We start from the raw sequence: 288,358 nt of genomic DNA on the forward strand, positions 1-288,358 counted from the left end.
TGGAAAAAAGAAAACACTCATACTGTTGGTGGGAATGTAAATTAGTATACCCATTATGGAAAACCGTGTGGTGGTTCCTCAAAAAACTAAAAATAGAAATATCCTACAATCCAGCAATCCCACTGCCAGGTATATATTTAAAAGAAAGGAGATCAGTATGTCACAGAGATATCTGCACTCCCATATTTATTGCAGCAGTATTCACAATAGCCAAGATACAAAATCAACGTTAGTGTCCATCAATGGATAGATGGATAAACAAAATATGGTACATATACTACAATGCTATTCAGCCTTACAAAAGAATGAAATCCTGTCATTGCAGCAACATGGATGAGCCTGGAGGTCATTATGTTAAGTGAAATAATCCAGGCACAGAAAGATAAACATCGCATGTTCTCATTCATATGTGGGAGCTAAAAAAAAGATGGTTGCATGGAGGTAGAGAGTAGAATGGTGGTTACCAGAGGCTGGGAAGGGAAGAGGGGAGTGGGGGATGAAGAGACTTTGGTTAATGGGTACAAAACATACAGTTACATAGAAGGAATAAGTTCTAGTGTTTGATGGCACAGTAGGGTGACTATAGTTAACAATAATATGTTGTATATTTCAAAATAGCTGGAAGAGAAGAATTGCAATATTCCTAACAAAGAAATGATAACTGTTTGAGGTGATGGATATCCTAAATACTCTGATTTGATCATTACACATTGTATACAGGTGTCAAAATATTATGTGTCCCATAAATGTGTACAACTATTATGTATCAATTTTAAAAAGTGATTGGGGACAGGAAAGCCTTGACAATAGGAGGAAGAACCATTGGCATCAACATTATGATTTGCCAGAATATCAGCAGCCCACAAGTTGGGTGGGAAGTATGTTTTTGAAAAGATTTTATTAAGTAAGAATTGGTATGTTTCGAGACATTTATTTTTTAATTAAAAATTTTTAAATTGTGGTAAAATATACGTAACATAAAATTTACTATCTTAACTATTTTTAAGTGTAGTTCAGTAGTGTTAAGTATATTCACATTGTTGTGCAACCAATCTCCAGAACTTTTTCATTTTGCAAAATTAAAGCTGTACCCATTAAACAGTAACTCCCCATTTCCTCCCAGCCCCTGGCAACCATCATTCTACTCTCTGTGTCTATGAATTTGACTACTCTAGGTACTTCATAAGTGGAATCATACAGTATTTGCCTTTTTGTGATGGGCTTCTTTCACTTAGCAGAATGTTCTCAAGGCTCATCCATGTTGCAGCATGTGTTGGAATTTTCTTTTTTTTCTAGGCTGAATATTCTTCCACTGTATGTGTATATCACATTTGTTTATCCATCTCTGTTGATGGTATTTCTGCAACACATTTATTATTTTTTTAAATTGTTATTATTTACATGTATATATACCCTACTTAATTCTTACATAAGCTGATACAAGACACAAGTTTCATTCAGTTAAAAAATATAAATAAATAAATAAATAAATAAATAAATAAATAAATAAAACTTACCTACCTAGAGTTAGCCGTACTAAGTTTCGGATGTGTGGCTTCGAAACTTGTTAAAAAGAAAGCTTTACATTAACTTCACTATTTAAGATCTAAACCTAACTATTTTCTGGGCTCAGGAAGCTTTTCTCTAATGAATTATATATATATAATTATACATATATACACACATATATATAATATATAAATATATTATACATATTAACTAATATATATTATATAGTTATATATAACTATATAATATATATTTATATATGGACACACACTCATTTATGTATCTGTAATATAGAATGTTTATATGTCTCCTGTTCTTTAAGTAAACCAGATAAATGACCCAACAAAGAAATAGAGGTGATTAGTCATTTACTAAAATGATTCATAATAAGATTTATTTTAAATCTTGTCCTGAATTTGTTTAAATTTCACTTATTTTTATAAAAATCAGGTTTATACAGAAAGTTTCATAGATGTATCTGAAACATATCCCATCATAGGGGTTATCAAGTGAAACACAACTCCCAACACAGGGTGGGAAAGAGAAATGGCTGTCAGGAAGCCTGGGAAAAGGTTGGAGAACTGCCCTCCCCAACTGGATATTCAGATGAAGATGCCTCATGTGGTTCTACTCTCTGGAGACAAGGAATTCTTTTGGGGGCCCTGATCCAGGCTAAGAGAGAGGCAGGGAAAGACAAGATTTAGAAAGGGCACCATTTGAAAAGGTTTACTCCTACTGCTCTCACTGCAGAGTCTTTATGTTTGCTTTTCATTGACGTAGTCCAGTATGATCACGGCATTTTCACAATGCAATGAAGTGGTGAAAGGATGGCAACACCTCGTGTGAAGTGTTACCTCTTTGGATCAGTGTAGACTCATATGTCTGGAGAGTTAAATTCCAAGCATGACTTAGGCAAAAGAGAGGAACTAGATTGTTCTCTTACCCACTACACAGTGCTCTTCATTTGCTTCTACAAGGAAATAAATAGGGATGTGGTAGTGGCATGCTACGTATTTAAAAACACTTTTTTTTTAATTGAGACGTAATTCACATCCCATAAAATTCACCATTGTAAAGTGTAAAATTCAGTAGTTTTTAGTATATTTACAAAATTGTGCAGCCATCACTAATAATTCTAGAACACTTTCATCACCTCAAAAAGAAGCCCCCATTTTTCCTCAACCTACCCCCACCCAGCCCCAGGCAATCACTCTGTCTCTCTAGATTGGCCAGTTCTGGACATTTCATAAACAAGTCTATTTATATTAATATAGATTCATGCAATATGTGTCCTTTGTGTCTGGCTTCTTTTGCTTGGTATGTTTTCAACATTTATCTGTGTTGTAGCATGTGTCAGAACTTCACTGAATAACATTCCATTATGTGCCTATATCACATTTTGTTTATCCATTCATCAGTTGTTGAACATTTGGGTTTTTCTACTTTATGGTTATTATGAGTCATGCTGCTATGAACATCTGTGGACAAGTTTTATGTGGATGCATGTTTTCATTTCTCTTGGGTATATACCTAGGAGTGGAACTGCTGGGTGATACAGTAACTCTATGTTTAAGTTTTTGAGGAACTGCCAGACTGTTTTTCAAAGTGGTTTCGCCATTTTATATTCCCACCAGGAGTGTATGAGAGCTCCAGTTTCCCTGCATCATCACCAACACTTGTTATTGTCCCTCTTTTTGATTATAACTGTCCCAGTGAATCATGTTATATATTTGATGAACTCTCATATACTTGGCTAAATATGCAGTTTAAGCCAATTCTTTAAAACAATCCCTGGAGACATAACATGCTTGTAAAAAGTTTCTAATAGTGATTTTCTAAAGGATCAGAAGTCTGTTGAGGCATTGCTATGTGGGATCTGGCTCCAGAAACCATAGTTTTTTGTTTTTTTTTTAATCTCTGTTGGCTTAAATGAAACAGCTGGTTTCAGTCAAAATTGAGGATGAGTTTTATGAACTACAAAATGTTTCCAAGTTTTCTGTTGCACAGGCCTTGGATTAAAGCCTCATTGTGCATTAAAGCCCTTTTCTGTCAATGCAAGTACAGTACTCTAGTTCTAAAATGGAAATAATTACAGAGGTGATCAACTTTTTAGTGTTTTAATCCAGTGTTATTATTTTCATAGTTACCTGATTGGCATGTATAATAATACGGAAACTGTTTACAAACACATATTCTTCCAAGAGGTTCTGAAGCTTAAAAAAAATCCAGTTTATTTGCAGTGCTCCTGTTCTTAACTCCCATTTTAGTTAAAGGGTGGAGTCTCACAAAGATAATACATCACATGTGAAATAAACATCCTCTTCAAAATGAACATACACTTCTATTTCTTCCTGTGTGAAAGGAAAGCAGTCATTGTCATCCAGATGTGCTGAACTTTCTCATGAAGTCTCATTCTAAAACAGCAAAAAAATTGGACTAGTTGCCAGGTATTTCACTATTTTTAAAGAGAAAGGCATGCCTTAATATTGTTATTTTGTTTCAAATTTCTGTTTAATGTTAACATTCAAAAGCACTTAGATACCAGAGTTGCACTGAGGGCTTACACATAGGAATGAACAAATGGGGCTGCAAATGGATTTAAGTTCTGGGATACATGTGCAGAACGTGCAGGTTTGTTACATAGTTATACATGTGCCATGGTGGTTTGCTGCACCTAACAACCCATCATCTACATTAGGTATTTCTGCTAATGCTATCCCTCCCCTAGCCCCTCACCCCCTGACAGGCCCTGGTGTGTGATGTTCCCCTCCCTGTGTCCATGTGTTCTCATTGTTCAACTCCCACTTATGAGTGAGAACATGCAGTGTTTGGTCTTCTGTCCTTGTGTTAGTTTGCTGAGAATGATGGTTTCCAGCGTCATCCATGTCCCTGCAAAGGACATGAACTCATCCTTTTTTTATGGCTGCATAGTATTCCATGGTGTATATGTGCCACATTTTCTTTATCCAGTCTATCATTGATGGGCATTTGGGTTGGTTCCACATCTTTGCTATTGTGAAGAAGTGGTTGATATATTTTTAAAATATTTTGTTACAAAAAATTTCAAACATAAAAAAATTGAGAGATTGATATAATACTCCTCCTTGTACCTACCACTCAGCTAAAACAGTGGTCAGCACTTTCAAAATCGTCTTTCAAACTATCCCCTTTCTGCTTTTTTGTTTTGTGCTTGAGTATTTTAATGCAAATTCAAGATATCATGTCATTTCACCCATAAATAATACAGAATGCATTGGTAAATGGTAAGGGTTTCTTTTTCTTTTTTTGAGACAGAGCCTTGCTCTGTCACCTAGGCTGGAGTGCAGTGGCGCGATCTCGGCTCACTGCAGCCTCTGTCTCCCAGGTTCAAGCAATTCTCCTGCCTCAGCTTCCCGAGTAGCTGGGACTACAGGTGCGCCACCACCATGCCCGGCTAATTTTTTTACAAAAATACATTTTTAGTAGAGACGGGGTGTCACCATGTTGGCCAGGATGGTCTTGATCTCCTGACCTCATGATCAGCCCGCCTCAGCTTCCCACAGTGCTGGGATTACAGGCGTGAGCCACCAGGCCCGGCCAAGGGTTTCTTTTTCATAAACACTATGACATTGTATGACATTATTACACTTTAAAAATAAACAGTGTTCTTTAACACAATTGAATACTCAGTCCATATTCAAGTTTCCCTCATGGTTAACAGATTTTATTTTAAACTTTTTTACTATTGGAAATTTTAGATATATACAGAAATGAAGAGAATAGTAGAATGAACCCCCATGTACCTATTACCCACCTTCAACAATTATCAGTTCAAACTCAATGTTTCGTCCATAACCCACATGTTCTTCTCCACTGCCCCTTATAGTTTTTATCTTTCAATCATAACATTTAAACAATTTTCTACTGTGGTGGCATTCACCTAACGTAAAATTAACCATTTTCAACATTTCACCCGTGTACAATTAAGTGACATTTAGTAATTCACAATCTTGTGCAACCATCATCACTATCTAATTCTAGAACATTTTCATTACTCTGAAAGGAAACTGCATACCTACTGAGTATGCACTCCCCATTACCCACTCCTCCCAGCCCTGGTAACAATCTGCTTTCAGGCCCAGCATGCTGGCTCGCATCTGTAATCCCAGTACTTTGGGAGGCCAAGGCAGGAGGAGCACTTGAGTCCAGGAGTTTGAGACCAGCCTGGGCAATATAGGAAGACCCTGCCTCTACAAAAAAATTTTTTTTTTTTACAAAAATTAGCCAGGCATGCTGGTGCGTGCTTATAGTCCCAGCTACTTGGAAAGCTGAGGTGGGAGCATCACTTGAACCCAGGAGTTCGAGGCTGCAGTGAGCCATGATCTTACCAGTGCACTCCAGCCCAGGCATTAGAGCGAGATCCTGTCTTCAAACAAACAAACACGAAAAACCAATCTGCTTTCTTTCCCTATGGATATGCCTCTTCTGGATATTTAATAGAAATGGAAAGCCCCTAATAATTTTGAAATGAATCTGAAACACTGTATAATTTCATCCGTAATACTTCAGTACATATCTTTAAAAGAACTCATTTTTAAAAAACATAACCACGAGACTATGATCACACCTGAATAATTAAATAATAATTACTTACTACCACAAAATATCCAGTCAGTGTTCAAATTTCCATTTGTGTCATAAATGCCATATATTTGTTTTAGTTAGTTTGTTTGAATCTGGGTCCAAACAAGATCCTCAGATCGTGATTGGATTATATGCATCTTAAACCTCTTCTCATGTAGAATTTCCCCAGCCATTTCCTTTTCCCCACTTGTAATTTATTTGTTAAAGAAATAAAATTGTCTTGTAGAGAATCCCACAGTTTGCGTTGACTGTTTGCTTCTCTGTGGCAGTATCTAACATGTTTCTCTGCCTTCTGTATTTCCTGCACTTTGATGGTTTTGTCTAGAGCTGCACTGTCCTATGCGGTGGCCACTGGCCCCATGTGTTTATTGAACACTTGAAATGTGACCAGTCCAAATTGAGATGGCTGTAAGTGTAAAATACACATCAGGTTTCAACGGAATGTAAACTATCTAATTACTAATTAATTCATGTTGATTTCATGTTGATATGATATTTTGAGTTAGATAATTATTAAAGTTAATTTCAAATATTTCTTTTTAGTTGCCTTGAATGTTGCCACTAGAAGATTTAAAATTACATATGTGGCTTGCATCATATTTCTGTTGGACAGTGCTGATTTAGAGAGACTTGTTAAAATTCAGGTTTGCTTTTTTGGCAGTTGTACTTCGTAAGTAGTTTTGGGTGTGTCTGGCCAGAAGCACATAATGTCTGACTCCTTTTGTGATGTTAGCAGCCATTGATGATCAATGTTTGGATCTATTTATTCATTAGGAATTGCAAAATAGTGATATTTTAATTCTGTCACTCTTTGGTATTTAGTTGCTGAAACATATAAAAACAAACCCGCCTGTAATCGCAGTGCTTTGGGAGACCAATGTGGAAGAATTGCTTGAGGCCAGGAATTTGAGACCAGCCTGGGTAACTATGGAGCTTCTGTATCTATAAAAAAAATTAAAATTAAATTTAAATTTAAAATTAAATGTAGGGGCCAGGTGGCATCCACCTGGAGTCCCAGCTACATGGGCTGAGGCTGGAGGATTGCTTGAGTCCAGGAGTTTGGTTACAGGGAGCTATGATCATGACACTGCACTCCAGCCTGGGCAACAGAGCAAAACCCTGTCACTAAAAAAAAAAAAATTAAAAAAAAAAAAACCCCTCACCTACCTCATCTATATTTGGTTCCCCAGTGGTAAAGATTGATATGGAAGGCAAGGTCAGTGTGTGATTATTTCCCTTTATTTACCAATTCTTAAAATTATCAGCTCACAAGCCATTGACAGACTAAAAATATTTAGGCTGGGCACAGTGGGTCATGCCTGTAATCCCAGGACTTTGGGGGGCTGAGGTGGGAGGATCGCTTGAGCTCAGCAGCCTGGACAACATGGCAAAACCCCGTCTCTACCAAAAATAAAAAAATTAGCCAAGTGTGGTGGCACATGCCTGTAGTCCCAGCTACTAGGGAGGCTGAGGTGGGAGGATCACCTGAACCCGGGAGGTGGAGGTTGCAGTGAGCCAACATCATGCTACTGCACTCCAGCCTTGGGTGATACCGTGAGACCCTGTCTCAAAAAATAATTCTTTTTTTTTTTTTTTTTTTTTGAGATGGAGTCTCACTCTGTGGCACAGGCTGGAGTGCAGTGGCGCCATCTCTGCTCTCTGCAAGCTCCGCCTCCCGGGTTCATGCCATTCTCCTGTCTCAGCCTCCCAAGTAGCTGGGACTACAGGCGTCTGCCCCCACGCCCAGCTAATTTTTTGTATTTTTAAATTTTTTTTTAGTGGGGACGGGGTTTCACTATGTTAGCCAGGATGGTGTCGATCTCCTGACCTCGTGATCCGCTCGCCTTGGCCTCCCCAAGTGCTAGGATTACAGGCGTGAGCCACTGCGCCCAGCCAAAAAAAAATTCTTTAAAAACATTTAGGACTGCTTATTTTTATGTGCGTCTCAGGAAGATTTACAAAGCTTACAGAGGAATGAAGATGCAGGTTATAAGCAAATTGAATACCATCTGCTCCCAAACTGTGATAAACGTTACATAATAAATGGCTTGTAGACATCAAGAATGTCAAGGTCATGAAAGACAAAGAAAGACTGATGAACTGCTTCAGATTAAAGGAAGCATGACCATTAAGTGCAATGTATCCTGGAGTGGATCCTGATTGAGGGAAAAAAAAGGTTTGGTTTTTTTTTTTCCCTTTTACTTGAAAGTACATTAGTGGGACAATCGGTAAAAATTGAATAAAATTTGTGGATTAGATGATAGTGACTTCTTTTATTTTGATAATCGTATTGTCGTTATACAAGAGAATATTCTTGTGTTTAGGAAATGTACACTGAAGTACTCAGGGGTAGAAAGGGTATTATGTCTGCAACTTATTCTCAAATGACTCAGGAAAAGAAAATAGATGGAACGTGGAAAGGCAAATTTAAAAAATCTCAGGATCCTCTAGATTTCTTGTGCAACAGGAAAGGTCATTGCAACACTCTCTTCCAAATGAATAGCTGTTACTAACATTAACGCAGCAGTCAGATCCCCGTGGAGAGGTAAAAGGCCTCACATATCTGTGAAGGACGGCCTCCACAGATTATTCATGAGTAAATTCTTTGCTGACCTTCCAGAAACAAGGACATGCCAATGGTAACTTTAGGTCTACCTCATAAAACTAGTCTGTTCCATTCTGCACTGATAATGTCATCACAAGCTTATCTTCCCAGGTGCAGAACAAAGACAAGGCTCATTCCTCCTCCTACCCAGAGACGTCTGCATAATTGACTCTTCCTTTACTCCCTTTCTCTTTTCAGACATTCACTTCATTTTATATGAAATATAGTATTTGCCTAACTGCCTACCTGCCCCGTTCCTACACACCTGTCCTCCCTTTAAGGAAATGTAAAAACACAAAACCTGAAAACTGCAGAAAAACAGCAGCCGATGTGTCTGTGGCTTGTGTTTTTCCCAGAAGCACTCTAAAGTGGCTTAATAAACTTAGATGATTGAGACTTATGCCTCAGTCACTCACTTCAACTGTAGAGAGAGAGTGAGAGAGAGAGAGAGAGAAAAAAAAATAATAAATGTTTGTTGATAAAGCAAATGTAGTAACATTTGGAAATTCTGGGTTAAACGTATACAGGAGTTCTTTGGATTATTTTTGCAAACTTCTGTGAATCTCAAATTACTGCAAAAAGTTAATAAAATAAAATAATGCTCATGAATTTTTTAAAATCCTGTGTGTTCTAAGTTTATGAATAGATTGACATTAATTTGACCCCAAAATAATATTAAAAAGCACTTTGCAAATTTGAGAGAGACTCTGAAGACCAAGAGAGAAGTTAGGAACCAGTGTTATGGTTTAAAATGTACCCATAAAATTTCTTCATGTGTCACCTCTGAGACTAGGTCGTAAAGGCAATATGGTTGCAGAAGCATTTTCTCTTAGATCACTAGCTCTGGGTTTGGAAGCCAGCTGTCATGTCATGAGGCCACTCAGGCATCCTGTGGAGAGGCCCACATAAGAAGGAACTGAGGCCTCCTGCCAATAGCCGTGTGAGTTAACTGTCTTGAAAATAGCTCCTTCAGACTCAATCAGGACTTTAGATAACTACATCCCTGGTCAACAGCTTGATTGCAGACTCCTGAGAGACCCTGAGCCCAAGCTGTCAGAGGCATGTGAGCCAGATCGACTCCATCTTGAATAGGGGCTGGGTAAAATAAGGCTGAGACCTGTTGGGCTGCATTCACAGGAGGTTAGGCATTCTAAGTCACAGGATGAGACAGGAGGTAGGCACAAGATACAGGTCACAAAGACCCTGCTGATAAAACAGGATGCGGTAAAGAAGCCGGCCAAAACCTGCCAAAACTAAGATGGTGATGAAAGTGACCTCTGGTCATCCTCACTGCTCACTATATGTTAATTATAATACATTAACATGCTAAAAGACACTCCCACCAGTGCCATAACAGTTTATAAATGCCCTGGCAACATCTGGAAACTACCCTATACGGTCTAAAAGGGGGAGGAACCCTTAGTTGCAGTGGTGGGGGAGGACAGCAGGAGTGGGAACTCCCCACTCCTTTCTTGGAAAACTTATGAATAATCTACCCCTTGTTTAGCATATATCAAGAAATAACCATAAGTATACTCAGTCAAGCAGCGCATGCCACTGCTCTGCCTATGAAGTAGTCATTCTTTTGTCTCTTTACTTCTCTAATAAACTTGCTTTCACTTTACAGATTTGCCCCAAATGCTTTTTTGCACAAGATCCAAGAACCCTTGCTTGGGGTCTGGTAGGGACCCCTTTCCAGTAACAGAGCCACCCAGCTAAGTCACTCCTGAATTCCTGAACCTCAGAAACAGATAATAAATGTTTGTCATTCAAGCTGCTGTTATGCAGCAAGAAATGACTAATACAATTCCATATCTTAGGCACCTTGAACTCATACTGCTTGGACAGCTGCCTGAATATGAAATTAATCTTTTCCACCAGATTCTGCTATAATATGTAAATTAGAGTAGATGAAGAGGGGGACATTTCCAAGACACAACCAAATCTACATTGTCACTTTGGAAACTGTTATTCATGAGATTATAGTACTTGTTCAGAAGTCATCAGGAAGCAGCTAAACTAAAATTTAAGTTTTCAGTGACTGTCTGGAACTCCTAGAGAAGGTAATTAAATAAATGAGAGTAAAAATGTGAAATAAGACATGAAGTTGGGAATGAAGTCATGTCATGAAAGTAGGTTTAAACTAGGAGGGAATTTAGTTGCAAAGGAAAACATAAACCTCTTAAGAAAGGAAATCTCGGAAGGGTAGTTTACCACTGTGTTTCTAGTACTTTCCAGGTAATTCTGATTCCTCCCTTGATTTAAATTGACATCATTAAAAATATTTAAGTTTCTATTTTAATTTCAGGGGGTACATGTGCAGGTTTGTTGCAAGGGTATGTTGCATGAAGCTGAGGTTTGGGCTTCTGTTAATCCCGTCGCCCAGATAGTGAACATAGTACCTAATAGATAGTTTTTCAACCCTTGATTCCCCCTCCTTTTGGAGTTCCTAGTGTCTGTTGTTCCCATCTTTATGTTCATGTGTACCAAGATTTAGCTCCCACTTATAAGTGAGAACATGTGATATTTGGTTTTCTGTTTCTGTGTTAATTCACTCAGGATGATGGCCTCCAGCTTCATCCATGTTGCTGCAGGGGACATGATTTCATTCTTTATAATGGCTGCATAGTATTTCATGGTATATATGTACCACTTTTTCTTTACCCAATCCACCATTGATGGGCACTGAGGTTGATTCCATGTCTTTGCTATTGTGAGTAGTGCTGCGATGAACATGTGAGTGCATATGTCGTTTTGGAAGAATGTAAATCAACAATTATTTATCAAGTATCAGATGAGTAAGATATGCTCTTTGTCTTCAAAACGCTACTTGGAAATATCCTTAACTGTGAAAAAGGTTGTACTGGCCTCATCGTCCTCGTCCTCATTTAGTTCGTTTGTTTGTTTCTATGGTTCTGTATTAAGAAGCAGTTTTCTTTTTCTTTTTTCTTTACACCAATGTCACTTGCCAAAGCAGTTTTCTTATTTAAAATTTATCTCCAGAGAGAACTTGTGTAGCAAGAAGAGGAAAGCTATGTGTACACGAGTTATAGTTCACAGAGCAGGAATCACTGTTGATGTAAATCAGTTAACTGAAATTGTGATTTATGTACCTGCACTCTCCTGTGAGTTGTGACACCCCCAAGGAAGTGATAAATGCATTTGTGGCCTTAAAAGGCAGAGAATTGAATCCCAGGTGACTCAGTAGCCACATCAACTTGGTCAAAGTAGAAGAGGGTAGGAAACAAAAATGAAGAATGAGACCACCATCTATATTTACAGTAAAAGGATCCTGTTCGCAGTGCTGGGATAGCAGTCTTTGTTTATTAAGCATAATGCTATATAGACTGTACTGAAAGCACTTAAATATTTACAGGTTGGCTTGTGCTGCACATGTTTTTTTGTGAGATATGGATCGCATTACTCTCTGATATAAAATCCTGGCTCAGGTTGGATTATTTGGGAGCAGAAACTGAGATGGGGATTTTTTGTGTTGGTGCCTTGATGGGGAAGCGCTCTCAGAAGAAGGGGTGTGAGGGAAGCAGGATGGGGCTGGAGAGGGAGCTAGGCAAGGAAGTGGTCTCTGCTGGAGACTTCCCTTAGCCTGAGCCCACGGGCCACTCCGGAGCATGATCAGAACCAGAGTCGGTCCCACTTTGAGTCAAGGAGCTGGCCTTTTAAGGGAGTCAGTCAGTCCTTGCCTGTGGGCTGTTTCATGGGAGGTGATGGAGGTGTAACCTCCCTGAAGTGACTAGTTTGGCTGAGGGTAGTGTCCAAAGAAGGGAGCAGCTGTGAACCATGAGCAGACAGCACTCACTGGTATGTCCATCATCTGGTGAAGGGAATCTTGGCAGTAAACCAACAGGCCTACCCTAGGTCTGAAATTTTCTCACAGTCATTATGGCAGAGTCTGGCCAGATATTCCCCAAACTCCTCACTTCTTGGGTACACAGCTTGATGATATTTCCTAGCCTTATTTGCCATATGACTGATTTCCAACCAATGGAAAGCAGAGAGGTGATTTGTGCCACCTCTGAGCCTGACCCCCACATAAACCCCCATCTTTCCAGCTCTTCTGAGTTCCCACTTGCTTTCTTTTTCTAACCACTAGATGCAGAAGATCTAGTGGAGGACTTTGAGGACCTAGGGGATGGAGGAGCCAGTAGATGGTGTCCCTGGATGAATATGACTAAAACCACCCTTTCTACAGGGGTGACATGAGCAGGAAATAAACCGGCATTATGTTAACCCACTGACATTTGGGGATTGTTACAGCAGTTAGCCTACCCTGACTCATTTGAACATTCCATTTTTCAGAAACATAACCAGCTTTGGAAAATTTGATTTTCAGAATTCTGTCAATTTCATCAATTATAATCCTTGCTCTCAACTCTATGACGACTAAAATGCTGAATAACTGAAAAATTCTTTCTTAGTCTTTTAAAAAATAAAAAAAGCTCTAAAAATAAAGCTCTAATGATAAATTTGAGTATTATGGGCAATTTTTTAAAGCACAATGAAAAGATGTGGTCGCGATAATAATTATCCAAAACTCTGTTCTGGGAAACAAAGCAGGAAGCTGCTTTCCCAAGGTTAACAAGTAGTGAGAACTCTTGGCTCCAGTTTGTCTGACTTAACCATTGGGCTTTACCAGTGCACGGAAAGCTTTTAACATTTCTGCTCAGCCATTCCCAGGGATACCAAAGGCTTAATTCCACAGAGAGGGGTGAACTGTCTGATACTTTACATAAGAGGGCAGCAGGGCTGCTGGGAACAATTCTTTGTTACTTGAGGGCAGCCACCTTCTCAGTTTGTTGGGCTTCAGAGGACACAGTTGGTATAGGAAGAAAGAGGGCACATGATCACACATCTGCATGGGTACACGTACACACACACATGCGCACACACACACACACACAAGGGTGGGTGTAAGATATAACTTCACCAAAATTCCAAGCTGGTTTTATGGTAGACAGTCATTTGTTTGTTTGTTTGTTTTAGACAGGGTCTTGCTCTGTCACCCAGGCTGGAGTGCAGTGGTGCCATCTTAGCTCACTGTAGCCTTGACCTCCCAGGCTCAAGTGATCTTCCCACCTCAGCCTCCCAAGTAGTTGGGACTACAGGAGCACACCACCATGCCTCGCTAATTTTTGTAGTTTTTGTAAAGATGAGAATGCGCTATGTTGCCCAGGCTGGTCTCGAACTCCTGGGCTCAAGCAATCCATCGGCCTTGGCCTCCCAAAGTGCTGGGATTACAGGTCACCATGCCTGGCCGAGACAGTAACTTGTAAGATTTAATTGTTGGTCGGGTGCAGTGGCTCATGCATGTAATCCCAGCACTTTGGGAGGCTGAGGCAGGTGGATCATGAGGTCAGGAGTTCAAGACCAGTCTGACCAACATGGTGAAACTCTGTCTCTATCAAAAATACAAAAATTAGCTGGGCGCTGTGGCGGGTGCCTGTAATCTCAGCTACTCGGGAGGCTGAGGCAGGAGAATCGCTTGAACCTGGGTGGCAGAGGTTGCAGTGAGCCGAGATCATGCCACGGCACTCCAGCCTGGGTGACAGAGTGAGACTCTGTCTCAAAAAACAAACAAAAAAAGATTTAATTGTCATTAGTGGTTTGTGGGGCACATAAGGGTTCAAGAACTTTAACCCCTGTCTTTCTTGATGAGTTTAGAACTACCTGGGTAAGGTCCATGTGCACATCAACCTTGTTGTTGCTAGACTTGGGTTGGAGATGATGATTAGGATTGCAGCCACACTCAGGCTACTTCTTACATATTCTATCCCCTTACTTCCCCCACCTCAGAGTCTATAAAACAGACCTGTACCTGGGAAGCTGCAAGGAAATTGCTGTCTTCTAATCATCAAGTCCTGCAGGTGGTAACAGAGAGGACCCAAATTACGTGTGCTTTCTAGATGGAATCGGGGTTAGAGTGGGGGTAGAGTGGAGTCCCCTCTGAGGGCAACAGAATTCAGAGGTGGTAGTAGGAGAGGGAGGTAGGAGAGAGAGAAAGAAAGAGACAGAGAGAGAGAGAGAAAGAATATTAGCCTGTTCTCACACTGCTAATAAAGACATACCTGAGACTGGATAATTCATAAAGGAAAGAGGTTTAATTGACTCACAGTTTCACATGGCTGGGGAGGCCTCACAATCATGGCAGAAGTTGAAGGAGGAGCATAGGCACGTCTTACATGGCAGCAGGCAAGAGAGCTTGTGTAGGGGAACTGCTCTTTATAAAACCATCAGATCTCATGAGACTTACTCACTATCATGAGAAGAGCACGGGAAAGACTCACCCCCATAATTCAATTACCCCCCACAGGTCCCTCCCATGACACGTGGGAATTATGGGGGCTAGAATTCAAGATGAGATTTGGGTGGGGACACAGACAAACCATATCATGGAGGAAAAGAGAGGGAGAGAGAGAGAGAGAGAGAGAGAATGAACCAAGAATGATCAATTTCTTCTCCCTTTCATCACTTCTCTTTCCTTAGAGAAGAGTGAGGGGGACTAGGAGAAGTGCCAATGTTACTTCATCAATATTCCTTCCTGAGGAGTAGAGAGGAAGCTTTCTCATGAAAATAATGAGGCCAGGGGAATAGGATTCTCTCTCACACTGTTAAAGATCTGCCTTTTTTCACTAATAGCAGAAAAAAATATTAAAATCATTCAAACAGGTGATTATTTAGTGTTTATATTGGTCCATCCCTTAATAAATACCTTTCAAAATTCGCCAATCTTTGAGATACACTCAATAGTACAGTCATGTGTTACCCAATGACGGGTATGTTCTGAGAAACACGTTGTTGGGTGTCTTCGTTGTTGTGTGAACATCACAGGGTGTACTTACACAAATCTAGATGGTACAGCCTACTACACACCTAGGCTATGTGAAAATTGTCAGAATCAAAATGGAGTCGCTTGTGTTAAAAAAAAAAACAAACACAAAAACCTGACAAATAGAGCTGAGGAAGGCTATGAAGAGAGGGTTCTCACACTTGTATGCCTGATAACAAAATTACAACAAAAGACTGCAAAAACTGCAAACTTACACAAATGTCATCACAACCTTCTGTAAAGACATCTGACCAGCAACTGCCTGTCTAAACTTGAACTGGTGCCATCCTTGCTATTGATCCTTGTCACCAAAAATAACCATTTCAAAACAATTATGTAACCTTCATTTTTCCTTGAAAAATTTTTGTCTTCCTTTACCTCCATGAATATGCACAAGTTTACTGTGGCATACATATTCCCATTGCAATGCCCTATTCCCACATGAACAACATTTTCTTTTCTTTTTTCTTCTTTTGTTTTTTTTCTTTAGACAGAGTCTCCCTCTGTTGCTCAGGCTGAGTGCAGTGGTACAATCACGACTTACTGCAGCCTCAGCATCCTGGGCTCAAGTGATCCTCCCACCTCAGGTTCCCAGGTAGCTAGGACTACAGGTGCACGACACAATGCCCCACACCCAGCTAATTTTTGTATTTTTTTGTAGAGACAGGGCTTTGCCATGCTGCCCAGGCTGGTCGTCAACTCCTGGGCTCAAATGATCCACCCACCTTGGCCTCCCAAAGCACTAGCATTGCAGGCATGAGCCACCGTGCCTGGCCATAAACATCATTTTCTTTTAGAGAGCCTCTCTCTGACATTTAAGTTGACAGCTATATGGTACAGCCTATTGATCCTAGACTACAAACCTGCAAGCACAGCATGATTGTATTAGTCCATTCTCACACTGCTGTAAAGAAATGCCTGAGACTGGGTAATTTATAAAGAAAAGAGGTTTAATAGGCTCATGGTTTTGCAGGCTGTACAGGCAGCATCTCTTCTGGGAAGGCCTGATGGAGCTTTTACTCATTGTGGAAGACAAAGTGGGAGCAGGCATCTTACATGGCAGAAGCAGGACTGAGAGGGGTTGTGGGGAGGTGCCACACACTTTTAAACCACCAGATCTCATGAGAACTCACTCACCATCGTGAGAACAGCAACGAGTGGAAGGGGCTAAACCATTCATGAAGGATCCACCCCCATGATCCAATCATCTCCCACCAGGCCCCACTTCCAACACTGAGGATTATAATTGAGCATGAAATTTGGATGGGGACACAGAGCCAAACCATATCATTTTGCCCCTAGCACGTCCTAAATCTGATGTCCTTCTCACCTTGCAAAATCCCATCATGTCTTCTGAATAGTCCCTGAAAATCTTAATTCATTCCAGCATTAACTCAAAAGTCCAATGTTCAAAGTCTCATTTGAGGCAAGGGTAGTCCCTTCTACCTATGAGCCTGTAAAATAAAAAACAAGTTAGTTACTTCTGAGATACAATGGAGAGATAGGTATTGGGAAAATATACCCATTCAAAAAAAAAAGAAATTGGACAAAAGAAAGGGGCTACAGGCCTCATGCAAGTTTGAAACCCAGCAGGGCAGTCATTAAATCTTAAAGCTCCAAACTAATCTCCTTTGACACCACGTCTTGTATCCAGGACACACTGGTGCAAGAGGTGGGCTCCTAAGGCTTTGGGTAGCTCCACCCCTGTGGCTTTGCAGGGTTCAGCCCCCATGACAGCTCTCATGGGCTGGCATTGAGTGCTTGTGCCTCTTCCAGGTGCAGGGTGCAAGCTGTTGGTGGATCTACCATTCTGGGGTCTGGAGGATGGTGACCCTCTTCTTACAGCTCCACTAAGCAGTGCCCCAGTGGGGATTCTGTGTGGGGGCTTCAACCCCACATTTCCCACTCTGCACTGCCCTAGTAGAGGTTCTCCATGAGGGCTCTGCCTCTGCAGCAGTCTTCTGCCTGGAATCCAGGCTTTTCCATACATCCTCTGAAATCTAGGTGGAGGCTCCCAAGCCTCAACTCTTGCACTCTGCACACCTGTAGGCTTAACACGAGGTGGAAGCAGCCAAGGCTTGTGGCTTGTACCCTCTGAAGCAGTGGTCTGAGCTGTACCTGGGCCCCTTTGAGCCAGGGCTGGAGCAAGAGCAGCTTGGATGCAGGAAGCAATGGCCCAAGGGTGCACAGGGTGGCAGGGCCCTAGGCCTGGCTCAGGAAACCTTTCTTCCTTCCTAGGCCTCTGGGTCTGTGATGGGAGAGGCTGCAATGAGGGTCTCTGAAATTCCTTTGAGGCCTTCTCCCCATTGTCTTAGGTGTTAGCACTTGGCTCCTTTTTACGTATGCAAATTTCTGCAGCCTGCTTTAATTCCTCCCCTGAAAATGGGCTTTTCTTTTCTACCACATGGCCAGGCTGCAAATTTTTCAAACTTTTACACTCCGCTTCCCTTTTAAATGTAAGTTCCAGTTTCAGGTCATTTCTTTGCTCACATATATGAACATAGGCTGTTAGAAGCAGCCAGGCCATATCTTGAACCTTAGAAATGTCTTCTGCCAGATACCCTAAATCATCTCTCTCAAGTTCAAAGTTCCACAGATCCCTAGGGCAGGGGCACAATACAACAAAGCTCTTTGCCAAAATGTAACAAGAGTAGCCTTTGCTCCAGTTCCCAGTAAGTTCCTTATTTCCATCTGAGACCTCATCAGCCTGGCCTTCACTGTCCATATCACTATTAGCATTTTAGTCATAACCATTCAGTCAGTCTCTAGGAAGTTCCAAACTTTCCCACATCTTCCTGTCTTCTTCTGAGCCCTCCACACTTTTCCAATCTCTGCACGTTACCCAGTTCCAAGGTCACTTTCACATTTTCAGGTATCATTATAGCAATGCTCCACTCCTAAGTACCAATTTTCTGGAAAAAAAAAAACCAAACAAAAAAAACATAATGTAAAGAATATCTCTGCAATGGGAATAATTGGATTCCATGAGAAACAATAAAAAAGAATATCTCTTGATGTCTCTTGGCTATGTCTGAAAATATGATCCTTCTGGCTTTTCTGGCCATCATGGAGCCAAAACAAGTGTGTAAGCTTTGAACCACAAAAAAGTTCTTGTTTACTGTCAGCCTTAAGGGATATGAGTGCTTCTAGTTTCTAAATTCTTATCTGTGTTTATTTTGAAGTTTGATAACTATTTCTTCTATTGAAAAAACTTTTAGAAATAAAGAACAGTACTTGGCATTCCTTAGATATTAACATATTTTTACAAATGCCATTTTTTTTTCCTCCTGTGCCCTGGTTATTACTGCTGTTGGGTCCCCTTTGGCTGTGCCCCACATCTTTTGTTGAGCAGCTTCTTTCTTACATCCTGGAGACCTTCAGAGCTTCCCTTTCTTCTGACCCAGCCTGCTGTCCCTCACTCATTATTTCCAGGTTGCCAAGTCTCTGGGGCTCCTCCCTTTCTGTCATGTCCTTTTACCTCCCCAGTTCCACCCACTCTCAGTCAACAGCCATCTCAGCCCCACTGATCAAGCCTTCCTGGCTGAGCTCTGGCTCAGGAATTTTCTCTCTTGTTTCAACTCCCATGGCAGTTAACCCAGAGTACACAGTTTAGCACTTAATTATATATTTTCTTTCATTTATTTTTATTTGTTGTGTTAGTTTTGTCTCTTCCAGTGAGGCTTCAAACTCCTTGAAAGCAACACATCTTCTATTAAAGAAAAATTCCTCTTAGTACTCTGGTAGGGATACAGTAAATACTCTCTTTTCTATCAATAAATGTCAATTGTCTCACTGATAGATTGATAGGCACAGATGTGAGACTTTCTACCTGTCTCTGTCATATCTGGTGCTTAATAAATATCTGTCAAATTTATTATACTTAGTTGAGTCATAAAGATCAGTTCTGAATCTGGTATTCAGTGGGACAAATCACACTGTCTCTGCATCCATTTTCTCATCTGCAAAATGGAGATTAAAAATGTCTTCCCAATCTACCTCAGAGAGTTACTATGAGGCTTAAATGAGATAATAGTTACAAAAGTGCTTTGAAAAGCTTTGCAGCTTTTTTCCTCCACTGCATGAATATTAGGGATTATTATAGCTCACATTTCCTTTGACAGTAGTCACAGGGTAAAGTAGGGTTTGGTGTTTATCACACAGAGTGTGTCCCTTTCTAGCCTTTATTAGAATGGTTGGCTGTTCTCAGGGAAACCTGAGTACAACCAGAAAGGTAGGAAGAGAATGAACATCTGGCTTCCAGTTTTCCTGAGAAGGTATCACAGCTATGGAAACTACAAAGGTGGTGAAATTTCTTTTCTTTTCTTCTTCTTCTTCTTTTTTTTTAAGACAGTTTCGCTCTGTTATCCAGGCGGGAGTGCAGTGGCACGAACTCAGCTCACTGCAACTTCCGCCTCCCAGGTCCAAGAGATTCTTGTGCCTCAGCCTCCCGAGTAGCTGGGATTACAGGTGTGAGCCATCACGCCCAGCTAATTTTTGTATTTTTAGTAGAGACAGGGTTTTGCCATGTTGGCCAGGCTGGTCTCAAACTCTTGGCCTCAAGTGATCTTCCCATCTTGGCCTCCCAAAGTTCTGGGATTACAGGCATGAGCCACCATGCCTGGCCTTCTTTCCTTTTTAAAATTCTTTTTTTCTTTTTAAATTTTAAATAGAAGCAGGGTCTCATTATGTTGCTCAGGCTGGTCTGGAACTCCTGGGCTCAAGTGACCCTCCTGCCTCAGCCTCCCAAAGTGATAGGATTGCATGCATGAGCTACCACGCCTGGCCAGGTGGTGAGATTTTGAAATGGAAATTCCCAAGTGAAGTTAGTCTTTATTGCTCCTAATTTACATATCCTTTCTGCACTCTTGTTCCATTCCGAAGCTTTCTGTTGTTTTAGTTCCCTCCTGGCAGGTTGGATGCAAGACGTGGTGTAAAGAAAGCTTAGTGAAGAGATGAGAACTTCTTCCTTCTGGAGAAGATCCTCTTCTCTGTTCCATTTTTCCAGATTCCAAAAGGAAAATATTACTCTGGTTATCACTGAGGTTGACATCATTTTTTATTTTTCTTCTTCTTATGTATCTCTCTTCACTCTCTCCCCCTTTCCTTTCCTTTCCTTCTTTTTGTATTTACAATTTCATGATTTTTTCCCCTTCTCCTCTCTTCCTGACCTTGGTCCTTTAGTTGACCATAATACCAAAGTATATTTGTTATCGTCAGTGGTATTTCTTGAGATGTTTTTTGTCTCTGTTTTTAATAAAAATAAAACTATTTGGGGTGTAAGTTTTATATATCCCTTTATTAAAGCAAATTCTAAAATGTATTAATTTTTTTATTGATACATAATAATTGTACATATTTATGGGGTATATGTGATATTTTGGTACATGTATACAATGTGTAATGATAAAACCAGAATAACTGGCATATCCATAATCTCAAACATTTATCATTTCTTTGTGCTCGGAACATTTCAAATCTTCTAGGTATTTTGAAATGTACAATAGGCTGGGCATGGTGGCTCATGCCTGTAATCCTAGCACTTTAGGACGCTGAGGCAGGTGGATCACTTGAGCCCTAGGAGTGGGCTAGCCTGGGCAACATAGCGAGACCTTGTCTCTATAAAAAATACATAAATTAGCTGGGCATGGTGGTGCACGCCTATAGTCCTAGCTACTCAGGAGGCTGAGGTAGGAGAATTGCTGGAGCCCAGGAAGTCGAGGCCGCAGTGAGCCGTGATTGCACCACTGCACTCCAGCCTGGGTGACAGATTGAGACCATGTCTCAAGAAAAAAGAAATACACAATAAACTGTTAATTATACTCACCTTACTTTGCTATCAAACACTAGATTTTACTCCTTCTAACTGTATTTTTGTATCCATTAGCTAACCTCCCTTCGTCCCCCAGCCCACCCTTCCCAGGCTCTGATAACTATTGCTCTACCTCCATGAGATCAACTTTTTCAGCTCTCCCATATGAGTGAGAACATGTGATATTTGTCTTTCTGTGTCTGGCTTATTTCACTTAACACAATGACCTTCAGGTCCATCCATGTTGCTGCAAATGACAGGATTTCATTCTTTTTTATGGCTGCATAGTATTCCATTGTGTATATATAACACATTTTCTTTATCCATGCACTATTGATGGACACTTAGGTTGATCCATATCTTGGCTATTGTGAATAGTGCTGCAATAAACATGGAGGTGCAGGTATCTCTTTGATTACTGATTTACTTTCCTTTGAATAAATGCCCAGTAGTGGGATTGCTGGATCACATAGTAGTTTTGTTTTTAGTTTTTTGAGAAACGTCCATACTGTTTTCTATAAGGGCAGTACTAATCGTATTCTCAACAGTGTAAAAGACTTTCCTTTTCTCTTATATATGGAGTGAGATGATATCTCACTGTAGTTTTGATTTGCATTTTCCTGATGATAAATGATGTTGAGCATGTTTTCATATACCTGTTGGCCATCTGTATGTATTCTTTTGAGAAATGTTTATGCAGATCCTTTGCCCACTTTTTAATGGGATTATTATTATTTTTTTGCTGTTGAGTTGAGTTCCTTCTATATGCTGGATATCAGTCTCTTGTTGGATGAATAGTTTGCAAATATTTTCTCCCATTCTTCAGGTTATCTCTTCATACTGTTAATGTTTCCTTTGGTGTGCAGAAGCCTTTTAGTTTAATATATTTCCATTTGCTTATTTTTGTTTTTTTGGCCTGTGCTTTCAAGGTCTTAGCCATAAAATCCTTGTCCAGACCAATGTCCTGAAGCATTTCCCCAATGTTTTCTTCCAGTAGTTTTACAGTTTTAGGTCTTATGATTAAGTCTTTAATACATCTTCAGTTGATTTTTGTATAGGTGAGAGAGACATAAAGGTCTAGTTTTATTCTTCTGCATATGGATATCTGGTTTTCCCAGCACCATTTATTGGAAAGACTGTCCTTTCCCAATGTATTTCCTTGGTGGTTTGTTGGAAGTCAGTTGGCTGTAAATGTGTGGGTTTATTTCTGGGTTCTCCAGTCTGTTCTATTGGTTTATGTGTCTCTTTTCATGTCAGTACCATGCTGTTTTGGTTACTATAGCTTTGTAGTATATTTTGAAGTCAGGTAGTGTGATGCCTCCAGTTTTGTTCTTTTTGCTCAGGATTGCTTTGGCTATTCAGGGTCTTTTGTGGTTTTATACAATTTTTAGGATTGTTTTTTCTATTTTTGTGAAGAATGTCATTGGTATTTTGATAGGGATCACAGTGAATCTGTAGATTTCTTTGGGTAGTATGGTCATTTTAATAATATTAATTCTTCCAATCCATGAGCATGGGATGCCTTTCCATGTTTTTGTGTCCTCTTCAATTTTTTAAATCAATGTTTTGTAGTTTTCTTTGTAGTAAAATATATTTTTTATTAGTGCTTAACCCTAGACTGATGTTTTCTTTTGGGTTATTGTTTCCCAGTGAGGCTTCATGCATATATTTCTGCAGGTCTTCCCAGGAAAAATGACATTTAAAAAGAGAATTTTTGGAAAAGAGATGCAGATATGTGGGCCTGATGCTGGAACTTCCAGTGCAATGGTGGGACAGACGTTTTTTTCCAGTGGCTTCTTTTCTGGTCTCTCTTTCTCTCTCTCTCTTTGAGACAGAGTCTTGCTCTGTTGCCCAGGCTGGAGTGCAGTGGTGTGATCTTGGCTCACTGCAACCTCTGTCTCTGGGGTTCAAGTGATTCTCCTGCCTCAGCCTCCCAAGTAGCTGGGACTGCAGGCACTCACCACCATGGCCCAGCCAGTTTTTGTATTTTTAGTAGAGATGGGATTTCACCACGTTGGCCAGGCTGGTCTCGAACTCCAGGACTCAAGTGATCTGCCTGCCTTGGCCTCCCAAAGTGCTGGGATTACAGGCATGACCCACCGCGCCCGGCCTGGACTTTCTTTTAAAAGCGGCTAGAGGGCCAGGCGTGGTGGCTCAAGCCTGTAATCCCAGCACTTTGGGAGGCCGAGGTGGGGGGGTGGGGGGGTGGATCACCTGAGGTCAGGAGTACGAGACCAGCCTGACAAACATGGTGAAACCCTGTCTCTACTAAAAATACAAAAATTAGCCAGGAGTGGTGGCAGGCGCCTGTAATTCCAGCTACTCGGGAGGCTGAGGCAGGATAATCGCTTGAACCCGGGAGGTGGAGGTTGCAGTGAGCCAAGACTGTGCCATTGAACTACAGCCTGGGCAACAAGAGTGAAACTCCTTCTCAAAAAAAAAAAAAAAAAAAAAAGTGGTTAGAGTACTAGCCAGGGGGAAGCAAGCACATTTGAAAAATATAGTGTGTATGCTTTAGGATAGGGAGGAATGGAGAGAGAGAGGAGGACATGGACCGGGGTGGAAAAATGTGGGTTTTCGCATTGATTTTTGGCGTGAGCTTGAACAAGTTTTGTACTAAAAAAAATGCCTGTTTTACTACTAAAATAAGTGCTTCCTTTGGAGAGTGAGGATCCTCTGTTACTGAGGTTTGTATTTTCAGGCCCTAGCATATAAATCTGCTACATACGAGATATTCAACTGGTTTTGGAGGAATGAAGGTGAACATGGCAGTTTCCTCATCTGTAAAAGCAGGGTTTGGACGAAATGATCTGCAAAATGGGTCTTTTTGTACTCTTACTACTCTAGTATTTACGAGTAACCGATGTTATTCCTTATAAAGTCTCAACTCCTGGTTTGAGCCATGTCTGACGAGGGGGCCTAACTCCAATACCACCCTGAACACTCTGGGGTCAGTGGGACCCTGTTTGTACAGACGTCTGCGTCTTCCGGCTCTTCAGGACATAAGCAGTACTGCTATGGAAGAAAGGAAACCTAATTTCCCATGCCTTGTCCCTTTCTGGAAAGGGCATGGCGTGGTGTGGGCACCACACCTGCCCCAGCCTTCTAGCGAGAAAACAACACAACCTTCCCCGCTCCCCGAAAAGAGCTTCTCTCCAGTTGGGTCTAGATGCCCCCTTCCCAACCAGGGCGGATGGCCAAAGGCTCCACTCCCTTGCAGGGTAGGCTTGGAAAGGCGCGGGGCCCGCCTTCCTAGGCACCGGAGCCTGTGACGGGCGGAGGGCGGGCGGCGCGCTGGGTTAGTTACCTGGCGCTGGGCGGGGCATGCGGGAGGCGGGGGCGGGGCCGGGGTGACATCTCAGGCTGTGATTGGGCCGCGCCGCGCCTGTCTCCATGTGCCGCGCAGCTGAGGCACAACATTCAAGCCCGGGGGCGGGGCCGGCGCGCGCCGGGAGGAAGCGGCCGCGCGGCAGCTGCGGGGCGTGGGGGTGGCGGCGGTGGCGGCGGTGGCGGCGGTGGCGGTGGCGGCGGCGGCGGCAGCTGAGGCCGAGGAGGCGGTGGCTGTGGCGGACGCAGCAGCACCCCAGCTAGGGACAGGGCTCCGCCGCGTCCCCTTGCTGGCCCCATGGAGGCGGCAGCGGCGGCGGCGGCGGCGGCAGCGGCAGCGGCAGCGGCGGGCGGGGGCTGTGGCTCCGGGCAGCCGCCGCTGCTGCTGAGCGAGGGCGAGCAGCAGTGTTACTCCGAGCTCTTCGCGCGCTGTGCCGGCGCCGCGGGCGGGGGCCCCGGGTCTGGGCCCCCCGAGGCCGCCAGAGTCGCCCCCGGCACGGCCACTGCGGCCGCCGGCCCCGTGGCTGACCTGTTTCGGGCATCGCAGCTGCCCGCCGAGACGCTGCACCAGGTGGGTCCCTCCGCCTCCTGTCCCTGCGGGGACAGTGTGTGCGGGGCAGTGTGTGCGGGGGCGGAGGTTGCGAGTGGGGCGACAGGGTTGCCCCCAGGGACCCGGAGGCCTCGGCCAGTTCTGAGAGAGAGGACTCTGCAGCCGGGGATGGCGGCGACGCCCTTGTCCCCGGGGGACACCAACCTCCTCCGCAGCTCAGCTCCTCGCCCAGTGCTGGGTGCGCTCTCCCCATCTTCCTTCCCTGAGACAGTCTGACACTCTCTCCCCTCCCCCGGCCATTTCTGGGGTTCTGCAGCCGCCCAGACCCAAAGTTTGTCCTGTTCTGGAAGTGGTGTTTGTTTTGGCTGCTTCCAGGTTTAACCTCTGCTCGCTGCTCCTGCCCCTCCCTCTCCTGAGTGGGTTCTCAGGGTGCCTTGCTGGGATTTCAACTTGAAGGGTGTGTGTGTCCGTAGGGTTCGAGGCCCAGGGCTGAATGTTGTCCTCTCTATGTAGTTGTAATATATACGTATCTACTATATGTAATTGCCCATAACATATTTCTAAATATTAATATTAAATCGAAAACCTTAATGACAAGTTGCAGAACAGGGACACGGGACTGCAAGAGGACGTTTGTCAAGTCAAAACCAAATTTCCCATTTGAGATTAGAGGTGGACTTCAGAAGTCCACCATGGGAAACAGCTGTAGTTTCCCATCTATCATTACTTGGACTTGAAATAGAATTGAAAGGTAAGGGATGTAATAGCTACCACCTTTTGGCTGTTCTATACTTGGAAAAGTACTAGGGGATGATACATACCAGACGCTGTGTTTGTTTTGTGCTTTCCTTGGAGCTTGGAGAAAGACTACTTGATAAGCCTTTGTCTGTCATTTCATGTCACCAGCACTTCATGGTGATAAGACCGTTAATATCAGGTTCAAAACGTGAAATGAAGCTTTTCCTAAAAGCAATAGTATGAATGTTATTAACACCAATGGAATATTTAGAGTGGCGAGTGGTATTTTAAAATCTAGTTTCAAAGGAGAACTGAGGGTTTTATGGTTCACTTGCAATGTCATTGTGTTCATATGTATTTTTAAAAAAATTGCTTAAGACTGCGTTTTATACTGCTGGAGTGTTTTTACTGCTATATGTTTGTGAGCATAACTTTAGACACTTTGTAATCTTTCACCCTTTTGAATTTGGGATTTCTGAAACTATAACTAGTATTCACAGAACTTAGCATGGCTGTTTGTCCCTAAAGAAGTCCTTGATATGTAGACAGTTCTGCCATTGCTGATGAGTAGTTGAGCTGGATCAGGTAAAGAGAAAGTCAGTGTCTTAAAACACAAACCGTGGCTATTACATGAGGCCCTCAGAATAGTCCCGAGCATAATACATTTATTCAGTGCTGTAGCTGCTTCCCAGCTGAAAGAAGAATAATTGACTGAGGCTATGCAGCAAGTAAGTGATAGCTGGGTACCTATTAAGGCTTATTTTGTTGTCAGTAATGCATCGGATAAGAGGAGGTGGGCATAGTAAATCTGAATATGTTGGTTGATGCCTCCTTAGGAATTGGGAAGAAGGATTTCCTGATGTTAGAACCCATGCTTTCTTGAGGTACATATAGTTTTAAAAGGACCCAAGGCACAGTGGCTGTGCGTGAATGAGATTATATTTTTGATGTCCAGTTGAAATCTGCTTGCAAAAGACTGCTTCAGATACTGGCAAAAGGGGACATCCCTGCGAGATTGCTTGGAGTAAATCTCTCAGAGCTCGAAGCTCCCTTATTCAGCCTAGCAAAGCAAAACACATCATCCACCTTTAATCCAACAAAATTACCATAACTCAATATTCTTGGTACAGGTGAAAATGAACATTGAAGGCATCCTGGACATGTAATCCTAAGAGAGTCAAACAAAGTCAGCAACCAGCAGACACCTAATTTTCACCCATCACTTTGGTGGTGGTGGTGATGGTGTGTGTATGCTCCATCCACTTTAATTTGCATTACCCCATCAGTGTATTAGCCATTCTTTAAAACAAACGTAGATGTTTTTACCCTTTCTCTGTTAAACAGGAACCTGTAAGTTGAGATTTAAGTGCCCCAACAGGTATAACTGCTCAAATCTTGGAGGCACTAACCAGTCCTGATATTTTCTATGGTAACAACCAGGTTTTCCTCTTAATAAGCATACAATTAAGATTACCATAATAATGTTCCAGGAAGAGTGAGAATCTTGCATTCTTACCACAAGTAAATGGTCTATACAAATACTTATTTTTTATTTATTTATTTTTTGAGATGGAGTCTCGTTCTGTTGCCCAGGCTGGAGTGCGGTGGCGTGATCTTGGCTCACTGCAACCTCTGCCTCCCGGGTTCAAGCGATTCTTCCGCCTCAGCCTCCTGAGTAGCTGGGACTACAGGCGCACGCCACCTCTCCCGGCTAATTTTTGCATTTTTAGTAGAGATGGCGTTTTGCCATGTTGGCCAGGCTGGTCTCGAACTCCTGACTTCAGGTGATCCACCCGCCTCAGCCTCCCAAAGTGCTGGGATTACAGGCGTGAGCCACCATGCCTGGCCTTAACATATTTTTTAATAGACTATTTTTTTTTCAGAGCAGTTTTAGGTTCACAGCAAAATTTAGCAGAGTACCCATATATCCCCTGCCCCGACACACCCGTAGCTTTCCTTACTCTCAGCGTCCCACATCAGAATAATAGAGTTTTTACAATTGATGAACCTACATTGACACCTCATTATTCCCCAAAGTGTATATATTAGGGCTCACTCTTGGTGTTGTACATTCTGTGGGTTTGGACAAATGTATAATGACGGTTCCACCATTGTAGTATCATACAGAATAGTTTCACTGCTCTAAAAATCTGTGCTCTATTGATTCATCCCTCCCTCTCCACTAACATGTGGCAATCACCGATTTTTTTTTTTTTTTTTACTGTCCCCATAGTTTTGCCTTTTTTAGAATGTCATATAGTTGGAGTCATACAGTATATAGGCTTTTCACTTTGGCTTCTTTCATGTAGTACTATGCACTTAAAATTCCTTCATGTCTTTTTATGGTTTGGTGGCTCATTTATTTATAGTGCTGAATAATATTCCATTGTCTGCATGTACTACAATTTATTTATTCACCTACTGAAGGATATCTTGGTTGCTTCCAAGTTTGGGCAATTATGGATAAAGCTGTTATAAACATCTGTATGCAGCCTTTTTTGTTACATGCAGGAGATAAGCTTTTGACTCATTTGGGTAAATAGCAAGGGGCATGATTGCTAGATTGTATGGTGAGAGTATATTTAGTTTTATAAGAAACTGCCAAACTGCTTTCCAAAGTGATTGTACCATTTTGCGTTCCCATCAGCAATGAATTGGTTTCTTTACAGAGTATTTATTTTCCTTTGCTGACTTATTTTAACAGCAGGATTCTAGCACTAGGTGGAAAACGTATATGAGTTTCTGATGTGTGTCAGGTACTGTCCTAGGTGCTGAGGTTATAATAATGAATCCAACATAATCTCTGTCTTCATGGAGCTTATGTTCTCATGTGAATGTTTTTACACTTCAGAGTTTTTATTTGGTTGAGAGAAGACTTGAAATATAACATCCAAAAATAAAATGTCAGCCTGGTGCTGTGGCGCACGCCTGTAGTCCCAGTGCTTTGGGAGACCAAGGATGGGAGGATTGCTTGAGGCCAGGACTTTGAGATCAGCCTGGGTAACATAGTGAGACCCTGTCTCTACACAAAATAAAATAGCCGGGCATGGTGGCATGCGCTTGTAGTCCTAGCTACTCTGGAGGCTGAGGCAGGAGAATTGCTTGAGCCCAGGAGTTCAAGGTTATAGTGAACTATGATCGCACCATTGCTCTCCAGCGTAGGCAACAGAGCAAAACCCTGTATCAAAATAAAGTAAAATAAGCCTGTCAAACCCAAACCAAATACATGTCAAACCCAGACCTGATTCTTACCACACACTATGCCTTCTAGTAAAATTCTGGCCTTTGAATACCAACAAAATACTTCATAACCTGGGAAACCAACTACTCTAACGTTTGTCGCTCTGTCTTGAAATACTAAACAAAACCATTTACCTGTTCGTAGACATATTTTCTTTTTCTAGTTTAAAAGTATCCCATTCTGCCATTTTCCACCTAGTGCTAGAATCCTGCTCTTAAAATAAGTCAGCACAGGGAAATAAATACTCTATAAAGAGACCAAAAGACCTTTCAAAATAGGCTATGGCCAGGCCCAGTGGCTCACGCCTATAAATCCCAGCACTTTGGGAGTCTGAGGTCGGAGGATTACTTGAGCCCAGGAGTTCTAGACTAGCCTGGGCAAGATGGCAAAACCCCATCTACACACACATACACATACACACACACACACACACACACACACACACACACACACACACACTACCTACCTCTCTCTGGGGCATGCCTGTAGTCCCAGCTATTCTGGAGGCTGAGGTGGGAGGATCCCTTGAGCCCAGGAGTTTGAGGCTGCAGTGAGCCATTATGACACCACTGCACTCCAGCCTGGGTGAAAGAGTCAGACCCTGTCTCATAAAATAAATAAGTAAATAAATAAAATATCTACCTTAAAGCAGCAAGTTTTGTATTTGATGTAATGAATTAACAGACCGCTTTATAATATCTATCTTTTAGGATAGTGTCAGTCTCTTGGAATGCTGTGCATGAGTCATCATTAAAATTGGTTTTCATTAAAAAAATTTTTTTAACATATACACATCTTATTGGAGTTTTCTTTTAAAATTCAAAAATGGGAACATTTATTTTTTCAAAGCCAAGTAACAGAAGAGTATATAAAAAAGTCAATTTTGTGCATATCTTTTTACATTTTCTATGCTCATGTAAAACATACATGACTTATGTAATTATACACATATGCTCCAGATCTCATCTGTATTAATTTTTTAAATTATACTTTAGTTCTGGGATACACTTGGAGAACGTGCAGTTTTGTTACATAGGTATATATATGTGCCATGGTGATTTGCTGCACCCATCAACCCATCATCTACATTAGGTATTTCTCCTAATGCTATCTCTCCCCTAGCCCTGCACCCCTGAATAGGCCCCGGTGTGTGATGTTCCCCTCCCTGTGTCCATGTTTTCTCATTGTTCAGCTCCCACTTATGAGTGAGAACATGTGGTGTTTGGTTTTCTGTTCCTGTGTTAGTTTGCTGAGAATGATGGTTTCCAGCTTCATCCATGTTGGTTTTCATTTTTGTGATAGTTAATTCTTGGACATTAAGGGGAATAATTATAAAACACTGTTGCTTCCATATCAAGGGAAATCACTGAATGATTAAAAAAAACCCAATAAGTGTTGTCTGATTGTTTAAACAGCTTTCATTGAGGTAAATAAGTAAAACAAAGCTGTGAGAAGTAGGGAATATTTAAACAATTTGTGCGCATGCCCTCACCTTTGGGGAGAAGTCTTTTCTGAAGGCTCTCCTGATTTTTTGAAGCAACTGTTTAATCATTAAAGAAAATTATAGGTAAAAGACAAATTCTTGTGAACTTTCGCTCATTGCTAGATTATTAGCCAGAACTATTTTTTAAAAATTTAAATGAAACAACTTTATATTTTTACATCTTTAGATCGTATCATTTTGTAACTATACTTTAGGGAAATAGAGGCCAGCATATTAAAACAGTAACTAGGGGCTGGGCAGGGTGGCTCATGCCTGTAATCCTAGCACTTTGGGAGGCCGAGGCGGGCGGATCAGCTGAGGTCAGGAGTTTGAAACCAGCCTAGCCAACAAGCGAAACCCCATCTCTACTAAAAATACAAAAATTAGCAGGAGAATTGCTTGAACCGGAGAGGCGAAGGTTGCAGTGAGCTGAGATCACGCCATTGCACTCCAGCCTGGGAGACAAGAGTGAAACTCCGTCTCAAAAACAAACCAAAAAACAAACACACACACACACACACACACACACACACACACACACACACACACACACACACCAGTAACTAGGACTAACTATATGCTGTTTTAGATTGACAGTATTCTTTTTTTCTAAAAGAGAATGAATGCCAGCAGATGTAGGAAGTACCAGAGCTAAACCATTGCCTGGTTAAAAGGAGTACCTCTGCATAATAGTTACTTGTTGACTCTTTTGTAATAAAATATTTCAGGCATGTAAAACTAGAGAGTTACCCAAGAAATAACTGTGTATCCACCACTCCGTATAAGTAAAACAGCCCAGCTAGAGTGAAAGCCTGCTATGTCCCCTTCTCTGGTCGCATTCCCCTCCCTCCCTACCCTGGAGTTACCAGAGTCCTGAATTTGGTGTGCATGATTTGAAGATTTCTTTCTACTTTTATTGTATGTATATGTGGATATATATATTTGTGTATATATAAATCACTAAAAAAGATATTATTTTGGATGTCTTTTCAACTTAAGGAATATCGTATTCTGTGTAACCTTCTGCAACTTGCTTTTCCTCTCATTGTTTTGTTTTTGGAATTCATCTTGTTGACACATGTAACTTCAGTTCATTTATGTTTCCTTTTAAAAAATCTTTACTACTTACGTTTACAATGACTCATTGTTACAGTGCAGTAGAGACCCTTATGCCAAAAGGAAGTAGGTGGCATTTTTCCTTATTTATATAGAATGTCACATGACTGGGGGACTGTTCGAAACGTGTATGAAAATTAAGAACACCTTCATAGATAGCAGAATGCACACTTATATTCTTGAGCGTGCTAGGGGATGTTTGAGCTAATTAATTGACTTTCATGGGCTTTCTTTTTTTCTCATCTTTTATTTTTTTGAGACAGGGTCTTGCTCTGTCACCCAGACTGGAATGCAGCAATCTGATCATGACTCACTGTAGCCTCAACCTCCTGGGGTCAAGCAATGTTCCTGCCTCAGGCTCCCAAGTAGCTGGGAATACAGGTGTGCAGCACCAAGCCTGGCTAATTTTCTTTTTAAAAATTTGTTGTGGAGATGGTGTCTCATTATGTTGCCCAGCCTGGTCTCAAACTCTTGGGCTCAAGTGATCTCCTGCCTCAGCCTCCCAAAGTGTTGGGATTACAGGTGTGAGCCACCACACCCTGCCATTTTTCATCTTTTTAAAAATGGAACATCTCAAATAAGCTAGTAGATAGAATAATGCATTAAACCCTGCTGCACTTGCCACTCAGGCTCAACAACTGTCAATGCAAGGTTAATTCAATTCCATCTACATTTCTATCTTTGTTCCCTCTCACCTTTGTTGTCCTGAAGCAAGTCGCAAACATCATATGGTTCATAGGGCTTATCTTTAAGGAAGGAACCAGGGTGGGCAGAAGGAAATGGAAACATGCAGGGGTTTAGGTTGGCCAGAAAAGGTACCTGTGGCCTATGGTCAAATGGCAAGACTGATGATGGTTCAATACTGTCAAGCCTTTGGCTGTCATGGAGATAGACGTGCTTGAGAACTGATTTAGAATAGTTGGGAAACCTGTAGGGAGATTGAAAAAGTAACCAACTGAAGACCAGGAATACAAGATGGATTTGAACACTGTTCTAGTTTCACACTCCTAAGTAGGGGCTGTCCTATTTTAAGGGTGTAGACAATTGGTTTTGAGGAAAATCTTGGGTTGTTTTTGCTAATTATTTATAACTTTTTTTTTTTTTTGAGACAGAGTCTTGCTCTGTCGCCAGGGCTGAAGTGCAGTGGCGCAAGGTCGGCTCACTGCAACCTCCGCCTCCCAGGTTCAAGCAGTTCTCCCTGCCTCATCCTTCTGAGTAGCTGGGACTACAGGCGCCCACCACCATGCCTGGCTAATTTTTATATTTTTTAGTAGAGATGGGGTTTCGCCATGTTGACTAGGCTGGTCTTGAACTCCTGACCTCAGGTGATCTGCCCACCCTGGCCTCCCAAAGTGCTGGGATTACAGGTGTGAGCCACCGCGCCTGGCCTATTTATAACTTTAAAAAGAAGGTTTGGTTCCTTTCCAGGGTTTTTCAAACTTTCTATTTGTTTCGTATAGGCAAGTTTCTCATGTTTTGTATTGATGGCATTCTATTATTCATACTTATCTGTTGGTGGGCAACTAATCAACCTGGGTTGCTCAGGACTGAAGGATTTCCTGGGGGCATGGAACTTCAGTCTTCAGACAGTCCTAGGCAAACTGGGATGGTCACCCCCTCTCTTGGTTGCTGCATTAGTTATCTATTGCTCTATAATGAATTACCACAAACTTAGCAGCTTAAAGCAGCACACAGTTATTATCTCCCAGTTTCTGTGGGTTCGGGAGTCTGGACATGGCTCAGTTGGGTCCTCAGCTCAGAGTTTCATAAAGCCACAATCAAGGTGTCTGGAGCTTGGAGACCTCTGTGGAGGTCCAGCACTTGGTTGCAGAATTCAGTTCCTTGTGATTTTAGAACTGAGGCTGTCAACTTCGAGGCTTCCTGCAGTTCCCTCCACATGGCCTTCTCCATAGGCAATTCACAACATGGCTGTTGGCTTCTTCAAGGCCAGCAGGAGAGTGTCTCTCTCCAGTTAGCTCAGACACCTTTGCCATAGTCCATTAGTTAGAAGCAAGTCACAGGTTTTGTCTGCTCTCAAGGGGAGGGGATTATACAAAAGAACAGAGACCAGGAGGTGAGAATTTTGCGGGGGACACCTTAGGATCTTTCCACAACACTTGCTTTCCAGGATTTGTCTGAAGTAGAAAATTATTCTGTTGAGCCTTTTTGCGGCCAGAATATACATATGTTTTGCTCAGCCACTAATTTAGAATTCCTTTATCTTTTTAAGAAACATTTTCATGCGTAATTCATCCTAAGTAGAACTGGCAAATATGTAACTTCTTAGGTATTTTCAATTTTAGTCTTTAGGCAATTGTTTTTCCTCTTAACTAGTAGGAGGCAGGAAAAAAAAGTGGAAAAGCAGATGCGAATGCCCTGCCTGGCTACTCCTGCACGCAGTGCTCTAAAGCAGGCCTTCTCAGCCTGGGTCAGTTCAGGGGTCTGTGAATTTAGATGTGGAAAAGAACTACATTTTTTTTTTTTTTTACTAACTGCCCTTCCCCCAACTGAAATTGAGCACTTCCTTCTATTATGCATGTAAGCAAAAAACCACAGCAGTTTTTTTTTTTTTTTTTTTTTTTTTTTTGAGACAGGGTCTTGCTCTGTCACCCAGGCTGGAGTGCAGTCTCACAATTTTGGTTCACTGCAACCTGTGCCTCCTGGGCCCAAATGATCCTTCCATCTCAGCCTCCCAAGTAGCTGGGACTACAGGTGCATGCCACCACACCCAGCTAATTTTTGTATTTTTTGTAGAAACGGGATTTTGCCATGTTGCCTAGGCAACAGGGTTCACTGCTTTCGGTCAAATGACAGCAATGCTGCTGGCAAGTCCATGGTCAGGAGTGAGATTCCCTCAGGCTGCTGTGGTCCCTCCTCCTCCAGTCTGTCCTGCAGGAAGCTCAGAGTGAATGGATGCTCAGCTGTTTCCTCTGAGACCTCACCAGGGACAGTTCCTGCAGTCCCGGCTCTGAGCTCTGCTCCTGACCGTTTTATCTGGCCCTCTCAGCTGTGCTTCACTGCAAAGGAGGAAGGACAAGGCCCTCTGGAGCCAGTGCCAGCTGCTTGTGGGGCCTGTTTTATTTACTACTGCTATCTCTACTTCAGAGACTTGGGCTAGGACATAGACTTGAAGAAAAAAGCCATTTTAACAGACTTGAGAAACTCAGCCATCCTCATAATACCATTCAGAACCAGGAGAGGCCATTATTAACACTAGGCTAGTAGGAAATGTTCACTTTGACTGAATTCATTTGTAACACTTTGCCACTGGTTTACAAGAAAAATACTTTGGTTCAGTCTCCTGGAGGTAGGTAATTAAATGTTTCACCTGTGTTAATTTTCCAAATAATTAAAGTGAATCCCATAAATGCCAGCAATTAAGAATTGTTGTTTTTGGCCAAGTGTGGTGGCTCATGCCTGTAATTACAGCACTTTGGGAGGCTGAGGCGGGCGGATCACTTGAGGCCATGAGTTTGAGGCCAACCTGGGTAAAATAGGGAGACCCTAGCTCTACAAAAAATACAAAAATTAGCTGGGCTTGGTGGAATGTGCCTGTAGTCCCAGCTACTTGGTAGGCTGAGGCAGGAGAATTGCTTGAATCCGGGAGGTAGAGGTTTCAGTGAGCCGAGATTGTGCCACTGTACTCCAGCCTAGGCGATAGAGGCGAGATTCTGTCTCAAAAAAAAAAAAAAAAAAAGTTGTTTCTTAAGTGCAGACCTTCTGAGATGTGTAGTGCTTGCCCCATCCATGCCTTCAAAAGAACATATTTAATACAATAATCTCTTTGTCTTTCCTTTACTTCAGAGTCAGCCTTGTGAAAAACAGATGATGATATACCAACAGTTTTTTGCTCTTGGAGGTGTTTGGTGTGCTCTGCTTTTTGAGTTTTGTTTTTTGGATTTCTTTAAAAGTATTTTAAAATGTTTTAACTCCTCTCCTTTGCATACTCTCTGGTACCCTTATAGTCCCAATACTGAGTAAAGCATGTAAAATTTAGCATGCAGATGTTTCAGCCTCTTTTATTTTTTGTTCGAGATCCAGATTTTTTAGTCTCAGCATGACTGACACTTTGGGGCTGTATCATTCTTTGTTGTGGAGGACTGTCCTGTGCATTGTAGGTTGTCAAGTAACATCCCTGGTCTCTACCCACAAGATACCAGTAGCTATTCTTCTCCTGATTGTGACAACAAAAAATGTTTCCAGACATTGTCAGATGTCTCCTCGGGGCAAAATTTAGTTCTACATATATGATGATAACAACCATGGTAGCAGCCAACATTTGTTTACTATCATCCCCATTTTGAAGAAAGCAAAAACGGAGGCACTGAGGGTGAGGTTCACATACTTGCCCAAGGTCACATAGATAAAAGTGACTTCTTGAAATACTTTTCATAATATATATGGATTGAATCTCAGTCTTAATTGAGGAGGCAGACTAAAAAAGAATGTAAAAACGGGGAGTTTCCTGATGATGTCTCAATTGAGAGGCTATTGCTTTCATAGTGATTCTGTGTAAATGCTGGAATTCTTGCTTAAACGGGGTGATTCCATGGGCATGTGTCTGAGTAAAGGACTTGGATCATTTCTAAGAAGCTTCTGTGGCATGGTGAAGCAGAACATAAGACAGTCTAGGGTCAAGGATAACTGATCAAACTTTGAAACCAAGGAAGCCATAGGAAATTGGGGTAAGGCTATGTATCACTTTGGGTCCCACAGGAAATGGCATGCTCAAAGGGTTTTAGTGAAAACAGGAATGTTGAGGCATGAAGGGACTAGCAGCAGGAAGCTATTGCCATTCCTAGACCTGGTGGGGCAAAGGGAGGGGAGGGAATGTCGTTGCTGGAGCTGTGAAAGGTACTCCCTCTACAGGAACAATAGTCATGAAAGGATACAGCCTTTGCTAGAACTATGGCCAGAGAGGGGCCAGTGGGATGAGGGGATGGGGGAGAAGTAACCAATTTCTGTTTCCTGCCCTCTCATTTGCTGCAGTGCCTTTTGTTGTTCTAACCCAACTAGAAGCCACAGGTAACAGAGCCTGGGTGTTGAAGCTTATTGAAGTTAGCTTCTTGGGCTGAGTGGATGGAAAGGGCTGAGAGTGGTTCAAGGGGGCAAATAGAGCAACAGCCAGCACAGGCTATGAGCAGGAGTGGGAAACACTACCCTGGATCCTAGGGAGGATGGGGCATGGCCAGTGATAGGAGCAATGAAAGTCTTTTTGTGCGAAAAAGAGCCTGGGGATACAGACCTCCATGAAGGAGAAGAGAGGGTTGGATAGGAGTGACTGGTTCATCTGAGGTTCTTCCTGTTTCTCCAAGGAAGCCTTGAGGAATGTGGGGTTGTCTGTTTGCATTTGGATATGGAAGTATGTGTGTGTGTATACTTTTATTTATTTTGAGACAGGGTCTTGTTCTGTCACCCAGGCTGGAGCACAGTGGCACCATCACAGCTCACTGCAGCCTCTACTTCCTGGGCTTAAGTGGTCCTCCCACCCAGGCCCCCCCAGGTAGCTGGGACCACAGGCATGTACCACCATGCTCGGCTGATTTTTAATATTTTGTAGGGACAGGGTCTCACTATATTCGCCTGGTTGGCCTCACTCCTGGGCTCAAGTGATCCTCCCACCTTGGCCTCCAGAAGTGCTAGGAATACAGGTGTAATCCACTACACCCAGTCTGTTTGTATACTTTCTGGTCAGAGTGAGGCTTTCCGTGAGTTGGAGTGTTTGTCCTTATTCATGACACTGGGAAACATACAACAATGGAGTGACCCTCTTGCAGATTCTGCTAGGAGTAGCTACATATGGTGGGAAAGGTTGCTATGGGAATGGAGATAAATTCAAGGCAGTAGAGAGTGCTTTATAATGTTTGGGGGTATGGCCAAGCATTAGTTTTGCTTTTTCCTTCCCAATAGGATACGATTTCTGTAGCAATTCTTCCTTACCCAAAAATAGCTATATGTGCTCCCGAAAAGAAAAAGCCCAGGACCAGATGACTTCATGGCTGAATTCTACCAAACATTCAAAGAAGAGTTAATACTAATCCTTCTTAAACTCTTCCAAAAACACAGAAGTAGAGAGAGTACTTCCAAACTCATTTTTTGAGGCCAGCATCACCCTGATTTCAAAGCCAGACAAAAGATACCAAGATACCACAAGAGGAGAAAACCACAGGTTAGTATCTCTGTTGAACATATATGCAAAAATCCTAAATAAAATACTAGCAGACCAAATTTAACAACACCTCAAAAAGATTATACACCATGACCAAAGTGGCACTTATCCCTGAGATGCAAGATTGGTTTAATGTATATAAAACAATCAGTGTAATATGCCACATTACCAAAATAAGAGATAAAAAACAAGCCAGGTGCGGTGGCTCACACCTATAATCCCAACACTTTGGGAAGCTGAGGTGGGAGGATTGCTTGAGGCCAGGAGTTCAAGACCAGCCTGGGCAACATAGTGAGACACTGTCTCTACAAAAAATTAAAAAAAAATGAGCTGGGCATAGTGGCATGTACCTCTAGTCCCTGCTACTTGGGAGGCTGAGGCAGGAGAATCACTGGAGCTGAGGATTTTGAGGCTGCAGTGAGCACTGATTGTGCCACCGCACTCCAGTTGGGCAGTACAGCGAGACCTTGTCTTCAAAGAAAAAAAAAGAGAGAAAAACCCATGATCATTTCAATACATGTAGAAATAGCATTTGACAAAGTTCAACAGCCTTTCGTGATAAACATTTTCAACAAAATAAGTTTAAAAGGGAATTTCCTCAACACATTAAAGACCATTTATGTAGAGTCCACAGCTAATATCATAATCAGTGGGAGAAAACTGAAAGCTTTTTTTCTAAGATCTGGTACAAAGCAAGGATGCCCACTCTTGCCACTTTTATTCAACACAGCACTGGAAGTACTAACATGAGCTATCAGACAATAAAAAGAGATAAAAGGCATCTAAATTGGAAAAGAAGAAGTAAAATTATCCCTGTTTGTAAATGTCATGATCCTATATGTAGAAAACCCTGGACTCCACAAAAGCCCTCTTAAGACTAATAAATGAGTTCAGTAAAGTTGCATGATACAAAATCAGCGTACAAAAATCAGTTGGAAATCAAGAAAACTGTCCCATTTATGATAACATAAAAATAATAAAATATTCAGGAATACATTTAATGAAGGAAGTGAAAGATCTGTACATTCAACATTATAAAATATTGATGAAAGAAATTGAAGACACAAATAAATGGAAAGATATCCCATGTTTATGCATTGGAAAAATTAATAGTGTTAAATTGTCCACACTACCCAAAACAATATACAGGTTCAATGCAACCCCTATCAAAATACCAATGGCATTTTTCACAGAAATAGAAAAAACAATTCTAAAATTCATATGGTGTGACAAAAGACCTAGAATAGCCAAAACAGTCTTGAGAAACAAAAACAAGGTTGGAGGCATCACACTTCCTTAGATTATAATACAGTATAAAGCAGTAGAAATCATGATAGTATATCCTGGCATAAAAACAGACATATAGATCAATAGAATAGAACAGAGATCCGAGAAATATACAGTATATATACAGAAATCCAAGTATATACAGTCAACTAATTTTTGACAAGGCCACCGAGGAGACACAGTGGGGAAAGGATAGTCTCTTCAATAAATGATATCGGGAAAACTGGATATTCACAGGCAAAAGAATGAAGCTGGATGCTTATATACAAAAATCAACTCAAAATGTGTCTTTAAAATATACAACAAAACCTCAAAATGGAAAAGAAGACCTAAATGTTAATAACTCAAACCATTGAACTCCTAGAAGAAAACATAGGGGAAAAGCTCCTTGATATCGGCCTTGGCAATGATTTTTTAGACATCACACCAAAAGCACAGGCAACAAAAGCAAAAAGAAACAGGTGGTACTACATCAGACTAAAAAGCTTCTGCATGACAAAGGGAACAATCCGCAAATAAAAGGGCAGCCTATGAATTGGAAGAAAATATTTGCGACCCATATATATGATAAGGAGTTAATATCAAAAATATATAAGGAACTCCCAGAACTCAATGGTAAGAAAATGAATAACCCGATTAAAAAATAGGCAAAGGACTTGATTATTCATTTTCCCAAAGAAGCCGTACAAATGGCCAGCAGGTTGTGAAAAGGTACTCAGTATCACTAATCATAAGGGAAATGGAAATCAAAACCACTATGAGATATCAGCTCACACCTTTTAGAATGGCTATTAGAAAGACAACAGATAACAAACGTTAGGGTGTGGAGAAAAGAGAACCCTTTTATACTTTTGATGGGAATGTAGATTGGTACAGCCATTATGGAAAATGGTATAGAAGTGCCTCAAAAAATTAAAAGTAGAACTACCATATGATCCAGCAATTCCTCTGCTGGATATGTACCTAAAGGAAATGAAGTCAGTGTGTCAAAGAGGTATCTACACTCCTGTGTTCATTGCAGCATTATTCGCAATAGCCAAGATATGGAAACAATTTAAGTGACTGTTGATGGATGAGTGGCTAAAAATATCGGATACACACACACACACACACACACACACACACACACAGATGACAGAATATTATTCAGCCTTAAAAAAGGAGATCATGCTATTTGTGACAACATGGATGAACTTATGCTAAGTAAAATAAGTGAGACACAGAAGGAAAAATACTTCATGATCTTATTTATCTGGAACCTGAAAAAAAGAGTCAAATATATAGAAACAGAATAGAACCATGGTTACCAAGGGTGGGAATGGGGAGGAAATAAGGCAATGTAGGCCAAAGTGTACAAACTTGCAGTGATGTAGGCTCAATAAGTCTAGAGATGTACAGCAGGAGGACTATAGTTAACAATATTGTATTGTATATGGAAAATGTGCTAAGAGTAGATTTTAGGTGCTCTTACCTCTTCTCCCCACAAAGGTAACTATGGAAGGTGATGAGTATGTCAGATTGCTTACTGGTAGTAATCATTTCACTATGGATATGTATATCAAAACATCATGTCATACATGTTAAAGTTATGCCATAAAAATAGCTATATGTGGGCCAGGCCAGACATGGTGGCTTATGCCTGTAATACCAGCATTTTGGGAGGCTGAGGCAGGAGGATTGCTTGAGGCCAGGAGTTTAAGACCAGCCTGGGCAACGTGGTGAGAAACCTGTCTCTCCAAAAATGTTTTTAAAAGTTATCTGTGTGTGGTAGTGCATGCCTGTGATCCCAGCTACTCGGGAGGCTGAGGCAAGAGGATTGCTTGAGCCCGAAAGGTCGAGGCTGCAGTGAGCTGCGATTGCACCACTGCACTCCAGCCTGCGTGACAGAGTGAGACCCTGTCTCTTAAAAAAAAAAAAGATTAAAAAATAGTTGTATGTGTATATGTATACATTCAGGATTTGTTCTATTTGTTTTCTTTTTCTTTTTTTTCATAGGCAGTGGTCAATGGCCTAAGGATTTCTTTATACATTGCTCAAATCCACTAAGGCTCTATTGAGCAAACCACGCCTTAAAAATCTTACAATCCTCTTCATATATTTTAAAGGCAAATGCAAAGAAATAGCTTTGTTCTGTTTTGCATTCTTCATGGCTTAACATATCTTCTGGAAAACTCGTTGCTATGGCAATAGGATATTATCTATCTTGGTAATGTACTACATAAAAATAGCCCTTTGTGTTTGAGAATGATGTTAGTGACAGGTGGTTGGGTGAATGTATAGCAGGCTGCTTTGTCAAGAATAGTTTCCCAACATTCCATTGTTTAAAGTTGTGAAATCAAAATGAGTATAATTTTTTTCTCTCTCAAAATGTAATTTTATCTGGAAAAGGCAGGCAGTGGTGCTCTGTTTAATTATGAATTACAAGCCTTCCTTTGCAGGTCAGGTCAACATGATGATTGAAGCCACCTCTCACTGTAATAAGTAAACGACTTCTCTGTTCTTTCTGTCAGGGTGTGCAGCACAGGGTTGCGCTGTGGGGCCAGTAGGGATAATTTTCCCATTCTTGAACACATCGTTCTTCCTAAGCACCTCGTACTTATAAACCAAGAAGTAGGAAGTGGTCAGGTGGAAGAGATGAGCTCTGAGCTGTTAATCAAATCCGAATTTCTTGTAGGTTCTTAGGTGGAACAGTTCCTTGGGAAAGGTCAGATTTCCATGTTGCTTTTAGTATTGAACTCACACATATAGCCAAGGATAGAATCTGACCCAAATCTTAATTTTTCCTTTGAAAAATCCTTTGGGCAATTTCTTAGAGCAGTAACTCTCAAACATTTTGTCGTCATCATCTCACTTTTCTTCTACTTATCAAAATGAGTATTGATTTAATTGTAATGAGTAAATAACAGCTTCCTGCTACTGAAATGAAATTTACTCTAGCTTTGAGAATTTGAGAGACCCTCTTAAGAAAATACCACAGCTGGAAATTTGAGACCTAAAAGTAATACAATTTGAGTATCTCATATCTGAAATGCTTGGGACCAGAAGTGCTTTGGATTTTGGATTTTTTCAGACTTTGGAATATTTGCATTTACATAATGAGATCTCTTGGGGATGGGACCCAAGTCTAAACACAAAATTCATTAATGTTTTATATACGCCTTATACACATAGCCTAAAGGTAATTTTATACAATATTTTAAATAAGCTTGTGCATGAAACAAAATTTTGACTGTGTTTCGACTGTGACCTGTCACATAAGGTCAGGTGTGGATTTTTTCATTTGTGACCTCATGTCAACACTCAGAAACTTTCACATTTTGGAGCATTTTGGATTTCAGATTAGGAATGCTTAATCTGCAGCTCTAATTCTGATATGCACGGTACTACTGCAGAGATGGAACCATTGCCTTTGTCTTTTCTGTTGGAGTCAGTATAGATATCTTGCTACTAATAATATCAGAAGAGAGTGTTGAGTGGTTTGCTGGGTGCCCAATACTACTTTTAGAACATTTCATGTATTAACTAATTTATTCCTGTAAACATTCTTGACAGTTTTTGTGACTATTTCCCAAATGAGGCGTACTTGTTAGCATGTCTTTCTGTTTGTGGTGAGTAAGCATTCTTGTGTATTGGAAGACTTGCTTACTAGCATGTCACAGTGTTCTTCATATTGCAAGCATTCTTCTATCAGGAGTTGACGTAATTCAGCCTGTGGGCCAAATCCATCCTGCCACCCATTTTTTGTGTATTTTATAAGCTAAGAATGGTTTCTGCATTTTTAAATGGTTGGGAAAACATAAAAAGAATAATTTGTGACATGTGAAAATTACATGAAATTTAAATTTCAGTTTCCATAAACAGTTTTATTGGAACACAGCTTTACTCATTTGTTTACATATTGCTATGGCTGCTTTTGAACTAGAGTGGCAGAGTTGAGTAGTTGTAATAGAGACCATATAGCTCCCAGACCCTAAGAAAAAGTTTGCCAATCCCTTCTCTATATTCTTCTGTATCTAGAATGGCAGATGGTCCTCAATAATAACAGCAGATTGGTCAGGTGTCGTAGTTTATGCCTGTAATCCCAGCATTTTGAGAGGCCAAGGTGGGAGGATCACTTGAGCTGGAGTTCAAGACCAGCCTGGGCAACACAGTGAGACCTAGCTCTGCAAAAATTAGCCAGGTGTCATTGTGCACGCTGATGGTCCCAGCTACTTGGGAGGCTGAAGTGGGAGGATTGCTTGAGCCTGGGAGGTCAAGGCTGGAGGGAGACGTGATCACACCATTGTGCTCCAGCCTGGGTGACAGAGTGAGACCCTGTCTCAAAAAATATATAAACAGATTGGATTTATGTACAGGTTCATATATATATTAATTTTCTTTTGGTATGCAATATATTTTTCTTCCACTAAATGTTTCTCTTGTCATAAGCTTGGTGTCATGTACTATGGCATATCTCAAATATACTTGATTTCAACTCTTTGCATACCCATATTGGTTTTCATAATAATCATAACCCTTTCCAAATGAGGGAGAGTAATGAATTTTATCATTTTATTAGTTAGTGTGCTTCCTTTGCTAGATCAGGAATTATATCTCCTAGTAATTATAACCCTCTATTTATTATTTTTAACTATATTGCTTTCTACTTTTGGGCTTTCAGCCAACATATAAATATTGACAGTTTAATAATCTGAACCAAGCCACCTGGACTGATTGTAATATTTTAATTTAATAAATCTTGCATATGGTTAAGATTACATCTTCTACATTCATCAGATTGGATTTAATGCCTCACCATAATCAACTCTGGAACATTCTTGCAATTATTATTATTATTTTTAAAGGTTTTCTCCTTTGTCTGTTGTTTTCCCACTTTTTTTTTTTTTTTTTTTAAGACGGAATCTCCCTCTGTCGCCCAGGCTGGAGTGCAATGGCGTGATCTCGGCTCACTGCAACCTCCACCCCCTGGGTTCAAGCGATTCTCCTGTCTCAGCCTCCTGAGTAGCTGGGACTACAGGCGTGTGCCACCACGCCCAGCTAATTTTTTGTATTTTTAGTAGAGACGGGGTTTCACCGTGTTGGCCAGGCTGGTCTCAAACTCCTGACCTCAAGCAGTCTGCCTGCCTCGGCCTCCCGAAGTGCTGGGATTATAGGCGTGAGCCACCGTGCCTGGCCTGTTTTCCCACTTTTTAAAGTAACAGCCTTGTTGAGATGTAATTCACATACCATATAGTCACCTATTTAAAGTGTACAATTCAGTGGTTTTAGTATATTCACAGAATTGTGCAACCATCACAACTATTTCCAGAATATTTTTGTCACCCAAAAAAGAAACCCCATACTCACTAGCAATCACCCCCAGTTCCACCATTCCTAGGCAGCCATGGATCTACTTTTTGTCTATGGATTCGTCTATTCCAGACATTTCATAGAAATGAAACCACATAGTGTGTGGTCATTTGTGATTGTCTTCTTTCTCTTAGCATGTTTTAAATGTGGCACGTATCAGCACTTCTTATTGCCAGTTCTGTTGTATGGCTATACCACATTTTATTTATCAGTTCATCAGTTGACAGACATTTGGGTCATTTTCACTTTTTGCCTGTTATGTATAATGCTACTCTGAACACTTGTGTATAGGTTTTTGTGTGGACATATGTTTTTATTTCTGTCGAATATATACCTAGAGGTGGAATTGTTGTGTCGTATGGTAACTCTATGTTTAACCTTTTGAGGAACTGCCAGGCTCTTTTGCAAAGCTGCTGTACTATTTGACATTCTCGTGAGCAATATATGAGGGTTCCAGTTTCTCCACATCCTTACCAACATTTGTTATTGTCTATCTTTTTGATTATGGCTATCCTAGTGGGTGTATAATGGTATCTCATTGCGGTTTTAGTTGGAATTTCCCTGATGACAAATAATGTTGCATGTCTTTTCACGTGCTTATTGGCCACTTGTATATCTTCTTTAGAGAAATGTGTATTTAGATCGTTTGTCCATTTTAAATTGGGTTGTCTTTATAAAATATTGAATTGTAAGAGTTCTTTATATATTCTGGATTCAATACATATGATACAATACATATAATACATATTTTAGTCATCTATCAGATAAATGATTTGCAAAAATTTTCTTCCATTTTGTGGGTTGTCTTTTTACTTTCTTGATGGTGTCCTTTGAAGCATGAAAGCTTTTAATTTTGATGGAGTTTATTTATTGTTTTCTATTGTCACTTGTGTTTTTGGTGTCATATTTAAGAAACCATTGCCTAATCCAAGATCACAAAGATTTCACTTATGTTTTCTTCTAAGAGTTTTATAGTTTTAGCTCCTGTATGTCGGTCTTTGATTCATTTTGAGTTAATTTTTGTACGTGGTGTGAAGTAGGGGTTCAACTTCATACTTTTGTATATGGATATCCACTTGTCTTAGCATCATTTTTTGAACAAACTGTTCTTTTCCTAATGAATTGTTTTGGAACCCTTGTGCAAAACCAATTGACCTTATGTAAATGTAAGGGCTTATGTCTAGACTGTGTCAGTATCACACTGTCTTGATTTGTTTAATCTATTTTTGAGGCAGACTTTCGCTCCCTGATCTAAAATTAAAATGTTTCACAATTGATGATGTCTTATATGCATCAAAACTTGCAGACTGGGTGTAAGTGGCTTGAGAAAATATATTGGAGACTAAAGTGGGGCTGTTGGAGACTCATAGGAATCAAATAGTTAGAAGGTGGGGGAGTGAGAGAGGCAGTAAGTTGGATGCTTCCCAGGTGTTTAGCAGCCATCCCAAAGTGGCAGTCAAAAATAGGCTAGCTTTACATAATTTCAAAGTTAGGTACTGATGGTTCCAGTTTCTTTTTATGGATTCTTTTAAGAAGTGCTGTATCACCAAATGCTGTTGATGGCATAGAAGACAACACTGTGGAAAAATATGGACATTGACCAGTCTGAGTCAAAAAGATGGACAGATATTCAGTTCTAAATGTGAGGAATTTTTAGGAAACCCTTGAGCAGTTAATTTTGCTTATTTCCCTTTCTATGTGTATATGAATGATAAATGAAAAGTCTAAAAGAGCTCCTTTAATAAGCCTGAGATAAATGCTAAGTTGTAGACTACTGCATCATATCTTATTTGGCTTTTTTTTTAGTGCCACCTAAAATACTGGTGTTTTAGCTTTGAGATGCTCTTATCCTCCTGCTTCCAGCTCTATCTACACCTCAGAAGGAGCTGGGTCCTTTCCCAGAGTCTATTGTATAAATTAACCTTCTTCCTGTAGTCACTCTATGTCCATCTGTTTCCCAGCCACTTTAATTTTGTTCTCTTTTTCCTTTCTCTTGTGCTTGTAGATTTAAGTCTTAAAAACAAGCCAGGTATTATTGTTTATAGTGGAGTTTTGAGTAGGAGTGGAAGTTAACCTGTACATCAATCTAGTAGGAATATTCATTCAATCACTCAAGGGATGAGCTTATGGAAAAGTTACAAAAATAGTAGCATTCCTTTATATTCCTCACCCTGCTCCCTTAATGTTAACATTTTATATAAGGGATCAAGAGTAGGAAATTAGTCTTGGTACGGTATTATTAACTAAACTACAGAGCTTATTTGAATTCCATCAGTTTTTCCACTGGTGGTCTATTTCTGTTCTAGGATCCTGTCCAGGATCCCATGTTGCATTTAGTTATTATTTCTCCTTAGTCTCATCCAGTTTGTAATAATTTCTTAATCTTTAATGACACCTTTGAAGAGTACAGATCAATATTTTGTAGAATGTTCCTCAATTTGTATTTGTTTGATGCTTTCTTATGAATAAGATTGTTCACTTTTGGCAAGAATATAATGATGCATATTTTTCAGTGTATCATATCAAGGAGTTCATGATGTTGATGTGTCTTGTTACTGGTGACATTTACCTTGATTCCTTGTTTAAATTGCTGTCTGCAGGGTTTCTCTACAGTAAAATTATTACTTTTTCTCTTTATGGTTAAAATATCTTGGGGGAGATGCTTTGAGACTAGGCAGATATCTTATTTATCCTCAAATTTTTGTCCATTGATTTTTTTCATTCTTTGGTGGATCACTCTGTATCATACAGTATTTGTGACAAATATTTGATTAGCAGAAATAAAGCTATGCCCTACAAGAAGCAAAGATCAATTACATTGAAATCCTATTGTATTGGTTAATATAACGCTAGCAGCTGTGTTCCTCAACTTTCAGGAGCTTAACACAACAGACGCTTTTCTTCTCAATATGGGCATTTCTGGTTGTGTAGGCAGTTTTCTGCCATGTTAATTCAAGTATCCAGACTAAACTTTTTATACTGAAGTAACTTCAAACTGACAGAAAATAGGGATGCAAGAATAGTACCAGGAAATCCTGTATACCCTTTACTAGATTTACTTAACATTTGCTACATGTGCCTTATGATTTTCTTTCTGTCTATTCATATATGTATATGTATTTTATATATATTTTATATATCTGTATTTATATATTGATTGCCATATACTAAATCACTTGAGATTAAATCACATACATCATGTTCTTCTATGCCTTAATAGTTTAAACTTAATATATTTATTTGTTTAAATCTAGTATACAGTTTCAGAATTGCTAACCCATATCTGTTTGAGAAACACTTTCACTAACTGGATTACAGCATTTATACAATTCTTTTATTCTTTAGTTTTGCAAATCTAGTCAAGATATGATTTTCCAGTTTCCCACTGAAGTATTAAGTTTGAAAACTGTACATAAGCACACTGTTATTCAAATTTAGGAAATTTAATATCAGTACTTTAGTATGCAGTCTGTATTCCAGTTTCATTAATTATCCCCAAAATGTTCTTCAGTGGAATATTTTTTTTTCTCCTGATACAGTATCAAGTCCAGGATCACGTATTGAATTTATTTGTCATGACTTTTTAGTTTCCTTTGATCTGGAACAGATCTTATAAGCCTTTCTTTGTCTTTCATGACATCGACATTTTGAACAATGACAAATTTATGACATTGTTTTGTAGAATGTAGCAAATTTGGGCTGGGTGCTGTGGCTCATGCCTACAATCCCAGCACTTTGGGAGGCCGAGGCAGGTGGATTGTCTGAGGTCAGGAACTCGAGACCAGCTTGGCCAACATGGTGAAACCCCATCTCTACTAAAAATACAAAAAACAAAAAAAATTAGCCATGGCATCTATAATCCCAGCTACTCAGGAGGCTGAGGCAAGGAATCGCTTGAACCCGGGAGGCAGAGGTTGCAGTGAGCCGAGATTGCACCACTGCACTCCAGCCTGGGCGACAGAGCTAGATGCTCCATTTCAAAAAAAAAAAAAAAAAAAAAAAAAAAAAGGAATGTACCAAATTTGGGTTTGGTTGATGGCTCCTCTTGTTTAGATTGAGATTATACATTTTTAAAAAAACTTTTAGGTTCAGGGGTACATGTGCTGATTTGTTGTATAGGTAAATTCTTGTCACGGGGGTTTGTTGTACAGATTATTTCATTACCCAGGTACTAAACCTAGTATGCAGTAGTTTTTTTTTTCTCTTCTCCCTCCTGCCACCCTCCATCCTCCAATAGGCCTCAGTGTCTGTTCTTCTCTGTGTGTCCATGTGTTCTCATCACTTACCTCCCACTTACAAGTGAGAACATGCAGTATTTGGTTTTCCGTTCCTGCGTTAGTTTGCTTAGGATAATGGCCTCCAGCTCCATCCATGTTCCTGCAAAGGACATGAGCTCATTCTTTTTTATGGTTGTGTAGTATTCCATGGTGTATATGTACCACATTTTCTTTATCCAGTCTATCATTGATGGGCATGTAGGTTGATTTTATGTTTTTGCTATTGTGAACAGTGCTGCAGTGAACATACGCTTGCATGTGTCTTTACGGTAGAATGATTTATATTCCTTTGGGTCCATACCCAGTAATGGGGTTGCTGGGTCGAATGGTATTTCTGTTTTTAGGTCTTTGAGGAATCGCCACTCTGTTTTCCACAATAGTTGAATTAATTTACACTCCTACCAGCAGTATGTAAGCATTCCTTTTTCTCTGCAACCTCCCTGGCACCTGTTTCTTTTTGACTTTTTAATAATAGCCATTCTTACTGATGTGAGATGGTATCTCATTGTGGTTTTGATTTGCATTTCTCTAATGATCAGTGATGTTGGGGTTTTTTTTTCATCTGCTTGTTAGCCACGTGTATGTCTTCTTTTGAGAAGTGTCTGAGATTATGCATTTTTGTCATTTCTTTCAAGTCATTTTCTACCATGGAAATAATAATGCATGATTTAGCCATGCCTGAGTTTTATTTCCTCATGCAGGCATTTATTTCTTTAAAAAATTTAATTTAAAGTTCACTATAAAACTTACCATTTTAACCATTTGAAGTGTACACTTCAGTGGCATTAAGTACATTCACAATGTTGTGCAACCATCACTACCATCCATCTCCAGGACTTCTTTATCATCCCAAACATAAACCATATCTACTAAACAGTAACTCCCCAGTTCCTTCTCCAGCCCCTGGTAACCTCATTTTATATGCCATCACAATATTTTAGAATAAACACCAACTTCCTGGGGTAAGATCATTTGACTTTTGCTCCCAGATCAGAACTATGATAAAAATATTATTTGCTATATACTAACAGGGAAATTTCTGGATTTTGGCATGAGTTGCTATATTATAACTCTAAATCCTGGTAAGGGAAGCATTTTTATTCTGAAAGTAAACAAAAATAACCATTAGTATGATAATCTTTACCTCTGGGGGTGGGGTATTTTGGAGGGGGTGAGTACAAAGAGAGGTGAAATTATTCCTCTAGGGTGGCAGACCAGAGTTTAAATTGTTTCTTATGTTTTTCATCTTGGTTGTCTACCAGTTGGATATAGTCACTCAGATCATCCATGTTTTTATACCTGGTTTGATAGGTATAAATACCTATAAATTGGAATAAATTCTAGCAATTAGAGGTCCATGTTCCTTGGTCTGTAAAGTGAATATAACAAAACTGACTTCTCTCCAAAGGGTGCTTTGAGACAAAACTATAAAACACTTTGGAGAGTAGAAGGGGGGTCCTTATTTTTAGTAACATTCCTCAGTGTTCTTCAAGAACTCACCTACTGCCAATCATTCCTCTGAGTTAAGAATATATATTAGAACTAGTTTTAATAGCACTATAAACTATAGATAGCGTGGCCATATGTCCCTGTTTGCCTGGAGCTGAATAAATAACTACAGGTTCAAAAATACTCAAATAATAAAATTGCCTAGGTGGTGACCCACCTAGTTTGTTGCTGTATGGTGTTGGGTATCTCTTTTTTTTCCTTGAGAAATTTGAAAAGGCCTTGAAACCATGGGCAGATTCCTTGGTTCAGATGGTCTGTAATAGGAGACACCAGGACAAGCCTGAGTCTCTTGCTCTTGAAAGATTAGCATACTGATAGATTGCATACCCATTATCAGTTAGGTATCTGCCAAACCATTTGCAGCATTTCTCTGGAGTTCATACAGTTGGGAAGACTTCCTAGAGGCAAGAGGTCTTTTACCTGAAGATTCAGCAGTTACTATAGGGGCCTTCTTTTGGCTTCTTGCTCTTGGGACACCTTTACTTGAATGAGGTAGTCTCTTGCCATTAGTGCCTGTGGGGCCTTAATGATTCCTACTGGGTTGAGTTGGCCAGAAGTGAGGCTCTCCACTTCATGTTGAAACTAACTTCTGCCTGAGTATTAAGGATGGGTGATTCTGAGGTCCTGAGCCAGCTGGAAGGACTTTCATTCACTTTCTACTCTTGTCTGAAGAATGCTTAGGCTACCTTACTGTTACTTCTCTGGTGGTACCAAAGGCCATGTAATGACATGGCTGGATGCGATCACTCACGTCTGTAATCCCAGCACTTTGGGAGGCCAAGGCAGGAGGATCACTTGAGCCCAGGAGTTCAACCAGCCTGGGCGACATAGGAAGACCCCCATCTCTAAAAAAATTTTTAAAAATCTAGCTGGGCATGTTGGTGTACTCCTGTAGTCCCAGCTACTCGGCAGGCTGAGATGGGAGGATTGCTTGAGCTTAGGAGATTGAGGCTGCAGTGAACCATGATCACACCACTGCACTCCAGCTTGGGCAACAGAGCAAGACCCTGTCTCTAAAAAAAAAAAAAAAAAGAAAAGAAAAGATGTGATGATTGCCTCTTTCGGTTATATCCTGCTGCCTAAGAGCCCACCCCAGAATTTAGTGGCTTAGGATAACCATTTTCATAGTTTTGTCAGTGAGGGATTAGGGAAGATGTCAGCTGAGCTCTTCATTTCTGCTCCAGATGGCATTGGTTGGGCAATGGGACTGGAGGTTCTAATTCTAAGATAGCTTCTTCACTCTTATGAATAGCTCCTCAGTGTCTGTGGCCAGTCTCTCTCCATGTGGTATCTCATCCACCCTGGCCTTTCCACATGCCTTAGGCTTCCCACATCATGGTGGTTCCTGGGTAGTTACTCTTCTTACAGAGTAGGGATGAAATGAAAGCCTCTATTCTAAATTCAGTTAAATACTGGTACAAATATTTAGTACTGGGATTGTGGGATCATTTTCTTATATCATAATTATAACCCAATCAGGGTAGAAAAGTGAAAGAAAGAAGGACACTTCATTTTCTTTGCTCTTTGTGTGGATGATGGGTTGTACAAATAGCAGGAGGTTCAACTTTTGGCTTGTTTTGGATTACTGAGCACCATCCTTCAGAAATGATTTCCTAATACTTTCCCGGCCATCTGGCATGAGCACAGAAGACCTTTTACTCAATAAAAGTAAGCTAATAATAATAAGTTGAAACATCTTGATAATAAATATATTTGTACAGCTTTTCAAATCCCAGGTTATTGAAATTCTGTCAGCCTTGGCTGGTTTCCATGCTCCTTCTGTGCCCTTGTGTTTCCTTTTTTTCTTTTTTTTTTTGTTGAGCCACTCCTGCTGACTTCAAAAGGATGCTCTGAGCTCTAAAAGGAGGAGCAGTTTTGCTGGGATGCAGAAGTGGTGAAGGTAAGGCTTGGATTCAATTACAGTAATCTCAGAAGTTCTTGGTAGAAGAGGGGCACAGAATCCCAGCCTCCATTTTGCAGGTAAGGAAGAAGAAGTATAAAAAGATAAAATGGCTTTTCTTAATGTCAGCATCTGATTCTTTACCTTCTTTCACCCTAGCAAAGATTGTTAACATAAAACAGATGTTCCTTGGACAAGAGAAAAATAATAGAGCTGGATCTTTTCATGATCCTGCATTTATTATTTGTAGCACTGGATCTCTAAACTAGGAAAAGCAATGTCGATTCTAACTAGAAATTATGGGGCATTTAATAACACGTGAGGCAAAATTATGAGGAAAGGCGAGAAACCAAGTGGCTCCTAGCTTCTAACACCTTATTTTCTATGGTGTAAGTTAATGAATGATCCATTTTTAATGCAATAAAAAAGGAAATTTCCGATAGGCTTTACCTTAACTTCACATTGCTGTTTATATTACAGACAAAATGCTAAAGTTAACAAGTGTAAAATGCCCTAGGTCAGGGTTTTGAGTGCCCATAAGCAATTCTCTAGAATTATTTTGAGTGCTCAGATTATAGATTTGCCCCCATACCATATACTGTATTAGCTATCACTGCAAGATTCTTTATAGGGTGTCAAGTATGTGGGAGGATTTAAACTAATTGTCTTAAATGCTTCATGGGATAGGAGATGATCCAATGGGAACTGAATGTTTTCAATTAGGATGTTTCCATGGATACTATTAAGCATGCCAAGATTCATAGCCACAGGAGATTTTTACTTACTTCAATATTGATTAAGAAATCTGAGAACAATCTCAAGAAGTGTAGGATGTAGGCGGAGGATAAATTTTGAGGATAGTCTAAAATTTGCTTTCTCTTCCATAGTTAAGTCCTAGTCCAGAAAAAGTCTAGGCAGTCAGCCAAGGCTAACAGCAGGATTTATGTCAAGAGAATGTCCAGAATAAAAGTGAACATGGGTTGTTTCATTTACCCCAGGTGTATTTATTAACATTTATTTAATGTTACTTATTATTTGTTTATTACCATTAGCTTTCTTATGTACTCGGTACAAAGCATTAGAATTACAACCCTTTGTATCTTTGTTGTTTATGAGGAAAACATCCTAAATAGTATCTACAGACATCTTAAAATTCACATTCCTCTGAGAAAGGTTTATCCCTTAGGTTATTACTTTTTTTTTTTTTTCCACATATGGGTTTTTTACCTGGGTTCTCAGATCTCCAAGAAATCGGTGGATAGAATTCAAGGTGACTTCTTGGATGGAGAAAAAGTACGTCTTTATTTTGACCAACCATGGATATTTAGCATTTTCATCAATTAATGAATGCAGGTGACAAATCACAGTACTATTGGCCCCATCTTTGAGTTTGTCCTCAATAGCTCACAGATATTTTCATATTGTATCACAGTTGTTGCAGATATCTTGAAATATTGTTTATTCTAATCACTCCTTCAAAATTTGGGTGGTTATTGGCATTATCACCAGTTTTTTTTTTTTTTTTTTGAGGCAGTCTTTCTCTGTTACCCCCAGGCTGGAGTGCAGTGGTGTGATCTTGGCTCACTGTGACCTCTGCCTCCCAGGTTCAAGTGATTCTCCCGCCTCAGCTTCCTGAGTAGCTGGGATCACAGGCACATGCCACCATGGCCCAGCTAATTTATTTATTTATTTATTCTTTATTTTTTATTTTTTAATTTTTTTAGATGGAGTCTCACTCTGTCGCCAGGCTGGAGTGCAGTGGTGTGATCTTGGCTCACTGCAACCTCCGCCTCCCAGGTTCAAGCGATTCTCCTGCCTCAGCCTCCCGAGTAGCTGGGACTACGGGAGCGTGCCACCACGCCCAGCTAATTTTTCTATTTTTAGTAGAGATGGAGTTTTACCATGTTGGCCAGGATGGTCGCGATCTCTTGACCTCGTGATCCACCTGCCTCGGCCAAAATGCTGGGATTACAGGCGTGAGCCACCGTGCCTGGCCACATTACCACCAGTTCTTGATACTTAATGCCATAACAAAAGGCACATGTATCACTATATCACAAATTAGCATTTTATAATATTTTAATAACGTTTTCAATATAAGTGGCTTCCCTTGTAATCATATATTTTATTTTTGCACTTAAAAATATAATTCCTAAAAGGGATCCATAAGGCTTCACCAGACTGCCAAAGCGTCCATGGCACAGGACATTAAGAACCCTGTTCCAAATGGAATGAAGATTAGAAGCACTATCATATGTTCATTTTCTGATCGCAGTTTAAGAAAGAGTTTCCTACTTAAGTGCTTTTCACAGAAAATCTAAACTTAAAGGTTAAAAGGGAATTCTTTTGTGCTGGCTCATGTGTGGGCCCTACAAAGTACTTTGCAGTCATATCTGACTTTCGTTTGAGAGTTTGTCTTCAGAAATGGAAGAAGAAAAGGCATTCAGGTATATGACAGGTTGCATTCTGTAGAACATTGTTAAATCTATGGGAGGGGAGAAAAGTTCCATTCAGTGTCTTGTGGATTGTGGTAGGAGTCAGTCGTGTTCCTGCAGAAATTTCCCTAGACAGTGCCTCTTGCCTCCTCCTTTCTTGTCCCACAGTACTCCATGAAGCAGATGTGGGAACTTGGATGCCCAATGGGAATTGTAACCCCATGCTTTGCCTTATCCTGGTGGGGACTGATCTGAGGTTTATCCATGAAACTGTGTCAGTTCATGGCTGGGAGTAGGAATGCAGAAAACACAAGCAAAATGACTGCAGGAAGGTTTAAATAAAATCTCATATGTGGCTTTTCCTTAACACATTATTTTGCAAAAAGCGGCAGAGTGAATTTGCTGTGATATGATAGCATCATTCTGGACTTTTACTTGATTTACGTGTTCTCTAGCAGAATGCTGAAGGAGCACACATAAGGAGTGGGGAGTTGGTATTTGGTTCTGTGACAAGTGCTATCTTATAACAGAAAAATACATATTTTTGCGAAACTTCAAATGCATTTTTATTCCCCAGCACATCTATGATTCTGGATCCACTACCTTCTTCCAAGTGTGATCAAGCACTGTACCTGACAGTATCGATTATCCTTACCCGTAGGCAAAAATTGTATTACATTTATTTTACAGTGATCTGGAAAAAAAAGGATGACAACAAAAACCAGACACACTTCATTTCTATTCCGGTAACATTTTTTGGTAATAATTTATTACTGTACAAGTCACACACCATATAAGTCACACATTTAAAGTGTCAAATTAAATGGTTTTTAGTATATTCACAGGATCGTGCCATCATCACAGTCAAATTTAGAACACTTATTACCCCCAACAAGAAACCTCATACGCTTTAGCAGTCACCCCCCCATTGCCCCCCAGTTTTCTAACCCCAGGCCCTAACAACCACTAACCTACTTTCTGTCTCTATGAATTTGCCTCTTCTGGCCATTTCATATAAATGGAATTACACATTTTGTAACCTTTTGTGACTGGCTTTTTTCACTTAGCATAATGTTTTTTAAGGTCTACCTATATTAGAGTATGTATCAGTACTTTATTCCTTTTTATGGCCAAATAATATTCCATTTTCTGGATATACCAGATTTTGTTTATCCATTCATCTGTTGATGGACATTTGAGTTGTTTCCACTTTGTGCTATTATTATGAATAATGCTGCTATGAACATTCATGTTTACATCATGTATACATTTTAATGTGGACATATGTTTTTAGTTATCTTGAGTATATACCTAGGAGTGGAATCATATATATATGTTTTTAAACCAAGATCAAATTTTAATGTTGCAGAATCCCTGAAGCACTTTTAGGAACTGTTCACTTCCATAGAACAGTTTGCAAATCAGTGTTAAAGTGGAGAGAGTGTTGATTTTTTTGTGCATGTATTTGGTAGACATCGTTTGAATCTTGATTTTATAGGCTGTGTGAATTTTGTCAAGTGACCTGTGAACATCTTTCTTCTAGTATAGAATGTTAGTACCTCTGGATGTTTTACGAGTTGATAGACTGTATTATTGCTTAAAAAATTCACTGTCCATTTCTTACCATCAACTTTGGCCATGGATTTGCTTTGGCTAGTGGCCTGTGAGGGGAAGTGATGTGTGCCTTCTTCCAGGCAGAAGCTGGTGGTTTGCCTCATCTCTTTTCATTTCTGCCATGATGACCATTGATGTTCCAGTTGGACACAGGCTCCATCAGCTTGTGTATCAGAATGAAAATGATGTGGGGCAGAGCCCTCATAGATTTTGTTGCATGAGTATGGAAAAAGTGTCATTTTAAGCCGTCAAGATTTGGTGACTATTTGATACTTTAGCACAGTGGTCCTCAAGCAATGGCAGTTTTGCATTTCTCACACTGAGATATCTGGCAATGTCTGGAGACATTTTTTGGTTATCACACATGGGGAAGTGCTCTTGGCATTTAGTGGGCAGATGCTGCTAAGCATCCAACACTGCACAGGACAGCTCCCACAACAAAGAATTATCTGATCCAAAATGTCAATAGTGCTGAAGTTTAGAAACCCTGCTTTAGTATAACCTAGTTTATCCTGGTTAAAGTAGGGTGTTGAGAAGATTAAATGGAAAAAAAATATATAAAATACAGCACACAGGGTGGTCTTTTTTTGGTAATTATGTGACAGAGCTTGGCAATGGCTCTGAGGTCTTCCCTTGCATTTGTGGGTCTTTTCCAACTTCCCTGGGGTTCAGTATTCAGTTTAATTGTAGTTGTGTTTATAAATCAAGGCTCGTTTTTAGCAGAATCATATACCCTTTAAAAAAGGGGGAGAACTAACATTAAATGCCTGTTTGGCACCAGGCTCTTTGTATGTGTTTTGAATTTTTACAGATACTCTCTGAAACTGATATTCCTTACCTCCATTTTGTTTTGTTTTGTTTTGTTTTGAGACAGGATCTCACTGTGTTGCCCAGACTGGAGTGCAGTGGTGCGATCTTGTCTCACTGCAACCTCCACCTCCTGAATTCAAGCAATTCTCCTGCCTCAGCCTCCTGAGTAGCTGGGATTACAGGCATGCGCCACCATGCCCAGCTAATGTTTTGTATTTTCAGTAGAGATGGGATTTCGCTATGTTGGCCAGGCTGGTCTCTTAACTTTTGGCCTCCTGTGATCCCCCAGCCTTGGCCTCCCAAAGTGCTGGGATTACAGGCATGAGCCACCATGCCCCGCCCTCCATTTTGTTTTTGATGAAGACATTGAGGCACTGAAGTTAAGTAATTTGACCAAGATCACATGGCTTATAAGTGGTGGGCCTAGAATTCGAAGCACATCTGTTTGCCTCTAGAACCCTCTTCTTTCCACACTACTATACTACCTCTTTAGCAGTGACTTTAACATAGAGAAATGAAGGTAATACCTGATTTCTAACAATTATGTGTTGTATTAGTTATCTATTGCTGTATAACAGGTTACCTCAAAACTTAGCACTTTAACACAACAAACAGTTATTGTCTGACATAGTTTTGAGAATCAGTAATTTAGGGGAAGCTAAGCTGGGTGGTTCTGGCTCAGGATCTCTATGGAGATGGCAAACAAGTTGTCTTCCAGGGCTGCAGCCATCTGAAGACCTGATTGGAGCAGGAAGATCCACTTCCATTGTGGTGCACTCACAGGGCTGTTGGTGGGAGGCCTCAGTTCCTCACCATGTGGGTCTCTCTTTAGGGTTGCTTGATTGTCATCATGACATGGCAGCTGGCCTCCTTCAGAGTGAGGGATCTGAGAGAGACAGCAAGGCAGAAGCCACAATATATTTTGTGACCTAGCCTTAGAAGTCACAGATGATCACTTCTGCTCTTTTCTATTGGTCACATACACAACCCTGATATAATGTGGGAGAGGATGATACAAGGGCATCAAGAATACTATGAGATGGAAATCACTGGGGGCCATCATGGAGGCTGGTTACTACATGTTAATGATCCTCATTTGCCATAGTTACAAAATTATGAATTATATTTCCTTTTCATATTCTAATATTCCAAACACCTGTTTTGTACTTTAAGATACTTAAATCATTTAGAATGTGAGTGAAAATACAAATTGGCTTTTGTAAACACTTGCTGAATGGGTAAAATAAAGGCTGTGGTACAGATACTTCATTGGGGAATTTTTTTTTTTTAAAATAGGTTTGACTAGCTGAGGCTTCTTGAATCCTGAAAAGTTTGGTCTGATGCACTTTTTTTTTTCCCCTGGAAAATCTCCTTGTACCAAACACTGAATTCTTCATTTGCCAAAGTCCACCCAACTTTCTGATGTTTTTATTGCTGGTTTGATGTGCTTGAATGCCAGCCAGAGTATAAGGTGAATGGTAGATGCAAGGACTGTGCAGTTTCCATGGAGACTTCTTTCAGGAGCCCTTCATTTTTTCATTCAGCTATTGCTGGGAGGCATCCCCTTCCAGTTAATGTGTGGTACACATCAATTTGAGTGGCTCTTAGAAAGGGGCTCAGTTTATACAAATTTAGAATTGAGGTTTTTTTTTTTTCTCTGTATATCTTCAACGTTAAATTAGATTTCTATGAAACTTGAAGATGCTAACAGGAAATCTTCCTGAAACAGTTTAACTATACTTTTGTTTATTACACTTGATTTTGAGCTTTTGGGAATAAAAGTAGGGTCCTGGCTAGGTACAGAGTTATATGGATTTACTGTGTCTAATCGTGCAACCATGAAATAAACGTTTGCACTTCAGGAATCAACCCATCACTTTTTAACCACTGTTGTTTGCATTGGCTTAGAGCTTTGTGCTTCCTTCAACTATTTTCCTTTTTTCTTTCAAAACTGTGTTCAGTTGGTTGTGACCAATTTTACACAGAGACTGGCTCACTCACTTATGTTCTTGACTCCTGCTGTCCCAATGTCATGCTTCATTTACACAGGGATAGCTTTTCCTGGCTTTATCTGTTGACTTGACATCCTGTGCATCATATTTCTTTTCTTAGATATAGAGAAGACTGAAAAAAATCCACGATTTGAAGAAAATTTGCAAAAGTGCAGAGCAATGTGAAAGAGATAGCTTTAATTTTAATTTTCACTGTAGTCAGAATAGGTGGCCTCCTGATGGGCAGACTTGCTTTCTCATTTTACTCTGTCCAGTGTAGATACCCAGATCAATCAAGGTCAAGCTGGTCTGGTCATTAATACAACTTTTGGTTTTAAACACAGCTGTGTACGGGGGTTCTTAGCATTATTAATAGAGGTTGTAATGAAAACAAGGTATAGTCATACAGTTGTCTGTGTGGGTAGTGGCATGGAGGTGGAGTTGTTGCTTAAGATCTGAAAGTCAGGAAGCTGGAGGTTTTTGTAATTTTATTCATTATCAATCTTAAGAATTTATTTTGATCATTATAAATGCATGACTGGTGCTATTTTCCAATCCTGAGGTTTTTTGGGAAATTTTTTTGAAAAGAGGCCAGGATGAGGATAAAAATTAATTTTGAAAATCCATTTCAAAGACTCATTATGCTATGCTCCATCACTGCAATTTTAATGCAACTTATATATTGTGCTTTTACCTTTGGGACTAGCATTCTTAAAAGCTGACTTTTAATTTGGACTTTCTAATATGTGTCGGCTCTATCAGCTCACGAGTGTGTTTTTATCTGTGCATCATGTTATATTGGGACCTGGGTGGAATGTAAATCTTTTACTGGCCTAAATCTGAGTCTAATCCTCTGCATGGCTTTGGTAGAAAATCAATTTCCTCTGCTCTGTCAAGATTTTTCAGGTCAGTGCTCTTTGGAAGTTTCCCAGTTCTCTTAGATTAAAATAGATTTTGTTTCTGTGCTACATACTGGTATTAGTTAGTAGGACACTGGGATCTAAAAGCAAGAGAACAGAGGCAGACAAGATATCCATGAGTTCTTCTATTTCAGTTAACTTGTTGACACACTGCACCTTTGAGGAACCAAGGAGTTTGTGTGCTTTCAGGCATCATTTGGGGGAGCAATTGTAAATGACTCCTGTAGGTGAGGCTGTGCACTTAATTTTAATGAGTTCAGGTTCATTAAGTGACCTGCTCACTGGGTCATTAGAAGTGACCTCACTAGAAGTGAATGGTAAACAGAAGAACTACCTAAGTTCCACTCAGCTTGTTTCACTACTATGGGGTATTGGAAGTAGAGTGACAACTTGGACTTTCTCAGTTTTAGCACTGAAAAGTCCCACATCCCAGGAACTTACTCAGTCCCCAGCAAACTAGGGGGAGGGGGGGATGGTTAGTCCCCCTAGCAGTGAAAAGTAAGGGGATGGATGATTTGGAACTGGTTAGTACCCTTATAGATTTTTTTTTTTTTTTTCTGAGACAGGGTCTTGCTGTGTCACCCAGGCTAGAATATAGTCGCATGATCATGGCTCACTGCAGCCGCGACCTCCTGGGTCCAAATGATACTCCCACTTCAGCCTCCCCAGTAGCTGGAACTACGGGGACAAGCCACCACACCCAGCTAATTTTTATTTATTTATATTAATTAATTAATTTATTTTTTTGTAGGGACAGGGTGTCGCTTTGTTGCCCAGGCTGGTCTTGAACTCCTGGGCTCAAGTGATCCTCCTGCCTTAGCCTCTCAAAGCACTGGGATTACAGGTGTAAACCACCATGCCTGGCTGTCTTATAAATATTTTAAGGAGGGATTTATTAGAGACATGTAGCACCTTGCTGCCCAGTGATGCTAGTAAATGAGTGACTCTACTTTGATTTGACAGAAGAAACAATGGAAAGAGGAGAGATGGAAGTTTTTCTACCTAAACTTTCTAAGAGGATGTGTTTAGGGGATGTGTTGGTAAAAAGTTATTAGCATTAATGTTTACCTGTATCTTTCTCATAGATAATGCAAAGACCTTTAACTCCACTTATCTCTCCTTTTAACTTATGTTGTTATTGCCTTGTATTTTAATACTATATATTAAACTCTACAAGACATCATTATTTTATGCAGGCATTGTTTATTTAATCAGAGTTCAGTAAGCTTTTTCTGTAAATGCCAGATGGTAAATATTTTAACCCCTGCAGGCCTTATAGTCTCTGTCACAACTACTCAACTCCACTCTTAATAGTGCCAAAATGGCTATAGACAATATGGAAATGATTGTGTGTACCCATGTTCCAATAAAATTTATTTACAGAAACAGACAGTGGGCCAGATTTGGCCTGCAGGCCTTACTTTGACAACTCCTAATTTAGATTTATCTACATATTTATTTATTTTCCCTTTATTTCTTGCTATATCTTTGAGGTTCTACCTGGGATCATTTTCAAGGCAAGGATGTCTATTCTCATCACTGTTTTTCAACGTTGTGCTAGAAATTCCAACCAGTGCAATAAGGCAAGAAAAGGAAATAAAAGGCATGCAGAGCAGAAAGGAAAAAAAAATGAAAGTGGCCAGGTACAGCTGCTCATACTTTGAGAAGCGAGCTAGGAGGATTGCTTGAGCCCAGGAGTTCCAGACCAGCTTGGGCAATGTAGGGCGACCCCCATCTCTACAAAAGTAAAAATAAAAAAAAATTAGCAGGGTGTTATGGTGCATGTCTGTGGTCTCAGCTACTTGGGAGGCTGAGGTGGGAGGATCACTTGGGCCTTGGAGGTGAAGTGAGCCATGGTGATTGTATCACTGCATTCTAGCCTGGGCAACAGAGTGACACCGCCTGTCTCAGAAAACAAAACAAAAACCTGTCTCTATTTGCAGATGACATGATTGTCTACATAGAAGACCCTGAGAAATCTACAGTCTACAGAATAACTCCTAGACCTAATTAAGTGAGTTCAGCAAGGTTTCAGGATATAAGATAAACATACAAAAATGAGTTGTATTTCTACATACTAGCCGTAAACAAATGGACACTGAAATTAAAAATACAATACCATTTACATTCACTCAAAAAATACTTGGGTATAAATCTAACAAAGCATGCACAGGACTTGTATGCTGAAAACTATACAATGCTGATGAAAGAAATCAAAGTCTAAATAGATGGGGAAACATACCATGTTCCGGGTTTCAGGATATAAGATAAACATACAAAAATGAGTTGTATTTCACATACTAGCCAGAAACAAATGGACACTGAAATTAAAAATACAATACCATTTACATTCACTCAAAAAATACTTGGGTATAAATCTAACAAAGCATGCACAGGACTTGTATGCTGAAAACTACAAAATGCTGATGAAAGAAATCAAAGTCTAAATAGATGGGGAACATACCATGTTCCAGGATTGGAAGACTCAACATAGTAAAGATATCATTTCTCCCCCAAATTGATATACAGGTTTAATGTAATTCCTGTCAAAATCTTAGTAAGATTTTTTTGTAGATATAATTATAAAATTTATATGGAAAGGGAAAAGAACTAGACTAGCTGAAACAATTTTGAAAAAGAATAATAAAGTAGGAGGAATCAGTCTGTAAGATTTCAAGACATATAACTACAGTAATCAAGACTGTGTGATATTGGTGGAGGGATACAGGTATAGATCAACGGAACAGAACAAAGAACCTAGAAATAGACCAACAGAAATATGCCCAATTGATCTTTGACAAAATTGCAACAGCAATTGAACGGAGAAGGAAAGATAGCCTTTTTGACAAATGGTGCTAGGTCAATTAAACATCAATATGTCAAAAAAAAAAACTCTTGCTGTAAATAGTACACGTTATATGAAAAATAACTCCAAATGTATCACAAACTTCAATGTAAAACATAAAACTATAAAAATAATTAGAGAAAATCTTCAGGATCTAAGGCTAGGCAGAGTTCTTAGACCTGACACCAAAGGTATGATCCATAAAAGAATTGATAAATTGGATTTCATCAAAATAAAAAATACTTACTCTGAGAAAGACCTCATAAGAGGATGAAAAGACAGACTACAGAGTGGGGGGAAATATTTGCAAACTACGTATCTGACAAAGGACTGGCATCTAGAATATATAAATAACTTTCAAAACTTAACAGTAGAAAACAACCCAGTTAGAAAGTGGAAAAAATACAAGAAGGGACATTTCACTGAAGAGCATATACAGATGACAGATAAGCACGTGAAAAGATGTTCAACATAATTAGCCACTAGGGAAATGTAAATTCAGACCAAAGTGAGCTATCACTACATACCTATAAGAATGGCTAAAATTAAAAATAGTGACAGCATCAAATGATGGCAAGGCTGTAGAGAAATGGAATCATTCGTACTTTGCTGATGGGATGTAAAATGATACAGCCCCTCTGAAAAACAGTTTGGCAGTTTCTTAAAGACACTAAACATGCAACTACCATATGACCCAGCAATTGCACTCCTGGGCATTTATCCCAGAGAAGTGAAGATTTATGTTCATATAAATGCCAGTATGTGAATGTTTTATAGGAGTTTTATTCATAATAGCCCATAACTGGAAACAATACAGATGTTCTTTAGTGGATGAATGGTTAGACAAACTGGTATATCCATAGCATGGAATACTACCCAGCAGTAAAAAGGAGTGAAGTACTGATACATGCAATGATCTGGATGGATCTCCAGAGAATTATGCCGAGTGAGAAAAGCCAATCCTGAGTGGTTTAAATGCCATATGATTCCATTTATGTAACATTCTTGAAGTGACAAAATTATGGAGATGGAGAACAGATTAGTCCATGCCAGGGGTTGAGGGGGCAAAGGTTGGGAGTAAAATGGATAGCTATAAAAGGCATGATGAGGCCAGGCGTGGTGGTTCACGCCTGTAATTCCAGCACTTTAGGAGGCCGAGGCGGGTGAATTGCTTGAGGTCAGGAGTTTGAGATCAGCCTGACCAACATGGTGAAACCCTGTTTTTACTAAAAATACAAAAAGTAGCTGGGTGTAGTGGCAGGTGCCTGTAATCCCAGCTACTCCGGAGGCTGAGGCAGGAGAATCGCTTGAACCTGGGAGGCAGAGGTTGTAGTGAGCTGAGATTGTGCCACTGAACTCCAGCCTGGGCAACAGAGCAAGACTCTGTCTTAGGAAAAAAAAAAAAAAGGCATCATGGGGGGTCCTTGTGGGCATGAAAATGTTCTCTATTGACTGTGTCAATAGAGACACACAATTATGTTGTGTGTCACAACCATAATCACAACATTATGGTTGTGATATTGTACTGTAGTTTTACAACATGTTACCATTGGGAGGAAGTGGGCAAAGGGTACATAGGATCTCTGGGTATCATTTCTTACCTCTGCATATAAAACTACAGTTGTCTCAAAAGGTTTAATTAAGAAAGTATTTAAGAAAAAGAACCCCAGGATCTAAAAAGATCAGAGTCAGAGAATCACAAATGCTAAATAAGAAGCACTTTTGTATTTGGTGATGTTCTGAAATTCTGGCTCAGTTTTGTTATGAAATGGAGCCACGTGGGTCCGTGTGAGTGAGTCCCTGTGCATAGGTGTATGATTGACTTTTTCCCTTAAGTGCTTCTAATTTGGGATGTTCTTCACTGTGTGCCCTTTGAGTGTCTCTTGCCTCTGGTTTTTTGTTAGACAAAAAAACCAGTTTTTAAATGTCAGTTCCAAGGTCTTTTCTGGGTACGGTTAACTTTTATGATTTCATTTATGCAGTGGGTTTTCACCTAAGGGCCATGGTTTCTAGACACTAGACTCGTTTTTCCCAAGCGATTCTTCTCTTTGCCTGTGGGATGGAGAGATTCATTCTCTTCTTCTCTTTTGCAGTAGAAACTCCAGTTTTGAGCTGGGCACCTGGATGCCCAGAGTAAAGGTTGTACTGCCCGCATTTCATTGTAGCTAGGTGTGCCTGCGTGACCAAGTATGAACCTTCTATTTAGATTAAGCCACAAGATAAGTGGAGCTATCAATTGGCTTTAACAAATATTTAGTGAATAGGTAAAATAAAATACTTTATATAAGAGCTATGTGTTCTGGGTTGAATTGTGTCCCCCACAAAAAGATATATTAAAGTCGTAACCCCTAGTACCTCAGAATGTGACCTTATTTGGAAAGAGGGTCTTTGCAGATATAATTAATTTAAGGTGAGGTTATACCGGAGTAGGGTGGGCTCCTAATCCAATATGATGAGTGTCCTCAGAAGAAGGCAGTCAGGCACATGTACCCTAAAACTTAAAGTAGAATAATAAATAAATAAATAAATAAATAAATAAATAAAAAAGAAGGCAGTCAGGTGAAGACACAGACACACAGTGGGAACCCCCTATGAAGATGAAGATAGAAGCAATGTATCTACAAGCCAGGGACCGCCTGTGGCTGCAAGAAGCCAGGTGAAACACATGGAGCTGATTCTCCCTCACAGCCCTTAGAAGGAACGTGCCCTGCTGACACCTTGGTTTTGGACTTCCAGTCTCCAGAACCATGGGATAATAAATACATTTCTGTTGTTTGAAGCCACCCAATTTGTGGTACTTTATTATAGCAGCCCTAGGAAACCAATATACTATGCTTTTGATATTATTTTTAGGATGTTGTGGTTTGAATATTTGTGTCTCCCCCAAATTCCTATGTTGAAACCTAGTCTCTGATGCGATAGTATTAAGAGGTGGGGCCTTTAGGAGGTGCATGAGGGCAGAGCCCTCATGATGGGATTAGTGTTCCTAGAAAAGAGACTTGAGGGAGCTTGTTTGCCCCTTCCAGTATGTGAGGATACAGCAAGAAAGTGCCATCTATGAGGCAGAGGGTGAGCCCTCACTATACACTGAATCTGCTGGCACCTTGATCTTAGACTTCCCAGCCTCCAGAATGGAAAGAAATTTCTGTTGTTTATAAATTACTGAGTCTAAGGTATTTTGTTGTAGCAGCCCCAATAAACTAAGACATGGGGTATTTTAAAAAATGGGTTGAACATTCAGAGGCTTCTTAATCTGAGTCCTTAGATATTTGGACTGACTCTGCCTTCTTTTTCCAGGGAAAAGATCTCGCTGTGTGAAACATAGACATTCTTCATTGCCCCAAAGCCCTTCCAACTTCCTTATGTTTTTATTGCTGGTTTGATGTGCTTGAATGCTAGCCAAAGTGTAAGGTGAATGGTAGATGCAAGGACTGGGCGGTTCCCATGGAGACTTCTTGCAGGAGCCTTTCCTTTCTCAGTTCAACAGTTGTCAAGGAAACATCTAGTTTCAATTAAATAAATGTTTGTGGGGTCTGCCAATTTGAGTGTCTCTTGGAAGGGGGATTTGGTTAAACTTCTTAAACATCATAATAAACAAATTCAGAGCAGAGCCTTTTTAGGTTCCCTTCCAGTTATATTAGGTTTTTCTGTAACTTAGGGATGTTAACTAGTCCTCTGTCTGAAGTGATCAGACTATTTATTCATATCCAGAAAATATTATTTTTGAGTCTTGTGGGGAGGAAAACTGAGGCTCAAAGAAAGAGAGGCCAAAGCCAGGGAGCTGGTGTTACATGGCACCAGCTATATATACATGACTATAGTCCATGCTCTTTAGTACGTCCTGCAGGATAAGCGATCCAAGGGGCCTGACCTTTACAAACTGTTTACAGGCTATGGAGTTTGCTGGCTCAGCACTGTGTGTTTATTGCTTCTAGTTAGCTATTGTTGTATCAGTGGCTGGAGTTGGTGATGGTTCACGGAAATAGTGGTGAGAGTACAGATTCTAGGTATATGCAATTCTAATAAATGAGACTTCCCTAGTGTTATCTCTATTGTGACAGCCTCCCCATTGTGCTCTTTATCAAACAGTAAGGTATGGTATATTGCAAAATGCTCACAATACTTTGCAACTCTTCCCATCAAGAGGTAGAGTCAGTTTCTCTATTCTTAGGATCTTGGCTGTCCTGTTGATTTGGTCTGACCCTGGAATACAGTAGAAAAGACCCTGTGTGGGTTTTGATCCTAGGCGTGAGGTAAAGCTCCAGTTTCTTGCTGCTTTGGGAACTCTGCTACCTTGTAAAAAAGCCCTGGCTGGCCTCCTGGAGGAAGAGAGACTATGTGGAGGAAAATGAAGGTACCCAGACAACCCAATAGTCAACTGCAGAAGCATAAGTGACCCTCATCTAAGATCAGTGGTGCCTGGCTCGGATCAGTATAATTGTCCAGCTGAACTCAGCCCAAATTACTGACCCCCAGAGTTATGAATTAAATAAATGCTGTTGCTTTAAGGCACTTAAGTTTTGGGGTGGTGTGTTATACAGTAGTAGATAATTGATACAGCCAAGTTTGGAAGCTCTGGAATGATCAGGGCTCACCTTTGACCTGTCCTCTATAAAACCCAGGATTCTTAGTAACACAGTCCTGTTAATAACAGAACTTGCCTGTGGCAAATCTAAGCGGAAAAGCAGTTTATTGGCAGGATATTGTTGTGTAGCTACATCTTTCTTTAGGAAGACCGGGGACAAGGCTTGAAAACTGCACAACTAGGGGGCAGTACTGTCAGAACTACAGCCAGATAACCTCACAGAATTGGTAGCTACTGAATATTGGATGCCTCCACCTACACCACCAACATTGCCTGCATTGGACATTGGGTATGGGGCTGCTCCTGGAACTGGATGTTGTTCCTGTCACTAGAAAACAATCATCTACTGTTCTTGCTGTTTCACAGCACTCATTACTGATTCACATGCCCGTGTGCCACGTGTTTATAGCAGTGCAATTTGTAATTGCAAAAATAGGGAACCAGCCCAAATGCCCATCAATCGAGTGGATAAAGAAAATATATCAAAAATATATTTTATATGTGTGTGTGTATGTATATGTATATGTGTGTATATATGTGTGTATGTATATGTGTGTATATATACACATATACATACGCACACACATATATATACACACACGTACATATATACACACACGTACATATATATATATGCACACACACATATATATACACACACGTAACATTTATAATACACCATGGAATACTACTCAGCCATAAAAAGGAATGAAATAATAGCATTTGCAACAACGTGGATGGAGTTGGAGACCATTATTCTAAGTGAAGTGACTCAGGAATGGAAAACCGAACGTTGTATTTTCTCACTTATAAGTGGGAGCTAAGCTATGAGGATGCAAAGGCATAAGAATGAAACAGTGGACTTTGGGGCCTCAGAGGGAAGGGTTGGAGGTGAGGGATAAAAGACTACATATTGGGTACAGTGTACACTGCTCGGCTGATGAGTACCTCAAAATCTCAGAAATCAGCGCTGAAGAACTTACTCATGTAACCAAATACCATCTGTTCCCCCAAAGCTATTTAAATAATAATAAAAACAAAAACAAATGCCTGTGTGGGTGGTTCTGGCAGAGCATAGGTCTTGTGCCCATACCCTGATTGAAAAGAAATCAGGAAAGTGAGAATCTGACACTTTTAGCTTATTTAGCTGAAAGCAGGTGGAAAATTTCATAAACACTGGCAAGGGGTTCAGATAACAGGCAGCCAAAAGAAAAATGGCAAATGTTCATTAGTTTCTATTGTATACTCTGGTTAGCTCAGTTGGTTACAGCACAGTTATGATGAAGCCAGCATTGTGGTTTGTTCTTAAGTTTTATTGAAAGAAAATAGTTCTGAGGTTGTCCCCCTTACACCTGCTCCCTCTCTCACAGATGTGTGCTGATAGCCATTTGTAAGGCCAGGCAATAGTGGGGCCTAACTTGCATCTGTCTCTGGCTGCTAAGGTACAAAGAGTATGTGTCTTTCAGTTGGTGGGCCCAGAGACTCCATTCACTGGCATAGGGTGCCACATAAGAGAACTGAATGAATGGTATCTGTGTGAATCTAAGGGGTTGGCTAATTGCGCAGTGAATTTGGTTCATGTAACATTTATAATACAAATTGTTGGGCAGCAAGATCTTTCAATCCAGACGGTTTCTAGTTTTTCAGAATTTCTCTGATAACTTCTCTGAACTCTGAAATTCTTATTTGCAAAACCATCTATATAGGGTTCATTTAAATATTAGAAATAGTACTCATAAAGAGAAAAGCATAATGCCTAGAGGATGTGTAATAGATGTTCAATAAATGTTGATCATTTCCCTCAAACTTCTTAGATGCGCACACCCCAACCAGATTAGAAACTCTGAGGACACGGCTTGCCCTTTTTGTGTTCAATTCTCTCTCAGTTGTTAAGTGAAGACCCAATCCAGTTGTTAAAATAATAAATGCACCTCTTGCCTCCCTGACATTCTGGCAACCTTACTCTGAGGAGGCTGGCCCAGTTCAAAGCTGGCTGCTCCAGGGCACTAAAGCTGGAGAAGGGCCCTTCCACCCTGTTCATAACTGTGGACAGTAAACTGTATTTGGGATAGAGGATCTTGGGAACAATAAGGACCTAGATCCAAGCTCATGCATTGTGGTGGGACTGTCAATTTAGGGGGATGGGTAGATTTTATCAGATCTGTCAGTGGAAAGTTTGGGGAGATGGAATAGTATCTACAGGTAGTTCCAGGTAGGAGGAAGAGATCTACCTGGCTCCTAGGGATGTCCATCCTGGCAAGCATTGCTCAGTGGCAGGAGTTGTAAGAGTAGAGAAGGTTTAGGAATTTGGATATCAGGGAAGTGTCAGCAGGTAGCTGGGGATGAGGTGCAGGACAAAGACAGACGAGAGGAAGACCAAGCCTTAAAGTGATGAGTATCTAGATAGGGAAGAGGATGGATGGGTATAGCTTGGACACAGAAAGGGGATTCAGTCATGGAAAGAGGTCAGTCTGCAATGTAATGTGGCTATCAGGTCACAGGAGGGCCAAGAGCAGGACAGGTTTGGGGCTTGGTTCTGGTTAGTCGAGGCAGAGCCCCTTAGAGGTGTTTGGATTTGCCATGGTGATGCAGGGGACCTGAGTGTGCTGGTTGTCATGAGATCTTGTTGCTGGGAGAACAGTCAAGAACAGGGTAGAAAGGCCCTTCCCCAGCTTTAGTGTGCCTTGGAGCAGGCAGCTTTGAATAGGGCCAGCTTCTTCAGAGAGAGCTGCCAGAATGTCAGAGAGGCGAGAGGTGCATTTGTTATTTTAACAATTGGATTGGGTCTTCACTGGGAGCTCTACAAAGAAACCAAATTAGTGAAGTTAGATTGCCTATCCCACCAACAATGGATGTTTATGGTATGAGTTTAGCTCTATGCTAGAGAATCTCAATATATTTAGATTTGGGCTTGAGAGAGAGAACTTCAGTGTGATCTGAGACTGAACTTCCATTCACATTCATTCCCCGAGGAAGCATGTTGAGGATCTATGTGTAATATACTGGTGTTCCATTTACTTGAAATATCCTGGCTTGCTCTATTCCTCTCACTTAGGCACTCACTCCTCTAAAAAATAAATGTGTATATGTGTATGTGCATGTGTGTGCACATGTAGGTGTAAGTGTGCATAAAATATAGAATAGACTGAAATCAACAAGCTTATAAAAATACCAAATAACCTCAATCTGTAATTTTATTTTTGAGAAGCACTAAAAATGTCAATAAATGAATTGTCTGAAAAACTAATCCTTTGGCTGGTGAGATAAGTCTGAGTTGCCAGAACCAGTTAAAGCTTTATATAATTTGGCAGTACATTTGCGTTCACCTGAGATTTCTCTGCCTCCAGCTGTACAAAAATTCTGTGATATGCAGAGCCTCGAAACCTGGGCCAGAATGCTAAAACTAATTTTCTTTTGTAATCTGAGCCGTAATTGCATTTTAACTCAGTTCTAGTGTGAAGACTGCTTTTGTATGTGTGTGTGTTTACTTCATGTCATTAATTTCTGGCATTTAAGTTAGTGCCTGGCACATAGTCTACCCTCAGTAAATGTTAGTTCTTACTGCTGAGTCTACTGTTCTTTCCTTCTAAACCAGTGGGGTAGATGCTTCCTTTGTGCCTCAGTGGTTCATTCCCTTGCCCTCTTCCCCTCTCCTCACCCTTGAGTTGTTAGATCCTGGTTTTGCCCCAGGCAGGTGCCAACCCTGAGGAACTCCTGACCCTGTGGTGATGCATGCCTGCATGTGTGCAGCCAGCTGGGCAGCTTGGAAAGCCATAGTATTGACTTGCCAAATAAGGACTAGTTTACAAAAGTCGTAAGAGATCACTGTCATCAACTGCTATCACTATCTATTATCCTTTCTCTTTCCAAAACACAATTTAGGTGCATAATAAAAACATCTGTAGAATTACTCTGTCAAGCCTATGTATGCCCATCAGTTGTGCAAGAACCTCAGTTCCTACTTCTAATGAATTTTATACTGATTATCCCAGACCTTTCTGCCAGCTCCCTAATAGCAGAGGAGAGAATACACTGTTGGAGTCAGGGGCAACCAAAGCAGCTAGTCTGAGTATAGAATTTCTTTGAATTCTCATCTTTAAGAACCATGCTCAGCTGGGCACAGTGGTTCATGACTGTAATCCTAGCACTTCGGGAGGCCAAGGTGGGAGGAACACTCAAGCCCAGAAGCTTGAGGCTAGCCTGGGTAACATAGTGAGACTCCATCTCTATTTTTTTAAAAAAAGAACCATGCTAATTCTTATTTGATTTCTTAACATGTCTCTGAATTTTAATATAACCCCCCCCAACCAAAGGCTGAGTAAATTTCTGGGAGGATGTGTTGTGTTTCTCTTTGGCTTTCCTTCATGGAATCAGGTAATTACAAAATGACTTACCTGAGGTTCTATTTCTTGATATCCTATGATCGGGTGGAGTCTCTGATCCTTTAAAACCTTAAACAATTGATTTGTTTGAATAGATTGATAGAGTCACATAATTCAATATTCAAAGATACAGAACACCATATGTGGGGTTCTCATCATGCCATGGAGAGTTAAAACACAGGATGCATACGTATTTTATTTCATGAGCCTTCCTAGTTGGAAATCAATGGGATGGGTGCTGTGGGGAATGCAAAAATGATTTTTAAAATGCAGGACTTGCCCTCAAGAAACTTATAGTCTTGTATGGGAATGTGGCAGGTGTACTGAGAGTCATAGTAAAAAGTAGAAGTGGTATGTACCAAAAGGAGAGGTTGAAACCATAATTTTAGATTTCACCCATAGAATTCCTTTTTATAGAATCTGTGCATCTCAAAAAAGCCTTGTACTCTATCTAGTCTTGTTACTGAAACACCAGGGGTTTGGTCTAGGTCCTGCTGCTTGCCACACAGAAAGCCAATCACTGAGACAAGTATTGCCAAGAAAGAAGCCTTCAATCTGGTGCTGCAGCTGAGGAGATGGGAACTCGGTCTCAAATCCATCTCTCTGACTGATTAAAACTAGGGATTTATATAGCAGGGAAGAAATGTAACAATGTGTAAGAAAACATGAACTAAGGAGGGGCAAAGAGGCATATGGTACAGTGACTGATGAGTTTCAGATCTTTTGATACTTTTTTTTGAGAGGCCCGAAGGTCCTTTCCTGAGGAAGGAACTCAGATAAAACAAACAGGTTTCAAGCTTTAAGACCAGAAGGGTCAGTTTCTATGTTTATCCAAAACAACTGTCTATGGGACTGTTGGGTTAGTTTCAGTCTGACTGCTAATTCCGGTACATGAGACCGAGGGAGATCAGGTGTCTTCTCCACAGTCATCCAGTCGCACTAGACAGTGCCACCTTCGACAAAGATAGCTGGTTTTAATAAAGCAAACTACTGCTTTGTTCTGTTGCTTAGAAGAAAGAGTACTGCATTTGTGAGTTAAATCTGGGTTTGGTGAGTGGAGACTTTTGAAGCTTTGTTCAGCTGTAACCCGGGGTTCCCCAGTTTTTTTTGGGTATGTACTGTGAAAAAAGACCTACCTTGTCTCTACAAAATATTTTTTTAAATTAGCTGGGTGCAGTGGCACATGCCTCTTGTCCCAGCTACTCAGGAGGCTGAGGCAGGAGGGTGGTTTAAGCCCAGGAGTTCAAGGCTGCAGTGTGCTTAACTGTTGCACCTTGAGTTCTTGTTTCAAAAGTTCCATGTAGAAGCACAGTCTTGGAAAAGCAAAAGCCCAGTTGGATCCAGAGATGCCTGAGTTGGAGATGAATTTGGCGAACTCTCCTCATTACCATACTAAAAATCCCACCCAGGGAGGAGCTTATTTGCCATTTTCTATACATGTATGTAGAAGCATGATTGGTGCCTGCACTCCCTTTACTCCACCTCTGTGTACAATGACTCAGCTAACTAGCCCAATAAAAGCCTTGTTTTCATCTTTGTTTGGGGAGGCACCTTCCTCGTTGCAAGTAATAAAACCCCGTCATTATATCCTCCTTAGTTGGGGTCATTGGACTGTAACCTGCCAGTTGATTGAACCCACCTATTGTGTGGGTAACAAAATCCTGGTGACCCAAATGGAACTCAAACCCACTTGGATACTTTGTTTCAAAATTACAGCAGATGGAAGGGGAATGGTTCTGGGGTATGTTTATAATATTTCTTGCTGACTTGCGGTTAGGTTGTATTCTTTACAACTTTTCTAATTTTATTTTTAATAGATAGTAATGGCCTGGTGTGGTGGCTCATTTCCATAATCCCAGCACTTTGGGAGGCCAAGGTAGGCAGATTGCTGGAGTCCAGGAGTTCAAGACCAGCCTGGGCAACACAGGGAGACCCCCATCTCTACAAAAAACAAAAAAGTAGCCAGGTGTGATGGCACTTGCCTGTAGTCCCAGCTATTTGCAGAGGGCTGAGGCGGGAGGATCACTTGAGCCTGGGAGGTTGAGGCTGCAATGAGCTGTGATTGTGCCACTGCTCTGTAGCCTCGAGGACAGCGTGACCCTGTCTAAAAAAAAAATGGATGATATATCCACATGATTCAGAATTGAAGAGGTACAAAATAATAACCAATAAACTCTTTCTCCCCACTGTGTCCTAGCCACCTTGTTTTCTTCCCTGGAGGCATCCAGAAGCCAATTTTGTTAGTTTCAACTTCTGGAGATGGCTTATGAAAATATAAGTAAATGCATCTATATTCAACCCCATTTTAGAAGAAATGATACCTACTATATCAGCTGCTTTCTGTGCACCTTGCTTTTTTTCTTTTTCACACTTTAGCATGATGATTTTTCTGTATTGGCACATAAAGAGCTTCTTCTTTGTTAGTTGGTGGTTCTTATGGCAGACAACTGAATCCACCCTAGATGGTTAAGCCAAAAAGGGATTCGGATTTTAGGTAACTCATGGAATCCTTTGGAGGGCTGGAGGAACAGGCTAGCATCCGGGTGCCCAGAAACAAAGCCCCAAGACACACGTAGTACTAGCATTAAGTGGAAGCCACCTGTGCTGCTGCCTCCACTGAACAGCAGATGCTAGGTATTTGACTTGACTGCAACTGCCTCTACCTCCACTCCTGCACCGGGAAGGCAACCTAGCAGTGACACCTGCAAAAGTAGAAGCTCTGAGCAGAGCCTCTTTCCTTACATTTCTCACTTCTAAAGCAAAATCTGGTGTGGATGTATCTGATTAGTGGTGACTAGGTGACACATTTGCATCTTAGCTTCAATAGAGTCTAGGAATTTTATTCTCAACTTTTAAACTTGGAGGTGGGACTTGTAATAGGTGAAATTTTTGCAAATAGAGAAATAATTTTCAAAATATGATGGACAGTCACAGATATGGCAAATGTCCACTAGAGCTGCTTAGAATTCCATTGTATGGATCAACCACAATTGATTAAACTAATATCTTAGATGGTAGACCTCTAAGTGTTTTCTAGTTTTCTAGTCTGTGACTTAGGCAATACTGTATTAATGACCATATACATGTGTCATTTTGCTAATGTAAAATGGAATATAAATTTCTAGCAGTGGAATTGCTAGATCAAAAGGTAAATTGTAATTCCTGTGGATATTGCCAAATGGTTTCTGGATGCTATACTGATTTTTGCTTCCACTAGTGATGTTCCTGATTTTTTTTTTTTTTTTTTTTTTTTGCACAGAGTCTTTTCCTTTTTTAGATTCCTTCTGAGCCAGAGTGGCAGGCTGAGTGTTCCCTGCTACTGGGGTGAGTTTTGGGCCTTGGGCCAAGAATGCTGACAAATCAGATCTGGGCCATAACCTATGCCAATATAGACTGTATTTAGCATCTGGACTGGATTTGGCTTATAGTTTATTGTAGTCCTTCTAGCCCTAAATTAAATGGCATCTTGGGGTATCTAAAAGATAATGTTGCTTCCAAAATTGATTTGCAATGTGGGAGTAGCTTACATCTTGGATTGTTATGTTCGCAAATGCATAAAGATGTTTTCAAAGAATGGTTCTAAAGAATTATAATACCTTTTCTTTTTAAAAAAGCAAAATCTTATTTCTAGTGTGTGAACTATTGCATAGATTTTGCCAATATCTGAACTATGGCATCCAATTGCTCTGGTTGGTTGCCATGAAAGTTTATAGTAACATAGGAAGCTCCTGTTTGAAAGCTCCTGAAAAATTTAAACAAATGTATATAAATGGGTGAAAAATGGGGGCTGAGGAAGAAGGTGAATACATGTGTTTTCTTCTCATGGAAGTGTTCACTATTTTTTATTAAATTTTTTTTTAGAGACAGGGTCTCACTATGTTTCTCAGGCTGGTCTCGGACTCCTGGGCCCAAGTGATCCTCTTGTCTCAGCCTTCCAAGTAGCTGGGACTACAGGCACGGGCCTCCACGTCTGGCTGTGTTTGCAGTCTTTAAGTTGGCATTTACCTAGTGCAGTTGATTATTTCAAGAAAATACACTTTCTACATGGCTACTGAGGGTATCTGAAAGGATATAAAGTATAGCCCAGGGAAGTAGCATGTTGTTAGGCAGGGGTTAGTAACTCTTTCTGGAAAGGGTCAGTTGGTATTTTAGGCTTTGCAGGCCAAGAAGCAGAATCAAAGATATTACATAGGTAATTCTATAACAAGAGAAAAAATAAACTTCTACAAGCTTTTTATTGACAAAATTCAAAATATAATAACTGAGGACTTTTTTTTTTGGTAATACAGGTCTACTCATAAGAAGAACAGCATTCTTACTTTGGGGATAACATTTTGCTTAATGGGATTCAAAGAATAGTGTTCCCTTTCATCAAATCAGTTGCAAATGTTCATCTGTAAATACCATTTATTTTCTCCTTGTGGGCCATAGAAAACCAAGCAGTGGGCTGGATTTGACCCATGAGCGGTAGTTTTCCAACCACTGATGTAAGGGAAAGACCATGAGCTTTGGACCTGGATGCATGTAGGTTTGAGTACTGGCTCTGAATTTGTGACCTTGAACATATCACTTAACTTTCTGAATTGGGAAGGTTTATTTGTGTATAAACTGAGTGTAATGACACCTATCTCATGGAATAAATATTACCCCATCTTTGTGATTTTGCATTAGTATTCTAGTTCTGTAGATGTTGATATGATTTAGCTAGACTTACCTAGAAAATTAGTATTTAACAGATTTTAAAGCTGACTTTTCAAGGGATAGAACACTCACATGGTCTTAAAGTATAATGTAAAAACATAGCTTTGCAATGAAGAGATCTGGCAGTCACCACATTAATCAAATGGCCAAGCTTTGCAATCAGTACCAATGGTGGGATGTTCTGACATTGTGTGCCCCTCACTGCTGTGTACCTCTCACTATATCTCAGTATCACCTGTGTGGTGTTCTTGCCAGAAACTTTTGACTTTAATGTAATCACAATAAAACAGACAAATCCAAAACATGGGATGTTCTGAGGACAACTGGCCTGGAATCTTAAATGATTCAGTGTCATTAAGAACCAAGTGGGATTGTTCTAGATTAGGGGGAGACTAAGGGAAAATGAGATAAAAATGCAGTGCATGAACATTGACTAAATCCTGGATGAGGAAAAGAAAATTCAGCTCTGTAGGCATTTTCTGGATAATCAAGGGAATGTGAATGTGGACCATATGTTGTATATTAGTCCATTTTCACGCTGCTGATAAAGGCATATCCGAGACTGGGAAGAAAAAGAGGTTTAATTGGACTTACAGTTCCACATGCCTGGGGAAGCCTCAGAATCATGGCAGGAGGCAAAAGGCACTTCTTACATGGTGGTGGCAAGAGAAAAATGAGGAAGAAGCAAAGGCAGAAACGCCTGATAAACCCACCAGATCTCATGAGACTTGTTCGCCATCACAAGAATAGCATGGGAAAGACGGATCCCCATGATTCAATTACCTCCCCCTAATTGTTCAAGTCCCTCCCACACATGTGGGAATTCTGGGAGATACAATTCAAGTTGAGATTTGGGTGGGGACACAGCCAAACCATATCATGTTGTATGATAATATTGTGTTAAAGTTGATTTCCTTGGGTGTGGTGATGATGGTGCGGTGGTGTACGAAAATATCCCTGTTCTTAGAAGGTGAATAGTAAAGTACTTAGGGGTGGTGTGTCATGAGGTGTGTCTGTAACCCACTTTTCAGATGGTTTGGCAAAATGGGAGGGAAGGAGGGAGGGAGAGAGAGAATGTGTGTGAGTTTGTGTGTATGTAGAATAGGTGATTCTGTGCATTGCTGCTCAGTTCTTAGCATAGCACTCAGCACATTGCTTTTGATAGGGAGGTGCCCAATCAAAACTTGTTAAACTAACAAGTACTTTAAGGTTTTAGTAGGATTCTCTGAAATCACACCTCAGCACTGCCTGTCTGCCCTCTCTTTAGCAGTGTCATTTGGCTTAGGCATATACTATAATGCCTAATGTTGGGTAATCAGATATGGGGGTTCATGTTTTCTTGAGTAGTTCACCCATGTCCCTCTGGACTGAAAGTCTCTCTTGAATGTTACAGTATAAATGAATGGGAAAGGAAAACCCAGCATAGAGGTTGACCTGCGTGTTCAGCTGTTCCCTGAGAGGCTGAGGTACAATTTGTAAGCATGTACTTCAGATTCTCCTCTGTATTTCTGTTGCTGAGTTTGCCCACTTGGGGAGGGTTGACACCTCCTGGGGCTGTGCTGAGTAGGAGGTGCATCTCTGGAGTTCTGACTGGCTGGAGCATCACTGAGGTATTCTCCTGGGCTATGAGGGCTAGGGCCAGGATAAAGAATGGCGGATGCCTTTCCTTATGCCTTGATCCTAACCGGTACCCTCTTAGCTGAGCAGGAAGGGAACAGAGAAATTAATATTCTCTTATATTCCTGCAGGAACTCTTATGGCTATATGGTGTGAGATGACTAAAGCCAATTTAGCAGCTACTTGTAAAAGTAATAAAAATGGAGGGGAAGAAGAAAGATTCTGATGCAACAGGCTGTGAAGACTAATTCAACATTTATTTATTGAGCTACTGAGCATATAGCAGGCATAGTAAAGTATGAGTCCCGGGGGATACAAATAATAAGAATATACCCTCGCTTTCTGCTGGGCACTTAGGGCATAGGGAAAGGAGATGGGCTACAGTGGAGATAATTATCAAAATACCAATTGTGCTGTGTTGCAAGGCTAGGGATGTGATAGAAAGCTAGTAAAAAGTGTTATGGGAATGCAGAGAATATGCCATGTGGAATTGACTACAGTTTCAAAGATAAGGTTGGTCTTGAGGTGACTTGAAGAATGAGCCTGGCAGGCAAAGAAATGGGCATCTGGTGTGACTAAAGTCTTAATTAGCTGTAGGGTGGGGAGGAGAGAGACATGACGATGTTGGAAAGGTAGTTTGGGCCAGACAGGAGGGCCTCAGAAGCCATGCTTGGTTTCACAGGAAGGGCATGAAGAGTCCCGGAAGCCCTTTGAAGTTGGAGGGTGATGTGGTTTTGATAAGAGGTCACGGAGGGAATGTAGAAGCTGGTGTGTGAAGGTGTGTGAGTCTGGAGACAGGACTTGAAACAGTCGAGGCGAAAGCAAAGAATCTGGATTTTGCTAGCTGCAGCAGAGGGAGAGTAGAAAATGGGGTGCTCTTGGAGAATTCTTCCAGCCCCTCCTACTAGGAGTTTTTACATTTTCAAATCTTTCTAAGGAAACCTTTAATAATACTTGAGAGAAGCTTATTTAAACCTTTGAACAGTTCTGAAAATGTATTACATTTCAGCCAGGAAAGAAAGTATTATTTCAGGCAAACTGGAACATGGTTACTCAGCACAGTCGCCTAATCTTATAGAATTAGTTAGGAGGGAAGCTATGTTAGTGGCCTTCAACCTTCTTCCAGAACTTTGTTCAGATTTCTCCCAAATGGTCGGTGAATTTTTCTGATTTGTATCCAGCATCCCAGCCATTTAGTGTACATCCGTAAGCTGTAAGGAAGTTGATTTAATCTATTTCTTTTTTTCATCTCTTGCCTTCCACCTGAGAAAACACTACTCCATAGGTTCTTATTCTGTATTAGGAATTTGCACAATGTGTAACCTAAGATGGATCCAGCTGGGAGTTGGATCCAGCTGGGAGTGTTACAGGTTTGGAGTTTAGACTAAAGAAGAGGAGTGGAATCTTTTCATTTTTTTCCCCTTTATTTTGAGGAAAGCCCAGTGATTTGGATTGTTTGAAGGATCAATTATATGAAATATCTCCACTAATTGAGTATCTGGGATAAACTTTTTTTTTTCACCTTATTTTCTTTAGATACCATTAAGCATTTCGACCCACAACTTACAGCTTTTCCATGGAGATTTTAAACTTAGAAAACTTTGAACCTTGATGAATGAAAAAAACCTTTCAGAACTAACCTTTTTTTTTTTTTGATTCAGAAGTCCATGTGTAAGTTCCAAAGGCTTATAATTCTTTTCTCTTCCTTGAGGCTTGACTATTTCAGAACGTTCTTGGTATGTCTCTTGGAGGTTTGGTGTACAAAGAGCAAGGAAAGTAACCTATGGGCTTAACTCACTTATGTCTATATATTCTACTTTGGCTCCAAAGCAATGATTCTAGTGGTGATATGGGACCAAGGGACAGATTTCAAGGTAAATAAGGCTGTTTACTAATGTCAGACTAAGGTATTAGTCTTCAAGTACCATAAATGTTTTACTAGCAATTTCAGTTACCTGTAGTAAAGAGCTTTCCAGTTCGATGTGGTAGTTATGGTAAAGGAGCAACTGAAAGTTAACTTGATAGTAGATTAACACTTACTGAAAATATAGTTGTTATTTTTTCACATACCAAGGATTACAATGTCTTTTTTTTCCTATTTTTAAAATAGAGACAGGGTCTTGCTATGTTGCCCAGGATAGTCTTGAACTCTTGGCCTCAAGCGATCTTCCTTGAGGCCTCCCAAAGTGCTGAGGTTATAGGCATGAGCCATTGTGCCCGGCCTACAATTTCTTAATATTAGGAGTTATTTTGCAAGACAACTATCTCAATGTTGGAACTACACTAATGTTGGTGTGTTTTTTTCCTTGTGTGGGATAGTCTGTATCTTAAGATGTGTAATGTATATATTCACAATAAGGGCTACATTATAAAATTCAGAGACATTTTATTTTTGAGGGTAGGTTTCATTCACTTAATTGAGAATTTGTTGACTGTATCTTGGGTGCCTATCCTTATGCTAGGAGATGAATGGAAGTTGCCCCCTGCCATTGAAGAGAAGACATTTTAATGGGAGGCAGAGATAAACAGATAATTAATTATAATGTGATACATTTGGAAATAGTCACAAAAAACTTGAATATGGAGATTTTCAAAAGTACAAAGAATAGGATATTGAACCCTCATGAACCCACTACCAAACTTCAACAATTACTAACTCTTGGTTATGCTTGTTTCACCCATGTGCCCCACCTCCTCCCTTCCCCCTTTTATTTTGAAGCAAGTCTAAGACACTGTATCATGTGATGGACATTAATAGATACTTGGATAGAGTACTCTGAGAATACACTGGGAAAACATACTGTATCGGGACAGGGAAAGGAGCTACAGAAAAGTAACATTTGAGTTCAATCTAGGTGGGGAGGAGGATGTTGTTGTTCCAGGTGATGGGATGGAAACTGACAATTATTGCAATGTCTTGAAAAATGTGTATATACAACTTTTTTGTTCCTCTGAACTGAGCACCCAAGATGTAATTTCCAAGATTAGGAAATTGTTTTGCCTGAGGACTTTATAAAAATAATTAATTCACTTTTAATTTAGATAAACTAGAATAATCCATGAGTAGTGGTAATGACTAATCTGTTCTCTTTTCACCCCAGTGACTTTCTAGACTTTGAACATTAGAATCCACTCCCTGAAAAAGTCACTCTCCTTTGTAACTAGAGCAACAGCTATCCTTTGTCACATTTAGTTTTCTCTTTGGAAGAGGAGGAATAATCAGTGGCTCACTTCTGAAACATCATGAATAGGTAGAATTTAGTAATCTGAATTAAAAACTTCCCTGTAAACTGAAGGAAGAGGAAATTGACCAGTGGGCACACAGAGGTTCTCAAGGGACTTTTTTGGTTAGCCACTAGGTGAAATCCTTGAGATTTCATCATGTACCTTGTCTCATTTTCCTGTTGTGAAATTGGGTGTTCAGCATTGTTTTTCTTGTCTGTTCTCAGATCACAGAACTGTGTGGTGCAAAGCGGGTTGGTTATTTTGGTCCAACACAGTTTTACATTGCCCTGAAATTAATTGCTGCAGCACAGTCTGGCCTCCCGGTGCGGATAGAGAGTATTAAATGTGGTGAGTATCTCACATTTGTATGTTTTATTGTCCATGGCGAGTCGCTCATTTATGAGAACCATTTTTAATGAGTTTAAACTTTTGTGGAATTTCTCCTTGCTTCCTCCAACTCTTCTGCAAAATAAAATAAGAAAACTTGGCAGGTAGGTAGCTTAGTTTCTTTCTTTTTTAAATGGGGAAAATTCTGAGAGTAACCTGAGATTAGTTCATTTTAACTGATTTGCAGTTAAAATAGATTTTATTCTTTAGCAGGAAGAGATTGGGCCAGGAATTCTAGAGCCTGTGGCAAATAATCACATTGAGTTTAATTTTCCACTTGAGGTATCTATAATGTTATTGAAGGCTCTGTTAGAGGAATAACAAGGGAGTTTGAGTGGAACTATGCCTTTTCTCTTTCCCATACCTGCCAGTGCTCAGCCTTTAATTCTTAATTTCCAAAGCACTGTTCTGATGCTAGTAAGTACTTGGGTGCTACCAAAATTTTGGCAGAATGAATTTATCTTCTTAAGGTTCTGATTTAATATTTTCTCATCTTGCCATCCCTGCCCTCAACCCACTGTATGCTTGAGCACTTTCTACAATTTAAACAAAAAGCAAAACCCCCAACTATTAGCAGTATTTCTGCTGCCTCAGGATTGGTTTTAAAAATCTGTATGAAAAAGGTGATTATTCAAGGGGTGTGCCAAGGTCCTCTGATAATTCAGTTTGATACAGATTACTTTCATATGTCCATACAGGTATGTAGGAACTTTTTTTCTTTTTCTCATTCTGAGACTAAAAACCTCTTAACTGCTCATGCCTGTCCTGTGAAGTCTCTGATAGACATACAAGTGGATTCAGGATTTATGGTGAGCCCATGGAAACCTCGTAGGACAATCCAAATGGCCGAGAAGATTGCCATAGATGGCTGGCTGTGGAAGACCAAGCCCTTCACACTAACCGTCAGGAGGTGGCAGTCATCATGCTAATCTTTATCAGGGGGCTAGCTTGTGCCAGACACTTTCATTTAATCCTCATGACACCCTACTAAATTAGGTACTTGTGTCAGTTTGCATTGCTTAGGATAAGCTGCGATAACAAATGTCACAATCTCAGTGCCTCAACCAGACAGAGGTTCGTTTTCCACTTTGCAGTGGGTCAGGGTGACCCTCCAGGGCAGCTGCCCTCTATGTGGTGACCATGTGATCCTGGCTGCTTTATCTTGTGGCACCTCTAGCACAACACCTGTTCCCATAATCGCCACACCAGGGAAAGAGTATCTCACCCTAGCGGTTAAATGCTTTGGCCCAGACATGACTGAAGTTATTGCTGCCCACACTGCATTGGCCAGAACTTGTCACATTAATCTGCTTCAGTGCAGAGCAGGTGGGAGAACACAATTCTCTCCTGTGCCTGCAAGGAGAGGACAACTGCGAGTCTCTACTATGGCTGCACACTGCAAGTCTCTACTATGGTTATGGCTGCACACTGCAGGTCTCTACTATGGTGCTGCCGTTGTTCGTATCTTACAAGTATGGAAATTTGAACTTTAGGGAGGTTGAGTAACTTACCTAAGAACATAAGGTTAGTAGAATTTGGAGCCAGGATCTACTTCCAGTCCCCATGCTCTTAATTTCTATGCAAAATAGCCTTGTCTCAATTTTTTCTATTTAGTAAGATGCTGACAGTAATCTGTTATAGAATATTTTCTGAATGGGAAAAATATTGGACTTGAAAGGCATCTCTTGGTATGACAGAATTTTGTTCTTTGAAATAGGTTTCTTGATGGAGTGTCATTTGACAGGCAGGCTTAGTATTCATTGCTGCAAGACACAGCGGCCATTTGCTTTGATTAGTTGAAAGTTGCATCACACTGAATTTGGATTTGTGGTAGGCACTGATAGTTTTTATTCCATTGTAAATGATCATTAAGCTTTATTATAGTATCTTCCAATTTTATCTTCTGGAAAAGTTAGAGCTGCTTTATTGTATACAGAATAAACTTTTGACACTTTTGTTACTTATTTTAAGTTAGACCTAAGTCTTTTACCTGATTTGTGCCCAGATTGACAGTTTAATTTCCTGAGGGCAGGGAGCAGGATTGTTGAAGTTATCACTTGTGTAAAGGATTAACAGTTTATCACAAATATAAGGCTTTCTCAGTTTTATTTTATAAACCCAGTTGCTGCCTTTTACCTCTGAGAGTTTATATATGTCCAGAGTTAATTCTGAATTATCTTCCTTCACCACTCCCTACTAATCCATTTAAAGATTGATTAAATAAAATTATTTGCAGTTAGCATATGTTGAATAAGAATTAGGGCAAGATTGGGCCAAACTTTGAGCTGCCACTTAGAATTTTCCAGTTTGTTGCTTGAAATCTATTAGCTTAATGCTTGATGACACAAATCTTGAAGGCCAAAGGGATCACTCTGTGAGAACCTAATCTGAAAGGCTGTGCTAGCCCTGTCAACCCAGGGCATCATACCCAGGGAGTTGTGGATGGATACCCTTATGTCATGAATAACATGCACCTGTGTGTATGTGCGTGACCCTCTAATCCCTAGTCCTTCCCATTTCGGTAAATGCCACCACCATCCTCAGCTGCACAAGCCAGAAACTCAGCAGCCATCCTGGATTCCTCCTTTTCCCTCACTCCTTAATAGAATCCATCAAAAGTCCTAGCAATGTGGCTCCAATCTCACTCCCTGTTGCCTCTATCTCTTTGTCCCTACTAGACCATACAACCTTCATCTACTTACCTGGACACCAGAATGGATTGGCATCCTAGCCCCTCCTCTCTTCTCTACTGTGATCTCTCTTTTCCCACTGGTTTTTTGTTTGTTTGTTTTTTGACAGAGACTCGCTCTGTCACCCAGGCTGGAGTGCAGTGGCACGATCACAGCTCACTGCAGCCTTGACCTCCTGGGTGCAAGGGATCCTCCAACCTCAGCGCCCCGAGTAGCTGGGACTACAGGCATGCGCCACCACTCCCTACTAATCCTACTAATTTTTGTATTTTTTGTAGAGATGGGGTTTTGCCATGTTGCCCAGGCTGGTCTTGAACTACTGAGCTCAAGTGATTGGCCTGCCTCAGCAGCCTCCCAACTTTTTTTTTTTTTGAGACAGGGCCTCACTCTGTCACCCAGGCTGGAGTGCAGTGGTGTGATCACGGCTTGTTACAGCCTCTGCTTCCCAGGCTCAAATGATCCTCCTGCGTAGCTGAGACTACAGGCGTACATCACCATGCCTGGCTAGTATATATGTCTTTTTGTAGAGATGGGGGTCTTGTTATGTTTCCCAGGCTGGTCTCAAACTGCTGAGCTCAAGTGACTCTCCTGTGTCAGCCTCCCAAAGTGCTGGGATTATAGGAATGAGCCACCATACCCAGCCTCTTTTCCTACTTTTGAAAGTGTGATCTTTTCAAAATACACAGCAGATTATTCCATCCTCATCCTTTAAACCCTCCAGTAGTTTGCTTGTTGTACTTTGTAAAACATTCAAAGTCCCTACACTGATCTGTAACACCCTACACAATCTAGTTCTTGCCTACTTTTCCATCCTCATCTCAAATCTTAAACCCTTGCTCACTACCTGTTCCCCAGTCTCAGTGGCCTTCTAGCCATTTCTGGGTGACTTCTTTCCTGCTGCAGGCCATATGTCCATTTTATCTTGCAGTCTTGGGTTCCTAGGGATCTGTTTTTCCTTTCTGCTTCCCCTGGTTGGCTCCTTCCCAACCTTCAGGATTCAGAGTCTGTCCCTACTATCCTACCTAAAGTAGTTCTGTCAGATTCATTAATTCATGAAGGAACCCGCATATGGTAAAACTGGCTCAAGAAAGTATAGAGAGTCAGATTTATTTATAGTCATAGGAAGAAAGGATGCTGGAATAGAATTGCTAAATTAGGTATAAAGCTAATTAACGCCCTACGGGGTAATACAAGTGCAGCCTGGCTATTGTACTTTTTTCTAAGATGAAGGTATTTGCATTGCCGTCAGACAAGAATTACTTGTTAGCTAACAGTTTTTTCCAAGTTAATATCTACCCTTTCAGGATTATCAAATGCCCAACCAAGAGTAAACAGTAACTCAGAGCAGAAGTCCATATCCCTAGGAAGTGAGGTGATCCTTGGGTGGGCCTGCTGGGTAATGCTTCTGCAGGGCAATCTCCTCCCCACTTTGTTCTTTCCCAGCGTCTGTTTCCTGATAGCACTTAGCAGAGTTTGCAAATATTCCTTACAGGTTTCACTATTTTTTTTGTCTGTCTTCCTCACTTGTCCAGTTTGTGTAAGGGGGAGGGAAGAGGATCTGACACCCCTTGCATTGTGGGGCATTATAGGCACTCTGTGTGTATTGGTTGAATGAATGAATGAAGAGATGCATGTCTACGCATGAGGAGGGTGTCTTAATCATCTGCCACTCTTTAATCTAAAACGATTGGAATTCAGATTCTCCTGGAACTCCAGAGGAGTTTTTACAGAAGTCATCTCAGTCTGCATATCATCTTTCTTAGGCACTGATTCTCAACCTTGTCGGCACTTGAGAACCACCTGGAGAGCTTTAAATATAAAATAAAAAAATACAGATGCCTGGGTCCATCTCCAGAAATTCTAATTTCATATATCTGCAGTCCGGTCTGAGCATCAGAATTTTTAACAGCTCTCCAGGTGATTTTTGTATGGAGACATGTTTAAGAATAAAAGCTGCATTAAGCATTTTTAAGAGCTTTGCTTAAACTGTGTGTGTGTGTGTGTGTGTGTGTGTGTGTGTGTAGTTACAGTAGCTGCATCTGAACTAGGGTGCTGTACGACACAGGGCACATGATTTAAGGGGGCACTTACTCTCAGGGCAAGTGCCGACTCTACATTTACACCACCCTGAGAGTGCGTGCCTCCTTAAATGTTGGCACTAGGTATCTCTCTAGCCCCACCCTAGTCTGAGTTGGGGTTAAACAGATGGCAAAACAGCTAGGGCAGAAGGAAAGAAGGTGAAAATTAAGGACTGGTAGAGAATTTCTGATGAGGAAATCATGTGGTGAACATTTGCCCTGGGACCTGCTGTTACCTTTCTTTCCAGGGTCTGAAGTTGAGCATGTGTGAGGACTGAGGGAAGGTTAGGCAGAACCTAGAGTAGGGTTTCTCATCATTTTTGTGCCAGGAGCCCCTTTGGCAGTCTGAAGCCTGTGGGCCCTTTCTCAGAATTATGTTTTAAATGCAACAAAGACATAAGATTATAATGGAAACCAATTATACTGAAATAATCACTAAAATAGTTAAATTGTTATATAACAACATACATGCTTCTAGGCCTGGCACAGTTTCTCATGCCTGTAATCCCAGCACTTTGGGAGGCCGAGGTGGGCGGATCACTTGAGGCCAGGAGTTCGGGACCAGCCCGGCAAATGTGGTGAAACCTTGTCTCTACTAAGTTTGAGACCAGCCTGGCCAGCGTGGTGAAACCTTGTCTCTACTAAAAATACAAAAATTAGCCGGGCGTAGTGGCACATGCCTGTAATCCCTGCTACTCAGGAGGCTGAGGCAGGAGACTAGCTTAAACCCAGGAGGTGGAGGTTGCAGTGAGTCAAGATTGTGCCACTGCACTCCAGCCTGGGCAACAGAGTGAGACTATATCTCAAAAAAAAAAAAAAAAAACCAACCCCCAAAACATATATGCTTCTTTATTAATGCATTAAATAAAGCATCTAACAGTGTTTGAAATAACCACTACTTTTTCAAATTAGTAATATGCATAAACAGTACTTCAAGATGTTGGCCCGGCATGGTGGCTCATGCCTGTAATCCCAGCACTTTGGGAGGCCGAGGAGGGTGGATCACGAGGTCAAGAGATTGAGACCATCCTGGCCAACATGGTGAAACCCCGTCTCTACTAAAATAGAAAAAAATTAGCTGGGCGTGGTGACACACACCTGTAGTCCCAGCTACTCAGGAGGCTGAGGCAGGAGAATCACTTGAACCCGGGAGGCGGAGGTTGCAGTGAGCCAAGATCACGCCATTGCACTCTAGCCTGGGTGACAGAGCGAGATGCCATCTCAAAACAACAACAACAACAACAACAACAACAACAAAAAAAAACAAAACCCTAATCTGATAGGTGACAAAGTTACCGGTATTGCTAGTGATAATACAGTGGCTTGTTGCCTACATTCATAATGGAAAGAAATGCTAAATTTCAGTTATAGTAGGTAAAATGAAGTTGTAATTTTTTTTTTTCCTAGTCAAGGTGACAGACCCCGTGATTTCTTTTCACTAGTCCCTTTGGGAGCCTGTGAACTCTGATGGTGCAATGACATGATTCATGTAGTCTTTGGGGCTGTGTTCCCCAAACTGGTTTATGGTCTGGTTGCAGTCTGGCACAGTTTAGAATTAGGACAAAAGAATGAGTTATTTATAAAGCTAAATGTATTCAAATCTAAGATTGGGTTTTTTTTGGTTCCTCTTGTTAAGTGTCCTTTGTGAAACTGCTAATGGGTAATAGTTTGGGGTAAAATCCTTGACGAGATAAAACATTGGCAACTTTATGTTGGCTTTCTTCATTTCTTTTTTTGTTGTTGTTGGGGGAGAGATTTTTCCTATTTTGTGAAATCCCCAAATTTGTGAGCCACTGTTGTGGTCACGATTCTACTGCCAAGAAGATACTGAGGCAAATCATTGAATTCCCTTTGACTCCTCCCTTATCTGCAAAACAGTTGTTCTCCACCTAGGTGATTTCGTCCCTTTAGGGACTTTCGGCAAGGTGAGGAGACATTTTTGGTTGTCCCAGCTGCGGAAGGGGACTGCCTGGCATCTAGCCGGTAGAGGCCAGGGATGCTGCTCAACACCCTACACTGCAGAGGACAGGACCCCCTCTTCCAACAACAACAAACTTATCTAATCTAAAATGCCAGTAATGTTGAGACTGAGAAAGCCTTCTGTAAAATAAGGATCAAGACTTAGGAACTCTAATCCTGCTGCCTTGCTTCCTGTGCTCTAGTTAGTTTTTTTTTGTTTTTTTTTTTTGTTTTTTTAATCATACAAGAAAGGTAGAAGGATTTTGCAGCGTTGAGTCCTATTTCTGTGGCTTTTGTTTTCAAAGAAGAATTATTTTATTCAAGGAAAAATAAAAGCAGTTATTCTCTGGTTGAATTGAGGGTGGGGTTCCCTGTGCTTTGCCTGTTTGACAAACCCTCCCTATCTCTTAGGGCTAGGAGAGAAATCTTTTGAGTGTGACAACCAGTTTGGTAATTCATAGAAAAGACAGGATAGGAAGCCCAAGGGTAAAGAAAGAAGCCCAGGAGGTAAGGTTGTAGCTGGCTCTGTGTGTGTGTGTGTGTGTGTGTGTGTGTGTGTGTGTGTGTGTGATGTGTGTGTGGTGTGTGTGTGTGTCCACACAGTGTCTCTGTATTTTGAACACTAAATACTATGTTGGGATGTCTCATTAAGCTAAGGTCAACTCATCCTTTCTGACTGACGTCCAACCCAATCCCCCTTTCCTTTTTTTTCCTCAGTGTTCCTTTGTCAATTTCCTTTACCCCCTCTCCTAGCCCTGCTACAGGGACACAGAGCTGCTTTGGACAAAGTTCGCCTATGCAGGTTCACTGACTGTACGGCTGGACATTTGTGTTTTCTAGGGGTGTGTCCCTCTACCCCATACCGCTGTCATTAGCTCTATTGTTGCTCCTCCCCAAAGGTTCTCCCCAACCTTTTGAGCTGTGGATTTTCACCTTATTTGTAAAAATCTTTGTTGTGGGATTCTTTGACAATCTAGTAAAAGCTCTGGATCTTAGCAGGAAAATACACATTGACATTATGTAAAAAATGTTGCCTTCAATGTCAGGGGTTTCTGGACCCCTAGAGCTGGTTTATGGAGCCCAGTGAAGAGCCCTTCTTCCAGAGAAATGCAGTGTATGGGATGGATATAGAGGAGGTAAGTTGGAAGATGCATAGTGGGGAAATTGAAGGCCAAAGAGGTAAAATAAAAGGGATGCTGCTTGCTAGCAGCAGAGCCCAGTGGATTGTGGACCTCCTAACTCACTCCTGGGGTTCTACCCGTGGTATGGCCAGGAAATTTAACTTATCCACCATCCTCCTCTGCCAAACATTTACAAGATCACCCTTCCCATTGTAACCTCCACCCCGCCATCTAGCGATTACCTACCCATTTCCTAATTGACAAGAGGTATTTCAGATCAATGGGCAGATAGGAGGATAATAGGAGACTAGATAGCTTTGATTACTCAGGCCTGAGTTGATAAGACTGGCCTGATTTTTTTTTTTGTTTTGTTTTCTGTTTTCCCCCAAAGTAACTTCAGGAAAATGTGTAGGGATGGTTTCACTTTGGAATTATACAACATTATTGTCATAATTCTTTGTTAACGTATAAGTAGCTGGTATAAGTGAATAGGTAACAAAAAGTAGTGGGAGAGAAGGGAGCCAGGAGCCAGGAGTCAGGAGTCAAGAATTTTTGTTACGGTCTTAGCTCTGCCACTGTATTGCTGCATGACTAAGGCAAGTCTTGCTCTCTCTTTCCTGGGCTTATTTCCTCACCTGCAAAATGCAGACATTTGAGCAGGTTTTCTCTAGATTATTTTCTGAAATGCCACAGTTTCATGCTAAATGTTCAAATCTGTACTAGAAAGAATTTTAATGTTCAGGATGGTAGTATAGCCTTGTGGCTGGGAATGTAGGTCCTAGCAATAGGCTACCTCATTATGAATCTTTCCTTCATTACCTTTTATTTGTGTGGCCTCCGGCAAGTTTCTTAATTTCTCTGTTTCAAATGACTCCCTGGAGGAAAAGGTATACCAATAACACCTGCCTTATAGACTTGTTGTAAGCACAAAATCAGGGAATCCCTTATCAAACATTGTAGAAAAGCATCTACAACTATGTTATTTAATATGGTAGCCACTTGCCATGTGTGGCTATTGAGCACTTGAAGTGTGGCAGTGTGGCTAGTGTGACTGAGAAACTGAATTTTTAATTAAATGATTTAAATAAAAGGCTTCAAACAGTGTAAAATATTTTCTGTTAAATGCAACCTTATTGATTTAGTAGGACCACTTTTCACTTCAGCCATCAAATTCTGTAAGACAAGGGTCAACAACCTTTTTCTTTTTTTTTTCTTCTTTTTTAAATTTTATTTTATTATTATTATACTTTAAGTTTTAGGGTACATGTGCACAACGTGCAGGTTTGTTACATATGTATACATGTGCCATGTTGGTGTGCTGCACCCATTAACTCGTCATTTAACATTAGGTATTTCTCCTAACACTATCCCTCCCCCCTTCCCCCACCCCACAACAGTCCCCAGTGTGTGATGTTCCCCTTCCTGTGTCCATGTGTTCTCATTGTTCATTTCCCACCTATGAGTGAGAACATGCGGTGTTTGGTTTTTTGTCCTTGCAATAGTTTGCGGAGAATGATGGTTTCCAGCTTCATCCATGTCCCTACAAAGGACATGAACTCATCATTTTTTATGGCTGCATAGTATTCCATGGTGTATATGTGCCACATTTTCTTAATCCAGTCTATCATTGTTGGACATTTGGGTTGGTTCCAAGTCTTTGCTATTGTGAATAATGCCGCAATAAACATACGTGTGCATGTGTCTTTATAGCAGCATGATTTATAGTCCTTTGGGTATATACCCAGTAATGGGATGGCTGGGTATATACCCAGTAATGGGATGGCTGGGTCAAATGGTATTTCTAGTTCTAGATCCCTGAGGAATCGCCACACTGACTTCCACAATGATTGAACTAGTTTACACTCCCACCAACAGTGTAAAAGTGTTCCTGTTTCTCCACATCCTCTCCAGCACCTGTTGTTTCCTGACTTTTTAATGATCGCCATTCTAACTGGTGTGAGATGGTATCTCACTGTGGTTTTGATTTGCATTTCTCTGATGGCCAGTGATGATGAGCATTTTTTCATGTGTTTTTTGACTGCGTAAATGTCTTCTTTTGAGAAGTGTCTGTTCATGTCCTTCGCCCACTTTAAAGGGTCAGATAGACTTTGTGGGCAGTATGATTTTGGTCACAACTACTCAACTCTGTTGTAGTATGAAAGTAGCCATGGACAGCATGTAATCAGAGGATCATGGCTGTGTGCTAATAAAACTTTATTTATGAACACTGAAATTTGAATTTTTAATTTTTTTAATTTTTTATTTTTGAGACAGAGTCTCACTCTTGTCACCCAGGCTGGAGTGCTGCAGAGGCACGATCTCAGCTCACTGCCACCTCCACCTTCTGTGTTCAAGCTATTCTCCTGCTTCAGCCTCCTGAGTAGCTGGGACTACAGGCCTGTGCCACCACGCCTGGCTAATTTTTGTATTTTAGTAGAGATGGGGTTTCACCATGTTGGTCAGGCTAGTCTCAAACTCTTGACCTCAAATGATCCACCCATCTTGGTCTCCCAAAGTGCTGGGATTACAGGTGTGAGCCACTATGCCTGGCCTGACATTTGAATTTAATATAATTTTCACATCATGAAATATTTTTCTTTTTTCTTTTTTTTTTTTTTTTTTTTGCAAATATTCAAACATTGTGCTTGCGGGATGTACAGAAATAGGCAGCAGACTGGATTTGGTTCTTAGGTATACACCCAAGATAAATAAATTCATGTCCATCAAAAAACATTTAAAAGAATTTCACAGCAGCTTTATTTACAATGGGCCCACACTGGAAACAACCCAAATGTTTATCACACGATAATGGATTAAAATTTTCAATATATGCTTTTAGGGTCTTGCTCTGTCACCTAGACTGGAGTGTAATGGTGCTGTTTCAGTTCACTGTAACCTCCACCTTCCAAGCTCAAGCCATCCTCCCACCTCAGCCTCCTGAGTAGCTGGGACTATAGGTGTACACCACCACGCCTGGCTAATTTTTGTATTTTTTGTAGAGATGGGGTTTTGCCATGTTGCCCACACTGGTCTCGAACTTCTGAGCTCAAGAAATCTACCTACCTCGGCCTCCCAAAGTGCTGGGATCACAGGTGTGAGCTACTGCTCCTGGCTCAATATATTCTTAAAAGTGGATTGCTCCATAGCAATGAAAAAGAATGAACTATGTGTACAATACATTGGGTGATTATCACAGACAAAAAGGTCGTAAAAAAAGCTTGTCACAAGAACAAATACTGTATGATTCAATTTATGAAGTTCCATAATGGCAAAGATAATCTGCAAGTATAGAAATTAGTACAGAGGTTGCTCGGTGGAACAAAGGGAGGGGATTACTGGAAAGGAACATGAAGGAAAATTCTGTATCTTAATTTGGGAATTTGGGTGTTGGTTACAGGGATATATATATCTATCTATATATATATAGATATATATATAGATATACATACACATGTATTTGTCAAAATTCTTCAAGTGGAACACTTACAATTCCCTATAAATCATCCCACCATACAGAATACTCTTTACATAATTTAAAAAGAAATCAATTAGTTGCTTACATTTAACATTGTAATAATAATAAAATACAGTAAAATACAGATTTCTGGCCACAATGGCTCACATTCCCATGTAGCAACTATCAACTAGAGCTGTGCTGTTTCAGTATGGTAGCCAGTAGCTGCATGTGGCTGTTGAGCACATAAAATGTGACAAGCACAAATTGAGGTATGCAAGGAGGGTAAAATATACATGGGAGTTTGAAGGCTTAATATGAAAAAAAATGTAAAATATTTCATTAATAGTTTTTAATGTTGATTACATGTTGAAATGATAATATTGGGTTAAAATAGATTATTAAAATTTTGCCATTAAAAATGTTTTGAAATGGAAAATTTTTAATTGTGATAAAATACAAATAACATTTCCCATCTTAACCATTTTAAATGTATAATTCAGTAATGTGTAAATATAGTCACATTGTTGGGTAACTAGTTTCTAGAACCTTTTCACCTCACCTTACAAAGTGGAAACTCTGTATTCATTAAACACCTTCCCATTTTCTTTTTCCTACCCAGATCCTGGCAACTGCCTTTTTTTTTTTTTTTTTTTTTTGAGTGCAGTGATGTGATCATGGCTTACTGCTACCTCTGCCTCCCAGGCTCAAGAGATTCTTGTGCCTCAGCCTCCAGAGTAGCTGGGATTACAGGCGCATGCACCACTACACCCAGCTAATTTTTGTATTTTTAGTAGAGATGGGGTTTTGTCATGTTGGCCAGGCTAGTCTTGAACTCCTGGCCTCAAGTGATCTGCCCACCTCAGCCTCCCAAAGTGCTGGGATTACAAGTGTGAGCCACTGCACCTGGCCTGCCCATCTACTTTCTGTTTCTATGAGTTTGGCTACTCTTGATGCCTCATATAAGTGAAACCACACAGTACCTGTCTTTTCGTGACCAGCTTGTTTCACTTCTTTCTTTCTTTCTTTCTTTCTTTCTTTCTTTCTTTTTTTTTAATGTGGCTCACATTCTTTTTTGGCAGATAATATTGAAAGACTGTGAACAGCTGCTGCCATTTTGATGGAACATGAGTTCTCTGCCCAGCACCCTCCACTCCATATTGTCTAGCTAATGAGGCTCAATGTCACTTGCCATTTATTATTGCATTTATGCTGTTTACATTTTTTCTAATGGATTGAGGAAATTGAGGTACTTTTTTTTCTTTTTTGAGTGACAGGGTTTCACTGTCACCCAGGCTGGAGTGCAGTGGCATGATGCAGCCTTGAACTCTCAGACTCAAGCGATCTTCCTGCCTCAGCCTCCTGAGTAGCTGGGACTACAGGCATATGCCACCATGCCCAGCTGATTTTTTATTTTTATTTTTTTAACAGAAGGGGTCTTACTGTGTTGTCCAGGCTGGTCTCAAACTGCTGGGCTCAAGTGATCCTCCCACCTCGGCCTCCCAAAGTGCTGGGATTACAGGCATGAGCCACCACTCCCAGCCTAAAGTATTCCTAATATATCTGTATCTCTATCAAATATGGAAAAACAAAGGATTTTTCTCTTTTGTAGAGGGTCAAGTGTTTAAAAAGGAGCAGGCATAATTTTCTTTGTGGAAGGGAAAAATAGTCATTTATGTTTAATATGCAAAGCATTTCTGTGTTCAAAGAATGTAACCTAAGATGAAACAACAATGAAACAAATTGTCATCTTGGATGGCCACTCTCATTGTCTCCTCAGACCCTCTAAACATTTAGTGTGAACTCTTACTTTGTTTGCTGTGTGTAATTCAATTCAGTTTGGGAGACAAGATTCTAACCGATGACTACAAATAGACCTTCTTCTTGACAGACATCATTGTATAGCAGGTACTTTATTGATTAATTTTTTCAAAGTTTCACTATTAAATTTTGTGTATGTGTGACTAGGAAAAACATTCAGCTGAGTATGGTGACTCATGCCTGTAATCCCAGCACTTTAGGAGGCCAAGACGGGAGGATCGCTTGAGCTCAGGAATTTGAGACCTGTCTGGGCAATATAGCAAGACCCCATCTTTACGAAAAATAAAAAAAGAAATTAGCCGGCATGGTGGCAAGCACCTGGAGTCCCAGCTACTTGGGAGGCTGAGGCAGGAGGATCAGTTGAGTCTGGGAGTTCAAGGCTGCAATGAGCTATGTTAGTGCCACCGCACTTCAGTCTGAGAGACAGACCTTGTCTCAAAAAAACAAAAACCAAAAACCAAAAAAAACATTCAGACTGAAAATTTACAAACTACTTTTACCTTTCACTTTTTAAAAGCTTGCATCAGTTTAAGGGAAATGGCACCTTCATGAAAGCTTTCCATGATAAGAATATTATTATGTATGGTTATAATTCTGTTAAGTGAGAGTTGCTTGGAACCACCTGACCAAAGAAAGTATGAGAGAACTTCAGCTGTATTTTGTCTTTTGCTGTTTGGTGGCTGTCTGGGGGAGAGAGGTGGTTTTCTAGGCACATAGTTCTAAAGAAATGCCATAGACAGGGTGGAAGAATGTGTGAAGTGACAATGTCCTAGACAATATCTGGGAGCCCTACTTAAGTCCTAATATAATAATTAATATTCATAATTCAGTTAGTGTATTCCATTGTTCCTTGGAGGTATCTGTTGAATGCCAGTAAGGCACTGGTCAGCTTATAAATACTGAGCATTTATTTCTTTTCTCCCTCAAGAAGTACTTGGAAGTAGAGTCATCCTCTTATGGGTAGATCAGGGTGCAAATTATTTTATGTGATCTTGTTTCATCTTTTTAGATCCTTTTTCCTGACTGAGCTGGAGCACATACCTGAGACCAAAACCATAGAGTTAGCTTATATTTGATTTACTAAGAATCTAGAGTTTCTTTTCTCTTGCTTTTTTGCTTTTGAAGCCCATTCCTGCTTTGAGTGCTGGAGAGCTGCCCGAGATTGGGAAACATTAAGATTGGTTACTCTATTTATGTCTCTTGGGCCCTTGGCTGATTGATCACACAGGGATTTGTCATATTGCCTGCTTCTTTTTTTTTTTTTTTCTGGTACAGAATTTTGCTCTTGTTGCCCAGGCTGGAGTGCAATGGCATGATCTTGGCTCACTGCAACCTCCGCCTCCTGGGTTTAAGCAATTCTCCTGCCTTAGCCTCCTGAGTAGCTGGGATTACAGGCGCCTGCCGCCACGCCTGGCTAATTTTTGGTATTTTTAGTAGAGACGGGGTTTTACCATGTTGGCCAGGTTAGTTTCGAACTCCTGACCTCAGGAGATCCACCCGCCTCCGCCTCCCAAAGTGCTGGAATTATAGGCGTAAGTGAGCCACTGCGCCCGGCCGCCTGCTGCTTTGAATCAAATGTGAACATAGCAACTAAAAGTAAACATCATGTGGATGTTAGAGAACCAGGGGCCTTCTTTGCCTGGGGAACTCTAGGATACTTGCTTGCTGTTGCTAAGATGTTTTCTGGCCTTAGCACAGCATCAGTCATTGAAAGTGCAGCTGTGTTTTTGGAATAGAGAGCTGATGGAAGTGCAAAGGCACACTGATGAGTATTATCCTGAACAATGGATACAGATGCAAATCATTATGCATAATCCATAATGTCCCCATTTTTGTAGGGTTTTGTGCTACGTGATTGTGTGTGATTTGATGTGCTGAGAACTAGAAGTGTGCCAAAGTATCATTTCCGCTTTCAGAATAGTTTTGTTAGAATTTTGAAAGATAAGTAAATATACCAGACCATTGCTTTTCAACTCTTTGTAGCATTTTGAGTGGCTAATGGTTTTGACAGAAGAATGTGGCTGAATGATAGATTGATTGCTCTGACTTGATATTGTTTTCCTTATTCCATTATGAAAAGACAACCAGAGATTGGATGTGAAAATTCCTTAAAGAATTACATAGGATGAGAAACTGTTCTACCCACTAAGTTTGCCATAGGAACAAGGGACCTTTCTGTAGAGCACTGGTAAAGTACCAGCTTGCCTGCATTCAAACCGTGGCTCTGCCACAGATGAGTTGTGTGATCCTGGGGACATTACTTAGCTCCTTTATGACTGTTTCTACTTTTGCAGTGAGGGGGTGGTAATGATAGTTTTATCATACAGAGTTGTTGTGAGGATTAAATGAGTTAATATTTGCAAATCTTTAATACTGTGCCTGGCATATTTAAGCATTATATGAATTTTACCTGCCACCATTTGTCACTTATTATTGTATTATACAATGTCATATCCTTTTTCTTGGTTGTTGAAGGATGAAATGGGAGATCAGTCCCAAATCTGAATTTATTCTGCGATTTGGCAACATTGAAAAATGTTAAGCCAGAATACTTTGGTTAAACCATAGCATTTTAAAAATCAGGACGTTATTAGAGGAGTACTCATTGTATCTAAATCTAAATTTATATTTAGTGCTCTGGAATTTTTCCTCAAAAATGATTCATCTTTTGGCCATTGAGTTCCCCTTTTTTGCAGTTTTTAAATAAAGTCTGACTAGAGCTTCTCTGATTTCTGGTCCCAAAGAATTGCCTCTGCCTCGCTTTATGATGTCAAAGAATGATGGTGAGATACGATTTGGGAACCCAGCTGAGCTGCATGGAACTAAGGTTCAGATTCCATATTTAACTACAGAAAAAAATTCCTTCAAAAGAATGGACGATGAGGATAAACAGGTAAACAGTTTGATCAGATGTGTTCATTTGATTCTGACCACGAAACCGCATGTAGCAGGGCCTCGTATCTACTGTTCAGCTTCCAGCAAATCTCACCATCTGGAACCCAATTACAGACTTGGAAGTGAGCCAGTAAAGTTTTCTCCTAGCAAGAAAGAGAGACTGACACATATGAATCACCACCACCCACTTAAGGGCCCTTTAGAGCCTACTTTAAAGTAGAATTGTGTCTAAAATAAGGCTACCGATTTAATACATTTATTGATTTCACTAGCTCAGTGGTTTTCTAAATGGATTCTTGGAAATGTAACTTCCAGGAGTTTTTAATAGGTTCTCTTCTCCAAAAAGAAGTCTGTAGAAAAGGTTTCTCCTATTATAATAAATGTGTTTGGAGAATGCTGCTTCATATTCCCTTGTTGAGGGAAGGACTAAATCCTCAGTCTTGGAAATTCGTAGTGCACATTAGCACGGTAAAAGCCCTGAGAAGTTCTGCAGTGAAGAGACCTGGAAATCTGTTTACTAAACTTCTTTCACCAGGAAATTCTTTCTCGGGGAACATGTTTGGAATACTGTCTTGGGAAATGCTGCCATTACCCATTTAGCAGGTTTGGAACCAGAATAGGGAGGATAGGCTTTTAAAATTAGACCACTAATTGCAATGGTCAGATGATGATTGGTGGAGACAACAGTATAAAATCTCAGAAGAGTGGGCCTATCCAGAAGAAGTAAATAGTCTACACATTAATGTACCCTGCAGGCATCAAGGTATAGCTCATACTTCCAGCAAAGATACTGAATCATGCAGAGAAGTCAAATTATGTTCAACATAGTGTCTTCTATAAGGTAAAGAAATTTATTATAGGAACACTTGAGGCTGGGCACGGTGGCTCACGCCTGTAATCCCAGCACTTTGGGAGGCCAAGGCGGGTGGATCACAAGAGGTCAGGAGTTCAAGAGCAGCCTGGCCAACATGGCAAAACCCTGTCTCTACTAGAAATACAAAAATTAGCCGGGCGTGGTGGCATGTGCCTGTAGTCCCAGCTGCTTGGAAGGCTGAGGCAGGAGAATGGCTTGAATCTGGGAGGCGGAGATTGCAGTGAGCCGAGATCACATCACTGCACTCCAGCCTGGGCCACAGAGCAAGACTGTGTCTCAAAAAAAAAAAGGAACACTCGAATGAAAATGTTTTTAAAATGCAATGAATATTAAATGATTATGTTGGAAAACTAACTTCTGTGACTTACCCTGTGATGTTGTGTAGATGAAGTGTTGCTACAGAAGTTTTATATGGATAGTTAGGGGAGGTGTAGCACATCCTGTTAAACAATTCCATGTACTGTCACTTTCATAATTCTGACACATTTTAAATCAGTTCTTCAGGGATATATTTAAAAAGGAGGAGGTATAGGAATTTTCAGTCAATATTCTTTGGCATATTTTCCCACCAGCATTTGGAGAGGAATGAGGGTCCACTGTCCCACGGTGGTTGATGCCCTGGGAAATTTCCAGGCCCAGTCCCTGATTGTGTGAATGAGAATACATCCTTTCACTTCAGGCTGAGTTTATGCATGCCCCACCCAATCTATGGGTGTGAGCTCATGCTTTAGAGCAAACATATTTTGCTTTTTCTTGAAGAAGAGTATTTGATCAGTATTTCAGATTACATATTTCTCTTTAGACTAAGGGAGCCTATATATATAGTCTGTGTGTTGATAAAAAGCATTGTTTTGGCTGGGTGTAGTGGCTCATGCCTGTAATCCCAGCAGTTGGGGAGGCCGAAGCAGGATTGCTTGAGCCCAAGAATTCAAGACCAGCCTGGGCAACATAGCAAGACCTCATTTCAAAAAAAAAAAAAAATTAGCTGTGTGTGGTGGCGCATGCCTGTAGTAGCTACTGGGGGTGCTGAGGTGGGAGGATTGCTTGAGCCCAGGAAGTCAAGGCTGCAGTGAGCTATGATCACACCACTGTGCCCCAGCCTGGGTGACAGAGCGAGACCCTGTCTCAAAAAAGCAAACAAACAAAAAAAAGCACTGTTTTCTTGGTACTTGAATACTCCAAAGTTACCAGTCTACTAGTAAAGTTTTTTTTTTTTTTTTTTTAAAGAGGAAACTCAGCAGCAGATAAGGTTGCTTACTTTGCCTAGGGTTCTACATCAGGTTCATATTTGAATTGAGATTCAAATTGTAGCTTGTTAAGATTTCATCTTAGTGTTTGGGAGTAAGCTGGTTGGAATGGTTTACCTATAATGAATTGTTTTGCAGTCTCTCATTGTTAAAAAAAAAAAGCTAGCATTTTACTTTGACATAGTAAGCTCCAAGAATATTAGGTATTAAGCATTTAGAAATATATATTTTAATATTCACATTTGCTGGAAGACTTGATAAGTATAAATCCAGGAAATAAATTTATTAATGAATGAAAATGAAATCTATCCACAGAGAGATCACAATTGGGAGCGGGTATGAATGTTATTTCATGTGATCAGTGTCTTTCATTTTCCAAAGGAAAATATTATTGGAATAACCAAAAGTGTTTCAGGCTGGTTTTAGTAATTTAGGTAACTCAGCACTGATGAGATTTTATTCTCTGGGAGACTTTTTGAATCCTCAGACACTGCTGTTTAACCATGCTGCATTTTTGAGAAAACATTTCCCCCCATTTGTTAAACCAGCTGGGTCACCAGCAGTAGAGTTGCGTTATGCTTCCTGACTGCAGCTCAGAACGCCAGGCTTGAGTGATCGCCTCTGAACTCTGATCTGGTTCTTTGAAGCAGGAAACACAGTCTCCCACGATGTCACCCCTCGCCTCCCCTCCTTCTTCCCCGCCTCATTACCAGAGGGTGCCCTTGAGCCATGGCTACAGCAAACTGCGGAGCAGCGCAGAACAGATGCATCCAGGTAAGAGGCGACCTGGGGGCCAGCTGTCCCAGGCAGTGTCTTAGAGACTCCTTAATTTACCAGGCAGTGACGCTTCAAGCTGCTTAATTTCCTGATTTAATTACCCCTGTCTTTGGAAACATGGCTCAATTTAATTTTATATTCTCAAGCAAGGTTTTTTTTAAAAATTGATTTAAACATATTTGAGTAATGTTTCATCTCCTGTCCTAGAAACTAGTTCGTCTTTAGACTTGTAAACAGCTAGATGATTTAATCTTTCATATACAGATTTTATTGAATAGAACATACCATGTTAAGGGCTTGTATTTTTTTTGGAATTGTTATTCCTTTCTGTAAGCACACCAAAGATATTTATATAGTAACTGCTTTAATGAAATTTCTTAAGAAATATAACTGCAAAAGCAAAAGAGTTGATCCAACCTTTGAAGACTGAGCACGTAAATGAAAATATATAGGTCCTGTGCTTTGGAATAAGGATAAAGGAAATGCTAGGGGTAGCATTTTGCTGAGGGGTATGTAGCATGCACAGTTGTGGGGTTGCCTTCTTGCTCACATTTATGCTCTGCTGGCCTCATTAGGTGGTAAAATACGTTAGTTCTGAGGATGACTTGCAGAGTTGGCTGCTTAGGCTGCAGTGCCTAAAGCACTGGAAATTCACTGCAGCATCTTGTGCCTCCTGGGGTTCAGACTCCTAGTTTAAGATATGACCAATTAAAGGTATTCTAGAACTGGATATCTGTAAACCCCCACCCCCCCAGTTATGTTTTGTGGGCTGTGGCCCCAAATGACCCAGTTTCTGCAGTTTTTTACTGCATTAAAAATAGTGGTGACTTTTAGAGGGACACAGAAATAAAACTGCGCGCTAGGCTGAATAAAGAGAGGCTGTAATCTTGCAGAGAGAAGCAGGCGTGGCATAATGGCAATAGCTTTTGATTGGAAGCAGAAGGTGTGTGGGTTTCTGTGACTAGCTGTAGGACTTTGGGCAGGCCATTGAACATCTCTGAACCACGATTACCTCTTCTCTCTTAAAATGGAGTAACAGTATCCTAGAGGGGTATTAGAGGATTAAGTGAGAATGTGAGTATAAAATCTGTTTGGAAATTAAGTCCTATGCACATGCAAGATGATGTTGCTAATGGATAGTAACAAAAAAAATCACTGTCCTGTAACTTGAATATCTCAGTGGGGTTAGAAACTAAATGGAGTTGAGAATTCTTCATTTTCCTCTTACAGTTTCCCTGATCTGATTTCCCTATTTTCAGGTGTGGGGTTTTTTTTTTTTCCTATTTCTAATCTTACTTGGGTTTGGAAGTTGGTTTTTAATTCACAGGTGAAACTGTTTTTGTTCTACTGAGTCAGCCTGTCAGCAAGTTCTACCTTTGGTATTCCTTAGAAAACTTTTCTGTTCCTCCTCCTTAATGTCCCATTCCCTCCTCATTCCATACAAATTGGGCTTCCATTCCCCCAGTGGTAAGGAAGCAGCTTGCTTCTCTCCATCTTTCTTGACTCTCAGCAGCCTGTGCCAAAGCTGTCCATGCCTTCATTTCTTTTCATACTTTTTTAAAAGTGAGGTAAAATATACATATGATAAAATGTACCCGTTTTATTTGTTCATTTTTGAGACAGGTTCTCACTTTGTCACTCAGGCTGGAGTGCACTGGCACGATCATGGCTCACTGTAGCCTTGATCTCCTAGGTTTAGGTGATCCTCCCACCTCAGTCTCCTGAGTTGGTGGGATTACAGACATGTGCCACCACACCGGGCTAATTTTCTTTTTGTATTTTTTTGTAGAGATGGGATTTCGCCATGTTGCCCAGGCTGGTCTCGAACCCCTGGACTCAAGCGATCCGCTCTCCTTGTCCTCCCAAAGTACTGGGATTACAGGTGTGAGCCACAATGCCTGGCCATGCACATGTTTTAAATCTTCAATTTGAGTTTTAGCAAATGGATAGGCCCTTGTAGCTACCACTTTGATCAGTAATTGAACATATCCATTATGCCAGAGATGACCCTCTCCGGTCACTCCCTGCCCCCTAACGCAATCACTGTTCTGATTTTCATCACCATCATTAGTTTTGCTTCTTCTAGAACTTCATATGAATGAAAACACACAGAATGACTGACTGTACTCATATGTGTTTGCCATCTTTCCTTCAGCATAATGGTTGAAATTTATCTGTATTGTTATATCAGTAGTTCATTCCTTTTTATTATTTAGTAGTGGGATATATTGTGTGAATGCATCACAGTTCGACGATCTGTTCTCCTGGTGCTGGACATTTGAGTTGTTTCCAGTGTTTGGCTATTATGAATAAGGATACTATGAACATTCATGTATGAGTCCTTCTGTGACATATGCTGTCATTTCCCTGGCTCCTAGGAATAGAGTCACTCAGTTTTAGGGTAGTTGTATATGAAACTGCCAAAGAGTTCTGGTTTGACACTGAACTTCAGAGTGATGAAATCTTTAGGTTTTTTTTTTTTTTTTTTTGGTACACCTCCCCTTGGAGAAAGATGGTACTTCCAGTTCTTATTAAACCTCTTGTAAGGGGATCAAAGAATTATTTGTTTTGCATTGTATTGCATGTTTGGGGTTTCATTTGGGAAGAAAGAGAGTTGAGTAATAGCTACTTTTTAACCTTCTGAATTCAGATCCAATTGAGGAAGGAGCCAGAAGTCAGACAATTGATGGCCTGGAATATCAGCTTTATTACTGATATAGCTGATCAGAGCACGTGTCTTAGATTTGTGACCAGATGGGCTTTAGACACTCACCTTTCCAGTCACAGGCAGGCTTGGCCATCCCAGGTTTCCCACACAAGTAGGAAGAGAAAATCTGCCTCTCCAAAAAAGGCCCCCCATGCAGCTGAGTCTTCATCCAAGCCCTACTGATGAGATAGGTCTGTCTCTTCCAAGGGAAGGCCCTTGTAGGTGAGGGATAGAAGCCAAGGGACAGATGGTGGCCTGTTCCCCCATGTATCTCCCCTGGAAGTAGAAGTAGAAGCTCTTATGGGAAGCAGAGGCATGTGGGATTCACTTCCTAAGGAAAGCTCATGACCGCTAGCACCCCAACCATGCCACAGTTCACTGTGTTTCAAACCTTTTGGCAGAGCGCAATTGGTATTAGTGATTTAATTCAGTGCTCCATCAACACAGAATGATTTTAAAAATCCTACTTCTCAGAAGACAATGGTGGCCTACCAGCTGAGACTTACTTTTTAAAATTTGGATTATGTGCTCTCTATGTATGTATGTTTTGCAGTTTTTATATCTGTATTCATTCTTAGCAGGTTCTGAAAATCTACTTGATGGGTTGCCAGGCAATTGTTTTGCTATTTTAATGTGTGTTAATGTATTGTAACATTGTGTTTCAGTTACTAGGAAGAAATACAAAAAGCAGATGTGAGCCCAAGAGTGATTTATCATTCTTGATGTGCTATTGTTGTACCTTCTTTATTTTAAAAAGAGCAAACTATGTTAAACATGAGGTCATAACAGGCTGCTCTGCTCTCTACCTAATTTTATTTGTAAGTAAGCTACAGAAATAAAACATTTTACTTATTTACATATTTTCAAAAACTTGAACTATTAACCTATAGAGATGAGAAAGAATTTCAACTTGGGTGATAATTTCTGCTTTCTGTTGGAGCTGCATACTACCTGGTTATGTTTAACTGTCTCCCTGCCATATTGGTAAGGTCATTATTAAGTCTTCTGGAAATAAAAGGAGTGAAAACATACATTCATTTTTGTGGCTTAAAAAGTTATTTTAAAGGCAGCAAAATTGTTTTTTAAAAGTTTGGTTATTGAATAGTAGAATAATAAATATAAAATATATTTATTCATTTTCGTAGTCTTCTCTACATGATTTTACATTCTGTTTGATTTATTTTTCAAAAATAATGTTGGTTCTTAGTGTTCAAAATGCACATTAGTTTTCTTCTTGGGGAAGTGGATGATCAATGGAAGACATTTACTTAGGGGGGATATATAAAATTTACCTCATATTTAGAATTTGAACACTTATGACACTTTTCTAGCTATTGTTGCTTTCTATCCCAATTGAAGTTCTCACTGTTCCACCTTCACAATTTATTCCTAATCATAACCCAGTGTAAATATTTTTCTGCTTATCATGAATTGGTTGAATGTCTTTAGATTGTTCAGTGAAATTGTGCCAAAGAGAATCAGGGGTTGTCAGTCCTAGATGGCCCTATGAGTATTCTGTTGCCAGTTCTTTCCTGAAAAGCAGATGCTGTATCAGTTTGAATGTGAAGTCATAATTTTTGAATGGAATCTTTGCATACCATACTGACTTTCCTTTCTGCTGTTTCAGCACCTTATGAAGCTAGGCAGCCCCTCGTCCAGCCTGAGGGATCCTCATCAGGGGGCCCAGGAACCAAGCCCCTTCGGCATCAGGCTTCCCTTATCCGGGTAAGTGATGATGCAGGGTTATGCCAATGGGACAGTAGAGTCAAGCTTTGGGCTTCGGGGACATGGCTTTTTGATGGACCCTTTTTCATTGCAAGGAAGATATAAAACTGCTCCTTCATGCAAATATTGCATGTCTTGTTTGGTTGCTTGTATAAATTACTAAATCTTTTCTACTGTGTATGTTTCTACGCCTTCTCAGTGTCTCTAGAATAAACTAGGCTGCTTCTTGATCTTTAGTATATCTAAAATGTCCCTCTACCTTCACCTATCTAATCATTAGCCACCACTTTCAGGAGAGCTTCACTTTTTCTAAAGCAGCCCATCTTGTCTCTGCCTTATTCTTTATTATTACTCATTTAATGCATAGTTAACTGTTTTCCATTTGTTTTGTGCCTCTAATTACATGGTAAACTTTTGGAAGGCAGAGGTAGTTCTGTATTCTCTCTCAGTGCCTAGACCAAGAGAACAGTTATTGTACAATGGCAGCAGCTGCTGTTTCCTTATGTAATAAATACAAAAGAAATATTATGGCAAAAGCCTCTGGCTATACCACAGCTTAGACAATTTCAGCTTCCCTTTCTGCAGTGTTTTCCTTTGGATAAAGAGCTCTTATTTTGTCCTCTGTCTGCAGCTGTTGCCTTGTGTAGTGTCTCTGGGTCCTGTGCTGGGGAAGTTATATTCTCAAAGAAGGGTGTGTGTGTGTGTGTGTGTGCACGCGCGGGTGTGCAGGTTTACTATTTGACACTAAAGAGGAAGTGGGGCAGTTTGTATAACATTTCAGTCATCTAACTCGGGAATAAGCAACATTTTTGCACAGGCACTTCTACTCAGAATAGAAGGTGGTGTCAGACACTCCCATAAAGACGTGGGCTGCTAGGTTGGAATAGGATAAACAAAGTCTAAAGAAGGTCCTGGGGTTCATGGAATACCTTCTGGGGATGGGGCACTGTGTTAGACGTGGTGCAGAACTTGATTTTCTAAGGTGGGACTCTGTGTACAAATAATTTCTTAAAGATAATAATTTAGCCATAGGCTATTTTTTATATTTAATGCTTCCTACAACCATAAGATCTAGTTACTGCTGCTTCTAATAGTATAAGTGAGTTGACTGTGGTTGAGAGAGGTCAAATAGCTGGTCTAAGGTTTCATTCATAACTAGTCAGTGACAGAGCCAGAATTTGAATCCAGGCCTGTCCAATGTCAAAACCTGCTCCTTTCATTACTTTGTCCTACATTAGAGTCCCATATTACAAGAAGGCTAGGTTCTAGAGTTGCTACATAAAGAAACATTGGGTGTAGTAAAAAATACTCTTGAAAAATCCCTTATTGATACCACATTGGAGAACCAATATGCCATTTGCTCCCAGGGCCAGTACAGCTCAGTTTTATCCCCAAGTTGGAAAAGACATTTGTTTCTTCAGCTGAGCTCCAGATGTAGTAGTTGGCTGTGTTTAGAGATCCTGTGGTACAAAAATATGTGCCTTTAAACACGAGAATCACACCCACTGTGGAGTGAGGTTTACGTTAGAAAAGGTATCAGCAGGACTGGGATTTATCCCTAAGCTCTCCAAAATGTGGCTGTGTAGGTTCCTACAGAGTGTGTCCTGGGAATACAGAGGCCAGATCCTGAATGGTTAGGATGATGGTCAAACTACCAGTGCATACTGAGCTTTACAGCAGTGTGACTGGGCTCACTAGACCCTTTCTACCTAGCCCCTGGATGGCATGGGCATGGATGCTCATTTGGATTGGCACCCTGTGGCTTCTCTTCTAATCTCCATGTTCCCTTTTCTGCTGACAAACATGCTTCATGAGCCCTTCACTCAACTAATATTTAGTGAACACCTATTAAGTGCCAGGCACTGTGTTGAGAATACAAAAATGAGGTATAACACTAACAGTTTCTGCCCTCATGGAGCTACTGGAGAGATGGTCATTAACCAAACCACCACAAAGTAAATGTATAATTATGATATGGGATATCAGTAGGAATTACACTGTACTTTAAGGATGAAAATGGGCATGGGGTATGACCTAGCCTTGAGGGGCAGGGGCTGATCAAAGAAGGCTTCTGGTGGGGGAGCAACATTCGAGTTGGAATAAGGGTACATAGGTGTTATCCAGGTGACAGGGTGGGAGTGGGGGAGCAAGGTGACAAGATGGAGGGAACCGCATATACAAAGACATTTCCTATGGGTTTGCCATTTTATGAACATTATCTCTTTCAGTGCCCACAGCTATCTTATGAAATAATTAGTGTTGTTATCCCATTTTCAGATGTCAGAACCTGAGGTTTAGAGACCTTATTTAATTTGCCCAAGTTCACAGCTAGGAAGTGGCAGGGCTGGAGTTCAAACACTGGTCAAGGTTCCTCAGTCTCTGGCTCAGGAACCAGATAGATGGTGGTGTCACCTGTTGAGCTAGGAAGCCCTAGATGAAACACTGGCACTGGGGAAAGATCACAGGTTCAGTGTTTGATGTCAGGAACTGAGGTTTTGAGATAGTCCAGAGAAGCTGTTGAAGAACTGGTAGATTACAGGGGTCTGGAGCTTGGGAGAGAGCTTAGGCTGGACATAGGTATTTGGCAGCAATTGGCTATCAGAAGGTCTCATGGTATAGTGCAGAAAAAACCAGACAGGTGCTCGCCCAAGTCCAGCAAAACTCTGTGTGACCTTGGGCAAGTTCCTTCTCTTTTCTGTAATACAAATGACTTCGAATGGATTTAACAGCCCATTGTAACAATCAGCAACAGTCCGATTCTCTTAATGTGTCTGTGGTTTTCGTGGCTGGTGTGTTTTTCTTTCCTCTGTTCTTAGGTTTCCTTCTTATGCCTGTTAACTTGGTTTGGCTGGACTCCGTGTTCCAGAAAGCAAAATGCCAACCTGGATTAGTCATGTAGATGAGGGGATTTGAAGTGAAGGTTCTTGGTGATAAGGGATTAATGTTTACTGGGCATGGTGCTAGGCCTAGGCTGGGGTGACTAATCCCCCTCATGTTGTCACGTTGATGTGCCGATGGCAACCTTCTTTCTCTTCTAACTAGTTCTCTGGCCTTGTATTCAAGTTCTTCCTGCCTGATTACAAGGGGGCATGTCCTCTGGGTCGTGGGGGAAGCCTTTAGGGACTCCCAGCCAGTGCTGTTGCAACCCATGGTGTTCGCATTTTAGAGGTGCTTATGCCAATCCAGTGCCTAAACATTGGAATGATTTGTCTTTTTGCTTACTATTTTAGGAATTTCACTTTTGTTCGGGTGTTGGATTTTTTTCCCTTTGAAATTTCAGACACTAAGCATATCCTATGTTGGTAGATGATTGATAGTGCTTTGTAAAGAAATTGTAAGACTTATTTTCTGCTTCATCTGTTATCATATGTTTAGATGTTGTTTTGTGGTTTGTTTTTCACAAATTACCCTCAACATCTAGATGATGTAGTCATTTGTAATTTTGCTGGCAAAAGATTTAGAATTGCATGCTTTATTCCTACTGTTCTCAGCTGCCTCTGTTTTTGCCAGGGTCATGAGAAACTTTATGTTAAGCCCTTGTCTTTATTGTCTCCTTGGCAGCTGTGGACACTGACCATCTTCTCGAAATGCTCTCATCATTTGGTGTCCATTATGCCTGCTCTCCTGGTTTTCCTCATGCTTCTATGGCTGCCCCTGCCTCATTTTTTTCAATCCTCCTTCCTCTGCCCTCCCCTTGTTATGCTGGAGACTGCTGGGCCTACTTCTCACTCTACTTACTCTTTAGCTGTGTGGATGCTCATGACCACATAGCACCATCTGCCAGACATCTTCACTCTAATGTTCCACTGTCACTTTCAGCTGACATGTCTTTCTCATAAAATCAGCTTTCACTCTTCCACTCCTAGCTCCACCCACCCATCAGCACAGGCCAGAATGCTGGTCATTGTCTTTGACTTCTCTTTCTCTCCTTATGCCTGTTCAGTCCCCAAGTCCTGACCATACCACTTTTCAAATAGCTTGTGTCTGTCCATGCCTCTGTACTTCTTCGTTCAGGCCATTATCCTTTTCACTGATTGTATTGTATTAGCCTCTCTCTTGTTTCTTCTTGCTTCCACCCTTGCCTTCTTCCAATTCATTATTCTCATTGCACACAAAAACAATCTTAAAAACACAAATCTAATCATCCTACTGACTTGATTGAAGCCTGTCCCTCTGCCCATGGCTCTTAACATGTCATCCATGTTGCTGTCTGGTCCTCGCCTACCTCTTCGGCCACAGCAGCTCACAGCCGCTCTCCCTCCACTCTCTGGCCATTTCCCGGATGGTCAGTGTTCTCTGCGTGGGAGCCTTACTCTTCACCCTCACTTTTGCCTTCTTTGTTTTCTCCTTTGTCTCAATTCATCTATGCTTTTTTCCCCATTGAGAACGTGAAACGTAAGTGTTTTCTGATATTTTCTTGTATATGCGATGTTTCCTTTTTTTTCATTCTTAAAAAGAAAAAGATCTATTGCTTGTCAGCTCATTTATGTGTGCAACTCAGCCAGAGGGATGGGTGTCTGATCATTATTGGTTTCCCATCTCAGAGGCAACCAGGGTTGCCTGTTTCTTTTGTATCATTCTAGGAACATTTTACGCATGTACATGCAAATATAGGTATTCATATATATTAATATGTGTGTATGCACTATATGTATATGTATTTATATATTTATTTATTTTTTTAGACGGAGTTTTGCTCTTGTTGCCCAGGCTGGAGTACAATGGCACCATCTTGGCTCACTGCAACCTCCACCTCCTGGGTTCAAGCGATTCTCCTGCCTCAGCCTCCCGAGTAGCTGGGATTACAGGCATTCTCCACCATGCCCAGCTAATTTTGTATTTTTATTAGAGACGGGGTTTCTCCATGTTGGTCAGGCTGGTCTTGAACTCCTGACCTCAGGTGATCTGCCCGCCTCGGACTCCCAAAGTGGTGCAATATATTTTTACCTGAATTTAGGGAGACATGTTTGGCAAATGAAATATTCTTCCAGCTAGATTGCACTAGAAAAAATTATCTTTTATTTAAAACCAAAACACATTCACTTTTCAAACCCTCAGGATACTGTTGTGATGTTTTCTTTGCTTTTTGGAGGGATGAAAGTAACAGTTTTCTAGAACATATTCTCAACACTCACTACTCTTCTTCAGAGATGAAAAAATGACAAACAGAATTTAGATACCTCTATTACTCTACCATTCCTCAGGGGGCTTAGCTATATTTTTGGTGTAAGTTTTCTAATGATCAGGTAGGGGAGGGGATGTTAGGCATTGTTAGCCAGCACCATATTCATCTCGAAGTGCATAACTTGAAAAATGTTTATTTAACTTAGTTATCTCCTTTCCTCCTCATCTCAGTTTCTTGCCGTACCTCCTCCCCTAGATATAACTGCAGGTACTTACGGCCAGAAGCAGGTGATCTCCACTCCTTGGGTCCTCTTGGAACCCAAGAGAAAAGGCAAGTATATGAAAGATGATTAAAGAAATGAATATTCCTGAGGCCCTGTCAGAGTGGTGTTGGCCTGAGTCAAAAGATAATTGATAGTCACCACAAATAAATTGTTCATTCTAAGAGCTTTGATGAAAACAGCAGGAAATAGCCTTTGGGGGAGGCTGATATTGCACCGAGAGATCTTCTTGTGGCATGAAAGATATTTTATGGGTAGACTGGACCAGGATGCAAGCAGGATAAGGAGAGCGGAGGAGTGAGAATGACTGATGGTTTGGGATGGGATTGAGTGAGATGGGTTAGAGTTGAGTCATGAGAGAGTTGGTCATCTGAGTTCGGAAGAAGAGTGAAGCAGGTAAACAAGCGGGGCATACTGGCTACTGTCTTGGCTACTCTGGTTGTCTAACCTAATACTCAGCCCAGGGAATTGACCCACAAAGCAGGTCAGGCCCGCCCGGGTTCTTTTGGGGTTCAAGAATTATTTACCAAGGCATTACTTGGTAAGTAAGTGTTCATACGAACGTGTGTGAGCTCTTAAACACACTTGTTCTTCAGAGCAAATACAGATTTTAAAAATATGTCAAACATTCAACAGATACAAAAGGGCACAGTGAAAACTGTCCCTACCATTTCCCCGCACAGCCACTCATCCCAGGGGCAACTGATATGACCCATTTATTTTGTATAGTACTATACAAAACATTTATATAATATTGTATATGAATATCTTTTTTATATACGAGTGAAAATAGGTATTATATATAATTACATGTAATATATGCAAAACACAGTTATGCTTTTTTACACATATGGTGGCATACTATACATCTAACATGCATTTAGCACTAACAATAAGCTTTATTAACGTTCTAAAGCAGCACATAAAGTACTTCCTCATCTTTTTGTTTTTTACAGATGCATAGTATTTCCTTGTCTGCGTCTTGTGTAAATCATTTAGCCAGCCCCTTTTGATTGACATCTTGTACTTGCAATCACTGCGTTGTTTGCAGATATATGGGGGACCAATTCCTAGAAATTGAATTATTGGGTGAAAATGCCTATATATTTGTAATTTTTGATAACGACTTTCAAATTGGAGGTATAGCAGCCTATGTACTTGCCAACAATATATGAAAATGTCTGTTTTCTCGTACCTTTGTGAAAACAATGTGCTAACAAATTTATGGGTCTTTGCCAATCTGATAGGTGAAAAATGATAGCTCACTAGTTTAATTAGCATATCTCTTTATTAGTGAAGTGAAATATCTTAAGTTTATGAGTCACTTGTATTTCCTTTTCTGTGAACTGTTGATTCATATCAAGTGCCCCTTTTTCTTTTGAGTATTGGTTTGTCATTCTTAATGGCATGAAACCAGAAGCTGGTCTGTCTTTTCCTTTGGACCAGAGATATACTGGAGTGTGTGTGGAAGATTTCTCTGTGAGTGGTGAGAGGAGATGCTGGCACCTGAGGCTCTCGAAGGAGGTTATGGACCCCAGCTGCTTCCCAGTTCTGGAGAACCCCAGGCCTGCGGATTTCTTGTTTATAAGGTCATGACAATAAAGTTGAATTACTTAGTTTATGGGTAGAGATTAGGGCTAAAAAAAAAATCCTCTGTTGTTAGAGATGGTAAATGTCAACACTGTGTGTGTGCGTTGATCTCTCAGCATTGCTTAGACAGCTAAATTATGTTCCTTTCACTGAAATGGGTGGGAGGAGGAGATAGAGGTAGAGATAAAGATAGATAGAGGGAGAGAGTATAAGTGTGTGTGTGTGTGTGTGTGTTAGGAAGAGTGAGTTTGATGCCTTTTCTAGGTATGTATGTGCCTTATTCTTGAGATCTTCTTTCACCAAATTCATTCCCCATTTCATTTGAGACCCCAGCTGGACGTTTATACCATCTCCTAAGGGGTCAAAGGTTAACATGTCCTCCAGGTGTCCTACTTCACTGAGTCTACTATAGAACCCACATATACCTGAACGGACACTATTGCCACAAGGAGGTCCTATTTTTTCATAGCCTCCAGTCTCCTGCTTACTTATTTTCTTCACCTGCTTGTAGTTCTCTTTCTGATTTTCTAGCCCTTAACTTTTGAGGAAGGATTTCTAGCCCTTAACTTTTGGGGAAGGAAACATTTAATCTCAACTGATACTGAAGTTTATTTTCTCAGTGCCAATCTTTTCTACTTGTTTCTTTTTTCTTTTTTCCTTTTCTTTTCATTGATTGATTGATTGATTGATTGATTGAGATGGAGTCTCGCTCTGTTGCCCAGGCTGGAGTGCAGTGGCGCGATCTTGGCTGACTACAACCTCTGCCTCCCAGGTTCAAGCAATTCTCCTGCCTCAGCTTCCCGAGTAGCTGGGACTACAGGCGTGCGCCACTGCGCCCGGCTATTTTTTGTATATATTTCTTTTAGTAGAGACGGGGTTTCACCATGTTGGCCAGGGTGGTCTTGAACTCCTGACCTCAGGTGATTCACCCGCCTTGGCCTCCCAAAGTACTAGGATTACAGGCGTGAGCCACCATGCCCGGCCTCTACCTGTTTCTTAGTGTATTCCTCAGGTGCTCACTGTGTACCACACTTCTTGACAATAAAAGAGATGTTTAGTTAATTTAGCCTCCCAGAGGTAGCTGAAAACACTGGTTTGAACCGCTGGTTCCAGGCAGTACTTTGTAAATCTGGAAAGGATAGTAGCTTATTCCCCAGGACCTTTTGGTCTCAGTTATATGCCAGGCTATGGATATGGAAGACTTCTTTACAACTGGCACCATTTTAGCCCCTGGGCCCATCAGTCTTTCCCTTGATCTCAGGCGAGCAGGGAGTGTCATGCCCCCCCAGTTGCCTATCCCAACAATAGTCACTACTGACTGAGGTGCTTCTTTGGTCCCAGTGCTGTGCTGGCCCTTTTCAGTCCTCCCAACAATCTCACAAGGTAGGTATTATTACATCTTCCATTTGTCCATTTGGAAATACTTAAGTGGCTTCCATGAGTCAGCCACCATGCCAGGGGTACACTGAGGAGTACACCTATAGCCTCTTGCTCTCTAGGTGCTTGCAGTCAAAAGGGGGAGATAGATTTGAATCAAATGATCCCACCTATGCATGTGGAATTAAAAACTGACAATTGCCCTAAAGTCCTTAAAACATGGTACCATGTAGCAAAGGAATCCAGCCTATAGCTAGAAAGTGAGAGAAGGCTCCTTTAACAAAGTATCTGTTGAGCTGAGCTGTGAAGGATGAATAGAAGTTAACCAGGCTAAGGCAGGATGGTCCTGGGAGGTGAGGAGAGGAGTGGAGTGTTTCCTGTAGAGGTAAGAGCCTCTCCAAAACCGCACAGCAGAGCTGGGCTGCTGAGAGAGCTTTGCTTCTGTCACAATCAGAAAGCTACAGCATTGGGAAACTGCTGCCCTAGTGTCAGCTCCAACCAGATCCACACTACAAACTACCTTGGCAGCCAAATGAAAGCTTTGTTCCCTGCCTGTAACTTGGGTCTGCATCCGTCTTCCGTGGGTGTATTTGTTGAGTGGAACCTAAGTCCTATTTGGAATTCTAGCAGCAAAGGTGTTTTGACAGTGGAGTTTTTAGCTAGCCAGCTTGTGCAGTGCTGGGACTTATGCTGACGGGTGGAATGGACTCGTGACCCAGTCTCTACCATATTTCACAGGGAGAGCAGATACATTTGAAGAACTGAAAGAAGGCAGCTGTGGCTAGAGCCTGGAGTGGGAGGGAGATGAGGTCGGAGAGGGAGGCAGGGCCCTGTGGGCTATGTGACTGCCTTGCAGGTGGGAGCTGATGGCTCAGAAGTTAATTTACTGGTTAGTAAGTGACCATGCCAGATTGGAACCCAAGTCTGTCTGCCTCTGGAACCTGTACTCTTTTTGCACCTCCAGTCAGTAGCCTCATTCTCCAAAGCATTCTTGAATTCTGTCCAAGTTGTGGATGCATCTGTTTCCCATCTGAACTCAGACTGCCTTGAGTGTGAAGGGGAGAACGTAGTGAAGAGACAGGCAGCCTTGGCCTGACCAGCAAGGACAGGGGTGGGAACGTCATCGCTTCATTAATGGAAGTCTGCAGCCTTGTCAGAGTCTCCTCTTACTGCTGATTTCTCATTTTTCTTGGCTTTCTCCTCTAAGCAGAGCACAAAATCCTGATAATAGTGAAGGAAAAATGCCCTTCTGGAACAGCAAATCTTGGCCCCTGAGGGGAGAATTGGAGGCAGTGGTTACTAATGAGCATTTCTTATGTTAATCAAAATACTGTTAGCGCCACATACTGCAATCACAGTAAAATGATTACATACCTGTATTGTATGGCTAGCTCTAGGATTCTTTTGTGATGACGTGCCAGATGCTTACATGCAAAAATTATGTGAGAAATAAAATGGTGCTCTGTCAGTATGATTTAATAGTTCGCCAGCCAAAATCTAAAACTAAACTAGATGATGGGGAGGAAGGTGTAATACAGCATAGTCATAGCTCAAGCACAGATCCTCAATCTGCAAAATTGCAGCAATGATTTAGGCATTGCAGTGAGGTTCTTTTTGTAATAAATGCTCTATTTTTACAGGATGGATGAACAGATAGAGATAACTATAGAGCTTGATGATCAAGTGTACGTACTTTGGACCCAGTTTGTATTCTGGCTCTACCATGTGCCATAGGTGTGTGGTCTTGGTAAATTACTTCCCTTACCTAATCCTCAGTTTCCTGTTCTGCAAAATGGGAATTACTGGATTTACCTCGCAGGGTTGTGAAGATGAAAATTGATTGTGTGCATTAGGTACTTACAGTGCCTGGCACTTAGCAAAGCAATGAATGCTTGTTACCTGACATTCTTCTGTGTCTAAGTGATCGTTTCAAAAAGTATAGCTTATTGTAATAAGCAGCAACTGTGTGTTGCACATTAGGCTCAGAGAGATTCCTACAGTTTGGCAGTCAGCCTTCTGAACTATTGAAATTAGATCCCTAAGTAAGTTTGGTAATATGTGGTTAAAGGCATCTTTGTGGGTTTATTTCCCTGAAGAAACAGATAAGGTTAAATTTCTCTGTTGGGACTTAATTTTAACTAACTTCTCTACCGAAAAACCAAATTATTTATTGCAACTTCCTGTGAATCTATAATTATTTTGAAATAAAGACTAGAAAGAAGGAGTTTTTTAAAAAGTTCTCTGACTTCAGAGGTAAGGGAGAGGGCTCAGCCTTTATAGTGTTGGATGACATTATGTGATAAATGCGTATAAAGTTCAGCTTCAGTCAGTTTAAGAGAACTCAGGTTAACCTTTCTCTGTCTCTAGACTGGGATTGAGAATTTTTTCGAATGTTTGTTTGTTTACTCATTCAGCAAATAACTTATTGAGTGTTTTGTATGTGTTAGTCACTTTTCCAGGCATTTGGGATATAGCAGTGATCAGGATAGACAAAATTTTCTGTCCTCCTGGGTTTTATGGGATAGTATGGGGTAGGGTGAGAGGCAGAGCATAAACAAGATTGATCAAGCATAATTTGGAATCGTTTCATGTTAAAACAAAATTGCTAAGCTCTGTCTCCTTTTCTAGGTCCTTTTCTTCATTTCTCATTGAACACTTTCCCCACAATTTTACTTGAGCTGTCTTTTCTTTTTAACTGGGAATCTCCTTCAAATCCATGGAAGATGAACCTATATTACTCAAACACAGAAAGACTACTATAAAAATGAATCAGCATCCTGGTCCTATAGATAGTCTGCATAGATAATCAAATTAGAATGAGAAAGTTGTTTGGGCTCATAATGGTCTAATGTCATTGGTCAGATTGCAAAACCACAATAGCTTCAGGCTTCCATCTCCAGGATGGGCTCTGTGGTTGTGAAGGGCAGATCTTCCTTTCCTTTGGGTCTTGCTTGAAGGATACATTCATTGAGGGAACAGCTGCTATAACAAATAGGCCCCACATTTTAATGACTTTGCACAGTAGGTATATTTCTCACTAATATAATAGTTTGGCAGGCCGCTGTCCTCAGCATGGTGATTCATGCACCAGAGCTCCTTCTGTCCTGTCACTGTGCCATCGTCTGTTCAGTGGGCACATAGGAAAGAGAGTAGAGGAGTGCTACAGGGTACTAGTCCTGCTTGGAAGTAGGGTAGGCCACTGGTGCTCACATTGCAATGGCTACAACTCAGTCACATGGCTGCATGTAACTTCAAGGGAGGCTGGAAAATGTCATTTCTGGTTGGGCAGCCGCTTAGTGACACCTCTACACCAGGCATAGTAGAGCATGAATTATTGGAGGAGTCTGCTGTAATCCCACCTATCAGCACTGCCACCACTTGCCTCTGTGACTTTTTTTTCTCAGCCCCATGACTGACCAATTTCCTTGATCTTTCTTTAGACAAATTGATATTCACTTGGGCTATAGTGTAGTCTCACCAGCCCGTTAGCTATCCTTTTCTTTACAGTAGTCAAGTCTTCTCACATCTTTGCTAATGAGATCGTTTTGATCAGCAATTGCCTTGTGGTAGTCTTATTTCCAAAATATTTTTGGCGGAGGAGGCATCCTCAGATATTCACTGTGGGCTTAGTATGAGCTTTTGCTACTCTAGATAGTTTGTTTACTAAGGCACTAACAGGACACTGTTAAAAGATCATTACCCGTCATAGGTGAAATGGCTGGACTCTAAAACAGCATTTATAGGATGCCTTCGGGGTAGGTTTATATTTTAAACAGAAATGTTCTATGATTGAAACAATACACACACCCTTCTTAAGTTCTCTCCAACAATGCTTCCTTGCAATTCATATTATTTAGCTTTGTTTGATTTTTAAGATAGTTTGATAGTAGGGGTAAATATTACCTTTTGGGATTTTATTAATAGTATTACTTTTTAATGAGTCTTTTGAAGTCTTTCATTATAAACAGCCTGCTTTCCCCAGAGATAATAACTTGCCATGCCAAATATTTGCATTTCACTTGAAACAAAACCAAGGGGTTGAATGTTTTAAATATAAGCAAATCTAATTCTCCTGTGTCTAGAGAAACTGTATAATGAACCATATGTATGTGGCTTAAGCAGACAGATGTGAAAGATTTCTCCCTCTCTCCTTTTATTTAAAAAACAAAACACTGGCAGAGCTCAAAATTGGCACCAAGTAGCAAATATCTCTGCTCAGCCAATAAAACCACTGGAGCTGGAGTTGACCGGGGGAGGCCTCTTTAGGGTGCATGCAAAAGTGGAGCTTTTCCTGGTCCTGGCTTCTACTTGGAAAGCTAAGGCTCCACAGCTTATTCGCCCTCATTTCTCAGTGCCTTCAGGCTTCAAAATGAGCCATTCTCAGGTGACTGACTTTTCAGATCTTTGAGAAGATTGTTGTGGTTGATTGTTGGACTGGTTCAGAAGAGATGGGTCCACGCATCTGGGTCCTGCGGTGACATGGCCTCTAGCTGCTGACAGAGCGGTGCTGAGCTACCAAACAGACTCATAGGCTTCCTTTCACAAAGAACATCATAGGGCAGTGTTTCCACATCTCTTGCAATACAAGACATACCTCTGAACTTCCTCAAGCTTGCCAATAAGTAGAGCTCACACTACCTTTTAGTATCTGTGATGTACCTGCCAGGGACTATAGGTGGGATAAAGTATCTGATATGGCTCCTGTCCTTCACATTGAAACCTGGGTGAAGATGTTTAGGAACACTTTAAATGTTCAAACTGTGGTACTTACCATGACTATCATAAAGATTCATATATATTTTTTTGAGACAGGGTCTTGCTCTGTCACCCAGGCTGGGGTTCAGTGGTACGATCATGGCTCACTGCAGCCTTGACCTCCTGCACTCAGGTGACTCTCCCACCTCAGCCTCCTGAGTAGCTGGAACTATAAGTGCATGCCACCATGCTTGGCAGTTTTTAAATATTTTTTGTAGAGATGGGGATTTGCCATGTTGCCCAGGCTGGTCTCAAACTCCTAGAGTCAAGTGGTCTGCCTGCCTTGGCCTCCCAAAGTGCTGAGATTATGGGTGTGAGCCAACATGCCCAGCCAAGGTTCATATTTTTTAAGACGCTCAAATCACTTGGTTTAGTAAATCAATTTCAAGCATACAGCGAGAAGCAAGGGGAAAGAGATGGGGGGGTAGGTTAGCACACTCAGTGCAAACCAGTAGAAGGGCCACTCTATGGGTTACACAGAGCTCATGTGCCGTCTCCCTTTGTCCTAAGGCCTTTCTAGGTTTAGGAGTAGGAACTCTCCTTGCCCACTTAAGTTTTCTTGAAAAGGAAGAGGGGTTGGGGTTCTCATGGGAATCTAAGAAATGAGAGCCAAGGAATGGCCCACTGGTCTGTAGGGGTGGGAGTTCTTGGCTGTTCATGCTTGTTCTGCTGTTAACAGGCCTTGCCCTGGTTGTGTTAAGTTTGCTCCACTGTCCACTTATCTTTAGGCTTCTGCAGCCTTTCTTGCCCCCCCGGCTTTGTGTCCTTTCTGTACCTACCTCCCAGCTTGTGCTGATGCTTGGTTCTGGCGCCCTCATAACTTTAAGTCCCACCTACCCTTTCTCTATACTACAGCCCCACTGAGCATCTGTTTAGGGTCTACTTTCTCTGCTCATTGGCCTTGATATTTCTCATCCACATTCCCAAGAATGAGCATCTGACCTAAGCCCTTGTCAGAGCATCCCAAAGGCCAGTATACTGTGTGCCCATGAACCCTTACTCCCACTCAGGTGACGCCAGGCGTGAGGTGGGTCATGGTGCCCACACAAGGCTGCCAGGCCCACCTTTGCAGCAGAGCATGGGAACGAGCGGTGCCGTCTGTCATGGCCGTGGGTACGGCAGGTACATTGGAGGATTTGAGCAGGGGAAGAGTGTTCTGGGAAGAAGACAAACATCTTACCCCTGAGGAGTGAGCATGTGCAGTCGGAAAGCCTGCTGAGAGGAGGCTGGGGTGCGAGGCTTCTGAAGGCCAGGTGGAGGAGGTGGACTTTTCTGTTAGGCAGCAGGTCATCTCTGCAGGCTTTAAGCAGAGGAGTTAATCACTCCCTTCTGTTCATTCCTGATTTCTGTTGTTAGAGTAGACCTGAGACCTGCTGCCTGCTAAGAGGCCACTAATGCCACGCTGGAGTGAGGTGATGTCAAGAGGAGCTAGAAAGCAGATGGTTATGGCATTGAGGAAAGAGCACACATGGGCTGACAGGGACAGCTACGCAGCAGCTTCATGAGCAGGAGGGAAAGGGCGTGTTCTAGGGGAGCAGCAGCTTCCATGTCAGACTCAGGAATGCAGCAGACCCAACATCCAGCTTGGAGATTTCTTCTCTTTTTCTTTTTTTTTCAATGGAACTGTATTTTCGCAAAATGTTACAGATCACTTATAGCAAACAGAATGGTGATGGTCAAGGAAACTGACTCTGGGCTCCTTTTTGACCGCAGCAGCTATGTGGAAGCAGCTGCAGCTGTGATAAGGGCCGCCCAGCATGGAGATTTCTGTGTCTTCGTTCACTGGGAAGTGGAGGGACAGAGCTTCCAACCCACATCCCACCTTCTTCACGAATCATCTTTGCCACCAAATCGTTGGCTCATAGGTGTCTGTTCTTGTCTCTCCTGCCCATGCCTAGCTTTTAGGTTCCTTTGCTCTGGCTCTTTCTGTCAGGGCTGAGCTGGAGGGCAGTGCTCCTGTGAGTTCTCCACATTATATCATGGCCGGTAATCTAATCCAATTCAAGCTGACATTCTCCACCCTATGTTCTACCAATGGAACCTGGTCAGACATCTGGGCTCTTTCAGGAAGTGCTGCTAGGGCATGGCTCTGGAATTTGGTGGGAGTATTTTGGAAGGTTGTGTGGTCTCTTTGGTTGTTTAGTGCTCGGACTGGATTTTGATCTTTTTTGCTTTACTTATTTTTATTGAGACGGAGTTTCGCTCTTGTTGCCCAGGCTGGAGTGCAATGGCGCGATCTCGGCTCACTGCAACCTCCACCTCCCAGGTTCAAGTGATTCTCCTGCCTCAGCCTCCCGAGTAGCTGGGATTACAGGCGCCTGCCACCACATCTGGCTAATTTTTTGTATTTTTTTAGTAGAGACGGGGTTTCACCATGTTGGCTAGGTTGGTCTTGAACTCCTGACCTCAGGTAATCCACCCACCTCAGCCTCCCAAAGTTCTGGGATTACACGTGTGAACCACTGCTCTGGGCCTGTTTATTTTTATAATAATAAGAGGTTTTTGAAAAAAATTCAGATAGATGCAACCCAGTTAAAAAAAATCCCGGTATACAAAATCCTGCCTTTGAATAAGAGATTAAAAAAAGATGGTCATTATTTGCTGCCTGCAGGGGTTCACTAAGGGATATGGGTAAGTTCCCTTAGCTCGGAAAAAGGATAATAATTAATACCCGCTTACATCTCCAAAGTCTTGAGGTGCTCAAACAAGTAGGAGTGTGTGAAATGCTTTGTACATATCAAAGCACTCTGTGAAATTTAAGGTATTAACTAATGGATAATGACTTCTTGAACATTTAAGAATGGTTTGATTTACGTTTAGTAGAAACTCATCTAGTATGAAAATGATACATTTATTACAAATGATTAACAACCCTACAGCTCTCAACCTCTTTATGTAACCTTCCTTCTGACTAAAGGACCCAGATGACTTTGAGGAATAGCCTGTTTGCTGGGTGCATTCTCACTCAGCACTTCTGGAAGTATCCATTCTACAGGTAGTATTTCATCTCATTGTCCTGGCCTTCCCAAAGCACCCTTAACCCAAGGTGTGAGATATCAAAGTAATACATATTTTACTTCAGAGATGACATCTCAAGGTTTTACAGTAGCTCAACATTTTCTAGTCTCCTTTCTCTGAACATTGTCAGAGGGGAGACAGGCGTTCCTGGGAAGAATTAATTCCTGGAATGGTGTGTGTGTGGGTGTGGGGAATGGGAGGAGATGGCCGGCCTTCTTTTCTAGGGTTAGTGGGTGGAATTGCCCGCCCAATGATTAATTCCCTCCTTGACAGTGTGTTCAGAAGCAGGCACCTTGATGGCTCTTTAGCAGCAATACCCTCCCCTTCTTTCCTAGCCTCCTTTTGTCATAAAGCCTCATCTTTTTTTTTTACTTTTTTTTTTTTTTGAGACAGAGTCTCACTCTGTTGCCCAGGCTGGAGTGCAGTGGTGCGACCTCTGCTCCCAGGTTCAACCTCTGCCTCCCAGGTTCAACCTCTGCCTCCCAGGTTCAAGTGATTCTCTTGCCTTAGCCTCCTGAGTAGCTGGGATTACAGGCACGCACCACCATGCCTAGCTAATTTTTGTATTTTTAGTAGAGATGGGGTTTCATCATGTCGGCCAGGCTGGTCTTGAACTCCTGACCTCGTGATCCACCTGCCTCGGCCTCCCAAAGTGCTGGGATTACTTGCGTGAGCCACTGCACCCGGCCAAGCCTCATCCTTCTGGTGTTCACCTCTTGGTCCTGTTAAGGTGGCCCTTGGCAAGTACCTCTTTAGTCTTAGGGTTCATGGGAGGGATAGAACAAAGGCCCACGCCTCCCCCTAGCATCGACATTTCCCTTCGTCTGCCAATGCCTACCATAGCTTTGTTTTCTCCCGCACTGCTTCCCTGGTTTTCTAGGCTCTTAAATCCTCAAATTTGACTTGCATGCCCTCTAGTGGCAGGTCTGATGCACCCCTTGTTACCCTGTTTATTGTGGTACCATAACAGCTGTTCTCACCACCCAGCTCTGTTACTAAATATTATCTGTAATTCACAAATGCCGAATGAGAGGTTCAGTGGTCCTGACTTGCCATTCAAGTAGGAGCTGGAAATGTGGGATTTGAATTGGAGCTTTTGATTCCTGGATTTATACAGCGTTTCAGTGTAACGGCAACAGTAAAAAAGATGTGGTTATAGTTGTTCTAGTTTCTTTTTTGTCATTTAAAAAGAATCCAGATTATTTTACTATCCACTCAGCTAATCTGAAAGAATGAAAATGTGAGGAATAGTGGAAAATAAGAATGATCATCTTTTTTTAAACCCTTTATTACAATTAGAAATTTTTTTGTCACTTACTGAGTATTCAGTATTTCATGCCTCAGTCCTGTTAACTTTGAAGAATACAAAAAATACATAAAGCATGATGTCTGCCCCTAAGTTTCTGTTCTAGTTAGATTCTGGTTATGAGGCAGTTAAATTTCTTCACCTGAGGAAAAAAATTAAGCATAACACATGATAACTTTTATTGGTGTTTAATTTTTCTACTTCTCACTAAAGACAGGTTCTCTGAGCATTTACTTTTTAATTTATTCTTAAAGTCCTTTTCAGTGGAGAGAGAACTACAGGATAACAGCAGTTACCCCGACGAACCCTGGAGGATAACAGAAGAACAGCGCGAGTACTATGTCAATCAGTTCCGATCCCTTCAGCCAGACCCAAGCTCTTTCATTTCAGGTAAGAATGTGGGCTCCCCAGGCATCACTCTCACCAGAATCATAGCCACCATCTTGATAAATCATTCACGCAAAATGAGTATGGCAGCCTTCTGTGATTTCAGTTTGTTTTTCATCTAAAGTCGAATTTCTTATCAGATGTAAACCATGCAGAAAAAAAGTTGCCAATGACGTTTGGAAAATTATATTTCCATTTCAAAGGGCTTAAGTGGGAATTTGGGGGCAACTTGGCCCAGACCCTGCACCTTATCAGCTGAGGCAGTTCTTGAAATGCTAGCGTGTCGCCCCAAGGGGCCACCTCTCATTGCTTCCTCGTTATATTAGAGCTCGGGCAAGGACAGAATGTGGCCTCCTAAGGAGTTGGTGTCACAAGTCTTTTTATGTTATATGTGCCTTCAAACTTCAAACTCAGGCTCGTTTTCTTTGGCTCAAATGTTTGTCCTCCAGTTTTTCTGAGAGAAATTAAAATGGGGGAGGAAAATTGGCCAGTGCTTTCCCACTTGTCAGTTCTTCTGGGTTGTCTTCAGATATATAGATTCCTGTTGAGTTCTCATGTAAAATTCAAGCTGAGAGGAACTGGTTTAATGCCAGTGTGGCTACATTTTACCAGGCTGAAAGACTAACAGTGAAATAGTAGAGTCTAGAAGAAAAACTCATAAAGCTTTCTTTTTAGACTTTAAAATTTGAAGAATAACAATATGTCCTTAATAATTGTAACCTGCCATATTGAAGTGTGGGCAAAGATTAGTTTTATCTTGTGAAATGAGGCACATAATTGAAATATACTTGTATAAGTAATTGCAAACATCATTTACTGATTGGTGGTAATGGCTTTATTGACGGCAGAATAGTACAGATACAACAAATTAGTGTTGACGTCATGATTAAGGAAAATAAGCAGAAACCCATATTGCACGATTTGACCACTTGCTAACCTTACCCCGTGCTCAGGTGAGTTTCTTCACGACATGTGCAGATATTTAGCCAAATACAAACAGGTACTTGTTAGAAATGTTTTTGTTTTCTTTTAACTTTTGTATCTTGCAGAATTTCAGATATAGACACAACTAGACTGGCTGGTACAACAAACCTCTGTGTACCTATCACATAGCCCCAATGATTTTCTCTTACCTACAGTTAACACATAAGGTTGTTTCAGTCAGTCAATGATCGCGGTCCCATAACAGTATCACGGAGCTGAAAAATTCCAGCTCCATTCATCACCTAGTGATGCTGTAGCCATCATGATGTTGTAGCACAAGGCAGTGCTCACATAAATGTGATGATGCTGGTAAAAACAAATCTGTGCTACCAGTCGTATAAAAGCCTAGCACATATGATTATGTACAGTATATAATACTTAATAATAAATGGCTATTATTAGCTTATTATGTATTTATTATGCTATACTTTTTTTCTTTCTTTTCTTTTTTGAGATGGAGTCTTGCTCTGTCGCCGAGGCTGGAGTGCAATGGCACGATCTTGGCTCACTGCAGCCTCCGCCTCCCAGGTTCAAATGATTCTTCTGCTTCAGCCTCCCGAGTAGCTGGGACTACAGGCGCATGCCCCACACCCGGCTAATTTTTGTATTTTTGGTAGAGACGGGGTTTCACCATGTTGGCCAGGCTGCTCTCAAACCCCTGACCTCGTGATCCACCCACCTCAGCCTCCCAAAGTGCTGGGATTGCAGGCATGAGCCACCGCACCTGGCCTTTTATTATGCTATACTTTTATTGTTATTTTAGAGTATACTCTTACTTATATATAAAAAAAAGTTAACTGTAAAACAGCCTCAGGCAGGAACTTCAGGAGGTATTCCAGAAGAAGGCATTGTTATCCTAGGAGGCGGCAGCTACCTGCAGGTTATTGTCCTCTTCTAGTCACCTCCACAGTATAGAGGTGGAAGACAGTGTTATTGATGGTCCTGACCTTGTGAAGGTCTAGGCTGATAAGTGTTTGTGTTTCAGTTTTTAACCAAAAAGTTTATAAGTGTTTGTGTTTCAGTATTTAACCAAAAAGTTTAAACGGTAAAAAATTAAAAATTTTAAAAATAGAATAATAGAATAAAGATATAAAGAAAGAAAATATTTTTGTACAGCTGTGCAATTTTTTTAAATTTTTAAATTTTTGTGGGTACATAGGTGTATATATTTATGGGGTACATGAGATGTTTTGATACAGGCACACAATATGAAATAAGCACATCATGAAGAATGGGGTATCCATTTCCTCAAGCATTTATCTATTAAGTTGAAAACAATTTGACTACACTCTTAAGTTATTTTAAAATTGTACAGTGTGTTTTTGTTTTAAGCCAAGTGTTATTACAATGGAGTCAAGAAGGTTAAAATAAATTTTAAAGTTTATGAAGTAAAAACTTACACTCTAAGGTTAATTTATTATTGATGAAAGGAATTTTTTTTTTTGGTAAATTTAGTGTAGCCTGAGTGTGCAGTATTTATAATGTCTACAGTAGTGTACAGTAATGTCCTAGGCCTTCACAGTCACTCACCACTCACTCTCTGACTTACCTAGAGCAACTTCCAGTCCTGCAAGCTCCATTCATGGTAAGGGCCCTACAAAGGTGAACCATTTTTCATCTTTTATACCATATTTTTACTCTGCCTTTTCTGTGTTTTTTTTTCTTTCTTTCTTTCTTTCTTTCTTTTTTTTTTTTTTTTTTTTAGACAGGGTCTTACTCTGTGCCTAGGCTGGAGTGCAGTGATGTGATCTCGGCTCACTGCAGCCTTGACCTCCTGGGCTCAAGTGATCCTCCCACCTCAGCCTCCCTAGTAGCTGGGACTGCAGGTGCACATCACTATGCCTTGCCTGGCTAATTTTTTTGTAGAGAGGAGGTCTCACTATGTTGCCCAGGCTGTTTTCTATATTTAGTTGTGTTTAGATACACAAATAGTTACTATTGTGTCCCAACTGCCTATAGTATTCAGTACAGGAACATGCCGTACAGGTTTGTAGCCTAGGAGCAATAGGTTCTACCATCTAGCCTAGGTGTATAGTAGGCTATACCATCTAGGTTTGTGTAAGTACACCCTGTGCTGTTCGCACAATGAGGAAATCACCTCATGATGCATTTCTCAGAACGTATCCCTTTTTCTAGAAATGGAATCTCATAATATGTAGTCTTTTGTGTCTCTTTCATTTAGCATAATGTTTTAGTTTTTTTTAAATTAAAACATTTGTGTGGGTACATAGGTGTATATATTTATGGGGTATGTGACATGTTTTCATGCAGACATGCAATACATAATAATCACATCATGGTAAATGGGGTATCCATCCCCTCAAGCATTTATCCTTTGAGTTACAAACAATCCAATTACATTCTTTAAGTTATTTAAAATATACAATTAAGTTATTGACTATAGTCACCCTATTGTGCTATCAAGTAGTAGGTCTTAGTCATTCTTTCCAACTAGTTTTTTGTACCCATTAGCAATCCCCACCTCGCCCCTACTCTCTCCCTGCCACTACCCCTCACAGCCTCTGGTAACCTTCCTTCTACTCTCTGTGTCCATGAGTTCAATCATTTTGATTTTTAGATCCCACAAATGAGAACATGCGATGTTTGTCTTTCTGTGACTGGCTTATTTCACTTAACATAATGATCTCCAGTTCCATCCATGTTGTTGCAAATGATTGGATCTCATTATTTTTTTTTAATGGCTGAATAGTACCCCACTGTGTATACATACCACATTTTCTTTATTCATCTGTCAATGGACACATAGGTTGCCTCCAAATCTCAGCTATTGTAAACAGTGCTGCAGCAAACATAGGAGTGCACATATTTCTTTGATACACTGATTTCCTTTCTTTTAGGTATATACCCAGTAGTGGGATTGCTGGGTCATATGGTAGCTCTAATTGTAGTTTTCTGAGGAACTTCCAAACTGTTCTCCATAGTGGTTGTACTAATTCCCACCAACAGTTAGCATAATGTTTTAAAGGCTCATTCATGTTGTATGTACCAGAATTTCATTCCTTTTTATGGCTGAATAATTCCATTATATCAGTACATCCCATTTTATTTATCCATTCATCAGTTGATAGGCATATGGTGTTCTTCCACTTTTGGAGTATTAAGAATAATGCTGATTTGAATATTTGTGTACCAGTTTTTATGTGAACATATATTTTTATTTCTTTTGAATACATACCTAGGAGTGGAATTGCTAGATCAAACTGTACTGGGAGCTGAAAGCATTCAAATTCAATCTCAGTAAGGTCTAACATTTCAAGAACAGCTGGGTCTTGCAGTTATGTAACATGTAAAGTGGAATGATTGCCTGATTTCAGTTGATACAGGTAAATCAACAATGAAGGAAGAAAGATTCCTGGATAAGTTTCTCAAAATGCCACTAGGAATTCTTAAATCTCACCAAAAGCTTTCCCAAGATGTCTGTCTTATCTCTGTGTGGTGTGATCAATGGTATTAATTTTCTTCTTTTTGGTCGGTTTTCTATTACTTTTCTATTTGAAATTTCTATTTGAAATCTGCCAAATTTGTTCAAAGTTTTGAAATTCGTCTTCTAAATTTTTGGAAAAATTTTGCAGATTTTGGTAAAAATGAAGCAGAAATTAATTTATGTGATTTGCATCTTTCATGAGCATTATGTTATTGCTTCTTTTGCCCTATTGTTATTTACATATTTTTAAAAAAGCTATTCATGTGTTGCTTTTGGTCCCATGATTCATAATTGCTTTGAGGAATAAATATGTTTGTGGTTATACAGAAGAGATTGCTGAATGAAAAAATTGTGATTCATTTGTATATAAATGTAAAAGCTACTCTAGCTGAGTAATTAATGGTTTATTTAAACAATGGCACTTGACAGGTTCTGTGGCCAAGAACTTCTTCACCAAATCAAAGCTTTCCATTCCAGAACTCTCCTATATATGGTAAGTACAATTAATGCCATATGACATTCATACCATCATCCATAACTCATCCTTTAGTTCCTACCTTTGCATTTTTTAAAGGCTTATGTTTTGAATGATGTTTTTAACAGACTACAGGAGTGAATACAACTCAGATTTTTGTTGCTGTGAAAATTAAATGTTATATGAAAAGTACAGTGAACAATGTCTGGCACATATTAAGCACTATGAGTGTTAACTATTATTTTAAAGTAATTTCCTAATTATTATCCCCATCTCAATCCCTTTTCAGTCTAGGCAATTGTGGGCACATGAGACTTACCATCCTGTAGATTTCATTTTCAGACTTTTCTACTAGGTGTGATACAAGTAACCAGAGGAGCTTGACAAACTATTTTTTATATTTTATAAGGCTGAGTGAACAGAAGGTTGAGGAATATTTTGGAGTTAGGTTAGATTTGACTATTCTAGCTGCCTCTGAGCTTTGCAAATTTGGCTTGTGTTTATCAGTTGGGCCCTAATTCAGACTTGCAGCTGTGGTATCCACTGCACCTTTATGCACTCTGGTTCCAGAAGGGCTATGCTGGGATGGTCCAGATGGCTCTATTTGCATTCATGAAAATGCTCGGTGCTGCTGTAAACTCTCGGCTGTGTGTGGGCTAGTTCTTCCCCAAAACTGGGCAGGAGATCGCACTGCTATAAATATATAATTAAAAACATTATAATGTTTATATAAAGCTTTTTGCATGAGGATTTACAGAATTATGATAGGATTTAAAATTGCTTGTCATGTTTTGTGCATCTTATTGGAAAACTACTCCAATAATATTCATGCATGTCAATGTATCTGGGATTCTGAGCTGGATTTAGGTTCTTCAACAATATATACTCTGGCATAATTTTTTTGTTTTTACAAGCCTTATATTAGTTTTGTTTTTGGTTTGTTTTTTGTTTGTTTGTTTGTTTGTTTTTTTGGAGATGAGGGCTCACTCTGTCACCCAGGCTGGAGTGCAGTGACATGATTATAGCTCATTGCAGCCTCTGACTCCTAAGCTCAAGCGATCCTCCTACCTCAGCCTCCCAGCTAGCTTTTCATTTTTTTCTAGAGACAGGGTCTTGCTATGTTGACCAGGCTGGTCTTGAACTCCTTGCCTCAGGCAATCCTCCCGCCTTGGTTTCTGAAAACTCTGGGATTACAGGCATGAGCCACCATGCCCGGCCCTTATATTAGATTTTCTGGCTAGGGAAGAATAAAGAAATTATCATTTTGAAAAGAATACCATTTGTTTTGGCAGAATTCCCAGTCTAAACATTGTTGGCATGAGACCTCCTATCTTTTTGTTGAGACACGCCTATGAAAGCTGAATGGTATTCTTTCGATCTGGCATATGAAGCAGTTTCCTGACCCCTCACTCTGGGGAACAGCTATTTCAGGGCCCCAGTGCATTCGAAATTGGAGGAGGAGGATGTAAATGGTCTAAAGGAAAGTTATGGAGCTTACCTTAGAAATATATTTTCTTTCAAATAGTAATACCTTTCTAGAATAATTTTGTATTTGTCTTATCTCTATGCTTGTCCTAACACAAGTACACTTGTCCCTGTCTACCTAAGAGATGGTTAAGCTTATGGGGTCTTAGATATAATACTTTGGGAAATAAGTTTCTTTTGTGCTGAGTAAATAGGTCTGTACCTTTTAGTGGGAAATAATGACTGAAGTTAAGCCTGTTTGAGACTCCCCCTTTCTTCCTTTTTGTCTTATCTGGTTCCAGTCAGCTTTAGTTACTAGTTTTATCCTAAAACATAATTCATTCCATTTTTTATTGAGCTTACTTGTATTTTCCCAGGAGGGAGTTCTCAAGCAAAGAACAGTTTGGTACAAAAATTTACGTGACTTGAAAAGTTCACGGTTTTCCCTTAAAGCTGAAAAACAAAGAGCTTATTTCTGTGCTCCAGGTAAACTGCATAATGGCTAGGACAACTATAAAATGGCTGGGGCCACCCTTCCTCTGCCTGTTTTGAACACCATGTCCAGGGCTTTTCACCCCATGCAGCCTGCATTTACTGAATGACTGTGGACTTCTGGGTATCATTTTTATTTCTGTGCCATAGTTTCTTGTCCTATGTCCTCAGTGTTGTAAGACACACCAACTAGGGAACCTGAATAAGTTAAATTTTTATTTATAAAATGCTACTGATGCTGATCCCATCAGTCGGCATTTTTCTTTCTCGGAGTGGCCCCCAGAGATTTCAAATGGATTTGGCTAGGAGGGTTTGGGTATCTGGTAGGGCCATCACCACAGAGTCTGGGAGTTTTATTGGCACGTTTGGGCCAAGTAACTTGTTCTGTAAGCCCCATGGTAGGTACTCATGACATTTGTTTCATTTAGGGAGCTTAGTGATGCTGACTGTGATGGAGCCCTGACCCTGCCTGAGTTCTGTGCTGCGTTTCATCTCATTGTGGCTCGGAAGAACGGCTACCCATTGCCTGAGGGCCTCCCTCCAACTCTGCAGCCAGAATACCTGCAGGCAGGTAAGGCCTCACCATCAACTGTAAACCTTAAGTACTTTTCCTCCAGGCTGTGTAAAAAACTTTTGTTTCTTAAAATGATGTCCAGATACTTTGGGGAGTCCTTGGTATTTACAGTTATTGTTCTTTAACTGCTATTAGACTTTCACATCTCATAATGTGAGGAATAGGGCTGATCTGGGTAAGTGTGTATTACCTGTTTTTCTCATTCTATACCCTCTGGATGGATTTGAACCAAAGTCACTTACCCTTTCATGACAGTTGTGAAATAGGCAAGTACTGAACCTCCCAGCTGGTATAAAATGAAGAGGAAGATCCTGTAGAGCCAAGTGTTAACTTGGCATTTTTAGGCATACCCGAGTGTCTCCGGGTGGCCCTGGGCAATGGAGTGGAATGGAACTCTTATACCTAATTTAAAAGTCAAAAAATTAGCCGGGCGCAGTGGCTCATGCCTGTAATCCCAGCACTTTGGGAGGCCGAGGCGGGCGGATCATGAGGTCAGGAGATCGAGACCATCCTGGCTAACACGGTGAAACCCCGTCTCTACTAAAAAATACAAAGAAAAAAATTAGCTGGGCGTGGTGGTGGGTGCCTGTAGTCCCAGCTACTTTGGAGGCTGAGGCAGGAGAATGGCATGAACCCGGGAGGCGGAGCTTGCAGTGAGCCGAGATCGCGCCACTGCACTCCAGGCTGGGTGACAGAGTGAGACTGTGTATAAAAAAAAAAAAAAGTCAAAAAATTACATGCAGTGAAATGTGCAAAGTGTTGTCACCTTAAATGTATGCTTGATGACTTTTTGTATATACCCATGTAACTACAATCAGATGAAGATATAGAATATTCTAGCATATCAGAAGGTTAGAATAGAACTGTTATATTTCTCCTTAATAAAACAGTCTCGCTCAAATTATTGTTTTGGACCCTTTAGATGGGAAAGAGTCATGGTGAGTATAACATATGTATTAATTCCTTTGGGAGAGTAGAAAAATTAATAGTGTGTCTTGCCCTTTTCAAAGGCAAATGGGCACTGGTCTGATTTCCATTATTCATGGAAGTATAGTGCTCATTGAGAGGCCCCAGAAACAGCTGGTGCTTTCAACAACCTTTCTCACTTTTTAGGGAAGGGCTGTTAAAGAAATGAGAGCTTAGTCATGGGTGATTATTAGCAAGAGGGAGCAGTGTCTAAAGAAACTTTAATTACTTATTAGTAGAGTATGAATTTTGTGATTAGATCTGCAAAAGGCCTTAGATTATCTTGTCTAGCCCCTTCCTCATGATGACACCAGATTCAAAGTGGCAAATGTCTTATCTAAGTCTGTCTCGGGGCCTCTGACTCTCTTAAATAAAAAGTCTGTCATTTTCTGTGTTAAATAGTGAGAGGATAGGAACTCAACCAAAGGGCAGAGGCCAAGTTTGTGGCTGCTGCTAAGTGACAGGTAAACATGTTGGGGGAAGAGTGACCCATTCTGGGATCTTCTTCAAATGTCCTCATAAAATATGTGAAGGGGAGAGTTCAGAGAGCAAAACCTACTAATTTCTGGACTTGGATTTTGCTAACAATTCCTGCTTTCTGCCTATTGCAGGCTGCAACTCTAGCCTGCTGCCCTTCCTTAGATGCTTGGAAGACTCTCATGGGTCCCAGGAATTAGCTTGCAATTGAGGAGCATGGGAAACTCCTCTTTTCTCTTTGGTGTCTTTCTGTCTCCATTTCATTCTCTCCCTCGTCTTGTCTTGTCTTGTCTTTTTCTTTTCTTTTCTTTTCTTTCTGTTTCTTCTGAATCAGGGCAAAGAAGCACTGGCATTCTGGGGGCTATCTTGACGCCTACATGGCTCTCATTGCCAAGGCAGTGCGGGGTCATAGAGGAGCCCCTTTTCTTGGGATTGGAGACACATGGGGCTTTTGTCTCTCTCTAAAGGGAATTAATAGCTGGCAAAGGGCCAAGTTCTGTTCTAGGGTTATATTTAATACCTTCGCCGTGTCCTCTTTCAAGCCCTGGAGAGAGTCCTGGGTAACCTCATCTTCCATACCCACACTGAGTTTTCTGTTTGGGGGTCATGACTAGTACTGTTTTATTGTTTTGATGCCATATGGCCATGGAACCTGTGGGACATGCCATGACTCCTTATTTGATGTCACTTTTGTAGGTGTCCAAGTGTTTCACAGACTATTTCAAAAGTCACTGACATAACGGCTGGGTGTGGTGGCTCACACCTGTAATCTCAGCACTTTGGGAGTCCAAGGCAGGTGGATCACTGGAGGTCAGGAGTTTGAGACCAGCCTGGCCAACATGGTGAAACCCCATGCACTAAAAATACAAAAATTAAACAGATGTGGTGGCACACACCTGTAGTCCTAGCTACTAGGGAGGCCAAGGCAGGAGAATCACTTGAACCTGGGAGGCAGAGGTTGCAGTGAGCCAAGATTGCGCCACTGCACTCCAGCCTGGGTGACAGAGCTAGACTCCTTCTCAAAAAAAAAAAAAAAAAGTCACTGACATAATTTTTAGACATCTGAAAGCCCTGAGCTAAAAGTATGTTAACAGGAAAGAAGTAATCTCTTGATTCCTTTCCTACTGCCAATGGCTTCTTTTGACCTGCTTATTCAGTAGAGGGGAATCTATAAAAAAGAGTGCCAATGAGCCCCATGTTTCTTCCTGGACTTTTATGGAGACTGTCAGCATGCATTTATACAGGAACAAGGGAAGAATCCATCATATTCCCTTCAATTAAACAAAAATTGCACATCATTTCTAGGGCTTGTGGGATTAATCTTAAATAATAATTATATAGTTCTAACAGAAAACATGAAAGAACCCATAAAACTCTATCAAACTCAGTGACGGTATATTTTAAAATGCTTTATCACCTATGTTTATCATTGTACGAAGCTTAAGAAAATGGCCAGAACCACCTAGGTCTCCTCTGTGCTTTTTTTGCTTTTCTTTGCAAAATATGAGTGATCCTATTCATTTTTTTGTTCATTTTAATGGCATCTCATTTAGTGTTTTTCTTTTTTCTTTTTTCTTTCTTTCTTTCTTTTTTTTTTTTTTTTTTTGAGACGGAGTCTCGCTCTGTTGCCCAGGCTGGAGTGCAGTGGCGCAATCTCGGCTCACTGCAAGCTCCACCTCCTGGGTTCATGCCATTCTCCTGCCTCAGCTTCCAAAGTAGCTGGGACTACAGGCGCCCGCCACCATGCCCGGCTAATTTTTTGTATTTTTAGTAGAGATGGGGCTTCACCATGTTAGCCAAGATGGTCTTGATCTCCTGACCTCATGATCCACCCGCCTCGGCCTCCGAAAGTGCTGGACAACACGCCCGGCCTAGTGTTTTTTTTTTTTTTTTTTTAAAGCTTAACTCTTACCTTTTTCCAACTTTTTTCTAATTGATCTATATTCAGTCTTTAAAAAATCTAATCCAGTTTTTGATAAGATTGGTGAAGAGTATAAATTTGGTTGATATCTTCATGCATTCATAACTAGACAAGCTTGTTTTCTAAAATAATAATTTTTTTTTTGAGATGGAGTCTCGCTCTGTCACCCAGACTTGAGTGCAGTGGCATGATCTTGGCTCACTGCAATCTCCGCCTCCCGGGTTCAAGCAATTCTCCTGCCTCAGCCTCTCGAGTAGCTGGAACTACAGGTGCCTGCTACCATGCCTGACAGATTTTTGTATTTTAGTAGAGACGGGGTTTCACCATGTTGACCAGGCTGGTCCCGAATTTCTGGCCTCAAGTGATCCACCCACCTCGGCCTCCCAAAGTTCTGGGATTACAGGCATGAACCACCCACCACACCTGGCCTGTTTTCTAAAATAATGGAACAGGAATTGTATCTGATGCCATTTTACTTGCAATTATGGAAATAGTCCCTTTTCCCTAATAGTAAAACTTCAAGGACAGAGTTGTATTAGTTGGTGGCTTACCCGCTAGCCTTTTGATAGTTTCATCAAAAGTCTCCTTTTGATAGTTTCATCAAAAGTCTCCTTTTGATAGTTTCATCAAAAGTCTCCTTTTGATAGTTTCATCAAAAGTCTCCTTTTGATAGTTTCATCAAAAGTCTCCTTTTGATAGTTTCATCAAAAGTCTCCTTTTGATAGTTTCATCAAAAGTCTCCTTTTGATAGTTTCATCAAAAGTCTCCTTTTGATAGTTTCAGCTGGGTGAGGTGGCTCACGCCTGTAATCCCAGCACTCTGGGAGGCTGAGGCAGGAGGATCAATTGAGGTCAGGATTTTGAGACCAGCCTGGGCAGCATGGTGAAACCCTGTCTCCACCAAAAAATACAAAAATTAGCCAGGTGCGGTGGCGTGCACCTGTAGTCCCCAGCTACTCGGGTGGCTGAGGCAGGAGAATTGCTTGAACCTGGGAGGCAGAGGTTGCAGTGAGCCGAGATTGCGTCACTGCACTCCAGCCTGGGTGACAGAGTGAGATTCCATTTCAAAAATAAAATAAAATAAAAATAAAAAAATAAAAAAAGTCACCTTTTGATAGGTGATTGGGTGGGTTCTGGTAGAAATTTTTGCCATAGAGTTTGTTAAAAAATACCTATGGAGTACTTACTGCGTGAGAGGTACCACATTGTTCACTGTGGTCAGAATGCTGTATGACAGAGCTCCTACTCCCATGAACTTGTGGGCAGTTGATACGTGCCATGAAGGGGAAGTACAGGTGCAGCAAGAGGGTGCATGATCTTAGGGAAGATTTCCTTAAACGTTTGGGCTGAGATGTGAAGGCTGAGCTAAGGACTACATAGGCGAAGAAGAGAGAAGCTTAGGTTCTGGGAAGGGGGAACAGCAGGTATGCTGGGGAGGCTCTGAGAGGGGGCTTGGAGCATAGGAGGAGTGGGAATTTCAGGCCACAGTGGCTGGCGTGCACAGAACCGGGGTAGAGAGGCTGGGTTGAAGCTGAGGAAGAAGGTGGGGAACATATGACGGGCAATAATGTCACCTTATTTTAGGCAGATAAGTGACACAATCAGATTTGCTATGTGAAATGATCATGCAGGTTACTGTCCAGAGAACAGGTTTTGAGGGGCACGGGTAGAAACCAGAAGACTAAGTTGTGGTAGCTGGCCAGTCAGGAGCAGCGGGGTGCTTGCAATGGGGAGGCGACAGTGAGATGGAGAGATGTGGACACCTTGGAGAGAGATTTAGCAGGTAATTGACAAAATTATAGTTTTGGAAAGTGTTAGCTTTCTTCACAGGAAGATCCGCTCATGATAAAGCATCAGTCATATAATACCAGTCAGAGCCTTGATTGATAGACTAGAAAGAGAAATCGGTGAAATTCAGACCAGAGTAAGCAAATGAACAAATTAAGGTGCTTGTACTCAACTCCACGTGGTGCTGATACTCAGACCAGTACTTCCTTACTTACTTACTGTATGTATGTATGCATGTATGTATTTATTTAAATTAGATAGACACGTAGGTAGGTAGGTAGGTAGATACAAAGACAGATGAAACAGGGTCTCACTATGTTGCCCAGGCTGGTCTCAAACTCCTGGGCTCGAGCAATCCTCCTGCCTTGGCCTCCCAAAGTGCTGTCATTACAGGTGTGAGCCACCATGCCTGGCCAATGGCCAGTACTTTACTGCAGAAGGATATTGGCATTTCAGTCCCTGATGGGAGTGGGAGGGTGGGGAAGGATTAAAAACAATGCCAATCCACTTTTCACATTTGATTCAAATTTTTTTAAACCTTGCATTACAATTTTATTTCCTAATAGCTTGTCGTGACAAATTTGATTTGTAGCTTCTGTTTATTATCTGCCACAGTCTGCTTTTCCTCTTTGGAATATTGACAAATTTTCTAGCTGTTGAGATATTTCTTTCCTAATTACTTTGTGACAAAGTAGTGAAGCAGAATCTGCTTCTGAGACATAGCCTGGTGTGAAGTAATTAGCTTACCAAGTAGCCTGATCTTTCCTCATGTGAATTCACTCAACCACCGAAATAACAGCCAGTGTCACTATTGCATATTGAAAGAAACCCTTAATGTGATTCTCTTTTTCTTTGTTGTAAATCAGCAAGAATTTATGCTCTTATTTTTATCATTCCTGCCAACCAAGGAGATAAATATTTTGTAAAATCATGTTGGGTGCACATCATTATAAGATCTTGCCTATTTCTAACAATAGTTAAATGATGTATTTCCTTAGTTAATGTCCCTATACATTAGAAACTACACTAGTAACATAGTTAAGACTTACATATTGTGATAGTGATGGTTATTGTGGAAAATTACTATGCTATAACATGAAGTGTTCAGAGCACATACCCTTCAGCCAGACTGCTGAGAGTTCAAGTCCCTGCTCTTCCATTTATCAGCTGTATGACCTTGAGTAAGTTGCCCTGTTCTCAGTTTCATCACATGTGAAATGGGGATAATAGAAGTACTGGGTTGTCCATATAAAGAACTGAAAGTACTACCTCAGCATGATGAATGCCATATGTGGTCTATCAGAGCTAGCTGATTTTGTTGTTATATTTAACAAGCACAGAAAAGCTGATGGGAAACACTGATTACTATGGCTATAGGAAATATTCTGATATATTCTTTTTGTTTCTTCTTAGCTTTTCCTAAGCCCAAATGGGACTGTCAATTATTTGATTCTTATTCTGAGTCACTGCCGGCAAATCAACAACCTCGTGACTTGAATCGGATGGAGGTAAAAGATCTTCATATGCTAATAAATAAGGATGTGTATGGAGTTAAATCCATTGGCCTATGTTCTTTACAAATTCTGGAAAATGAACTTTTTTTTTGTTTGAAAATGAGCTTTTATAACATTTCCTTTTCATACTTGGTAATTATTAATACTTTGATGCTCAGCCTTTCAGATCTAGACACCAGATGTATCTATAGTTTTTTTCCCTTTTCTCCCTAAAACTGGATGTGGTAAAGTAAGTAACATAATCTCTAGAACTTCTAGATGTGAAATGTAGATATAGCCAAACTAAGCCAGAAAATTCTAGCCAAGTTATTTACTTTAACCAAGCTTTAATTCCCTAGTAAACAATTTTGATTGTATTTTTATCAGTTGGGCATTAATAAGCTATACTGAATCAGAACTGTTTTGAGAAGAGGTTTGAGAACTTTATATGAGGGCCCCAAATCACATTCGGAACTCCCTCAGGGTTTTTAGCTTTTGAACCAAATGAGGACTGATTTGGATGATCCCCAGAAGGAACTTGGAGAATTCCCCCAGTGTTGGGCCATGGATGGAAGGGCTTAGCCAAGTGCTTAGGAAGCCTTAGCTATGGATCAATAAATAGGAGTTGTTATAGTTATTATTGTCATCACCATTGTCATTATCATCATCATCACCATTATGATTACTGTGATGACAATTTAGGATACCTGCTTTTCCCTTCCTTAAAAGATCTGGAAATGTTTAATAAATGGAGCTTTATTCACAGACTCCATAATAGTCAGAGACTATTAGAGTCCTCTGACCCTAGTTGAAACCACTGCAAGATGATAGAAGTCAAAGTCAGGGAACAGGGACATTTCTTTAATTTCTTGTGACTGTGCATGATGATTTATTCTCTCACATGAGGCCCTCATGCCTGTAGCATGTGTTATGGATGGCACCTTCTGCTCCCCTGTGAGCCAGTCAAGCCTGCCTTTCCAGTGCCCCTCTGACTAACATCTCTCTGCCATTTTGCTTCTCTTTCTTTGAGTTGTATCCTCCATGGTACTTTCCTCAGATTTCTACTCATGGGAAAAAGACATAAAGAAAAGTCACTTCAGGAGGAATGACAGATGTGCATTTGAAGAATTTTGGTTAAAATTTTTTTTTTTCTGCAGAATGCATATGACAAAGAGAGAGATAAAATAGTTTGCCACTTTTCATGGCCCTTAGTTTACTTTGGGGCTTCTAGCAGTGTTTAAAGAGCTTTGTTTATCAAGCCAGGATGGATACATCTATGGCTCTCTGACTATGTGTGTGTGTGTGATGGGCCCCCCTGCTTGCATAAAATGATGAAGTTATTAGTTGGTCTTCTTTAAAACGGCCATAAAATCTGTTACACACGCACACCCTGATGTCTGTTTTACTGTTACACACACACACACACACACACACACACAGTCTCTCTCGCTTGCTCTTTCTCTCTCTCTAATGTCCTGGATGGCGTTACATATATTCACCTTTGTGGATTTTATATGCAGCTAGTTTTATATACTTTTGCATACTTTAAGTGGCCTCCTTGGGGAGGGGAGATTAAAAACTACCTAGTCTTTTTTTTTTTTTTTTTTTTGCCCTATCCAAAGAAGAAAGCAAAACAACAACAAAAAATCCCTCTTTTCCAACCAAATTGTTATTTTTGAGGATGCTATGGTTTTAGACAATGAATGCAGTAAACAGAATTCAAGGACAAAGTAATAGGGTTTATTGATGGTTTGTTCATTTAAGAAGTACGGGTCAGATTGCAATAATGATTCAATATTTCATGTTCTTCTAAACTATTACTGATTGTTCTTTCTACTAGTCTTTTAATCTATCATGAATGCATGGAGTTTAATTAGATTTTGGAACCAGCCCTGTGATTGATGACTCCAGTATAGGTGGTTGTGTTCTGAACAAAGCTGCAGCTGATTTAGGTCTCAGGTCATGAGAAATTGGCTTAGTGATACATCTTTTTCTAAAGACAGCAGAGCTGTAGCCATGTACTTATTTCCATTAAGAATTACAGATGATAATTTCAGGTATATTTCTTTTTATGAGTGTCTCTTACATTACTGGATTTCTTTCTTTTTCTAAACAGCTTTATTGATAGAGACTTTACATACCATACCCATTTAAAGTATACAATTCAGTAATTTTTATTATATTAACAGTTGTTCCACCATCACTACAGTTTAATTTTAGAAGAACATCATCAGCCCAAAGAGAAACCCAATACTCATGAGCAGTCACTTCCTATTCCACTGTCTCTGCCAGCCTCTGATAATCACTAGTCTATTTTCTGTCTCTAGATTTGCCTATTCTGGACATTTCATATAAATGGAAGCATATAGTATGTAGTGTTTTGTGACCGTATTCTTTCACTTAGTATAATGTTTTCAAGGTTCACTCAGATCATAACATGTATCAGTGCTTCATTCCTTTTTAATGCTGAATAATATTGCATTATATGGATATGCTACATTTTGTTTGTCCATTCATCAGTTGATGGACATTTGCATTGCTTCCACTTTTGGCTATTGTAAATAATGCTGCTATGAACATAGATGTACAAGTTTTTGTGTGGGTGTGTGTTTTCGGTTCTCTCGAGTATATACCTAGGAGTGGAGTTGTTGGATTGTATCATAAGTTAACTTTCTGAGGAACCACCAAACTGCTCTCCAAAGCAACTATACTATTTTACATTCTTCCACTAGCAGTGTATGAGGGTTCCAATTTTCCCACATCCTTGTTAACACTTATTGTCTGCCTTTTTGATTTTAGACACCCTAGTGGAATGAAGTGGTATCTCATGGTGGTTTTGATTTGAGTTTCCTAATGATTAATGACGTTGAGCATCTTTTTGTGTGCTTATTAGCCATTTGTATATCTTCTTTTGCCAAGTGCCTCGTCCTTTGTCCATTTTAAAATTGCATTACTTGTCTATTGAATTGTAAGTGTTCTTGTGCTTTTGGCATCATACCTAAGAAACCATTGCCTAATATTAAATCACGAAGATTTACTTCCATGTTTTCTTCTAAGAGTTTTGTTTGTTTGTTTTTTTGTTTTGTTTTGTTTTTTGAGACGGAATCTCGCTCTGTCACCAGGCCAGAGTGCAGTGGCGTGATCTCAGCTCATTGCAACCTCTGCCTCCCGGGTTCAAGCAATTCTCCTGCCTCAGCCTCCTGAGTAGCTGGGACTACAGGTGCGTGCCACCAAGCCCAGAGAATTTTTCTATTTTTAGTGGAGATGAGGTTTCACCATGTTGGCCAGGATGGTCTTGATCTCTTGACATTGTGATCCACCCACCTCGGCCTCCCATAGTGCTGGGATTACAGGCGTGAACCACTGAGCCTGGCCTCTTCTGAGAGTTTTATAGTTTTAGACCTTTACATTTAGGTGTGTGATTTTGAGTTAATTTTTGTGTATGTTCTGAGGAAGAGGTCCAACTTTATTTTTTTGTATGTGGATTTCTAGTCGTCCCAGCACCATTTATTGAAAAGATGTTTTTTTTCCCATTGAATTGTCTTGCACCCTTGTTGGAAATCAACTGACCATAGATGTAAGGGTTTATTTCTGGGTTTTCAGTTCTATTCTATTGATCTATATGTTTATGATTATGCCAGTACCACAGTGTCTTGATAATTTTAGATTTGTAGTAAGTTTTGAAATCAAGAAGTGTGAATCCTTTAACTTTTTTCTTCTTTTTCAAGAATATTTTGCTATTCTGACTTCCTTGCATTTCCATATGAAATTTAGGACAAGCTTGCCAAATTCTGACAAAGATTGCATTGAATTTGTAGATCAGTTTGGAGAGTATGGCCACCTTACCAATATTAAGTCTTCTAACTCATGAACATGAGATGTCTTTCCATTTATTTAGATATTTAATTTATTTCAACAATTTTTTGAGATTTCTTTTTATCTACATTGCCTACTTCTAAATTATGTTATTCTCCAAAGGGGCCTGATTTATAATGCAGGTGGGAAAAGACAATGAAAGAAATGCACTGTTATGATACATTGTCTGTTCTATTGGAGATAGTAGACTTTGAATAGAAAATTATATCTGGATACTTCGTTTTAATGAGTAAATCCCAGCACTATGTGAGGCCGAGGTGGGCAGATCACGAGGTCAGGAGATTGAGACCATCCTGGCTAACACGGTGAAACCCTGTCTTTGTTAAAAATACAAAAAATTAGCCGGGCGTGGTGGCATATGCCTGTAGTCCCAGCTACTCAGGAGGCTGAGGCAGGAGAATCACTTGAACCTGGGAGGTGGAGGTTGCAGTGAGCCAAGATTGTGCCACTGCACTCCAGCCTGGGCAACAGAGCAGGACTCCATCTCAAAAAAAAGAATTACCTGAGTGAAGACTGTTAAATCTTAGACCAGTTTTCTACTGAGTAATACTTCGGTCTCTTTCTTCAGAACAGTTTAAAAACAAAAGTATTGCTTATCTCTCTGGGGTTGTTTAGGTTCTGAGAGGTAAACCAATTAACTTTTTGGAACACCAGATGGCTCCAGGCATTTACTCTCCTTCCTTCAAGATAAATGTTACAATTTATCTTTATTTGATTTGTGAGTATGTTTTAAATATAAACAATATCAAAAGACATATGTTGACAAGTCTTCCTCCCATCTACCAACTCACCTTTCAATTCTTACATATCTTTCCAGAGTTTGTGTATATAAATAAAGCAAATGTGAATATATATTATTCTTGAACTTAATCTTATAGGCATTAGAGTGCATATTCTTTTCCAGCTTTGAGGTATAATTGACAAAAAATATATATTTATGATGTTTTCATCTATGTATATATTGTGAAATGATTACTGCAATCAAGCTAGTTAACATATCTGTCACCTCTCACAGTTACCTTTTTTTGGTGTGGTGAGAACATTTAACATCAACTCCCTTAGCAGTTTTCAAGTATACCATACATTGTTATTAACTATAGTTAGAATGTGTGTTAAATTGAGAATTTACAAGAAGTAAATTTACAGTAAGTAGATTTTAAACGGTTTAAAACTAATTCATACTTGATAGATTTGGGTATTCATATTAGTGTGAGGACTTCCCCCCTGTTTGCATTAGGAGAAAATTTTAATCTGCTCATCAGTAAAATTCTTTTATCCCACAACAAGAAGGCTGGTTTAGTCAGGTTTAGACACCATCTGCATGACAGATCTTGGCAAACACCCACATTGTGGGGCCACTTGTCAGAACTTCTTTGTGTTTGTGAAAAAATACATAAAGAACAGGTTTGTTCTTGGCCAAATGGACCAGAGTTGCTATGCAATTCTGTGGCTGAATCCCAATCTGAATTCAGATTTAATACATGTGCCTTAATCTGAATCATTTTTTTCCTCTGTGTATGTAAAATTTCAATACAAATTAACATATACCTCACTAGGAACCTAAAAAAAATAAGGTAGTATTAAATGCAGGGTTTACTGCAGACGGAAATGGTGGCAAGAAATAATAGCTTTTAAGACATTTTCGGCTGGGCGCGGTGGCTCACGCCTATAATCTTAGCACTTTGGGAGGCTGAGGCGGGTGGATCACGAGGTCAGGAGATGGAGACCATCCTGGCTAACACAGTGAAAGTCCTTCTCTACTAAAAAATAGAAAAAATTAGCCAGGCGTGGTGGCGGGCGCCTGTAGTCCCAGCTACTCGGGAGGCTGAGGCAGGAGAATGGCGTGAACCCGGGAGGTGGAGCTTGCAGTGAGCCGAGATCGCGCCACTGCACTCCAGCCTGGGCGACAGTGCGAGACTCTGTCTCAAAAAAAAAATTTTTTTTCGTCATATGTGCGCATCACTTAATTTCTGTTCCAACCAGTTTAATTCATTTACTTTTCTTTTTCAAAGAAGACATCTGTTAAAGACATGGCTGACCTTCCTGTCCCTAACCAGGATGTAACTAGTGATGACAAACAAGGTAGGAAAAGAATGAGTTTTCTTCTTTAACCAGCGTTCTACCTGTTATCTTATCTACTCCTTTTGGAATGGTGGCTTCTAGAGCATATGAGGGTGGTTCTCAGCATGTAAACACATTTGGATAGACTAAGTAGTTCAAATCATTGTCATAAAACAATAGTTCACAAAGTGGTAGCAAGAGCTTGAGTGTCCAGAGTCTTCCAACTCATTGGCCCCTTGGTCATTGCTGACCCTCAGCCTACTCTTAACACCTTACACTGGAATCTGATCATAGCAATTAGGAAATGACAGGAAGCTGAACGAATTGAGAACATGTTGTGTTTGCGGATGTGATCCCAGACATCAGTGTAAATGCACATTTGCATACAGCTCTAATCCATGAGGAAGTTCGCTTCTGGACACAGCTTCTGTCCTTAGTGTTTATCTGTTTCTTGGCTTTGTGAGTGTGGGAGTGTGACATGGAGCCCAGCTACAATTTTCCTATCTTACTGGGCAGCTGAGAAGCAGTGCAGCACAGCATTCCGTGTTAGAGCTACTCCCAGGGAAGAGTTGGCTTGGGAATATCTAGAAGTGTGGGAGGGACCCTCTCCCCCACCTCCTATACTTTGTATAGTGCTTTATAATCTACCAGGTCCTTGCTCATATACTGTCTTATTCAGTCCTCACAAAACTGAATGGAGGCTGGTAAGTTTTATCACCTGAAATTTAGAGATGAGTAAACTGAAATTCAGACACTATGAATCATTTGCCTAGTTATTAAGAAAAAGATTTGGGACAAGAACCAAGATTTTTTCTAAGCCTCAAGCCAGTATTCTGCCTGTTATTTGATATTGATTTACTACCCATGAATGGGAGGCTTATTTGAAGGGACTAAAAATCAGTGAAGCTATTTCAGGTTTTATTGTTGAGGCCTGCCATTGATTAGGCATTGTATGGGGGCTTAACATGAAAAATAAGTTTTCCATTAAGTGACAGTAATTGCATGTTCTCTATTTAAATACTTGCTTGGGAGAGACAGGTAGAACTGGACATTGTCTGCAGTAGCATGTACTCTGACCATTCTCCTAACTGCACAGTGGAATAACTGGGCAAACTGTAAAAATATTGAAGCCTGGATTTCACTCCCAGGGATTCTCATGTCATCAGTCTGGGTGTCAGGAATGAAAGAGGGAGAAACTCCCAATACTTCCTGGTAATACTTCTCCTATCTGCTTGAGGTGCTGTCTCTGGAAAGTTGAAAATACATCTTTGCTCTTTGTAGAAGGAGAACCTATTTCCATACTCCAGGAGGTCTTTATTGTTTTAGTAAATGCTATAGCAACTTTTAGAGGTTTGTGAGACCTGTTTTTCTAAGTGATGACTAGCGATTCTTTGTTTCAATCCAATTTGCCTCAGAAATAACATTTTATAGTTTTAATTTTTTTTCCTCTTTTCTCTTTCTTTTTGCTTAAAAAACAAAACACAACTAGCTTTGAAAAGTACTATCAATGAAGCCTTACCAAAGGACGTGTCTGAGGATCCAGGTAGGAGAAAACCATTTTTGTATACTTTATATATAATTATTTTTAAATAAAAAATCAGCAAGTCAGTGAGTAGAAGATTGATACCTCTGTGATAGTGTGTCTGTTTCTCTCTATTTATTTGTCTTGTATTTTATTACAAGGAAACCTTTTGGCTTTTTACCCTTTCTCTCTTTTCAGGTATGAGAACGGGGTGATATCTTTTCAAGTTTTTAAGTTTCACTGAAAGGATCACGAAGGATCACTCTGTGTGAATATAGGGTCTTGTTACTAAGTGCAAAATTGAGAAGGCTTGAGGTTGAGATGATTTCAACAAGCCATTTTGGGTTTTGTGTAGAGTAAGGAACTTATAGGGTAGATCAATTGGAGGCCCAGAGTTGATATTTTCCATTTCCAAAGCAGAAATCTCAAATATTTTTATTATGCTTCACCACCAGGAAGGCAACTGTATGTGCTTATATATGGAGTGGATTCCAAGGAGAAAAATAAAAGTTGTCCAGTTTTTTGGAGAGTCAGACCTGTGTCTGTGGAGTCATGGAGAATGGCTGCCCCTGTGTCCGCAGCTCTCTGTTGATGGAGCCATCATTGAACCAAGTTGAATCTAGTTAAAAACAAAGTGGCTACAGAAGACATTACTATTTGGAGCTCTAGTTATAAGGACATGAAAGAAGTTGTTGCTTTCTCTTTTGCTGTTTTATTTCTTGTATATTTTTAATAAGTCAATCATGTTTGTTGTGATAAGCTAGCTATCATCCTAGGCTTATTTGTTGAACATTGGAACAGAGGAATCAATATAATGTTGAGGCTTATGCTGTGGTACAATATTTCCCAAATGTCAAGTTCATTCAGAGTTTCAAAGAGAGATGGGTGGAGGGAGAGGAAGGAGTTGGGGGAGTGGGAGAAAAATATGGTAGGGGGAAGGAGAGAGAGAGAGAACATGAGAATGAGAATAAATATGAATGAATGTGGATGATGAATTTCAATTATGGAAGCCTGAGAAGGTGTATTTTTAGGCAGCTCCCCAGTTGGTTCTGGTACATAGCCTATTTTGGGAACCACCAGCTCTGGAAGGTGATGCTACAAAATAGAAAATTAAGGTTATAGATCAACCATGACTCCAAAAGTGATGGGAATTCCCAAGCTTAATTTTGACTCTTGAAACAGATTTGAATTCATTCCTTATTGGGTGAAATGCTCTGTTAATGTAGGCCAACGCCTGGGATCAGTTCTGTCTAGCTCTTATTTCTGGAGCTAAAGTGGATGCATTCCAGTTTTTGTAAACTTCATGTTGTAGTATTAGTAAAAGCTGTTTAAATTTGGAGTGTTAAATTGGTGCTTCTCCAACAGCCTTTGAGGATCATAACTTTTCCTATTTTTTTTTTTAAGGGATTTTAGCACAAGATCAAGTGTCCTCTGGGGCATGAGCTTTAGATCTCATTTTTAACATTCCTTCATTGACTAGGACATGGCATCACCAAATAAAACTTGTCAGGTGTGCCACAGCATGAGAAGTATGTCGGAATTGATTTCTCGTTGTGCCTGGCAGCATGCTATGTGTTTTCTGATTTGTTCTTCCCACTACTGCCCCTCTCTGGGTATGAGGGAGTTCCTCATCTTAAACATAGTTAATCCCTCCTTTTCTGGGAAATGTTTGGATTCCCAGTGGGAGACACAAGCGTTTCAAGGTGGTGATTTAGAATTCTGGATGGCTGTCCTTGCCATGTGGACCTCAGTTCAGTTGCTGCTTTTTGGAGGGTTAATCTCTAGGCCTGCTCCTCTTTCCATTCCCATTTCCTGGAAAGATGACATGCCTTGAGTGTTCTAGGAAGGTGGCAGTCCTTTTCCCTCTTTCCAGCTACACGAGAAGCTATGATCCACTTGTTGTAATTGCTGAGAGTGTCTATGTTAGTGGAGCCTTAAGAGATTTTTTAAACCAATATCCCATTCCAACCTAATTCAGCAGAGCACCATGCACAATGATGGTCTTTTTCTTGATGTTTCTGGCCCATGTTGAGGTGTTTTCAGCTGGTTTACCCTCACAGTGCTGTCTTTAGACTGTTGTTGGTGATTCTAGCAGCTGCTCCATTGCCAACTATCACCCCATGTTTTTATTGGGGTAGAGCAGTTCTGTCCTTCCATTACCTGCTCCCACCTGCACCTCCTTTACTGTCCTAGAAGAAACTAAATTTAGAAACCAGATTTCCAGGCTTAAAAAATTAGGAGCCTTTATTTATGCACTCTACAATAGTAATATTTTGCAATTCTAAAGTACGTTCAGTTTTTAAATTACTTTCACCTTATCTGTCCCTGTGAGAAAGAAACTGCATTTTTATTGCCTTTGTTTTCTAGGTGAGGAGACTGAGGTTCAGGGAAGTAACAGCTAGTTAGTGTCATGGCCAGGAGGAGGGCCTTAGTCTCAGGGCTCCTGGCCTGGTCTCTAGTCCTGTCTCTCCACTACTCATCCACACCCTCACCCCATCTGTCTGTCTGTCTATCTCTCACCAGCAGGGCTCACCCCTCCTTCCACACCCATCCCTACCAGCAAAAAGACAAAGATAATGGCACTTGACAAAGGAATTAACAGTCACCATGGTCTGGTTTGGGGAACAGTATTTTATCATGGCCGGGACCTCTCCTACCCACGTATTTCTTGAAAGCAGTGGGGCCTGAGGGAGAAGAGGGCCACGGAGCCAGCTGCAGGCAGCCTGCGTAGAGGGCTTCCCCAGCTCTGTGGTGAGTCTGGTCCACTCTGTCCACCCAGCCCCAAGGCAGCCTCCTGAGCTGGGAGAGAGGCTTCCTGAGGCCGCTTTCTTTGCTGCCTGGGGTTTGTAGGAGGGAGGGAGGTCTTTTTCTGTCTATATCCAGGTGTGGGTGCACGATAATGGGCAAAAGGGGACTCAAACTCCTTGGGCTTTCCAGGCTTTCCTGCACTCTGGCAGCGTTTCAGCTGTTTGAAGCTAGAAGATCTCTGTGTTCTCACTACAACAAGCCAAAATGCTTGGGTTGGGAGAAGTGTATCTCTTGTGCAGCTGACCAGTAGTTTGCTTTGTGCCTTGTTAGCATTTATGAGGATTTTCACCTCCCCTCTCTGTCCTGTTATCTAACCCAAGGATTTTAATGATCATCATAAATTCAGGCTACTTCATACCAAGGAGGGTTTTTATCTTTGGAGCAATGTAAAAGAGGATGAGATAATGCAGTGAGACATTTTCTTTTTGGAAGAATTCATGCAGACAAAGAAATTACATTCTTCTTGTTCTGTGTTACTAGCACCTTTTCTATGATTTTTTATGACATTTTATGATGAAAAATTTGCAATGTTTGTAACACCTGAGCATAGCTACTGGTTCCTAAAGTTGTCTTCCATAGAGGATTGAAAGCATAAAAAGAGGATCAGTGTTTTTGTAAATGTTTCTAATTACTCCTCACAACTTGTGATGGGGAAGAAGGCTGTATGGGCGTTGGTAGTGAGCAAGTTAGTTTATGATTTAAATTTGATGAGGAAAAGTCATATGGCTGGGAAAAGATTCAGCGATATTGTTCATAATTCTCTGTATGATTTGGTCACAGATATGTGGGACACAAGGATATTTTCTTACAGGAGAAGCTGTATAGCTCATTTCCACTTACTTGTGAGAGCTTTGTTTTTTTGTGGCCATGCTGCTCTGGTAGTGTATTTTTTTTTTTTTTAAACGTGTAGTTAGATAGACTTCTTCCTATCCTTCAGGGTAGACTAGTTCAAAATCTATTACTAGACTATCATGATAGACCAAGAAACCCTGAAGTGTGAATCTATCATTATATAAAAAGACAACCCCCTTTCAAGGGGGTTGTCTTTTTATACTGGAATGTCTTCATTAATTAACTTGGATTTGAGAATGGCCTCTCAAATAGTGCTTGACCAAAGGAAAAATATGCTGGTTTTTCTTTCCTTTTAATCGTTTCTTTAGATTTTGAAATAAAACAAGGAAATCATGAAAATGTGGGAGCCATCCAGTTCTCCACATGGGCACTTTTACCTCACATTTACCTGTTGATGTGTTCTGTACTAGCCCAGGTGCTGCATATAAACTTGTTTAACTGCAGAAATGAAACCCAAGCAATATCTTTGTTTCAGCAACTCCCAAGGATTCCAACAGTCTCAAAGCAAGACCAAGATCCAGGTAGTGTTCGTTTAATTTCTGCTTTAATGCCCTTTGTGCCGTGCCCCTGCCTAGAAATAAGAACCACAAACCAAAACCCAACCCATGATTTCCTCTTCCTTTAGATGTAAAGCTTAGGATATGAGCCATTTCACTCGTGCATGGCCTGATGGGAACATGCAGTAATGCTGGGAGCCTTGGTTTCTGTGGTCATTAGTGCTAGAAGGTGACCACTAATGCCCTACGGCCCCTCAACATGAAGTGGATTGTGTGAGACAACCCAGTTGTTGCAAGATGATAACTAATAGGGGGAAGTAGCTTTGGAAAGAGGAAAATATGGGTAAGGTAACAGACACGAAAATTTGCTATCATGACAAGGTGAACACCAAAAAGTAAAAAGTCTGGATAATAAAATCTACAGTAGGGAAAGAAAATGCTTCTGATAACTTCAGTGAAGCTTGCAGTTTCAGGTAAGCGATGTTTGTGGTCTGTTTGAGCCTATCTTAGTGCCCCTCTAAGCTTCACATTTTTTAAGAGGCTAGTACAAGAGAGAAAGCCAGTAAGGCAGAGCTGTGGTTGATGTGAGACTCAGAAGAGAGGTGCAGAGGGGAAATACAGAGACACTAATAGAATTAATCCATTAAGGAAGGGAAATGGTATTGGTACTGTATTTCACTGGTAGAACTGCAGTGTAAGATAGGATAACAAGGATACCATGTGTGTGTTTTCTGTTTTGCTTTGGCTGTTAGTGACATTTTTCCCTCCTTTGCCTACTAGACACAATCCTGAAAAAGTAAATTTAAGTCTGATCATATTTTATATGCTTGAAATACTGATATTTAAGGAACGTCATCTCTTTGTAAGTCGAAGAGTTATCCTTTAGTTTATATCTGCATTTTCCAAATTGGGGTTTTGTTTCCTTGTTTATGTAAGATACAGATATCTATATTTTTATATTTATGTGTATTTAAAAACAATAGAGTAATTCATTTAGGTAGGAAGAAAAGGTGTAGGCATTCTTTCTGTGGTCAACACATTTACTCATCCTTTGTAAAAGGATGAATGGATCTTTTACAAACTAGTCTGTACTAGTTGTGGGATATGCTTTCATAGTAGGAATTGCCTTTGAATTGCAGAAATCTGTTATGTGTACTATGTTAACCATAAATCGAACCTCAAAGTTTTAGCTTCTGCTGACTTTCTCTCTCCCTGAAAGCCAGTGAAATTATAAAATCTCATAGCCACACGTTCTATTATTAATGTGTCTGGCTAAATTTTACATATTATCCTTTCAGAGATTGCGCTTTTGGTCTAATTTGGAGGATTTTATTTTCATTACTTCTCACTGGGAAGAAGAGAATTGAATTGTTTTTATCCTCCTTTTTGAAATAATAAAGTTTTATAGAAATATAAGGGAAAGAGGGAAAATCACCATTTTAACACCACTGCATTCATCATTTTATTAACTCCCTGCACATTTATGTTTTAATTGGTTGCAGCAGTCATGGTTATACAATCTCACTTATTTTGTATTCAGTAACTTTCCATATGAAGATATAAACATACAGGTTATATACGAAAATAAAATGAAAATGAGGAATGTGCGCTGTGGGATTGTGTGCTTAACAGTGTGCACGCATACACATTATTTACACACACATTATTTCTTTTTTGAGTGAAACATGTCACTAAAGCTATATGTGGCATAGAAAGCTCTTTTCATTTCTAGCTAGGGTCTCTAATTGTCTTTTTTAAGTGAAGTGTTCCCATTTAAGAACCTTGTCCTTCCGTATCAGTTCCCTTTGATTCTTGTTGAAAGAGCCAGAGCATTCTTCCCTGCTAGTTTCTGCCTGTCGCTGCCTTGCCTGTCTTGCCAGTTATGTTACAGGGACCACCCCAGAACACGTCACATGCCATTATGGTGGCTTTATTAAAGTTACAACCTTGTAAGACAGACAGAACCCTCAACTACCACAAAGAATCCTTGAGAAATTTATTCAGGAAAATAAAAACTCACAATGTCAAAAACAGCTCTGTCAAGAACTGAAGGGGTTTAATAGTAACTGATATATTCTAACTTCATAAATGCCACTCTAATAGCTAAGTACGAAGAAGGTTTTCAGAGGTTAATTTGTCTCTCTAGGATGTACCTCTGACTCAGAGGTCGTTTTCTGCTTTGACATGAAGCTAGTTGAGAAGCTAAATAAAACAGATGTATACATCTACATCTTAGGGCCTTTTCGTGATCATCGTATTGGGAATCCGTCCTTAAACCTATTCCTAAGCAGTGTATGGAGTTGAATTTTATTTGGAAAGTAAGTAGGTCTCCAATAAATATTCTAGTTGCTATCACCAAAGTATTCCCCCCCCAACTCATAGGCAGTATGAGAACATTTTAAAAATGGGATATAGAAACAGAGATTGGAGTTTGAATCGAACTGTATAACTTTCTATCTGACCTTTTGCAAGTTATTTAGTTCCTTTTTAAAAAGATGATATTACCAGAGTTACAATCTCAGAAGTTGCCTAGTTAATTATGCCTTGCTATAGATTGAGGAAGAAGGTTGAAAATGAGACTTTTGCTTTCTCAGGGAAAGACAAGCTAGACCCCTCAATCTGATTGATGTGTGTTTTCCTTTCCCAGCTTCGTTTGTGGCATATTCCCCTGAACATTGAATTCTTACCCTCAGCTTATCTGTCCCAATTCCACATGAGCCTGTCATCACATTTGCAAGTGAACAGGAGAAAAGTTCTCTGATCAGTTTATACCATGAAATACCATGAAGCCCTTCTGTTAGAACATGGAAATGCCTAAGCTGAGGGGCTCCATGTTATTCTTATTAACAATTCCAATAGAAATGGATTTGAATTTACACAAAGTTTTTTTTGGGGGGTTGATTTAGATCTAAGGTATAATAAGAACAAAGAGGTTGAAAAGATCCCAATTCATAGTTGGATTTGGACAATTATTGTACATAGTAGCATTCAATGGGTAATAGAATTTATGGCTGCTTTGGTAGCTCATCGGTTCTTTGTAGTCACTTTGACTTCGTGGGTATTTTCCATTTCACCCCAATTTCAGAGAGTAAAGCTTTGCTATTTCGCTTCTGACCTTCCCTTATTTTGCTACAGATCTTACTCTAGCACCTCCATAGAAGAGGCCATGAAAAGGGGCGAGGACCCTCCCACCCCGCCACCTCGGCCACAGAAAACCCATTCCAGAGCCTCCTCCTTGGATCTGAATAAAGTCTTCCAGCCCAGTGTGCCAGGTGAAGTGCCCCTTGCCCCCTGAGCCCTTCTGTTTCCTGTTGGAGCCAGCGGATGTGTGTCTGCCACAGTGGCCTCTGTGAGTCTGGAGAAAGAGCAGACCTGGCAGTTTCGCATTCCGTGAAGGTCTTCACATGGCTATGGTATTCTTGGGAGAGAAAGCAATTCTAGACACATATGTAGCACATGTGTCTGGAGCCTTGCCCACACTTGTTATGGATCAAGAATTAGGAAATTCTCTACCAAGAGGATAAAAATGCTTCACTCCCATGCAGCCTGCTGAGTGTGTGGCTGGGGTCTTACTCTCTGCATCATTGGTAATTTGTGAACAAGATAGATCGCTGTCTGTCATTTCCTCAGATGCCTGTGTGGTCTTCTATGAAAGATCTTGGAGATTAAGGCCTAGCCAGAACCTTCTCCTGCACTTTACACTTATGGAAAAGATCCTGTGTCCTGTAGGATTTAATGCTGAGGGGACTCTGAATCTGACTGATGGTTGGGTGGTTGGTGGAGGGTCCTAGGGCAAGGGCTCCTTCAAGTGGGCTGCTCTGGGCTTCTGGGGATGGGATGTTCTTGAGCCAGCAGTTGTGTAGCGGGGCTGGAGGTGGGGGAGGCCCAGAGGGGCCCTGTCTGCTCCCTTGGCTTCCTGTGAAGTAGAAGATACCCTCCTAAGGAACCTAAGGAATAGAAGATGGGAGGCATGCCTTTGCTTTAGTGAAGGTGATAGGATACGGTGCTGTCCCAAGTGTTATTTTGGGAGCAGCAAGGGCCTTTCCACTGACTCATGCAGGCAAGCTATAAATACAATGATTTCCTGGAACTTTTTCTCCATCTATGTGCATTTTAAATCAGGCCAGCCTCAGATGCTAGTGATTTGCAGATTATTATCTTTTCTGCTAAAGCAAGAAAAGACTTTCCTTGGCTCACACATTAACATGACCTCTATGTCTGGGCAGAGCTCAGCATGTTTTATTTGTTCTAATAAAGTATTCTCCTCACAGTAAAGTTATAGATTGTTTTTTAATATACTAAAATCTGGAACTCTCTATCAAATTTAATTCTCTGCCATGAGTTCATCAGACAAAAATTTGCCTTGAATTTCCTCTCATACTTTGATCTGAATTCTGGCATAAATTTCATAGTGACTGGTATGTAGGGTGGGAGTAACCACAGGTGATGATGCTATAAAAATTTCACATGGCTGGCGGATTATGACCTGGAAGATTTTCCTATGGATGCAAGAAAATTAAAACAATCTGGGAAGCTATCTCAGTACCTTTACCTTGCAAGAAGGGAGGCTGGAAATGCTCACAGGTCTCTCTCAGGTTGTGTGACCCAGTAAGGAGATGCCAGCTGTACTGGAGAATTCACATGCTGTGGTTTTTACGACACTGCATCACATAGTGGAAGAGACAAAACTGGGTTTGGAGCTCAGCTCAGCTGCTTATTCACTGTTTGATTTTCAGCAAGTAGCTTAATGTTTGTGCATCTCAGATTCCTAATCTGTACAGTAGAGCCAATACTCCATGGAGTTGTAAGGTTTTGGTGAGATAATAAACATAATCCAAATATGGGTTGAATATTCCTTATCCAAAATACATGGGGTCACAAGTGTTTCAGGCTTTGGATATTTTTGGATTTTGGAATATTTGCATTATATGCTTACCAATTGAGCATATAATAAAAAAATCTGAAATGCTTCAATGACCATTTCCTTTGAGTGTCATGTTGGCACTAAAAAGTTTAGGGTTTTATAGCATTTTGGATTTTGGATTTTTGGGATTAGGGATACTCAACCTGTAGTACTGTATTTGGCCCACAGGCCTTAGTAAGCATGCAAGGCCCATATTCCCGTGGCCTGCAAGTATCAAGAATTTAATGCCTGAAATGGCAAGCCTCCACCGAGGAGGATAACACCCTGCCTTCCTTGACCCCTAGCAGACAATTCTGTCATTCCTCCTACCCAGTTTCTCAGAAGGCTCGCAAAAGGACTGAACCCCAGTTGCCTGCCGTAGTACATCATTCATTGATGTACTTTTTCTTGTTTTGCTTCCCTCCTGCCCTGTCTCACTTTCCCCTCACTCGAATAATATACCTGTTCTCAAGTTCATATGTCAGGGGCTTCTTTAGAGAAAACCTGAATTAAGACAGCTTTCTTTGATATCTCTGTGTCAATGTGACTTCAAGATAAAAAGTATTTTGGTTTGATAATGCCCTGACGATGTCCCTTGTGGTAGGGCCTGATAAATCTAAGATTTAGACAAAGAATAGCTAGGTGGGTGATGTCTCTGTTCATAGCCTAATTCCATTGTCTTTTCAGTACAAATTTATACAGATGAAATTTTAATGAGCAGTTTAAATTTATCACATGAAGAATAGAACATTTCTGCAGTATGAAAAGCAGGTGGTATAATTGCATCTACTTTATTTATTTTCATGTTGGTTAATTCTCACAGAAAAGTATAAGGGTCTATCTAAATTATATAAAATTTTAGTGTATTGCATATTGCTAGAAATTATCGAAATGCTGACAAACTAGAAATGCATGAAATAGAGCTTAAACCTACCAGAAGAGTCTACTCACTGAGAATCATGGTGTACATGTAGGCATCCCTTTGCTGCACTTATCTTTATGTATCACTTTAGATAAATGGGATCACACTATGCTTGCTGTTCTGTATCCTGATCTTTCCAATTAACCATCTTTCTATTTCATATAGAGGATTGCACCGTTCCCTTTAAGGTGTGCATGATATGGATATACCATGGTTGACTGTGCTTTGATGGAGAGATCTCTCCCTTCTTCTCTCTGCCTTTTCTCTTCCCCATACTTTCCTCTTAAGCTCACCCACCACCCCACGACCCCAGCCCCCGTTCCTTTCTCACCCTTGCAAACAAACCTCTCTCTCTCTCCACCCCGACCCCCGTGTCCTCTTCATACCCCTCTGTTTCTCTTTTTGTCCTTCTCCCCCATCACTCCTTCACAGGTATGAGCCTCCCCTCACTCTCCCCTTGCCAAGCTCCCCCACACCACCACCTTGTTCTTATAATATAAACGAGGCAGAGGTTATTAATAATTTCATGTCCGTATCTTTGTTTCATCATCTAATTATTTTCTTAGGTTAAATCCTGCTGGTTGGAGTTGCAGGGTCAAAGGCTGTAGATGTTTAAAGTGTAGCTATATGTTGCCAAAGGGTGAGGTGGAACACCTGTCAACTTGCTCCATCATCAACACTGTCTGAAAGTGTTTCCTCACAATCTTGCCAACACTGCTTCATGTTCATCTTTTTAATCATTACCTATGTAATAGGCAGTTTCATGTCCCTGATTCCTAGTGAGGCTGAGAATCTTTTTGTATTGTTATTGGCCATAAATATTCCTTCTCTTATGATTTGCCTGCTCAGAAGGCTTGGCCAGCTTCTGTTGCTACATCTCTCTTTGCCTAACCACGGGGACCACTTCTTTCTTCTTCATTTTGCCTACGTTCTGGACCTCCCTCCTGTCAGGCACTTGGGAATGTGAGGGTGGCCATGGGGAAGCCTACCTCACCTGCTGCTCTGCTGTTCCTTGTCCCTCCAGCCCCGCCCCCCATATCCCCTCCTTCTGCCAACTTTATCACTTAAGACAGACTGCCTGGTTCACCCTGTTTATGACAATAGAAGAATAAGGAAAGGTAAAGAAAAGAGGGGAAAATAATGTGAGATGAAGCAAGATGTGGACTTGAGTTGAAAGGGAAAGATAAAATGAAGCCCTTGTTTAATAAAATGAGACTCACAGGATTGTGAAAAGCAGTGATTGAAGCTAAGGTGCTGATACAGAGTGGCTTAAAGTGGAGTGATAGTGTGGAAAGGAAATAGGATGGAGAGAAGATGCAAAGAAAAATGAAAGGAAAATGAAGAGAAAGATGGGATGGTTGTTACATAGGAGTGATGATGTTTATCCAAAGGAATAAGCAGGAAATAGAATAAAAAATTGTAGAACCAATGGAAGGAGAGTCCACAGACTCTTGGTGTAGGATTCAAGCAGCATTTAAAGGAATAGCTTAGAAGTAGGTGGCATTAATGCCTTTACATTTATGAAAATAGGTAACATGATATGGGGAAAAAGAACAAAGGGCTGATTTAGAATGTAAATCTATAAAAATGAATAAGGCCAACTTTGGAAATATAGAACAGTTGTCTTCAACTTTGGTGTCTGTAAAGAGAGTGTGAATGTGTGATTTATAGTAGCCTAGATGATTCCAGGGCTCTCTAGGTACTGGCATCAGACCCGAGGCATGTGTTTTCATAAGGAGAAGTGGATACACTATGATCGCTGTGTGTAACAGGGAGATCACCATTTGTAATAGCTGACCCAGTTCTTGGAGCCATTGCCTCACAGTCCCACACAGCTGCTGTGTTTGAGAGATAGCAAAAATGTGCAAGAAAGTCTAAGTCAGTGACAATGCAAGTATGCAAAACCTAGAGGCAGTCAGACCTGGAATTTGCTCAGTGATGTTTGGATTTTATGTCTCTATATTTATAGCTATGAAACATCTTTTATTACTGAGATTCCTGTAAGAAAAATCACACTAAGCTGGTACCTAACCTCCTTTTCCTCAATGAAACAGTTATTTTCATGAGGTAATTTTTTTTTTCATAAAAAGGGGTTTCTTCTGTCCACGGAGTCAGTAAGAACTACCCCTCTCTTCTACTCTTGATTCAGACCTGCCTCTTCTCAAAGCCATGCCTGAGGTTTGTAGCCTGAGGTTTCCATGGTGACAGTAAAAAGCCTTAGCTCTGCCTTGTTCCAGTCATTGAGCATCTGCCTGGCAGAAGGGGCAGAGATGGTGTGGAGGAGACATAGCCATTCCTTTAAAGTTTCAGACCGGGCATTTTCATCATTTCCACTCAAATCTAGCTGGGGGGACCTAGGCCCATGGATAGACCTAGTTGCCAGGCAGCTGGGAAATGTAGTCCTTGGCAGGGCAGCCATTTCCCAGAAATACGTTTCTTACTGCAAAAAAGGAGAAGGGGATGTTGATGGTCAGTTGTTTTTTTTTTAAACCACATCCCATATGGCCAAATACATTGAGATTCACACATTAAAACCATTGTGATGGCTGAACAGAACACATCCAGGGCTAGTGTCTGTCCATGGGTAGCTAATTTCCTATCTCTGCTTTAGATATACTGATAATAACAACTCATTCCATGGTTAAGAAACTATGGTACATCCATCCTATGGAATTGTATGAAGCTGTTAAAAAGAACAGGCACGTATACTACATGGAGAGCTATCTCGGATAAATTAAGTGACAAAAGTATGATGCAGAATGTGTATGTTTATAAATGTGTAGACAATTTCAGGATGATGCTAAAGAAACTGGTAATGATAGTTGCCTCTGGGCAAGGGGAACAGTATGACTGAGGACAGGACTGGGAAACAAGCTTACTTTCTGTTGAATGCCTATTTGTATCTTTTTAATTTTGGCTCATGTACAGACGTCACCTATTATAAAAAATTTGCTTTTCACTCTTTAGCTGCAATGATGGTATCTGAGAGTACCAGAGATGTCTTTCCTGCCTGAGGTTACCTATCTCAATCTTCCCTACGATTCTGTATTCAGGGTATCTTTATGACCATCTGCTACCACCTCCTGGAATGCAGCTGAAATGACCGAAGTGTTCCGAGCACTTTTTTTTTTTTTTTTTTTTTTTTGAGATGAAGTCTCGTTCTGTCACCCAGGCTGGAGTGCAGTGGCGTGATCTCAGCTCACTGCAAGCTCCGTCTCCCGGGTTCATGCCATTCTCCTGCCTCGGCCTCCCAAATAGCTGGGGACTACAGGCACCTGCCACCACGCCCTGCTAATTTTTTGTATTTTTAGTAGAGACGGGGTTTCACCGTGTTAGCCAGGATGGTCTCAATCTCCTGACCTCATGATCCACCTGCCTCAGCCTCCCAAAGTGCTGGGATTACAGGCATGAGCCACTGCGCCCGGCCCCGAGCACTCTTTTAAGCTCTGATGCGTTCTTCAGATTCCATTTCAGTGCCTTTCCAACACTGAGGAGTAGTTCTGGAGGACCTCCCAAAGATTACATTGTGAGATGTATAGTTGGGTAAAACGTCATGGTAAGGGCTCTGTCTTAACTTGGAAGTGGCTGTGTTTATTGAGTGGCGAATTGAGAAGTCTTTCCTGGGTTTTCTGTAAATGAGTATTTGTTTCTGTAACTTAAGAAGTAGGTAAACTCCTTGGGAGTAAGAGATGTTCCTAATACCAAACTTACCTTTCAGGTTCTCTAAAAGATGAATTTGGCCACAAAAGCAGCTCTGACCTTATATATTTCCTTACTGTATTTTTCCTGTGAGTGCTACTTGTTTCTTTTAAAATCTAGTAGGACTATGGGATTCCTGACCCACCCCAAACCTTTGGGCCCACAGTGCACAGCTATCCAAGGGTTCAATTTGGCAGTCTGGGCAGTTTTTTTGTTTGTTTGTTTTTAAATGAAAGCGTTATTGAGATGTAACCCATATACTATAAAATTCACCTTTTTAAAGTGCACAATTCAGTGATATTTAGTATATTCATAGTGTTATATATAACTATCAGCACTATGTAATTTCAGAATATTTTCATCCCCCCAAAAAGAAACCCCATACCTATTAGCAATCATTCCCATTCCCCCCTTTTCTTCCTCTATCCCTTGGCAACCACTAACTTACTTTCTGTTTCTATGGATTTGCCCATTCCGGAATTCTGTATTAATAGAATCATATAATATGTGGTCTTTTGTGACTGGCTTCATTCACTTAGTATAATGTTCTCAAGGTTCATCCATGTTGCAGCATGAATCAATACTTCATTCCTTTTATGGCTGAATAATCTTTCATTGTATGGATAAACCACATTTTGGATATTTGGGTTGTTTCCACTTTTTGACTATTGTGAATAACTCTGCTATAGACATACATGTCCAAGTTTTTGTGTAAACATATTTTTTCTTTCTCTTGAGTATATAGGTAGGGCTGGAATTTCTGGTTCATATGGTAACTAACTCTATGTTGAACATTTTGAGGAGCTATTGAAGTATTTTCCAGAGCAGCCGAACCAATTTATTTCATTAGCAATTTATGAGGATTCCAATTGTGTTTCTTCACGTCCTCAAAACACTTGTTATTGCCTTTTTAATTTTAGCCATCCTAGTGGGCATGAAGTGGTATTGTGATTTTGATTTGCATTTTCTAATGGCTAATGATGTTATACATCTTTTCATGTACTTATTGGTCATATTTATGTTGTCTTTGGAGAATGTTCAGAATCTTTGCTCATTTAAAAATTGGGTTGTCTTTTTATTATTGATTTGTAAATGTTCTTTATATATTTTGCATAAAAGTTCCTTTACAGATATTTGATTTACAAATATTTTCCTTCATTCTGTGGGTTGTTCTTTCATCTTTTTGATGGTGTCCTTTGAATCATAAAAGATTTTAATTTTGATGAGGTCTAATTTATGTGTTTTGTTGCTTGTGCTTTTGCTGTCATATCTAAAAAACCATTGCTTAACTCAAGGTCACAAACACTCCTCTTTTCTTCTAAAAGTCTTATAGTTTTAGGTCTTACATTTACGTCTTCGTTCTGTTTTGAGTTAATTTTTTTATATGGCATGAGTTAGGAGTCCAAATTCATTTTTCTGCATGTGGATATACAGTTGTCCCAGTACCATTTGTTGAAAAGACTATTAATTATCCATTTAATTTTCTTGGCACCTTTGTTGAAAATCAATTAACCATAAACATAAGGATTTATTTCTGGACTCTCAGTTCTGTTCTGTTGGTCTATAGGTCTATCCTTATGCCAGTACCACAGTGTCTTGATAATTGTAGATTTATAGTAAGTTTTGAAATTGCGAAGCGTGAGTCCTCCTGCTTTATTCTTTTTCAGGATTGTTTTGGTTATTCTGAGTCCCTTGCATTTCCACATGAAATTTATGATCAGCTTGTCAATTTCTGTAAAAACAAAAAAGCCAGCTGGGATTTTGGTATGGCTTGCATTGAATTTGTATATCAGTTTGGTTAGTATTGCGGTTTTAATAACATTAAGTTGTCCAATACATGAACACAGGATGTTTTTCCATTTATTTAGATCTTTAAGTGTCTTTCAACAATGTTTCAGTATACAAGTCTTGCATTTCTTTTGTTAAATGTATTCCTAAAAGTTTTATTCTTTTTGATATACATTATACATTATTTCTTGGAGATATCCATGTCAGTACTGATAATTTTGTATTTCTTTTATATATCATCTATATGCTGGCTGCTCTGTTAAAAACCGTATTATGAAAAATTTCAAATTTATGCAAAAGTTGAGAACCTCCACCCCCATATTATTTTGAAGCAAATCCCAAATATCATATAATTTTATATATAAACTCTTTGTATATCTCTCTAAGAGATAAGGTCTTAAAATACTTGAGCACAATACCTTTGTCATACATAACAAAATTAACAATAATTCTTTAATATCATTTAATATTTGGCCAGTGTTCATATTTCCTGAATTGTCTCAAGTTTGTCTTTTTATACTAGTTTGTTCCATTCAGAATTCAATCAAGGGCTACATGCACATTGCACTTGTTTTGGCATATTTTAAGTCTCTTAACTGATAGGTTCTTCTCTCAGTCTTTTTTTTCTCTTTGCTTTTCATTTATTCATAAAAAATCATCTACCTTGTAGACTTTTTCACATTCTGTATTTTGCTGATTGTTTGTTCTTCCATCCCGTGTATTTCCTATAAACTGATAGGTAGGTCTAGGCTTGATTAGAGTTAGTTTAGATTTTTGACAAGAATACTACCTAAAGATGCTGTGTACTTCTTACTGCACCACATTAAGAGATCTCTAGTGTCTAATGCCTTTATTTTTGTGGTGTTTGATTGATTAATGGGTTTATGTAGTATTGGCCTGATCCATGTGTTATGATAAAGATCCCAGCGACCTTTCAAATAATGGTTTTATCAGCTATTGATCATCATTGCCTACATCCAGTGGTGTGTCAGTAAATGTTTAACAACCGGCCACTTGCCAATTTTTATGGTGTAAACACTCCTGCCATGGCTAATTTCATTCCTACTGATGTGTTACTGAATGTGGAGTTTGGAACAGATGCACACAGTTGGCTCTCACAAGCTGGCATGAGCTTTTTCCAGCAAACCACTGCTTAGATCCATTATTTCATTGGTAGTTGCAAAATGGCGATACTCTATTTTTTCTGCCTTTATTAATTGGGACTATGGTTTATTTAAGCATTTTCCTATTGTTGGACATTTAATTTGTGACTATTATGAAGCTTATGAGCTGAAGGAGATCATAAAACATAATTCTCAGTACATCAGTAAATTCTTTATATACATCTGAATTTATAGAATTGTATGAAAACTGAAATAGACTTCAGTAATGGTGACCATAAAAGTGTCTTATTCAACCAGTATTTAATGAGCATTTACTGGGTACTTGGCACTTTGGAGGATCCCAAGAGGAATATGGATATGCCCCCAAACTCTGCTAATCAATGTCACAGTTGTGTGTGATTGTTAGAAGGGTTTAGAGTTTGGGTGGTTGCTAACTAGAATGATCAGTGGATTTGTGGGCAGGGGGTTCACAGGGCTGGTGAGCTAAACTTTGAAGATATGACTTTTCAGTCAAATCCTATTCTTTTTTGACATCTGTCTTGATTTACTTCTTATGACTAGTTTCCTGGGTGTCTACTATAGTAGCCTCAAATCTGGCTTGCTTGCTTTGTTCTTTCCTTCATAAAGCAACAGGATTAATTTTCTGCAGCACACCTATGATCACTTCCCTACTCAAAACTCTTCAGGACCTGCTATGTAATCACTAAATTTCTGGTGGAACTGAACCCGAAGCCATGTGATTATATTAGCTCAGTAAGGGACACAGTACTGTGGCCTGGAGTGCCTGGGGAGGAGTGTATTACAGGAAGGAAGTAGAGACTAGAAGATTCAAGTTGGCTGGCTGGCCAAGAAAAATGGAGACTGGTGGAGAAGGAGTTTGTAGACGGTGTCTTTGGGAAGTCTTAGGAGAACATCCCATTAGGGTGGTAGGGTTAAGCCAGATTGCAAAAGATTGTGGCATAAGCAAGGAACTTTGGTGTGGAGAAGTTGTCATCACAAAGTCATTTTGAAATGTCGAAGGTTTAGCAGTTGTTCTGACTGTATGTCACATTTTAAAAAATAATGGTAGTGGCCAGGTGCAGTGGCTCATGCCTGTAATCTCAGCACCCTGGGAGGCCGAGGTGGGTGGATCACCTGAGGTCAGGGGTTCAAAACCAGCCTGGCCAACATGGAGAAACCCCATCTCTACTAAAAATACAAAAATTAGCCAGGCGTGGTGATGTGTGCCTCTAATCCCAGCTATTCGGGAGGCTTAGGCTTGAGCCTGGGAGGTGGAGGTTTCAGTGAGCCGAGATTGTGCCACTGCACTGCAGCCTGGGCAAGGACAGAGTGAGACTCTGTCAATAGATAGATAGATAGATAGATAGATAGATAGATAGATAGATAGATAGATAGATAGATAGAGATAGATAAGATAGATAGATAGAGGTAGAAGAGAGCCAGTTCCAAGATGATAGACTCTTTTTATAGATTGCCTTCCTCCTAACACACATTTATATTTTCTCTCTCTCCCCCACCGCATTATTCAGCGCTAATGAAAGTGTGATGGAAACAGCTGCTAGTGAATGAATACTAACTAATCCTGAAAAAAAGATGTGTACTTCTTGAAATTTTAGTTTGATTTACCTGAAAACATATACAGAAACACAACTAGTGATTTCAACCAACCCTAGAGTTTTAATAGTAAAATGCTTAGGAGGAATGCATTTGTGTAAATGTAATATGAGAGAGGAAACCAGACACCCATCTTTGACCAAGATTGAATCTCATGCATTTTTGTCACTTAAGTCTGCCCATGTCTCCATCCAGGACCTAGTTAACCCTTATTGCGTATCCTATGGTACAGGAAAACTGAGTTATTAGTAAACATGGATAAATTTTAGAATCATGAAGTGTCAATGCTAAAAGAGAACTTGAATGTCATCTTGGCCAACTCTCACATATTACCAACAAGGAGACTAAGATCCAGGCAATATAATGGCTTTGTTCTCCATCAGAATCTTTCTTCCCTTTTTTTTTTTTTTAAGACGGAGTCTCTCTCTGTTGCCCAGGATGGAGTGTAGTGGCGTGGTCTCGGCTCACTGCAAGCTCTGCCTCCCAGGTTCACGCTGTTCTCCTGCCTCAGCCTCCCGAGTAGCTGGGACTACAGGTGCCCACCACCACGCCTGGCTAATTTTTTGTATTTTTAGTAGAGACGGGGTTTCACCATGTTAGCTAGGATGGTCTCAATCTCCTGACCTCGTGATCCACCTGCCTCGGCCTCCCAAAGTGCTTGGATTACAGGTGTGAGCCACCGCATCCTGCCCAGAATCTTTCGAAGTTGGGAAATCTTTGTTCAGATCTTTGTTGCAGCAGATTTGGTATCAAAGAAAGCTATCTACATTAAATTAATTTGGAGGGCACACCCTACTACTTTTCTACGGGCAATAACACTAATTAATATCTAAAGTTAAAGGATGTATTAAAGAATGAATATGGTAACCTTTGCAAGGCACTCTTTAATGTGTTTTTTTCTGTGTTTCCTTCTATGTGATTTAAAATGTTAGTAGATTTCTCTGAGGTACTTCAGGGAGATAGGAAAGGAGCTTTTGCCCTCATAGATACTTGGAAATAATATATCTATTTTCTTTTTTTAATTTCAAAAATGAAATTATTATTAAAAGCTCTAAATATAGCAAGAATATAAGACAAATAGTATACTGAACATCCAGCTTCAACAATTAATCAACTGTGTCCCATCTTGTTTCATATCTGTCTTCCCCCACATTATTAATTATACTTTTTTCTACCCTTAGCTTAAAAAAAACTTTATTGAGGTATATAGATCATAAAGTTTATCCATTTTAAGTGTAAAATTTAATGATTTCTAGTAAATTTATCAAATAGTGCAACTTTCACCATAATCCAGTTTTAGGTCATTTTCAGCACTCCAATAATACTGCACAAACCTGTTTACAGTTAATCCCTATGCCCAGCCCCAGGCAACCACTAACCTATTTTGTGTTTCTGCAGATTTTCCTTTTCTGAACATTTCATATAACCGAATATACAATATGGGGTCTTTTCTGTCTGACTTTGTTTACTTAGCATGATGTTTTTGAGGTTCATTCGTGTTGTATCATGTATCAGTACTTAATTCCTTTTTATTGCTGAATAGTATTCCATTATACAGCTATATCACATTTTGTTTATCCAGTCTTCAGTTTGACAGACATTTGAGTTGTTTCTGCTTTTTGTCTGTTATGAATAATGCTGCCATTAATATTTGAATACAAGTCTTTGTGTGAATATATGTTTCATTTCTCTTAGCTAGATATATAGGGGTGGAATTGCTGGGTATGTGGTAAATTTATGTTTAACTTTTTAAGAAATGGACAAATTGTTTTCTAAAGTATCTGCACCATTTTACATTCACATCAGAAATGTATGAGGGTTACTATTTCTTTATATCCTCACCCACACTTATTATTATCTTTTTGATTATCCTACATCCTAGTGTGTGTGAAGTGATATCTCACTGTGGTTTTGATTTGTATTCCCCTGATGATTAATGATGTTGAGCATCTTTTCATGTGCTTATTAGTTATTCCTGTATTTTATTTGATGAGATATCGTGTTAGTCCGTTTTCACGCTGCTGATAAAGACATACCCAAAACTGGGCAATTTACAAACGAAAGGTTTAGTTGGACTTACAGTTCCACGTGGCCGGGGAAGCCTCACAGTCATGGCGGAAGGCTAAAGGCATGTCTCACATGGTGGCAGACAGGAGAAGAGAGCTTGTACAGGGAAATTCCCATTTTTAAAACCATCAGATCTTGTGAGACCCATTCACTATCACGAGAACACCATGGGAAAGACCTGCCCCCATGGTTCAATCATCTCCCACTGGGTCCTTCCCACAACACATGGGAATTATGGGAGATACAAGATGAGATTTGGGTGGGGACACAGAGCCAAACCATGTCAGATGTCTACTCAAATCATGCTCATTAAAAAATTGGGCATTTATCTTATTGTTGAGTTGTATATTTTGTAATTCTTTATATATTCTGGATACAAATCCTTTATCGGATAGATGATTTACAAATATTTTCCACAGTCTGTGACTTGTCTTTTTGTTTTCTTAATGATATGTTTTGAAGTACAGAAGTTTTGAGTTTTGACAAAGTGTAATGTTAAATTTTTTCCTTTTGGATTGTGCTTTTGATGTCATATCTGAGAAGTCTGCCTAACCCAAGGTCTTGAAGATTTTTTCTTGTTGTAAAATTTTTATAGTTTTAGCTCTTACATTAAGATCTTGAATCCATTTTGATTTAATTTTTGTATAAGGTGTGAGGTAAGGATCTAAGTTAATCTCTTCGTATATGAATATCCAGTTATCCCAGCACTATTTGTCAAAAAATACTCTCCTTTTCCTGTTGCCTTGGCACCTTTGTTGAGAATCACTTGTCTATTAAATATAAGGGCTTATTTTTGGACACTGCATTCTGTTCTGTTGATTTATATGTTTATTTTTATGCTAGCACTATACTGAATGTTTTTTAACGCAGGGGAGTCATACATAATCTTGCAAAGAGGTAATCCCATGACTCAGAAGTCTTTAAGTATTTGCTACAATGACATATTTTTTAGATAGTATATAGTACCTTATTTACTTCATTTGTGGTTTGTAGCATGTTCAGAAGGATCCTTTGAGCTCCTTGAGGTTGCAGTACTTTTTTGCTTTGAAGCCTTCTGTCATGTTTATTCCTTGAATGTAGAATACCCTCTGTCTAGCTGTTTATCCTCCATCTCTGCATTTTTCTGCTCTACCTGCCCTGTAGGTTCAAAATGTGGTACTGATTACTGCTCGATAGTAGCCTTGTGTCCTTGGCAAGGTCATTTTATTTCTCCAGGTCTTAATTTTCTCATCTGTAAAGTGAAAGAATCAGATTTTATCTCACTACTTTTCTAAACTCAGTCGTTAATATTTTCCTTGTTGAACAGTTACAAGGATGTGTAAGTTAATCTCTTTTAACTGGTGAAAAAGTATATTCTGTTCCATAGAGAATTAAATGAGCTTGTATTTCGGGGGGTGGTGTGTGGTCATCAGGGGATAGAGGCAGGTATTTCTGGAAAGGTGTTCTTGGCAAACATTTTGTTACATACACTGGTGTATATGACATACATGTCCATCACTGTGTATGCTGGGTGATCAAGAGATATGTATAAGGTCATAGATGCTTTTATGATTAGAAAGGAGAGAAAGAATGAACAATTTCTGTTACAAAGAAATAGCCATTTTTATGAACTTGCCAAGAAGAGGAATGGTCCTTACTGATGAAATCCTTGAAGCTTTGCATGTGGCTCTTTACTTGATTGATATTTAAAAGTATAGGTCCCACTGGGAGGCTCCTTTCAACATTTTCCATTCCTTGAGTGTTTTTCCCCCCTTTGGTATTCGAATGCTTTTATTTTCTTCACATAAAATATTCCTAGTTAGGGGGGATGGGAGCCCCTTTCCACAGCTGAAGTTATTCCAAGTTTTGTTCCCCCTGAAGAATCGGCTCTCTGTTCCTGAAGCTTTCAATGGCCACATCTGCTGCTTTATTTCCACTCAATAAGTTGGAATATATTTTCATTTAGTTATTGATTAGGGGCTATGTAAAAATCTGAAGGAAATTAGTAAATAGTAATGTTTATGAATAATGTTTTACCTAGAAATTTCTAAGCGTAATGAAATAAGAGGATAAAAATTGTTAGAGGTTGGAGTTTTGGATGAAGATACCAGGAAGCAGAGATCCAATAAATCAGTATCAGAATCTGCATGTCTTTCAATAAACTTAAGAAATTGTTTTAAACACTAGGAATTATTAGTCTGTCTTCTGAATTTAGGATTAAATGACAGTTTCTTTTCCTGAAGTTTTTAATGTGGTTTTCAGGATTGGGGTATTTATTATTTTCCTTTGGATTACACTTATAAAAATTTTTGGCTGGACAAAGCCTTGCTGATATCTAGTATCCCACTTTATTAACTATAACACTTGACGAATAAACCTGCAATTGCTTGACGAATATGGTCACTTTTTAAAGTATGTGGGAACAACATTCTTCTCTCGTCTTCTTGCCTTCTTTTCCCTCCCAGGAAAGCAGTTGTTACTATTAACAAGTATATTGTCATCTTTTGCAACTGCACACTAGATTATTCAGCTATTTTTTTCTTTTTTTTTTCCTTTGCCTTCCACCATGCGATCAAAGTATTTTTTAAATTTCACTTTGCATGAAGGTGTACTTTTTCTTTTGACTGATTAGGGCATACTGGATAAAATATTTGGATCCAATTTTAAGTCAAGAGCAGACTGAAAATATTGTAAGAGAAGATTTTTAAAATTAAATTTAATTCCAATTTTCAACCACTGTGCAAGTACCTACTAAACATAAGGCAGTGTGTTTAGGTGCTGTGGGAGACAAAAAGATGAATTAGACAAAATTGATAGAATGTAGCTAGATTAATATCTCCCACCATTAAAGGAAAGGAACACAGAATTATAAATGCAAGGAAGAGATTTTTCAGCAGCAACCGAACAAGGAAAAATGCATGAGTTAATGCTATATATATATATATATATATATATATATATATATATATATATATATAATTTTTTTTTTTTTTGAAAAGAGTGGCAACTGAGGGAAACCTGAGGCTTTGGGTGCACTTCTGACTCTGCCTGCTTCCTTGCAGAAGCTGTGTGTGTGAGTAGGCAAATCTTGAGAGTTCTCATCGAGACCCTAGGTCTAGAGCAAAGTGAAATGAATGAGTACTCGTAATTTTCCTTTTTCTTGATTAAGTGGAAATGACTTCAGGAAAGAGAGCTGGAAAAGTAAATAATCATAGCTGATATCCTGATATTGTAGAGGGGAAGGCCCAGAGCTTCATGCTGAACTGGGGACAAACTGAAGTCTGAGAAGTTCCTCCAAGGCCATTGATAGAACTCCAAGACTTAGGAGAATGCGCTCTGCTGCAGGGTTTTAAAATGTTGATTATTTTGTTATTTCCTTCGTAATTCTAAATAGCATATTTGTGTAACTTCTTGTAGACTTCAATTTTTGCCATCATCTTCCCTCCCCCAGTGTCTTTCTCCTCCACCCTTCCAATATAGTTATATTATAATTTTGGTTAGATTAATATTTAGTGTTTATATTATTATTGTTATAGCCATGTAAGACATATAGTAAATTACTTTTTTTTTTTACTTGCACAGGTTTTTGTTTGCCTTGGAGTGAATAATCAACTTGTTTCTTTTCAAAGTACTTGCCCTTGATTCAACCACAGACGTCTTCAATTTTCCAGAGTTCCTCTTATGAAATTCTCAAACCTCAGGTGTTCTGTCAGTTTCAGCTTTTTGAAGCAATAGAAACTGATTGTCTTCAATGCCTGGTACATAGTTTTCATCATGGGATCTCTCTACACTGTCATCCAAGGATTCCCTTCCTCTTTTTCCCATGTTGGATTTCTTTTATTACTGTATCCTGTGTCTTTCTCTTTCTTTGTTTACTTTCTTGTTTTGGTGAAGCACATCCTTCAGCAGCTTCCTTAGAAAGGGTGCATGGAGCTCAATTTGAGACCCTGAATGTCTAAAAATGTATTTAATTGTATCATCATGCAGGCTGCTAGTCTTGGATGTACAATCATCAGTTGGAAATAAGTTTTCTTTAGAATTTTGATGAAATTGTGCCAATGGATTCTAGCTTCTAATGATACATGAAGAAGTCTAAAACCATTTGGACATCTGATCCTTTGTATATGACTTGCTCTCTTCTCCTATGCCCTGCTGAAAACTTGTAAATTATTTTGACTCTAGTACTTTGAAATATCATGATATACCTTGTCATGAGTCTGTTTTCTTCCATTGTCCTGGATATTCAGTGAGTCCTTTAAATTTAGAAACTCATATTCTTCATTTCTGGGAAATTTTATTGAACCATTTAATTGATTATTTTTCCTGCTGTTTTCTCTGTTTCTCTTTGTGGATCTTTTATTTGGCTACTACCCTATTTTCTGGAAGATTTCCTCAGATTATTTTTGACCTTTCTATTCTCTTTCTGCTATCTTTTAATTTCCAAGTATTCTTTTTGTTTTGTTTTGTTTTCTGAATGTTCTTTGTAAATAGCATCCCATTATTTCATCTTAGCAAATAGCATTTCTTATGTCTTACTGAGACTTTCTCTGGTGACTCTAGTTAAAATTTCATCTGTCACTCTCAACCTCATTGTCTCTTTTCTCAGTAGAATATGAGCTTCATAAGGGTATAGCTTTTTTTTCCCTGTTTTTCCCATGGATATTTTCCCAATACCTTGAACAATACCTCCCACATAGTTAGTGTTTAAATGTTTCTGGAATAAACTTAATGATCATTCTGATGATATTAATAATATATATTTTAACGTTTTCTCCTAGTAAAGGTCTAGTCTGTTTCTTTGAGGTCATTTCTTCCTGTTTTTATTGATCCCTACCTTAGGTTAGAACATTTTCTGCAGATATCTGGTAATACTTAGTCATCCACTTATATTTAATAATGAAGGATAAAAAGTTGCTTGGAATATATGAGCAAATTGATGGAAGTTGCCAGCTATTGGCTTCATGGTAGAATGGTCTGGCCAGGCCGTCCTGTTGGAGATCCCTTGATATCAACTCTTTAGATGTCTCTTCCTGGCTGATCTGATTCTCTGGAACACATTCTGCTAATCTCTGGAAGGAAGCAGCAGTCTGGGAGCAGAAGGGAAGAAGGCTGGAAGAATCTCAGCATCCAAAGTGCATATTTTTACTGAATCTGTCTGTTTTCAGCATGGCCCTCATGCCTTCATCTGGGCCTGGTGCCTTCCCTGAAAAGAAAACTATATCTAGCATTTTGCTGGAGTGAGAAACATGCTGAGACTGTGCAGAATGTGGGAGAAAAAACTGCTCCTAAACTGCTTCAATCAGTCTTTTTTTTTTTTTAATGAGGATGGAACATAATCCTATAGATTTTAAGATAGTTTAAAGAACTATTTGTTGATCACTTACTGTATTTTGAGTTATCAGGTGAGACAGATATAAGGCATAGCTACTACAGCAGAGGGGACTGTAAGAGTAGGGCCCCTGAAGCCAAAAACAGCATGAAGAATAGCTAGAACCAGATCCTGAAGGGTCTTGTCAAAGTATGCCCTTTTCCTGAAGGGTAGGAAATAAATCCACTATTAGTTCATTGCTTTAGGTTTTTATTGCTTTCCTCATTTTACCCCTACATTCAGAGGTGTTGGATGCCATCAATTCCTGAGAACTGGGGGGCTTCTGTGGTACAAATTGGTTACTCCCTGCTTTCTCAGATCTGTCTAGTCAGCTATTAGTTGCTCCTCTGTTTTCCCAGTTCCAAATTTAAACAAGAGCATTTAAACAGTTCTCTTCATTTTTGTGTTAATGAGTTAAGAGTGAGATTAGTTACATGTATTTGAACTGCTGTCTATACTCAAAAGTCTTTGGATAGGACATTTAATAAAACGCTGGGTCATACACAAGAAACAAGGAATTTTACACAGTATCAAGCCAAGATTTTAGTTTAAAGTGGTCCCAGGTTGATAGTACCCTCAGATTTCTGGCAGAAGCGATAGAGGGAAGAGGAATTCACTTTTCACATGCCTCAAAGTTTTCCTGTAGGTAAAGTTCCAAGGAATTTGAGTTTAGAGTCACAGGTTGCTAAACACACTAGGAAATGAAGCACAATGAGCAAGAACAAACAGGAAATACAAAGCCCTCAGATATTGAAATTATATAAATATGTTGAAAGAAAAGAGGAAGAAAATGAGTGGCCAAAAAATTATAAAAATGAAAAAAACATTTTCAAAAAAGACCAAATAGAACTTCTAGAAAAGAACAATTCTGTAACATAAACTCGAAGACTGGATTTTGTTAGACATTAAGAACGACTAAAGAGGGATTGGTTACTTGGACAGTAGATCGTAGAAAATTGTCTAGAACACAGTACAGTTAGAAAGCTCTTGAAGGAGAGGGGAGAGAAAAATGGTAGAAATACAACATTTAAAGAATCATTGAGAATTGACCAAAATTAATGGGTTGCTACATGGTTCAGAAATTCCAGTGAAGCTCAAGCAAGTGATAAAATGATGATAGAGAAATACATGTGCAGACATAGGATAAAGTTTGATATTTCAGAGTACCCAAAACAAAGAGGAGATCTTAAAAGCAACCAGAGAGAAGATGGGCCATCTAACAAAAGAGTGATTTGACTGAGAGCTGGCTTCTTAATAGCAATAGTAGAAACCAGAAGGCAGTGGAATGTTACCATCAATGTGCTGGGAGAAAATAGCTGTCAATTTAGAATTCTATACCCAATTAAATCCTCTTTCAAGAGGGGAAAAATGACTTTTCAATCAAATAAACTAAGTTTGCTACTAATAGACTTCTCAATTAAGGAAATTCTAAAAGACATACTTTAGACATCATAAAATAAACTGTAATGGAAATTAGGAAGCTTTTAGCACTGAGTGATAATATCACAAATAAAAACCTATGATATTCTACTAAAGAGGTACTTGGAAAAAATTTATAACCCTAAATGCTTACATTAGAAAATAAAAGCTACAAATTAGTGAACTAAGCAACCAATTTAAGATAGAAAAAGAACAAGATATGCCCAAAGAAAGTAAATGGAAGAAGATAAGCAGCATTAATTAAACAGAAAGCAAACATACAATACAGAGGCTCAAAAAAGTTAAAAGTTGGTTTTTTGAAAAGAGTAACAAAACTGACAAATGCCAGCTGAGATTAGTGAGGGAAAACTGGAGTATGAGGAATGGGAAAAGACAATTACACATGCAGAGATTAAAATAATAATAAGAGGGGGGTATGGACACCCTTATGCTAATAAATTTGAAATTTTAGGCAATGAATAAATGCCTAGAAAAATATCATTTATCAGAATCGACTTAAGAATTAGAAAGTCTGAAGAGTCCTATAACAATTCAAGAAGCAGAATCATAGTTTAAAATCTTGTTTAAAGAAAACTCTGGGCTCAGGTGGCTCTCCTGGGAAAATTTTTATTTGAGATTCAAGAAAAAATTTCCAATCTTACACAACCTATTTAAGAGTATAAACAGGGCATGGTAGGGGGTTGGGGGTAGTGCTCTCCACCTGAATGAAGCATAATAGAGGACCATATGAGAAAGGAAATCACTTGCAGGTCTCACTCATGAAGATAGTTGCAAAAATCCTAAACAAAATATCAGCTAACCAAATCTAGCAGATATAAAAAACTTACCAAGTTGAGATTATCCCAGGTCTGCAAGGGTGTTTTAATATTAGACAATCCAGAATGTAATTTACCACATTAACAAATTATAAGGAAAAAATAATACCATAATCTCAATGGCTAGAGTTACAGCTCTGATTAAAATCCAACAACAAATTATCCTGAAAAGAAGTCTCAAAATAAGGTTAGGAATTTTCATAATAATCTATTTTTTTCAGGGATTATATATCTATAGTTTTATTAAGACAAAAACTGAGAGTGTGGTGTGAAGTTTACATTCAAACAAAGTTTTCAAAGAAATCTGACACATGCCTAAAAAGATTTTACAATGTAGCTCTAGATCCAAGTCTAGATAATATCAAGAACTGATGGATCTCATGACTCAAGACAGAGCATTTTGGGTATCAGTTACTTCTTAGGATTTGTTAAAAAATGGTTTTGTGTGTGTGTGTGTGTGTGTGTGTGTGTGTGTGTTTTAAAGTGAACCACTGCCCAGTATGAAAGTTTAATCTCCTGAGACCAAGGCTTTTGAAATCACTCAACTCTTGAGTCAATTCAGTGAAACTTGTGCTGTCAGTGACTGAACTCTGCCACCAATGGTTTCAGAGTTCAAAGCTCAAAAGAGAATGGCTCCAAAAGTTGTCCCAACTAAGAGCATGGGCCCTTTACTTCCCTCCTGTCTTATCTCCTCTACCACCCTCTTCCCCTTCCCCTTCCCCAACACCTCAGCCAGTGGCTAGGATGAACAAGCTGATATTTATAACTTTATTATTGGAAAAGAAAGGGTCTTCTAATTTCAGGAATTAGCACCTCTGAGGCAGAATGATCTGCTTGTACTGTATACTCTCCAATAAAAGACCTTCCTTCCTCAGTCATTTTCCATCTCCAAAATGGCAACTCTGGTAACTTATTAACTGGCTTAGTCCTTTGTGAGACTAAGTACATTAAGTTTAGGCAGGGAACACCATGGCTTATAGATTTCAGACATTCACAGCTTTTAAAGTCTCTCACAGTCCGTATTTATGGTGCCAGTGACATTTTTTTCAAAGGTAAAATATTCTGGACATAGAAGCAAATCATTAGTTTTCTGTTCTTTGCATTGCTTCACCATGTCCCCTATCAGGCCCCAAATTTTAATCAAAATGATGCCACCCATCTCCCTTTCCACCCTCCCCATTCCTCCCTCTCCCACATAATACACCAGTAATAGCCAAAAACTACACATGTGCTATGCTGTAAAAATGTAGAGTTAACACTATTGGGAAGAAAGTTGTGCGTTGCGGAGATGCTCTTTGATTATCTACAGTATTTTTTTTGCTCTCCCACACACCCAATTCTGCAAGTTTTGTCCTTCATAAAGGGCCCTTTGCTTTTTCTCAGCAAAGTGCAGAAAAGGTTGCCTTGAAGCACTTATCCCCCTTCCCCTCCACTGGGACGGGTGTGCAAACTGTACAGCTTGGAACGGCTTTAAAACACTTGGGCTGCTGCAGGGCACAGAAATGATACTGGCTCTTCAAAGGGCATCTTCTCAAGCTACCTCTATGGTGTCAAGACAAGTAGAACGTCTTTCCTTCCCACCTGAAACCCACAGTCAGATGTGACAGAGGCTGGTACTCAGGAGAGTTAATTCTTGTCATCTGTTTTGTCATCATCCTCTTTGGGGTAGGAATTCCACGTCAGCCTTTCCTCATAGAAGGATATGACAACCCGTGGGCATTTGACATTGACTTCCTTGGCAGGGACCAGGTCAGCCTCATCAGAATTTTTCCCTTTCATCAGGAACATGAGCTCTCCACTGGAGTCTGTAGCTCCAATAATCTGCTCCGGCTCCAAACCCTGAGCAAAGCCTCGTGGCTTTTCTGACTCTTCTTCTTCTTTGGTTTGCTCTCCTCTCCCTTATCTTCAGAATCAGAATCAGCGTTGTGCTTGCCTCCCTCTGATTTGTCTATCTCATGTGCTGTTTTCTGTGACGGCAGAAACTCATGAGGTCAGGGCAATCCAAGTTCTCTTCTGGCTCCCATGTGTTGTCCTCATCTGAGAATCCCTTCCACTTTAGGAGGTACTCCACTTTGCCCTTTACCAATCGACGGTAGAGAACTTTTTCCACCACATATTCCTGTTCCTCCTCTTCTAGCACCTCCTCCACTTTCTTCTTGTTTTGTTTTTTCCCCATAGCATGTGCCAACTTTCTGGTGTAAAGGGTGATGCTGCTCAGAGCAGTGCCCAGGAGCCGGAAAGGAATCGGTGCTGTGCTATTGGTGCATTGGGTCGGCCAGGGCAGTGGGGCTCAGAAAAGCAGCAAGGGTAGCTGCAAAGGAGCCCCTTGCTGAAATGGTGTACCGCAGGCCTCGGCTAATGGCCCTCCTCTCAGCCGAACAAAAGAGCCCTGCACTGTGTGCTGCCCACTGCCCACTGCCTGCACCGCCTTCACAATCTATTAAAGGGTATCTACAACATACCTACAGCAAACACCAACACCATACCTTATGGTGAGCTAGTAAATGCTCCCCTTTGAGATCAAGAGAAGACAAGAATGCCCATTATCACCATTTAAATTCAACTTTTAATTTACAGTAGATAATTCTAACTAGGTAAGACTGGAGAAATAAAAAACATGGCAAAGGTACTGAAAAGAGGAAACAAAGCTGCTCTTAGTATTTGTTTAATATGGTTGGGCACAGTGGCTCATACCTGTAATCCCAACACTTTAGGAGGCCGAGGTGGGAGGATTGCTTGAGCCCAGGAGTTTGAGACTGCAGTGTTAATGATCATGCCACTGCACTCCAGCCTGGGCAACAGAGTGATATCCTGTCAAGTATAATATTTTTGATATGAATGTGGGGGCTTCCCCCCAAAAAATGCTCTCAGAATTTAATGAGGAAAATAACCTATGCCAACTCTTGTTTTTTTTTCTTTTTCTTTTTCTTTTTCTTTTTTTTTTTTTTTTGAGATGGAGTCTGGCTCTGTCACCCAGGCTGGAGTGCAGTGGCGTGATCTCGGCTCACTGAAAGCTCCACCTCTCGGGTTCACGCCATTCTCCTGCCTCAGCCTCCAGAGTAGCTGGGACTACAGGCGCCCGCCAGCATGCCTGGCTAATTTTTTTTTGTTTTTGTATTTTTAGTAGAGATGGGGTTTCACTGTGTTAGCCAGGATGGTCTCAATCTCCTGACCTCGTGATCTGCCCGCCTTGGCCTCCCAAAGTGCTGGGATTACAGGCGTGAGCCATCGCGCCAGGCCTCTATGCCAACTCTTACAATGAGAGATTCAGAATGAACAACGGACACATACCTGTGATACTGTTTTGTTGCTTGAAGCTCAATTGTGAGAAATTAAAACAGAATTCCATATTAAATGGCCTCAGTCTTTTACCCTATTTCTTCTTCATATTTGGGGCAATTTCTGATAAACCACAATAAATGATGTTGTAGGTGACATGCTTTTATCTAAAAGTGTATTCAGAAATAGACCCACACATCATCTTTTACAAGAGCAGGGCATTTGTCTTTAAAAAAAATTAAATCATACAAAAGAACTTAATGAGATCCGAATCAGGATCTAAATACTGTTTCTAATAACTCTCAAGGCAGTGAGTAGGGACAGTCAGCCACAGGGCTCATTGGTTCCTCTCTCTCAGGGGTCACTGTCTTTTGTTGCCTGATTTTCTAGTGCCTTGAAAACTGTTGTTTCATAGTTTTTTTTCTATGTGTTTTTGGTTGTTTTAAATGGGTGGGTAAATCTGCTCTCTGTTACTTCATCTTGGCTGGAAGCACAAGTCAATTTAATTAAATGGCTCATCATTTCTTGTATAGTCCTCTTTTTTGTTAATAAAGAGTTGTTTTAACACACATTAATACAATTGCTTGGCCTTTCCCTTAGAAGTTTGCGTAGATTTATTTTATTTTATTTTATTTTATTTTATTTTATTTATTTATGAATGAGACAGGGTCTCACTCTGTTGCCTAGGCTGGAGTGCAGTGGCCCAATCATGGCTCACGGAAGCCTCAACTCCTGGGTTCAAGTGATCCTTCTGTCTCAGCCTCCCAAGTAGCTGGGACTACAGGTGTGCACTACCACGCCTGGCTAGTTTTTGTATTTTTTGTAGATAAGGGGTTTATCCATGTTGCCTATGCCAGTCTCAAACTCCTGAGCTCAAGGGATCCGCCTACCTTGGCCTCCCAAAGTGCTAGGACTACAGCATGAGGCACCATGCCTGGCCTGTTTCATTTGTTTTGAAAGTAACTGTTAATTTTAAAGGTCCAATCTGTGAGGATCTAAAGAGTAGGAGCCCTGAGATGAATAATTCCTGAAGGCTTTCAGCATTCTCTCCTGCTGTGTGCTTTGTTATTGACAGCTGTTCAAGGTCTCACCACCTCTGGAGTTTTAACCCACCGATGTGTTTCATAAATTTTAATGAAAGACAGATAGAGAGAAATCATAGATAGGCCAACATGATTGTACCATATCCATGCACTGGCTCAAAATGAAAATCTCTGTGATATTACCCTGAGTTACATTTGTGGAACACACCAAACTCCATCTTCTAGCTTGTCTGATCCAGCTAGCTAAGGGAAATCAAAAGTAATTTGCAAAATCTTTTATGTTCTTGGTACATTGCTCTGATTTATTTTTTAAGGCACAGAAAATTGTCCAAATGCATAGTACAAATTTGCAAACAAACTACATATAGTTATTTGGACGATGGTGTTTTTCTAAGGAGTTTGTAAAGAATGTGGTTTAACTTGCCAGTGTGTAATGCTAAACTTATTTCTTGTGTGTTATTATGAACTTTATTTATAATTTCATAGCAGCTGTTTATTTTCATTGCTAAGGTACAATTCAGATGTTCTTGGCTTAACTCAGTATTCTCTGTATCTCACAAAATTTAAAATTAGACTGATACTTCATAAAGATTCTTCAGATGTGGCCAGATTATTTTAGAAACAGCTTTAGTTATCCCTGATAATAAATATTAGGGAGAGAAAAAGAAATTGAGGTCTTTGAAGAATCCCTAAATATCATTTCAGTCTATCACTGTCAGCCTCCCTCACTGCTTTCAGATCCATTCCCAGGAGCATTTACAGGGTGGCCAAGCTTCCTCATTTGGGTTCCAGCTCTCTTAGTTTCTGTAGCCTACTCATTGAGCTAATGAGCAGTGTAGTGGCTGAGAGCTAGGGAGAAATATGAGAGAAATCAAAGAAGACCCTTTCTGACTTTTGCCCTAGATTGTTTGAAACGAAATAACATTAGAATAATGAGGAATTGACCACCTTTCCCTTGTTGCGTTTTAGGTGTCTTTTCTGTACCATTTTATTATGTCGTCTTAATCATAAACAGCCTACATAAATACTTGAGTTCAGGTTAGGATGACAATGAAAAAGGGATTAGAAATAACGTGTATTCTTTTTTCTTAAGCCTTCAGAAGGACTGTAAAAACTTAAAGATGTTAAATGCAAATGCCATTGCCATTCCAAGTTAACAAGCATAAGAGTTTTTTGTTGTTTATTTTTGGGGGGTGATCCTTAATAGTATGTGTTTTTCTTTTCAGCTACCAAGTCAGGATTGTTACCCCCACCACCTGCGCTCCCTCCGAGACCTTGTCCATCACAGGTAGGAGACATATTTGATTTATGTAAACTGTTCGGTGGTAGGGAAGTTGTCCTATCGCTGTGCTTCTTTGCAAGGGTTGGTCGCCACAGATCTGGTCCATGAGATTCCCAAGCTGATACCCTGTGAAGAGAGCAGAGAGTGGTTTAATTTATTCTCATCCAGCCAGCTCCCCAGCCTCATGTGGAAGAGAGAAAGTTTCCTCAATAAGCCACCAAGCATACATATACTAGTTCACTCTTGGCTGTCCAGGGGTGCGTCTGTTTTCATCCCCAGAGAAGGGTAGAAGAAGGGGCCTCTCTCTAATTGGAGGTGGAGACATGGTTTTTCTGTATAGTATGTGCAATCTGGGTGCCTATATTTTCGTCAGCACTTTAGGAGCTATGTTAATTCTACATAAACAAAAAATAAATGGTTATCAACGTGGGGTTAGTGCCGTGGTTTTGGCCTATGGTGCTTTCTTTAGGATGGTATTTTTCCTCAGAACAAAAAGCTGAGATAACAGGAGGGGGAGAACATGTCACCAAGATCTGTTTCACCCCTAAATTAATTCTGCCTTATTTACATGTGCCACTATGGCCTTATTCATCAACACTTTGCAGAGCTGAAAATGAGAAGCAAACAGTGGAGTGTGGTATATGATGCTACAGATCTTTCCTTTTGTTAATTGCTGCTGAAGAAACTTTCTATCTTTAAAGACCCTTTCTGATTTTTGGCAGAAAATGTTGGGAAATTTCTCTGTAGACAGTCCCTGTTTCTGCTTCATTGTTCTGGGTGGTTCAGAGCTATCCTTCCATATGGGGACATCTCAGGACTCATGAGTCACTGAAACCACTTTTAACACATACTTGTCCTTCTTTCAGTGAATGAAATGGTTTTTAGCATCCACTCAACCTTGAGATGCAAATACTATGAGATATTGGCTTCCTGCTTTAGTGCGAAGGGTAATAAAAAGCCCATTTCTTCCTGACCTGCATATAAACCAGCGAGAACTCCTTTCCAGGATGTAACATTGGCCTTAAGAGATATTGGTTGAACCGTCAACAAGTATTTATTGAGTCCCTGCTGTATATCTAATGCCAAACCTTAGTTTTGCCCTAAGCCTTTCATTGGCTGTAATTTCTTCTCATTCAAATTATTAGCTGTGTCTATTGAGCATCTCCAATAAATCAGGCATTGTGCTAAGTGCTTTCAGTGCATTATTTAATCCTCACAAAACCCCTCTGAGGTAGATACAGGTACTAATATTATCCCTTTTTTTTTAACAGATAAGGAAGTTGAAGTATATGGGGGCTAAGCAAGTTACCCAAGGTGGCATAGCTAGTAAATAGTAGAGCCAGCTCCCAAATTGCAATCTGTCTCCTAAAGACTCCTCCTGTCACCATCACTGGAGTCTGAGTGTCTATGTGTACAGCCAGACAGCAGATCCATTACACTTGCAATGGAGGCTTTCATCACAGGCCCCTAAGGAGGACCTTGATGAGATGAGGCTCCTGCTCCACACCAACAGCAAACCTGGACTTTGTCACAACAAAATGAGCAGGCATTTGCTAGCTGCTAGTTCAAGCCTGGGGCTTGAGAGCCACCTGGTTGAATGCATGGAAGACCTGTCTGACATGACTTTTGTAACCAACCTTCTAGCTTTCTCTTCCTGCACAAATGCCAGTAGTTACTACCCGGTCCCAAAATATGCTGCTGCTATCAGCAGTCTTCATCTGAGCTGCTTGAGGTGGGCTTCTTGCCTGCTTTTGGAGCTTAGTCACCAAAGATCTGACTGGGGGATCTGGGAATTCTCTAGTCACTGTTAATGAATGAGTCTGCTTCTTTGTCTACCAGATTTCCCATCACAATATAAACAGTGAGCCCAGTACTCAGCCTAAGCCTCCGGCTCAGCTGCCTAACTATGGAGATTTCAGATTTCAGGAACAGGCGTGTAAGAAATGGAGGCAGAAGATCCACATTCCATTTCTCTCCCCTATTCCCTCCTTTCACCCAGTGTAAGTGGGACACACATATTCAGATATATGAAGTCCTGGGCAATAAACACATGGTTATATTTAGTTTTTGTGCCATGTCAAGTTGATATTGACCCTATGAGCGTCTTACTAGCCACTTTGTATGGGACACCTATATATTCTAGTCTTTCTCAAACTGCTTGTGATAAAACAGTCTCTGGGAGATATTAATAGGGCTCTGTGGTACAGATTTGCAGACTGCTGCCCCTCTACCCCTCTGGGAGAGTCGCTGTGCAAGTGAGCTCACTAAAGGCTTTGGAGGCCTACAGTAAGTAAAGCTAGTAAATTTTGTTAAAGCCAGCAATTTCCTAGCTTCTGTGACCATTGATATCTTTATTTATAAAATACCTGTTAGGATACAAAACCAGTGTGCAAAAAGCACAAGCATTCCTTTACACCAAGAGTAGGCAAGCAGAGAGCCAAATCATGAATGAACTCCCATTCACAATCACTACAGAGAGAATAAAATACTTAGGAATACAGCTAACAAGGGATGTGAAGGACCTCTTCAGGGAGAACTACAAACCACTGCTAAAGGAAATTAGAGAGGACACAAACAAATGGAAAAACATTCCATCCTTATGGATAGGAAGAATCAATATCGTGAAAATGGCCATACTGCCTGAAGTAACTTTTTTTTTTTTTTTGAGACGGAGTCTCGCACTATCGCCCAGGCTGGAGTGCAGTGGGGTGATCTCGGCTCACTGCAAGCTCTGCCTCCCGGGTGCACACCATTCTCCTGTCTCAGCCTCCCGAGTAGCTGGGACTACAGTTGCCTGCCACCACGCCCGGCTAATTTTCTGTATTTTTTAGTAGAGACGGGATTTAACTGTGTTAGCCAGGATGATCTCGATCTCCTGACCTCATGATCCACCTGCCTCGGCCTTCCAAAGTGCTGGGATTAGAGGCATGAGCCACCATGCCCGGCTGCCCAAAGTAATTTATAGATTCAATGATATTCCCATCAAACTACCATTGACATTCTTCACAGAATTAGAAAAAACTGTTTTCAATTTCATATGGAATCAAAGAAGACCCCATATAACCAAGACAATCCTAAGCCAAAAGAACAAAGCTGGAGGCATCATGCTACCTGACTTCAAACTATACTACAAGGCTACAGTAACCAAAAGAGCATGGTACTGGTATCAAAACAGACATATAGACTAGTGGAGCAGAACAGAGACCTCAGAAATAACACCACACATCTACAACCATCTGATCTTTGACAAACCTGACAAAAACAAGCAATGGGGAAAGGATCAAAGGTCAAAATAAAGGGCTCTATTTTAAAGTGAAATCAGGTTCTGATAAATTTATCATTTGGCCTAGATAACATTGTTTTAAATTTATCAAGGTTGAATATTCAAGTGGAATGCTTGTTTTGTGTAATGTATTTTTCCTTTGTTAACTTTGGCAGTACCTTTTACTGTATGTTCCCTAGTTATAGAATTGGTTCATAGATTGCTCAGAGCTACTCATATCTCTGGATTCATGTATTATGAAGAAACAATTCTGTTTCAGACCAGCTTGTGTTGATTGAATCTCAAGTTTTGGAAGTTCTCTTGTGAGGATTTCTTAAATTTGAAAACTACTATTCTCAAGTAGTTAGGGACCATAGGCACACACTACCAAACCTGGCTTTCCAGGTTTTAAGTATGTAAGAAAAATGAGTTTGTACATTTGCAATATGCATACAGAGATATATAAAGATTGTTTCTACATACACCAAAAGCATATATTCTTTTATCAAATGAGAGAGATGAAGTATAGGTTTTCAGCATAACATGCAGTTTAGCTGGCTCATACTTATTCAAGCACCACTGTGATATGAACATCTGGATTAAGTTATACAAATGGGGCCCTGGAGTTAGGAAAAGGAATAAGTTAAAAGAAACATCTTTTTATTTTTCATACTATAGGTAAGATCAAGAAGAACCTAGTGACTATATACAAAATTAAGTAGTTTGTGTTTCACATTTTCCTGTGGCAAGACTAGAGACTAGGGCATGGTCTTTTGGCTCAGCTCAGAAGAGGACTTTTTTTTGAAAAAAGACTTATTTATAGCATAAATAACCAAAAAGCAATTAAAGTAAACTATTTCATATAGAGCAGTGCATTCTTTTGTTTGTTTTTGTTTTTGTTTTCTTAAGACGGTCTCGCTGTGTCACCCAGGCTGGAGTGCAGTGGCATGTTCAGGGCTTACTGCAGCCTTGACCTCCCAGGCTCAAGTGATCTTCCCACCTCAGCCTAAAGTGTTGGGGATTACAGGAGTGTGCTACTGTGCCCGGCCTAGAGCAGTGTTAAAGTGAGAGTTAAATGTATTAGCCCACTGTTTGTGTCATTTTAATAAATCCAGTAAATTGCCATCTGTAGAGTTTGTGTTTATTCTTTTTTTTTTTTTTTGAGATGGAGTTTCACTCTTGTTTCCCGGGCTGGAGTGCAATGGCGCAATCTTGGCTCACCGCAACCTCCACCTACCCGGTTCAAGCGATTCTCCTGCCTCAGCCTTCCGAGTAGCTGGGATAACAGGCATGCACCACCACACCCGGCTAATTCTGTATTTTTAGTAGAGATAGGGGTTTCACCATGTTGGCCAGGCTGGTCTCGAACTCCTGACCTCGTGATCTGCCCACTTCAGCCTCCCAAAGTGCTGGGATTACAGGCATGAGCCACCGTGCCCGGCGAGTTTGTGTTTATTCTGTAGGTCAGTTCTCTGCTAAGGGACTGTCTGGTACTTCAGTAGCTAAGTCCTTTTAATAGTGTTGATCTCATGACAGTTTTCTTATGGCAATTGTGATAGAGCCACAGCTTCAGTGTAACTATAATAAAGAAAAGATTTTGGGGGTGCAAGACATTATCTTTTAAGTTTTCTATTAGCACCACATTTGATAAATTGGGGTTCCCTGCAGACTAATGTGCTCAGAATTTTCCTATTTCTGCCACTAATTTCTCACCTTATATGTAACAAAGTTTTCCTCACTAGCAATGTAATGAGTACTAAAAATAGCACTGGAAGGTGAAAGCACTGTGGGAGAAGCATTTGATGAATACCTTTAAGCTTAGAGAGACCAAGAAGACTCATGGAAGGGGTGAGATGACCAATGAAATTAGTTTTAAAGAAACAACAGAACTTTTTTTTTTTTTAGCTGGCTAAAAGATACAGAGCTTTACCGCAGATTAAAAAAAAAAAAAAAAACCCAAATGCAGAGAAACAGGCTTGCAGGAGGTCCTGGTATGTTTGAGGAGCTGCCTGAGATTTGGAAAGCCAGATTGTAGGGAAAATGGCTGTAGTGTTCTGGAAGTGGCCATGGGGAGCAAGCCTCCTGCTCACTTCCAGTTCCAGTTCCGGTAGGGATGTGGGAGAGAAACAGCCCCTACCAAAGGAGTTCTGTCTGGGGAGCAGAAACTGACGGGAGGACAGGGTTTTAGCCTAGTGGTTCTCACCCTTGGCTGCACAGTGGAATCATCTGGGGGAGCTTTGAACGTGCTGAGGCCTGGAGCCCCTCGCAGAGATTTTGGCATGGGGTGCTGAGGTCCGGCCACTGGGAGGTCTAAAAACCTCCCCAGGTGATTCTGAAGTGCAGCCAGAGTTGAGAAGCACTGAATTAGGGCAAGAGGAAGGAATGCTCAGAGAAGAGGTTGAGAATATAGGGAATTTTATTGATGAGTTCTTATAGGGCATAATGAAAGGGGTTCTGGAGTTGGGGAGGCATGAGGTCAGCTTAGGGGATGTACTCAGACCCTATGGGGACAAGAACTCAGATCACAAGGGGCGTGGGAGTCAAGGGATTCTTGTGGTGACTGATGTGAACAGGGCTAGAGGATGTGACAGGAAGGTCCTGCTGGAAGAACTAGTCACTGTGTGCCTCAGGTCCTGTGTGTACTACTGTGAGAGGCTAGCCATGAACACAGATGGCCTCAAGAGGAAACCAGAACAACTGTGGTCCATTCAGTTAATTCCTCATCTAACTTCATAATCTGGCTAGAATCAGGTCCTGAAAGTGATATCGAACCCAATAGGAATATGGCAGTCATGCTACTGTTTTTCAAAGACTGATTTTTTAGACACAACTTTTTATAAAATACTACATTTGTTTTATTTGGAAGTAAAAACTGCAGCTCACTTAAACTTAAATGGCAGTTCGTAGGCCCTGAATTTGTGAAATATTCAACACCATTTTAAATACTCTATCCTTTTAATTAATATCCTGTCATTTAAATTATTCTTTCCACAAGTTAATACACAGTTGGTGATTCAAAATAGTAAATTCTTCTGGGAGAAATTAAGAGTTTTAGACCACACATACTTTTTTGGGGCGGGGGAAGGAATTCCTGGTGATTATGTAAGTCTCTTACAGGGCTATCTAATCCATTTTTAAGTGTTAATTTTATTAAAGCATAACATACATACTGAATCTATTTTTAACACATACTAAATCAATTTTTAAGATAGTAAAATGAAGTATAGGTTGAGTACCCTTTGTCTGAAATGCTTGGGACCAGAAGTGGTTTAGATTTCACTTTTTTTTTTTTTTTTTGGAATATCTACATTACACTTACCTAGTTGACCATCTCAAATCTGAAAATCCAAAATCCTAAATGCTCCAGTGAGCATTTCCTTTGAGTGTCATGTTGGTACTCAAAAAGTTTTGGGAGGCCGAGGTGGGTGGATCACCTGAGGTCACAAGTTCGAGACCAGCCTGGCCAACATGGTGAAACCTCATCTCTACTAAAAAAAAAACCCAAAAATTAGCCGGGCGGGGTGGCAGGCGCCTGTAGTCCCAGCTACTCAGGAGGCTGAGGCAGGAGAATCTCTTGAACCTGCAAGGCGGAGGTTGCAGTGAGCCAAGACCGTGACATTGCACTCCAGCCTGGGCAACAAGAGTGAAACTCCATCTCAAACAAACAAACAAACAATAAAAAAAGAAGAGGCCAGGCTTAGTGGCTCACACCTGTAATCCCAACACTTTGGGAGGCTGAAGCAGGCAGATCACCTAAGGTCAGGAGTTCGAGACCAGCCTGACCAACATGGTGAAACCCCATCTCTACTAAAAATACAAAAATTAGCCTGGCGTGATGGTACGTGCCTGTAATCCCAGCTACTCGGGAGGCTGAGGCAGGAGAATTGCTTGAACCCAGGAGGTGGAGGTTGCAGGGAGCCGAGATCGAGCCACTGCACTCCAGCGTGGGTGACAGAGCAAGACTCTGTCTCAACAACAACAACAGAAGTTTTGGGTTTTGGAGCATTTTGGATTTTGTATTTTCGGATTTTGGATACTTAACCTGTATTATATTGTTGTCAACTTTCAAATATCTATAAGAAAATAGCAAGAAACATTATTTAATGTGAACAATAGAGAAATGTCATTGCTTTTAAAATTGCATGTTTTTTAAATCAAATTAAAACTCCGTGAATAAACACCAAACATCATGAAATCTCTTGCTGTAATATATTCAAATGACCTCATGTAATATGTAAGTCATTGAATCACCTTAAGATACTGCCTGTTAAAGCATATTTATGAACTTTCAAAGGTATATACAACATCCTAATTTTTACTCATCAAAATACGAATTTAATATGTATCAAGATAGTTTCTATTCATGCATGTATTAGAAAATCAGAAGTTATTCCAAAGTGAATTTATAAACGTATATCACCTAAGATGCCACCTTCATTTTCTTCCAAAGTGTTACTTTGTTCTGTCCTACAGTGTATGCTGTAGATTAGCTGAAAAATCACAACATGTTAATGAGTATTTCAGTGATTAAGGAAAGAAGATATAAACCAAGGCTGTACCTTCATTTGTGATGATGAAAGAACATACTGAAAGCTGTACCACACTGTGCTGAATGTAGTAATATGAATGTGTCTGTCTGTGGTCTTATCCTTAGTCCTGCTACTGTGTAGCTCTCTGGCTTTGTGGGAATTAAGTAAGTTAGTCTCATGGACCTATCGCCCCTTCTATAAAGTAAGAAGATTGGACTAGAGGGATCCTGCTAGTGCTAAGATGTCTGATTCTATTTTGTATTCTCTGTTCAAGAATTTTTTTTGTAATATAGATAAAACATCATGAAACACAGTTGAGGGACAAGATAGGTTGGACTAATTTTCCCTGCTCCTCCCTGCTAAGTACAACTAAAACCCCCAGAAATACTATAATGGAAAGAGGATTTTTTTTTTTTTTTGAGACAGGGTCTCGCTCTGTTGTCCAGGCTGGAGTGCAGTGGTGTGATCATGGCTCACTGCACCCTCAACCTCCTGGGCTGAAGGGACTCAGCCTCCTGAGTAGCTGGGACTATAGGTCCTTGCTGCCACACCGAGCTAATGTTTTTATTTTTTGTAGAGACAGGGTCTTCCTATATTGCCCAGGCTGGTCTCAAATTCCTGAGCTCAAGTAATCCTCCCACCTCAGCCTCCCAAAGCCTTGGGATTACAGGTGCGAGCCATCATGCCTGGCCAGAGCAAAGACTTTGAAAGGTTTAAAGAGGAAAGAGGACTGGCATGACAGTGAACTAGAGACTTCGAGTAGACAGAAGACCAATAAGGAAATAGAAAGCTTGAACAATACCATGTTTCAACTTGATATAACATAACTATAGAACACCCAGCATCAGCACAATAGACATTTTTCTCAAGTGCACTTGGAATATTCTTCAGGATAGACCATATGTTAGGCCACAAAACAAGTCTCAATAAATTTAAAAAGATTGAAATTATATTAAACATCTTCTCTGATGTCAATGGAATGAAACTAGAAATCAATAACAGAAGTAAAATGGAAGATTCACTAATATGTAGAAATTAACATACTCTTAAAAACACAAAGAAGAAATTATAAGTGAAATTAGAAAATACCTTGAGATGAGTGAAAACAAAATCATATCAAAACCTATGGGATGCAGTGATAGCAGTACTCGGAGGGAAAGTTTTAGCTATAAACACTTAACATTAAAAAAGAAGAGATCCAAAATCAACAGTTAGCTTTACACCTTAAGAAACTGGAAGAAGGCTGGGCACAGTGGCTCACGCCTGTAATCCCAGCACTTTGGGAAGCCAAGGCGGGTGGATCATGAGGTCAGGAGATCAAGACCATCCTGGCTAACACGGGAAACTCCGTCTCTACTAAAAATACAAAAAAAATGTTATTCCGGGCATGGTGGTGGGCACCTGTAGTCCCAGCTACTCGGGAGGCTGAGGCAGGAGAATGGTGTGAACCCAGGAGGCGGAGCTTGCAGTGAGCCAAGATTGCACCACTGCACTCCAGCCCGGGCGACAGAGCGAGACTCTGTCTCAAAAAAAAAAAAAAAAAAAAAAGAAACTGGAAGAAAAAGAACACACTAAATCCAAAGCTAGCAGGACAGAAATAAGAGTAGAGTGTAGAGAAACAAAATAGAGAACAGAAAAACAACAGAGAAAATAGTTGAAAAGTTGATTTTTTGCAAAGATCAATGAAATTGACAAAACTTTAGCTAGACTGACCAAGAGTATAATTAAGCATGTGTTAACCTCTGGTCAAAATAAAGGGCTCTATTTTAAAGTGAAATCAGGTTCTGATAAATTTATCATTTGCCCTAGATAACATTGTTTTAAATTTATCGAGGTTGAATATTCAAGTGGAATGCTTGTTTTGTGTAATGTATTTTTCCTTTGTTAACTTTGGCAGTACCTTTTACTATATGTTCCCTAGTTGTAGAATTGGTTCATGGATTGCTCAGAGCTACTCATATCTCTAGATTCATGTATCATGAAGAAACAATTCTGTTTCGGACCAACCTGTGTTGATTGAATCTCAAGAGTTTTGGAAGTTCTCTTATGAGGATTTCTTAAATTTGAAAACTATTCTCAAATAGTTCGCACTGAATGACAAATTCAAAAGGCAAAGGAAATGGCCATAGTGATAAGTGCAAGGAGAAGAGAGGGTGAGAATTAGTAATGAAATACCAGCATTGGAATGGAGGAGAAAAGTGTAAACCTGTCCCCCTTCCTTCTTTTTGAAAGAAGTGCTCAGCATTTTGCTCTTTATCAATAAGTGTCTTTAGAATTAATCCTAGTAACTAATTCAAAAGAAAGGAAAAGTTCTATGATGACATTTATTTTAGTATTATAAAAATAAGAACAATACAGACCACCTTAATATCTAGGAAGAAGGCACTGGTCAAGGGTAATGTATATCTGCCTGATTAGAATATTAGGCATCTATTAAAATGATTACATGACAAAACAGTAGAAAAGAGGGGTAACAGCTGAATACAGAAGTGTTTCCTGATTGTACCACATAAGTATATGGTAGACCTTTGATGGTAAGGTTTTCTCATCTCTGAGGATGACCTTGAAGGTCCATGGTGCATGGTAATTGGCCCCTTTCCAGTGGTCGGATTTCGAATTACTTTTACATTAGCCACTGTTCCCTTCCCAGTAGGGTTTTGAGATTCTTAGCTCCTTAGTGAATTTCTACTAACTCTTTTTAGGGGTCTAAAGGGATCGCTTAGGTGACTCATTTATAATTTACCTATCTTGTCTTATAACTTGTTTTTATAAGTTTTTATATTTTGGGAGATGATGTATGTGTAGTATTTATGTGAATTGGGATATCTGTGAAGGTCTCCAGATGGTTCAGTCCTAAATGTCAAGTGCCTACTGTTAAATACTTGGAGAAGACTGCTAAGTAATTGGTAGAAGTTTAAATGGCTGTTTTGGTGGGGAAGTTATGCAGTTTTTCTTTTAAAAATTTTGTCTTAAAATTAAGGATTGGGGAAAAGAAAAAAAAGTCCTCTGATATGACAACTAGAATAAAGTCATTTGAAGATTTACCAGAATAAAATGACCTTTGAAAACTACTTTTAGAGACCAGCTCTCAGAAATAGTGATAAGACATATATTGCATAATTACATTGTTACGATGACTCTAGCAATTGTGAGGTTCAAAGAAATAGTGTACTGAAGTATTATCATCTAGTCATTTTTTAAATCTATGTTCTTTGGATAGTAAACTCTTATTGCCCTCACTCTTAAATAGTAATTCTGCTGTGTACAGAATTTTAGACTGAAAGTAATTTTTCCTCAGTATTTTGAATGCATTACCTCCTCTTCTAACATTTATTGCTGCCACTGCTCCGGATTGTACTGTCAATCTATTTTTTATTCCTTTGGTGCAGCTTTGTCTTTCCTCTGGGATTGCTTTTAAAAGTTTATTTTTACTTTCTGAAGGGGTGGGTTGCCCCTCCACACCTGTGGGTGTTTCTCGTTAGGTGGAACGTGAGACTTGGAAAAGAAAAAGACACAGAGACAAAGTATAGAGAAAGAAATAAGGGGGCCCAGGGGACCAGCGTTCAGCATATGGAGGATCCTGCCAGCCTCTGAGTTCCCTTAGTATTTATTGATCATTTTTGGGTGTTTCTCAGAGAGGGGGATGTGACAGGGTCATAGGATAATAGTGGAGAGAAGGTCAGCAGATAAACACGTGAACAAGGTCTCTGCATCATAGACAATGTAAAGGATTAAGTGCTGTGCTTTTAGATATTCATACACATAAACATCTCAATGCTTTACAAAGCAGTGTTGCTGCCCGCATGTCCCACCTCCAGCCCTAAGGCGGTTTTCCCCTATCTCAGTAGATGGAACATACAATCGGGTTTTATACCGAGACATTCCATTGCCCAGGGACAGGCAGGAGACAGATGCCTTCCTCTTGTCTCAACTGCAAGAGGCATGCCTTCCTCTTATACTAATCCTCCTCAGCACAGACCCTTTACGGGTGTCGAGCTGGGGGACGGTCAGGTCTTTCCCTTCCCACGAGGCCGTATTTCAGGCTATCACATGGGGAGAAACCTTGGACAATACCTGGCTTTCCTAGGCAGAGGTCCCTGTGGCCTTCCGCTGTGTTTGTGTCCCTGGGTACTTAAGATTAGGGAGTGGTGATGATTCTTAACTAGCATGCTACCTTCAAGCATCTGTTTAACAAAGCACATCTTGCACCGCCCTTAATCCATTTAACCCTTAGTGGACACAGCACATGTTTCAGAGAGCACCGGGTTGGGGGTAAGGTTATAGATTAACAGCATCTCAAGGCAGAAGAATTTTTCTTAGTACAGAACAAAATGGAGTCTCCTATGTCTACTTCTTTCTACACAGACACAGTAACAATCTGATCTCTCTTGCTTTTCCCCACACTTTCAGTGTTCTGTTTTGATGGCGCCATGATGGGTTTAAGCGTAGATTTAAATTTGTTTATGCCAGGTGACACTTGGCATGCATTTTCCTTCTGGAAAATCATCTTTAATTTTAGGACATTTAGTGATATCCCTGTGGGTTTTGCTTCTGTACTTATTTCTTCTGTTTTCTTCTGGAACTAACTATATTTCTGTCAACACATTAAAAAAAAAAACTCTAGTAATGTGTCTTTCATCTTTTTTTTTTCTTTTTTGAGACAGGGTCTTGCTCTGTCACCCAGGCTGTGCAATGGGATGATCCATGGCTCACTGCAGCCTCAACCTCCTGGGCTGAAGCTGTCCTCCCACTTCAGCCTCCTGAGTAGCTGGGACTACAGGCACATGCCACCACACCTGGCTAATTTTTTGTATTTTTTGTAGAGATGGGGTTTTTTCATGTTACCCAAGCTGGTCTTGAACTCCTGGGCCCAAGCAGTCCTCCCATCTCAACCTCCCAAAGTGCTGGGATGTACAGATGTGAGCACCGCACCTTGTCACTTTCATCTATTTATGTTGTGATCTTTCTGGGCTTGCTCCGGATGAAATCTTCATCTTCCAAATTAAAAATCCTCTGCATAACTATATAGCCTAGAATTTTTCCTATTCTGTTATTAAGCCTCTATCACTATTCTTTGATTCTAGGTTTTATAATCCATTCTTTTTTGTAACAACCTGTTCTTGTTTTACTTTTCCCTATTTTTGTTTTATACCCATCTATTCTTTTTTAGGATCTATTCTCCATTTTTAACTTTGAGGATTCTAAAATACTTACTTTAAAGTTATTTTTAACTTGTTCTATTTTTGTTTTTGTCAGGAGCGAATTTGCCTTTTTTATTTGGCTGTTCTACCATGCTTTTTGGAATTTTGTTTTGTAGGCTTATTTTGAGTTGGAGTTCAATCTCATTCTCAGTTCTCTGAGCTCCTCACTTTCTGCCAGTTCAGTGGCTGTCTCTACCAACTATTCCTGGCATCCATGGCCTCCAGTCAAGAGCTGATTCTTATACTTGAAATACAGTACTTCCATCTGGTGCAGGTGTCAGGGGTCTTGTAGATGGCACCCAATGGTGCTTAGCCCAGAATCTGCTTCAGTTCCTTTCCTAAGTAGGCAACCCAGAACTTCTCCACAGGCTTCATCTTGGTTTTGCAGCTTCACAGGTAGCAAAGTGATACCTTAGCCTCTGGCATCAGGGAATGAGCTTGGTACCAGTCCCCTGCCTCATGCGGGACATTTATTTATTTTTAATTTTTATTATTATTATACTTTAAGTTTTAGGGTACATGTGCACAATGTGCAGGTTTGTTACATAGGTATACATGTGCCATGTTGGTGTGCTGCACCCATTAACTCGTCATTTAGCATTAGGTATATCTCCTAATGCTATCCCTCCCCCCTTCCCCCACCCCACAACAGTCCCCAGTGTGTGATGTTCCCCTTCCTGTGTCCATGTGTTCTCATTATTCAATTCCCACCTATGAGTGAGAACATGCAGTGTTTGGTTTTTTGTCCTTGCGATAGTTTGCTGAGAATGATAGTTAACAGCTTCATCCATGTCCCTACAAAGGACAGGAACTCATCCTTTTTTATGGCTGCATAGTATTCCATGGTGTATATGTGCCACATTTTCTTAATCCAGTCTCTCGTTGTTGGACATTTGGGTTGGTTCCAAGTCTTTGCTATTGTGAATAGTGCCGCAATAAACATACGTGTGCATGTGTCTTTATAGCAGCATGATTTATAATCCTCTGGGTATATACCCAGTAATGGGATGGCTGGGTCAAATGGTATTTCTAGTTCTAGATCCCTGAGGAATCGCCACACTGACTTCCACAGTGGTTGAACTAGTTTACAGTCCCACCAACAGTGTAAAAGTGTTCCTATTTCTCCACATCCTCTCCAGCACCTGTTGTTTCCTGACTTTTTAATGATTCATGCGGGACATTTAAATCCCTGTTATTAGGAGCTCTCAGCTGCCTCTGTCTGCTTCTGCACCCTCTGCCTGCTTCTGCACCCTCTGCCTGACCTACCACTTTGTGATTTGGCCCCACAGAGACCTTTATCTTGCTTCTGAGTGGGACTGAGTCTTTTAAATTTTAACAGTTCATGCTAACACTCTCACATCTGTCATTGCATATCATTTTATGGAAGGGGAAGTTGAGATTCAGAGAGCAGAAGTTAACTACTTGGGCCTCGCAGTTGGTAAGTAAGCCAGCCTGCTGTAGAAGAAAAGGGCTGGAAAAGGTTTCTGGGGAAGTGCTAGAAATTTAATAAGCATGTAGAGAGAGAAAAATCATTCATTATACATCACAAAAATTAACTGTAGATCTGCTAAGTAAAAGTTGATTAAATTTCTACACTCTGTGCCCACCAATAATTTTCTAAATGTGAACTCTTTCCTACATTAATCTCAAATGCTTATTTTTAAAGTGCCTTCCCCAGTGCAGACTTACATTCATCTTAGCCAAAATGGCCTTCACATTTGGTCTGTGGGCCATATTTGATGTAGCAAAAGGCCAAGGGTAACCCTTATTCTACCCCCTAAAAGGGAACAGAAAGAGAACTTTTGCATAATAAATAATTATTTATGCATTTCAAAATTGATTTTGAGTACACAAACCATAGAGGCTTTGCGATTCTTCATGTATTTTATTAATTTATCAAGCACTTCAACAGAGTGCCCGATGCTCTTCTAGATGCTTTACAAATATTAACTCATTTAAGCCTCACAACAACCACGTGCAGTGGGTTCTATTGCTATCCTAACATTGCAGATAAGTAAACAAGGCACAGAGAACCTCAGCAACTTGCTTGAGGTCAGTGACAGAAAGAAAGAGTTAAGGCTATGATTCCTACCTTGGCTATTTAGCCCCAGAGTACCAGCTCCTACTATACTACTATGCTGTGCTGTGAAACCACATCTCACAATTATTTTATTAACAATCAAACTGACACACTGTCTTTGTCAGGGACACATTTTATTTCATGGAACTAGTTAAAAATTAACTTTAACTCACTTCTGGTGACTTGTTTTCTTTCTTAGGTTCTTCCTCATTATATTATGCCCATGCTATTGTTATATAAAGCTCACTCTGCTGGTATCATTCTTCTGGAAGATGCCATAAATTCATCTAATCATTTCATCAGATGTTAACGGAATGTGCTCACTGTAGGCCCACAGTTTGCTGAGAACTATAGGAGCACAAAGATTGTGATGTGATCCTTATCCTGTAGTTCCTTTATCCTGCATCACCCTCTCACAGCAGTCATGCCCAACACTATCTATTCTATAGTCTCTCATGGTTCTTACAACTGAGTCATTTTCTGTGTGTCTCATTTAAACCCATTTCTTAATGCTTTATTGACACAGGTTGTAGGCAATAAACTGGTCACCATGTTTCTAATAACTAACAATATAGCCCAGTTTTCCCCTGGGGGGCTCAGTTATGGTGGTTTTCTAGGTTTCTGAGCAATGGAATCCTCATTTCTCTTCTCTGCTCTCCCCTATCGCACTGTGACTTTTTTTTTTTTTTTTTTGAGAAAGAGTCTTGCTCCGTTGCCCAGGCTGGAGTGCAGTGGCGCGATTCTGGCTCGCTGCAACCTCCGCCTCCCAGGTTCAAGCAATTCTCCTGCCTTAGCCTCCCGAGTAGCTGGGATTACAGGCACATGCCACCACGTCTGGCTAATTTTTATATTTTTAGTAGAGATAGGGTTTCACCATGTTGGCCAGGCTGGTCTGGAACTCCTGACCTTGTGATCCACCTGCCTTGGCCTCCCAAAGTGTTGGGATTACAGGCGTGAGCCACTGTGCATGGCCCACACTGTGACTTTAAGGAAGCACTCCTGAGGGGATCAGGGGAGGAGCAGATGTGGATTGGGAGGATGCCCAAATGTGCTACTATGCTAATGGGAAAGGACAATGGAGGACAACCAGGGGTTGGGCTCAGGGAGGCAGCCTGACAGAGGATTTAAGAGCATGGGCTTGGGGTTTCAAATCCTATCTGCCTCTTACTGGCTTTGTGACTTTGGGCAAGTTAGTCTCTCTGTGCCTCAATTTCATCATCTGTAAAATGGGGATCATGGTAGTATCCATTTTCATAGGGTTATGATGATTAAATGAGTGAAGATCTCTAAAGCACTTAGAATGATGCCTGGTGCCATAGTCAACCCTCAATAACATTTAGCTGTTATAATTATCATCACCACAGGCCTAGTGAAACAGAGGTGGGGTCTAGTTGGCAAACACAGAACAGACTCCAGATAGCTAGAAATTAGTTGCCACCAGCCCAGAATGAGTGCTGAAGTGGCTCGCTAAAGCACTTGCAGTCAAAGCACATTGTTACCTTCATCTGTGACCTTTCATAGGCTGTCTCTCTGCCTATGTCGGGGTTGGCAAACTATAGCCTACAGGCCAAATCCAGATGGTCACCTGTTTCTATAAATAATGGAAATGTGAAGGAGAATCAATTGGCAAGAGGCACGCATAGCGCATCTTCAACCTTTTCCATCGGGGAACATGAGTCTTGAGAATCCTGCCATAGATCAAAAGAATGGCAATGAGAAGAACCAGTGGACAGGTGGATAGGCCTCCCCATCAGCCTTTAACCCTCCTGCTCTTATCTCAAGGATCATATGCCTGTGTCTGTGGTTTCTGATTTTTCCTTGAGGACCTTTGACCGAGATGATCTGTCTTTCAGACTTTACTAGCAAAATTCTGAGCAGTATCTTTTATACAACTGGCAGCTTCAAAGGCTTGCAGTGGGTAGGCCTCCCCAACTCTGTTTCGCAAGCATAATTAAAAGAAGCCAGACTCCTTCATCCTTGAAGGAGAGGAAGAAGAAAACAAGCCTGTCCAGAGAAAACGGGGTGAAGGAATTTTTCTTCCCAACTTCCTCCTAAATACCCTGCTCTGCCCATCAAATTTTGTAGGTATCACCCAGTGGTGTGTTGGTAAACCTTCTCCCCTGCGGGGTGGGGGAAAGCCCCAATTTGCAGCCGTTGTTGCTGTCTGTGTTGTGAATGCTCCCACCATGCTGACTGCAAGTGGAGCTGGGAAGAGATGTGTACCATCGGCTCACTAACACTAGCATGCTCTGTGGTAGACAGCTTCCCTTGCCTCTGAATCCTTGTGTCAGGATTCTACGTGGCAGGCAACAAGAGCTTTTTTTCTTTATGTATCATGCCAGTGATTTTAGTCTAGGGCACTGTTTTAGCCCAATCCCAGAATGTGCTATTAGAAATGGGGCCATATTTTTGAAGTTGCTAGGGGCAAAACTTCCCTCTTGTTTATGTTTAACTTGTGCCACTAGGTGGCACTTTAAGGACATTACAGGAAATAGGCTCTACTGGATTTTTAAAACTTTTTTTTTTTTTTGAGACGGAGTCTCACTCTGTCGCCCAGGCTGGAGTGCAGTGGCATGATCTCAGCTCACTGCAACCTCTGCTTCCTGGGTTCAAGCAGTTTAGCTCACTGCAACCTCCACTTCCTGGGTTCAAGCAATTTTCCTGCCTCAGCCTTCCGAGTAGCTGGGACTACAGGCATGTGCCACCACACCCAGATAATTTTTGTATTTTAGTAGAGATGGGGTTTTGCCATGTTGGCCAGGCTGGTCTCAAACTCCTGACCTGAGTTGATCTGCCCACCTCGGCCTCCCAAAGTGCTAGGATTATAGGCGTGAGCCACTGTGCCCGGCCCAAAACACTTTTTATTGAAGTATAATTGCATATAGAAAAGCAAGCTGCACATTTAATGTGCAACTCAATTTTCACAAGCAGAACACATGCATATAATCAGCACCCAAATCAAGAAACAGAATATTACTAGCATCCCAGAAGCCCTCCTTGTGCTGTTTTCCAGTCGCTATCTCTTATTCTTAGGGTTACCACTATTCTGACTTCTAACAGCATAAATTAGTTTGACTTGTGTTCTACTTTATATAAGTGGAATTATGCGGTATATACTCTGTGTCTGGCTTTTTATTAAATGATGTTTGTGTGATTTATACTGTTGTGTGTAATTGAGATCATTGCTGTATAGTATTCCATTGTATGTGCAAATATAACACTGTTTTCTACTATTGATGGACATTTTTGTACTTTTCAGATTTGGGCAATTATGAATAGTGCTGCTGTGAACACTCATATCCAAGTTGTTGAGTGGATGAGTGTTTTCATTTCTCTTGGATATATACCTAAGAGTAGAATTTCTAGGTCATGGTGTAGGCATATGTTCAGCTTTAGTAGGTACTGCCAAACAGTTTTACGAAGTGTTTGTACTGATTTACACTCCATTAATGGTGTTCCCACTCCAGTTCCACGTCCTCATCAATGCTGAATTTATTTTATGGATGGTTCCTAACTCTTAACATAATTTTTATAGCTCCCTTTCTGGCCAGCTATTTCTAATTGAAAAATTTTAAAGCCACATTATTCTGATGGACATGGCTCATGCAGGAAGGGCTATGTCAACCCAAAAGGGGACATTTATCACAGTCTAAGCGTGAACTATCAGTAAGTCGGAAAGGATGTTACTCTAACACTCCATCACACTGATACACAGAGCAAAGAAACCAGGAAAGGAATTCAGATTGTAAGTGTGATAAAATATCGGTTCATAGGCCAGGGCTCTGAGGCATTTTGAAATTTGTATATACATTTGTTATTATTGCCAGGCCTATATATGTCAGAGATTGGGGCCCAACAGAAAGGATTTCTAAAGGCCTCATAATGAAGTGCCTTTCAATTGTGCTGCTGGTGGGTGCCTGTTTTACTAAGGGTCTCTTTGGTTTGGCAAGAGGCATGCATGGGGCATCTTTCTTCAACCTCATCCCTGGGGAGCGTGAGTCTCTAGAGAATCCTGCTTTAGATCACCTTACCTGTGAGGCTCATGTTGTTGACTCTGCAGATGGTGTTATAATATGGCTTTAGGTATGTGATATAGAGAGTGCAGTTCAGACTTGACTCAGATTTCTGTTCCATTACTAGAAATTGGACATAGAAGAACAAAACCCAGGTCATGGTCAAAATATTTGTCTTTTAGACCAAAATAAAGTGCTCATAGTCCTTTAGTTGTAACAGTAAGTCTGTCTCATGGATGTTGTCCATAATCTAATGGGTTCCAAGAATCCCCAAGGCATTCTGCCATGTGACTCTTGAATCCAGCAACTAGTTGCCCATTATAGTCACTGGTACCCACTTTCACCAAAGTTGTTCCTGAGCCCCTCTGTCAGTGTTTTCCTGAGTGTCTCCAGTGTTGGATTGGTCTACCGAGGGGGGTGCCCACCAGAGATGTTCACTGCACACTGCCTGAGATATCCATGTTAAAGCAGCCGTGAAACATGAAAGTCTGACCGGGCTTTTATTTTTAAAATTTTCTCCCCCCAATATTAGTAGCAGTAATATCCAGTGGCACAGATTTAGACTGTGGATAGCCTGCTTTGTGGGATCTGCTTATATTCTAAATTGGAGCCAGCATTTTCTCAGCCTAGGTTTTCATCTGTTTGGCAAGGAGGAAAATGCCCTTATGTTGGATTGGCTGCTGCTTGCAGTAGGAGGAACTATGCCTGGGAAACCAATCATAATTTTAATCCTAATGATAATAGTAGCTGCTGTTGTCAAACAGTTACTATGTAATTGTGCTTAGCACGCTAGACAGATATTTTGCTTAATCTTCACAATATTGTGAGTTAGGTGAATTATCCCACTTTGCAGATGAAGAAATTGCAGCTCAGAGAGACTAAGCATGTGACCAGCTCACACAACGAGCAACTGCAAAGCCTGGGTTTGACTCCAGAGCCTATATCCTGTAACTGTTCTGTGCTCTGTGGATGCAGTTACCAAGGAATGAATTACTGACCTCTTCTCCAGTGGAACATGAAACAGTATTGGGTTCATTGCTGGCTTATTCCACACATTGATTAGAGGACCTGTTGTTTGCTGGCATTCAGCTTAGGTATCAAGAAAATGATAGGGAAGCAAGACAGATCCTGCCCTCCAGGTGCTTACCATTCGTTTATCATGTTCTGTCTCTCACAGGTGACTTGAGTCATGGATTTTGGTAATCATTCTTGCTGAGAATTCAGTCTCTTGGACCTTCTTGTGGCTCTATTTACCCCTCTCTCTCAGCCTGGTTGGGGAATGATGGGGTGGAACAGTGGTGTGCTGGGCCATTGGTTCTACATCTTCTGTGACTGGGTTTAGCAAACGGCTTTCTGTTGTGTTCTTGCCTAGCGGAGATGGGGGACAGGTGAAAACTAGGCACCAAATGACATTTAGAATACTGACAGAATGCTGGAAAGGCCCTGGAGGCAGCAGCAGGATTGTCTTCTCGTCTGCCTAGAATTTAGCTGCTGCCTTTGTGATCCCCATTCTTGGAATCCACCTGGATCCTTGGATGATAAAGCCTGAGTTCGTTTTTCTGACCTGCCAATATTGCAAACCTAAAAAAAAAAAAAAGTTACCTATTATCCACACCTTGGCAAAGTTCTACAGATGGACTTTTTTTTTTTTTTTTTTTTTTTTTTTTTTTTTTTTTTGAGACAGAGTCTTGCTCTGTCACCCAGGCTGGAATGTGGAGTGCAGTAGCGAGATTTTGGCTCACTGCAACCTCCGCCTCCCAGGTTCAAGTGATTTTCGTGCCTCAGCCTCCTGAGTAGCTGGGATTACAGGAGCGTGTCACTACGCCCAGCTAATTTTTGTATTTTTAGTAGAGACGGGGTTTCATCATGTTGGTAGGCTGGTCTCAAACTCCTGGTGTCAAGTGATCCACCTCCCAAAGTGCTGGGATTACTAGCGTGAGCCACCATGCCCGGCCAGACTATTTTTTAAGTGGGATTTGACTTTTTTTTTGGTTGCAAATTTGACTTTTAAACAAAATCTTACTGCTGAAGATTTTGCCCAGCTGCAAATATTTATCTATAGAACCATGTGGCATATACCCCCATTCCCTCTATGATGAATGGATGAGAAAACAATTAAGAAGCCTAGTTAGTTTTGCAAGAGCACCTGTGGCCTTGCCCAGACTAGGGCCTTGGAGACTTGGTTTTCTCATCTCTTAAATGAAGAGTTTGGACCATCAGTGGTTCCCAGTTGATCTGGGCTGGCTACATAAAAATCACTTAGGGTGCTTGTTAAAATATAAGTTTCTAATGCCCCATCCCTAAGGGATTCTGATGAGGGAAGTCTGGAATAGCATCTACAAGTCTGAATTTATAAAAAGTTCCCCAGATAATTATCCTGCTCTGGTTATATTTGGGAGCCACTGGGCTAGAGGGTCTAGAACAAACATAATTAAGTTAGGGAGAAACTTCCGATGTGCTTGAAGATTTGGGGAATACCTATATGCCTGGAGCAGGTTCCATATGGGCGAACTAACCCAGTTATGTTGCAGAGGTAAATTGGAGCCAGAGGATGGAAGACCTTTAACTGGCTGAGGGATTGTGTTGTGTGCCATAGGCTTTGGGGAGCCAGTGAAGGGCTTTGAGAAAAAGCATTTTGATTAGATGGTGCTTTACCAGATTAATTTCTCAGTGGTGTGCAGGGTGGATCAGAGTGCACTAGAACTGAAGGCTGGAAAAAGACCCAGTGAAGTCTTTGCAGTGGCACAGGTGATAAGTGTGACGAGTACCTGGACTCAGATGGGACCAGTGGGACCTTTGTAAAGCTAACCTGCCTCAGTGGAACTGGAATCTGAGACATACTGTTTTAAACTCCTTAAAAAATGCATAATTTATTAATGTCATGTTCATCTGCCTAAACTATTTTAATTAACTATTTTTATTATGTTTTTGTCCAGGAGGTTTTAAAGGAGCCCTGTAAATAAATTCATGCAGAGAAGTAGTTGGCAGCAGCAACAGCTGCTACCGCAGGGAGAAGGGACCCCCTTCTGGCCAGGCAGCAACCTCATTCTCACCCTGCCTCCATACTCTAAGCCAAAGCGAGAGGAGAGGGGAGTGCAACAGGGGCCCCTGGAGTTGGATCTGCCAACCACAGTGGAGAATGCACCTCCCCAAGGGTTAGGTGTGGAATATGGCATTTGGCATTAAGTCAAATAGAATGTTCTTCCTTTGTTCCTCTAAAATCCAGTCTATAGTCAATGTTTCTCAAAGTATGTTCCACAGAACATTAGTTCTTCAGGATGTTAATAGAAGTTACATGAGAATAAGGAGATGAAACCAAATAAATTTGGGAACTGATGGGCTACGCAAAGGCAAGTGACTTCCTTTCAGAATTTCAGAGTGTGTAATGTTCTATGTGCTCAGTGAATCTCCAAGGGGGAGATAGACCAGGCAGTGTTTCCTAAGCTTATCTGTAGATTCTTCTTCCCCCTAGGCCAGGGGCTGACAAATTATGGCTCATAGGCCTCATCTATCCCACCACTTTTTTTTTGTAAATAAAGTTGATTGGAACACGGTTGTGCCCATTCATCGTATTGTCTGTAGCTGCTTTAGCACAACAGGAGAGTTGCAGAGTGGCTACAGAGGTAGTCTGGCCCTCAAAGCCTAAGATATTTACTATCTGCCCATTACAGAAAGGTTTGCTAATCCCTGCTCTAGACAATTCATGGAACTGGTGCTTCCTGGTACCCCCTTTCAGAGATGCTACTAGAAGAAGATATACATGGGTTGTTCTAGCACTGCTTTATGATAAATCTGCCTCATTTTATTCTGTTTCCATACTGCCATCATTCCTGCCTCTTGCTTTAAACTACTTTATCTCTCAACCATTTACCCATTATCCAGGATCCAAACCTGGGTTCCATGTGTCCTTATCTTTTCTTGCACTCACAACATTCCAAAAATGGCCAAGGGTGTCTTCAATTTCCAGTCTGGGTAGCTCTTAAGTCAGCCCGAACCCATTCCTACCAACCTGGCCTAGATGACCGTCATCTTTTCTTTTTCAGCATTCGAATTAGGCTCCTTTTCCCCAGGTATGAGTTGCCTCTAGTCCTTTTTACTCACTGGATCTAGAATAACCTTTGTAAAATACAAATCTAGTCAGATTGATTCCTTACTAAAAATCCTTCAGTGGCCCCTGTGGCCCTCAGGATAAGCTCAGATCCTCAGGATGGATGTGTGTCAGTCTGGTTGGGCAAACAGAAACTACTCCTGGTATTTCCTACTGGAAGAGATTTAATTTAAGGAATTAGTTACTTAAGAAAAGGAGTAGATATTTCCAGGCTTCTGCCTGCTGTGGCATAGAGAAGGGCGTGGAAATGGGGGATGGTGTTGAGTGTCTAGCAAATGACCCAGAACAAACCAGGTCTGGGAAACCATGTGTTACCCCCTGCTGCCCTTCTCCAGCTTCAGCTCTCCCATTTTTCTCCTGACTCCTCACCCTTCCTCCACCCTGTAAGTCCCCAAACTCTAGATATATCAGGATGCCTTTTTGTCCCCCAGAAACTTGAAACAACTGACATTTACGAACTCACAGTCTCTTTGGGTCAGGAACTTGGGAGTGACTTAGCTGGGTGGTTCGGGGTTACATCCTCTCATGAGGCTTCTGTCAAGATGTCTTCCAGGGCTGCAGTCATCTGAAGGCTTAACTGGAGCTGATGATCCACCTCTAAGATGGCTCACTCACAGGGCTGTTGGCAGGAGGCCTCACTTCTTTGCTGTATGGACCCCTTGTTAGGACTGCTTGGGTGTCCTCACAATGTGGCAGCTGACTGTCTCCAGAACAAGTGATATGAGAGTGAGAGATAGACATAGAAACAGAGACAACAAGGAGGAGCATACTAGAGTGCTTTCAGTCCCCTCTCCTGGGAGTACGTTGCATAGTGTCTCAGGTCAGCTTCCCTAGAAGCAGAACCTGAGATGAGGATTCTTGAAAAGTGATTTGTTGAAGGAGTGCTCTTTAGGAAAAAACCTAGAAGGAGGAGAGGGAAGAAAAGTAGGGAAGGGGAAGGAGCCAAGCAATGATATAGTCTCAGATAAAATCTGACCTTGGCCTGATCCACACAGGCAGGATTCTGGTACATAATTGCATAATAGAGTTAACCCTGTTTGAGACAGGGGACTGGCCTTTTATATCCTTCTCTAAGTCAGTCATTATAGGCTGCTGGAGGTGGGGGTGGGAGGTAGGCTCCCATTAGTTGAGAGTAAGTCTCTAGAGAAGAGGGTGGCTGTGAGTCCTCAGTAGCTAACACTCAGAGCAGCTGGGGGATGGTGTGCCAGCCAGGGAAAGGTGACCCAGGTGGGGCCAACACAGCACCTACTACAGTGGGCCTCCTCCTACCCATGTCCCAAGCACCTACCATGGTCCCTGACATACCAGAGGTACGAAAGAAATATCTGTGTAATTGAATAAATGAATGCATAGAAATGCTTAGCCTCTCTGGACCTGTGTCCATTTCTGGGAAGCCAGCTCAGCAGGGATCATATTGTCCCATCAACCATGGGAATGGTCGAAGACCCAGGACAGTTTGCCACATCATGAGTGGCAGCACTGTCTAAGTCCAGGATTTTCATTGCAAAATTAGAATGAAAGTATATTTGCCATTTGTGAATAAAGAAGTATTAATATTACAATATTAGATATATATTTTTAAAAGGAACTTTAGCTCACATTTCAGTGAGCTCTTTGCTAAAAGTACATTTTCCTGGTTTGTCACATCCTGACTGGGTACATGTTGTTACACATGGAACCGTGAGGGCAGAACTGCCATTTGTTATATTAATCGTAATCCATATATCTGTTTTTTTCCCCACAAGAATCAGTCACTGGATTTCAGTTCAGAAAACCAAAACTGTCAGACAAAGCCATATTATCATGTTGGCAGAGTTGTTCCCCATGACCCCAAATACACAGAGGAGGAAGAGAACCACTGAGGCCCCTTGTTTTCTTGGATTATCATTCTTCCAAAGTTGGTAACTTAGAAAAGTCTCAAGAAATAGCAAAGAAACCTCCCCACCTTATTCTGCTTTCCACATCCCAAGCCTAACATAAGCCTCAAACTATTTTTATGAAGGAAAGCTTATTGTGAAGAGGGTCTTTTACATGCCTAAATCTCATCTTTAGTTTTTCTTATCACACAGCCGGTTATCTTTGCCCATCTCTTTTCCTGGGATAATGTCTGGCTCTGTCAAGGCTGTGCCTTATTCTGGGACCTTCCTAATGCCTGTGTTCCAGGTCCCTCCTGAGATTCGCTCCTCCGAATGCTTGATAGATGGATCAATTTAGGGGATTGGTGGTCAGATTTAGCCTGACATAACACCATGCAGTGGTCTGTTACCAGACATAGAGCTGGAAAACCCAGGCCCTTGCATACAAGTTCAGGAAGGTAAATTTGCAAATGAAAAACATTTTAAGACACATCTCACAGCTGCTTCCTCATCCCCCACCCTATTGTTTGTGTTTTTAGAGATGTTTAAGAGAAAAGGAGGCAATAACAAAGACACTCTGCTGTGCTTTGGAATCCTCATTTATGTTGAAAAAGGGTCCATTTATCATCTCCTTCGATATTTCCACAAGGAGACTTTGCTCATCTCACCAGGGAATGGAGTGGTAGAGCAAACACTTCTCTGTCCACCTGATGATGGAGGAGAACCAACTAACTGAAAGGCAGAGAGCCTGAAATTATTATCCTCTCTCTGCCTGCCTGCTGCAAGATATTGCTGCATACCTGTGGTCCCTGCAGGAGGCTGCATGCGTAGACTTGGGCCAGAACATATATTACCTTCCAAGCAATAGATTTCTAGGTAAAAGGCAAGAAGGGGCCTCAGGTTCAAGTTGCATTCTTCAGCGGGATTCACAGGAGGCCCTGCATTCAGGGGGTTACTGGGCCCTCCTTCAGCTGTTAATAAAACTGACTTTTGGCTCATAGAGCTTGGAGTATGCGTCCATTTGTATGAACCTCCAGGGAAAGCAGGGTGAGGGCTTGTGTTCCCTAGACTCCTGGCAGTGAATGGCTCCTGGACAGCTTTGCTTGGTTGTTTCCCAGGTACTTCAAACTCAATCTGCCTAAAGATGAGTTCCCCCTCACTCCTGCTTCTCCTGTGTTTCCCATCTTGGGGATTGACCTTAGTGTTCTTGTGGTAGCCCTGGCTGAAATTATGGATGTTGGAGCATGGGAGGCCCTTTGTGAACTTACTTTTGGGTCTTTCTCACCATTCCCACACATTGCTCTTTTAGCCCAGGCCTCAGCTGAGACATCACCTGCTCCTGAGTCTTTGCCGACCCATGAGACTGGGTGCTTCTGTATTCCCCATACTTGCCCTCCACAGTCCACTGAAGCAAGTTGGCTTTGTCACTTCCCTGTTGCTCCCACTAGACTTCAAGCTTCTCTTAAGCAGGATCTGTATCTTGTTCATCCTTGAGTGCCAGTGCTAGCACAGGGCCTGCCTGTAGTAGCTGCTTAATAAATATGTCTTGAATGAGTAACACTCAGGCCTGAGAATACCTGAGACTGTATGGCATAGTGGTTATAAGCTTAGCTTTGGAAATCAAGGCCTGTGTTCAGACTCTGCTATTTGTGTGATTTTGGGTGAGTTCCTTAACTTCTTGATCTTCAATTTCTTCACCAATAAGATGGGGATAATAACTACTTCCTAGGGCTGTGATGATGAATTGCAATGATCCATGCAAAGCCCTTTGATCAATGTATGACGCATAGTAAGTGTTGTGTGCATCATAGTACCTATTAGTAACAACAACAACAATATAGTTATCGTTAATGGAAGGGAGAAAGCTATAAGAACTAGTTGGAACTAGAAGTCAGGAATATTGAGTGCTTGCATAGTGGATTTAGAGGAGATGGGGAATTGCTTGGGATAAAATGTAGGAACAGATGGGATTACCCTGGGAGAGAATGAACAAGGAGGGAAAAATGGGTGGAGCAACTAAAGACAGAACCTTGAGAAATCCTACATTTGAGGGATAAGAGGAGTCAAAACAGGAAAAAGGGTGAATGACTACAGTTAGGAGATTGCAGCTTCTCAGATGCCAGGGGCAGGAGTTTAAAAAAGATAGTCAAAGGTGCTATACTGGGCAGAAGATCAATGAGGAGAAGACGAGAAGAGGTAGCCATAACGTGTTAAATGGGGGTATGTTAGTGCCCTTGGGAACTAGCCATTTCAGTGGAGTCAGAGGAAGAAGCCATGCTCTGAAGGAGGTTAGAGAAGGCCAGGTTAGGGATGAAGTGGGCATACTAAGTCAGTTTGTTGTGCTACAATGTGTGTTTCTGTAATGAGGATTATCTGTGGGTCAGTAGATGACTGGTGTCAGTATGATGTAGAAGTCACATTGGTTCATATGTAGGGTTCATTCTCAGCACATGAATGTTTTGGCATCACTGGCTACTAGTGGCTGAAAGCAGACCAACACACCTGAAGGCAGAAGACTGGGGGAAATGGGGGACATAGAGAGCTGCTCATGAGGCGCAGTCACCCTGTGTTCTTCCACTTGACTGATTGGCACCCACTCTGTCTTGAAGTGCTTTGGGGACATTCCTTGCCAATCTTGGTGAGTTTAGTCACTGATTCCATTCCACTCAGCACCCTTGACCCTTCTGATAACTCCTTCGACCACAGTCCCCCTTCCTTTTTTAAGAAGGGCCATATTTACTAGAGTGTTTTTTTTTCCCCAAACTGTGTCCAGCTTTATTAAAGATACTTTTTGTGAACAATCATGGTATTTCAGGCAGGACATGAGTGACAATCATTAATAGTATACAACTTTCAGACTCCCTCCTTCAATGGACTTCCAAAATCAGAAAGCCATGGTAAAACCCAATGAAGTCTTCATTTGGTACCCTGAAGAGGGAAAGTTCAGAGTGAGGGTTGACATTTCACATTCAACGTGCTGTTTAACAACTTTTCATGAGCTGACCCTGACTTTCAGGAAATGAAATGAAAATGGCAGAATTTATCTGAAGATCCACAATCTAGAAACAGAGCACGGGTCTTTCAAGGGTTCTCGCTGGAAAGTCCAGATTGCCAGCCTGACTGGTAACCAGTTATTGGGGGCCAGACCCCAACAGGTATCTGGGTTTGAGGGAGTTAAGTGTATACTGAAGGCAGAGAGGGAGAGGGGGACATAAAGAGGAATTTGTTTCTCCACACCACAAGGCCTTTGTGCGAAGGTGACTGTGTGTGTCAACGTCAGACAGTCCCTCTTTCTGGGAGCCAAGAAGATGTCTTTCAAAACTAGAAGGGAAAGGTGTTTTCTCCACATCAGTCCAGCTTCGTAGATATTCTTTTTCTTTTTTTTCTTTCCTGAGATGAAGTCTTGCTCTTGTTGCCCAGGTTGGAGTGCAGTGGCACGATCTTGGCTCACTGCAACCTCCGCCTCCCGGGTTCAAGTGATTCTCTTGCCTCAGCCTCCTGAGTAGCTGGGATTACAGGAACCCACCATCACGCCTGGCTAATTTTTGTACTTTTAGTAGAGACGGGGTTTCGCCATGTTGGTCGGGCTGGTCTCAAACTCCTGACCTCAGGTGATCCGCCTGCTTCGGCCTCCCAAAGTGCTGGGATTACAGGCATGAGCCACGGTGCCTGGCCTCAGAGACATTCTATTAGTGACATATACCCCTTCTCCATAAAACAACAATGACGTGTTCTGTGTGCTAACAACATGGCTTAAAATAAAGACATAAAAACAATTCTGCATTTTTATAAAACTTAAAAAAAAAATAATACTTCAAACTGCACAGTCACCAGAAATACACATTTATCAAAAATGCACACACTTCTCTTGGCATCCCCAGCGCCTTCAACTTTCTGTGCCTGCTCTGTTTTGGCCTCTGCATTTTCTGCAGAGTTATTCCCCTCCTTGCCAGCATGGTCTTTTTCCTTTTTCCCCTTTACCTTCTCTCCCTTCTTTGCAGGGGCCTCTTTAGGCTTGGGCTTTGGAGGAGCAGGTTTGGCAGACAACCTTGCAGATCTTCTCTGTGGTTTGTCCTTACTTTGGTTTTATCTCCTTTAGCGTCCCCTTCAGCCTTTCTCTTGGGCATGGTGGCGGCGACTGCAGTGGAATGTAGGTGCTGGATCTGGGGATGCAGCAGTGCGTGGGGTTTGGTTGGCCTGGGGGATAGTTCTTACCTCTTCTTCTTCACACTGCTCATAGAGTATTTCTTTATTAGAAATTTAACATTTAAAAAATTCAGTGTTTTTAATGATGTTGATTGTTTTTGTTGGTGCTCAAGTTAAAATCTTGTTTTCAACCCTGTTTTTCCGATAAGCCTTGTTACTTTTAGAGTTTGTTGTTGCGAAGCATTAGTTTTTTAGCAATACATATGTTCAATTACAGAAGAGATTCCCATGATTCCTTTTCCTAAGGTTGAACAATCTGGGAAGGAGGATGGGAAGGTTAATAGCAGCATCTATGGGAGGTTTTTCCCAAGGATCAGCAGACTTAAGCATTCTTGGCTGCAACTTGGCCTAAATCAGTTTTCCCTTGGTGACTATCTTCCTAAGTGCTCTTTATTATATATTTAGGTGATTGTGGTTTTGCATTTCTGTCCTCTCTCTGATCTCTTGCTACAGTCTGAACAAGTGTCGGAGGCCGAGTTACTCCCACAGCTGAGCAGAGCCCCATCCCAGGCTGCAGAAAGTAGTCCAGCAAAGAAGGTAAGGTCAGCCTGAGGATGCTGTCAGATGGCGTTGCGAGTCCCACCCCGGGCTTCTTATCTCTATTAGCTGATCTATTGTTTTAAGGTTTCTGTGTCCTGAAATGAATGTCAATGATCCAGATTTCCTAGAATGTGGGTTCTTTGTGAAGATTGGGGTCCTGAAGATTCCTGGGCTTGACCCTTGATGCATTTTGTACATGACAGTACATACTCAACCTCCTTAGCCCCCCAGCTAAACATGGTGGCCTTGTTTATGGCAAGAGCTAAAAGGGCTGTGGGGAGGGACAGATGTCTTTAGCAAAACCCCATCCACCTGCTAAGCCTCTGTGAATACCTCTTGGGGTGGGGTAGTCTCTCCTTTTTGGTCTTTGTACCATGGTTTCCTCTTGTATCGTGGCATTTTCACCTGGCATCTGCCCAGCCATGCCATTGGGTCACCTGTAATTTGCTCAGTAAGTACCCCTCACTCATCATGCTCTCCATTCGTCTCCTCACCCTCTTCTTGTCCTTCTCCCAGGCTCTTCTCCTTTCAGAGAGAGTGGGCCTTGGGCTCAGGAGCACAGGTGAGGTAGAGTCCTCCAAAGAAGCAGACCAACTGTGTCCTTCCAGAATACACTGTGGCTCTTTTTCTTGACTTTATGTAGGAATTGGGGATAGGAGAATGATGAGCATATGACTAAGACCTTTAAAAACTTCCAAAGCTTAGGTTTTTTTGTTTTTTTTGTTTTTTTTTTCTGAGACGGAGTCTCGCTTTGTCGCCCAGGCTGGAGTGCAGTGGCGCGATCTCGGCTCACTGCAAGCTCCCAGGTTCACGCCATTCTCCTGCCTCAGCCTTCCGAGTAGCTGGGACTACAGGCGCCTGCCACCAGGCCGGCTAATTTTTTGTATTTTTAGTAGAGACGGGGTTTCACCGTGTTAGCCAGGATGGTCTCGATCTCCTGACCTCGTGATCTGACCGTCTCGGCCTCCCAAAGTGCTGGGATTACAGGCATGAGCCACTGCGCCTGGCCAAAATTTAGGTTTAAAAGGCTTCAAAGTGAGGCAGGAGCCTATCTTGTCTTCAGTTAGGAAAGGCCCCATGGTGTGAGATGCACACAGGGTCTGTGTGAGTTTCAGGTGACAAGAAGTAATAGACTTCTTGAAACATTTAAAAAGAAAAAGAAAAAAGGGAAGACCACTGGACTCTGATGCCTGTGTCCCCCCAGTTCTTGCTGAGCCATGGGTCAGTAAATAGAGTACCCTCCTGATCTTGGGGTTGGGGCTAAAGGCATGTGGGACACTGGAAGGAAGAGTGGAGGGAACATTGAAATGTTTAACTTTTTAATTTTTATTTTGTTTTAAATCCACAGGATGTACTGTATTCTCAGCCACCATCAAAGCCCATTCGTAGGAAATTCAGACCAGAAAACCAAGCTACAGAAAACCAAGAGCCTTCTACTGCTGCAAGTGGGCCAGCTTCTGCAGCAACCATGAAACCGCATCCAACAGTCCAAAAGTAAGTAGACCACATAAACAAGAGTGAGGTAGGAATCTCGCTCTGAGATGTCGACGGATATGTAAATGTGTTGACATTTACGTGCACACCAACAGAAGGATTTCATGGTTGTAAGTTTATCTTGCTCATCTCTGTGATGGGATTCAAGTCTCCCAGTCACATAGAAGGCTTTATAAGCTATAGGACTTAACCTGACCTAAAGGCGCGGGCGAGTCCTAGGCTGTGGTGTTTGGTTTGGTTTGATTTCTTTCCCTTCCTCTCACCTTCTGTTGTTTCCTACTCCTCTTCCTTGTGAGGGCCCAGATTTTCCTGGCAAGACGAAAGTATTGTAAGTGGCAATTTTGCCTCTCTGCCTGTGTTATCTCCTTTTCCTTCAGGGCAAATGGCTAGCTCCTTCACCCACAGACACACTTTCAGTAGGTGTGGTATGTGATTCTTTTAAAATCTCCGTAAAGAGTTTCTGTTGTTGGTCGCCTCAGCACAGAATGGATACATGCAGAACTTCCATTATATTTATCTAACCAGCTGGAACAGGTACTGGAGGGAGGGTGAAGACACCTGTGGACATGGCCAGGGACTGAGACAATGATGCTCTGGACAAACTATCCTTCTCTGTAAAACTTTGGCTTTGAGAAGAGCCATCACTTGCTTCAATTTCTTTGTAGTGAAATTGAGGGAGGTGTTGAGGACAGAAACCTGCTCCTGTCACTTGACTGCAAGTGAGCCTGACCGGTCACTAACATAAATGCTCAAGACCCATCATGACCCTGCTTTTGGGGTCTTGCAGGTCTCAGATGCTGCTGCAGATTTTCTTCTGCTTACACGTTGTAGAACGAAAAGCAGCAGGTTCTGTGGGAGATGTTAGCAACTTGTCTTTGAAGCCAAAGTCCCATTCTGAATCTCTGCAGCCCTCTCCTTCAGAAGATTTTCTTTTTTTCAAGTGGACAGGTCCCTGGTGGTATCAGTCCATAAAGGGAGTATATTTTGTTCATCACATTCACCGAGAACTTTGACCATCTTCCAGCCCCTGTTAAGCCTGGAAGGTGAAGAATCCCTATCAGGGACAAAGATGGCTCAATTTTCTTCCATGTTCTACCCCAGCACTCCACTTTAATTTCAGCTTTATGTTCATTTTAGTCAGCAGTGGCTTAACAGTCTCCAGAGTAGATGTCAGGGCATCTGGTGGAGTTCATACAGAGATCTTTTCTTTTTCTCTTTTTTATAACGGCTTTATTGCAATATAATTCACATAGCATACAGTTCATGTTTTTAAATGTACAGTTCAGTGGTTCTTAGTTTATTCACAAAGTCATGCAACCATCACCACAATCTAACTTTTGTCATGCCTAAAATAATATATATCCATGCCCATTAGCAATCACTCCCCATTCTCTCCTTCCCCCTCAGCCCCTGGCAACCACGAATCTCCTTTCTGTCTCCATGGCTTTGCATATTCTTGTCATTTCACATAAATGGAATAATGAAACGTGGTCTTTTGTGACTGGCTTCTTTCACTTAGCATAATATTTTCAAGGTTCATCCAAGTTGTAGCATAAATCTGAACTTATCTTTTTATGGCTGAATAATATTCCATTGTATGGATAGACCACATTTTATTCATCCATTCATCAGTCGATGGACATTTTGGTTATTTCTGCTTTTTGGCTCTTAAGAGTAATGCCACTATACTGTTTGTGTACATGTTTTTGTGTGGACTTACGTTTTCATTTCTCTTGGGTCTGTACCTAGGAGTGGAATTGCTAGGTCATGTGGTAACTCTGTCTTTAATATTTCGAAGAACTACCACACTTTTCATAGTGGCTGCACCATTTTATGTTCCCGTTGGCAACGTATGAGGGTTCCAATTTCTCCATTTTGTCAACACTTACCTTTTTTTTTTTTTTATTATAGCCATCCTAGTGAGTGTGAAGTGTGATCTCATGGTTTTGATTTGCATTTCTTTTGTGGCTAACGACATTGATCATCTTTTCATGTGCCTATTGGCCATTTGTTTATCTTTTTTGGAGAAATGTCTATTCACACCCTTTGCCCACTTTTAATTGGATTATTAATCTTTTTATTTTTGAGTTATGAATTCTTTATATATTCTGGATACAACTCCCTTGTCAGATATATGAGAAAATTGAGCCCTCTTTGTAAGTATTTTCTCTCATTCTGTGGGCTGTCTTTTCACTTTCTATTTTTTATTTTTATTTTTTAGAGACAAAGTCTCACTCTGTCACCCAGGCTGGGGTGCAGTAGCATGATCATGGCTCATTGTAGCCTCGAATTCCTGGGCTCAAGTGATCCTTTCCCCCTCAGCCTCCTGAGTAGCTGGAACTACAGGCATGAGCCACCATTCCCAGCCAATTTCATTTTATTTTTTGTAGTGATGGAGTCTTACTATGTTGCCCAGTCTGGTCTCAAACTCCTGGCCTCAAGTGATCATCCTGCCTCAACCTCTCAAAGTGCTGGGATTACAGGCCTGAGCCACTGCACCCAGCCAATTATCAATATTAATCAGATCTGTACAGTGGTCACAGTCCATTCTAGTTCAGTTGCTCTTTTCTAGAACCTATCTCCCAGTAATGGCACATATGGCTGTTTTTCTAGGAGAACATCAGTTGCTCTTTTGCTCTAAGAATTCGGTGTTTCTTGCTGTGGGATGAAAGGTTGTAGATTATCCCTGTGGTAACCGCACTGATTTATCATCCCAACCATGGACGGTTTTGAAAAGTAAAGAGAGTGCTAATGTACTTATGCTGGACAGACAGTTTTAAATGGAGACTGTAATGGGCACAGTAGGATGCGTGGTCACTCTGGTTATGCGTGTTCTGTGAATTTGTTGTTAATTGGGAAATACTGGTATTAAAACGTTCTGTATTTTTCTCAAGAGCCACAGATATATGCTGGTCCATGCACATACACATGAGTGCGCATTTATGCACACACACACATATACTTAGGCATTCATGCCTAATAATACATAAGGTAGAGGTAGGTAGGTAGTCTGGCTAAGTTAATGTAGAATTTTTGCTAAAAAGAATGTTCTTGTATTATTTTCCTTCAGACTTGTTCACAGGGGACACCTGCAGGTCTTTTAAGTGCTATTAATTCTTACACAAAAAGGGCATTCCAGTTAATATGGTTTGTCAGGAAGAAATACTTATTAAAATGTCTTGGAATAAATGGAACACGAATGTTTGAAAAGGCCCACTTCACAGCTTTTATTCAAGTTATAAAATGGGAATTACTTCAGGTGTAAATAATTCATCCCAATAAATTTGTTTCATTTGGTGTCTATCTTCCTGACCGCCTATGAATATGAGATTTTATTTTTGGAGCCCTGTGTTGTTAACCACTTGTTAGTTTAACACCTCTCATGAATCAGAGTTCTGACCCTCAAGGGTCCAGACCTCTAAGTCCTTTTTCACTGAAGTGTTTGTGCTTTTCTATAGGCAGTCTTCCAAACAGAAGAAGGCCATTCAAACTGCTATCCGCAAAAATAAAGAGGCAAACGCAGTGCTGGCTCGGCTGAACAGTGAGCTCCAGCAGCAGCTCAAGGTAAGGAATGAGTCCCAGATTTGGATGACCAGGCTTTTCCCTGGCTTTTAAAAAGCTTTTTTAAAATTTAATAGGCATATAATAATTGTACATATTTATAGGGTGGGGTACATAGTGATGTCTCCATACCTATCATGTACAGTGATCTGATGTGTCCATTGGCTGACCATTTAGTTCCATCTCTGTTGATAAGACTTGCCTCTTTGTTCTCAAACCCTTTTTGGAAGGTGGAGAATTACTGTATTTAAGTTTCATGGGTTGGTTCTTGCATAGTCAGAGGAAGACTAGTGACTTTAATATGTAGGTTTCATATTGTGTATGAGTTAAAAGGAAAGACAATCTATTACGAAGGCTGTTTGAAGCATTCTTTATTATCCAAAGCTTCTGGGTAAGCCCTTAATTATTTACATCCTCTCTGAAAGAGGATGTAAATACTTATTTCAGTAGAAGGAAGTCACCTTGGTACTATCAAAGGCCAGCCCCTCCTCTGGTGCCTTGCAAATGGTTCCATTTCACCTTCTCAATGACATCACCCCTGTTTCTCTTCATCGTTACTCTCCCCTGTGTTAGTTTCTCGGGGCTGCTATAACAAAATACTACAAATGTGGTGGCTTAAGATAACCAAAAACGATTCTCTCACAGCTCTGGAGGCTAGAACTCTGAAATCAAGATATTGGCAGAGCTATGCTCTCTTTGAAGGCTCTAGAAGATAATCCTTCCTTACCTCTTCCCAGCTTCTGATGTTGCTGGCAGTCCTGGGCATTCCTTGGCTTGTAGCTGCGTCACTCCAATCTCTGCCTCTGTTGTCACATGGCCTTCTTCCTGTATCTCTCTGTGTCTGTGTCCAAATTTCTCTTCTTATTGTATCCTCTTATAAGGACACCAATCATTGGATTAGGACCCACCCTAATCTAGCATGACCTCATCTTAACTTGATTACATCTGCAAAGAACCTATTTGCATATAAGGTCACATTTACAGATACTGGGGGTTAGGACTTAAACATGTATTTTGAGAGGACATGATTCTACCCACTATATCCCTCAGTTCTCTACTGGATCATTCGCCATCCACATGTAAATATGCTCCAGTATTGTCCATTACACTTGGCCAATTACTGCCTCATTTCTTTGGTCCCCTTCACAGCAAAGTTTCTTAGGAGTGGTTTTATTCATTATCTTTACTTTCAAACCAGTAATTTTCTCTTCCTTCCACTTCAGTTGGCTTCGTCCTCCTCCACTCACACCCGTCTTGTGGCTAAATCCAATGGGGCTGTTTTAATATTATTATTTTTTTCAGAAGAATTCTACACAGTTGATCATTTCCTCCTCTGAAATTGCTTTTATAACTGGTTTTTGACATACCATACTTTCCTGGTTTTCCTTCTGCTTCACTGGTGCTTCCCATTTTCATTCTCTGCTGTCTCTTCCTTCCCTGACTTAACTTTTATACCCCAACCCCATTTGCCCCAATATTTTAGTATGAAAATTTTCAAACATACAGGAAAGTTGAAAGAATCATAAGTGACTGCTTGTATAGACATCACTTCAGTTCTACAATAACATTTTACTATACTTATTTTTAATCACATATCTACCCATTTATCCTTGTGTCCATCAGTTCATTTTATTTTTGACATATTTTCAAATAAATTGCAGATATCTGTATACTTTCCCTGAATATTTTAGCATGCGTATAATTAGCTAGAGTTCAATATATTTTTACAGTTTTTTCTTATGATGTAAAATGTTTATACAAAATGCATGCACAAATATTATTATTATTATTATTATTATTTGAGATGGAGTCTCACTCTGTCGCCCACGCTGGAGTGCGGTGGCGTGATCTCTGCTCACTGCAAGCTCCGCCTCCTGGGTTCACACCATTCTTCTGGCTTAGCCTCCTGAGTAGCTGGGACTACAGGCGCCTGCCACCACGCCCGGCCAACTTTTTGTATTTTTAGTAGAGGCGGGGTTTCACTGTGTTAGCCAGGTTGGTCTCGATCTCCTGACCTTGTGATCTACCTGCCTAGGTCTCCCAGAGTGCTAGGATTACAGGCGTGAGCCACCGCGCCAGCGCACGCACAAACCTTAAGTGTACATTTGCTGAGTTTGTAACAAGTACGTGTACTTACGGAATCCAAACCCCCAAAAAGATAGAGAATATTGCCATCACCCCAGGAAGCTCCCTCATGCTTTTTCCTAGTCAATTCCTGCCCTACCCACACAGAGGCAATCACTATTCTAATTTTTATACCATAGTTTTGCCTGTTCTATAACTTTATATAAGCGGTGTCTTACAACTTATACTTCTTGTAAAGCTTCTTTCACTAAGTATTATGTTTTTGAGATTCATTTATATTGTTGCGTGTATCAGTAATTCATTCATTTTTATTGATGAGTAGTATCCCATTGGGTGAATATGTTACAGTTTGGTTATCAATTCTATTGACAGACACCTGAGCTGTTTCCAGTTTTTGGCAATTTGGAATAAAACTGCATTTTTTAATAAGTCTCTGTATGGAAATATGTTCTCATTTCTCTTGGATTGGGATTCGTAGGTATCATGGTAAGTGTATGTGATTAGTTTCTGAGAAACTGCTAGATCATTTTCCGAGGTGGTTGTAGCAATCTGTACTCCTACCACTAATGTATGAGAGTTCCAATTGTTCCGCGTCTTTGCCAACATTTGTTGTTATGATTCTTATTAATTTTAGCTAGCCCTGTAGTGATATAGTTTTTATCATCTCCTTGCTGACTAATTATGTTGTCCACTTTTCTTTGTGATTGTTTACCTTTCATATCTTACTTTATGAAATATCTTTTCAAATGTTATTTTTCTCCAAAGTAGTCTATAGATTTATTACAAAACCAATAAAAATCCCAGCAGGATTTTTTGTGAGTATAGACAAGCTAATCCCAAAACTTATATGTAAAGGCCAAGGAGCTGGAATTGCTTAAACAAATTTAAAAAGGAAGAACAAAGTTGGAGGAATCACTTTACTGTCAAGCTCCAGTAATCAAGATGCTGATGCATAGGTCAGTGGAATAGGATACAGAGTCCTGAAATAGACCACATGAAAACAGCCATTTGATCTTTGACAAAGGTGGAAAATCGATTCAATGAGAAATAATAGTTTTCAACAAATTGTTTTATAACAATTTGTCATTTGCATTTAAAAAAATAACCTTGATCTAAGCCTCACATCTATACAGAGATTAACTTGAAATGAGTCATAGATGTAAATGTAAAACATAGAGCTATAAAATTTTTAGAAGAAAACAGAAAAATCTTCATGATCTGGAGTTAGAAATAACACCAAAAGCACAATCTATAACAGAGAAAAACTAAAAAAATTGGACTTCATCAAAATTAAAACCTTTTATTTTGCCAAGCACAGTTAAGAAAATTAAGAGACAAGCTGCTGAGTGGGAGAAAGTATTTGCAAAACACGTATTTGATAAAAGACTTATATCTCAATTATATAAAGAACTCTTAAAACTCAATAATAAGAACTCTCAAAACCAAAGCATCTCAATTTAAAAATGGGCAAAGGATTTGAACAGACACTTCACTAAAGAATATATAAAGATGGCAAATAAGTACATGAGAAGATATTCAACATCATTAGCCGTTTGGGAAATGCAAATTTAAACCACAATTACATACCACTATACACATACTAGAATTGCTAAAATAAAAAATGTGACATCACCAAGTGCTGGCAATTAGAACTCTCATTTATTGGTGGTGGGAATGCAGAATGGTACCACCACTCTGAAAAATCGTTCAGCAGTTTCCTATGAAGTTATACATACACTAACCATGTGACCCAGCTGTCTCTCTACCTTAGTGAAATGAAAATTTATGTTCGCTCAAAAATCTATATATGAATTTACATAGCAGTTTTATTCATGATAGCCCAAACCTGGAAACAACACAAATGTCCTTCAAAAGATGAATGAATAAATTGGGATACATTCATACAGTGGAATAGTACTCAACAGAGAAAAGAAATGATACACAACTTGGATGAAACTCAGACATTATGCAGAGTGAGACAAGCCAGTATCAAAAGGTTGTGTACTGTATGATTCCTTTTATTTGACATTCTTGAAAAGGTAAAACTATAGTGATGTGAAACAAATCAGTGGCTATCAGGGGTTATGCATGAGATGAGAGTTTGTATGAGTAGTCCCAGGGAACTTTTGGGGTTGGTTGAACTGTAATGTGTCTTCTTTGTGGTGGTGGTTACACAAATCTGTACACTAAAAGAAAAAAATTGTTTTACCCTATGATAATTTTAAAAAGTTATTTTTTAAATTTCAAAGTTCATTCTGTTTTCTAAAACTTTGTATGTGAACTTGTTTTGTTTTGCATTTTGTTTGGTTTTGGTTTTCTCCTCTCTCCCTCTGCTTTGGGGTAGGCCAGTTTCATCCATTGTTCTCTACATTTGGTGGGCCCTTTTAATTTGGAAACTGATATTCCCCAGTTCTGAAGGGTTTTTTATTTTCATTTTTGTTGTCGTTGATTATTTCCTCCCCCCTGCCCTCACCCCCATTTTTTTCTCATTCTCCCATACTGATATTCAGACATTGGACTTCTTAGCTTAGTTCTCTAATTTTCTCATATTTTCTCTTCTGTTTTCTTTCTTTTCTCTTCCTACATTTTCTTCTTTATTTTTGTCTATTTCTGGAAACTTAATTATATATTCTAAATCTTCTGTTGTTTAATAACCAATAATTTTTTGTTCTCCGTTTATTTTTGACGATATCCTATTCTTGTTTCATTGTTGTGACCTTTTTTTTAATTATACTTTAAGTTCTGGGAGACATGTGCAGAACTCGTTGTGATCTTTTTTTATGGTCATTTTTCTTTCTTCTTCCTGAATAGTTTGTGTGTGTTGTGTTGTGTTGTATGTGCTTTATCTTAGATGCTTTCCTTTGATATCTGATGGCCCTTCTTTGCTCATATTTAAAAGGAAGATGAAAACACTGATTGGAAGTTCATTGCACGTTGTAAGGCTTGTCAACTCTGAGCTTCACTGTCTGGCAATTTGGCTCGGCTGTATAGTTGGGGAACCCCCAAAGGGAGTATGATTAGCTCTTTCCTCTTGGTCTGGTTGGAGTGTCCAGAGTGGAGACTGTTTTGGTCACCTACATGGAGGGATAGAGTTGGTTCAGTGGAGCAAGAGGGCTGTAGGTCTCAGCATTCCAGGATATTCATTCACTCTCCCTATTTCTGGCCCAGTGTCTTGTCCTCAACTGTGCTTGTTTCTTGCTAATCCAGATGCTCTCTGTTGTACCTTTTCAAGAAATAAACCTTCAGCATTCTGCCCTGGTGGCAGGAATGATCTGGGGATCTAATTGCTTCTGAAACAGATTTTCAGCCAACACTTATTTTAGCCAACTCCCATCTCCCCTTATGTACTCCCACTTTAATAGGTATCTGGTGTTGCCAATTTGAGTCTTTCAGGAATTCTCCTACGTAAAATCAAGTTGGTTCTTATTTTTCTTCATGTTAGCCTGGGACTCAGCTTTCTTTACTTGATCTGTATGAATGGAAAAGTTCTAAGTCTAGTGAACAGAAGTCTGACGAATCATTGAAACAGAACTATAGTCATAGCCCCTCAATTAATTCCCAGGCTAAGCCAGTTTATAAATCCAGAACCTCTTGAATGATGAAGGGGCATCTATGTCTCCTTAAGGAAGGACCCCACTGTGCAGCCAAAAATTTACACTGCAAATCATTCTCCTAGCCTTTCCTAAGGGGACCCTGCTGCCATTTACCAGGGTGACTGTGCATTAGAGGAAGGGAAATAATTAGACTTTTGGGGAATTACTAGACACTAGCTCTGAACTCACACTAATTCCAGGAGATGCAAAGTGTCACTGTGGCCCATCAGAGTTGGGGCTTAGGGAGATCAGGTGATCAATGGAGTTTTAGCTTACGTTCGTCTCACAGTGGACCCAGTGGACTCCCAAACTCACCCTATGGTTATTTCCCTAGCTCTGGAATGCATGCTTGGAATAGACAAACTCAGCAGCTGGCAGAATTCCCACATTTATTTTCCTGGATTTCCTAAGTCATTTACCATTCACCAGTTTGCCACTCAGCTTTCAAATTTTATTGCTATCATCTTGTCCCTTTTGTTTTCCCTGTCTTGTGGGTCCGTGACTTTGAAAAGTTGCTGTATTGTTTTAGTGGTGCTCCAGGAGGGAGTGTGGTACCCCTGGTCAGTCTTCCATCTTTACCTGAAACCTCTATCTATACTGTTTTGCTAGATGATGTTATATGGTCTCATGGCTTTGAAGACCATCCATAAACTAATGAAACCTAATTTATGTCTCAAGCCCTACTTCTCCTTTCCTCTGTGCTCTAGACTTGCATATATAACTTCTTACTCAGTGTTTTCTCCTTAGATATCCAATACACATCTCAGATAATTAATTGCCAACCCTCTCCTTGAAATACTCATTTCTTATCTAATCTTCTCATTCTCAATATCACTACCAGCCAGCTACTTTCTTCATACAAAAATCCCAGGAGTCATCCTCAGATTTTTCTTCTCTCCTACATCAACTTTATCAGCAAGTCCTACCAGTTCTAGATTCAAGATTTATCTAGAATTCATCCACTTCTCTTCATCTTCATGGCTTCTACCCTGACGGAAGCCATTTTCATTTCTCACCTGGGTCCCTGCAGTAACCTCCCAGTTGCTCCCCTGCTTCCACTCTCACCCTGCTATAATCTACTGTCTACACAGTAGCCAGAGTGAAAATTTTGAATTTTAAGTTGGGTCATGTTCCTTCCCTGATTAGAAACACTCAATGCCAGGCCGGGTGCGGTGGCCCACGCCTGTAATCCCAGCACTTTGGGAGGCCGAGGTGGGCAGATCACGAGGTCAGGAGATCGAGACCATCCTGGCTAACGTGGTGAAACCCCGTTTCTACTAAAAATACAGAAAATTAGCCGGGCGTGGTGGCGGGTGCCTGTAGTCCCAGCTACTCGGGAGGCTGAGGCAGGAGAATGGCGTGAACCTGGGAGGCGGAGCTTGCAGTGAGCTGAGATAGCGCCATTGCACTCCAGCCTGGGCGACAGAGCCAGACTCTGTCTCAGAAAAAAAAAAAAAAAAAAAGAAAGAAACCCTCAATGCCATCCGCCCTACATTTCTATACTATTTCCTCTGCCCACAAGGCCCTGTACGATCTGGCTCCTTGCTTAAATCTCTGACTTCATTTCCTGCCAATGTCTTCCTTGTTCCATCTACTCTGGTCACACAGGCTTTTTGTTCATCAGATTCACCAAACTCACTCGCTCCTCAGGGCCTTTGCAGTTGCCCTTTTGTCTCTGTGAATATCCTTCCCCCCATATCTTCATATGGCTCACTCCTCATTTCATTCAAGTCTTTGCTCAAGTAGTGCTAACTCTGAGAAGCCTTCCCAGGGCACTCTCTCTCCTTTCTCCCATATCCCCCTCTGTTACTCTCTATTATGTTATCTTATTTCCTTCTGGAAGTATCTTGTTCATTAACTTTATTATCTTTCTCAAGTCATTTGAATATAAGCCCTATTGCTCTGATCTGGCATATTCTTTGCTGATACCATCACAGCTACAGCATTACCTCACCTGTAGGAGATAGAAACCAAAAGACTTCCGGCTGGGTGGCTAGGAGAGCATGTGAATAAATACTTGTGAAGTTGTATACTGACTATTAGTATGCTGATTCTTCTGAATCTCACAATTCAGCCTTTCTACAGGATTCTTTCCCACCTTGACTGATTCTACTTGAATACCTTTATGTGTCCCCTCTCTTCCTGCCAAAAAAATCCGTTTTAGGCCCGAAAGTTTGAATTCCCAAAGAGCAGATTGCTCAGCCTCTTTTCTGCCTTTCACCCAGATGTTGTACCTTACACGATACGTTGTGCAGAAACCTGGATGAGACTTTGGTGGAGGGGCAACTAGCGTACCTTTTTGGCCCTCAGACCTGACTGAGTATGGTGCGGGATTATGAGCCAGAGATTGCAACTAGAAATTTAAGTCCTGTTGGCTCACTGCTCAGTATTGGTAGTCTGTTTTTGCTTTCTGCTTTCTCCTAGTCTTTTAATTTTTAATGACTCTGTCTACCAGCTACTGATCTTGTTAAAACAGGCTAAAACTAGGGCAGGGTGGTAGAGGGGAGTAGGTCAGTTTCATTTCATCACCTTCAGAAAGGAGTTGAGAGATTACAAATTGTGAAGCCCCTTTTGTCTGGTTACCAGCATTAAATCTGATACCTCCCAGTCCTCCTGTTCTTGAGTTATACAGCACTTGTATTTGTGGGTCCAGTTATAAGTTTCCTTTTAAATCTGATGAAGTAGGGATGAATTCAAGAAATGACCCCTTTGCTTTTTTGTTTTTCTTGTGTTTTGTACAACTCAGGAAGTTCATCAAGAACGAATTGCATTGGAAAACCAATTGGAACAACTTCGTCCGGTCACTGTGTTGTGACCCCCCATGGTTCAAGTGACAGTGGGTGACCTTGTCTGCCAAGATCTTTCTTTTGAATGTTTTGAACCCAACTACTTGTCATAGATGTTTGACTGTGTCAAAAGCTGTGAGCAGCAAAATATAATCCATATGACCTTTTCTCTTGCACTTCACTTGTATGTTTTACTGTGGTGGAAAAAATACTTCAACTGATTATCACACTTGAAATGCTAATTATCAGTGGAATTTGTCTCCTATTCTTAAGTACTTCTGCAAGGTATTAGATGCTGCTCCTTACCAAAAATCAGTCTTCTAGCAAATAAAAATAACTTAGAGCATTATTTATTTAAAGAATTTATGTTTTCTATAAAACCTTATAACCAAGAACCTTCAGGATGCTTGTAACCAAGTACTTTCAGGATGCTTTTTGTATGTATATCACATAGAGTAGGTTGGTTTCCTGAGTAATTGGGATTCCAACTAGATAGTCATTGGTGTGACCATAATAAAAACAAAAGCTAAAATAAAAGCATCAGATTTAGACTGGCGCTGTGCCCTCTACCACTATATGCCAAAAATTGCTTCTCTAGTGCCATTTTGATATTATATCTAACTATAAATAATACATGACTATTGTTTTCTATTGAATGTCAAAGACTTACTGGGTCTTTACACCTCTGTAAAGTGGAGGTTTTGGCAATGAGCTGTTTAACTTGGCCAAGCTAGGCTGTCAACCCAGACAACTCAGTCCTTTCATGTAAATTTTTGGGCAAGAGAAGTCTGCTTTGACTGCCTTGCCTGACCAAATTAAATAAATAGTTGCCAGATCTCTACTTTTATCCTGCATGGGATAATATATCTGTAAATGCATGAGTTTGGAAACCACCCATCAAATATGAAAGGCTGATGAGACTGTTAGGATTGATAAACATTTGTTGTTTGAACCCAGCTATCCAAACTGGGGAAGAAGGGGAAATGGTTGTTACCAACAATCTCTAGTAGTTATTTTAATCTTTATTTTAACCTGGATTGCAAATGTATGGGGTATGAAGAGATAATGAAAGAGAAGTGGTCCTCATGCTGGATATGTGACTGTTTTGTTCTCTGTAAAGTGTATTCTTGGGAAGTGATTGGTTTATATCAGATTCAGAGGAGCCCAATTAACTCCAGTGTAGGTAATGTAAAACAGTAAGCTCAAATTGCAGAAGCCAGTATCCTACAGAAATTTAAGTAGCTAGTGCTTCTCCTGAAAGCCCAAGTTGAAAATGGGACCACAGGGGCACAGGGCTACTGACCCTCACAGGGCATGCCAGCGTTAACACCACTTTGAGAGACTAATGGCAAGAAATGCTGTCTCTTGTGCATTTTACTAATTTCCCCATTCTTAGGGTAGCAGGGTGGGGGTGTATAGGGTCTTTTTGAAGCAGTTTTGGATAGGTTTGCAGTATGTGGGATTCAGCCTTTGATTTCAATAGAGCTGAGAGCTTTTAGAACAAGCAGGCATTTATTTAATGTTTCCTTAGTCCATTGGCAAGCTTTATCAATAGCTTAATGGCAGAGGATAAAGGCTCAAACAGATGATGTTTTTTCCACAGAAAAACAAATTGTTGAATCTATTCTGTGCATATTTAAGGATTTTGAGTTGATTTTGAAAATCATGAAACTTGAACTATTTCTCTATTCCCTTTTTTTCTTCCCCATTTGCTGCCTTTTTTGTTTTTGTGGGGGAAGGGTTGGGAGTAAGTTTAAACTCTTCCGAAGATTATGAATGGGTTAGCACAAATTTTTAGGCAACTGCTTTTTCCATGTTCTGAGATCTAGGGGCTACAACAAATTTTATCAGCAGTGTTTTTTTTTGTTTGTTTTTTTGAGATGGAGACTTGCTTTGTTTTTTTGAGATGGAGACTTGCTCTGTCGCCCAGGCTGGAGCGCAGTGGCGCAATCTCAGCTCACTGCAACCTCCACCTCCTGGGTTCAAGCAATTCTCGTGCCTCAGCCTCCCGAGTAGCTGGGATTACAGGCACCCACCACCACGCCCAGCTAATTTTTGTATTTTTAGTAGAGATGGGATTTTGTCATGTTGGCTAGGCTAGTCTCGAACTCCTGACCTCAAGTGATCCACCCGCCTTGGCCTCTCGAAGTGCTGGGATTACAGGCGTGAGCCACCCGCCCGGCTATCAGCACTGTTCTGATTGCAGACGTTTCACAGCATGTTTGGCTTTTGGTAAATTCAATCCAGGAAAGACTAGCATGTGCACTTTATCTCATAATCTTCCAGTACATATGCTCTCAGTTGGGATAGCACTTCATTTCCATTAGGCAGACGTATAAACTAAGGAATGTTAGTCTGCAGTATTCATTTTAAAAATATTGACATGCTTTTCCCCTCCCCTCCATGAAGTCAGTGCCAGAGTGAGCCAAATTGGGAGGTTGGGGTTTTGTTTGGTTGGCCTGGTTTTCATTAAGGGAAAAAACTTGCATTGGACAATCAAATTCCCCTGAGTTTCATAATCTCATCAATATTTTAAGATAGACGAGCACACACTAATAATATCTATGCCTACCTTCTTGGGTGGACTCAACTATAACCAGTATATTAGTTGCTTAGAAGTAGATTTTTAAAAAACAGTTAAATGTGTGTGCATAACACACAAGTAATGACACACTACTATTATTATTACCTAAGTAGTGCTCATCCTCTCTTTCTGTGTTTTCTTAGGATGTGCACTTTAATTTAGGATTGTAACGCCTGATAATATTTCTGTGAGCCTTTAATGTGATTTATAAGATGGCTGAATTACTGAAATCACCATTATACCTCTTCCATAAAACGACTCCAAAGTTAGACCTGCCTGTTGGGGAGAATTCTATAGACAGAAGGTCAATGTTGTCCCCATCCATAGGGGTTGAATTACCTTGCTGTTAAGTGGTCTTCCCCCATTGGGATCCTACAGTCCCACAGATGAAAGCACAGTAGTAGCTGACAGCTGGCTCATTTGGTCCCTCGGCATCTCTCGTATGTGGCATATTGCTTTTGCCACTTTCCTATCCAGCAGACATCAAAGCAAAACTAAAAGGTAGATATCTGGAATGAATGTATATGTTGTAATTGAGGCAGATATTTGCCTTAATTGGAAGGATCTAACTGCTTTACAAATATTAAACAAGTGCTTGGGCATGATTGGGAGAGGAGGCAGCTTAGCTGGAAGCTGTGCCCATCTTACTGTCACTGGAGAATAGGATGTCAGAGCTGGGCAGGACTGGTACCCATCACTTGCAGTTTGCATGTGGGGAAACCAAAGCCCTAAGAAACAACAGTTCCTGGCCCAAAAAATCCATAGAAAGAGGTAACTAGTGGCAGATTTGGGGCGCCAACCTGATTTTATGGATTTTGAGTTAGATTCTCTACCCTCTATCAATACTAAAAATAGATTAGGAGGTTTTTTTTTTTTCTGTTTATCATGTTGAATTTCATTGACTTAATTAGTCTTTAAATTTGAAAACATGTTTTAGGGAGTTTAGTTCTAGAAATTTCTCTTAGATTGAAGTGACAAAATCTGAAAGAAAAGAATATGATTGAGCTATTTGTTTTCCTGAACACCTCACCTTTTATGATGCAATAAGTTACTCTGAGTTTCTTGGCAGAGTTTTTGACAGCTGTTGCTTTCAATGGATTCCATTCCTGTATTCCTTATGGGAGGTTGTTTTTGAAATAGACTACTGCGATTGAAATGAACTCAATATGTAGTTAAGTTATAGTTTTCTTCAATGTATTTTTAGTTACTTGGGTCACAAATGTTCAATTTCAGCGTATTTTAGGGTGAGTAATCAAAAATGTGAATTTGCCTTTGATTTCCTACCACTGTCTGAGCTATCATAAAGCATTCTCTTTAGTTGTGATTTGATTCTATAGTCTGTTTCTAAATGACATTTGTCTGTTTCTTAAATGATCTCACAGCCATGGTAATAATAGATGTGTACTCAGAAGATCAATAAGGTAATATTGGAATTCATGTGTTTTTTGCAATTAAGGCAGGCATTTGCCAATGTCTTCTTTTAAGCAGTAGTTGGAAAGATCTCAATTACAGTGTAACACCTTAGAGCTAAAAACATTTGTTCAACACAAACTAGAATCACACCTTCTCACTAGATATCACCAAGGGAATGTGGTTTTAAAAATAAAAAGAAAAGAATATAACGTATCATGGCAACCAGAGCTTCCCATATTATTGACAAGTAGGGATCATTAGGTTCTGGTTTGAACATTCTGAATGTGAACAAAATGAAATAGTAGTTAAGAGGTGTTTTCCCACTGTGTTTAAAGAGAACACTAGTAATTCTGGTTTTTCTTTCTAACTGCTTTACTGTTTCAAGGGTATTCTTTTAAAACTCTGATTTCAAAGGATCAGTTGAATTTATACTTTAGTTATGGGTGTTTTGTTACTTTTTTAATTTTTGTATCATGACTCAGTATGGTTCAATTTCCTAGTAAGAAGTGGGGATTTGTGTTTTTGGAGTCCTCAGCTCACATGTCTTGTTCCTCCTTCAGCACAAGCTAGGGGAGATCCTACCAACACCGATAGGTCAGTCATTGATGGCAATTTGAATGTGGGTATTACTCTGTGAGCCACCCTGCTTCGCTTGTTTGTAAGGAGAAATGCATCTGGTTATGTGAATTTCCCAAGAGCAGCAGACATGGAGGGCCAGACTTTAAAAGCAACGCAAGCAGATTCGAAGAGCTGTTGCCCTCTTCTAAAAAAGGCTTTTGGAGGCTGTGTTACATGCATGCCCTAAAGCAGTCAGTCTGTTAGTATGAGCAAGACATCTGAAGTACACAGTTGCTTTTAGGCTTGTATAGTTATTTTCTACACATGCCAACACACATGATGATAAAGGAACCTTTTCTAGGAGGCATTGCAGGGTTTCAATACACAGGACATGTTCTAGTTACAGAAGCCTTGCTCTGCTGTCAACAATTGGGGAATGCTCCTTTTTTCATGTTTTGTGAATACTCTGGTCTTGCTGTAAGCTAATGTCATGGCTGTGGGATATTAGAGAAGTGGGTTTATGACTCTGAGGACCAGCAGACACCAGACTTTAAAAGTGCTTAAATTGGAATTTGGAAACTACAGTAAAGAAACCTTCAGATACCAATTCCGTCCTGAAGACCTCTGTTGAACAACAGGGCCAGATCCTAAAGCTCTTTCAGGGAGCTCTTCCCTGGGGCTGGAACAGTTGATTATGCAACCCCATTGTGTGGAGATTGGATCAACTGAGTTGTGTTATTTTTGTTTTAAGTCACCTTGTGCGAGAACCTCAACCGCACCTATCTTGGGAACCGGGTATACCCTTTTCTTTAGCACTGCTATCCTTTTTGTCTTCAGCACAAATAAGATGTTCAAGTGAGCCAGAAGCAAGAAGAGCCATTTTAGTCTTCATAGCTATTGGCTAAGAGAGATAATGAGCTGATGGTCTATTTTAACCTTGAAAGTAAAAATGTATATTTTTTCACTACAAGTACATTGAACAGTAAAAAGTGTAACAGCAAAGTATATATTTGATGCCTTCTGTCTTTTCATGATAATGTGCTAACAAGTTGTGTTAATATTTTACTCAGCCAGAGTCTCATTCATTTGCTAAGCATTGGGAACATTATGTATATTGACCTTAAACATAGGTGTCCTATATTTGGATTGTGACTTGTAGACTCAAGCTAACCTTACTGCCTCTTTTTCACACTTGTTGAAAAGTCTGTGAAGAACATAGTTAAAGATCTCCAACTTTGGAAAATATACATGATGTGAAACTGGGGTGCTATGTTAAAAATAAATGTATGATAACTAAGTGTGGGTTTTATGGAGTCTTGGTGTCGATATATTGTGGTTTGCATTTGTTCTCATGTATTTAATGAAAATGATGGGAAAAGGAGTTGGGAGTCTTTCCAATTAAGTCAAAGTCTGAGATTTGGTTGCTTTTACCTCCTGGTGATCTGAGACAGGTTCTTAAATACCTGCACACAGTAAACACTTGGCAGTCATGGGATATCATGGCTGACTCACAGTGCATTTTAAAGATCTGCTAAATTGAAAACTTGGCTTAATGTGGGGCCAGGTTATTTGCTTTATCTTGTCAGTGTTCTTTTGTTCAAAAATATTCCCATCATGATGTCCTTAGCTGCAGTTGGGGTGATGGGGAAGGATCAGAAAGAGTTGGCTTGAAATCTCGACCAAGTAATCTGGCACCCTAGTTATAGTTTCTTACCTTTAAAATTTGAATAATTTGGGGAGGCACCTCTCCTATTGGGTGAGGGGTTTTATTCCATATTGTGAATGCAAATGGTGGGCTACAGATAGGATATTTCCAATCTAGTAGTCCCAAAGGACAAACTAACTCTGGAAGAATCATCTGTCATTTGGCCCATAAGCTTGGACACTGGAGATCACCAGGCCCTGACCATTCCTAAGCATTGATGTGGATGACTGGGTCATTTACTTTAGAAATAAAAGGGATCTGAGATAATCTATGCAAGCGGTTCTCAAAGTGTGGTCCCCAGACCAGCAATATCAGCATCATCAGGGACTTATTAGAAATGCAAATTCTTGCCACCCCTGCCCTGCACCAACTGAATCAGGAACCCTGGTAGTGGGACCCAGCAATCCGTGTGTTCATAAGCCCTCTGGGTGATGCTGATGTACGCTACAGCTGGAACTACTGACTAGCCAATCTCATTTTACGGTCAAAGAAACTGTGGTGCAGAAAGGCAAAACTGACTCATCCAGAGTCTCAGCTGATTCAGAGCAAAGGCTAATTGTGTTTCCAGGGCATAGTTTTTGCTGTGCTACATTTTCTATCCATGAGTTTGTTCCTTCCCATGACCCTCCTTCCATCGATATTTATTTAATGTGTTCCTCCTGTTTAACTGCACTGTGTTAGGAGCTGGAGATGAGACTAACAAGACACAACTCCTTCCCCCAAGGAGCCCACAGTCCAGTGAGACAGAGACCTACAAATGCATTGCAGTGCAGAGTGGGATAGGTGCTATGTTGTATAAGGGTAGGACAACTGCTGTAACAAAGAACCCTGGGAGTTCAATGAATCTCATTCACCTCACCATCCAGGGTGGATGCTTACAGTTGTCCTGTTTTCCTTGTGGTTGTTCAGGAACCCAGACTCCTTACATGTGTGGCACCGTTGTCCCCTAGGGCTGGGGAGTTTCCTCCCTTTAGCCAATGGTTTGATAAAAGAGAGATGGTGGAGAAGATACAATTACCTTTCACTGAAGTAACACACATCACTTTTCTTCATTTGCTGGAATTCAATCATCTGACAAAAGTTAACCACAAGGGAGACCAGGAAATGTAGTCTAGCTGTGAGCTCCAGAGGAAAAAGTTTTGGTGAACACAGTATGTACCAGAAGACGCAAGGCCAGGTTGCTCTGAGAACACACAGGAGGGTTATTTAACTCAGATTATGAGGATTCAGGAAGGCTTCATGGAATAGTCTTAAAAGAGGGATAGGCATTTACTAGGAAGAAGAGGATATTCCAGGCAGAGAGAGCTGCATGTGCTAAGGTGGGATATGATAAGAACATGATATATTCTGGAACTGCAAAGAAATTCTCATGTGGATGTAATAGATGGTGTCTTAATTTGTTTCCTGTTGCTTATAACAGAATACCCAAAACTGGATAATTTATAAAGAAATGAAATTTGTTTCTTACAGTTATAGAGGCTGAGAAGTCCAAGGTCGAGGGGCCACATCTGGTGAGGGCATTCTTGCTGGTGGGACTCTCTGTAGAATCTCAAGGTGGCAGGCGATATCACATGGTGAGGGAGCTGAGTATGCTAGCTCAGGTATCTCTGCTGCTGCTGCTTATAAAGCCACGAGTCCCAATCCCATGATAACCTGTTAATTCATGAATGGATTAATTCATTCATGAGGGCAGCCATCATGACCTAATTAACTCTCAAAGGCCCCACCCCTCAACACTGCCACTTTGGGGATTAAGTTTCAATGTGAGTTTTGCTGGGGACAAACATTCAAATTATAGCAGATGGATGTGGAATATGGAGCAGAGAAGGACGCAAAGGTAGGGCACAAGGCCAAATGGGAAGGCCTTGCATGAGAAGGCATAAACCACCCTGAGATTACAGCTCTTTTCAAGATTTAAGAAGTGCATGAAGTTGCTTACTTCATGAGTAGTCAAGGAATGATTTGTGTTCTCCCAAATTTTTCCTACTCCCTAGAAAGGAAATGTTTTACTGGAAGATTGTAAACTAATGTTTTAACGTGGAGCAAACCTGCTAGTTTAATTTGTTATATATCTTCTGGCATGTGTTTGGGCAAAGGACCAAAGCCCAGAACACAAGTGACTAAACCCTGGTAAGCAGGAGTCCTAGTGAATGATGTGAGACTTTTTCCATCTTCAGCTCTTTTTGAAAGGGGAGATGTCATGGGCCCTGAGATGACTGAGAGGTGCAGGACTCCCTTTTTATCAAGAAGTCTATCAAAGGGCAGAAATAAAGAGTGTGGAAATGAAGCTGAAATATACAATTCCTTTTGAACAAGAGTGCTCTATGAGTTTATTAAACACTTTTGAAAAATTACCAAGCCTGCAGGAGAAAATGCTTCAAGTAGAGCATCTCCATGGCAAACTGTAACTTCAAAGAACCCTGCCGTATCGTTTTTCAAATGTGAAGTGTTCTGGAAGTGTGAACAAAAGTATTTCCAGACTCTGAGTGGTGTTTACCTCATTGCATTTTTCTTTCAAACATAGAGGGAAAAGGATCTTTATCTTTGGATATTAAATTATAACCCAGATATATTTTCCTTTATTTGCCCTGAAATCCTCTTAGCAGATTTGGCAGAAAGAAGGAATTGACACAGAAACTGTAAAAATTTCAAGATTCACCTGTGAAAATCCTCTAGCATCATCAGCGAAGACATTATATATGTGTGTGTATATATATATACACACACATATATATATACACACGTGTGTATATATGTGTATATATACACACACGTGTGTATATATGTGTATATATATACACATATGTAATACATATATATATGTATTTTAAAACTCAACAATAGCCACAGTAATTGTTTAGAATGTAGACCAACAAAATATTTTTTAGGAGGATGAGTATTTTATCATTGACATTGTTTAGACTTAACGGGTTCATGGTGATGATAAAAGCCAACTAACTTATAGTCAATTTTATTGTTTTAACATTTTCTACAGAGAATACACCCCTTATTCTTGTACCTGGGGTGGACCATTTCCATCCTGGGCATAGCACTACAGAACAGAGTGAGTGCCTTCATCCCTGTGTTAGAGTTAATAAAAACTACAAGGCTGAAGGAAAGCCAGGGGGAAGAAAGATAATGCATAGGGAATGGAATCAAGGAAACCAAAGTAAATTAAATACAGATACAGAGAATTGTGTTGCAGGTCCTTTGAAATTCAAATGAAATTGGCTTGAACTTCAACCCATGTGTGCTGGGAGCCTGCATCCCAATCTTTCTGGAAGTTCTGAGAGGCAGAGGTAATGGTGGAGGGACTGATGTTTTTATCCTAGTCACTTGTGGCTCTGATATGCTTCCTAGGAATTAGTTTGATAGATTGACCATCTATTTTCCCCCAAAATATCATTTACATGAGGCATTTGTGTGTATGTGTATGGAGGATGGGGTGGAATGGAAATGGGGCAGAATTCGTAGAATATTTAGAGAGATGAGAGCTTTTAAATAGTTCATATCCAGAACCACCACATTGCACAGCTCCAGGGGACATTGTTCATGTTGTGTTTTTAAATTTATTTTTTTAAAAATTTCTGACCATGGCAGGGACATCACCTTGTATTTTATATGATAAGAACACCCCTTGGAGTTTGTGATGCAGTTGTCCTCTTTATGGCTCCATGCTGCATAGTCTACTCTCTCTCAAAGTGTTCTTCCTTTTGCTTTTTATAGATCTATTGTTCTGCTTCTGCTGGCTGAAGGAAGGTGAGGAGGTGGGAACTTTAGGGGTCCTGTAACCATTTCTAACCCAGTTATTCTACCCCCATATCAGATCTCTTCTACCCTTACTGTTTCCATTATGGGTTTAGGCCAGTTGTTCTCAACTGAGTGCAATTCTGCCTCTGCAGTGTCTGGCAATGTCTGCAACTTGGCAATGCCTAGAGATAGTTTTGCTTGTCACAACTGGGGGATGCTACTGGCATCTAGTGGGTGGAGGCCAAGGATGTTGCCAAATATCCTACAGTGCACAGGACAATCCCCCACAACAAAGAATGATCTGGCCCAAAATGTCAATAGTGCTAAGATTGAGAAACTGTTACAGAAGAGCCCTCAGCCTTCTCTCCCTTTCTCTCAATTACCCATAGCAATTTAGCCTTCTTACCATTATCAGGAATAATCCTTCACATGGTCAAAACTATATCAACAGGTTCTGCTAAATTAGTTCATTAATTCAAATATCACCAGGGTTCAGGTGGCAATATAAATTGAGTGAAGTGAGTTAGGAGTAAGATGAGAAGTGGGCACTGGCCCATCTGCTTCAGTAGTAGGGAACAATGGGGTAATGGTGGGGACTGTGGCAAATTGGAGACTGCATACCCTGTGTATAAAGGCAGCCCTAACTTATTGCCATGCAGGCACCTGTGTTGATAAATGTCAGATTCCTTGAGAGAGACTCAATATCTCGCCTCCCTCATCCCACAGTAATCCCCTTTTGTGTTATTTTTTAGTTGGGTTGTTACATACACACGTGCACCAAATTTAAGTGTGCAGCACAATGAATCATCAAGATAATCTGGAAGAACGAACTTGGATTTAGACTACCAGGTTCCAAGACTTACATAGCTACAAGTAATTAAGACAGTGTAATATTGTTGCAAATGATAGGTTAATGGTACAGAATAGAGAGCCCAAATACATAGCCGCACATATATGATCCCTTGACTTGTATATTTTTTTAAAAAAGCCATCATAATTCAGTGGTGGAAAAGATGGTCTTTTCAATAAATGATGGTGGAGCAATTGGATATCCACATGGAAAAAAAATGAACCCAGAAAACCTACCATGCAGAAAAATTAATTCAATATGTGTCATAGATCTGAATGTGAAAGGTAAAACAATAAAGCTTCTAGAAGAATGCATAGGATAATATCTTCATGTGTCTCAAGTTTTTTAAACAGGGCATACAAAGGACTAACTTTAGAAAAAAAATTGATACATTGAATTTCATTAAAGTTAAGAACTTTTTGTCAGAATTCAGGACTAAGGCAGTTTTGGCAAGCTGAAGAACAGTAGAACTTACTTGCAATACATCTGTCAAGGATACTTGCCTGTTTTTTCTATGTTGGCAACTATGTCTAATTTAAAACACTGAGGGGAAAGAAACCACTGTGCAGGCTGACAATACACAGGCCAAACAAAACAGGTCTGCAAGCCAGGTTGGGCCCACGCATTGCCTGTTTGCGACCTCACCTTCAGCAGCACAGAAGAATGAAAGAGGCTTTAACATTTCCACGTTTTCTCATTCTTTACTTGACCAGCCTCAGTGAGGGGAAACAACAATGTAGACCTCTGTTTCCAAATAATAAGAATTTTCCCTTAGATGGCAGAACGGCTGGTTATAGTGAGTTTAGGTCTTAAATAAAACTTTCTTCCTCTCTGATAGATGCAATAATTAAAGAATATTTCAAAATATGATTCCATCAAATTTTTTTCATTGGCTCCCACTGTGTGTTCAGCTTGGCTTGGCTCTGTGAAGACCACAACTGATCCCCTTTTCACTTTGTTTGCTCTCTGACTCTAGAATTTCTCAGCCTCCCCAGATGATACTTTAGAGACCTGGGAAGTCAGCTTCAAGCTTCAATGAGGCAGAAGTCATGCAGAAACAGACTGAGTTTGAACTTTTTATGTTTCAAGCTCATTAATATCCAACTTCCTTACTTTCTACCTCCTTCCCAAACTCTGGTTCTAGTCTCTTTCCTTCTTCCAAGCACCACTCTTTCTTAAGTTGCAGGCAATGGGGTGAGGTTGGAGAAAATTTCCTCTTGTTACCTCTTGTAACCCCACTGTTAGGATGAATAAGAGTAGGTGGCCTGAAGGATGGCACCCTGGAAGCATAACATAGTTGATAAAAGCATGGGGTTTGGAGTTAGACTGCCTGGATTCAAATCCTGTCTCTATTCCTTAATAACTTTGTAATCTTGGGCAAGTTATTTGCTTCTCTGTGCCTCACTCCATCATCTATACGTTACTGATAATAGTGCCCCCCACCCCCCCAATGCACATCACTTAAAACAGTGCCTAGTAAGTGCTAGACATGTGTTTGTTAAATTAAAAATTGACTGTTGCCTGGTTACCTGTGAGGCCTTGGCATTGTGCTGAACATTGGGAAATAGAAGATGTGACCCCTGTCCCACCACCAGCCCACTCTTGATTTAAAGATGGGCAAACAAGTTGGCCAAATTGACCCTCCTCCTTTCCTTGAACTGGCCAAAATGTGACCACTGGATGATTTGATGACATCCTTCTTTTTGTGAAATCCAGTGATGTCTAAAATCCAAAGCCACTCAGAAGATGATTAAGATCATTCTGTGGAATTCTCTCTCCTAAAAACTGAAACTAGAATTATTATGCAGATGAGGAAACCTTTAACCTTGAGAAGTGAAGTGACTTACCCAGGATCCTTGTTATGGTGGCAGAGAGCTTACCAGAATTGTGTCCCACAATAATGTGGAAAGCAGAACTTGTGAATGATGAACTTATAAATTTCACTGAGGAGATTTCCAAGCAAAATGTTGAAGGTACACATTGGTTTGTTCTTTTTCTTTTTAGCTAAATGTGAGAGGAAAGAGATAAGTTGAGGGAAGAACCATTAAACAAAAGGGAACCAGTACTTGATGATTTGGGAAATCCTTAGTCTATTGGGATTGCCAAGATCAAAGTATTCAGTCACACAGAGGCTCTCTAAAGAGGTTAAATGTGTGACTCACAGATTCTCACAATCAAACCAGGGGGTATTTAGAAAGCTTAAGAGCATTATCCCTCAGCCATTTTAGCAGAAGTCAAAAACAGATGAAGTTATTTCAAAAATTTTATGGACCTGGCTTTCATTCCATGACATCCATGGGAGATTCCCAAAGTTCTTAAGAATTGTATACTAATAGAAACACTGTTGGCTTGCACCAAAAGGAACAGAGAGTATCTTAAATGGAAGAAGGCTGTTATATCCCCCAAACTCTGCTGGCAGGCAGCAAGCTGATATAAACACTTAGGTACAAACAAATACCAACTTTCATAAAAAAGGGAGGATGACTCAAAGGGTGGGACCAAGAGTCCAGAGGGTGAAGCTGAGAGCCCAGAAGGTAAAGTTGAGAGCCAACAGAGGATTATTTCTAGTCCTTGAAACCTAATGGAGTTTGGCTGGACTTAAAAATTGCTTTGGGTCAATGATTCCTTTTTACCTTCCATTTCCTCTTTTTTAAAAACATAATGTCTTTAACTGTTACCTGATGCCTGTCCCACCATTGTATGTTGAGAGCAGATAACTTGTTTCTTTAGTTTCATACATCCACAGATGGAGAGGAATTGTGCCCCAGAAGTTGTAGGGATTATATCCCGAGCCATATCTGTACTTAGTTTAGATGATGTAAATGACAAGATGTGGAACTTTTGAACTAGTGAGATTTAGATGAGATTTTTGGACTTTGATTTGATGCTGTAATGGGATGAGACTTTTGGGGACCTTGGGATGGGGTGAATATATTTTGCATATGGAATGGATGGGAATTATAGGGGCCACCAGAGGGCAGACTGTGATAAGCAGAATTTTGGCTGTCATGATCTCCACCCTCTGATGCTACTCCTGTGGTTATAGTATGTTACATGGCAAAGGGGATCTCACACATGCAATTAAGGTTACTAATCAGTTGACCTTAAAATAGGGAGATTATCTTGGATTATCCGGCAGACCCAATGTAATCACAGTAACCCTTAAATGCAGAAGAGGAAGTCAGAGAAATTTGAAGCATGAAAAAGACTTGCAGATGGAGTGGGCAATGTAATGAGGAATGCAAGGCAACCATAAGGAACTGAGAAAGGTTTCTAGCTAGCAACAAGTGAGGAGACAGGGACCTTAACCCTATAGTCACAAGGAGCTGAATTCTGCCAACAACTTGAATGTGCGTGGAAGCAGATTCATCCCCAGAGCCTCCAGAAAGTATCATAACCCTGCTGATCTCCTGCCTTTTTTTTTTTTTTTGAGAAACTCTAAGCAGAGGATTCAGTTGAGCCATGCTGTACTCATGTTTTTGACCTAAGAGACTGTAAGATAATCAGTGTTGTTTTAAGCCACTAAGTTTATGGCAATTTGCTACAGCATCAATAGGAAACTAATACAAAGTCTGTATTCAGTTTCCAACATTATGGTGTCCACCAGGTATTCCTTGGAGTTGGAGTAGGATGGGATTGGGGAAAGACCAAAAGATAAAAGGCCCTTTCTGATCTCTCCAAGCATTCATGGTTTTTATGAAAGACTGTCTTTTGGAAAATGGAAAAGATCCTAGAGGTATAGTGGCTTAGTGGCTGCTTCTGATATTTTAACTTGTCCATTTCCCATCTTCCTCTCCCCAGTTCTGTGATAGCCTTGAAAACTAATAGCCTGCAGAGTAAAGAAGTAAAGACTGGCTTAGGTGTGCTTGATCTATGCAACTGCAGTGAAAACCAGCAACCTGGTAGCCACTGGGTGAGTCAGAACAGAGTTGGAGCTCTTTCAAAGCTCCATTCTTAGAGAACTGTCATAATTTGACCTATTTTATAGTTCCCCGGGAAATCTCACTCACAATGCTTGTCTTTATTTGACCTGACTCAGAGCTCATCCAGTGTGAACTGCCTTCTCCTCAAGGGCATTTGTCAAAAACAATCGGCAACAATTGTTTAATATCATGGCTGCCTGAGGCAGTGGTAAAAGTTGAGACAAATAACAAGCTAACTAAAAAACATAAATGGAAAAACTAGGGAATGAGATGTTCATAGATGGCCTTGAAAAGCTGTCACATATTCCTGGAAATTTAGAAGGCTACACACATGTTCACATGTACAGGTTTGAGTGCATACTCAGGGCTGCGTACATGCTCAAGAAATAACTGAGAAGGTCGCCTCTGACTGACCTTAGGCTTCTGCATAAGCAGAAAGGGAAGGCTAAGACAGAGTTCTAAACTAGTTCTGTAAATTAACCAATGGCTTATAACAATTAAAGAAAAATGGCTGCATCTAGACAAGAACTGTAAGAACAGTCATACTGGCTGAGTGTTAAAGGTGTGTCCTAACATGCACAGAGAACCCCTCAGCAAAGACTCAGATTTATTGGTTCAAGGCATTTAAGGAAATGACAGTACAATTATTAACTACTAAGCTGAGTAGAGACAAAGAATACAGACTTTACAGAATTAGTTCAGGAATGTCACTGAACAAAGAGCAACAACACCAAACAGCAACAACAACAACAAACCATGGGGAGGAGGAAGAATCTGATTTTCAGAGTTGCCACATCACATTATACAAAATGTCCAGTTTGTAATGACAAATTATAGGATATAAAAAGAAACAAGAAAATATGCCCCAAATATGGGAGTAAAAACAATCAATAGAAATTGTTCTTAAGGAGGCCCAGATCTTGGGCTTATTAGACAAATACATAATTTAAATTAGCTATTTTAAATATATTCAACAGTGAAGGGAAACCGTATCTTTAAATGAGAATGTTGTCTCACCAAATAGAGAATACCAATAAAGAGATAGAAATTATAAAAGCAGACAAATAAAAATTCAGGGTTGAAAAGTACTAGAGGGGAAAAACAGCAAATTTCTTTAGGCTGAAGAAAGAATCAGTGAACTTGAAGATAGGTGAATTGAGATTGTTCATTCTTAGGAAGGAAATTAAAAAGTGAAGAAAAATGAACAGAGCCTCAGAGGCCTATGGGACACTGTCAAGCATACCATTAGTTGTATAGTGGGAGTCCCAGAAAGAGAGAAAACAGATAAAGGGGCAGAAATAATGGGTGAAACCTTCTCAAATTTGATGACAAACATGAATCTACAAATCCAAGAAGCTCAATGAATTCCAAGTTGGAAAAACTCAGAGCATCACACTAAGACACCTCATAATCAAACTGTTGAAAATCAAAGGTAAAGAAAGAATCTTGAAAGTAGCAAAAGCTCATCACGTACAAGGGATGCTCAATAAGATTAAGAGCTGATTTTTCACCAGAAACCACTGAAGCTAGAAAATAGTGGGATGACATATTCAAAGTGCTGAAAGAACAAGTATCAACCAAGAATTTGATATTCAGCAAAACTGTTCTTTAGACATGAAGTTTCATTCTCAAATAAACAAAAATGGAAAGAATTTGTCACAAGCAGACCTGTTCTACAAGACATATTAAATACTGAAATGAAAGAACACTAGATAGTAAGTTGCCACATCAAGAAATAAAGAACACCAGTAAAGGTAACTACATAGGTAAAGATAAAAAACAGTATAAATATACTTTGTTTGTAACTCTTTCTTTTCTCCTCTCTGATTTAAAAGACAACTACATAAATCAATAATTATAAATCTGTTGATGAACATATAATATATAAAGATGTAATTTGTAGAAAAATAACAGCACAAAAGAGGCAAGAAGGAATGGAACTATGTAGGAGAAAAGTTTTTGTATATTATTGAAAATAAGTTGTGAAACTAGATTTTTATACGTTAGGATACAAATTTTATATGTTAAAATGTAAGTTACAATACCCAGGGCAATGACTAAGACAATGACTCAAAAATATAGCAAAATGGTAGATGTAGATCTCACATTATTAATAATTACATTAAGTATAAATGGGTTAAACACTCCAATCAAAAGGCAGAGATTGACAGAATAGATTACAAAAAAGCATGATCCTATAATACATGGTCTACAAGAGATATACTTTAGATTCAAAGACACAAATAAGTTGAAAGCAAAAGGACAGAAAAAGATATATCATGAAACAGTAATCAAAAAGAGCTAGAGTGGCTCTACTAATATCAGACAAAATAAACTTTAAGACAGAAATTGTTACTGGTGACAAAGAAGGACATTTTATGATGATAAAAGAGTCAATTCATCAGGAAGATATAACAATCATAAACATATGTTTGCCTAACAACAGAGTCCTAAAATACATGGAGCAAAAGCTGTCAAAATTGAAGCAAGAAATAGACAATACTTGTGAAATGCAGCTAAAGCAGGGCTTACAGAGAAATTTATAGCTGTACATACCTACATTAAAAAGGAGAAAGATCCCCAGTCAATAATCTAATTTTCCACTGTTAGAAAATTAGAAAAACAACAGAAAACTAAACCCAAAGAAAGCAGAAGAAAGAACAAAGATTAGAATGGAAATTAATGACATAGAAAATATAAAAACAATAGAGAAATAGAAAATATAAAAACAATAGCGAAACCAAAATCTGGGTATTTGAAAAGATGAACAAAATTAACCAACCTTTATTGAGTCAGTTCTGTGGTGTTTTTGAAACAGTTATCTTTTATGTCCTTAGCTCCCCTTCTCCCATTTTCTGCAGGGTTATTTCTAACCGTCTTCATTTTCCTAGACATTCCACCACCACCACCACCACCACACACACACACATACACACACACTCACACACCACTTGAACTGAATTTACAGGAAATACACTTGTCATTATTTTCATAGAGAAACCATCAGATGGGAAATTCTTCAGCTTCTGACCACCAAACTTACTAAGCAGCCCTGATTCACTCCATGGATCTATTGAGTCAGTCAGACTGTGAGAGAAGCCTTTGGCAATGACTTTTGAAAACAAACTCTGCATATTTAAGTGGATGATGAACCAGTTTGGATAAACTAAGGGAACCTGGACCTTTGCCTACTGCCACCAAAAGAACCAGGGTGGCTTCTGGCTGCTTTGCTTGGGATGGGCTCAGCAATGAAGTGCCTATTTGTTTGCTGGTTAGAAATTGTTCATAGTGTTTGCCTTCCTGGGAATCTTGTTCTCCCCTTGGGCATTTAAAGTGGGTTCAATATTTTCATGTGGCTTTCCCCAGAATTCTGTTTTAAGGGCTGCTACTCCATTTTTATTCCATTTGCAGGGAATCAGATTGTAAACCAATCTGCACCGTATTTAGTTGTCTGAGGGAGGAGCAGAGTGTGCTTTTGAACAGACTCTGCTTTTGAAAATTACTTGGAACGTGCTTTTTGCAATGCCCTGGCCTAATGTCGAAGCATCATGCCAGGGAGGTTGTTTTTAATTACTCATTTACTTCTAAGCTTGGGAAGCAGGAGTGGTATGAAGGGAGGAGGGGTTGGGTGGTGGGGAGGAAAAAGAACAGCCTGTGTACTTGTTTGCTCATGGTGGTGAGAATGTTATGCCCTGTCCTTACTCTGGAAGAGAAATTATTCATAGCTTTATACAAGTAACCTGACCCCTCCTTGCAAAAGGCACTGATATATATGTGAACAAAAGAGATGTTCTTGCATTTGCTGAAATAAAGAAAAAAGAGAGAAAGAAAAAAGCAAGCAAGCTGTGGCTTCTTCTAATGCTCTATTCCTAAAATTCCTTTATGCCTTCATGATTATTATACATAATTTTTATGATTATATTGGGTTCCAGCACAAGAGGGAGGCTAAAGAATTCCAAAGCTCTCTTTTGATGCTCTGATTCTCTCGCCGCTGACCTGTGTGATAATAACAATAGCGGGGTTGGAAGTTGCTGTGGGAAGAGAGGTGGAAGAGGTGTTGCTTTCTTTGTCACCCACAGAGTCCCTGAATGTATTTCTCCTCTGGTACCAGAGGGTTTGTGTTGTCAGTTAAGCCCAGAAAAAAAGAATTATAGTGGCTAAGACACAGAGTGATTGGGCTTATCTGGGACTCCAGTGACCGTGGGCTACTCCCCAAGTAGTGCAGTTGTTTCATTGCTACTAATAAACAGCCTGCTGTAATGGGGGAAAATAATAAATGAGCCCAGAACATTATGTTGGGTTTTAGCTCATTGACTTAAAAGGCTGAGGTATAATTTCCCTGAGATTTTTACAGTCATGAACATCCGCTCACAGGAGCCTGCAACATCTGCAACACTTGTAGTCATTCTTTGCAAAGGACCATAAAGTTTATAGAAAAACGAATCCACCCAGACACAGAGGAGACCTGGCAGAACCACCTTCCTGGCTGAGAAGTTTATTTTATATTCCAGCCTGAGCTACAGAACATTGTGTGCCTACACTTGAGGATGTGTAGAGAAAACAGAGCTGGGATTTCTTCTCTGCCCTTCTCTACACACATGTGTATGTCCCAGTCACACAGAGTCCCTGCTGTGTGCTGGGTGCTTTCTCATTTATGTTATCTTCTTTAACTCTCATAGCAGCCATGTTGGTGGCCATTAGCTCTTTCCACAGTGGTGCATACATATGTACACAGACAATTTTAGGTGTACATACTGATTTGGGAATTTTTAAGCCCCAAACATAAGTTTCTGTAGTCTGGATTCACAATTATGTGGTGAGGAAAAGGTAAATAGAGGTAGTGTCATATAGAAAGAGGACTGGATTAAGATTGGGAGACCTCCATTCTGATCTCAGTTCTGGGGCCTTTTTATGTTGATTTCTTTGGGGCTTCTATTTCTCATGTATACAGTGTGGGAGTTGGATTTAATTTTCTCTATCTCTTATAGGTCTCATGCTAAATAAACCAGGAATCAATACCCAGTATGACTTCAACCATATAAAATAAATATGTAGGAAGAAGGCAAGAAGGAACTATGCCACAGTGTTTTCAGAGATTGTCTTTGGGTGGTAGGATTATGAGGGAGCACTAACTATGTTCTTTGTTCTTTCTGGCTTCTTCCAAATCTTCTATAAAGCATGCATATTATATCTATGATCTGAAGAACATAGTAAAAATTTTGAACCATTTGGTGAAGATAGCACTGCCTTTTTATTGTAGTATCTCCTTCTTCAGATAGACTTCTGTTACAGCCGCCAGACCAGTGTAACACCTCTCCTGAACCTTCCCTACTTAACTGTTGTCCACTCAGTTCCCTCCCATGGTACTGCCTTAGACATGCTTACTTGTTGCTTTGGGTGTTTTAGACTTTATGGTATGTATGTGTGGTTTATATATACAACTAGATTAAAAGATTCTCAAGACTGGGGGGAGTGGGTCTTCTGCTTGTTTTTATTTGTTTGTTTGTTTACAGATGCTCTGGTATTACCCATTGTAGGCACTTACAGTTACATGTTGACAGAGCAAATGAGTGAAATAGTACATTTCAATGTCTTGGATCTAGGAGTTTCTTCCATTACGCAGCCAACAAAACTGACAGAGCTTTGCATTAGGGGCCAAGATAGGATTTTAAAAACTTCTATCCAATGTGGCTGCTGTCTTCCAGGAGCTTGTAGTTCAGCAGGGGAGATTATACACATTTATGAATGTCTGCAATTAAAAACTGTATGATGGGTGCCACTGGAGTGATGGAAAGTTTGGAGCACAGGATCTCTGAGGAGGAAGAATTTACTTCCAACAAGATATCAGGGAAATTATACCTGACATTTTTGGCACCTCACAAAACCTCTGGTCTCCCTCTGGTTTCAAACACAGCTGCAGTGGATAGTTCCAGGCAAACTTGGAGTCATGCTGACAGCATCCCACCTCAAGTCGGCACATATATCTTTCTGCCTCAGGGCTTTCTCTAATGCTGTGGGAGCTGGCTTGGTGCAAGAGCAGTTTAAAAGTGTGGGGAAGATACTGTTCAGTGGGGTAACTCTCGACCAATAGAAGGTAGGGGTCAGGCATGGTGGCTCACCAGTAATACCAGCACTTTGGGAGGTGGAGGTAGGAGGATCGCTTGAGCCCAGGAGTTTGAGACCATCCTAGGCAACATGGTGAAACATCGTTTATACAAAAAATACAAAAATTAGCTGGGCATGGTAGTGCATGCCTGTAGTCCCAGCTACTTGGGAGGCTGAGGTGGGAGGATCTCTTGTCCTAGGAGGTGGAGGTTGCAGTGAGTCAACATTGCACCACTGAACTCCAGCCTCGGCAACAGAGCAAGACTCTGTCTGAGAGGCATCCCATAGCTTCTCAGGGATCTCTGTGGAATTTACCTCTCACTGCCTACAACAGTGATCTCAGTAGAGCACTCTTATATTGGCTTGTCCTCCATATCTGTTTTACTGTCTTCACTTCTTCACTCAATATCTGTGCTCAGGTTCTTTTCTCAGGCTCTGTTTCTGGAACAACTTAAACTAAGGCAGAAGCCATTGTGGATTCAGAGGCATTTGAACTGGGTCTTGTCCACAGGCAAAGACAAGGAGAAAGGGGAGGTTTCAGTTAGAGGCACGTTGTAGAGAAGGCATGGGAGAGCACAGTACATTGGTTGCAGTAGTAGTTTTGAACTTCCTCTTATCAAGATATGGAATCTGTTCTCTACCCCTTGAATCTGAGCTGGCTTTGACATGCTTTGTCCAATAAAATGCTGCAGAAGTGAGGCTGTGTGAGTTCTAAGCTTGGGCCTCAGGTGGCTCAGTACAATTCTGCTCTCATTGTCATAAAGCAGAAACTGCCATATTTGCAAGCCAGGACTAGCCTGCTGGAGGATGAGAGACCATGTGAAGCAATGACAAGCTGTCCCAGCTGAGGAAACTTCTAGACTTATAGCCCTCAGCCAGCTCAGCTGCTGACCACAGACATGGGTGAGCACAACTGGACCAGAAGAACCTCTCAGCTAAGCTCAGTGCAAATTGTGACTTGAAGAACTGTGTTGTTTTAAGCTACTAAGTTTTGGAATGGTTTGCTATGCAATGAAAGCTAACTGATATATCCAGGGGAAAACTGGATCATCCTGATGAGCTAGAAGATGGCATCCATGGCGAATTGGGGGAACATTAGGCTTTGAATGCCATCCTAAAGATTTCAGCATTAATTCAGTAGGTAAAGAAGCACTGTGGGGCCAGGCATGATGGCTCATGTCTGTAATCCCAGCACTCTGGGGGACCGAGGCAAGAGGATCACTTGAGCCCAGGAGTTTGAGACTAGCCTGGGCAACAGAGTGAGACCCCATCTCTACAAAAAATGTTAAAAAATTAGCCAGGTGTGGTGGTGCATGCCTGTAGTCCCAGCTACTTGGGAGGCTGAGGTGGGAGGATTGCTTGAGCCTGGGAAGTTGAGGCTCTAGTGAGCTGTGATCATGACACTGTACTCCAGCCTGGGTGATAGAGTGAGACTCTGTCTCAAAAAAAGAAACAAAAGAAGCACTATGGAAGAAAAGACTGGCTGACAATCAAAGATTTGGGTTCCCCATTCTGTAGTGTTGAGTTTTTTGCCAGGGAGGGTCTACCCAGCCAAGGACTGTCTTGTCCCAGTTCTCTTTACACATGACTAGTTCTCTCCAGTGGGATGCAAGTGGCAGGGGTGTGTGTAACCTTCAGGCTGAGATGACTAGGGCTTAGGTATAGGACCCTCCAAGCTCTCCCTCTGTCCCATCTGGCAGTTGGATGATACCCAGGCAATCTTACACCCACAGGATGGTAGAACCTCAAGATGGACACACCCCAAATTCCTGAGTCTCCCCTTGGAGGAGAACCATTCAACAGAGTGGACTTTGCATGAGCAAGAAATAAACTTTTATCATGTTAATTCATTGAGATTTGGCGGTTGCTACAGCATCTGGCATTGGTTGCCCTGATGAATGTTGGCACCATCACAGGAATTTGAGTTGGGTATTGTACACCTCAGAGCAGTGATTTGGAGATGTAGGCTTTAGCAGCCAAAGGCAGGGCAAAATGGCTCCTCCAGCGTTCTGGTACTAAGAAGACAATGCCCTGGATGTGGCTTTGGCTATGAAAGCAAAAAGGAAAGCACCAGAGTAGAGTGTCCTTTCAAGTTAGACATTTCCTTCCAGGGTAAGAAACTGGTTAAATTGTGGACAGTCCTACCATGCACAAGAAAATATTTACGCCTAAACTTGTTTCCATCTGTTTGGTTGTTAGTTATAAAACTTGCTCTAGCATTTCAAGATTGGAATCTTCAAAGGCCAGTTCTTCAAAAACAAACACATCCGAAGGTTCTTTTAAAGGATAATGGTAATAATGCTGGACCTGCCAGAGAGGCACTGTCCCTTCTCTGAGTCTGGGATACCTTGTTCCTTTCTGCCATGCACTACTGAGATCCTAATCTAAACAAAATGGATACCACCATTTGGCTGCTTAGTTTTTCTTTGTGAGTGGACACAGGCCCTCTTGAGGAAATAGGATGATCTTTAGGAATTTTCTGGGGAAAGATTTAGATGGATTTCACTTCTGGTCACTTGGGGAAATTCAGTGCCTGTCCATGGGAGTGTTTTGGAGCCACATGCTTCTGAGAGACTCATCCCTTAGAATTGCTCCTTGAGACAACAAGCCATCCTTGGCACTTTGGAGCTGTGGCACTGCCACTAGTAACTTTGCTCCTTTGTGACATTGGTTGGCTTGGCCTAGCCTCTGCCCACCTCTCTCTGCCAGACTCCAAAGGCCAGGTCTATCTTAGACAGGGAAAACTTTGTAGGACATCCTTGACTCCATCTGTCTGGCTGGCAGGGTGTTTGCCTATTGCCTGTGGCCACACCAACAGACGCCCTGCTTACAGGTCCCCTGGTGTTGGCCTCTCCCCTGCTCCAGCCTGTTTGTCAAGTCTCCTTGGCCTGGCCTGCCCCAGCCAAGCCCAGATTTTGACAATATCCCAAGGGCAGCTGTATCTCTTCAGCTGTGCTTCATGGCGGCCTTGGAGTGCTTCCCACCCAGCTCCCAGAGGCCTCTGGAATGTTGAGAGAGAGCTTTGACCTAGACCTGGTTCACCTCACACCATAACTAACCAGTTTATTATAGCATGCAATAAACCTCAAACCAGCTTGACTCAGATTCTTAAAGGGCCAGTTCCAACCACCCCATGTCATCCTGGCAGAAGCATAACGCTAATTTTATTAAACCTCTTTCTAACATTGAAATGGGCAAAATGTGTCTTCAGCATCCCACAGCATCCACTTTAGGTCTTTCAAGAGATGTGAGATTCCTTCTAATATCTGAACATATATGCCATAATTATAATTTTTTTGAGACAAGGTCTTGCTCTGTCACCCAGCCTAGAGTGCAGTGGTGTGATCACAGCTCACTGCAGCCTTGGCCTCCTGGGTTCGAGCAATCCTCCTACCTCAGCCTCCCTAGTAGCTGGGACTACAGGTGCACACCACCACACCTGGCTAATTTTTATATATTTTTTTTTTGTGTGGAGACAGCATTTTGCCATGTTGCCCAGGCTGGTCTCAAACTCCTGGGCTCAAGCAGTTCACCCACCTCAGCCTCCCAAAGTGCTGGAATTACAGTCGTGATCCACCGCACCTGGCCCATAATTATAATTCTTATGTTTTTCTTCTGCACTTGTTTTAAGAATTGAACCTAAGAATAATACTGGGACTGAAATATTGGCCACCCCTAGGATGGGAGGTTGGTTAATAATAATGATGATGGTGGTAACACTAACCAATGTTCATTGAGTACCTATTACGTGTCAGGCTCATTTAAAGATAAATTATATACAGATATTATTGAGTCCCCATGATACGCTTGCCCTGTGAGATAGATATTATCCCATTTTATAGATGAGGAAACAGATATACAAAGGCCAAATAATTTGCCCAATTTAAGAAAATACAATACTTGGGTAGCCAGGCTTAGAATCCTGGCCATGTCATACTAGAATTTGTGCTGTTAGCTCTGTTATCCTGTATCTTGATTTGTGGCAGACAGGCTGATATGGTTTGGGTCTGTGTCCCTGCCCAAATATCATAGTGAATTTATAATTCCCAGTGTTGAGGGAGGGACCTGGTGGGAGGTGATTGGATCATGGGGGTGGATTTCCCTCTTTCTGTTTTTGTGATAGTGAGTTCTCATGAGATCTGGTTGTTTAAAAGTGTGTAGCACCTCCCCCTTCACTCTCTTTCTCCTGCTCCACACATATAATATGTGCCTACTTCTCCTTCACCTTCTGCCGTGATTGTAAGTTTCCTAAGGCCTCCCAGCCATGCTTCCTGTACAGCCTGTAGAACCATGAGCCAATTAAACTTCTTTTCTTTATAAATTACCCAGTCTCAGGTAGTTCTTTATAGCAATGTGAGAATGGACTATAGGCCCTAGGTGGATGGTTTTTCTGTCTTAATTAAATCTGGGAGCAATGATGGTAGAATTTTTTCTATACTGGAACAAACAATTGAGAGTTATTTATTTATTCTGTTTAATTACACTAGGCAGTGTCAGCTCTTCAAAGCAGAAAAATTCAAATAACTTCCTAGAATTTCAGAATATAAAATTAATACATACTTTTACCACCCAGAGATAACCACTGTTAACACTTGAATATTTTATTTAGTATTTATTTTCATTGTTTTCTAATATTAATAATAAAAGTAATTTTAGAAAGTACAGAGGATCAAAAAGAAGGAAATCAAAGTCATTCCAAATTTTACTATATTGCTGTTTTTCAGTCTGTGTGTATGTATGTGTGTGTGTGTGTGTGTGTGTGTGTGTGCGTCATAGTCCTTTATAATCTGAGCTTTGTAATTTAATAATATTTTATAAATGTCTTTCATCTAAAATAATACCTCTATTAGTTTTCTATTTCAATGTAACAAATTACCACAAATTCAGAGGCTAAAAACAACACATATTAGTTATCTTACAGTTTCCATGAATCAGGAGTTCAGGCACAGTTTAGCTTGATTCTCTGCTCAGAGTCTCACAAGGTTGCTAGTATGAGGTAGGTCAAGCTGTGTTCTCATCTGGAGGTTTGACTGGGGAAGAATTCTCATCTAAGCTCATTTGGGTTGTTGACGCAATTTATTTTCTTGAAGCTGTATGACTGAGGGCCTGGCTTCTTCCTGGCTGTTGAATGCAGGCTGCCCTTAGGTCCTAGAGGCCATCCACAGTTGCCTGCCAGGTGGCCCTCTCTGTAGGCAGTCCATAACATGGTGGTTTGTTTCCTTAAGGCCTGTAAGATAAGTATTATATCTCTATCTATATCTATCATAATCTAACCACAAGAGTGACACCTCATCACCTTTGCCATATTCTATTTGTTAGAAGCAAGTCTCAGGTCCTGCTCACACTCCACAAGTGGAGAGCATTACACAGGGTGTGAACATGAAGCTACTCTAGGATCCATTTGCCATACACCACTTAGAATTGAGCCACACTATTTCTGCTTTTGATACACTTTTTAATGAATCCCTTATATTTGAACCTTAGTGTTCCAATATATTTTTGTCATTTTAAATAAAACTGCAGTGATCACCCTATTACCCTTGTGGTTCAATCTTTTCATAGGCCCTTAATTATTCCGTTTTCACAAATTATAAAAGATGGATTTGTTGGGTTAAAAAGTTCACATATTTTAGAGGCAATTGATAGTGTTGCTAAATTGCTCCCTAGATCAATTTCCCCGGGTGGTGCAGGAGGGCGCAGGAGGCATTTTAGCAAACTAACCTAAGTTAACATTTGTAAAGTGCTTGAATAATCCTGGGCACACTGAAAGGTCATATGTACATATTAAGTCAAATGAATTAAAAAAAAAAAAAAGAATTGAGTTACTTCATCCTCACAACAACCCTGTAAAGTAGGTACTAATGCTTTTCCCATTTTATAGAAGATGAGGCCAGAAAGGTAGGCAAAAGGTGACTGACTTAAATACCAAAGGCCTGAACTGCATCCCAGCTTCTTCACTCATCAAGCATATGACTAAGCAAATTATTCTTCCTGTCTGAGTTTATTGTCTCCTTTGTCAAATAGGGTTAACAGCACTTACACTACCTCGCGTACATCAAGGGAGTTAATGCTTGGGCCCGTACTTGGAAGCTGTAGACCAGCGATTCTCACCTCTGGTTGCACAGTGGAATCACCTGGGGAGCTTTAAAAACGACAGATGCCAGGGTCCTGACCCCAGAAATTCTGATGTAATTGGTCAGGGTCGTGGCCTGGGTATCAGGATTTTTTAAGGCTCCCAGGTGATTCTAATGTGCAGCCAGGGTTGAGACCCACTACTAGAGCCATCCACGTTTGCCAGGGATTATTTCTGCATACAGCTGAGGAAGCAACATTCAGTTCTTGTTCTCTGTTCTGAGCTGTTAGGAAATGGCCTGCTAGGGTCAGGCTTGAATCAAACCTCTGTCTTAAACTCCAGAGTCAACTCAGTCTGCTAAGTTAGTTTGGGAAGCCATCAATTACCTGCTGTTTTACCCTCCGGTGTGGGTCCCTGGGCAGCGGGGCATCAACCTCAGCTGTGCTGGCAGGGCTGCTTTTCAATGGAGCCTGCTGTCACTGCTGCCGCCGCCGCTGCTGCTGCTGCTATTTTTCTAGAAGCCAAAGCAGATCCTCACATCAGAGCTTCAGCTCCCTGCTGCCTGTCAGTCACAGCTGCATGACTGAGACTGAGGGACCAGATGCCTGGCTGCCCGCCACTGGAGCTGGGTAGCAGATTTGCTGAGGTGTCTTTGGGGCCAGGCCAGCCTTCCAGTTCACTGTGAAGGCTGGAGATGAATTTCTCTGGGCAGCCAAATGCAGTTCGAAATGAACGTGATCAATCAAGGGAATGAAAGCCTTGCCTTGGTCAAGTGGCCCCAGCATGACAGAGAAGGCCAGCACCAGCCTCTGCCTTTCTCCTACGCTTGAGAAATTGGGAGAAGGTACTTGTGTGTGCCATTTTGCTGAGGTCAAACACTGCCCAGTGATTATGGGGGAAATGGTGGTGTAGAGAAAGACAAGGAAGAAAATGGAAAACTCTTATTTCAGGCAGGCCTACTAGGTGTCAGGCATTGTATGGGCACATTAAATGCATAACCTCATTGAATCTGAGTGATAGAACCACAAGAATTAGACACGGTTATCTCCATTTTACAGATAAAGAAGCTGAGCCTTAGAGAGGAAGCCTCCTTGTGAGGTCACATCACTAGCAAAGGACAAAAGCAGAATTCATGCTTTTACCTGCTGGCCTGCATAGCACTTGTTTTTTGCATACCACCCTGCTTCTCAAATTGGGAAGGGACATTTTTGATCCAGGTAGCTAGTTTTTTTGTGTGAGTTTCTTTGCCTCTCATTAGGGTTGTTGCCATCAGGGCCCATCCTTGGCTCAATAGTGCAATACTGAAGGTTGCTTTTGTCATGGTCCAACTTCTTCATTGAGTTAATTTAGGCAATGTTAGCTGCTATAACAGACAAACCCCCAATTCTGAGGGGCCTAACACAATAGACATTTATTTCTTGCTCACATAAAGTCCAGCTGGCCGTGTGAGAATGAAGGTTTTGCTCTATGCAGTCATGCAGAGATCCAGGTCCCTTCTGTCTGAGGCTCTACCCTCCCCTAGAGCTTCAGTGTCATCCACTAGGTCTTCTGCCTCAGAAAGGCAGGTGGGGGAAGGAAGCATGGAGGATCCTGTAGGAGGTTCCACAGCCCAGGTGAGGACACAGTACACCTTACTTCTGTCCACATTCCATTAGCCAGAACTCAGTCACATGTCAATGCCTAAGCCAAGGCAGGATGGGGAATACATCTAGCTGTGTGCCACCCAATAACCAGCACCCACATCTTGGTTGGGGGGGCTGCCCTAGGCTGCCAGAATCTGCTTGGTCCTTGGGTACAGACAGCTGGGATTGCCCAGGGATAGCCCATTGACAAAATGGCTGATGGGTACAGGGTGTAAACTCCCCCTTGTCCCCTGATGGAGACACTATCTCCAGAGCACTGCTGCGGGATTAAGTCAAAGGTTTATCTCCATGGGGTTTTCCCTGATGCACCCTTGCTTGGCCTCCTTCCCTTCTTAGTGCTACTTCTACAATCCTCAACTGGCTTTTAATACAGATTTACCCACACCAGAGGGTAAAGCAGCAGGTAATTGATGGCTTCCCAAGCTAACTAAGCAGACCGAGTTGACTCTGGAGTGTTACACAGAGATTTGATTCCAGCCTGACCCTAGTGGGCCATTTCCTGACAGCTCAGAGCAGAGAACAAGGACTGAATGTTGCTTCCTCAGCAGTATGCAGAAGAGAAGGAAATAGATTTCAGTGAACGTAGAGTAGTTCTGTTTACAACCACGTATGCCCCTGAAGTCTCTTCATTCTTGAGGCCTTACCTTCTTGATCTTACCCACACCCTCTCCAGAAACCCATCCTACACTTCATTTCAGTGCTCCTCTAATTGAAAATTACCTTCTACCAAATTTCTGCCCTTCGTGCATAGGTCAGGGCAGGAACACCAAGGGTACCCAGTCATGGCTCTGCTGAAGGTCTCTATGGGGCCACCTCACACCCAAGTGGCACTTTGGCTAAAGACCATGGGCCTCTCACAAGACCTCTGGCCCACCTTCTGCTGGCCCTTCAGAGGCAGGAGTCAATAATGGGGAGGCTGCCGGCCCTTGGCTTATCTCTTCGTTTGACTAATGATGATGAATGTCAGTGTGTGACTCCGAAATCCCCGACTGCTTTTCCTGCAGTGTCTCCTCCTCGGTGTGTTTTCTTTCTTCCTTAGCTCTGCTAGCTTCAGACCCCAGGGAAATGATGAGTTTCACAGTGATGGACGGTAGGGATTTTTCACAGCTGCTAATTCTGAAATCCCAAGTCAGCAGGATCTGTGCTACCAAGACACATGATTTAGAGGCACTCCATTAAGACTGAAAGTGTTCCCTTAGTATTTCCATAACCCTCTGTGATCAAGGACGCTTATACCTTTAAATTTCCTTCAGAACAAATATGGCAAGGAAGGGCCCAGTTGATGTCAAATGAGCATTCTTTTGCTAGCTCCCTTTCCCAGGTGAAAGTGCTCCCAAATCCTTTCTCATTGGATCGCGAGGAGGAGTGGTCAGGACTCAAACCTGTGTGCCTTTTCCATGACACTTTTCAGAAACACGAGGGCCAGCCCAAGCAAAGTTTATCTGTGATGCTACTTTCAGTAGCTTCCAGGAGACCTATTTGCATTTTAGTGGGGACGACCTTGGTCTAGAAAACATAGAGGGGCTCATTACCTTGCCAAGAATAGAGAGAAACAGGGCAGTTGCTGAGGGGAGGCAGGCCTTGTGGCTTATGGCTGAACTGGGAGGCAAGCTGGCCCAGATGCCTGTCACCAGATGGTGTATGCAAAGGTCTGAGGCTCTTAAGCAAACTTCTCTTTTCTGCTCCCCTCCAATCAATCACTTGAACAAAAAATCCCTATCTCAGGCTCTGCTGCTGGGAAACATAACCTGAGACCTACTTAGGGTTAGATTAATGCCAGCTGTTTCAGTTTTCGCTTGCTGCCTTAACCTGCTACACTAGGCCTGTGAATTTGGGAAATAAGTAGAGAGAAACCTAAAGTCAAGGGGTGTCCTACCTACAGCTTATATGACTGAAAAAATATCAGGAGTTGGGGGAGAAGTTGCCCTGGATCTCGGCCAAGAGTGTGTCTGCTGTCAGTGTCTGGTCTCAACTCTACAGGCCTAATCCTCCAGAATGAAGGAGGAACAGACATTTGGAACTCCATTAAGGGGTTACCTGCCAAGTGGGGGTTGCGAGGGCACAGGTGTAGGAGGATGGAATGTGGGTATGGGGATTGTTCTTTGGAGATGAAACTGTTAACTAAAAGTAGTAAACCCCCAAAGTAGATGTAGCCACAGAGGAAGGCCATGGTTTATGTTTTTGGTAAATAGAGGAGACATCTAAGTGGAATAAATAAGCAAGGCCAAAAACCCAAGAACATTTTTTTAATGTAATATTCTGAAATGCACTCATGGCCTCACTTTGCACAGTAACACACTTACCTCCGGGGCTTTGTCTGACCATGTAACCTTGTTCATTTATGTGGTAGGGAGCTTTTCTGCCCAGCTAATCTTTCATTCTTCCAGTCTCCTGGTTTGAACTGCTCCATTCTGTCAAACCAAAACTGTAAAAAGAAGAAAAGCATAGAATAAAAAGCTGAGCTGAGATGCTTTTCCTTTCTTTGCTGACTGTGAATTATTGTGGTTGAATGATAACTCCCTCTGGGATAGATGGTAAATGATGAATGGGAGCTGCAGTGCTAGACTGACATCTTCTGGAAGGGAGTTGGTTGCCAAGGCCATTAGGAAGTCCCTGTGGGTCCCTAGACCCCTTGTCTTTAACTTTGCTATGCTATGGGCATAAAGACATCTCACCACAGACAGGGGCTCTTGAAGTCTTTGGATAGGCCAGGCGCGGTGGCTCACGCCTGTAATCCCAGCACTTTCGGAGGCCAAGGCGGGTGGATCATGATGTCAGGAGATCGAGATCATCCTGGCCAACATGGTGAAACCCTGTCTCTACTAAAAATACAAAAATTAGCCAGGTGTGGTGGCGTCGGAGGCAGGAGAATTGCTTGAACCTGGGAGGTGGAGGTTGCATTGAGCTGAGATCATGCCAGCCTGGCAACAGAGCGAGACTCGGTCTCAAAAAAAAAAAAAAAAAAAGTATTTGGATAATCCTGGTAGGTTAATTTCCATAAAGTTTAGTGCACAGTTGGCTCCCCTGTTCAGTCTTTTCTTGACTTGGTTTGCATACACCAAATCCAACCCTAAGAGATGACTCCACTCACATACTAATGAAACAACATCACATTATGGAGTGAAAAAACAGACCAGCTTTTTAATCTTAGTTTCATCACTTACTAGCTCTGTGATCTTTGTCTGGCAGGACTGTATTTTCCAAAGGTGGCTGCAGTAGTAGCTTCTATCTTAACATGTTCTTCTAGAACTTTGCCTTCCTCCATCAAAAGGTGGAATCTAATGCCCCTCCCTTTGGAGCTGGCTGGGTGGATTTGTGACTATTTCCACAAATAGAATGTGGTGGGAAGTGATGTTGCATGACTTCAGAGGTTAGCTTCTAAAAGGATCATACAACTTCTACTAGATTCTTTTGAGACACTCACTCTTAGAACTCAGTCACCATGCTGTGAGAAAGCCTAAGCAGCCTGTGGAGTGGCCTAAGTGGAGAGAAACCAAGGACACTGACCCACGATCCTGACTCAGCTCCTAACTGACAGCTGATACCAGCTTACCAACCATATAAGTGAACCATCTTGAAAGTAGATCTTCCACAGCCCGGTTGAGCTGCCCCAAATGATACCACTGAAAACAGAGATGATCCATCCCTGCTGAGTCCTTCCTGAATTGGATATTTGAGGGCATAGATAAATTATTATTATTTTTAACAATAAACTTTAATAATGAGTTTTGGGGTGGTTTGTTGCACAGTAATAATAGGTAACTGCAACATTTGGGACCCAAGAGTCCCACATTTCAGAATACATTTTATAGATATAACATCATCAGTAGATCTATAAGGATGTCTTTGTGCTATGGCTGTAAGGGAAAAAAAACCCTTGAAGCAACCAGAACACCAGGCCATTAGAAATGATTGCACAAATTGTATATCCTGTTTGTACCTTAGACTGTGCAGTTATTGCAAAGAATCAGTTAGCTCTATATTAATTGCCTTAGAGAGATGGCTATGATGTATTGTTAAGGTAGAAAAACACGTTGCAGAGTAATTTATAACATGATCCAACTTTTGTAAAAATGAACAGCAATTAACTCCCTCTGTACATGTGTATATATGTTTGTAGGAGTATGGAGAATTTCATAGAAAGACACATACCCTGATGATAACATTAGATACATCAGCAATATATGGGAGTGGGGCAGGCAGGAATCATGGTCACAGTGGTGATACTGAGGAGGGTCTTAGGGTAAAAATATTAAATTTATACATCTTTGGATTGTTTCACTTGGTACAATGATCATGTCTTGTTTTTGAAATAAAGAAAGTGCAGGAAAGGAAAAGAAACTTTCCTACTAAGTTTAAGAAAGAAAGGAATAAAGGGCATGGAACTTGGAAACTGACAGATCTAGATTTGAATCCCAGATCTGCTATATACTAAGCGATCTTGAGCAAGCTACCTGACCTCCCTGGGCTTCTGTTTCCTCACCTGGAAAAAGGAAAAATAACAATGCCTACTTTGCAGTGTAATTGTGAGGATTAAAGGAGAACATCATTTTGTGTGATTACCCTCAAAATAAGCCTTAGTTCCGCATATTCAGTCTCGGTTGATGTTCCACCTGAAAAACAGTCCAACAGACAAAAAAGAAAGAAATTAGCACTTCAGGCTTTGGTTCTCTCTCTCTCTCTCTCTCACACACACACACGCACACACACATGCACACACAGAAATGCCAAAAGAAAATTATGGGGGCAAGTAAAATGTTACAACACTTCGTCAAAATCCTTTCGCCTACCACTTTTCCTGTCAGTAACCTCCACACAGATGATAGTGATGATGATGATGCTAATGATGATGATTCATTAATCCTTGACTGTGTGCCAGAAACTTTGTGTTTTACATGTATTATCACATCTCAATGTCAAAAATAGGTAAGCAGCAGAGTGCCAGGATTGTTACCCAGGCAGTCTGGCTGCAAAACCAGCCTTCTTAACCATGCTGTCTCTTGCTGGCACCCTCAAATTCACTTTCTCTACCTCTCAAATCCCCAATATTTCAATCAGAAATATTTTGAAATATATCTCTTTTCTCCCACTCAGTTCTTCCTTGCCTAAAAGTATACTGTCTTCATTCCAGGCTGGACATAGTACCTGGACTTCTCTTCATGATCATGGACCATGTAGGGCTGCCCCAGACGAGAAGCCCTGGAGACTTCTGGCCCTGCTCCTCCCTCACCCCCCTAGGGGGAAGCATAAGGAGTCTTTAACATGGTCCTTCTCTCACTGTGACCTCTAAGGGAAATTATCGTGGACAAGTAGGTGAACAACATTTTCTGTCTCAGGCTATGGTAGGTTGCAAGGATGGTCACAAATTCTTCCCTTCCCTGTATCCACACTCTTGCAATGTTTGTGGATCTGGTCTGGCCATGTGACTTGATTCAGTCAATGGGACAATAGCAATCATGACATAAGGAGACTCAAAAAGTGCCTGCATAATGGGGCTTGCTCCTACAGGACCCTTCCACTATGTGACCAAGCCTGGGCTAGCCTGCTGGAGAATGCAAGACCGCATGGAAGAGAACCAAGGAGCCTCAGCTGACTAGCAGCTGACTGGTGATGCACAGCAGGCCCAGCAATCTGCTGAGCCTGGCCTAGCTCAGGAACAGTGCACAGCTGAATCCAATTCAAATTGCCACCTATAGACTCATGTGCTCAATAGTGGTTGATCCATAGTTAGCTTTATGTAAAGCATTCAGGACATACAAGTAGGTACTCAATAAACATGAGTTTTCTTCTTCCCCTTCCCCTTGCTCCATAATCACTCTCTCTCTTAAACTGATAAAGGTAAGGCCATTCAAGTAAAACTACACAGTTAGCCAATTCAAGTAGGGCCTATGACTTTTTGTTCACATGGGTATTTTCTTGGCCAGCACAAGTCGTGCTTGAACTGACTGCCTCTTTCTGTCTGTAGCTGAGCATATTTTCCCAAAAATGACCATAATATTTCCAGTTTCACATGCTCTTCCAGAATCTTGCTATTCCCCTATCAACAGGAGGAGTCTATGTTGTTTCCCCCTGAATATCGGGTGGGACTTTGCAACAGCCTCAAGGAATAGAATACAGTGTTATTTATGATTAGTAATAATAGACTTCAAAGGCTAGGTCATAAAAGGCAATATATCTTCTACCTAGTGTGCTCTATCTGTCTGTCTATCTATCTATCTATCTATCTATCTATCTATCTATCTATCTATCTATCATCTATCTATCTATCTTAGGCTCCGTTGGAGTCCTGAGCTGCCCATGTAAGAAGTCTGGCTACCGTGTGGCTGACATGTTGGAGAAGCCACATGGAGAGACCTCATAGAAGTAGAGAGAGATGCCTGCGGAGCCCCAGTTTTTCAGCCCAGGCACTGGAAATTTGACCGAATAAGGTTGCAAGATGAACAGCCCCAGCACCACTCTAACTGCAACCATCTCTTCTGGAGCAACAGGTAACTTTACCATGATAGTTTCAGACATAGTCTCCATGCCCTATGCAGTTGGCAGCTTTTTTCCTTATGTACATAATCCACAGTTGAGAACTCAAGGCTGCTGCTGGCCAAGGGGACAGTGAGCATGACAGCCAGTCATTAGTAAACAACAGAAGTACAGTCAGAACTCACAGAGTCAGAAAATTAGGAAGGGAGTGCTGAATTAGGGAAAATCAGAAATAAAATTATTTTTGTCCATTTTAAAATGGAATGTTATTTTGCGTCTTTCAAATAGTCACACTAACAAAGACATGCAGCCCAGTGACTGGCATTGCAAGGGCATTTGACGTGAAACAAGAATAGTTAACACTGAGCGAGCACCTACTACGTACCAGGAGCTGTCCTGAGTATTTTAATCATCACACACCACCATATGGGAGGTACTATTATTACCTCATTTCAAAAAATCTGCCAAGCATCAAACAAGTAATAAATGGCACAGTTGAAATTTGAATCTGGCAGACTGGCTCCAGAGTCCATGATTTTAATCAGCAAACTATACAGTTTCTTGATAATTGTTAAACAAACCAATGTTTCCAAATTAACTTCTAAGAAAAATAACATTTTAAGCAAGTGGTTTATAAGCAAATGTGGATATCTTGGGAGACTATAATGGGAATTCTGGTGAAAAATGTTCAAAGGAGGAATGTTCCCTGAAGGAGGTTCTGCCTTCAGAGAACTTACTAGGGAAAATTTGAATCCTATTCACAAAATTGTAAAAACAGGAATTATGAACCAAATACTCTATTCCACACACAGCTGATGCTGGATTTATGTTTTATCTGCTTTAGTAAGTATGAGGAAAACTTCATATGCCTATTATTAATAATTAACAATAAAAACCTGTATGAAATATGAAGAAATGATACACTTATTCACTACATTGTACCCCAAAAATATATATAATTACTGTCAATTAAAAATAAAATTAAACCAAAAAAACTCCTCAATAAAAGTTGTAGAATAAGTATATGAAGAGTAAAGCAATACCAGTGACCTAAAGTTTATTAGACCCATGGATCAAGTTACAAAATTTTGCTTCAAGCCAGCATATGTGCTGTATGAGGCATTCCTTCTAAAATAATTACAGAATCTGATCCCTTCTCACAACCACCACTGATACTTCTCTAGTCTAAGCAGCATCTTCCCTCCCCTGGACCTTACAACAGCCTCCTAACCAGGCTTCCTGCTTCCACTCTTGTAATTCTACAATCCATCCTCCACCCTGCAGCCAGAGTGAACTCTAAAAGATGGAGATGAGATGATGTCATTCTTCTGTTTAAAGCCCTCTAGTGGTTTCTTACTGAACTTTGCTCACCTTTCTGACTTCCCCTCTGGCCGCATTTTCCCTCTCTCACCAGTCCAGCCACACTGGCCTTTATGCTGTTTCTTGAAAACACACCTAACAGGGTTTGACTTGCAATTTCCTTTGCCCTAAGGCCTTCACGTAACTGGCTCCTTCCTTTCATTTGGATCTCTGCAAACAGGTCACCTCTTTAGAGAGGTCTTCCCCAAATATGTTACCCATAGTACTTCTCCATCACCTCATCCTCTTTGTTTCTTTTTTTTTTTTCTTTTTATACTTTAAGTTTTAGGGTACATGTGCACAATGTGCAGGTTAGTTACATATGTATACATGTGACATGCTGGTGCGCTGCACCCACTAACTCGTCATCTAGCATTAGGTATATCTCCCAGTGCTATCCCTCCCCCCTCGCCCCACCCCACAACAGTCCCCAGAGTGTGATGTTCCCCTTCCTGTGTCCATGTGTTCTCATTGTTCAATTCCCACCTATGAGTGAGAATATGCGGTGTTTGGTTTTTTGTTCTTGCGATAGTTTACTGAGAATGATGATTTCCAGTTTCATCCATGTCCCTACAAAGGACATGAACTCATCATTTTTTATGGCTGCATAGTATTCCATGGTGTATATGTGCCACATTTTCTTAATCAAGTCTATCATTGTTGGACATTTGGGTTGGTTCCAAGTCTTTGCTATCGTGAATAATGCCGCAATAAACATACATGTGCATGTGTTTTTATAGCAGCATGATTTATAGTCCTTTGGGTATATACCCAGTAATGGGATGGCTGGGTCAACTGGTATTTCTAGTTCTAGATCCCTGAGGAATCGCCACACTGACTTCCACAATGGTTGAACAAGTTTACAGTCCCACCAACAGTGTAAAAGTGTTCCTATTTCTCGACACCCTCTCCAGCACCTGTTGTTTCCTGACTTTTTAATGATTGCCATTCCAACTGGTGTGAGATGATATCTCATTGTGGTTTTGATTTGCATTTCTCTGATGGCCAGTGATGGTGAGCATTTTTTCATGTGTTTTTTGGCTGCATAAATGTCTTCTTTTGAGAAGTGTCTGTTCTCTGTTTGTTTCTTTTAATGTACGTGTTACAATCCGTATTATCATGGCCATCTATTTGTTTTCTTCTTTACTTTCTGTCTTCCCCATATCAGTTAGTTTCCCCTTTGTCAGTTTTATTGTGTAACAGACTACCCCAAAACTTAATGGCCTAAATAATCACTTACTCAATTACTTATGATTGTGTGGGTTGCCAGTTTGGTCTAGGCTCAGCTGAGTGTTTCTTCTGCTTGGGTGAGGGTTGGCTGATTTGGGCTGGGGCTGCTCATGCACGTGCTGTCAGCAGAAGGATCGGCTACAGCTGGTTGGTTTATAATGGTCTTCGTTGGGAAGGCTGGAGTACTGGGGCCTTTCTTCACATGTTCTTGCATCCTCTAGCAAGTCAGCCCAGGTTTGTTCACATGGCAGTTGTAGTGTTCCAAGAGCTTGAGAGTGGGAGATTTTGGGCTTCTTCAACTCTAAGCTAGGAATTGCAGTGTTACTTCCGTTGCATTGGATTGGTCAAACAAGTCACTAGACCAGCCCAGATTCAAGGTATACAGAAATGGGGTCTTCCTCTTGATGAGAGAATTTGCAAAGCATGGCAGCCAGTATTGCATTTTATCATGCCCCCATTGGATTGTAACTCCGCGAGAGCAGAACTTTGGCCCTGGTCCATGGACTGGTGTTTGGAAACTATGGCTCAAAAGCCCAGAACTGTGCTACATTCTGGTCAATCCCATATTCAGTCCTCACTTGGGCTTAAGTTATTCAAGATGTGGCAATTCCGCCTTTCACATTAACCCACTCTGGAATGCAACCACCAACTGAGAAACTGTCGCTGTAGAGAAAAATTACCCAAGTTGGAATGGAGAGAGGGGAGGGGGTAATATGAGAAACTTTAAATTGAAGAGTGAGGCTGAAAATCTGTCACGTTCTGTAAGATAAAAATCTTCTCAAAAGGGCACATCTGCCAAGACTGCATTTTCACAGGCAGTCTTGACTGGAAACAAGGTCAGCATGAAGCGAGTGTCCTCTCTTCCAGCCAGGCCTTGGGAGGGAGTGGAGGGATTTTGATGAGGACTAAATTGGATCCCCCAAAGGTGGGGCTCTGTGTCCTATCTAAAGAAAAAAAAATCTTCTTAAGTTGGCTAGAAATGCTAGCAAGGGCAACCTCATCCTTGCTGTGGAATTAGAATTAAGTTACATAGGATTTTCTCCCTCCTCACACCTGAACTGTTTCAAAGTATACTTCATATTTCAGAAGCAAGTCGTTAAATTAGTCAGCCCATCAATAAGTATTTAGAGCTGACCTACCATATTTGCAGTGCTGTGCTGAATATCTTGAGGACACCCCAAAGTGGGGGATTCTGCTTCAGAGAACTTACTAGGGACACACAGTCCCTGAAGGTGCTAACAGTGGACACCGTCTGCTGGCAGCATTCCTTGCAGCTGGGGCAATGAGTCTTTCATTGAGGGAGGATTTGGGAGTGCAGTTTCACGTCTATCACAACTATCCTTTATTGAGCAATTCAAATGTGTGGACATTCTGCTCAGAGCTTAATGTTATTATGCAATTGAGTCTTTATGACAACCCTCTCTTGAGGTGAGTGCCATTAGTATCACATTTTATGAATGAAAACTGAAGCCCGAAGTTATAGGACTAATTGGTGGTCAAGCCAAGATTTCAACTCACATTTGTCTCACTCCAGCTAGAACACTATGCTAGCCTTCCAGTATAAGATTACCAGTAGTAAACATAATCAGTAGCATTTATTGTATTCTTATCACCAGGCTTTACATGTATTATTTTATTTAATCCCCACCATAGCCTTAGGAGATAAAGTTATTGTGTCCGTTTCACATATGGAAACACAGAAGCACAGGGAGATTAAGTTCATGCCCAAGGTCACAAAGCAGGTCAAGGTGGCCCTGGATTTTCTCATAATTTTAGTAGCTGATGGTGACCCTCCTGTACCTTCTTGTTCTGGGTGCTGACCTGATTCAGTGGTAGGAGAGCTGCCATTGTTCCACCCACCCACAAGTACCTAAGACACATTAAAATGGGAACCATGTATAATGGACATTGGAGACTCAGAAGCAGGGAGGGTAGGAGGAGGGTAAGGGATAAAAAAAACTACATATTGGGTACAATGTACACTACTCAGTTGACAGGTGCACTAAAATCTCAGACTTTACCACTATACAATTCATCCATGTAACCAAAAACTAGTTATACCTCAAAAGCTATTGAAATAAAAAAAATTAAAACAATGGGAACCATGGCTTTTTCCGAAAAACCTTCCCACTGACCCCGATCCCATTCCTAGTGGGCCTATCATGGATTTTATTCCTCTTGCTGCCCTAAATCCCCTCCCTGCTGGAATCTTTACAAGTCTTTTCTTTTGCTCTTTCATTATGGGAGGACGGCTCTGCAGAAATCTCTTCCTTCCCTCTTTGTCTGTCATGTTTTCCCCTTCTAAGCAGGCTGCAGGGACCAGGGCACACAGCCAAGAAGAGGGAAGGAGACCTTCAAATCCAGGCTGCCGAATGGGCCCTCCTTAGAAGCTCCTGAGAAAAGAGATCTAGAGCGGCTGACACAGAGGAATGTGCCCGGAATGCAGCAGCCTCCTGTCAGCTTTATTTCAGGCAAATTAAAGCTGACTGCAGGAGAAGGGGCCAAAGAAACCCAGCCCTTCACACTCTTCTTGGACATAACACCCAGCTTCTATCTTGGAAGATTCCAACTGGACAGGCTCCAGAAATTACTGCAACTAATGCTGTCATTCTACATAGGATACGACAGAAGCTCAGAGAGCTCAGTGGCTAGTCCAAGGTCACATGGTCCTTTATTGACAAAGCCAGGCCTACAGAACCCATACCCAAGTCACTTTTCTTTCCAACCACCTTTCAGCAGGGCTTCCAGCCTTCAGACCTTTGGGGACCACCTTCACAATTTTGGCCACATCCATGAATCATCTGTGCCAATAATTGCTTAAGATTTTCTCAAAATTGACTAATGTTTTAAATAGAAATTATTGAAAAAAGGAAGCTTCACATCACCAGTTTGTCCTGGTTTTATATTTTTTCTAATAAATATACAAAATATAAAATTATATCATTTTGTACCCCACCAGCAGTATGCCTTTCACTTTTTTCAGAAACCAGGTCTCAGAAGTAACCACAATGAGGTATAAGCGTCGCTGAGTTCAAGTTTCTTCTTGGTTACTTCCCAGCTGCAATGTCATGGGCAAGTCACTTCACCTTTCTGAGCCTGTTTTCTTAGCTGTGAAATGAGAGTGAATACTAATTCTCACCCCTGCACTTCTTATAGGGTTGTCATGAGAACCAAACATGGGAATATACTTGAAAGAGCTTTATTCATTTAGAGAAGCTAGACCAATGGAAATTTTCATGATTACTCCTCTTAGGAGCTTCACTATTTTCCCATTTACGGTAGAAATATTTCTTTGGTTGCCCACTTTCCAAGAGATGTGAAGGTCTCCTGGTGCTGGTCCCACTCTTTTTGAGGACAGAGTGTCTCTGAGCAAATCCCTTATTTTCACATGCTTATCTGTCCTGTGGGGTTTCTACTCCTCTTTAGTACTCAAGGACATCCCCAGCCAGATGATGAGTGAAGGTCTGGTTTTACATAGTTTGATGAACAGACTTTCCTAAACATCATGTCCAAAGTCTCTAAAGTTAGTGAGAAAAATATCCTAGGAAAGGCTCAGCTGTCATATCCAGCCCTGGCTAGCTCTGGACAGAGGAAAGGAAAATGCTGACCTATAGCTAAGAAATCTGGAAAACTGATCTGAATTTCCTGTTATAAAGTACTGAAAGGAGTGTCAGTTTGTAGGCCTTGTTCACTGAAACTAAAATTTAAGGGTAAATTTCACCAGAGATAACTCATTTTCTGATTTTTTTTTATTATTATCCAGTCTTTGTGTTTAAAGATCTTGAAGAAAGAGCTTGTTTGGGCTTTTAGATTTATAATGGATTGTCATCAGGGATATGTGTGTGTACCATTCATAGCACTTATGTGCCAAGCACTATTCTGGAATTTTACAAATATTAACTCATTTAATTGTCTCACCAACCTGTGAAGCAGGTACTATTAGTAGCCTCATTTTATAGATGAGGAAACTTAGGCACAGAGTAGTTAAGTGGCTAGCCCAAGGTCAAACAGCTAGTATTGGGCAGATCTGACATTAAAACCCAGACAATATAATTCCAGGATATCTTTTTAACTACTATGTTATGAAATATAAACATACTGAAAGTCTAAATTCCATCTTTCAAGGCCAAATTTCAAAGGTTCCTGCTGCTTGAAGAATTTCCTAATCTAACACAAGAGAAACCTTCTTTAAACTCCAATTGTGTATTCTCTGTATCTCTCTAAAGGCACATGCCACTTATCTCTCTAAAGGCACATGCCACTTTCTTTTCTTTTCTTTTTTTTTTAGACAGAGTCTCGCTCTGTCACCCAGGCTGGAGTGCAGTGGCGTGATCTCAGCTCACTGCAACCTCCGCCTCCCGGGTTCAAGCAATTCTCTTGCCTCAGCCTCCTGAGTACCTGGGATTATAGGGGCCTTCCACCACGCCTGGCAATTTTTTTGTATTTTTAGTAGAGATGGGGTTTCCCCATGTTGCCCAGGCTGGTTTTGAACTCCTGAGCTCAGGCAATCCACCCGCCTGGGCCTCCCAAAGTGCTGTGATTACAGGCATGAGCCACCGCACCCAGTGGCACATGTTACTTTCTAGCTTGCTTTAGAATGATTTTTATTTGTCTTATTTTCCTCTCTCTCCTGTCTCTCTCTCTCTCTCTCTGTCTCTGTGGTGTGTGTGTATGTCTGTGTGTCTGTGTGTGTCTGTGTCTGTGTGTGTGTATTCCTTAATAGTTATTAGTGCCCTTCACAAAATATTTCTGGCTCTCCACTTCCAGGTGTAGAGTAGAATTGCATTTCCTTGTCCCCTCCTTTGCTATGGCATAGCCACAGACAATATTTAAGAGAGTGGCTGGTCTATCTGCCCAGGTCCCTAACAGAACATGAAAGGAAGAGTCCTGTCAAGCTATGGTGGACAGGTATTGTGTGCAAGATATAAATGTTTTCTTGTTGTAAGAGATATTTGTTGTTCAAATATTGGGGCTATTTGTTACCACAGCAAAACCTAACCTACACTGACTGATGTAGTCTAGTTGGTCCCCAGTTTTAGTTGTCAGTATGCAGTATGGGAGATGGACAACTTCTTAAGAACTGCACAGTTTGGCTTTTGGAAGGGAAAAATTTTAACCAGGGATGGAGGTGGACCTTAACACGAATATATAAAAGGTATCCATATTGGAAAGGAAGAAATAGAGTTCATTCTACTTACAGAAGACGTTATTATGTGGAAAATCCTAAAGAATCTACAAGAAAACTCCTAGAAATAATAAGTCAGTTTAGCAAGTTACAGGACACAAGACAAATACACAAAAATTTACCGTATTTCTATATACTAGCAATAAACAATTGGAATTCACAATTTTACAGTAGCACCTCCAAAAAGTGAAACATTCAAGTGTTAGTCTAACAACGTATGTGTAGGATCTTTATGCTAAAGGCTACAACACACTGAAGAAATAAACCAAGGAAGGTCTAAACAAATGGGAACACATACCATGTTCATCCCTCAGAAAATTCAATATTGTTTAGATGTCAGTTCTCCACAAATTGATCTATAAATTCAATGCAATCCTAATCAAAATTCCAGCAGGATTTTTTTGGGGGGTAGATATGTATAAACTGATTCTAAAATTTACATGGAAAAGGAAATGGACTAAAATAGCCAAAATAACTTTGAAAAAGAGCAGAGAAGTAACACTATTTAATTTCAATACTTACTATAAAGCCACATTAATCAACATAGTGTGGTATTGGTGAAAGACAGAAACATAGATCAATGAGAAAGAACAGAAAGTCCAGAAGTTAACCTACTCAAATATAGTCCATTGATTTTCATTAAAGTTGCAAAGGCTTTGCAGTGGAGAAAGAATAATATTTTAAATAAATGGTGCCGGAACAATTGGACATCCATATGCAAAAAGATGAACCTTGACCCAACTTCACAACTTATACAAAAATTAATCTCAAATGGATCATAGACATAAATATAAAAACCAGTAAGCTACAAAGCTTTTAGGAAAACAGAGGAGGAAGTCTTTGTGACCCAAGGAGTCCTTACACATGACACAAAAAACATGATCCATAAAATAAAAAATTGATAATAAATTAGATTTTATCAAAATTAAAAATGTCTGCTCTTCAAAAGACATTGTTAAGAGAATGTAAAGACAAGCAGATTGAAAGAAAATACTTACAAATCACAATTCTGACAAGAACTGATATCCCAAATATACAAAGAACTCTCCAAATTCAGCAATAAGAAAAATGGGCAAATGATTTGAACAAACATGTCATCAAAGAAGATATATGAATGATAAACAGGTATATTAAAAGAAGCTCACCATCATTAGTCATTGGGGAAATAAAAGTTAAGACCACAATGAAATACCACTTCACACTTATAATAACTACAATTTTTTAAAAGCAACGATATCAAATGTTGACTAAGATGTACAACAATTGGAGCTCTCATACATTGCTAGTGGGAGTGTAAAATGTTAAAAACACTTTGGAAAACTGTTAGTGTCTTATAGAGTTAAACCTACATTTACCAGCAATCCCACTTATAAGTATTTGCCTGATAAATGAAAACATATATTCATATAAAAACCTGTACATGAATTTTACAGCAACCTTATTCATAATTGCCCAAAACAAGGAATAACATATATGGCAGGGAATACTCAGCAATAAAACAAAATGAAATATTGATACTTGCAACAACATGGATTATTCTTAAAGGCCTTCTACTAACTGAAAGAAGTCAGGCCCCAAAGGCAACATACTGTGTGATTCCATTTATGTGACACTGTGGAAAAAGGTAAAACAACAGATCAGCACTGAAGAACGCATCAGTGGTTGCAGGGTTTAAGTGTGGGGCAAGGAGTTGATTACAAAGGGGGCACCTCAAGGGAATTTTTTGGTGTGATAGAACTGCGTCTTGGTTATGGTGGTGCTTACAGAACTGTATCATTTGCTCAAGCTGATAGGACTGTATGCTACAAAGAGTGAACTTTACTGCATGCAAATTAGAAAATAGATAAATAGAAACAACAAGTGCATGTATTATGTGAGCTTGGTACACCTGCTAATTTTTTTGAAATATCTCTCTCTCTCATTTTGAGTATTTAAATCACTCTGGAATCAGTGCCTGTCAGAGATAGGTTCTGCCCCCGACCGCCGATGTGTGTGCGTGTGTGTGTGTGCGCACGCGTGAGCGTGCATGTGTGTTTTCTGTCTCTTTAACTCAAGTTTCCAAGAGAGTGGAAATCATCCATGCTCAAGTAATTATTTCATCTCCGTCTCTGCGTGAGTCACCATTTTGTTAACAGGAGACAGGAAAAGTCTCTGGAGGCATGTTAGCATGAAGTGCTTATCCTGCCTCAGACTGCAGTGCCAATCTCTCATTTGGTTTCCCACTAAGTATGCCTACTATTGTATCAATTTGCCTCCTCCCAATAATCTGTTGGGTGGAGTAGTCAACTGGCCCTGCTACATGTCCTGGTGTCCACAGATCCACAGATGAGAAGGAGGAGGACAGGAAAAAAGGGTGGCCTGGTCCAGTGTCCCATGAGGTGAATGGGGGAGCAATTCTCCCTCATATTTTTTTGAAACTTTAAAATTTTTGGTCTAACATTTAGTTTACACAGTAAAAGGCATAAAGTGTACAAACCCTAAGTGGTTTACTTGATATAGTTTTGTATATACCCAAATAACCACTACCCACATGAAGATATAGAACCACTTTCGGCACCCCAGATGGTTCTTCATGCCTCTTTTCACTCAGTAATTATCTCCCACTCCTTTCCAGAGGTAACCACTCTTCTGCCTTCTATCACCATAGAATAATTTTGCCTGTTCTCAAACTTCATGTAAGTGGTATTACACAGTGTGTACTCTTTGTGAGCATGGCTTCTTCTGCTTAACATAACACCTGTCAGATTCATCCATGTTGTACGTATCAGAATTTTATCTGTGTAGTATTCTATTGCATGAATATTCAATAATTCTTTACCCACTGTGAACGTTTGAGTTTTTGGCTATTATGAACAAAGCTGCTATGAACATTTTGTGCATGTCCTTTGGTGGGCATATGCATGCATTTCTCTTGAGTTTATAGATAAGAGAGGTGTTACAGGAGATGCATATGTTTAGCTTTTAGTAGACATTACCAAACAGTCTTCTAAAGCAATTGTATCATTTTGTGTTCCCAGCAGCAATATATGAGAATTCTTGTTGCTTTACACCTTGTCAGCACTTGGTATTGTCAATGTTCTTAGTTTTAGCCATTGTGGTGGCTTTGTGGTTGTATCTTATCATGGTTTTAATTTTCCCCTTGAAATATGCATGTGTACCCTTGCTGTTGTCCCAAGGAGGAGAATTTCTGATTGGTTTGAGGAATGTGGAATGGGAGTGGCAATGGCAGGTGATGGGATGGTGGGAGAAGCACTTTTGTTAGGAGGGAGGGCTTGTGAATTGTCCCAGCATTGCAGTCCAAAAGCGGGTAGCATCCATGTGCCTATTTTCCTGAAGGCTGTTCGCTCAGAGGGCTGACTCGTTATTAACAGGCATACTCATTTCTCCAGGAGGCTGTGCTTGGGTTATGACAGGCAGAATGTGTCCCTCTCCTAAGCAGATGGGCTGCTTGGAAGCTTTTTCTGGTACTATATGAACTGGTGTGGCATTTCCAGTCATTTGTTTTCAGAATGACAATGTGTCAGTTTAACCACCACTCCCCTGATACACTTGCCAATTAGAAGAGACAGTGAGAAAACAGCCCAAGAAACAATTATTTATCAAGATGGGGGAAACCAAAACTCACTGTCACCTATTTATTTGGTTCATCAATGACCCTCTAAGCACAGGAACCTCCAAAACACAGGTCCATCAAGCAGGTGAGCTATCAGTCATTTTACTGTACATTTCCTCAGATCTATTCTGATTTATGGTAGGAAAATAATGGAGAAAACTGGGGATGCATCGACAGTCCTAAGTGCTCTCTGCGTTCATTTTAGCTGGCCCCAGCCCCGATGCCTGTGATAACCCAAGGAAGAAGTCATCAAATAAACTGACAAACAGCACTCATCAGCTTGAGAATTGAATACCTAAGTATGAATTCTAACCTGCTACTTGCCAATTGTGTGACCGTAGCATGTTAATTGGTGTTATGGAGCCTCAATTTCTTCTTTTGTAAGTACAGACACTAAAGTTCATCTTACAAGGATTTTTTCGGGGGTAAAGATTAGTTGGAACAACAAATATGAAAGTAGGTAACATATCTAATAGGTTCTCAATATATATTACTGATCTAATAGCCAAAAACAGCTCAGATGTCCTTCTACAGGTGAATGATTAAACAAACCATGGTATGTACATCCCATGAAAAACTACTCAACAATAAAAAAGGGACAATGATGCATACAGTACAAACAACTTAAATGAACTTGCAGAGAATTATGCCAAGTGCAAAAACCCAATCTTAAAAAGTGACATATTGTATGATTCCATTTATATAATATTTTGGTAATGACAAAATTTTAGAAATGGAAAACAGATTAATGGTTGCCAGTGTTTAAGGATGGGAAGATGGCTGGGAGGAAGGTGGGTAAGATTTAAAAAGGATTATGAAAGGACTTTGTGGTGATGAAACTGTTTAATATCTTGAGTGTGGTGGTAGATACACAAATCTACACACGTGCTCAAATTGATAGAACTAAACACACACACGAGTACAAGCAAAACTGGGGGAATCCAAGTAAGTTCTACAAATTCTTAATATTCTGAATGTAATATTGAACTACTTTTGCAAAATGTTACCGTTAGGGGAAACTGGTTAAAGGGCATGTGGACTCTCCCTCTATTATATCTTATGAATTCATCTAAATTGACAATTACCTCAATAAAATTTTCAATTAAAATATTACTGATCTCTTTAAGTGTAACATGGCATGGATTATAAGAAGCACTATTTAATAACAAGCTCAATTTAATAATTTAAGACAAAAAATACACTGCCTTATTAAATCTATTTTTAGATTGCAGGACAAATCCTGACTTGAGAACTATTAAAATGTGGTTGTGAGGGAGGGAGAAATTGCAAGCTACATTAAGGAAATTTGATAGTTTCTAGCAGCTTCTATTTATCCTCCTTCTTCATGCTCTCTCTTCAGATAACCAAAGTTTTCATTAAGCCTAATTCCAAAAGGAAGAAAGAACCTCTGGCAAAAGAAGCCACACAAAGCTGTTGTTGACTTAATTCATTTATTTATTTGTTGCTTCTCCCTCGTCTCTGCCCACCTTTCATGCCCAACTCATCATTAAGCCCTGGAATAATGACTTGTAGATAGTGTGCATTATATATTCGGTGAAGATAATGAAAGGATTTTAAAGCACGATTGCTGATTAGGGTAATTCCTAAGTTACAGGAATAACAGTCTAATGGTAAAATGTTTAGCACCTTGGCAGTTTGGGATAAAAATCATTTTGGCCCTGTTCAAATAGCTCAACAGAACCCCCTGCCCACTGTAACCTTATTCACGTACAAAACCCATCCTTTCCCAAATATATGTTCCAAGTTTTAAAAATTGAGCCTAAAATTGTAAGGGTATGTACACATTGGGAAAAGAAATTGTCATTAACACAAATGTGACTTCTGGTGGGTGTTCTAGATCTATCAGCTGATAATTGATGATGAGAATTTTGTCTTCTAAATAAGGAGTATTCTTATTCTGTCCTGGGAAGACACTTTAAAGTGTTTTACCTGGTATGTTTGAGGTAATATTTAAAGATTTTGCCCTCTGGCTTCAAAATTCCTCTCTTGATAACAATAATTAACTTGAATTAAGGTTTATGTGAAATGCAATAAAAATAACTCAATATTTTAATTATTGGCAAACCAATTTTCATTTTCTTGAAGTAGAAATAATGAAATAATAGATGCCAACACTCCACTACTTCCCATGATTTTATTATTTTAGATGCGAGGATAATGTTTTCAAATATTATCCAAATGTGTTTTCCCTCTTTGGTGGGTCGTTACTAAAGGAGGAGGAAGAGGAAGAGGAGGAGGAGAAGGAGAAGAAGAAGAAAAGAAGCACCTGCTGTTCTTCTGCCATTAAGATTATGCAATAAGATGAAGGCCTACTGCCTTGGGAGGAGGTAGATACAGCGTAGGACAAAATAGTCATTGCGCAGTTTTAAATTTCAACTAGATTTTTAAAAAACCCTTACTGGGGCAATAGTCTTGAAAGCCAGACTAAAAAAAGAAATAAAGGAGTTTTCCTAGGACTCCCAAAGTTGGGCCCCTGTATAATAGAAACCAAAGCTTAGATGGTTACTATGGTCTGAATGTTTGTGTCTCCCCAAAATTCATTATGTTGAAACCTAATCCCTAATATGATGGTATTAAGAGGCAGGGCCTTTGGGAGATGATTTGTTCATGAGGGGAGAGCTCTCATGAATGGGATTAGTGCTCTTATAAAAGAGGCCCCAGAGAGCTGCCTTGCTCCTTCCATCATGTGAGGACACATCAAGAAAATGCCATCTTTCAACCAGGAAGTGGACCCTCATAAGACACAAAATCTGCTGGTATTTTGGTCTTGGACTTTTTCAGCCTCCAGAAATGTGAGAAATAAATGTTCATTGTTTATAAGTGACTTGGTCTGTGGTATTTTCTTATAGCATCCCAAAATGGACTAAGACAAGAGCTGGCCATAGAAAAGCCATAGAGTAGGAAAAACAGGGACACAGTGAAAGTCAGGGACACTCCTGCACACTGGAGAGGGAACAGCCTTCCAGTTCTTGGAGGTGACACTGGGCACAGAGAAAGGAAGAAGATGCAAGTGTCCCCCTATATTCCCATTCTTTCCATCATCCAAATAGCCCTCTTTGGGGGCAGAAGTAAGGGGTGGTAGGAACACCCAGATAGGCTTGGGAGAATCTGAGAGCACTGGGGTAGGTGACCACCTCACCAGGCATATCCTGGATTAATACAAGCATTTCAGAGAAACTTGCAACAACATTGTGCCTCCTTCTTGATGGGGAAGAAGCCAAGTAACAGCAGTGGAGAGAGGTACCTCCATAGCCTCACAGTCTCGCATACTTCAGAGGCAGTAGAGAGTTCCAGGACCCCTAACTGGGGCACAGAAACATTGAGAGGAGAGATGTGTCCAAGAAAGTCTGAGGACAAGGAAGCTGTAGAGTTTGGGGACCTCACAATGGAGGCAATGGCAAGGTCTATGATCAATAGCAGAAGATGCCAGCACAATGTCCAGAAACTAGCCATAACTCAGTGGAGACCAGGGCAGGATGCCAAATGAGTAGGTGGTCCAGGCTACTCCCAGAGGATAGCAGGAGGACCAGGCCATCTTTCCTCAAATCATAAAAATGCACCTTGTTGGCTGGGCACGGTGGCTCATGTCTGTAATCCTAGCACTGTGGGAGGCCGAGACAGGCAGATCGCTTGAGCCCCGGAGTTTGAGACCAGCCTGGGTGTAAGGTACATGGATGTGCTTTGGTCAAGGAATAGGCTGAGGTGGATATCCAGTCCTGCATGACTCAGTGAGTATGGCGCACAGGCACACACCTCCACTTGCTATATAACTTGTTTGTGTAAATTCATGCTTGGCTCTGAGCCACTATTGTCTGTAAAAGATATAATTGCCCTGCTAATGCTGTATAGGGGTTCTTGGGGCTCGGCTTAGCTCAACATGGCTTGACATGGTAGGCATGCTGGTGCCCAGAGAAAGAGAGAGAGAGAGCCAAAGCTGTCCATCTGCAAGATGGACAAGAGGGAGCCAGGACACAGCTCGGTTTGCTCATGCCCAGAGACAGAAGGAGTTAAGCTCCTAACCCTGAAGGCAAGGGAGAGCCGGCCGTGCAGCTGCAGGCATGGGGGCAGCAGAAGCCGCAGAACCAGAGCAGACAGCTGAGATAAAGGTGGACAGTGTGAGAGAGCTAGTGTAAGTAAGCTATTGATGAGAGCTGCTGCTGAATGAAACTACATTTCACCTGCCTACAGCCCCCCAAGTGTTATTTCTGCCCATCCGCTCACTCCCTCGGACTTCAGCATGGGCTGGACCTGGACCCCTGGATCTGACACTGGGCAACATGGCAAAACCCCATCTCTACTAAAAATACAAAAAAATTAATCAGGCATGGTGGCATGTGCCCATAGTCCCAGCTATCCGGGAGGCTGAGGCAGGAAGTCACTTGACCCTGGGAGGTTGAGGCTGCAGTGAGCCATGATCACACCACTGTACTCCAACCTGGGTGACAGAGCGAGACCCTGTCTCAAAAATATATTTTTTTAATGGACCTAGTAACCATATTGGGAAAAAGAGGGGGAAGAATTTTTGATAGATAGGGAAAAGTCAGAAAAACAGTACACTTGAAAGAAGCAATTAAAGCTAAGAAACTGAGATGTCTATAGTTAGCACCATCAATACGGACGGGAGCTCAAGAGCAAGAAATAAAGTTATATTTCTTTATGCCCCAGTTGGTGAGTTTTAAATTTTGACACTAGTATACATTTTTTTAAAAAGTATAGTTTATTCAAAGTAGAATGGGGGAAAGGGATGTGGTGAGTGCTCTCACTGCCCCACCTATATCCCCTTGGCATTTATCATTTCTGTGTGTGTTTGCCTGACATCCAACTGCCAGCACCTGCAACCCCTTGCCTAAGAGGTTTATCTGGCAATTGGAACAAGTTTGCCCTGGGAAGGCCGGTAGTGCTGGGGAATTAACACTTCCCAGGGAATCGCCTGTAGCCAATGACTGATGGGAGTTGATGGATAAGTGCCCTGGCTCACACATCCCTTGGCTCTGAGGTATGTGATCTACACTGTCTTCCACAGTCCCCAGTGGGTTTAAACTCTAATTGCCCACAGGGATAACTCATTTGACAATGCACACTTCCCCTCCCTTCTCTGTCTCAATTTTTCCACTTCATTCTTGGTGTTTTCCAGGATCACTACCTCAATAAATAATTTGCACTCGAATCCTTTCCCCAGAGTCTGCTTCTGGGGGAACCCAGACTATCAGGGAAGAATATGAGTGGAAGAATGGCCCAAGATAGAGGTCAGCAAACTTTTTTTGTAATGAGCCAGATAGTAAATATTTTAGGTTTCGTGGGCCACATATGACTCTCTGTTGCATATTCTTTGTGTGTGTGTTTTTTACAATCTTTAAGAAATGTAAAAATTATTCTTAGCTTGAGGGCTGTACAAAAACAGACCATGGGCCACATTTGGCCCACAGCCCACAATTTGCTGATTTTAGGAGAAGAATCTATTCTGATAAAGATTTTAGATTCCAAGGGAGATTCTTCTCTAGCTCAGTGCCTAAAATTCTGGTCCTTAATATACATTTAGATTTGTTTTCAGTCTCCCTTTGGAAGACACACATTAAAAGAAAGAAGATGAGTAGGGCAAACTAGTGACAAGCAGTTTGAAACATTTAATTAGAAGTTCAAAATTGAAAAAGTCAGGAAGGGCAAGTTAAGAAAACAGGGCCAGGTACATAGATTGGAATAGCTGGGGCTGATACTGCTCACAGTAGAAGGTAGTATCAGATTCCCCAGGCTTTTCATTACTGGGCTGCCATCATTTATTTTAGCAGAGTAACTTTTGGTAAGTCACCTGATTTCTCCAAACCTAAGTTTCTTCATCTGCAAAATGAGGACAATGATGATGGTGGTGATAGCGGTAATATATGCCCAATAGGGTTGCTGTGGCATTTGCACAGTACTTGGCCACATAGTAAGCACTTCCCTAGTGCTACAATTGGATCAGAGCACCATCATGAAATGTAATTTGGTCATTCATCTCAACATATACGAAGCACTTATTATATGCCAGGAACTGTATACTAGGCTCTAGGGGGCATGAAAGTGGAGAAGATGGAGAAGAGGGCGGAAGGGCTATTCTTAGTAGAGAGAACAGTAAGAGAAAAAGCTTGGACAAATGTCAAGCATGGGGTGTTTTCATAGAACATAGAATAGTAGAACATGGCTAGATGGTAAGTTGACAGATGAGGAGGGCTAGGAGGTGAGGAATTCTGGGAAATGAGTCCGGGGCTAAATTTTAAAAAAGCTCTAAATTATTTCTAAGTCTTTGAAGGTTGAGTTTATACTGTGGTTGATGGGAAGTTACTGGTAGATTTTAAGAAGGGAAGTAAAAAATTCAGGTGAGTTTTTGATGAGTCTGGCAGAATGGATGCTGTATTGGTGGTGGTTGTCAGGGGAGGTTGGTGGTCTTGGAAGCAGGAAGATTATTTAGGAAGCCATTGTCTTCTGTATCAGTTAGCTTTTGCTGCATGACAAACTACCTCAAAACTTAGTGCTTAAAGCAAAAACTATTTGTTTAGCTCACAATTCTGCATGTTGGCAATCTGGGTTGGCTCAGTTGTGTGATTCTTCTGATCTCAGCTGGGCTCACTCATGCATCTGCAATCAGTGGCTGTATTGCTTGGGAGCTGTCTGGCCTATGATGATGTCAGATGTGATGGCTTTTTTCTGCTCCATTTGGTCTTTCATCCTCCAGCAGACTAGCCTGGGCTTGTTCACAAGGCTGAGTTCCAAGAGAGTGAGTAGAAATGCACAAGATCTCTTTAGGTCTAGGTCCAGAATTGGCACAACATCACTTCTGCTTTATTCTTTTGGCCAACATGTATCACAAAACCAGCTCAGATTCAAGGGAAAGCAAATAGAGTTCTTCTCTTAATGGGAGAAACTGCGAAGTCACATTGCAGAAACTGTGGATACAGAAAGGGGAATAATTGTGGCCATTTTTGTAAAACATCTCATGCACCATAGTGCAAGCAGAAGATGCTTAAGGCCTTAACTAAAGCAATAGCACATGGGAGTGAAGAAAAGGGGTTCCATTTCAGAGGGATACTCCTTAATTTCCAGCTTGGGTGGCTAGTTAGTGCTGCCAACCTTTCTAAGACAGGAAATAAGAAGGAAGAATTCAGATTGGCAGTAGGAGAATGTGTGGGAACTAGTTTGGGATGATGGTCAGAGATGCTGCTGGGATAATGAATTCAAGATGTTAAGGAGGCAGGGTCTTCCTTCCCTCCATGGGCCCGATAGGACTGTCCACATTTCCAGGTTCTTGACTTAGCTCAAGAATGTTGATACCCTGGGTCCATTTCCCCTACAAATCTGTGCTATACATTCCACAGGTAGGTTCCATTCCACTGAAAGCTTTTCATTTCTCTCTAAAAGACACATTGTCAATTCCCCACAGCTCTATTTAAGAAAGCCTTCCCACCTCCCAGCCTGGTTGTTGTGGTCATCTATTGCTATATAAGAAGTTACTCTCATTGGGCACAGTGGCTCATGCCTGTAATCCCAGCACTTTGGGAGGCCAAGGCGGGTGGATCACTTTAGTCGAGGAGTTCAAGACCAGCCTGGGCAACATGGCAAAACCCCATCTCTACAAAAAACACAAAAGTTAGCCAGGCATGGTGGCACATGCCTGTAGTCCCGGCTACTTGGGAGGCTGAGGTGGAAGGATAGCTTGAGCCTGGGAGGCAGAGGTTGCAGGTTGCAGTGAGCCAAGATTGCACCACTGCATTACTGCCTGGGTGACAGCTCAAGACTCTGCTCCCTGAAACAATAACAACAACAAAATAAAAAAAAAAAAAAAGAAAGAAAAAAGAAATTACTCCCAAACTCAGTGACATAAAACAACCACTTATTATGCTCATGGATTCTGAGGTCAGGAATTTGGACAGGGCACAGCAGAAGTGGTTTATCTCTGTTACTCAATGGGGCCCCAGTTGGGAGACAGAGGCTACTGGTGACTTGACAGCTGGAGGCTAGAATCGTCTGAGAACTTGTTCACTAATATGTGATGTTAGCTGGGGAGATTGGCTAGAATACTTATACATGTCGTCTCCACATAGCCTGGGCTTCCTTACAATATAGTGGTTCTATTTCAAGGGTGAGCATCCCAAGAAAGAGAACGCCAGGTAGAAGATAGAGTAGCTTTTCGAATCTAGTTTTGAAAGTCACACATCACTTCTGCTGAATTCTAGTTGTTGAAGCAGTCATGAAGGCCCACTTGGTTTCAACAGAAAGGAAAACAGACTCTACTTGTTGATGAGAAGTAACAAGTTTCTGGAAAAGCATGTAGAACTGCTTTTTAATTTTATTAATTTAATTTTGCATTGTTAAGGCAGTTTTCGGAAAATATTATCTGCCTTACAGGTCTATTCCCTTTCTCAGTAGAAGATTAGCAACCATTAGATACACTTCTACCTGTTTTCTCTCCAGCCCCTCATTTTATAGAGTCTTATTCCACCTTCTTACCATTTCCATCCGTTTCTTAAAAAAAGAGGAGTGTTCCTCTGTCTCTCCAGGGTCCACTCTCCAATACACTCCCATGATACACCACTCCTTACTCCAACCTGCCTGGAAATTTTGTCTTCCTGTATCTTCCTCACTCTCACCACTGAATCTTTACCCTCATCTCATAAGCCTTTTCACATCTTCCCCATCTTCTGAAGCCCCTTCCTGGGAGCTTGCTGCCTCCTAAGGTAATGTCTTGGCCCTTGTTTTCCACTTAGCATTTAATTATTTTTTTTAATGTGTCTATACTTGCTTCCATTATGTCTTCACTATGAACCTTTTTCTTAGTCCTTTGAAACACGGCACATCTTCCCTTTTAAATCCGTTGTCCCTGTTCTCTTACAATTTACCAGTGTAATCTTAAATTTAAGTTTCATAGCCATTTCTTAATTCATATAATCTTTATTCTCTCTGAAGTGTTAATCAATGTTGACTGTGCCTTTCGTTTTGAAACTCTCCCTTGGCCACTATGATGTAAAACCTGTAAATTCTCCTACTTCTCTGTTCCTTTTCTGACTCTACTTTCTATTCTCAACAGTTTAAGGCAGATGTCCTCAAAGATGTTTCCCTTGTACATTTTTAGGGGGTCTCTGAGTTGTCCTCATGGCTTCAGAGCAACCTCCCTATTGTGAGGATGACTTTCAACTCTTTGTCCCAGCCCTGACTTTACCCCTGAACCTTTAATTGTCAATTACTTTCTTAACAATATGTCCAAAGCTTCCCTCCAAATCTGCTTTCTTTTCTCTACTTCCTGTTGGAACCTATTGTGAGGACTGCTAACAGTTTTACATGTTCATTCTCACTTCTTTCTTTTAGTAACAGGATCCCCTGAATTTTAACAGAAATATGCCTGCCCAGCCCCCCTTGCAGCTGGATAGGTTTATGTGATTAAGTTTGGTTCAGTGGGACATGAGCTGAAGTGATATGTGCAACTTCCAGGTCATCTCCTTAAAGAGAGTGCCTCTAGCCCTGGAACTTTTCTTTCTTCCTTACACCGCATAGATAACAAAACCCTAAGGGAATGGCAGATCCACAAAATGGAAGGAACCTAGATGCCTGAATAATTTCTAACATTGGCCTTATCAGTAATACATATGATATTTTGGCCTGCATAGGCTGACTCTTTTGTCTTATTTCCCATTTGGTTTGGAACTCAGAGAAGGGAGAGTGCACTATTTATTGGTCCCTGACACTCTCAACACTTGCTAAGAGCTCCAAATGGTGTGTCCTTCTCTCTCTACATTTCCTTTCCTTCCCTTCCTTTGCTTCTCATTTCCCTTTCTTTCCTTCTTCTTTCACAAAAGCTGAGAGATGGGAGGGGTTGCTCTGGATTTCAGGGGATATGAGAGCATTAAATCATCTCAGGATCTTTACACAAGTGTTGGAGCTAAAGTTGGAGTGGTTGGAACCAAATTCAAATTTCACCTTTTGGGCGAAGCCTTCTCAGCCTCCTCTGGAGTATTTATTTATTTATTTATTTTATGTTCTCTGAGTTCTCAGAGCACTTGGTTGCAATCTCTGCTTTGGTACTTGCCTCCTATTACTATAATTTAGCTGTTTCCACCCCTGGACTGTGCTGTCCTCAAAGGGAATGATCATTCTAGGCTTATCTTTGTATTCTCACTGCCTATCACGGTGCCTGGTAAAAAGTACATGCGCAATAATCATTTGTCAAATGAAAAAATGAAGGACAGGTGGTAGATGTTCAATAAATGCCTGTTTTTTATAGAATGCAATAGTTACCGTTTATTGGATTCTTTCTATATGCCACACACATTTATATATGTTAGGGTCTAATACAGCACTTAGTAGCTTGTATTATGGTCACCCCTTTTTACAGATATGGAAACAGAGGATCACAGAAGTTAAGAAACAACTAAGGTTGCCCAGCTGGTGAATGGCTAAGCTAGTATCTGAACCCATGTCTTTATGACTATAAAGCTTTTCTTCTCTTCGCAGCATCACACTGAATCTCATTTATAAGGCAGATTTATGTAGTTATATTCCTTGAGGCCTTGCAAAATGAGATCAATACAGGACCCAGGGAAATAGTTATCATTTTTTTGTCATCCTTTTCCCACTTCCCTTGCCAACCACCATTTATTGAGAATCTACTGTTGGGAGATTATTCCTCATGAGTCTCTTATACATCTGTGCATCTTGCAAGCAGATTCACTGCTCTTGATTCTGGACTACCTTTTCAAGGATGCCTTGGAAGACATAGTGCCTCCCTCCAGAGCAAAGGACCAATACCCTTACCATCTAGTATAATAAAGGCAATGGCTCCTTCTGGAGCAAAAGGAAAAAATGTGTACTGTCCATTGTAAAAGATTCAGGTTTTCTAAGCTCAGGGTTTCTCTCCTGTAATAGAACCCATTTGCATATGCAAGTATCACCTGGCCTTCTTTGGATCATCCTGTGGGAATTGGGGCTTGGAAAACTGATGCAAAAACTGCCGATAATCTGTCTAGGATTATTCTGTGAGTAATAAGCTATCCTTCATTTCTGACCCAGGTGTCTCATGTCTTCTACCAGCATCCATAAAACTGTGACAGGCTAGCTTGTTAGTTTGCAAGTAGCATCGAATCTTAGACCCTTTGCAGTTCTTCACACCTACTTTGGGCCAGGTGCTTTCACATACAGTGTATCTCATCTTCACAATAACCCTTTGATGAAGGTGTGAATAGCCCCATTTTCTAGAGGAGGAAACAGATTCCAAGAGGTTTAGAAATGTGCCCAAGTAAGTGGCAGGAATTGGATTTGAACTCAGAACTATATGTTTCCAAAGCTGTGTTTTTTCCACAGTTCTGTAGAAATCCTGTGGCCATAGCTCCTCTTTGCTTCAGGGAAAGAATGAGCCTTGGTTAGGTTACTTACACTGATCAGTGTTCTAAAGAGTGTCCTAAAGAGTAGAGGACAAAGCCATTGCACGAACAGCCTTCTACTTGACTTGTGAAATCTTTGGAAATTCAGAGCTATTTGAAACAAAAATCTAACTCCCCACTATATTTCATCTCTCTGTGGCTTTTTACATATATATTCTCTGTTATTGCAAAGCTCTACATGGAATTTGAGATTCTGACAGTTGGTGATTTTTCTCAAGGAAGAGAAACATTAAGACATTTGTTCTTAGAAAAATAAATCAGTGTATGTGACATGCGTACCCACATGTATATACAATGGAGCAATCTATTCAGAATTTATTTTTATATAGAGGACTGCTGTTATGCAAATATACAGACCCACTCTATATTTTAAAGACATTTTCTATATAGAGAACGAGGGATGGTGGAAAGGGGAAGGAGACAGAAAGACACTGAAGATTGCATGGACACACTAAATAAGTCTACCTTCCTTAGGCTCTTTTAGACATCTTTGGAATAAAGGTAGTATGATGGTTTGAAAGCATATTCAATATTTTAACTCAACCTCTAGAGGTAGAGCTCTAAATGCTAATGGGTATCTGTTGTGACTTCTTGAGGTCCACATTACTGTAACTCCACAATAGCATCAGAGCCCCTTTGTTTAAGAAACTGAGTAAAAATAGCAACAACACCGGACTCTCTATGCCCCAAATCTAGTTTTAAAACCGGCTTAAAATGACTTCCTTCCAGTATTTGCTGATGAAAGATCAGATTAACATTGATGGCATATCTTGCTGTCCTCTACTCCACACTCCGGGATGTGGGCCCAAGTGTTAGGAAAATGAAAGAAAGATCAGGGGCGCATCAACCTCAGACCTAAGCCTTGAACACAAAAACAACTGCCGACGCCTCCACATGCTTTTCCACCCACCTCCAGCTCCCAGACTCAAGTCTGATTTCACCATGTTCACCAGAGCAGCCCCCATTCCTGGTTTCATTAGCATAATTGTGGCTGCGAGAGCACATGGCAAAGATTACAGTTTCCATGACCTCACTGATTCTGGAAAGCACACTGATATTTCAGAAAATATATGTATTCTTTCCTTCTGAGATTAAGAACAAATCTAATAATGCATATAGGATGCCTCCTCTGAGCCTTCTCCTCTTACCACTCCCTCATTCCCCCAAGTACAGATTCTCTTATTCCTTTTCACACAACCAAATTCAGGAATCCATTTAAAAGAATTCAGGGTTAAGAAGTACAGACATGGGCCACTTATCAACACTCTAACCAATAGATGTGGTCCAATGTCTCCTGCATACCTCTTTTTGGAAATGACTGTGCAATGACTAACCTAAAATATATAGTACTTGCATAACCTTCCCCCAACAAACCCAGTTGGACAAGTAGGTAATTTTTTTCTCCATATAATTGCCCTCTTGGTGAGCTGCTGTAGTGGGAAGCAGCAAAAAGAGCTCCTTTTTAGCAGACTCTGCTGGTTCTCTGTCCATATCCCGTGAGCTCTTAGCATTTCAGAGTGCTCCCACTGACTTCCAAGTGGCAGCATCTACATCTCTATGCTTGATGGCTTTTTATGGAACAGCAGAAACCACTCTGTACCTATATGTGGCAGGTTTGAAGCACCAAGGAATTAACACTGCTGGGAGTAGCCTTCAATGACTTTGCTGTTAGTGTATAACACCTCAGTTCCCTTTCCCTTCATGTGGGATAAATTTGAGACCTGTGTTTTTCACCATTTTCCAGAGCTTCCCCATGGGATCAATTTCAATTACCTATTGTGAGCAGAAGGCTTGATAATGTACACCTTATCCGATGCCTTGCCTTCTCTGAATTAACTTCCCACTTTCCTACACGTGTTCTCAACACCTCCCAAATAAACTATGTGCTCGCTCTGAATTCTTCACAGAACTCAAACTATGATAACTGCTAAAGGTTATATAAGATCACTGAAGAAGTTCCATTAACCCGTAAGCTGAAAGTGCAAGGAAGCATGGGGAAATGATTCTGCTACTCTTTAGAGGCTCCAGCAGAAGTGAAAACTCTGGCAATTAAGTTGCATGTGAACAAATGCATTAATTTTAGCTTCTGTTGGTCAATTATCCTCAAAACAACTCAAGCAGCCCCCTCGAGTTTGGTCATTTTTAAATGCTTGCTCACCAGTCAGTCTTCTTGCCACACTGTCATCTCTCCAAGTGGATAAAGTTGAAACCACCTTTGCAAAAATTATAACAGAAAATTATGGCAGTGAAAGAGATCTGATCTAATCAACTCCATCTTGCCTTTAATCTCCAAACTGTCCTTGGTCATTCCTGGGTGTGGGCAAAGCTAACTTTGGGAGAAATTTAATTTATAGTTTAAATGATGATAGCCCTTCCCAAAAACTAAATCGCCCTTATAAAACTAATGCAAGTCCACCAAGTTAGGAGAATGAGAGTGGCCTGAATTCTGCTGGATGTCACAAGGTCTGCAATTTCCCCAATTACTCCTGTAATTAACATCACTATTGTAGAACCTAAGATTGTTCTTTTGAGATGTCTTTTCAGGCTTTTGCATTTCTGATGACCTGATGGCCCCACCCTGACCAGTGACTCACTCAGTCCTGTGGCCCCCACCCAGAAGCAGACTCAGTGCACAAGGACCGTTTTCCACACTCCTATGATTGCATCCCCAACCAAGCAGCAGGACCCATTGCCTAGCCCCCTGCCCACCAAACTATCTGAAAATCCCTAACCTCCAAATTTTCTGGGGAGACTGATGTGAATAATAACTGTGTCTCCCACATGGCATAGCCAGGTTTGCATCAGTTAAACTTTCTTTACTGAAATGCTGTGGTCTCAGTGAATTGATTTTATCTGTGCAGCAGGCAGGACGAACCCATCAGGTCATTACAAAGTCAATATTATTTCTTGATGGAAATAGCCTTTATAGGCGAAACTCTGTCTCTACAAAAAAAAGTATATATATATATATAAAGTATATATATATAAAGTATATATATATAAAGTATATATATATATAAAGTGTGTATATATATATATATATAAAGTATATATATATATATAAAATTAGCTAGGCATGGTGGCAGGTGCCTGTAGTCCAGCTACTCAGGTGTTGGGGTTTGGGGTGCTGAGGTGAGAGAATCACCTGAGCCCAGGAGGTTGAGGCTGAGGCTGAGGCAGCAGTGATCTGTGATCTTGCCACTACACTTCAGCTTGGGCAACAGAGTGAGACCCTATCTAAAAAAAAAAGAAAGAAAGAAAGAAGGAAAGAAAAAGAAAGAAAGAAGAAAGAAAGAAAGAAAAAGAAAGAAAGGAAGAGGGAGGAAGGGAGGGAAGGAAGGAAAGAAAGAAAAAAAAGAAAGAAGGGAGGGAGGGAGGGAGGAAAGAAAAGAAAAGAAAAAGAAAAAGAAAATAGCCTTTATATATCAGGGGGTTGGGGTTTCTATCCCAACTCACTCATTTGTGGTGTATTGGCAAGTTTTCAAATTCTTTTGAGCTTCAGTTCACTCGTCTCTAAATCTCTAAATTCAAGGCAAAAATGTCCATTACATTAGGTCATTCATTTAACAAGTATTTTTTGAGCACGTACTAGTTACCAGTTTTGTGCTAACTCCCTGGGGATATAGTCATAAATGGCTATCATTTCTTCCCTCAGGACACTCACAGCACAGATGTTGTGGACTCTGGAAGCAGACAGCTACTTTCACTAACTCCATGACTTCACTACACCTTTGTTTTTTTCTTTGTAAAGTGGGACCAATTTTCTCACAGGGTTGTGAGAATTAAAATCTATGATCAAGACAAAGCACATAGGAAATGTTTAATTAGTGGGTAAGACATAAGAAGAGTATAAGAATTGATATTTATTGAGTACTTACAACATGCCAGACATGGCTTAAACATTTTAAAGATATAAACTCATTTAGGCCATCCAAGAACCCTCAGAGGTGGAGGTTATTCTTTACTATTTTTGTCATCCCCATTTTAGGAATAAAGAAGTGCAGAAAGGCCAGGTAACTTTTCAAAGATCATCTAGCTAATATACAGAGACAGGATTTGAACCCAGGCGTGTGGCAGGCCAGATCTTACTAATGCAGGCCTCCATAACAACTGTTTCAGTACTGACTGAGTGGTTAAGTTAAATATTAAAAGCCAGTGCCCGTATACAAAGGCTGGGATGTAACATAAGCCCACCAGGAGTTTTGCCTAGGCCTTTCCTGGGCCTTAAGGCATGACAAAAAAAGAAGGAATTCTTTTTTTTTGAGATGGAGTTTCGCTCTGTCACCCAGGCTGGAGTGCAGTGGCGCAATCTCAGCTCACTGCAAGCTCCGCCTCCCAGGTTCACGCCATTCTCCTGCCTCAGCCTCCAGAGTAGCTGGGACTATAGGCGCCCGCCACCAAGCCCGGCTAATTTTTTTTTTTGTATTTTTAGTAGAGACGGGGTTTCACCGTGTTAGCCAGGATGGTCTTGATCTCCCGACCTCGTGATTCGCCCGTCTTGGCCTCACATAGTGCTGGGATTACAGGTATGAGCCACCGCGCCCGGCCAAAAGAAGGAATTCTTAACAGGACCTATTTAGGATTAAACAAGTTTTATTGTGGGTCTGAAGAAACTCCCCAGGCCTCCACAAACAAGTTGATTGGGGGTCTGAAGGAACTCCCCAAACCTCCATGATTTAGCTGGAGACAAGATAAGGCTAATCACCCCAGCACCTGGACCCATTTAGATTAAGTAAATTTACTGAGGCTCCAGAGGAAGGTCTTCAGGACTCAGACCTTAGTTATAGATTAAAAGAAGTTAATCACTTATGTCTTTAGATGAGTGCACACTTACACGTAGACATATAGCTTAGAAGGTATATAAGCTCTGGAAAACTTTCTAATTTTGAGTTGGTCTGGCCATAATTTCCAGGCCTTTTCCCTGTAACCAGTTGCAGAAATAAAACTCTCTTCCTCCCCAGTTCATCTGCATCTAGTTGTTGGGCTATGAGAAATAACAGCCCAGCCCTCATTTTGGTCCAGGAACAGGTGGTCTAGATGCAGAATCCATACTTTTAAACTCACACCCTTGCTTCTCAAGGTGTGGTCCTTGGAGGAGTGTATTAGTCTGTTCTTGCATTGTTATAAAGTAATACGTGAGACTGGGTAATTTATAAAGAAAGAGGTTTAACTAGCTCATGGTTCCACCAGCTGTACAGGAAGCATGATGGTAGCATCTGCTCAACTTCTGGGGAGGCCTCAGGAAGCTTACAATCATGGCAAAAACCGAAGAGGAAGCAGGCACATCTTACATGGCCAGAGCAGGAGGAAAAGAGTGAGGGGAGGTGCTATACAGTTTTAAAACAACCAGATCTTGTGAGAACTCTGTCACTAGAACAGCACCAAGGAGATGGTGCTAAACCATTAGAAACCACCCCCATGATCTAATCACCTCCCACCAGGCCCCACCTCCAGCATTGAGGATTACATTTCAACAGGAGATTTGCACAGGGACACAGATTGAAACCATATCAAGCAGCTTGTTAGAAATGCAGAATCTTGGGCCCACCCTAGACCTGCTGAATTGGAATCTGCATTTTAATGCGATTCCCCAGGTGAATCATGTGCATATTACAATTAGACAGGCACTGCTGTACACCATGCCAATTGGAGTTTGATGAGTTAAGGGCTTCATTGGAATTATGTGTAAAGTGCTATTAGGGCAAAAGTCCAGGAAGGCCTGGACTGAAATTAATTCAGTAAATTAGAATGTATTTTGTCTGAAAGTCATTGGTTAGTAGGTGCTCAATAAACACTAAAACACACACATGCCACCATTGTGAACATGAGCATGGGCCAGTGACTTGTGAAGGCCTAGCTTTTTCCCTGACTACAGCTGCCTCAAAGATACCACTGGCCTTAACTCAATCTGCATTTATCATTGGCCATTAGGCATTATTGCTGACAGCCGTGTTCTCTTATGCCTTGATGGCTCAGGAAGCAATTTGCATAGGCACGATTGTTTTGTTTTTTTAGCTTCTTTGTTGTCATGGTTACTCAGTTTATTTGCATCTTCAAGCTTCTTTCACATTAACCTGAAAGCCACTCAGAGGGTCTCCTTCAAGGAGGGGGAAATCATACAGGAAGGGTGAAGCAAAGTCTTAAATCCCAAGTGTCTGGGTGATGGTTTTTAAATTCAGGCATCTCTAAAATAGAAATAATTTTTAAGATTCTGCCAGAAATCACAATTCATCTGGAGTCCTCATCTTCAGATCTGGTGTTGGAGCTCTGTATCTTGTATGTGCATGTCTCAGTGGCAGAGAATGTGTCCTGAAGCAGAAAAAAAGTCATAATGTTACTCAGTGCAAAGACTATAGAGAGAAGGTACATTTCTCAAGGCAATTTCACTCTTCCAATTGCTCAGGAAAAAAAAAAGGTTACCTTCTTAAGCCTTTATCTTTGATGATATCAGTCATAAAAGAAACCCAAGGCTCCTTGGTCATCCCTCACCTACTTACCCTAGTCCCCAGATGATTTTATGCATCTGTTTTAGTCATCTCCTGTACCCAAACCACTCAAAACCATAATGGCTTAAAACACCAACCATTTTCTCCCTCATGATGCAGTGGGTTGAATGGGTTCAGCTGGATGGTTCTTTTGCTCATGTTCTCAGCTGGGCCAGCTATCATCTGAGTGCTTGATTGGACTAGAATGTCCAAGATGGCTACTCACATGACTAGCAGTTGATGCAGGCTTCTGGTGGAAAGCTCTAGGAGGCAGTTGGTCAGATTTTTTTGGTTCCCCTCCTTGTGGCCTCTCCAAATGGCTTGGGTCACTAACGGTATAGTAGCTGAGTCTCAAAAGGAAGTATTACAAGGAAAGAAGTACTCTATTGGCTGAGAGACTGCATTGATTCAAGGGGAGAGGAAATAGGCTCTCTGCTTCCTGAGGAGCACATTAGAAGGGCAGGACTTGTTGGGGAATCCTTGGAGACTAGCTTACATAATCCCCCTTCATGACTTTTTTTGTTTACCTTTCCTCAACTCAAACTTTGCTACTATGCCCTCTGCCTTTGAAATTCTTATTCAGTCATCAACAAAATTCCCTCTAGCCTAAGTCTCTTCTTTGAATGTTTCCTTTATTTTCTTGCTGTACATGAAACCTGACATTTTCCTGAGGACAGAGCTTTTCCTGCCACCCTCTGAGGTGATGGCTATTTTCTCTCCTATGCTCCTCATATTCCTGAACTGGAAAGTGGGATGGATGCCTTTCCTTGCTGTTCATTTCCCAAGACTACTGGGAAATACCATTGTTCCCAAGACTATTCTCCCTCCACACTAATGCCATCCCTCTCCCTATCTTTGAATCTTAGGTTGTTGGATTATACCACCCACTGCTCTTCTTGGTTACTGTCATTGGCCAACCCTATGTCACTCTCTCTCTCTTCTTCCTCTGAGATTTTAGAACTCCCTCATTGTCAGTTTCTCTAATACTGCTCTTGTCATGATTCTTGGGGATTTCCATACCATGTCAATAACCCTTCCAATATTCTGCCTCTCTGTACCTTGACTTTCCTTCCTCCAGTGATTTTGTCTCTTGCCACTGCAGCTGCACACCCCCATAGTCATACCCAGGAATTATTTCCAATTCCTTTGCCTCCTCCATAATTTCTGTTCTCCCAAGGCATCCAATCCAAGCAATTGTTTTGATTCTGTAAAATGTAGAGCTGAGCCATGACAAAATTACCCACAATACTCTTAATGCTTTTGGACAAATAGCAGAATGGTTTTAGCCAGTTTATTTAAGAGCTGCTTGACAGAGATGAGCAAGCATTCACCAATTGAATTTCATGCTCAACACTGAAATGAAGAGATCTGCTCAATCCACTGACACATAACATAGTGTGTGCATAATGCAGTGGTGATCATGCTGCATTTAGAGTCAGAAGAGCCAAGTTTAAGTTCGATGTTTGTTGGGCATTGCGATTCATTGAGCAGTTCGCTTAATTCCTGTAAGCATCAGTTTCCTTGTACAAAACTACTACAAGACATTCAGCTGAGTCCATCTCATTAGATTCTTTTGAGGATTAAAATAATATATGTGATGTTCATTTCTAAACTGTCAAGGACCTTACAATGTTATTTTTTAATGCGAATTTATACCAGATTTTGGTCTGAAGAATAGCATGATAGCCAGAGTTTTAACAAAAATGCCCTCATTTTTAGAATAAATAAAGGTACATTTGAAAGGTTTTCCAAGGAGAGTTGATTGTTAGAAGCTGTTTATTTCTGATGTGTTTTGATACCTGTTCCTAATGTCCAGCAATGCAACTTCTGCTTATTTTGGGGAAGCTCGTTTTGTGACAAAGAACAGTTTTTAGTGCCTTTTTTTTCTTGAGACAGGGTCTTGCTCTGTCACCCAGGCTGGAGTGCAATGGCATGATCATGGCTCACTTGAGTCTCGACCTTCCAGACTCAAGTGATCCTTCCACCTCAACCTCCTGCATAGCTGAGACTATAGGCATGTGCCATTCTGTCCAGCTAATTTTCATTTTATTTTTTTGTAGAGACGAGGTCTTGCTATGTTGCCAAGGCTGATCTCAAATGCCTGGGCTCAAGCAATCCTCCCACCTTGGCCTCCCAAAGTGCTGAGATTACAGGTGTGAGCCACCATGCCTGGCCGGTTTTTTAAAGCTTTATTATATTATTTCTTTCAAATTAATATTAAGGGTTATTATATGCCCTGCACTAAGTGTTGGGGATATACTGGTGGGTATAATAGGTGCAATGCCTCCCCTCACAGAACTTTTAGCTGGGCCAATCAACAATCACACAATTGTGTAAAGAGCTGGAAAGAAAATAGGCTCAGACTAGGAGGGTCCATGTTAGATAGATCTAACTTAGCAGAATGTTGAGAAGGCTTCCCTGAGGAACTAAGATCTGAGGGAAGGTAGAAATCAATTATGTGAAGAAGAGAGGTGTATTAGTTTCTGACTGCTGTTGTAAGAAGTCACTACTAGTTTAGTTGCTTAGAACAGCACAAATTTATTATCTTATAGAGGTCAGAAGTCCTAAAATCTATGTGTCAACAGGGCTGAATTTTTAATGGAGGCTGTAGGAAAGA

The 288,358-nt window shown here is 40.7% G+C and overlaps 1 protein-coding gene, 1 non-coding gene and 2 pseudogenes across 7 annotated transcripts; 1 reads left to right on the forward strand and 3 right to left on the reverse strand.

The window, feature by feature from the left end:
• The first annotated feature begins 24,881 nt into the window (after window positions 1-24,881).
• Window positions 24,882-227,246, forward strand: REPS2 (RALBP1 associated Eps domain containing 2). 6 transcript variants are annotated; one of them, XM_034950359.3, is made up of 18 exons: window positions 24,882-25,288; window positions 81,686-81,809; window positions 97,716-97,864; window positions 100,635-100,761; window positions 105,099-105,196; window positions 122,902-123,037; window positions 127,893-127,956; window positions 130,323-130,465; window positions 137,033-137,127; window positions 143,004-143,070; window positions 144,539-144,592; window positions 148,707-148,752; window positions 151,864-152,000; window positions 177,996-178,057; window positions 207,760-207,843; window positions 209,195-209,340; window positions 212,799-212,904; window positions 221,326-227,246. In XM_034950359.3, exons 1-18 carry the CDS (start codon window positions 25,016-25,018, stop codon window positions 221,392-221,394), a joined length of 1,980 nt encoding a protein of 659 aa, XP_034806250.1. In that variant the 5' UTR covers window positions 24,882-25,015; the 3' UTR covers window positions 221,395-227,246. The 6 variants fall into 6 exon arrangements, with proteins under 6 accessions (XP_034806250.1, XP_034806251.1, XP_054962810.1 ...); XM_008972923.4 differs by having other exon boundaries at window positions 24,883-25,288; window positions 143,001-143,070; XM_003819527.5 differs by having other exon boundaries at window positions 24,883-25,288; window positions 100,638-100,761; window positions 143,001-143,070.
• Window positions 119,945-120,076, reverse strand: LOC112438571 (small nucleolar RNA SNORA16B/SNORA16A family). The gene has a single exon (XR_003026977.1). It is a non-coding gene; the product is annotated as a small nucleolar RNA SNORA16B/SNORA16A family (small nucleolar RNA).
• LOC100976917 (chromobox protein homolog 1-like) lies at window positions 174,058-174,936 on the reverse strand (annotated as a pseudogene).
• On the reverse strand, window positions 205,804-207,227 carry LOC112438329 (non-histone chromosomal protein HMG-17-like; annotated as a pseudogene).
• Window positions 227,247-288,358: the final 61,112 nt, after the last annotated feature.

The sequence above is a fragment of the Pan paniscus genome, chromosome X (genome assembly GCF_029289425.2).
Source record: "Pan paniscus chromosome X, NHGRI_mPanPan1-v2.0_pri, whole genome shotgun sequence".
Classification (NCBI taxonomy): Eukaryota; Metazoa; Chordata; class Mammalia; order Primates; family Hominidae; genus Pan; species Pan paniscus.

Coding starts and splice junctions, on each gene's coding strand:
- REPS2 (XM_008972923.4), top strand. CDS start 25,016: ATGGAGGCGGCAGCGGCGGCGGCGGCGGCGGCAGCGGCAGCGGCAGCG. Junction 143,071..144,538: donor AACTAGTGATGACAAACAAG/GTAGGAAAAGAA, acceptor AAACACAACTAG/CTTTGAAAAGTACTATCAAT. Junction 178,058..207,759: donor CGAGACCTTGTCCATCACAG/GTAGGAGACATA, acceptor CTCTTGCTACAG/TCTGAACAAGTGTCGGAGGC.